General features: G+C 43.1%; 1 protein-coding gene and 1 pseudogene across 5 annotated transcripts; both read left to right on the top strand.

The window, feature by feature from the left end:
* The first annotated feature begins 47,430 nt into the window (after positions 1-47,430).
* Positions 47,431-275,823, top strand: LOC138282395 (cadherin-7). 5 transcript variants are annotated; one of them, XM_069219910.1, is made up of 12 exons: positions 47,431-47,822; positions 67,477-67,872; positions 122,654-122,948; positions 161,587-161,706; positions 170,977-171,144; positions 176,756-176,943; positions 208,552-208,805; positions 210,002-210,138; positions 213,802-213,923; positions 221,999-222,116; positions 249,980-250,231; positions 273,419-275,823. In XM_069219910.1, the coding sequence occupies exons 2-12, from the start codon at positions 67,663-67,665 to the stop codon at positions 273,910-273,912; spliced, it is 2,358 nt and encodes a 785-aa protein (XP_069076011.1). In that variant the 5' UTR covers positions 47,431-47,822; positions 67,477-67,662; the 3' UTR covers positions 273,913-275,823. The 5 variants fall into 5 exon arrangements, with proteins under 5 accessions (XP_069076011.1, XP_069076014.1, XP_069076015.1 ...); XM_069219913.1 differs by lacking the exon at positions 47,431-47,822 and adding an exon at positions 48,521-48,614; XM_069219914.1 differs by lacking the exon at positions 47,431-47,822 and adding an exon at positions 48,608-49,038.
* LOC138283079 (large ribosomal subunit protein eL43-like) lies at positions 97,969-98,222 on the top strand (annotated as a pseudogene).
* Positions 275,824-288,358: the final 12,535 nt, after the last annotated feature.

Genomic DNA, 288,358 nt, shown 5'->3' with positions numbered 1-288,358 from the left:
AGGGTTTGCAGCAGGTCACTACCCCTCATGTTGAGAAAGGTGCCACACACGTTGCCGAAGCTGCCACTCGTGTAGAAAATGTACTTGAGTGGCAGAAAAAAGTTAGGGCCCTATGGCACTCTCCGTGATGCCATTTGTGCTGGTTTTACAGCATGGGAAATACTCCTGTTGCTGAAAATCAGCACAAATCATGCAACTTACCCAAACCCTGCCACTCGTGGAACTCTGCGTCTTGCAGCAGAGTTCCTTAAGCACTTTGTGGAGCTCCACGGAGCAAAGCTACACAAACTCTGCCCAGGTCTAGTCTTTATTTTTCTGTGTAACCGTGAACTCCCCATTCCAAACCTGCATTCACTTCACCACATTCTACACTTTCATCATCACTCTACAGAGTCTTTCAGAATCCAAAAGGGTTTTGTCATACACAATCACATGACACTACATCTCCCCCTCTGTTAAATAAAAAGTTGCAATTTTTTTACAGCACATGAAATGTGAGGAGTCTCATGCAATGAATTTCCCAGTACGTTGGGCAATCATCATGTGCCCTTTGGTGGTTATAACATGGAGTGGCTTTGCATCAAATGGAGAATCAGATGTAAGTCTTGTTGGACAACATACAAGCCTCTCATGAAAACAATGTCCTTTGCATGTTGTCTCTTGTCTGCATAGGTCTTCATTTTCTTTTTACAGTCCAAGTCTTTTGTACAGGTCTCTTTATCAGTTTCTGATCTTGTGTTTGTCCAGCAAGGTAACCTGGTTGCCATTGCTTTCCTGAACATCAACGTTGTAGGCCTTTCAGCTGTGATCGAGTGAGGAGTTGAATGGTAAGCTCACAGGGTAGAATTCAAGACAGTCTTGAGGTCAAGCCTTTCATACGTAGCAGGCTGAACAGCTTTCATTGATGTACTCATGTAAATTTCAACAAGGCTATTGGCCTTTGACCAAAGAGGTGTGCTCTTCTGATGCTTTACATTAAGCAGATTGCAAAACTCTCTGAATTTTCACATATTGAAAGGTGGGCCATTGTAAGATGGTTAAATCATAGAAATGCCCCAAGTCTCAAAGATGCCATCTAATTTCTCAGTGACTCTGTCCTAAGCAATTGATGAGAGATCTTCACTTAATGGGAACTGAGAATAATCATTCACATTCACCATTATGTGATGTCCATTGTCAAGTGGACTGAAAAAATCAACAGCAATTCTTTCCCATGCGTATGCTTTGGTAACTCTTAGACATATTTATTCAAGGGGTGATTACTGTTTTTCAATGACAGGCAGTTGCAAAGATGACAGGCCTTCATCTCTTTTTCAACTTGTTCATCAAGATGTCAGGAATAAAGCCAGGTGTGGTCCAGGTCTTGCCCGAAATTCAGCTGTGCAACTCTGCGGTGCTTTATGAGCACCACTGGTCATCCCCACTTGTTCCAAGAATGGCCATCAGCGTCGTCTGCCCTGTGGTAAAGCTCACATAGCTGCAGGTTCAGGGCATTGATGGTTAAGATGCACTTATCAGTGTTATCCTATGAGGGACTACATTTCCAATGTTTTTAGAGGCAGCGGCCATCTTGGGGTGTGGGAGGCCTATAAAGCCCAGCCACACCCAAGCACGTTGCTCACTATTTTGAAGACTTCGATGCAGCCAGACCTCGTGGAGGTTTCTCTGGAAAAGTCCAGAGTTTCTGAATGGCAGAGTATCAACTAATCAGAGTCCATAAGTGCATCCAAAAACGAGTAGGTCGTACTCATGGTGGTAAGGCCTTGCTGAATCCAAGTTTGGAGGAAGTTATTACTTCCAAGAGGTAACGGGCTTTGTGCACATGTAATTCATGGTGTTTCCGTTCATAGATGTAAGGCGCTCTTTTGGCTAAGTGATTTTAAGCATTTCAGTTCACAGAGATAACGCCCTTGTGCACATGTAATTCATGATGTTTCCATTCATAGATGTAAAGCGCTCTTTTGGCTCAGTGATTCAAAGTGTTTCAGTTCACAGAGATAACGCGCTTGTGCACATGTAATTAATGGTGTTTCCGATCACAGATTTAAAGCGCTCCTTTGGCTCAGTGATTCAAAGCGTTTCAGTTCATAGAGATAACGTTATTTGTGCACATGTAATTCATGGTGTTTCGGTTCACAGATGGAAAGCGCTCTTTTGGCTCAGTGATTCAAATTGTTTTAGTTCACAGAGATAATGCGCTTTGTACACACGTAATTCAAGGTGTTTCCGTTCAGAGATGTAAAGCACTTTTTTAGCTCAGTAATTCCAAGAGCTTCAGTTCTTAGATGTAAAGCGCTCAGGGCATGATAATGCAGGCGCTTCAGTTCCCAGATATAAGGCGCTTCAATTCATAGAAGGAAAAGGTTCTTGGCACAACAATCTAAGTGATTTAGACAACTTGAGTAAAAGCGATTCCTGGTGTTATTAAGTAAAGCGCTTTAGGTTTTAATGAGTAAGACCTTTTTGACATTTATTGTTATGAATGTGAAAGTATTTTGGAGATGAATCAATCAAAGTGTTCTTTGTTTTTTGAATAACTTAAGATATGAAAAAACATATTTAAGTCTTTGAGATTTTCTAAGTCATGATCAAAGTTTTATGTTGTGAATATAAAAATATTACAGGATTGATATTCTGTGTAAAATCATAATTCAACGTTCTTGCCATCTCTTGAATTTGAGGTCGTGTTTTACAAGGGGCTTCTCCCGCATTTCAGAAGAGGTCTCCACCTGATATCTCGGAGACACATTTAGTCAAGAGTCTATAAGTGATTTACGTTTTCTATGAATGAGTAAATGCATATTGTTTTAACTTTCCTTTTCAGATATCTCTCCCTGCTGTTCCCTTCCCTAATTCCCTTTCCCCGGACTGGCTTCACCATAACTCTGTGCTATAATAGCTTTCTGAGTTGGTGACGCCGGGAGGTGGGCCTTTGTTCAGCAACGTGCAGATCCCGAGAAAAGGACCCTGTGACACAAGATGAGGAAACCAGATTCAATCTCAGAGAGGTAGTTCAGTGGCAACAATTCAATTATCTGCTGTCTCATACTCTCCAGAAAGACAATTCTGGAACCTCTCAGAATAATTCCTTCTTATGTTACGGACAGTCCATCTTTGACATTTTTATACTTCTGGTACTCACTGTAACTGGTAAGAAGTTGAGTATTCTGGTTAAATGACTGATGTGTGATAATGTCTTTCAGTTTTAACACGCCACTAGCCTGACTCATGCAAACAGAACAGAAGATGGATGGAATACTAAACAATGCAAACATTCACCCCTAGTCACACATCTGCGCTTAATGCATCTTGTTTTTGCTCACCATGCCACCCCAAGTTTGACCAAGCCATATGCAAGTCAGTCTTGAACCTGCTCACCAGGGGGACAGTCCAGCCTGAACTGCCAGGCTGGGTCCTCCCTGGACTGGAAACAAGCATTCTGGGGACAATTTCAGGTAATACCCCTCATCAGCCAAGCTAGTTTGAATCCAGTGGCCCAGTGAGCAGGAGAACCATGTCTGAGCATACCGTTCCCACTTAGGGTGACAAAAGCAAAAAGAACTGATTATGGACGGAGTGTTGAATAATGCAAATGTTCACCCCCAGTCACACATCCAGGTTTAATCCATTGACTTTTCGCTCACAACGCTACGCCAGTTTGGACCCAGCCATATGTAAATCAGTCTTGACCCTATTCTGGTTTGAGCTGCCAGGCCAGGACCTCCCTAGACTGTGAAACTCATCCTGGAACCGGTTTCAGGGTATCTGCCCTCATCAGCCAGGGAAGCTTGAATCCAGTGGCACAGTGAGCAAAGGACCCACATTTGGGCATACCATTGCCACTTAGTGCGCCAAAATAAAAAAAAGAATAGATGATGGACAGAATGCTGAACAATGCAAATATTAATTCCCAGTCCCAGATCTGGATTTAATCCATTGTTATTTGGTTACCATGCCGCCCTAGTTTGGACCCAGCCATATGCAAAACAGTCTTGACCCTATTTCCCATGGGTATAGCCAAGACCAAACTCCAGACCAGGTCCTCCCTGAACTGGAAACAATAATCCTGGGACTAGTTTCAGGGTATCACCCCCTCATCATCCAGGCTAGCGTGAATCCAGAGGGACAGTGAGCTTTGGAACCACGTCTGGGCATACCCTTCCCAGTTAAGTTGACAAAAGCAAAATGAACAGACGATGGACAGAAAGTTGAACAATGCAAACATTCATCCCAGTCACATATTTGTGTTTAATCCATTCTTTTTTGTTCACCATGCCACCCAAGTTTAGACCCACCATTGTGCAAATCAGACTTCCCCATGGGAACTGTCCAGCCCGATCTGCCAGGCCACGTACCTCCCTTGATAGGAAACAAGCATCATGATTCATAGGCTTAAGTTTTCCTAATCCCTAAAATAATGAAGGAAACTGACTTACTATTTTGTGATGAGCATTCATATTGTAGTTCACTGATATCAGCCCCATATCAACATCTGTGCTGACGCTAAGTAAACAGGCACTTGATGCTATATCTCAAAATAACATAAATGGACACTTGCACTTTTGCTTTCTTGTGTTTCATAGTCACTATGAATAAACCTTTACGTTTCAACAGTGTTGATGCAGCCTATGTGTACATTTCGGCTTTCAATGCCGTCAGTCATGGTAATGGAGATAGCTCCTTATATTTCTCCTCAGTTTAATCTTTGGACAATCTTTGAATGACGTTGGTGCTTTCTCATGTCAACTTTTCTTTGTCTGGTGTTTTTATTCACATGCAGCCAGGCCAATATGTGCACAGTTTTCTGAGGTAAACATCAACATTTCACAAACATCTTCTTCACTTTCACTTGATATTGATACTGATGAACATTTTGACAATGATTTAGATGATGGCCGACTTTGTTTGGTGTTGATTTGTTCCAACTGATGTTATCACTTGGCCATGTGGGGATGTGTCACTTCTAGAATATTCAGTCAGCTATTTTGTCTTCTGGCTGTGATGAACTTACCTTTTCCTTCACTTGCAATCCATCACAAAATCATTCTTTTTGCTACAGCCTTTGCATATCTGGCTAATGGCAGGACATTTACCTGTGTGTGGAAATGACAACCTACATCTGAAACAGTACTTCTTTTTCCATGGAGAAATCACTTTGGGGGTCATTACAACATTGGTGGAATAAGGCGCTTACCGCTGTGCAGAAGACCGCCAATACACTGCCGCGGCGGCGGTAGACCGCCACAGCTATTATGACACACACCACGGAATCCGCCGAAATACAGACACCCACACAATACCGCCACACCAAAGGTCAGCGATAAACATGCGGAAACAAATCCTCCACCTCCACGCCAACAGAAACACGCCCATGCCATTACGACCCACGAATCCACACTGTGGTCTTACAACCACGGTATTCCATTGGCAGTACACACCACCGCGCTCAAAATACACACACACATACAAAACACCGCCACATTGGACAATTCAAAATACACACACCTGATACACATACACACACCACACCCACACATCCAATACAATATAAAACACACACCCACATCACCCACAAGCCCCTACAACCAAAAATTCTGAGAGAAGGTCAGAGAGAGAGCACAGAATAGAGAACCCCATCACACAGAGGCACACAACACCATCACCCAACCCACATCCACGCACAAAACACCACATACCACTACACTCACCACACTCATCACCACAAACACCACCCCACACATCACACACACCACCCCATGTCACGCCAAAGACACCCCGCTTCTCCGAGGAGGAGCTCAGGGTCATGGTTGAGAAAATCCTCCGGGTAGAGCCACAGCTATTTGGCTCACAGGTACAGCACACACCCATAGCCAGGAAGATGGAGCTATGGAAAAGAATAGTGGACAGGGTCAACGCTGTGGGACAGCACCCAATAAATAGGGAGGACATCAGGAAGAGGTGGAACGACCTACGGGGGAAGGTGCGTTCCACGGTATCCAGGCACAACATCGCAGTACAGCGGACTGGCGGCGGACCCCCACCTCCTCCCCCTCAACTAACAACATGGGAGGAGCAAGTCTTGTCCATCTTGCATCCTGAGGGCCTCGGAGGAGTCGTTGGAGGAACGGACATTGGTAAGTCAAATCATCACTATCATATCCCCAACCCTACCTGCATGCTATTACACACCCCCACCCTCACACCCTCCCCTATCACCCTAACTCCTCACTAATGTACACATAACACCAACTACACATCCCAACCCCAAGACCTGCATGACCCAACTAAGCATTGACACCCATCACTAAAACATGCCCACTGCACATACCCAGAACACCCCCCAACCATCAGCACACAAGCCCCCACACAGGAATGCCTGCACTGGGGTTCACGCACACCCAACCATTGCACACCATGAAACACACACATGCAGTAATCATGTACTTACACCCCCGCAGGTACCCGAAGGAACGTCACCACACCAGAGGGTCCAGACAACACCACTCCACCCCACAGTGACGAGAACAGCTCTGCCCTACTGGATCTTGATGACCAGCCCAGACCATCGTGGGCCTCAGGACAGTTGGTTCCCCTTGCCCAGCCACAGTCCACCCCCGAACTTCCACCCTCTGGTAACACCAGCACAGCACCCAACCAGCAGGCCCAAACCTCCCTACCCAGGACAGGTCATTCAGCAGTGTGTCCACCACTACAGGGCACCCAGGCTAACCCACCACCCCAACAACAACAGGGACCTGGGGGCAGTGGTAGTGGGCATACGGTCCAGGGGACGGAGGCACAGGAACATAGGGGAACTGGGAGGGCTGCTGTGCGACAGAGGGAGGACAGGCCAAGGCAACCTACTCTCCACGAGGCCCTCTCCTCCATCATGGGAGCATACCACCACTCCCAGGAGACGATGGCGACGGTCCTGGACAAGTTGCAGGAGACCCTGCGTCTGCAGGAGGAGCAGTATTTGGGGTTCAGGGAGGAGCTCAGGACCATCGGCTCTGCCCTGGGCACCATCGTAGGGGTGCTGACGGACATTCAAAAGACCTTGAAGGACACCGTGGCACTCCAAGGGGCCCCTGACACTAGCCACGACGATGAACTGCCCACCACCTCCGCCGGCGCTAGTGGACAGGACGCCCCGCCACAGGACCACCACACCAGCACCCCATCCCCTGCAGACGGACAACCACCACGAAAGCGGGCCCTGAGATCCAGGAACAGGACAGAGCAAGATGGCAAGACCCCTGCCAGGAAATAAGACCACCCTGATTGTCCCCCCACTGTCCCACTTTGTTACCCTGTCCAAATCAGAACTGCCCCAGCTCCACTTCCAATGGCCAGATGTGCAATGTACCTGTGAGACTAATAGACTGGACTCTGTTATGGACATTCCTCCACCATCACCCATCCCCATTTCACAACCCCCCTTCATTTTTTAGCACTTAAATAAACACCCTTGAAACTCTAAAAAAACTGGAGTCAGTCCATGATTTGGAACTTTGTATTATCAATTACAGTGTCAAATTGGGTTACCCATTGGAAGGCTAACATAACAATGTCACACATCACAAGCCCTTCAAGGATGCAAGCAGTTGACACGTAGGTTACCACATTTGTGAAACTGAAATGGAAGGGGACAACTCAGTTAACAAATAGTGAGTGAAATTTCGGTACAGGATAGAGGTAGACGTGTGAAAGTTAATATAATGTGAAACCTGAAAATGTACTCACCTCTGTTTCACTGGAAATATTGCTGTATGACTGACTCCCTGTTGTCGTTTTCTTCTTCATCAGCTTCATCCTCATCACTGTCCACAGGCTCCACAGCTGCTACAACACCGTCATCTGGATCATCCTCCTGTAGAAAAGGCACCTGGCATCGCAATGCCAAATTATGGAGCAGGGAGCAGGCGATGATGATGTCGCACACCTTCTTCGGTGAGTAGAATAGGGACCCACCTGTCATATGGAGGCACCTGAACCTGGCCTTCAGGAGGCCGAAGGTGCGTTCTATAACCCTCCTAGTCCGCTCATGTGCCTCATTGTATTGTTCCTCTGCCCTGGTCCTGGGATTCCTCACTGGGGTCAGTAGCCAGGAAAGGTTGGGGTAACCAGAGTCCCCCAATAGCCATACACGGTGCCTCTGGAGTTGACCCATCATATCAGGGATGCTGCTATTGCGCAGGATGTAGGCGTCATGCACAGAGCCAGGGAACATTGCATTTACCTGCGAGATGTACTGGTCTGCCAAACAGACCATCTGGACATTCATCGAATGATAAATCTTCCTGTTCCTGTACACCTGTTCACTCCTGCGGGGGGACCAGAGCTACATGGGTCCCATCAATGGCACCTATGATGTTGGGGATATGTCCAAGGGCATAGAAGTCACCTTTCACTGTAGGCAAATCCTCCACCTCAGGGAAAATGATGTATCTCCTTACGTTTTTCAGCAGGGCAGACAACACTCTGGACAACACGTTGGAAACATAGGCTGGGACATCCCTGATGCTATGGCCACTGTTGTCTGAAATGACCCACTTGCAAGGAAATGGAGCACTGACAGCACCTGCACGTCAGGGGGGATTCCAGTCGGATGGCGGATTGGTGACATCAGGTCTGGCTCCAACTGGGTACATAGTTGCTGGATTGTGGCACAGTCAAACCGGTAGGTGACGATTAAATGTCTCTCTTCCATTGTCAAAAGGTCCACCAGCGGTCGGTACACCGGCGGATTCCGCCATCTTCTCATATGTCCCAGCTGATGGTGCCTAAGAAGGACAACAGCGAAGAAACAGTCACTATTCCTCCAGGTATGTACCCACAGTCACACACAAGACTACACCAGACAATAAACCCTTCCTGGATATGTGTTGAGTAAATGAAGCCATGTGGGCCCCTGAAATGGCGGCTGCCTGACCTCTAAACTGGGACAATGGGATTGTGGGGTAACAGCGCTGGCGTTGCACACCGTCGCGGTAGGCGGTCGTAGACCATGGCGCAATGCTGCATTGGTTAACTTTGGACCCTATGGGTCCCAGGAGCCAATGAACAGGTGCGCCGGCGGTGATGATGCGCACCGCCGCGGACGTCACCGCCATTTTATATCTGTTCAATCACTAGATACCTGACCTTCGACAGGAGAGGACCTACACTGCTAGTGCTGCTGTGACCTCGGTCTGGAAGCGACGATGGCTGCTGCGTCTGGGGAAAGGGCCCCTGCCTTCACTGCACAGGAGTTGGAGAAACTTGTGGATGGGGTCCTCTCCCAGTACATGCTACTCTACGGTCCTCCAGACCAACAGGTTAGTACACAGGGAGCACGTTGTATGGGCTAGGCATGGGTGGACAGGGCTGGGTGGAAGAGGGAAGGGGGCAGAGTTCATAGAACATTAATGCATGGGAATGAATGGGCCACATGGCCAGAGTAGGGAGGGGGCCACTCACATTGACGGTGCAGTTGGTAATGACTGTTCCTCTTTCCTTGTGCACGTCATGTAGGTCAGCGCCCACCAGAAGAGGGACATTTGGCGTGCCATCGCCAAGGAAGTCCGGACCCTGGGGGCCCTCCAGAGAAGGGGCACCCACTGCCGTAAGAGATGGGAGGACATTCGTCGCTGCAGCAAGAAGACGGCGGAGGCTCAGCTGGGGATGGCCTCCCAACGTGGGAGGGGTGCCCGTCGCACCATGACCCCCCTGATGTTCCGGATCCTGGCGGTGGCCTACCCGGAGTTGGATGGGTGCTTGAGGACATCACAGCAGACACAAGGGGGTGAGTACACTCTCATTCAGCGGACTTTGCGTGCAGTGGAGGGGTCTGGGTGGGGGAGGAGGGCTGTGTGTGTCCCTAGGCCAGGGCGAGTTAGGTAGGCAAGGCCCCTCCGTAATGTAGGCCATGTGGCACTCTACCCCAGCTCAGAAGAGTGGCCCCTTTGGCATCCATGTGCGCAGATTTCTACCATTGCCAAGTAGGCCATATCCCAGAAATTGCATGTGCAGAGGCCAGGAACACGGCGTTATGCATGGGGCTGCAGCGTCTGTCTTGTCCGCCAACGGTAGCGGTATGCCATGCACTAAAACTCTCTTACTTCTGTCTCCCCCCCTTTTCCTGCTCTCCCTGTCCTTTTGTACATCAGCATCATCAGGCGGAGGTACAGTGGCACCGGAGCACGAGGGAGCTGCATCCCACATGGCCATGGAGGGCCACACCACAGACTCTGAATGCACCAGTGGGACGGAGGGCGAGGGGAGCTTCACATCGGCCACCGGATCACCAACCAGTGACACGGACTCGTCCGCCGATGGGAGCTCCCCTGTGGTGGCGGCACCATCTGTGCGCCCCACTTCTACAGGTACAGCCGCCACCTCCCCTACCAGCACCACCCTCTCAGCAGCCCCTCAGTGTTCGCCCCGTGCCCGCTCACCCAGGAGGGTGGGCATCACCGTCGCCCCAGGCACCTCAGGCCCTGCCCCAGTCACCCCTGCTGCCCTCAGTGAGGAGCCCATTGACCTCCTCAGGTCCCTCACTGTTGGGCAGTCTACCATTGTGAATGCCATCCAGGGTGTAGAACGAGAGTTGCAACACGGTAATGCATTCCTGGAGGGCATTCATTCTGGTCAGGCTGCCCTTCAGCGAACCCTGCAATCTCTGGCCTCAGCATTGATGGCAGCCATTGTCCCTGTGTCCAGCCTCCCCCCTCCAACTTCCTCCACCCAGACCCAATCCCCTCTACCCCAGCCCATCCCAAGCACACCTACAGACCAGCATGCACACAAGTCAACACCCAAAAGTAGCTCAAGCAAACATAGGCACCACACACACCACAGGCACTCACACAAGCATCACACCCAGACAGACACAGCAACATCCACTGCATCCACTGTGTCCCCTCCTCCTCTTCTCCCTCCTCCCTCCCAGTCTCGTCTACACACACACCTGCATGCACCACATCTACAGGCACTAGGACTCGCACCAGGACACCCAGCACCACAAGCCGTTCACCTGCACTCACCACCTCCACTGCCATTTAGACGTCCCCTGTGTCCTCTCCCAGTGTGTCTGTGACGCCCCCTCCCAAAGTACACAAACGCCGGCAATCACTCACCCAACATCCATCCACCTCACGTCAGTCTCCAGTACCTGCACCTGCACCTGCACCCAAAACACCTAAAGTGACACCTCCTACAACCACCTCCTCTTCCTCCACTCCCAGACCCCCTCCAGCTACCCATCCCAGTGTCCGTCAGAAACTGTCCCTCTGTCAAATTAACCTTTTTGCCATCACCCCCCCTCCAATTCATCAGTCCCGTCGTAGCGCCTCAGCCAAAAAGCCTCCAGTACCAGTGGTGCATGTTCCAGGTTTTTGGAGTGCACCGTCCAACAGGGCAGGCAGTAAGACCCGGAACCAAGGCACTGGCAGCCCACCCCCTGTAAAGGCTTTGAAATTGGGGAGTGTACGACGGGACTGTGTCAAGACTCCTGGTGGGACAACAAGTGAAATGGGATCCAAGGCGATTGGTGAGTCAGCTGTAACTCCAAAGAAGGTGGGGAAGGTCCAGAGGAAGTCTCCCCAGCCTCTTGTGAGTGTCACGGCGGAGAAGTGCGCCATCATTTCCGGCGGTCCAAACACAACCGCCATCACTGTCGTCACTGGTCCAGAGACCACCGCCGGAGTCACAGGCCAGAAGGGCCCAAGTATCGTCACTGGTCCAGAGACCACCACCGGAGTCACAGCCCAGGAGGGCCCAAGTATCGTTACTGGTCAGGAGACCACCGCCGGAGTCACAGCCCAGGAGGGCCCAAGTATCGTCACTGGTCCGGAGACCACCACCGGAGTCACAGCCCAGGAGGGCCCAAGTATCGTCACTGGTCAGGAGACCACCGCCGGAGTCACAGCCCAGGAGGGCCCAAGTATCATCACTGGTCAGGAGACCACCGCCGGAGTCACAGCCCAAGAGGGTCCAAGTATCGTTACTGGTCAGGAGACCACCGCCGGAGTCAGTGCCCAGGAGGGCCCAAGTATCGTCACTGGTCCAGAGACCACTGCCAGAGTCACAACCCAGGGAGGGCCAGGATGCCACAGCCCCGCTGGCCAATGATGGAACGTCATGCCACACACCAATGTCCAGTATGGAGATCGTCATGCCACACACCAATGTCCAGTGTGGAGATCGTCATGCCACACACCAATGTCCAGTATGGATATCGTCATGCCACACACCAATGTCCAGTATGGAGATAGTCATGCCACACACCAATGTCCAGTATGGATATCGTCATGCCACACACCAATGTCCAGTGTGGAGATCGTCATGCCACACACCAATGTCAGTATCAGAACCGCCATGGCAAAGCACCGCTGAACAGTCCTGAACCACCATGGCAAAGCACCGCTGAACAGGGCAAAGACCGCCATGGCAAAGCACCGCTGAACATTCCTGAACCGCCATGGCAAAGCACCGCTGAACAGTCCTGAACCGCCATGGCAAAGCACCGCTGAACAGGGCAAAGACCGCCATGGCAAAGCACCGCTGAACAGGGCAAAGACTGCCATGGCAAAGCACTGCTGAACCGTCCAGAGCGGCCATGGCAGAGCACCGCTGAACAGTCCTGAACCGCCATGGCAGAGCACCGCTGAACAGGGCATGCACCGTGTAGGAATGAATGTACCGCCACATCAGGCATCCTTATCCCATGTGCAGCTGGGACAGTGACAGGACAGGAACTTTCACGGGGAGACTCATCCAGTCTGGGCACCAGTCTCCCTCCAGAACCAGTGGAGACCTGCATCTACTTGAGAGACTGTGGCTTTGCACTCCCCAGGATGGCACAGTGGGCAAACCACCCACTGTAGAGACTTGAGAGACTGTGGCTCTGCACTCCCCAGGATGGCACAGTGGGCAAACCACCCACTGTAGAGACTTGAGAGACTGTGGCTCTGCACTCCCCAGGATGGCACAGTGGGCAAACCACCCACTGTAGAGACTTGAGAGACTGTGGCTTTGCACTCCCCAGGATACATCAATGGGCATGGAGCCCCATCGTGGATCTGGCTTTGCATTCATCCGGTTGAGGTGCCCCCCCTTCCATTCCCCCTGAGGTGCCTGTAGTGTTTCTATCTGATGCCCCGGCAGTGTTCTCTCCGATTTTGGTCAGTGTCTATTGTGGGCCTCGCCCATGCATTTTTGGACTGTTGGTGCACGGACATTGTTGTGTACTTATCTGCACTACTTCTTGTATTGTATATATAATTATGAGTGATTTAGAGATATATATCAGTATATTTTTGTATGACATGTATATTGGCATATTACAATGTTTTCCCGAAATTCGCTTTGTCTTTGCATTCTTCCAGGGGGATTATGGGTTGTTAATGTGATATTTTTGACTGCATTGGTGTGTATGTTGTCTAATGCGAGGGTGGGGGTGGGGGTGTTTGGTGGGTGTCCCCCTGACTGTTGCCTCCCCCCTCCCCCGTGTCGTAGATGCAGTACTCACCGGTATCTTCTGCGCCTACGTCGCTGTTGGTCGTAAACGAGCAGAAAGACAAGGGCAGGTAGTATTTGGAGTTCCGGCTCCATGGAGTAGTCGTTCCTCGTGGGATGTGTTCAGGTGAGCATTTTCCCATAGCAAAAGCTGTTTCCGCCGTGTTTTTATCCACGGTGAATCCGCCCCGGAAAACGTGGCGGATTGGCGGGTTGTAATGGTGTGAGCGGTACATTGTCTTCCGCCTGTCTGTTGGCGGTCACCGCTGCGCTGTTTGTCTGTACCGCCGTGGCGGGCGGTGTGTTAAAGTGGCTGTCTTTGTTGGCGGTTTCCGCCAGGGTCATAATTCCCTTTTTTTGTCCGCCAGGCTGTTTGCGGTATTACCGCACCTTTTCCACCGTCCGCCAGGGTTGTAATGACCACCTGTGTGTTCTTCAGCTTTGAGTTTATGCTTGCTTTGAATGTTCATGATTGATTCACTTTCGGCACCTCTGGTCTCCATGTCGGCAGCCTGTCAATCAGCACACTCTTCAGCTCTGGAGCCATGAGAGCTCACTCCAGACTAAGGCCCTCATTACAACCCTGGCGGTAAATGCCGCTTACCGTCGTGCAGAAGACCGCCAACATACCGATGCGCCCGCGGAATTCCGCTACAACTATTACGACCCACAGCTCGGAATCCGCCACAATACAGACACCCACACAAGTCCGCCACACCAAAGGTCAGTGATAAACCTGCGATAACCAAACCTCCACGGTCACGCCAACAGGAATACGCCCACACTATTACGACCCACGAATCCACGCAGTGGTCTTTCAACCGCGGTATTCCATTGGCGGTACACACCGCCGCGCTCAAAATACAGACACATTTACAAAATACAACCACATTGGACAATTCAAAATACACACACATGATACACATACACACACCACACCCACACACCCAATACAATATAAAAAACACCCACATCACCCACAAACCGTTACTACCAGAATTCTGATACCACGCCCGAGAGACACCACCATCAACAACACCAGCATCCACAGACACACAACACCATCACTTACACAACATCCTTGCACCTCAAACAACATACACCAACACATCCCCTCACACATCACAACAGACACCACCTCACACATCACCCACACCACATCATGGCACCTCAACGACACCCCAGGTTCTCTGAGGAGGAGCTCAGGGTCATGGTGGAGGAAATCATCCGGGTAAAGCCACAGCTATTTGGATCACAGGTGCAGCACACCTCCACTGCAAGGAAGATGGAGCTAAGGTGCAGAATCGTCAACAGGGTCAACGCAGTGGGACAGCATCCAAGAGGATGAGGACCCCCACCTCCTCCCCCACAATTAACAACATGGGAGGAGCAGGTCTTGGCAATACTGCATCCTGAGGGCCTCGCAGGAGTAGCAGGAGGACTCAACTCTGGTAAGTCAAAGCTTCACTATTATATCCCCAACCCTACCTGCATGCCATCACATACTCCCACCCTCACCCTCATCCCTATCACTCCAACACCTCACATATGCCCCACTATCACAACCTACCCATCCTAACACCAAGCCCTGCATGCAACACCAAAGCATGGACACTCATCACCAAAGCATGTCCACTAAAGATACCCACACAGACCCCAACCCATTTATCACACAAGGACCAAGACAAGAATGCAAGCACTGGAGTACAGGGTCACTCACTCATTGCACACGATGGCACACACAGATGCAATAATCATGCCTTTACACCCTTCAAGGACCCCAACCCAACGTCACCGGACAGGAGGTACCAGACATGTCCAGTCCCCCCAGAGAAGAGACCCACAGTGATGACAGCATCTCTGCACAACCGGATCAAGATGACCAGCCTGGCCCATCAGGGACCTCGGGACAGTCGGTTCCCCTGAGACTGGAACAAACCACCACAGAGCCTCCCCCCTCAGGAAACACCACCACAGCACCCACACAGCGGGCCCATCCCTCTGTCCCCAGGACACGTCAATCAGCAGTGTGTTCACCACTACAGGGAACCCAGGCAAGCCCACTAACCCAAGACAATCAGGGACCTGGGGGCAGTGGCAGTGGGCACACAGTTCAGGGGACAGAGGCTCAGAAAAACAGGGAAACTGGGAGGACTGCTGTGCAACAGGGGGAGGACAGGCCCAGGGAACCCACTCTCCATGAGGCCCTCTTCAACATCATGGGAGCTTACCATCATTCCCAGAAGACAATGGCAACGGTACTGGCCAAGTTTCAGGAGACCCAGCGGCTGCAGGAGGGACACTACCTTGGGATCAGAGAGGATCTGAAGTCCATTAACAACACCCTGGTCACCATTGTAGGGGTGCTGCAAGACCTTGTCAACATCCGGAGGGACACTGTGGCAAAACAACGGGCCCCTGAGACTAGCCTGGATGATGAACAGCCCTCCACCTCCGCCAGCACTAGTGGACAGGAGGCACCGCCACAGGAACACAACACCAGCACCCCACCCCCTGCAGATGGAGAACCACTCCGCAAATGGTCCCTGAGATCCAGGAACAAGTCAGAGAACATTGCCAAGACACCGCCAGGAAATGAGACCCCCCTGAATGTCACCCTTCTATCCCACTTTGTCACCCTGTCCTTCCTTCAACTACCATTGCACCACTTCCTATGCCCCTTTGGACAGTGCACCTGTGAAACAAATAGACTAGACTCTGCCAGGGACATTCCTCCAGCATCCCCCCTGCCCATTTTACAACCCCCTCCACTTATTTGCACAGAAATAAACACACTTCAATCACAAAACAATCTGGAGTCAGTCTGTGCTTTCACAAATGTGTAATTGCAATAACCATGGAATATAGCAATGTCAATTTAATTGTTCACATACCCATGTAACACAGCTGTAGGGCTGGAGGAAATATAGCAGAGGGCACAAAATGGGACCCACGTCTGTGAAATGGAAAGCCAAAGTGACAAGTCAGGGTCCATACACTGAGTGAAAATGACAGACTAATGCTAGCTCCAACAATAGTATGAGATGTGGGAGGCAGTGACATCTTCTTACCTGTGACTCACTGGAAGTATTGCATGATTATGTTGTTTCTGTTGTCAGTATCCTCTTCTTCTGCCTCCTCTTCTTCACTGTCCACAGGCTCCACAGCTGCCACAAGACCACCAGCTGGACCATCCTCCTGCAGAAAAGGCACCTGCTGTCGCAAAGTCAGGTTGTGCAGCATACAGCAGGCCATGATGAACTGGCACACTTTCTTTGCTGGGTAGTAGAGAGAACCACCTGTCATATGGAAGCACCGGGACCTGGCCTTCAGGAGACCGAAGGTGCGTTCAATCACTTTCCTAGTTCACCCATGTGCCTCATTGTAGCGTTCCTCTGCCCTTGTCCTGGGATTTCTCACTGGGGTCAGTAGCCATGATAGGTTGGGGTAACCAGAGTCACCTGCAAATATCGAGGTACAACTGTTAGACACACACTAACCCATAGGGACAACCCCATAGACAGAAAACTATTCACACTGTATAGGGTCCTTGTCCTCACCTATTAGCCGCACACGGTGCCTCTGGAGTTGCCCCATCACATAAGGGATGCTGCTATTCCTCAGAATGTAAGCACCATGCACTGAGCCAGGATGTTTGGCATTCACATGGGAGATGTACTGGTTGGCCAAACACACCATCTGCACATTCTTCAAATGGTAGATCTTCCGGTTTCTGTACACCTGTTCACTCCTGTGGGGGGTACCAAGGCCACATGTGTCCCATCAATGGCACCTATGATGTTGGGGATATGTCCCTGGGCATAGAAGTCACCTTTCACTGTGGGCAAATCCTCCACTTGAGGGAACACTATGTAGCTGTGCATTTGTTTCAGCAGGGCAGACAACACTCTGGACAACACGTTAAAGAACATTGGCTGGGACATCCCTGATGCAATGCCCACTGCAGTTTGAAAGGAACCACTTGCCAGGAAATGGAGTACTGACAGGACCTGCACTAGAGGGGGGATTCCAGTGGGATGGCGGGTAGCTGACATCAGTTCTGACTCCAACTGGGCACACAGTTCATGGATTGTTGCACGATCAAGTCTGTAAGTGACTATTACGTGTCTCTCTTCCATGGTCGACAGGCCCACCAGTGGTCTGTACACCGGAGGATGCCGCCATCTCATCACCTACCCCAGCAGACGTGCCCTATGGAGGAGAACAGCGAGCAGAGAGTCAGCCAACACTGAGGTATCACAAATGTCATTTGCACACATCAATCCGCAATGTGCCAGCTACTGTGTGTATTCAAAGCCTACATTGGTGTGACGCAGTTAGATTAATGCCATGTGGCCCCCTGAAATGGCGGCTGCCTGACCTGTAAGGTGGGCCAAGGGGATATGAGGTAACTGCACTGGCGTTGTACACCGTCGCGGTAGGCGGTCGAATCCTACATTGGCTAACATTGGACCCTATGGGTCCGAGGAGCCAATGACAATGTACACCGGCGGTGACGGTATGCCCCGCCGCGGATGTGACCGCCATTTTCTATCTGTTCCTTCACTTGATACCAGACCTTCAACAGGAGAGGACCTACACTGCAAGTGCTGCTGTGACCTCAGTCTGGAAGGGATGATAGCTCATGTGTCTGGGGAAAGGGCCCCTACCTTCACTTCGGAGCAGTTGGAGAATCTAGTGGATAGAGACCTCCCCCAGTACACACAACTGTACGGTCCTCCAGACAAACAGGTGAGTATACTGTGAGCATGCTGCATGGGCAATGCCTGTTTGGAGTGGTGTGGATGGAAGCTAAATGAGGGGAGACTGAGGCCAGCATGTGCAGACGGTGAGTGTATGTGCGTCAGGACAAGGGTGGGAACGTGGGCCAATGAGTATGATGGTCCGGATGGGTAAAGATTTTCCTTTTCCCCTGTACCATTCTTCTAGGTCAGCACCCACCAGAAGAAGGCTATTTGGCATGCCATCGCCAAGGACGTCCAGACCCTGGGGGTCCACCACAGACGGAGCACCCACTGCCGTAAAAGATGGGAGGACCTTCACCGCTGGAGCAAGAAGACGGCAACGTGGGAGGGGTGCCCGTCTCACCATGACCCCCCTGATGTTCCGGATCGTGGCGGTGGCGTATCCGGAGTTCGATGGGCGCTTGAGGGCATCACAGCAGCCACGAGGGGGTGAGTACACTCTCATTCAGCTGACTCTGCACGCATTACAAGGTGTCTGGGTGGGGGAGGTGGGCAGTGGGTTTCCCTAGGCCAGGGCGAGCTTGGTAGGCAAGGTCTCTTGTGAGGCAGGCTCAGTGGCACCCCAACCCCACTAGTGGTTAGTGCCTTCCGCACCTAGTCAGGCTCCTGTGACTTCCATGTGTGCAGCAATCGGGCTTAGGCCTTATACCCCATGGACATTTGATTATTCTAGGAACTATAAGTGCATGGCCTAGTGCAGAGGGCTGCTGTGTCTGTAGTGTCCGCCAACGGTAGTGGTGTTGCATGCAGTGAACATGTCTTTCCTCTGTCTTCCCCCCCTTTTTGTGGTCTCCCTGTTCTTGTCTGCAATAGCATCATCAGGCGGAGGAGCATTGGCACTGGAGCAGGAGGGAGCTGCATCCCACTTGGCCCTGGAGGGCGAAACAACAGAGTCTGAAGCCACTAGTGGGACGGAGGGCGAGGGGAGCTCTACGGCGGGGACAGGAGCAGACAGCAGTGACAGCGACTCCTCCTCTGATGGGAGCTCCCTTGCAGTGGTGGGCCCCTCTGTGCCCCCTGCATCAACAGGTACAGCCCCCACCGCCCCCTACCAGCACCACCCTCCCAGCAGCCCCTCAGCATGTGTCCTGTAACCACTCACCCAGGAGGGTGGGCATCTCCTTTCCCCCAGGCACCTCAGGTCCTGCCCCAGTCAGCCCTGCTGCCCTCAGTGAGGAGGCTATTGACCTCCTGAGATCCCTCACTGTTGGACAGTCTACCATTCTGAATGCCATCCAGGGTGTTGATAGGCATTTGCAACAAACAAATGCATACCTGGAGGGCATTCATTCTGGCCAGGCAACCCAATAGAGAGCATTTCAGGCTCTGGCCTCAGCACGGATGGCAGCCATTTTCCCTGTGTCCAGCCTCCTCCCTCCAACTTCCTCCACCCAGAACCAATCCCCTGTACCTTAGCCTATGCCAAGCACACCATCAGACCAGCATGCACACACCTCAACACAAAAGAGTGGCTCAGGCAAACATAAGAACCACACATCCCACAGGCACTCACACAAGCATCATACCCATGCACACATACCAACATCCACTGCCTCCACTGTGTCCCCCTACTCCACGTCTCCCTCCTCCCTCCCTGTCTCGTCTCCACTCACACCTGCATGCACTACATCCTCAGCCACTACCTCCATCACCAGCACGCCCATCACCACACACCGCTCACGTGCACTCACCACCCCCACTACCATTCACACATCCCCAGTGTCCTCTCCCAGTGTATCTGTGAGCCCTCCTCCCAAAGTACACAAACGCAGGCACACACCCACACAACAGCCATCCACCTCACAACAGCCTCCAGCCCATGCACCCTCACCCAAATTCAGCAGATGTACACCTCCTACAACCACTACCTCTACCTCCACTCCCAAACCCCCTCCTACTACCCATCCCAGTGTGTCTAAAAAACTTTTCCTGGCTAATATTGACCTCTTCCCTACACCTCCCCCCCATCCTTCCCCTAGGGCCAGGCTTTCCAGGTCCCAACCCAGCACATGAGCCACCACATCCCCTGGCACAGTGGTGCCAGCAACTGCGGGGTCATGGAGTGCGCCAACCATCAGGGCTGCCAGTGTGTCATGGAGCGAGGGCAAGGACATTCCCCCACCTGCCAAGGTGAAAAAGGTGCCCACATCCCAGAGGGAGAAGCCAAAAACACCTGCCACCAAGGGGTCAGGGAAAACGAAAGGGATAGTGGCAAGACAGCTGCGCCACCATCAAAGGTGGGGAAGAGCCAAAAAATGAAGGGCAGATCAGGAGACGCCATGGTGGCACCGACTGTGGGACCAGTGTCCTTCTGTCCACATCGACGCCAAACTGTACGGTGGAGAACACAGCCACCTGCACCGCCACCTGCACCACCACAGACCCCACTGCCAGCACCGCTGCCACAGAGCCCGCAGCCAGAACCGCCGCCACAGACCCCGCCGCCAGCTCCACCACCACGCCGCCAGCACTGCCGCACACACCACGCCGCCCGCACCGCCGCCACAGAGCTCGCAGCCAGCACTGCCGCCACAGAGCCCGCAGCCAGCACTGCTGCCACAGACCCCGCCGCCAGCACCGCCGCCACAGAGCCCGCCACCAGCACCACCGCCACAGAGCCCGCAGCCGGCACCGCCGCCACAGAGCCTGCAGCCAGCACTGCGTCTCAGACCCCGCGGCCAGCACCGCTGCCACAGAGCCTGCAGCCAGCACCGCCACCACAGACCCCGCCGCCAGTTCCGCCGCCACAGAGCCCACAGCCAGCACCACCGCCACAGAGCCTGCAGCCAGCATGGCTGCCAGAGAGCCCGCAGCCAGCACCACCGCCACAGACCTCGCCGCCAGCACTGCCACCACAGAGCCCGCAGCCAGCACCGCCGCCACAGACCTCACAGCCAGAACCGCCGCCACAGACCCGCCGCCACAGAGCCCACAGCCAGCACTGCCGCCACAGAGAGGCCGCAGCCAGCACCCCTGCGAATGCCACCGCCGCGACTGCCACCGCTGCAAGCACCGCCAGCGGCCCCGCGACATCATCAGTCAGTGGCACAACCGCAAACATGGCTACCATCCCCAGTAGTCAGTCATGCGAGGCTGGTGGTGAGTTCCAGGACCCTTGGCAGCTTCCATGAAGCATCACTCTCATCACAGTTGTCACCTGCATATGGAATGCGAAGCCGCAGCAGTGTGGTGTATGTTGCTGCCTCCATGGCGTATCATGCTACCTGTACCTCAGCAATCTTGTGGCACACGCACCCAGGTGAGGGAATTGCACCGGCCACACTGCACGTGGAGCACTCTGGGCACCAGGCCCCCTCCAGAACCAGTGGAGAATGACATCCACTACCTCAGTCCTTGGCAGGATGAAGCACTCTGGGCACAAAGTCCCCTAAAGAACCAGTGGAGAATGACATCCACTACCACAGTCCTTGGCAGGATGAATCACTCTGGGCACAAAGCCCCCTCCAGAACCAGTGGAGAATGACATCCACTACCTCAGTCCTTGGCAGGATGAAGCACTCTGGGCACAATGCCCCCTCCAGAACCATTGGAAAAAGGCATCCACTACCTCCGTCCTTGGCAGGATGAAGCACTCTGGGCACTATGCCCCCTCCAGAACCAGTGGAGACTGTTATCCACTTTAGAGACTGTGGCTTTGCACTCCCCAGGATAAAGCAGTGGGCAAACCACCCACTGAAAAGACTTGAGAGACTGGCTTTGCACTCCCCAGGAAGAAGCAGTGGGCAAACCACCCACTGAAAAGACTTGAGAGACTGTGGCTTTGCACTCCCCAGGATGAAGCAGTTGGCAAACCACCCACTGAAAAGACTTGAGAGACTGTGGCTTTGCACTCCCCAGGATAAAGAAGTGGGCAAACCACCCACTTGAGAGACTTGAGAGACTGTGGCTTTGCACTCCCCAGGATACATTAATGGGTATGGAGCCCCTTCGTGGAGCAGTGGCGTTGTGCGTTCATTGGGCTGAGGTGCCTGTGTATTTTCTATGTGATGCCCCTCCAATATTCTCTCCATTTGGAGTCAGGAATCTAGTGTGGACCTCGCCCATGCATTTTGGGCCCAGTGGTCCACGGACAATGATTGGTGCACTATCCAGACTTGTGTAGTTGGTGTACATATTTGTATATACTGGATTTTGACTTTTGACTAATGGATTTTTATTGATTATAGTCGTTACAATCATTTCCTTTTGTCCGTGCGTTCTTCCGGGGGGTAGGGGGTGTATATGTAATGTTGCAGCATGTATTTGTGTGTATGGTGTTGTGGGTGAGGGTGGGGGTGGGGGTTTTGCTTGTTGCGTGTGTGTATCACTCTCTTTTCCCTCCCCCCTCCCCCCTCCCCTGTGTTGTAGGTGCAGTACTCACCGTGGTCTTCGCCGCCGTCATTGGAGCTCCTGATAGAGTAGAGGAAGACCATTGCTGGCAGGATCTGCAATTCGGGCTCCATGGCGTCCTGGTTCCTCATGGGGTGTGGAGAGGTGAGTGTTTTCCCTTCTGTGTACTGTTTCCGCCGTGCTTTTATTCGCATTGGTTCCGCCCCGGAAAAGGTGGCGGATAGCCGTGTTGTGATAGGGTGGGCGGTACATTGTCTTCGGCCTGTCTGTTGGCGGTGTCCACCGCTCTGTTTGTTTGTACCGCTGTGGCGGTCGGAGTGTTAAAGTGGCTGTCTATGTTGGCGGTTTCCGCCATGGTCGTAATCCTATTTTTTCCGCCGGCCTGTTGGCGGTATTACCGCCACTTTAACACCAACCACCAGGGTTGTAATGAGGGCTTAAGGGCTTCTTTCAGCATTCTTCCTCTGAATGAATCTTACAGTCATCTGTAAATAATTCTGAGTACTATTGCTTCTTCGTTATTATATTCATTGAATCTGCAGTGTTTAATAAGCGTATCCAGTCTCAACAAATGAATGTATGTTTTCTTCAACTGTTTGTTGTTCTTGATTGAAAATGTATCTTTTGTAATCTACTTTGGGCATTTGATTGATCTTGAGTTTCAATGCTTTTTTCATGCAACACTATGTAACTTCATCAGCTCACATCATTTTCTTTATGACTTCTTTTACACCATCAACCAGAAGGATTCTTGAGGTATTTGCTAATCTTTTTGCTATTCGGCTCTTCTAGTGCACCAATGAAATGAACAAATGTCCCTATCCAGGCAGTCCATCTATCACCAATATATAGCTTTTTGGCAGTATTGAAGGGTGGTAATGAATTCTGAAAAACTGCAGCATTATACCTGTTCACTGGATTGGCTGACACAGTGAATGGAGCTCTCTCCAAATCCATCAACCGTTCACCAGGATCTGTTCCATTCAAATCATCTACATGGCTCTATGATGGCCTCTGGGTCATCTTTTATACCTGTGGAAAATGTGTCCTCTTTCTTGGTCTCTATTGGAAGGGCAGCCTTCTAATGGGCATCTCGTCATTGCAGAAATGGATGGCTCCATAAGCAGAATCCCAGGCAATTCTGTTAGGGCCAATTTGCTCTGCAGTACGATTACTCTCTTTAATCAGTTCTGGTACTTAGATTACATTTTTTGTATATGACTTACTGCATTTTCAGGGGTTCTTTTGTACTTTTTCCACCTGGTTGATCTCTGCCTCACAGCACTTTTGATCACAGAGTTTTTTTGTAATTTGCTCTTTCTATTTGTTGCACTGTCAAAACCTGGTTGTATCTGCCTTCAGCAGTGGCTACACTGTATAGATTTACAATATGTAGTAGCACTGTACTTTTCTGTATGGCTTTGCTAGTAAGTTCTTGACAACTGATGGTTGACTTTTTAGTAAAGCTTTCTTTATCTATCTTCAAATGCTTCACACTGGCTGGAGTTGCACTTTGATTACACGTATGCCAAACATAGATCTTTGGCACTTCAACAAAGGCACACGTGGCACGCACAAGCAGTTTGCTTGGACCAAGACAAGCTCTCTGGAACAGCACTGCTGTTCTACGGGTTACTCATCTCCTATTTTATCACCAGTTGTAGCATCCTTCCCAGCCTGGGTACCCGCTAATGAATACGTCATGCACTGAGCCATGTATTGCACATCTGTATTTGACTGCGCGTAACCACAAACTCCCCATTCTAAACCTTTATTCACTTCATCACGTTCTAACACATGCATCATCACTCTACAGAGTCTTTCAGGAGCCAAAAGAGTTCTGTCATACACACTCATACAACACTACATCCTGTATATAATCTGCATGTCCAAGGTTTTCTCACTCATGCTGAATATTTGGGACACACTACAACCCACACATTGTGAAACTTACTTGAGGATACCAACTGGCCCTCATCCTGACATGGATGTTCCAAAATGCACACCTTCAGGAACTTACATTTAGGGAACCATTGGGGAGTTCCATAGGGGAAGATTTCCCCTTGAGCCAGTGAGAATGATGTATTGAATGTAGTTGAATGTAGGCTTCTGTGTTAAACCTAAACTCTAAAATTCTCTGTACGATATTAGCGAATTGACTGCAACCTTTTCTCTTGACCCAGCGCATGGTGACAAGTAAAAGTTTATCCCTCAACACAATAACTCTGCTGATATAAGGAAACTTACCCGAGTCATAGTTGAGACATTGACATATTAATATCCAAAAGAGGCAGTCTTACTCTACCCATAGACCTGTGGAAGGCATGTGAGAAACTGCATGGGCAGTAATGTCTTGAATGAACCTAGGGGTGGGATGGGATAGGTGGGTCATCCTGCTTTATGTGTAAGCTCAAGCTCGGGATCTGATGGTAATGTGCATTTCAGACTTATTCCCGTTGTGCTGAGGAACTAGGCAGGGTTACCCGCTCTCTCCAATGCTTTTTGCACTGGAGGCATAGCCCAAGCTTGTTAGGATCACTCTACTATCTGCTCTGGGAATAAGTCTGCGATAGTGTGTGACAAAGGATCTCTTTGTACACAATTGGACCAATTCAGAAAGGTAAACTTATACGTTTGGTGTAAACTTAGACCAAACTTCTAAGTTTACGAGTAGTATCTTTACGTCCACCCAGATCCACCAGATCTGCCTGATAGTGGACGGAAAGATACTACTTTTTACACCCTTTGTGAATTCCCAAAAATTGCAGACTTAGAAGTTTGGTCTAAGTTTACACCAAACTAATTTTACCTTTCTGAATTGGGCCCCCTGTGTCTTCTCACAAGGCGGGTAGGTTTGGCAATACCTGATTAGGAACCATATTATCTGTTAGCCAAACTGCAATGACTGCCACCCTGTTTGGCAAGGATGGACAGAAGATGGTGAGGTGAGAAAGTCAGACAGATGGGGCCACTGGTGATTTCATTAGTGGATGTGAGACTACCACACTTCCCATAAACCTAACTTATTGAAGTGGCGATATGCTGCTGGATAGCCATGGTTCACAAAATGTGCCAAAATGTTGTACTCTCTCTGGCATTTTCGCTGGTGGAACTTCCAGCCTCACATAGGGGATTTTTGATGCACGCCTCACTAGGCATGACAGGCAGACGGCTCATATAAAGACTGTTTGAGACTGCTATTCTGAGGGTGTACTCTGGGATTCACTCTTGTTAATGGAGAAAAAAGGTCTCCCTAGGGTCCAGTTCTGGACATACAGCTTAGTAGTGCGGTCGCTTCAGCGTTTCTTGGGCAGAGACAAGCTGGAACCAAGTACTTCTGAATCCTGCCAGGCTATACTGACATTTAACAATGGATCACGATTAGTTTCCTGGCTCCATAAGTCCTTTTTCTGTAGAGACCACAAGCACTCTGACATATTGTAATCTATCTGGGCTTTTAATCATGGCACGCCCATCACTATCACTCGTTCCTGGGCTTGCCTTTCAAAAAACCTTTGTTATCTTTGGTAAGAGCTTTACGTTTGTCACTCCTTGGGGCAGGTTAGTTACCGCCTTGGCCATCAACACACTTACAGGGATAAATGCACATTTACTGATACTTTTGACTGCGAGCGAACTTCTTTTTCCCTCTTGTGTCTTTCCTTCGTGCTTATGCTCATGGCAGCCATGCTGCTTTGAATCGGCTTGCTCATATCAACTGTTTTACTTTTCATTTTGAATTAAGGTGCCAAGAAGAGTCTAGTTAGGAATTTATAACACTAATAGCTCTAACTCGAGCAAACGGAAGACCCATTGCATTGCTACTGCTTGTTCAAGATGGAATCTGATAGGCTGCCGTCGCTGCATAACAGATAGGAGGAGGTGATCAGCAGACAATTCCACTGGAAAGAGTGGGCGCAGGCATTAGAACATGTTCATACAGTATCAAGGAACACTCGTTACAGATATACACAGTTTAATTAATTACGCAACTCATAACTTATGGCCCGCAGGATGAATGTGCTGATGCACCCTTGAGTTATATAATGTCTTTACTAAGTTCTTGCAAGTGCAAACTTAACCCAAATGGTGTGGAGTTGCCCGGTTTCTGCCTTCTACTGGACCCGAGTCATTGATGATTTGGAGCGCACTTTGGGTAGACGAGGTTTGTTTAGGATGGAGACGTGCCTTCTAGGTATAAGTACTAGCCCTCAAGAGAGAGGAAGGGGAGAAATCACTGCTTGGATTTAGCCCTGGTTCTTGCTTGCAGGGACAGTGCGGTGCCCTTCAGCTCACTTTTGCAGCTTTCTGATTTCTTCCATTGTGAGGTTTTTTTTGTCTTTCTTTGCTCTTTCCCATATGTGTCTTTTGCTTGCAGTAATTGCCTGATGCAGGAGAACAATTGAAGGCACTCAAAAATATATGCCAGTGCCCCCCTGGAAACCACCCCCCCAAAATAAAGTACTGGTCCAGGGTCTCTGGTTTCAAAAATGTTTTTAATAGTAGGTTTCCTTGGGTGTTAGGTAATCCAGGTGCCAAAAACTACAGTCATACCAAAGATCACATTTCAATTACAAACTGTGCACACAAAATGCTCTACACACAAATGCAGTTTTATTCTGTGACATGGTCATCTTAATCACTGAGTTAAATTAGCAGGTGGCTTGATAAAAAAAGTAGAATTAGCCATTTTTTCACTTATTGGTAGAATTAGGGTTGTGCCATGGGTGGAAAAAAACACTGTTGCTTTTAGGAGCACCATGAGGGGTTGGGTGATATATTTACTTTAATGATAATTGCAATAAAATAATTGCATTGCCGAGACTCCTGACACTGATTTTTAAAGCAAGGTCCCCAGCAGGGAAACCTGTTTGCAGCATATGCTTGCAAGGTTCTCTTGACACCATACCATGCGAGCACCGTGCACAGGTTTTGCAGTTTGGGTACTTGCTTTCAAGCACTGTCAGTGACTAGGTATTGTAGTTAAGTTAATGATGCAATTGCCTATGCACGGTACTTCATTGTCTGGCCCCTGCAAGTGCTGGACAGCACAAATATTCCTTGTCCTGTGCACTGCTCACTCCACAGACTGAGGACTTCTTCTGCTACAGAGATTTCTATCTGAATTCCACCTCTATTTTAATCCAGAACAGGCACATGTGAAATAAGCAAAAATAAGCTGAATTGCCCTCCTCTTGCATCTGCATACTGCAGCTTAAAGGAATCAAGCATTAGCAAAGCCAATAGGACTCGCCTGTACAAGAGCTGTTGGCTTTGCCAATGTGTTTTATCCATGTTGTTCTCCAGCGTGGTTGCTTTTCTGCATGGCTTAATGTAAGTGGCATACAAGGCAGTGAAGTGGAGTGTCCTAGACTGGAATGGCAAAGAGTAGATACAGTGTGGAGGAGTGGAGTGGCAGAAAGTGTTATGTATTGGAGTGGCACAGCATGGAGTCACATAGAGTGGCATTCACTGGAGTGCCATAGAGTAGAGTGGACTATTGTACAGCACATTGGTGATGAGCGTTGCAGATTATAGTGGTGTAGAGTGCAGTGCCATTAAGTGCAATGCCATTGAATTCAGAGGTGTACAATTTAGCATTGAGATTGCAGGGACATAGATTAGAGCTGTGGATAGTAGAGTGGTGCAGAGTAGAGTGATGCAGAGTATAGTGGCACAGAGGAGAGTGGCATAGAGTGGACAGTGGAGTGGCATATAGGCCCTCATTTCAACCTCAGTGGTCTTTTTTCAACACCCCCGAGGTACCGCTGTGCTGAAGACCACTAGTGCAGGCGGTTTTCTGCACAGCGAATCATGACTGCTGGCAGCCCTCCATGTTTTTTCGGACGGAGAGCCACCAGCAGCCATACTAGCGGTTAGCGGGGAAGTGGAGGCTGCTCCACCTCCACCGCCCCATCATCAGAACACTGCCCACCGAATCCCAACCCAGGATTCGGTGTGGCGGTGTTCTGGTGACGGGGAGCTGGCAGCAGAGCAGCCCCCATGGATCCCGTCCCCTCCCGGAGGATCACCGGACAAGGTAAGGTTATCGTCCGTTAGGGGAGGGGGGTGAGGGGATGTTGTATGTTGTGTGCATGCCTGGGGGTGTGCGTGTGAGTATGTAGAGGGGGTGTGTGATTGTGTGTATGCATGCGGGGGATATGTTGCATGTATGGGAAATGTGTGCGGGTCAGTCTGTGTGCATGTCTGTTTGTATGTGTGCGGGTATGTGTTGTTGTAGTGTATGTGTGCGTGTAGGGGGTGTGTATGTTGATGATGGGGGTGGGGGTGGGAAGGGGGTCCTTCCACCTTTGGGGGGGTAGTAGGGGGCTAGATGGTGTGGGGGGAGGACTCGGATGGGGGAGGGGGTTGGGGGACCCCTATCAGTGCCGAAGTCTCCAGCCCAGCGGTCGGAGTGGGGAAGTGGCGGATGACCATGTCAGTAACCGCCATGGTCATAATTCAAATTTTTTTCCGCCGGCCTGTTGCCGGTATTACCGCCACTCCTCCCCCGCCCGCCAGGGTCGTAATGAGGGCCATAGTTGTCTGATGCAGAGGTCAGTGGTGCAGAGTAGAGTCAAATAGCATGAAGTAGAGCAGAGTATGGTATAGTGCCAAAGAGTGCAGTGTCATAGAGTGCAGTGGTGTAGAGTGGACTAGTGCAGAGTAGTTGGAAGGAAAGCTCAATGGCAGAGTGTGCAATGTTGCAGAGTAGAGTATCAGAAGGCAGTTGTGAAGAGTGGAGTAGAGTAGCATAGAGAGCAGTGGTGCAGAGTACAGTGATTCAGATTATGGTGCAGCGGCATAGACTGCAGTTGTGTAGAGTGATTTGGGGTAGAGTGCAGTGGTTAAGATTAGAATTTCATAGAGTGCAGTGGCATAGAGTGGAGTGGAGCAGAGTAGAGTGGCATAGAGTAGATTGTTTCAGAGTAGAGTTAAGGGGCAGAGAGTGGAGTGGTGTAGGGTAGAGTGCAGTTGCATAGAGTGTAATTGGATACAGTGAAGGGGTGTAGAGTGCAGTGACATAGATGCAGAGGTGCAGAGTATATTAGAGTGGCAAATAGTGGATTGGTGTGAGTGCAGGGACATAGAGTTGAGTGTTACAGAGTAAAGTGCATTGGGGTAGAGTGTATTGACGTAGTGGCATAAAGCGCAGAATTGCAGAGTGGCATAGAGTACAGTGGCATGGAGTACAGTGGTGAAGACTGCAGTGGCATGGAGCGGTATAAAGTAGAGTGGTGGAGAGTAGAGTGCAGGTAGGAAATAATGCATCCATTACTTACGTTAATGGCACTACTCCTAGTCCTACTACCTCGCATTTCTTATAACCAACGAGGCTCCCTGCCTCCCCCTAGACACCTTCCTTCCCTTTAAACCCCCACCCACCCCCACCACCTCTGTACAAAAACAAGCGCAAGCAGCAACTCAGGTGGTCCATACCGGGAGGGCGGGAGGGAACGGAAAGGAAGGCGAGGGAGTAGGACTAGGAGTAATGCCATTAACGTAAGTAATGGACGCATTACCTCCCGTCCCTCCCTCGCCTTCCTTATAACCAACGAGACATAGCAAGAGAAAACAGGAGATGGAAACTGAGTTGCAACAAGTTTTATCACAACCAACAAAGGACACCGAATAACCACCCTCCTATTACATCATAGAGGACAAGACACGGTTGTAGGAAAGTACCATCTTGCCTAGCATATTACCCCCATATTTCACTGTATATATGTTGTTTTAGTGTATGTGTCACTGGGACCCTGCCAGCCAGGGCCCCAGTGCTCATAAGTGTGCCCTGTATGTGTTCCCTGTGTGATGACTAAGGGGCATATTTATACTCTGTATGTGCCGGAATTGCGTCGTTTTTTTTGACGCAATTCTGACGAAAAACTAACTTCATATTTATACTTTGGCGTTAGACGCGTCTAGCGCCAAAGTCCATGGAGTTTGCGTCATTTTTTTGCGTGGACACCTACTTTGCGTTAATGATATGCAAGGTAGGCGTTCCCGTCTAAAAAATTGACTCTGAGGCATGTGCTCCGTATTTACACTCCTGGGCAAAATTCACGCCCGGGAGTGGGCGGGTCAAAAAAAATGACGTCCGGCCGCTTTTGCGCCGTTTTTTAGCACCTGGTCAGGCGTTAAGGGACCTGTGGGCTCGGAAGGAGCCCAGAGGTGCCCTCCCCTGCCCCCAGGGACACCCCCTGCCACCCTTGCCCACCCCAGGAGGACACCCAAGGATGGAGGGACCCACCCCAGGGACATTAAGGTAAGTCCAGGTAAGTATTTTTTTTAATTTTGTTTTGTGGCATAGGGGGGCCTGATTTGTGCCCCCCTACATGCCACTATGCCCAATGACCATGCCCAGGGGACAGAAGTCCCCTGGGCATGGCCATTGGGCAAGGGGGCATGACTCCTGTCTTTGCTAAGACAGGAGTCATTTCAATTGGGGTTGGGAGTCGAAAAAAATGGCGCAAATCGGGTTGAGGCGAAAAATTTGCCTCAGCCTGACTTGCCCCATTTTTTGGCGCCCATGCTCCATATCCCCCTACGCCGGCGCTGCCTGGTGTACGTCGTTTTTTTTCACACACACCAGGCAGCGCCGGCGGCTAACGCCGGATAACGTCATTGAATAAATACGGCGCCCGCATGGCGCTTCAGAATGGCGTTAGCCGGCGCAAATTTTTTTGACGCAAAACTGCGTTAGCGCAGTTTTGCGTCAAAAAGTATAAATATGGCCCTAACTGTCTCACTGAGGCACTGCTAACCAGAACCTCAGTGGTTATGGTCTCTCTGCTTTCCAAATTGTCACTAACAGGCTAGTGACCAATTTCACCAATTCACATTGGCATACTGGAACACCCTTATAATTCCCTAGTATATGGTACTGAGGTACCCAGGGTATTGGGGTTCCAGGAGATCCCTATGGGCTGCAGCATTTCTTTTGCCACCCATAGGGAGCTCTGACAATTCTTACACAGGCCTGCCACTGCAGCCTGAGTGAAATAACGTCCACGTTATTTCACAGCCATTTACCACTGCACTTAAGTAACTTATAAGTCACCTATATGTCTAACCTTTACCTGGTAAAGGTTGGGTGCTAAGTTACTTAGTGTGTGGGCACCCTGGCACTAGCCAAGGTGCCCCCACATCGTTCAGGGCAAATTCCCCGGACTTTGTGAGTGTGGGGACACCATTACATGCGTGCACTATACAGGTCACTACCTATGTATAGCGTCACAATGGTAACTCCAAACATGGCCATGTAACATGTCTAAGATCATGGAATTGCCACCCCAATGCCGTCCTGGCATTGGGGAGACAATTCCATGATCCCCCGATTCTCTAGCACAGACCCGGGTACTGCCAAACTACCTTTCCCGGGGTTTCACTGCAGCTGTTGCTGCTGCCAACCCCTCAGACAGGTTTCTGCCCTCCTGGGGTCCAGCCAGGCTTGGCCCAGGAAGGCAGAACAAAGGACTTCCTCAGAGAGAGGGTGTTACACCCTCTCCCTTTGGAAAAAGGTGTCAGGGCTGGGGAGGAGTAGCATCCCCCAGCCTCTGGAAATGTTTTGATGGGCACAGATGGTGCCCATCTCTGCATAAGCCAGTCTACACCGGTTCAGGGATCCCCCAGCCCTGCTCTGGCGCGAAACTGGACAAAGGAAAGGGGAGTGACCACTCCCCTGACCTGCACCTCCCAGGGGAGGTGCCCAGAGCTCCTCCAGTGTGCTCCAGACCTCTGCCATCTTGGAAACAGAGGTGCTGCTGACACACTGGACTGCTTTGAGAGGCCAGTGCCAGCAGGTGATGTCAGAGACTCCTTCTGATAGGCTCTTACCTGTGTTGCTAGCCTATCCTCCTTCCTAGGTAGCCAAACCTCCTTTTCTGGCTATTTAGGGTCTCTGCTTTGGGGACTTCTTTAGATAATGAATGCAAGAGCTCATCAGAGTTCCTCTGCATCTCTCTCTTCGCCTTCTGCCAAAGGATCGACCGCTGACTGCTCAGGACGCCTGCAAAACCGCAACAAAGTAGCAAAGACGACTACTGCAACCTTGTATCGCTGATCCTGCCACTTTCTCGCCTGTTTCCTGGTGGTGCATGCTCTGGGGGTAGCCTGCCTCCTTCTTGCACCAGGAGCTCTGAAGAAATCTCCAGTGGGACGACGGAATCCTCCCCCTGCAACCGCAGGCAACAAAAGACTGCATCACCGGTCCTCTGGGTCCCCTCTCAGCACGACGAGCGTGGTCCCTGGAACTCAGCAACTCTGTCCAAGTGACTCCTACAGTCCAGTGACTCTTCAGTCCAAGTTTGGTGGAGGTAAGTCCTTGCCTCCCCACGCTAGACTGCATTGCTGGGTACCGCGTGATTTGCAGCTGCTCCGGCTCCTGTGCACTCTTCCAGGATTTCCTTTGTGCACAGCCAAGCCTGGGTCCCCGACACTCTAACCTGCAGTGCACAACCTTCTGAGTTGTCCTCCGGGGTCGTGGGGCTCCCTTTTGTGTCTTCGGGTGAGCTCCGCTTCACTCCTCTTCCAAGTGCCTGTTCCGGTACTTCTGCGGGTGCTGCCTGCTTCTGTGAGGGCTCCCTGACTTGCTGGGTGCCCCCTCTGTCTCCTCACCCAAGTGGTGACATCCTGGTCCCTCCTGGGCCACAGCAGCATCCAAAAACCCTAACTGCGACCCTTGCAACTAGCAAGGCTTGTTTGCGGTCTTTCTGCGTAGGATCACCTCTGCAAGCTTCTTCACGACGTGGGACATCCATCCTCCAAAGGGGAAGTTCCTAGTTCTCTTCGTTCCTGCAGAATCCACAGCTTCTACCATCCAGTGGCAGCTTCTTTGCACCCTCAGCTGGCATTTCCTAGGCATCTGCCCAATCTTGACTTTGTCGCGACTCTTGGACTTGGTCCCCTTGTTCCACAGGTACTCTCGTCCGGAAATCCACTTTGGTTGCATTGCTGGTGTTGGTCTTCCGTGCAGAATTCCCCTATCACGACTTCTGTGCTCTCTGGGGAATATAGGTGCACTTTACACCTACTTTTCAGGGTCTTGGGGTGGGCTATTTTTCTAACCCTCACTGTTTTCTTACGGTCCCAGCGACCCTTTACAAGCTCACGTAGGTTTGGGGTCCATTCGTGGTTCGCATTCCAATTTTGGAGTATATGGTTTGTGTTGCTCCTATACCTATGTGCTCCTATTGCAATCTACTGTAATTCTACATTGCTTGCATTACTTCCTTTTGCTATTACTGCATATTGTTGGTATTGTGTACATATATCTTTTGTATATTTGGCATCCTCATACAGAGGGTACTCACTGAGATACTTTTGGCATATTGTCATTGTAGGAGGCTGGACTGGCTTGTAGTGAGTACCAAGGGGTACTTACACCTTGCACCAGGCCCAGGTATCCCTTATTAGTGTAGAGGGGTGTCTAGCAGCTTAGGCTGATAGAAAAGGTAGCATAGCAGAGCAGCTTAGGCTGAACTAGGAGACGAGTGAAGCTCCTACAGTACCACTAGTGTCACTTGCACAATATCATAAGAAAACACAATACACAGATATACTAAAAATAAAGGTATTTTATTTTTATGACAATATGCCAAAAGTATCTCAGTGAGTACCCTCAGTATGTGGATAGCAAATATACAGAAGATATATGTACACGATACCAAAATATGCAGTAATAGCAATAGAAAACAGTGCAAACAATGTATAGTCACAATAGAATGCAATGGGGGCACATATGGATAGGGGCAACACAAACCATATACTCTAGAAGTGGAATGCGAACCACGAATGGACCCCAAACCTATGTGACCTTGTAGAGGGTCACTGGGACTGTAAGAAAACAGTGAGGGTTAGAAAAATAGCCCACCCCAAGACCCTGAAAAGTGGGTGCAAAGTGCACCTAAGTTCCCCAAAGAGCACAGAAGTCGTGATAGGGGAATTCTGCCAGAAACAACAACACCAGCAATGCAAGAACGATGGATTTCCTGACGAGAGTACCTGTGGAACAAGGGGCCAAGTCCAAGAGTCACGATCAAGTAGGGAGTGGGCAGATGCCCAGGAAATGCCAGCTGTGAGTGCAAAGAAGCTGCCACTGGATGATAGAAGCTGTGGATTCTGCAAGAACGACAAGGGCTAGAAACTTCCCCTTTGGAGGATGGATGTTCCACGTCGTGAAGAGTTGTGCAGAAGTGTTTCTGTGCAGAAAGACCGTCAACAAGCCTTGCTAGTTGCAAAGGTTGCGGTTAGGGTTTTTGGATGCTGCTGTGGCCCAGGAGGGACCAGGATGTCACCAATTGCGTGAGGGGACAGAAGGGGCATCCAGCAAGACAAAGAGCCCACTCAGAAGCAAGCACCACCCGCAGAAGTGCTGGAAAAGGCACTACAAAGTGGAGTGAACCAGAGCTCACCCGAAGTTACACAAGAGGGTCCCACGAAGCCGGAGGACAACTCAGGAGGTCGTGCAATGCAGGTTAGAGTGCCAGGGACCCAGGCTTGGCTGTGCACAAAGGAAATCCTCGGAGAGTGCACAGGAGCCGGAGTAGCTGCACAACACGCGGTTCCCAGCAATGCAGTCTAGCGTGGGGAGGCAAGGACTTACCTCCACCAAACTGGGACTGAAGAGTCACTGGACTGTGGGAGTCACTTGGACAGAGTTGCTGAGTTCAAGGGACCTCGCTCGTCGTGCTGAGAGGAGACCCAGAGGACCAGTGATGCAGTTCTTTGGTGCCTGCGGTTGCAGGGGGAAGATTCCGTCGACCCACGGGAGATTTCTTCGGAGCTTCTAGTGCAGAGAGGAGGCAGACTACCCCCACAGCATGCACCACCAGGAAAACAGTCGAGAAGGCGGCAGGATCAGCGTTACAAGGTCGCAGTAGTCATCTTTGCTACTTTGTTGCAGTTTTGCAGTTTTCCAGCGCGGTCAGCAGTCGATTCCTTGGCAGAAGGTGAAGAGAGAGATGCAGAGGAACTCTGATGAGCTCTTGCATTCGTTATCTAAGGAATTCCCCAAAGCAGAGACCCTAAATAGCCAGAAAAGGAGGTTTGGCTACTTAGGAGAGAGGATAGGCTAGCAACACCTGAAGGAGCCTATCAGAAGGAGTCTCTGACGTCACCTGCTGGCACTGGCCACTCACAGCAGTCCAGTGTGCCAGCAACACCTCTGTTTCCAAGATGGCAGAGGTTTGGAGCACACTGGAGGAGCTCTGGGCACCTCCCAGGGGAGGTGCAGGTCAGGGGAGTGGTCACTCCGCTTTCCTTTGTCCAGTTTCACGCCAGAGCAGGGCTGAGGGATCCCTGAACCGGTGCAGACTGGCTTATGCAGAGATGGGCACCATCTGTGCCCATCAAAGCATTTCCAGAGGCTGGGGGAGGCTACTCCTCCCCAGCCCTGACACCTTTTTCCAAAGGGAGAAGGTGTAACACCCTCTCTCTGAGGAAGTCCTTTGTTCTGCCTTCCTGGGCCAAGCCTGACTGGACCCCAGGAGGGCAGAAACCTGTCTGAGGGGTTGGCAGCAGGTGCAGTGAAACCCCGGGAAAGGTAGTTTGGCAATACCCGGGTCTGAGCTACAGACTCAGGGGATCATGGAATTGTCACCCCAATGCCAGAATGGCATTGGGGTGACAATTCCATGATCCTAGACATGTTACATGGCCATGTTCGAAGTTACCATTGTGACGCTATACATATGTCGTGACATATGTATAGTGCACGCGTGTAATGGTGTCCCTGCACTCACAAAGTCCGGGGAATTTGCCCTGAACAATGTGGGAGCACCTTGGCTAGTGCCAGGGTGCCCACACACTAAGTAACTTAGCACCTAACCTTTACCAGGTAAAGGTTAGACAAATAGGTGACTTATAAGTTACTTAAGTGCAGTGGTAAATGGCTGTGAAATAACGTGGACGTTATTTCACTCAGGCTGCACTGGCAGGCCTGTGTAAGAATTGTCAGATCTCCCTATGGGTGGCACAAGAAATGCTGCAGCCCATAGGGATCTCCTGGAACCCCAATACCCTGGGTACCTCAGTACCATATACTAGGGAATTATAAGGGTGTTCCAGTATGCCAATGGAAATTGGTGAAATTGGTCACTAGCCTGTTAGTGACAATTTGTAAAGAGAGAGCATAACCACTGAGGTTCTGGATAGCAGAGCCTCAGTGAGACAGTTAGGCATCACACAGGGAACACATACATATAGGTCACAAACTTATGAGCACTGGGGTCCTGACTAGCAGGGTCCCAGTGACACATAACAAACATACTGAGAACATAGGGCTTTCACTATGAGCACTGGGCCCTGGCTGGCAAGATCCCAGTGAGACAGTGAAAACACCCTGACATACACTCACAAACAGGCCAAAAGTGGGGGTAACAAGGCTAGAAAGAGGCTACTTTCTCACAGTCATAAAAATAAAGTACCTTTATTTTTAGTATATCTGTGTATTGTGTTTTCTTATGATATTGTGCATATGACACCAGTGGTATAGTAGGAGCTTTGCATGTCTCCTAGTTCAGCCTAAGCTGCTCTGCTATAGCTACCTTCTAACAGCCCAAGCTGCTAGAAACACCTCTTCTACACTAATAAGGGATAACTGGACCTGGTACAGAGTGTAAGTACCCCTTGGTACCCACTGCAAGCCAGGCCAGCCTCCTACAACGGTGACCCAATACCGACTCCAAACTGCCCAAGTCAGCCAGTCTGTAATGACGAACAAAGGTCGAAGGTGAGGCCCAAGTTGCGGCCCTGAAAATTTCCACCACTGAAGTGCCCTGAAGCTCTGCTACCGTAGCAGCCATACCCCTGGTAGAACGGCCCTGATTCCCTTGGAGCAGAACCACCCCTTTCAAAGAATACGCCATCAAAATCAGAGAGCGAACCGACCGACTCAAGAAAGCCATGGACGGCTTTTCCCCTTTTCTAGCTGGACCGAAATTCACAAACAGAGAATCACCTTTCCAGAAAGGAGCAACCACCCGTAGATACTCCAACAAAGCCCGCCGTACATCTAACGAATGTAAACGAACCTCCTCATCCGAGGAAGGTTCTGGACAAAAAGAAGGAAGGATAACCTCCTGGCGAGCCTGGAAAGACGAATTCACTTTGGGAACAAACGAAGGAACCGGGATAAGCACCACCCGATCCGGAAAAACCTTACAAAAAGGAAAAGAGCAGGCCAAGGCCCCCAATTCCCCCAAACCGCGGGCCAAAGTAATGGCCACCAGAAAAAAAGAAAGATGACGCAAGTCACAGGAACCTAGAGGTTCAAAGGGAGAAACAGTCAAAGCATCCAACACCAACGAAAGATCCCAGGAAGGAAAGGACCGTACCGGACGAGGAAACAAGTTAAGAAGACCCTGGAAAAACCGAGGCATCAAATGACCCTCATCAGACAGATTACGCCATGGACCCCTAGAAGCCTGAATCGCTGCCCACTGCACCCTCAGGGAAGCCACAGACAAACCCAACTGGGCTCCATCCTGTAAAAACTGCATCACCTCAAATAGAGAAGCAGACGTAGGATCTAACCCATGCCGGAAACACTAAGAAGAAAAAACCTTCCACTGCCTACCATAACACATCAAAGTGGAACGCCGCCGCGAAGCCAGTAAAGTAGAACTCAAGGCTACCGGAACCCCTAAACCCGTCAAACCCCTTTGTTCAACTTCCAGGCCGTAAAGTGCAACCGTCTCAATGACCCCATCGGGAGGCAAGGAAACTCCAGAGGCGACGGAAAGAGAGGAAGAGTCCACACATGATCCGAAGCCATCAACCGAAGCAACGGAAACCAATTTGCCCTCGGCCAGTGGGGCGCGATCAAGATAACCATGGCCTTCAGAAGACGTACCTTTACCATAAATGCATGGAGCAACTGGAAGGGCGGGAATGCGTACAAAAGACCCTGAGGCCAAGGACACGACATCCCGTCCACTGCCCAAACCTGAGGACAACTAAACCGGGAGCAAAAGCGACTGACTTTCGCATTCTCTGAAGAGGCAAACACATCCACCACTGGAAGACCCCATAGGTGAACCAGGTGATGAAACAGAGACAACCGGAGGGAGAAAAGCAGAGATGAAGGAATGACCCTGCTCAGAAGATCCACCCGAACATTGACCACCCCTTGAATGTAGGTGGCTCGCAGGGAAAGAACCCATTTTTGTGCCCAAACAAATATTTTCCTTGCAATGCGGAACAGCGCCCACGACCTGGTCCACCCCTGCCGGTTCACGTACGCTTTGGTCACCAAGTTGTCTGTCTGAATAAGAACTTCTAAGCCTTTCAGGGAGTCCTGAAAATGAACCAGAGCCAGAAGCACTGCCTTCAACTCCCGCCAATTTGAGGAACGTGTGGCTTCCAGAGGCGACCAAAACCCCTGTACCTGAGCCGACCCCATCCAAGTCCCCCAACCAGAGAGGCTGGCATCCGTCGTCACCACCACCTGGAGAGGAGGAGATAAAGACACCCCTACACGAAGATGAGCCGGCACCAGCCACCAACCCAACTTCCTGCATACAAACCCCGACACAGGAATCTGACCCGAAGAGAACTCGACCCCGGAGACCAATGAACCAGAAACCAGTTCACCAGGCAAAGAAGATGTAACTGTGCCCATGGCACTAGAAGAATCACTGATGCCAAATGACCCTGCAGACGCAACCACTGAAGGGCTGTGGAAGCTGGCTGCGACAAGATCGACCCCACCAGTGCTTGGAGGCCCACCAACCGCTTCTCCAACACAGTCACCAAGTATTGAAGAGTCAGAAAACGGGCCCTGAGAAAAACCAGATCCTGGGAAGGAACCAAATCTGACTTCCCCCAGTTGACCAAAAAAACGTGGTTTTGCAGGACCAACAGAACCCGGGCCACATGCCTCTGTAACATCACCTGAGAGGGCGCTTGGATTAGAATATCGTCCAGATAAGGATGTACAAACACCCCTTCGGAATGTAGAAGAGCCACCAGAGGGGCCAGCACCTTGGTGAAAATTCAGGGAGAGGACTTGAGGCCAAATGGAAGAACACAAAACTGAAAATGGTCCTGGCCCACCGCAAAGCGTAGGAACCTCTGAAAAGACAGAGACACTGGAACATGCAGGTAAGCATCCTGCAGATCCAGAGACGCCAGGAAATCCCCTGGACCGACCAGAGGAAAAATCGCCTGAATGGAAAGCATACAGAAATGCACAGTCCTGATTCAGGAATTCACCCACTTTAGATTGAGGACAGGACAAAAGCCCCCTGACACCTTTGGAACCAGGAACAAGACGGAATAAGTGCCCAGACCTCTCTCCCCCACAGGAACATGGGAGATGGCCCCCTTGAGAAGCAAGTCCCGGACCCCTTCCAACAACGCCTGCCTCTGGGCCCCGTCCGCAGGCAGTGGAGTGGGACGCACCCCGGAATCTGGAGGTACAACTTCGAAATCTACGGCGTAGCCATTGTTCACAATGTCCAGCACCCAGCGATCGCTGACACTCTCCTGCCAAACGGAAAGAAAGTGCCTCAGCCGTCCCCCAACCGGCCCTTTGCCATGCCCACAATGATTGTCAGGACCCCTTATTGAATCCTCCCCGCCCCGAAGGAGCAGACTTTTTAGGAGAAAAACGGGGCTGAAAACGACATTTCCTGAAAGAAAAAGATTTGGAATCCATTTAAAGAGAAGACCGCGAATGCTTCCGCCAACCCTTGCAGAAAGAAGAACTACCTTTGTAAAGCAAGGCGTGTTTCCTCTCCTTAAAGTCCTTCAAAAGTATGGAAGGCAACTGATCTCCAAATAAATTGCGCCCTTCAAAAGGCAGTCTCAGGAGAGCAGATTTCTCCCCAGGATCCGCCTTCCACATCCTTAACCAGAGGGACCTACAAGCCCCAATCAAAGCACCCGACGCCAGAGCCGAAGTACGGACAACATCAAAAGACATGTCCGCCAGCAACCTGGCCTGTTGCTCCTTAACAGCCAGAAGTTCAGAACACTCCGAACCTTCCTGAACAGCAACCGCCAGCTTGTCAAAATCCTGCACCAAAGATTGTGCCGAATAAGATCTGAGGACCAAATTATCCGCCGCAAATGCCCTTTTAAGACCAGAATCCACCTTACGGTCAGTGGCATCAGCAGGAACACAATCCTTCGGATTGACCGCCGTCTTGTCAATCAGAGTTGCCAAAATGGAATCCAGTTTAACTGAGGGTGGCAACACATCTTCCCCTTCCAGCAAGTACAGCTTCTGAAGGAACCTCGGAACCTGAGACTTGTCCACATCCTTCCACTCCCGGAGTACCATATCCTTAACAGGGCCCTGAAAAGGCATGGCAAACCTCGAAGGCGTTTGATACTGAGGGAACAAGTGAAAGTCCGTCCCCGTAGGTTGAAAAACAGGAAAACCTAAATTGTCCCGAACATGAGACATAACCTCCCACATCTCTTCCCTGGAGACATATTTCCCACCAGAAGAAGTAGAAGGTGCTTCATCATCATCATAAGAAGAGGACCCTTCCACATCCCCAGGAGGATGGGCAGCCGAAGAACGTCCAGGCCTGGCCGCACCAGCCTGTAGAGCTCGAGACACAGCCACCTCAATCATGTCCTGAATCTCTTCTCTGGACATGAGAGGCGCAGGAGCCTCCACTGTCCCCTGGCGACCCCCAGGAGTGGAGAGGGGAACCCCAATATCCTCCCCTGAAGAAGAGGAAGAGGAAACAATCCTCTGTTGTTTTGCAAGAACCTTCGACATAATCCCAACAATAAATGCAGGCCAGAGGTCCCAGCCCCCATTAAATAATGGAGAAAGCCCCCCACCCAAAAAAAAAATAGCAGCAAATGAAAAAGCGGCAACAATTAGCCCCAAACTACTAAAAAGGCGGGCAGAACGCCTGTCCCACTGTCAAAACCGCTTAAAAACCACAACCGGCACATCAGCCCATCCACACGAGCCAAAGACCCGGAAGTACAGCCCCAGCCGCAAAGAGCTGACCGACCCCGTCAGCCGACTCCAAGGACGCGTTTCTAAGGCAGCATCGCCTGCCTCCAGAAGACGCGACCGCCGGGAACTCTCCACGAGGAGCCCTGCGCTCGTTGAGAGTGAACCCGATGTCCCCCAGGTCCCGCCGTGGAGGAAGAAGAAAGGTAAGTCTAGCGGGGCTAGACAAAAAAGAACAGGAGGTGGTGGGGTGGGGGGGGTTTAAAGGGAAGGGATGGGTCTAGGGGGAGGCAGGGAGCCTCATTGGTTATAAGGAAGGCGAGGGAGGGACGGGAGGTAATGCAGAGTACAGTGGGGTGGCATAGAGTGGAATATTCATCATGTAGTAGCACACTGTCATTACAGAAAACACATACTCAATTGAACTGACCATTTAATTTGCACAGATATACAGTTTTACTAATAAAACTATACATTGCAAAGATGAAGATGTGTGGAAATTAATTCACCTAGTTCAATTATTCACTTTGATCATAATAAAGTATCTGTTTCCAACACACTTCAGAAAAACCAAATGTGCTTCATTTGTATTTTCATAATTCTGATATACTCTGAAATACAATGTTCATTTAAATGTTGGTTTGTGCTAGGAATGACTAGAGAAAGAAAAGTAAGCAGGCACCCTGGAAGACAACGCCTCACATTTGACCTTGTTCTTGAATGCACAACAAATGGGATGAGATAAGAACAAGATTTAAAGGCCTGTTAACAGAAAGCAAGTTTGTGGAAGGATGCAGAAAGCATGGTTTATGCAACAGTAGGGGCCACCTGAACCTGGATAGCCTAAATAAAATAAAGCCAGCAAATGGAAAGCCAGAAAGTGTGAGTTACAAACCACAATGCCAATGTTAATAAGTGGAATGCATTCCTAGGTCAACTTTTTGAAAGTCCCCAAATGTCTTTGGTAAAGCAGACAGCTGCCCTGGTAGACTAAAAAAATGCATTTGCCCTTCTGAGTTATCTACACTTTCAGCTCTGTTTTGACACAATGGAGAATAGACTAGTTGTGTGTGAGGTGTAAGGAAGCCAGACAAAAGGCCAGTTGAAGAGTTCCTGTGAATTCCCCAAGTAGAAAAACAAAGTAACGTCCCTCGGACTTAGCAGACCTCCAGTTCCCCTCTGGTGGCATTTGAGAAGTAAATCTGCTGAAGTATTCAACCATGTGAGCTGATGTGCTGATGGCGACAAGTGAACAGAGGAAGACGTGTTTTTAAAGCTGGCATCCTTGGCGTTGTTTCCCCTGTCTTTTTTTGACTCTGCTTTCCATGTTTTGACTCTGTGTTGGACTCTGTTTTTGCTAGTGTTGTTACTCTGGGCACTTAACCACTGCTTACCAGTGTGAAAGTGCAAGTGTTCCCTGTGGATATTATATGTGTAATTGGCTTTTCCATGATTGGCATATTTGATTTACTTGTGAGTCCCTAGTAAAGTGCACTAGAGATGCTCAGGGTCTGTAAATTACAATTAAAAAATACATATTGTGGTAAAGTTGTTTTTTACGTTCTTATTTTGAAAATGCCACTTTTAGAAAGTGGGCATTTTCTTGCTTAAATCATTTTGTGACTCTGTCTGCTTGTGTATTCCTTGTCTTGGACAGACTGACAGTTGGGCTGTTTGTGAATCTCCACTAGACAGTGACACAAAGAGAGCTGGGGTTTAGCCTGCATATCCTGAATGGCCATCTCGGTTAGAGTGGAAGGAGGAGTGGTCATTTACACCTGGAAGGGCTGTTCCTGCTCTCACACAATGCAGTTTCTAACCCCCTGGTGTGAGTCTGGAGCCGGCCCTGGGAAAGGCAGGATCTTGTGAACAACAGAGACTTTCCTTTGAAGTTTGCCTACTTCAAAGGCAGAAAGGGGGATAAGTAGTAGACCCAAAACCCCAGATCTTTGATTTACTTCTGGATCCAAAAGGAACCTCTGCCAAGGAGAAGAGCTGAAGAACTGGAGGAAGAGCACTGCCCCTTTGCCTGTGACTGTGTTTTGCCTTGTTGGCCTGCATTTGCTGCTTCAACCTGAAAGAGGACAAAGACAGGACTCTGTGGTATATTCCTGCTTGTGAAGTATCTCCAAGGGCTTGGACTGAGCTTACCTCCTGCTTTGAAATCTCAGGACCATCAAAGACATACTCTGCGAGCATCTGGACTCTCTGCTGAGACTCCTACTCTGCTAAGTGGTGCCTGGTCACTTCAAAGGTAAAGCTGGTAGAACCAAGGCGGAAATCCATGCACAGGAGCCATATGGGGAAAATTTTGATGCAACATCTGCAACGCGGCTGTAAAAATGATGCACCACCTGCATTGTGGGCAAAATCGATGCACCACCTGCATTGCAGCTTGGAAATCATTGGAACCCTGCATCGCTGCTGGAAAAATTATGAAACACCCGCTTGTGGCTGCTGAGATCAATGCAAAACTCCATGCAGTGCGGATTATTGTCCTTGTGAGGCTGGATTTTGCACGCAACATCGCTAGCCATCAAAATTGATGTGAGCCTGCCCAGATCCAAGGTGCCCCAGAGAAAAATGACTCATTGCCTACCTGACCGGAGACGAAACCACTCATGGCCTCTCTTATGAGTAAGGAATCAACACATTGCTGACTTTTTACGACGCATGCTCGCCAGTGCGGCTTTATTTTTGATGCGAACCAGGTACTTTGTGTAAGATCAGCACATCAATTGTTTTCTATGGGGAAAGATTATTTTTTCTTTAAAAATTCATAACTTTACTTGTGTATGTTTGATTTTCGTTGTTTTGGTCCTGTTTGAGTTAGATACATATTGGCTAGTTTTCTAAACTGGTGTTGTGTCCATTTTGTAGTGTTTTCACTGTATCACTGTGTGTTTGGATACAAATACTTTACACATTGCCTTTGAGATAAGCCTGGCTGCTTGTGCTAAGCTACTAAGGTGGTGAGCAGGAGTTATCTTAAGTGTGTATCTCTATTGCCCTGATTAGAGTGACAGTCCCTGCTTGCACAGAGTGCAAACTGATTGCGAAACAGAGACCCCATTTTTGACATGTGTCATGTCCCATAATGCCAACCTCTCAACTGTTTCTATTATTTTATTCAATGAAAAGTGATCTCTGTTGTCAAGGAGGCCTTTTAGGCCTACAAAACGGAGAAAATAGGGGACTAATATTCCCTATATTTCTCCCATGGACTCTGAACTGAAGATGTTACTAGGATGCTTGCACCCCACCCCAATTCATTTTAATGGCAAAAAAGCTCTCATATCCTAGGTGCATTTTGGAATGCCTAAAAGTGGGAATTTGAAGTTATCATCCCCAATATGCTACCTATTGGAAACAAGAATACAGTCAATGGATAGAGACTATAGAGTGGCACTCACTGAGTCAGGATGACCAGCTTTTGCACTATTTCTTTTTTTAAGTTTCTGACAAAACATGATTCCTGTTATTCAGGTGCCAGTTTAGGCCCTCTGAGTGGGCAGTTAGGCAGGGATATAGATCATAGAGTTGTACAGCTTGCATTAAGAACCCCGAATCCCACTCTCTTACTGTTTTATTGCCCATAAAAAGTGATCCTTGCTGTCCATGGCTAACACTAGGGCCCCTGAATGGCAGCTGAGAGAGAAACACCCATGGTGTTCTTCCTCTTTCCAAAGATTTACTCCCAAAAAGATTCCAGCTGTAGGAATTCAAAAGATCCTAAATTGCTAGGTGTGAATCATTTCAAGAAGTCATTGATGATCATTCCAACGATAACAAGCATTTACAATGCAATAGGTCTTATATTTACTTGAGTTGGAAACATTGGCATTGTAAATGCATAACTGGACTTTTTTTCCACATTAATTGGTTGACCCTGCCGTAACTTTTGGTCCTTTCTGCAGCAGCTGTGTCAATACCACAGGCGGCATACGGTGAATTTTTCATTGGTGAGAGCGTGTACGTCCTTAGCAATAAGAAAGGACAGCAGGTGTTCAATGGATACAGAAGGCAGGCTGAGTCAGTCTACAATGTTGGCAATGCAAATAAAGTGAGAAAGATACTGAAAGTGAACAGAGAGAGAATTTCACCCTTCGGGCCAAGGACAGTGTTTGTGTGTTAACAGAATGAAAGGTCTTGCAAGCATTTTTGCCTGGTATTTCAACAAAGCTCTAATGAGCAGAGCAGCCTCAGAAGATGTTAGGCCCCAATAAAGGATACAGGCAATGCCCTGTGTTCGATGTTATGAGTGCTGGCAGGGAGAGGCCCTGGAGATCTATGCGATGCGATGCAAGGGCATATTTTGGCTTTCATGAGTAGTGAGCTAAATGACCTGGTACTTGTTTAGTAAATGTAGCTTATTTTAGGAGCAGGAGGAAAAAGAGGACAGCATTGGATTAAAGCCAAATCAAATGTCAGCAACATGGGAGGAGGTGGGAGGAACGGAATGCTGCAATAAAACGCAGGCAGCTACCAGCCTAAAACACCCACAGTGAAAGACGAACACCAAAGAAATGTCAAAAATAGTCTGTCATGGCAACTGATAAATAAACCAAAGCGGAACAATACAGTAGTTGGTCGCTGCTCTGAAACAGAAAAAGGAGGGAGAAAAAGTCAGAACTGACCACTAGTGAGAAAGACATTTTAAAGAACCGCACACAACAAATGAAATCGTTTTAACTCCACATTATAAGTTTACTTATTTAATCATCAGGTTGACCTAAAACTGTGGCCCTGCCTCAGACTCCAAGAAGGGATCCTTTGGGTGGGGGGCATTTATGAAAATGAGACATACATCCCTTCTCAAGGTTGCCTCTGCTGTTGACCTCGCTGTCCAAAGTACCATCATTTTAGCACCATTCTTTTGAGAACAGCGACAGCACAAAAATCCCTGAATACCTATTATGCCCCCCCGAACCCCTTCTTGTGGGGAAGGGATAAATAGGGGGCATGATATTAATATTTCCCTCAAGGTGAAAGGAAATTGTTTCTCGTAAATTGAGTAAATCTGCATATAACAATGAGGCTGTTTGCTTAGTAGTGAACAGTCTCGATCGCTCTCTAGGTTAGCCATTGGCTCGAATTCCACCTCTTGTGTGCTGCATAGTCAGGTGACACTGTTTGGCAGCACTTAATGCCCATATAGCTCACACAGAATAAAATAAGCATACCGGGTTAGACAGAGGAGTACATGCCCGACATCTCTCACCGTACTAAAAACAAGACAGTGCAAATATGAAGCGATTATTTTTCAGAAGCCTCCGCTGCTCCCTGGTTATTTTCTCCGGAGACAACCTCCTCCATAGGCTTACCCTCTCCCCGCTTGTCTTTTATTAGCCCCTATCCTCGCGCCCTGAAGGATTAGTAATCTGCAGTGCGTGGTGTGGCCGGACAGGGGAAGCCACCTGCTCTCAGGCTGTGTTCGCCAATGACGAACTCAGCCCAGGCTTTTCAGCACATCCCCGTATCCAGGTCATTGCGGAACAGGTGCAATTACGCTGCCCATGGGAGGCCAATTTGCCCCAAAATAAAGCATTTTCTCTTTCTCGGAAACGCTTCAGGAAAATAAGCATGTCTCGGGCCGTGCGCGGTGGCGCGTCGCCTCTCCATAGAAGCCCAGTAGGCAGTGACCCGGCCTGTCCACGGAGCCCAGTGCGGAGGCGACCCCTGCTCCCGGCTCAGCGGGGAGATATCCAGTCAGCAAAGCGGATCTAGGGCAGGCGAAGGAGACATAAAGGGCAAAACTATAAAGCGAGCAAACTGTAAGTTCTGATTAGTTTTATGACTTTGCCTTCATGCCTCGGGAGCTCAATTGATCACGACTTCTACGACAAGAAGAAAAAAAAGAAAACCCTTAAACTCGTTCCTCAATCTCTAGCTGGCTTTCAAATGCAAATCCGGCACCTCGAGGTGGCTTGCATCCGGCCCCGCCCCCTTCAAAGCCCCATTCCTGAATCTTTCTCTCATCCAAAGGACTGATTCCATCTGCAGATCCCGTCAAAGGGGGACGGCGTCCTTTTTGGGGGTTTTGTCTTTTTTTCAGCAGTCGGTGGTGGTCTGCGGGAGGTACAAAAAGTGCCTGTGCTGCCTGCAAGCGCCTCAGTGGAAGCGGCTGGGAGGTGGAGAGCACGTTCTCTCTGCGGCCAGAGCTCCAGGGACCCCGCTGCCGCTCGCAGGCGCGCACAGCCTCTGGAGCTTGGGAGGTGCATGACACTGCCGCTCGCAGCCCTCACTGGATTATATGCACAGGGAAGGTCTCGGCACGAGGTGCAGAGGTAAGGGGTGCTCCCCTGCAACTGGTCGCCGGCAGAGGAAGTCTGTGGTTCAGTCATTCTGGGTACCCTCTCTTCTCTTCTCGCGCGCAGCGTGGTGCGGAGGCTGACAGCACACCCGGCGCACAGTGCAGCGACATTCACAACTTACTTTATTGCCAGATCCCGCTTCGAGGGCAGGACGTGCTAGATATTTATAGAAGTATAAAAGAATACAAATGACAGGGAGGTGAAACGTAGGAAGACGTGGGAAAGAGCTACTATGGCAAAATGTGAGGAGGTGACAAAAGACGACATGCTGGTGAAGGATCGAAGCTATTAACGTACATTGTGGTATAAAATAAGCAGGAATTGGAACGCTTTTACTTTACTGGGTTTTTTGGGAGGGTCTGTGGGTGGAGACCCTTGTAACAGAGTGCAAGAGTAGGTCCCCTTCCGTCTCTTGAACCTGAGCCTTCACAGCAGGGGCAGCAGGCATTGCAGTGTGTCCCACCTCCGGGGCAGGACTGTAGTGTGCACATACTGGCGGGTAAAGACATTCTCGGTACATGGTCTGACTGGCTTTGTGGTGGCCTGGGCGTGTGTGAGACCTGCCCACCCCCGACAACTCCTATGCGCTACAGCCTTCCCACGCACGGACATCGGTGCCCGGCGCCCGCCCATGGGGCCGGCCGATTCGTTTCAGAACCTGCGTCAGCAGCATCTTTTTTGGGAAACACGGCAGCAGAAAGAAGTTTAACTCTTCCCGCATCTGTGGGTTCTATCCGTCTGCAACGGAGGGCACACTCAGGTAAGGTGAGTACTCCTCGGGTTTGGGCTGCACTCACATGCAACGCTCCCAGCAGGTGGGAGGGGTGCTGCCGGCGCTCTCCCTGGCACCCGCAGCCCATCACGTGGCAGACTGACTTCAGGAGTGAACTCTCCCCGCTGGAAGGGCAGTCTGCACTTCACAGCTCGCCCTGCCATCATCCCAGCCAAACTGGATAATCACCGCAGGCTCAGCCAAGAGTAAACGCCGAGTCAACAAAACGTGCCGCGCTGTGGAGCTACGGTGGCCGTCGCAGCTGCACCAGGGAGAGCCTCGGCGGTGTGGCGAGGTCGGGGCTCCGTCACCTCAATCCGGTGTCACTCTTACAGGGGGTGTCTCGCTGCCAGTGGTGCGTGTGGACACACAGCTGCGAAGCGCATATCTTCAAGCACCGTTGTTCCTGAGACGGGGGTAGGGAGATGTGCATGCTGAAAGGATGATGGTGTAGTGCAGCGGAGGTGCACCTGTTTGAGGGATGGGAGGAGGTACGATCGGTTTAAGTCTTGCTGTGTTGCGGTTTGCAATTCCAAGCCTCTTTTGTAATGGCAAGAACGGGTCAGTATGAATTGTGTCTCATTAAAGCTAGCGCGCACTGCAAGGTGCCTGCACACTGCACTGAAAGACCTTCTGGAGGTCACAGGGCGTGTTAGCCTGGCACCACGTCCCACATGCTAATGGGCCGGAGGGATCTGCGCTGCACATGAAACGGGAGGAAAGAATTGCACGTTACAGGCGAGAGGTAGTGCGGCAGCACCCGTGCCAGGGCGACAGGACTCATCACCATCAGCTCGGACTCTGGCATCCTGGCCAGCAGCAGGTGAGGGACAGGAGGGGTCACGAGAGCCCCTCGGAGTGACCAGGTACGGGCTCCGAGGGCACAGGAATACCCTTAACTTGTCTTGTTGCAGCCCGGAGCCGTTCACCCCCGTGTCTTAAACCGACCTGGGCAGTAACGTGGCAAATCTAAGGCGCAGTGCCAGCTCAGTGTCAAAAGCGCTCACAGTGATATCAAGCGCGGTATCTTAGACGCGGTACCAAGACATGGATTCCGGGTTTTTTGCTGTTTATGTGGAGGAAGCACAGTAAGTCTGCCCTATTCATTTTACTGCAAACATTCATTTGGGTTTTCACTGTGAAATGAACGGGCGCTCTGCCCAGATAACATGAGATATCCAAATGAGGGATTTTGTAGGGTTTTGGCAATGTGCGGGCAGGTTGCAGAAACAGAGTTCCTGCGCGCTCCTCTGAGCGAGAACAAACATCAATATCCAGTCCTTCCCGGAGTCTGGGTATAAAAACAGGGAATGGGTCCAGTGGGGCAATGTTCAGGATGAGTGCAAGGAGAAAAGGAATGTGTAATTGTTGCCTCCGCCCGGCCCTAAGTGTACCATAGAGGTGCGGTGTACTGCTCTGTCGGCTGCCAATGTCAGGGAATAAAGAATCTCTCTGTTGTATCCTTTTACCAGTTTTGGAGCTGATTGTGTTCCAGCATGGTGAAAGAGGTGTCCCACTTGTTGGTTATGCCAGCAATGGGAAAAGGATGGTATAGTGAAGGTGGGGCGGTTGTAATATCTGTGCAGGGTTGGTGGATGGTGATGTTTGATGGTAGTGTTTCTGGTGGTATTGGTGTTGTAGATTTTCGTGGTGGTGGTATTGGTGGTATACTGGTGGTACTGGTAGCAGTGCTGTTGGTTATGGTAGTCTTGGAGGAGTTTTTGATGTTAATGTTGGTGTTTTTGATGTTAGTGTTGGTGGTTGGAGTGTAATTGCAGAACTTTTTGGTGAAGGCAGTCTTGGTGGTATTGTGTGCTTGGTGGTGTCATCGCTGGTGACGTTTTAATTGGTAGTAGCGCTGTTGTGAGTGGTTCTGTTGCTGGTGGGAGTGTTGGTAGTGTAATTGGTGGTAGTAGAGCTGTTGGTGAGAGTGTTGCTTTCAGTATCTATGTGGTTTTGTTTAAGTGCTGTTAATGTGTTCAGCACTAAAAAAGCTAGCTTCACTATTAGCACTGGTGAGCTCCCGCCCCGTAGTGTGAAATGTGGGTTAACTTCTGTTTACTGGTTATCTAGAAACGGACACTGCTTAGCCAACTCTTTCTAAATCCTCTTGCGTTGTTCAAGTTGACAACACAGGACTAACGTGAGTTTTGCGGAATATGTAAATTACAATCCAGAAGTTTCCATTTAGCTGGAGTGCTGATACAGGGAGGAAGGAATCTGTTGCATTTGGGATATGGTACAAGGGTGTAGAACAAAATACACGATCCATTTTACACTTGTGCACATGCCAAAGGGCACGATTAACATGAGTTGTACACGAGTGAGCCTTTTAGGGTACATACTTGTGCGCACCGCACTATTGATAGACATTCGTGACGTTTTCAAAGACAATTGTTTCAAGGCTTACAGATACGCGTGTATTCACGCGCAGTTATTAAAAGAAAATCTGTTGTTCATGGAGGGGCGTCATTGTGCACAGCTGTATGCAGGCGGGTGTTGTGCAGAACTGTGCGTAACGAGATGCGCATAGCTCCGGGGAGCTTGGAGAGGCCACTGGTCCTTAATTTGCATGGCTAAGTCAGTGCCGAGAGAGATGCATCCTCGAGTGCAGTGTGAGTTGCAGAACTTCAAAATGTGTACCGCCCCGAAGTGAGTCTGGTGTGTGGCCCCGAGAGGTGTACACCACCAGAATACTGCCTGAGGTGTGCAGATCTGGAGGACTGCAAGAGGCGCACATCTCCGAAGGGCCGCAAGAGTTTAACGGGACCGAGGGCATCCGCAGAGCTCCGGAATGCTGCAGGAGGTGCACAGTTCCAGATAGATTCGAGACGTGCACAGCTACCTGGTGCTGCGAACTCTGAACAGCTTTGAAGTGCTTGAATGTGATGGTGTAACGGCAAGTTCGGGGCGCTGCTAGAGATTTCAGAGCCGCGGAGCGCTGCAGGAGCTGTGAATTTTTGGAGTGCCTCAAGGGGATGTAAAGAGAGTGACTACACCCAGAGGGGCACAGCTCCGTAACGCTGTTACAGTCGCACAGTTCCAGAGGCGCTGGAAAACACCCCATGTACCGAGTGCACCGAGAGCGCCCCGTCTCCAGAGAGCTGCGAGGTGGGCTCATTCCCGTCCTCGTTTCACAACTGAGGAACCTACGTTCACAAGGACAGCCATTGACCTCTTTGGTGTGTGTACACATTTGCTGTTGGTCTCCCGGATTGCTAGTGCTGATCAGCCCCTTCTTGTGAGTATTACTTTGAGCAACAACTTGCTTTCGTCACGAGAATAGTAATGAAAAAGCCATGCTTCACGAAAAGCCGGTGAGAGAAGTTCTAATCGAATGAAACGCATTAATAACTGTCATGTAGGTGTCTTACTTCATATGAAAATGAGGACGAGAAATATACGTATCTATCTCATAAATAAATATAACTGTTTATTCAAGTTATGTAATTTAGCACGTTACTGAAACTATTTACGTATTTGTTTCATAAATGAGCCTCACATTAAAAAACTGAAAGAGACAGTGTTAATCTTTCGAAGGGAAACCCGAGGCGCGCGTTTTTTTTGTCTTTCGCAGGCTGACGGGGCTACACTGACATTTTGTTCGTGTATACGACGAGTACCCTCCGACTTAAGATCATACAGACGAGCGCCAGGATGGCGAAGAGCAGCGCTATGGCGACCACACCGATAGAGTCCTTTCCCAGCGCTGCGCCCGCGGGGCTCTGCCTAGCTGTGGCTGTGCCGTTCGGGATGCTGTGGTACTCAGACCCGAGAGTGGCAGAGTTACCAGGCTGCTCAGCTGCCCTGAATGCTTTGACTCCCCCGAGAAGTACTGATGAGGGAGGTGGAGTGGCACTGGGGAGGGCGGGGGTCCTGCTGTGCCTTCCGGAAGGTGCCTGGCGCTGCTTCTGAGAAAGTGGACTTTCTTCTCCCAGGAGAGGCGCTTCGTCCATCCCCAGGGTCGCTACTTCACACACTTCACTTTCACAAGTCGTGTTGCTGCCCCCAGTCTCTGCCTTTGATGCAAAGACCTCTCCAGAAGAAGTTACCTCTGCTGGTGACACCGTTCTAGGTGGAGACAGCCCCGGGAAAGGGTTACTTTTACTCGCTAGCTTGAACAGGTACGTCCTGAATTTCCTCACGAACATGACTGCGCAATTGGTTATACGCCTGCAGGGTTCGACCTCTGCTCCATGGGAGGCATTTGGAAGGATGTCTGTTTCCGGGTGCTGCTGGAGCGACCGCTTCAGGCAGAAGGATGAGATCAGCAGCGCACCCAGCAGGCAGGACCACCACAGGGACATATCTCCAGGCCACCACTTCAAGGTGGGCAAGGGCTCCTTCTATCCGTTGTCCACGAGAGGGCGCCTTCTTCAGCCGGCCTTAGGTGCCTGCGAAGACAACCGTAGGCCCCACTCGCTCCCAGCGCACTGTGGCTCCTCAGCAGCCACAAAGGAACGTTCTCCGAGGATGGTGCAGTGAGAAAGTCGACCTGTCCCATTGTGACGCGCGCAGGCGTCCATAAGAGACAATGAACGGCGACCGCGCCGTGGACCAGCTCCCTGTGGGTGCACACTGGTGCCAGACTCCCGGATTCCAACAGGGTGCGTCTCTTGGGTTAAGACTGTTATTGCCAACTTTCCCTCTCTTGGGGGCTGGCGTTTTACTAAGCCGAAAACTTCAGTTTCTTATTTTCTCCTTAGAGGTGTTTTAAAGTTGACTGGAGAATAGGCCAGGTAAACAAGTTCACCTTTACAGTGTCACCCCATATCCCCCTCTCTAAACCCTTGACCCCACAATGTTGCCCCTGTGTCAGATCCGCGTTTACAAAGCAGGTGTCAGCTGACGAGACTAGTCCTCTGTACACTTCAACTTGTGGGTGTCTCAGGGATACAACCCGAGAACAGCATCAGGAGTACAGTAAAAGGCTGGTTCCCCTGGTTTTAGCTCTGTGCACCGCAGAGATTAGCTGCTGCCGCGGTGGGCAGGGGCGGCGGCTCGGCGCGCGCTCTGTTGAGCTTCGCGTGCTCGTCCAAACGTCCGTTTGAAGTCCCCCCCCCCCCCCCCGCACTCCTTGCGGCTGCGCACGTAAGGGACATTGTATTTAAAAGGCTGACAGAAGGCTGGCACTAGTGATTGAAGGCGCCGAGGAGGCGTGTGGCAGTTTGTCCCATAAATCTTCCGGGACAATTATGATTTTTTCAGGTTGTTTGAAAGCAAGCCAAACCGCTGTCTTTTACTCTGTTAATGCTGTAATTTTAATGGCGCTGTTAATTTTTCTTCTTTTAAAAGTTACGCACTAATATAAATCAGTGTTTTAGGCGACAGATAATGCCGCTGAGTTTCAAGAACTTTACCATATACTCACGAAGAAAATGTACTGGCTGGCCATTGTGACTCATTTTTGGTGCGCTGCAGGCTGTGGGGGGTGGGGGCGGGTTTTCACAACTGCACTAACGGTCCCATTCTAGCCGCGTGGCGCTCGTTTGAACACATGTCAAAGCTCATTTCGTTTTGCACCTCAAAACGAATGAAGAACAATATTCAAGGCATAGCCAATTATATGGCCGTTGAAACATGTTTATTTCCACATATTATTAAATATCAATGCGCACATTTAATCATGTGTTCAAATTCTACTTCACTACGGCAAAGCACTTCAAGTTCCACAACATGAAGTTTGGAGGTCCCATACGGTGTGATAGCAAAGGTGCGTTGCTCTCTTTACGGTATCACAAAAGGTGACATACACAGAACGAAGGGCCAGATGTAGCAAAGGTCTTTACCCATTCTGTCTCTATGGGAAAAAGTGCTCGTACATATGGCCCTAAGTCTCTGTGTCAACAAAAATTTGAGCAGCATATGATTATTTAGAGACAGTTGTCTTCTTGAGAAATAATCCCTTACATTTCAAGTGCATTTTCTCTGTGGTTTTCTTTTAAGCATGGAGTATTCCCGGGGGGCAGCCCTTCCTTATTTGAGGGATCGATGTTCAAGGCTAGGCCTTGGCCCTCCAAGATATTTAGTTTTAAACGGGTCACAAGCAGACCAGATGTGGCGGCCATGACTGCATGCGGGACGAGTTCAGACCTCTCCAGCTTATTAGATAGTGGATACATTTAGAATGCACGTACTAGCGTAGAGCTGACCATAGCCTATGTTGTTAGAATTTAACATCTTGCAATGCATGTTTTCGTACTTGTCCTGTGGCAGCATCCACTTTCTCTTCAATGTACAAATGAGACATAAAGGTGGTGGTGACAAGTGTTAGTCCTTCAACAAAGTGGCCGCAGCTTCTTGCCTGGCCTGGGGTAGCTCAGCTGGTAGTGCTGGATGGGCTAAAACAACATGCAGGGGTGACCCGTTGTGCATTAGAGAGCTAATTTCACAAGTCCCTTGATATGTAATGGGGTGGGGGCCTCCACTTGACAAGTGGTGTGTCAATTAGGAAACCCTGAGGTAAAGAAATTTAGTCAGCCCCCAGCCCTCTAAGTGATGTATGATCTATACAGATGTATATAGAATACTGCTGGCATAGTAAAACGCAAGTTAAGAAGTATTTCGGGTAAAACTAAAGGTAGAAAAGAAAACATGATAATCACTGGGGTCATCCTAACCTCACCTCACTCTCTAAACATTACATACCACAGCACAGGCGGGAGTAATACTGCATGCTTCCCTCACAAACAGAGACCTGACGCAGCAAAAGCAGGGGTAATGCAATCTTACCTCTCACACAAAGGACCAAAGGAGCATAGGCCTCAGCAATGCATTTGTTCTCTCAAAGAACTGGTGCAACTGGGGTAACAGCCATCCAAACATTGCATCCCAGTTGTGCTGGACTAACATTGCTAGAAGTTTAATACGAAAACTGAAGAGGCATTGCATGGGCAACAAAAAGAAAAGGCTAGGGGCAGGTCCTATTCTGAGGAACCTCATGGCCCAAATGCTGCTTGCAGGCAAGAATACTGTGCTGTGTCATTGATAACATTTGCCACAGGGAATGCAGGAGCAGAAACCTGCTCCATTGTCCTCCAGCACCAACAATGTATGTTGGTGGGAGGGTGGGGCAGAAGACTGCTCAGTGTAGTAGGGAAGGGGCCTGTTGGTGGGGTTTCTGTCATCCCCCAGCATCCCTATACCATCCACTAGAGCCCCACTAATGTCTGTGTGGCCCATAATAATTGTTTTCTACTGACCCCTCAGAATCCTTCAGTCTGCACATAGGTGCCTTCAGCAAGTTGTTACAAGGTCCCTCAACTTGCCACAACAGATCACATGCTGCCTCCCTGGCACCCTTCCCAGGCTCCCACATTACACTGGACATCTTTCACAAGCCCTTCTATGTGCCTCAATGGTCCACAGCCAACCCATAAAGACTATCTGGCAATCCTAACAGATCCAAAGCTAGACCTCAACTAGTGAAATGGAAATCTTCAGTCAGACTCAGAGACCCTCTTCTTTACCTTTGACATATTCTGTCAGCCATTTACTGTCCATTTAAAGCCTTGAGACAGCCTCTGCCCTGACCCAGGGATTCCTAAGGAGCCAACAATTTACTATCGGAAACATTCTGCCTGGACGCAGCTTGTGCTGCCTCTCAGTAGCTGTAAAATGATGCTCAGGCTCACTGATGCCCTGAGTGTTTGACCTCCCTCTGCTTAACATCTGCATTTCCATAAACACCATTGATATTGTACCATCCCCTCATGTGCTATCTTTTGCATGTCTTCAAAGGACCAAGAAACTTTCAACCATCCTGAGAGACCCTTACCTAAATCCAGACATTATCTGTTAGCCCTAATGATGCCCTCACAGACTCTTGGTTGGGTTTGCTCACTCTCATATTTGCACAAGAGATACTTAGGTTTTATCAACAAAAGGTGAACCTCTAGGTTTGAGTAGGATCTCTCAGTGCTGAACATGGGGAAGATAAGTTGGCTACTGCATCAGCCCCTAGACGATGATGTGATTACAGAAAAGTGCCCCCATCATGACTAGTAAACCTTGAATAATCCTAAAGTAGGATACAACAAAAAAGTGAAAACAGGTATGAGAGCCTAATGCATCATAACTTTGCATGTGCCACAAGGCAGGGATTGTAGGAGCCCAGAAGAAGTCTGTTGACTTATACAGGGCTTTTTATTTGGGGGAACTATGTTGGTAAATGTTCTGGATGGATAAACCATTGAACTATATCAATCATTCAAACCATCTCTCTTTTAGTCATATCTAGGTTAATAACTGAATAAATGGAATTCCCAGTGGATATACTCTAAGATGCTTTCATCATGTATCTGGTTACCTGCTATCATCCTGTAACAACCTATTAAGGAATTCCCATTAGGCTCTTCTCAAATCCGAAGCTCTAACTGTGCATGACACACAATGCATATATATGCATGAAACACACTTTCACACTTGAGTTTTTAATGCCACTTGTTACCATAGTTTATCAGTTTTTTGGCGATGTTAATGAGCCTTCTGTACAGAGCTGTGGGGACCTGGCAGGAGCAGGTTCAAATAAAAGTCATATATGTCACTGTCCACACAAGCTTCAAAGACCCTGGCTCATCATCCAGAATAAAAGTCTACATTCGGTGAAATAGCTGGTGGGTTATCTGCTTACTGCAAACATCATCATGATTTATGCGGCATTACTTGAAAACTCTGCAGCACTTAATTGTTCATACATTGATAAAATGAGTTCCATTGCGCTGGGCATTTATTGTATCAAGTGGGGAAAATCCAGGTTGGTTGTGTGCTACATACATGATTGGTAACACACTTCTACATGATACATTGTATATTAATGTATGAATGAAGATATAATGCTACATTTCCTGCTTTTCTCTCTTGTACTTCTGGTAAAAACATTCACATTTCTGTAGATGCAGTTTCAAAAATGTAGAAAGCATTCTCACGTATAAGTTGTCATTTGCCCTTCTTAAGCGATGGGACCGCAACATTGTTTCTCCTTGATTGTCTACTGTGGCAGGCAGGCAGGTAAAAACAATCCTTTTACAGTTAGTAAAGGTGCCACAATTAACAAATGGGCTGCTGGAGTTAGTTTCCCCCTCAGAGTTTTAGCAAAAGTCTTTTGACAATGCTGCGGTTATGAAACCCAGCCGATGTTTAGGGCGCATCATGGCAGTGAAGGACACAACATCAATTAATGCATGCTGCTTGCCAGGATTATTCAAGCCTCGCCCCCACACACAGACAACACATTCCCACTGGTTCCATCTGATTCGTGCCAATGATCTCCATTTTCACTTAGCTAAGGAAAGTGCAAAGCGGAGACAGAGAAGAATTAGTAGAGACATTCCAGCTTTTCAAATTGGCCAGGATTCCACTAAAGATGCCCTTTTGTAATGAAAACAACATGTGAATTGTCTTGGTGCAAATATGCTATCACTGATATCTTTTGTATGTAGTTTGCTCAGATATAGTTTGACATATTTCTGACAGACAAAATATGTCTCACCCATAAGAAAGAATACATAGCAGAAGCACTACGCGCATACATATGGCTGTAGGAACCTCAAACACAATTTCTGCCTCCTTAGAAAGCCTTACACCACACTTGGAAGGGGACTAATTGAACCCTTGAGGAACAGTCAGGGCTCGGACTACCTAGCCCATCATAGTCTATGACCTAAGCCAGGAAAATAAAGTAGTTCCTTTATCAATTGTTCCCTTCTTGGGAAAAGCTTTGATGACTTTGTGGCAACCAACCTAAATTGCAGGTCACTAGTCAAAAGACCCACAGCATTCCACCATAATCTGCTACTTACGGAATAATCCTCTATTATTGCTGTGGTTCGAAACATTTTATCTGATAGTCTGTAATGCACATCGTGCACTGCTTAACTCACCCCACCCACCCATCCTCACGACAACCCTCCTCCTTTTACCACAAAATGATTTTTGCATCCTGTACCTTAGCACGAACTTGAAATATATTGGCTCTTACTTTATATCTTTATGTTTTTTTTCTTTCTTTTTTCGAATTTGTTGGGCACTAAAATAAATTGCCTCAAAATGTAAATGAAACTGAATCGTATGAATTATATGTTTGACACAAGTCAGAGGATTTGCACATACCCGGATTTTGCTTGTAGGAGCCTTCGGGAGTAGCTGAGAGGCACAGGAAAGAGGATAGGCCTTCCCACATTACGTTTAGCAGTGGTTTGGTGTTGGTGCCCTACATGTCAAAGACCACAGCCATCAAGATTTCTTAGGAAACGTAAGGCACATCCTTCTGAGGTGCCCTAACGTGATTCCAGCACCGTTTATCAGCATGGCAATCATCTTTCTCCAGCCCCTCCTAAGTCAACATAATGTGATTTTGGAGTGGTAGGAACAAAAGTTCATACTTTTAAACCTTTAAAAGCTAAAAAACAAGAACATGCCGTGATAGTTTCAGCATTTCATGCGTTCATCTCTGTGCAGTTTCAAAACTGACTAAAACGCTCGATGGAGTAATTGGCGCCATCACTGTCAGTTCAGGTCCAAACCCTGTCCACTTGGGAATTCACAGATCCTGGTAAATAGTGCCTAAAGTGTGCAGGACTCGGGACTTTGGTCAGACAGGCCAGCTGATCATAATGTCCGTAGCATAACACTTTTCACGTTCCTAAAGGCACGTGTTCATATCTCACTACTTATGTTCATCCAGGAATAGGGCTCGGATGACTCATTTCTCAACTTCAAAGAACTGTACTTGTTAAACCTCGTAAACCTTTTGATTTGAGTACTGCAGAATTAAAGTTTTGCTGGAGATATCAAATTTAGCAACCTTTTGAAGCTGCAATTATGGCCACCATCAGAAAAATGTTTATACATACACCATTTTCCACAAATATTATTTTACACTCGATTTCGCCAGAACAGGTCTTATTTTCCAAATCCTAATCCTCCAAATATTCTATAATATATAATGGATTTGTGAAAGTACGTCTGCCTTTAGTTAATTCACTTCAATAAATTGTTTTATTTAAAAACATCGAAAAATGCTTTTAAATATGTTAAGATGGAATATTACACTTTACTGCTTTTATTAAACCAAAATACATATTTTAATATCTTTATTAGGCATTCTTTCAATTCGTGTTACAGAAGATAAAAGAGCAATAGAAGCCAATAAAACAGCCTCTATACAAACCACCACAATGAGCAGACGGTTACTCATCCCGTTACAGACAGCATGCCATTACATGCACGTATTAAATACAAACAACCTACATAATGATGCACTTTTCACAACTCATATTACTCCCATTCAGCTTTTAGTTACACACCAGTATTCCTCAGATATTTAGAAGCTGAGCCTCCTCAAATAGAGATTCTCCAAATGACTCCTAGGGGCAGATCTACCAACATTTTGTATTGGGTTGTGTCAAGAAAGTGACACAAAACCAGTACAAAATGTTTTTTCTATTATTTACTTTCCAGCGCAAAACTTGTTTTGCACTGGAAAATGACCATAAGTAACACAAAGTAGCGTGAGGCGCTGCTTTGCATTACTTCGCGTCAAGGGGGCATTACAGGGGCATTCCAATGCAAGCACACACCCTTCTTGACGCAAAACCCTATCTGCCAAAAAATGTGAGACAGGGTTTCCCGTCAAAAGTAAGTGCCTCTTAAAACCAGGCGTTAAAAGGAGAAATTTTGTTATTTCTCCTTTCTTTTCCTACTTTGTAAGCGTGCTGATCTGTGCAACAAAGATACAAAGTAGGAATGTGTTCTAGTATTTTGTACTGGAAGGGCACCCTTCCAGTACAAACCCTGTACTAGACTCTCACACAATCCCTTGCACTAAGGCACAAAGCTGTGTGTGTGGGGCACGTCAGCTGGAATCAGCACCGGCGCTAGGGAACGGGGAGAGGAGAGCCATATTTCTGCAGATAAGGCGCTCTCCTGCTCTCTCCTTCTTGCACTATGCAGCACAGATTTTTTGGCTGCTGCACTGCTTGCTTGGAAGGATGGTAGATCTGGCCCCTAGCGCTTTACGTTTATGGTATAGTCGTGGACACCACACTCCATTCAGTAGATTTTGCGAGTGTGTGTATCGCTTTATCATTGTCATTAGACCCATTTTCATTGAAACCCTCTGTATTGGGCCCTACATGAGGTTTCTACGTATGGCGTCTGAGAACCTCCACGCTATCGCTATAAAAAACTTTGCTATAACCTTTTCAAGGTTTATGATTTTGAACACTTGTTTTTCCATTTTCTTCCTTACTCCCTAAACATATAAAAAATGCACACGTTTTCTCTCCATCCTATTCCTTCAATATACTGCATTGCTTTGTTCCAATAACTCAAAATATTTCTTAATAGTCAGTTAGTCCCTTGCAATATGTTTATATTGTGCCCCTTCGGAATGACACCTTGGGCATTGGTTAAGTATATACCTATTCATCATTTGCATCGTGACTGAATTAACATATGTGAGAAGTAAATGATGTAACTGTCACTTCTTCAATATACAGTTATTATTAGTGCAAAACATGTCTCTCTATCACTGCTTATCTGTCAGCTTTTACCCCACATAGTTGATCCATTTACATTTCAACTCGGTTGTTTTTCAAATTTCTTTCAGTGTGGTGTTTATAGGGACATTGATCTGTTAAATCTAGCATCCTTTACACAACTGACTCACTCTTGCCCCTCCTTCAGCTATAGTCATACACCCTCACCAATCCGGAATCTTGAATCCTGAAATACTGTTCACCTTAAGTCTGAATTTTTTTACATTAACCAAACATGATCAATGTGTCATCTTTGGAAGATTTTATATCCATTTTTTAGAACCAGCTTCTGCTGTGACGCTTGGCAAAACACTGTTAACCCCATTTCTGATCGCTGAGGTCATACAATATTTCCCTACAGTTTCCAACTGTGCTGCCCCTCTAGATTTTCTGGATTGAAAATATACCAACATAGAGAGCCCCCTCAGCCTTCACTGTCGCCTGCAGCAAATCCTATGATGCACCATGGCCTTCCAGGGATCCCTCCTTCTCCCATTCTGAAGTGTCTGCTCAATAAAGCCTTTGAATTGTAACCTGGAAATACAAACTGCTGTAGTCATTCAATTATGATGAAAATATAAAGCGAAAAGCGGTGGCAAAAGATTGAAGTATTTACACCATCAGTAGCACCAATATCACTGGGTATACATTATTTTAATCACAGCAGTCCATTCATACAAGTGTATCAAACAGTGCCTGTGCTTGTGTAGCCGTCAAAAAATCAAATCCTGTAAGATTCTGACCTCACAAAAGAATTAGAAACTAAGCATAGTTAATTTGTATTTTGTTCCATTACTTCCTTCTTGCTTCCTTCATTTTTACAACGGTGGTGTGGTTGTATAAACTCCTCCAGTGTCCAATCCACCTGAGGGTGGTCCTGTACGTAGGGGATATGGGGACTGTGGCCTACCAATCCTCCTATTGCTTATCTAATCTAAAAGCCTTCTTCTTCGTGGGACTAATTCAAACACAAGTCAATATGTTTCAGCCTCAGTAGTTTAAGTCCCTTTCAGCACCAAGAAAGTCAAGAGAATATTATACCTAGACTGTTCCATCAAAAATTTGGAATGGGACCTCTGGAGAACAATGTAGGTTCACCTCAGCTTGAGTGAAAGCAGGCCTTGGAGATGCAATTCAACAAACTGAAAAGCACCACCAGGATCCCCAGAGCCTTGCTTCCAGCTAAACAGACTCCCAACTATTCTGAATCTGGACAGGCATGGGTGGACCATACAAATCGGATCCAGTCATGGCACATATTCCAGCCACTTTTGAAATAACTGGCCAAAATGATTCAATCAACTGCATGCATCCTGGTCATAGGGCAAACCCTTTATGCTTTGCTGTGTGATAATTCAATTATTCAGAGAGCCTGAAATAAACCTTACTATATCTAAAAGTCAGTTCAGTTTTTCAAGTTACAATGTATATAAACTGTTTTTCCTACAGACATCAAGCCTTCATGGAGCCTAGCATATTTAGACCAAATTTCCTCCAATTTTCTTCCATTTAGATGAGAATGTCCGACTTCTAGATCACTGTCTCTTTTACAGTTTGGCCTACAATCAATCCTTAACCTATATGAGAGGAAATATGTTATCTGCATCATGTCCATAATGGGAGGAAGATAATAGTCATAGACTTCTTGTTCAGTAGCTAATTTATGGTGACTACTAATCCTATCCGTAATGCTAGTTATTGACAACCCACAAGATTTCTGGTTTGTTGTCACAGGTGAGGGTGCACAATTATCAGGCAGAAGGCCATTATTGCTATCGACACATGAATTGGCCACCACAGTAACATTTCCTTTAATTACTACTGTTGGAAATTGAGTTACTGGTTGAGTTGGGTGAAACTGTACTCACAAAGCAACCACTATCTGTCAGGGTGAAACACAAGCAAATCCCAAATTAACCTGTGCTTATTTATGCATCACTTCAAACAGTAATAAAGTGAAAACACAACACAAGAAAAATCACACATCATGAAGAAAAATAAAGTAAAGTAAAAATATGTATATCTGAGACCAAAACAACAAAAATCCAAGCAGTAGAACCAGAAATCTACAATTTCAAAGTCTTGTGCAAAAACAGTGACTAGAAGCACACATCACCAACTGTGATTATCAGGTTACTCTGGAGCAAGACAACGTCACAAGTTCAGGCCAATTACCATGGAGCATGGGCCTGCTGTAGGGACGAAGTTAGTCCAGCTGAACACAAGTACCTTACATCCTGGTTTGCAGAGCAATGTGAAATCCTGTGTTGAGGTTGCATCACACTGCAGTGGTCCTGAGGAGCTGCAAAGGTGCAATGTAGTGTCATAAGACATCATCAAGGATGCCATCAACAAGGGGCTAGCGATGAAAAGTCATGCATCAAAGTTGCACCCTCACCGGCAGTTCCAAGAAGCTGTGGGGCTACAATGGGAGCCCTGCATCAAGTCCTGCATCATCATCGAGCACACCATCAACAAGGGTTTTTTGATATGAATGCCTGCATTGAGGATACATCAAGGATGCATCAAGCAGCATCAGTTTAGGGGAGGCTGCGGGGTGTGATGCGAAGCCCTGCATTGGGGATGCGTTGCACAGGAGCAGTTCTGAAGTGGAGCTGGGAGGAGGTGTGTCACACTTTATCAGTTCTGCCCACAGGTCTACTCATCGCTGGAGGGAATGATGAGCAGTAGTTCAGAATACCCTCAGCTTCCCAGTCAATAGAGAGTCCTTCAAAGTGAGATTGTTTTCCTATGTTATTCGTCTCCTTAAACTTCTGCTTTTTAAGAGCAGGACCCTGAAATGTTTTAGATTTTGTAATAGGATCCTCACCCTCTGGTACCACCAGTGGCATGCTTCCTCATCTGATCCTCACCCACTGCACCTAGTATGAGTGGGTGGGCTCAACACAATTTGTAAGCAGAACTCTTACTATAGGTGGAACTCTGATTAAAGATGCCTGCAGGTTTCTCTGATTATTGTTGGGTAGATGGTTTATTATGGATACCTTTGGCAAGGTTGAAAACAATTATGTCTTCAGGATCGAGTTCCCTCTAGACTCATATAATTTAAGTGATGTTTTACCACAGTGAAAATATTTTATGAAGTTGTGGTATTCTCACACATTTTAAAAACATGCTTGCAGATACAAACCATACATCAGGAATTTCCCTCTGTTTGTATTGTCCAGTATATTTTATGGTTCCATAATGTCTTGCAAGAGGACAGTGTAGTCAAACATTCTTGAAGAGCTCTTTTCCTTTGGAATAGCTATCTGTGTTCTTCCACCTAAGTGTCTGATGGTGACAAGGAAGCTGCTCCCCGAATTTTGATATTTTCAACTGTTCTCATGTTATGGAATAAGAGATACATTTTTTTATTTTTTGTTAAGGTGCTATTTCAGTACAGACTTACACTATCTGAGTTAACTCTTTCCATGCGAAAGAGCAAAAATCACGTTTCTCCATCAAACTTCGGCTGTCATGACAAGCAAAGCTTTTAACTAACTCCATGGTTTATTCTTAAAGGTTCCGCCTTCCATTCTTGCAGCTCCGCTGCTGTAACATCTATCATATAAGTACATTAATGTGATGTTGCGTGGGCTCAGAAAGTGACATGAATACCCGGGTCCTGGAGTTTTTAGAAGGAATTCACAACAATGAAACAGTGTACTTTATAGTGAAGTCAACCAACCAAACAGAAAAAAACAGCTCACAGACTACACTGATTTCAGAATTAAATTCAACTGAAAAAACTCAACACACCCTGCTTACATGCATTCAAATGGAACACTGTGTACAGAAAGAGTGTTTTTTTTAAGTGGTTGCGCCTAACAGTTTAGTTAGTCTAAATCTCCTGCGGCTTGATTTCTATATAAATAAATATACGGGTCCTTTGGGGCGCTAGCTAGTTTCTCTCAAGCTGCTACTTAAACACCCTATTGCCTGAATGAGTGCTATGCTGCATAGAGGAATGAATAAGTGAGTGAAGGAGCAATCGAGTCAGTCAGTAAATTAGTGAGTGGTGGTACTTGCAAAGAGTTAAAACTGCCATCTTCATAATATTTATTCTTATCTCCAAATAACTACATGGCACCCCTCAAATCCCAACCTATGCAACACGTGAGATCCACTCTTTCCTCACAATCCCTTCTCACTGAGATTAGCAATAGAGGAAAACTAAGCAGCCACTCCTATCATCGCCTAAATTAATACATGAACACAGCAACCACAGCGCATAATTTGCTACTTAACTGCCAAACAACATGCCAATATAAACACATATCCTCAAAATAGCCTGTGATCGTGGCAGTTGCATAGACATATTCTACTGCCTGATCCTATGGTACTTAATCATATAGCTCAACAGTATCTTCTCTGGGATGTTCCATTCCACGCCTGGCCAAAAGACACTTCCTTGAGTCCTTACCTTGTGAAAATGGATATGGAATGGACATGCTTGACAGGACACCTACTGGCATGTGTGTGTGAGCTGCAGAATGAAATAAGATATGCTGCTGGTGCCATGACACCATGATCAGTCTACTTGCAAGTTTAGGAAATGCAATGTGTGTAGCATAATATCCTGAATGATATTCTTACCTCAAAATAATTCCTCCAGGATGTCAGTCAACATTTTTTCTGGGAGGTTACCTTTTACGGAAAGTAGACATGAAGTCCTCCAGTTGAGCATTCAGATTGGCTGGATCCCACTGAAAAGTCTAAATGTAATGGATTGGTAACAAAGTTATTTACTTTCACTCTGATGGCATTTTGCTCGTTGACATACCTCCTGCAAGGAGATATTGCCCATCAACTATTGGAAATGGAGCTAAATGGTAAAGTGATTGTTAGGGATAATCAGACATAACTGCTGCTTCTCCTAATTGACATCCAGGGAGGAAAATAATTTCCATGTGTTTTAAGAAACTGCTTTGGTAGTTCTGCAGCTGCTATCCGCGACATATTGTCACACAATTGTGGCACATTCTGTGTCCTGGATCAGGCCAATGCGCTTGAACCAATAGTTAAGTAACTTATTGTTAATTTTAGCCACCTGACTCCCCTGGAAGTGCTTGCTCTTTTCTAAATAAAGTTAAATCCTGCAAAACTGCCAGATTAGATCCCTACCGAAGGATTTTGTGAGAGTGTACACACACATATACACATTACTGCAACACAATTTTCTATTTCACTACTTTTACTTTGAGCCTTACTATGAGTGCTGCAGTAATCCTCCCCGCAGCTCCATCCTCTGGAGTGAACAATTCCGGAAATACTGGTACCAACGGGAAATGTGGTTGGATTACCCTGAGGATCTTAGAAATTACTATTTTCCAGGGAAATCAGTAATTCTGTCTCCAGTTTCTATAGTAATTCATTATTTTAGCAACTGAGATCTCCTGGTGAAACAAAGCAGATTCCGGGAGGAGGATGGGGGAGGGGAGGACTTGTTTCAGTGGATCTCATATTTCCAATGGAACCGGTAACTCATGGTACCTGTCTCACTGAAATGTGAAAAGGCCTTGTAATGAGGACCTTTGAATCAATAGAATTATTTTGTTTCCTAAATGGCTGCACCTTGGTAGATTACATGTGCAGGGCAAAGCGTGCCATGGCCTACAAGTATTTAGCTTCATTGTCTTCTAAACTAATTCACAATATATTAGCTCTGTTTTTCTACAAATTGTTTATTTTGGACTCCCTTTGGCTGCTTTTAACTATCCATAAGTGCATTTTCAGATATGATCCATTGCAGGCGAGATAAATCCAAGTGCAAAATTTACTAGATTCATAGAAACTGAAAGGGTAAACGAGGATGCTATTGCGAATGCTATTATTGCAACTGGATTAATATTCTTTTCAGCAGCAAACCAAAGTGCATTTTACCAGCTGGTGCTCTTTGATTCAATCAATTCGCCATCTGTAAGTTCCATAGGCAGCCCTAATTTGTAAGTGGTTTCTTTTTTTCTGAGTAGTAACCTTCATAAAATGTGCAGTAACATGTTTCTTTGTAGTTGCTGCACTTCTACGCTGCCCCAGAATAGGTTTGACCCTTCATGTAATTGTAAAACAGCTGCTTCCTGTAGCATATGCACACATTTGCATGTATGTTGATGGAAAGTACATCGCTGTATGCTAATTTTGTTTTAATCCTGCTGAGCGACTATTACAATCAAATTAAATCCATTAATATAGGGAATTAAAATTCAGAAAAGAGGGAAATTGACGTATGATGTAAACACGTGTTCCTATTCAGAGACAGTAGAATGTGTGAATTCTTCTTCCAACCAATATTCTCTCTTCTCTTCTTTCTTAGGTGCCATTTGACCTATATTCCCCGTGAAGTCTTTTCAGATGCGATGACCTTTATCAGCTGAACTCTCCACAGAATTGTATCTCTGGGAAACCAGCTGACAGGGCACCATAGGCTAGCGCTGCTAGGCCAACTGGAACAGAGCCTGCGTTTTTCAATTTCCGAAGAATCATAAAACCATAAGAAAAGATGAAGCTGGGAAAGGTGGAACTGTGCCATTTTTTGCAGATATTTGCACTTTTATTTTGTCTCTCTGGGATGAGCCAATCAGAGCTCTCGAAATCGAGATCCAAGCCTTACTTCCAAGGGGGGAAGTCAAGAACCAAGCGCAGTTGGGTGTGGAACCAGTTCTTTGTACTGGAGGAATACCAGGGTCCTGATCCTCTCTATGTGGGGAAGGTAAGCATTCAAATCTGTGACCCTCTTTGCTCAAATTGAACAAGAACAGACAAAAAATGACTTTTGCCCAATATGTGCGTGTTTCTTTTAATTTTTTCTCATGCCCTGTCATCCACATTACATACCGTCCATCTGTCTTTAGTGTATCTTTGTAGTGCAGTGTGCTGTCTGGGAGGTATATATGTTTATTTATGTTCACGGGCCAAATTACCATGTACTGCAATATGAACTGATGTGTTGATTACAGGACAATTCATTGTTACAGTGAATGCTTTAAACATCCCTTAACATAATTTACCCGTATTTGCATTCATTCATGTATTGATCGGAAAATCTTTTAAAATTGAAGATGATATTGTTTACTTAAATCAAACATTTTTTAGCATTTCAAAAAATCTAGAATTTTCCTAAAATCTTGATTTGAAGAATTACTGTAGCTCAGATCCAAATTATAAAGCAACTGAAATTCCGTAGTATAAATGCCACAAAGACTGCCTTTGGCCAATCCAAGAAAGTTCTGAGCTCAGGGATTGTGCTTCGTCTGCCTTCTGTATCTGGTTGCCCTAACTGAAGATTATAGAGGGAATGGCATGTGTTTTAGTGCTCTGGGAGATGGGTGTATTCTTCAAGTAAAGAATGCACCTTTCCCCTTGTTCACAGAGCCCAAGGGGTACAACCGTTGCACAGGAAGCCCAGTGTACAGGATCTAGGGACTGGTTTAGGCTTTGTGGACATTACCTCCACCACCCTTACAGACTACCCTCTGCTAAATGTAGAGATGGCCATTGTCTCAGCATTCATTTTTATACACTAAAAGAAACTACAGTCAAGGCAAACCCCTCAAGGTACAAAAGGTTTGGTGATCGTCCATCATCAGATTTGACGGTCATCCATCAAACTTTAATGAATTTTCTTTTTCAAAAACAAACTCCCAAAGGGGGTTATGTTTTGAAAAATAAAAAGCTAATGACCTCCACACTTTGGAAGTTGTCTTCCAGGCTGTTAGAGAAGTGGGTAATTATTTGTTTGTTGTGCACTATAATTCCCTTGCTATGATGGCTCGTAATCCATTGGGCAATCAGAGGAAGCATTCCTTCAACAGAGCGACTGAGGGATCCATCAACATAGAGCTTAGGCTTTGCCTGCTCTAAATGAGGCATGTGGACTAAGAGCTTGAGGGGGGTACTCTCTGACATTTGTGATAGACTACTGTGTCCAACAAATTCTAATTCAGACCCATAGTCTTAGTTATATTCTGCACCTTTTCACCATTTGCTCAAATCTCACTGGGTGCATCCTTGGCCCATGACCAGTAAGCTGGGCTGAAGGCACAGCCTTCAGGCAAGCCATATGCCCAAGCATTCTGTCCTAGATCTTGCAGGGTGCAGCCTTTTTAAAAACGTGCGACATGTTATGGCTGACGGCACAGTCTTTGGATATTTTGTTCATCTGGCCTGCGTACCCCTAGAGCTCACCAGCCATGGGCACTTCCTGTGAGTTCTGGATAATCTGGGGCATGTTTAGGAACCCTTAGCGCCATTCCATTGTCACATTAGCATAATTTTTGTAACCCTAATGGGGGGTTAGAAGGCCAAAATCACAGCGCTATATTTACAAAGTGGTGCAATGCATTCATTGCACCACTTGTAACCCTTTGTGCTACATTAGGTCTGTACCAGGCATAATGTATGCAAAGGGGGTGTTCCCTCGATAGTGGGGCCAAAAAAATGGCACAAGGAAATCTAAGAGATTTCCTTGCACCATTTTTTTAGCACTTTTAATGCCTGTTCAGAGCAGGTGTTAAAATGAGGCTTCCATTGGTTGCAATGGGCATCTTGGTGTTTTGCAGGATTAGCATCAGAATTATACGGACTATCATAAAAAATTCTGGTGCTAGTCCCTAACTACTGCCATGGTGTGCCATATTTTAAATACGGCGCACACATGGTGGCGTTAGGGGGCCCTAGGGGGTGCATGAAAAGTGGCGCTGCACTATGTGCAGCACCCCTTTTTTTAAATATGCCCCTCAGTGTGACATTATACAATGCATTTTGCACTAGTCCCTTGTGATCAGATCCCATGCACATGGCAAAACCTTCTACCATTGTCCAGCTATCAGCCTCTCCACCCCGAGTATCGCAGGGCATGACGTTTATCCAGAGAATTATAGGTATAGAGGCCCATATTTAATGGAAAATTATGGAGTGCGATGCTGCGCCAAAATTAGAAGCGCCGCACTCCATCATTTTTACAACACAGGGATGCACCATATTTAATTGAATATGTGGTCCCTTGCACTGGCGCTAAATTGAGCTGCCTAGAGCCAACACAGGCATCCTTGACCATCGTGCAAGGATGTCTGCGTTGAGGGGTTCGATTGTTTGTGTGAGGGAAGGTGTCTCTTCCTGCACATAAACAGCCACTCACAGTGATTTGGCACTTATGTGTGTGCTACGGAATGCAGCACACACAGAAGTGCCAAAGTGTCATTTTGAAATGATTGTTTATGTTCAGGAAGGAACACCTTCCTGCACATAAACAATAATTTCTGGCATTTTGCACTTTCTATGTGTGCTGCAGAATGCAGCACACAGAGAAAAAGTAGAAATCAAGGAGGAATAAAAGTATTTCTCCTTGTTGCACCCTGTTAACACTACCCCTGGAGTGGCGTTAGATTTTGGCGCTACCTCAGGTTTACAAAAACCTGTAAATCTGAGGCAGCATCAAAATGTAATGGATGATTGTGAAGGGGCCGTATCTATGTGGTGTCTTAAGCCACAAAAAGTGGCTTAACACCACCTTTTAAATACGGCACAGGGCATTGCGCCACCAAAGCGTCACGAAGAGTGATGCTCCAGTGGGGCTAGGGCCTCCTAAATATGCCCCAGAGTGTTTTAGTAGTTTTTACTCTATCCCTACTCCTCTGCATCAAAACAACACAGGGCATTTCTTTTTAGATGACGCCATTCATCCATGCCCTGCACCTTCCTAACAGAGACTGTGGCCACACCTAATTGCTAATTGTCTCTGGGCAAAGGGGCACAGCTTATACAAGATAGATAGATAGATAGATAGATAGATAGATAGATAGATAGATAGATAGATAGATAGATAGATAGATAGATAGATAGATAGATAGATAGATAGATAGATATACAGATAGATAGACAGATTAACTAAGAACATAGGCACTTGGGCATGCACAGAGTCAGACCGAAAGACAAATGCTGTATATGTTGGTGTCAAATTAACAAACAGAATCACACAAACATACCCAGAAGAGAAAGGCAGCCAGGCAGGCAAGTAGAATGTTGGTTATTTTAGTTGGTTGATTAAAGTAGATGGCTGTGTGTGAATGAGCATCAATGTAAGCAGGTAGGGAATCATAGAGACAACCAGACAAACAGATTCAGATAGACCAAGAGATCACTACTCCAAATGGACAAACATAAAGACTACAGTATGTGCACTGAAGTGTGATTTCTGGATATAATCCTCGTACTGTAGCGAACCCCTCACCACATCAGCTACAGCAGGGGTGGGAGGGACTGATACTGGGTTCCCAGAGCTGCTTTATGTTCAGCTAACATTTAGGGTGACCTGCCCAGAATATCAACATCAGCCATAATTGTGGCATGTGCTCAAGCCTCCCAGCATTCCCCTTGGCTGTGTTAGCAAACCGAGGTGTCTCCCATCTGACAGAAAATAAATGAGATAAACATTCAGCCTGTTAAAATTCTTTTCATCTCGAAAGCATATTCATGAGTCATGCAATTTTGTTGACCCTGCTGCTGAATAATTGAGTAGTTGCTTATTTTAATAATTCTTCATTCCTTTCAACCTAAACCCTCATGTCATTGGTCTGCAGGGGCGGACGGTTTGCTACATGACTTTCCTGTGCCTACACAGTACACAGTACATATTTTGAAAAGGCAAGGCATGCAAAATGTATAGGGACAGTCTTTGTTCCAGTTCAAACCATCCTCTCATGCAGCACCCCTTGCTTATACATTTGTGGGCTACAAGGACAACTCTCCCAATTTGTCTTGCCTGTGACTTCCATTTCAGCACTTATGCCTACACAACCCTACTAGCAAGCCTCCGTCTTCCTGTCATTAGTACAGTAATGAAACCTCAACTTGCTCTACAACGACAAATAGCCCTACAAAGGCACCTCATGAATGAACTGTATCATTCCCACCATCCTAATTCCGTGACTCCCATAAGACATTTTCAGTGCACCTCAGTCTTGATCTTGTGGAACATCTTCTACTGAAACCCTAGATTCCCACAGCTCTGCCAGTGCACCTCAGTCTTCTAGGCAGCATCCTAATTGACTTCAGTTCACAACACCTTCAGTGTCTGCTGCTGTTTTTGAAGTGAACTCTTGCTTGTGGGTGCTTTCCCATACTGACATGAGGGAATGTATGATTGAACAATGCGTGCAGGAACCACGCATGCATTAACAATGTGGTCAGAACAACGACTGTGTCGTTTCCACACATGCTTTTACCACGATTTTTCATTGTAAAAGCATGCCTAGTAAAAAGGCATGTGTGGTAACGGCATGAGTGCTTCTATCATGCCACCCGCCGTAAGGCCCAAAAGTACCCACCCCTAATACTTAAAGTACCCTGACCCCCCCACCTGCCCTAAAAACAAAACTACCCGACACCCCCTCCCTGGCCCCTGAAAACAAAACTACCACAACCCCCCACCTGCCCTAAGGCCCAAAAGTACTACACACCTAATACTTAAACTACCCTGTCCCCCCCTCCAACCTAAAAAGAAAACTACCTCCACTCACCCCTAAAAACAAAACTACCCGACCCCCTAACCCACTCTAAAAATAAAACTACCCTGACCCCCTAAAATCTGAACTACCCTGATACCCCCACCCACCTTGACCCGTAAACCATTCCCCAACCCCCATCCCGCCCTATAAACAAAACTACCTCAACACCCCTGCCCCGAAAAAACAAAATGACCCCCCACCCTAACCCTAAAAACAAAACTACCCCGACCCCCACACACCCACACCTAAAAACAAAACTACCCTGACACCCCGCCCCCGCCCAATGCCATAAAACCTTCCTGACCCCCCCAACCACCCTAAAAACAACCAACACCCAACCACCCTAAAACAAAACTACCCTGAACCCCCCACCCTGCCCCTAAAAACAAAACTACCCCCACTCCACCCCAAAAAACAAAACTACCCGACCCTCCAACCCACCATAGAAATAAAACTACCCTGACCCCCACCTCCCTAAAAACTGAACAACCATGACACCCCCACCTACCTTGACCCCCTACATTGCCCCTAAAAAAATAGCCCAACACTCCAAACCCAAGCCCTTAATCCACCCCACCCCCTAAAAATTACCCCCAAACCTGCGCCAGCCCCACTTCCCTGACCGCACTCTCTCCCGATCAACCCTAAAATAACCTCAAACATCCCCACCCCTCCCCCTCAAATAAAATAGCCCAATGCCCCCACCCCAAGCCCTTTATTCACCCCACCCCTAAAAACTACCTCCAACCTTACCAACCTCCCACCCTAAGCCCTACCCTTAAAAAAAATCCTAAACACCTACCACTCCCACCTCGAAAACAAATGGCCCAGCCCCCACAGCTGCACCCCAAGCCCTTCATCCACACCCTACCCCTAAAAACTACTTCCACCCCTGCCCTAACCCCACTTACCTGACCACGCCATGTCCCGATCCACTCTGCCTTTTTCTGTGCCTTAACCACGCATATGTGTAGTTCAGCACATGCATGGGTAAGGCAGAGAAAAAGCGATGTGCTGTGGTTACGCTTGCATGGGAAACGTCCACGATGTTCCCAATGTGTTGTTCAGGACATTTTCCGACATGAGGACCTGTGTCCAGGTCAGGTCCTGCCAGATTTCTCTAAATAGCCACCAAAACAAGGGTACTACTTCTAAGTTGTAGCAATGATCAGGGTAATTGCATCTTACTTACAAACCAAAAAATTGCATAGTAATGCCAGTAAAATGTAAAGCACGTTGGTCAAATCTTTAAAAATTGTGCACTTAAATGCACTATATTTCTCATTTTTCTTGAAAGGAGAACCCTTGAATCTTCCTGGGGTTGTGGTGGAGTGGGCTTACCATCCCACTTTCTAAAAGTAATTCCGTGTGTTGTTCAAGATAGGAGGTGGTACTTATTTTCTCCAGGCTAACCTGATGTGTTTTTCACTAGCCAGTTTCACATCCACAAATTGTGCATAACTACAGGGTTTAGTTGTGTGTGAGTCCTGGGAAGCCTTTAATTTAATTACTGAAACATTGTAGTGTTTTATTTGTGTTTTTTTTATAGAAAACTATAAATTTGGAAAGTATTTCAACTTTTTTGGGAGTGCCTTATGATACCTAAAGCACTGAACTCTTTTTCACAACATTAGTGCAGGCTCAAATTCAACCGAACTAGGGGGCTCATTTGCAAGCCCCTTGCACCCCCATAGTGTCATTTCTTTTATGATACAGCAGCGCAAAACAGTCTCTAACCCCATTCCATATTTATTTACTGGCACAATGTCATCATTGTGCCAGTTTATAAACCCTTGCGCCCCATCATATCCCTCAACAGGTATAATTATGAAAGGGAAGCGTTCCCCCACATGGGGGTCCAAAAAAATGGCGAAGTGAAATCTACAAGATTTCACTGCACCATCCTAGCATAATTTTTAATGCCTGTCCAGGGCAGACGTTAAACTGCCGCTAGCCTCTTTTCAATGGGCCTCCATGAGCTTTTCTGGACTAGGGTCCAATTTTGTGATGTTATTCCAGAAAAGCGCCACAACTGCATCAAACATTTTGACGCAGTAGTGGTACCGAGCGCCATAGTGTGCTGAATTATAAATACAGAGCTACCATGGTGTCATTAGGGGGGGTGCATGGCGACGCAAGGAAACTGGGGCATCAGAACCGATGTGCCAGTTCCTTGTAAATGAGGCCCTCAATTTCTCAGAGTAGAGTGTAGAGATATTTTTTACATTGTGAAAAAATAGGTGTATAAATGACTATTTCCTGATGAATACAAAAACACATTTTAAAAGCCTCAAACATTTGCATTATTCTAAACACCATTGAATTTGAAATGTTGGTGGTTATGATTATGTAAATAGATAGAAAAGTCTCTCACTGCCTAACCCACAGCTATGAAATCACTATAACAAGGAGATTGTATGATGTTTACATTAACTACGCCGATGGTAGGCATACCACTGTTATTTCCCGGTACGAGTCTAACATGCCTTTTTATGCTATATCGGTTGCCTATTTAATTCATTTGTAGTCAGTTTACAAAGCCTAAGCAAAAGGGATGCCTCAAAGCAAACAATGGAAGTCAAAACGACTATAAGGAAATACAAAAAATACAAGATGGAGCGAGAAACAAAAAAAAGGTGGAAATGAAGAGACTGTAGGAGAAAGTGAGGGAGGAGACAAGGGGGGGTGAACAAGAGAAGTGAGGAAGGAAGTTTGATAGCAAGTAGAAGAATTATGAGATTTTGTTTTATTTTATTTTTTTAGAAAAGCTGAAAAAAATCAGCAAAAGGGACAAATTAAGTGTGAAGGAGTCTTTTTAATATTGTATTGTATTGTATTGTAATCGTATTTATATCAAATTATGTGTAACATAATACGTTTAGGTTGTATACTGACGATCTCTTTGCACTTTTCCTTAGTAAATGTTACACAGCAGTGACCATTTCTTGGGATGGCAAACATTGACACTTTTCAGAAACATTTCTATGGCAGCTTCATTTGTTTTATAAAATAATTTCAAGCCCCATTGAGATATCTGCCTAGGGTGATTTTATGACATATGAGGAAAGTTTCCTATGTTATTGTCAGAAACTATTTCAGCTTTCCGAAAACACCAGCTGAAGCCAAGCAGAACCATGCCTCTTGGCTGTTTATTTTTTAATCCTCTGTATAGTTTTAGAAGAGAAAGGAATTATGATGTGGAGTAGATGGACCCAGAGCCTATGTTTGTTATGTTGACATGTTGGATGTCAGCATATGGTTTTGTCTTTCATAGGAAGGTGTCTGCAATTTAGAAGTGCACGTGTGTTTCATCAACAAGACATTATTTACGGCTGCTCATTACTTTGTCTAATTATTTTCTTTCAACCTCATAGCTTTCGTTGTCGACGCAGCATCCACTCTCACATCACACCAAGTTACTGCACATGTATAATAGATTTACCTGCGGATTGCATGCACAGGGAACTACCTCTCAGAGTGTTGTATCTAATCATCTATTTGTGTAAGAGAAGAAAGAGGCGTGCTCCGAAGATCCCTTTCTCACAGCTGCCATCAGTGTGCTATGCGCACAAACGCATGTCAGTGCGACCGTGCAGTATAAGCAGAGGATGCGTCCTTCCAGGCCGCGGGGGTCTGCCAGCCCCCGCTTAATCTCGACGCACAGCTTGCACCTTGTCCCCAGCTTTACTGTAGCCCCGCAGCATTGATGTTTGATATGTGCCAGTCCGGCCTTTTTTTAATCATTTATTATATTTGACTTGGACACCGAAGGAAACTGTTCTATGTTCTCACGCTGACCCTTGGTCCAGGTTCTAGGGCCCATATTTATACTTTTTGACGCTAAACTGCGCTAACGCAGTTTAGCGTCAAAAAATTTAGCGCCGTCTAACGCCATTCCGAAGCGCCATGCGGGCGCCGTATTTATGGAATGGCGTTAGCCGGCGCAAGCAGACCGGCGCTGCCTGGTGTGCGTGGAAAAAAACCACGTAGACCAGGCAGCGCCGGCGTAGGGGGAAAATGGCGCTAGGGCGTCTTAAAATGGCGCAAGTCGGGTTGACGCTAAAAAATCGTCTTAACCCGATTTGCGCCATTTTTTCGACGCCCAGACGCCATTTAAATGACTCCTGTCTTAGTAAAGACAGGAGTCATGCCCCCTTGCCCAATGGCAATGCCCAGGGGACTTATGTCCCCTGGGCATGGTCATTGGGCATAGTGGCATGTAGGGGGGCACAAATAAGGCCCCCCTATGCCACCCAAAAAAAAATGAAAAATATGATAAATGATACTTACGTGAACTTACCTGAATGTCCCTGGGGTGGGTCCCTCCATCCTTGGGTGTCCTCCTGGGGTGGGCAGGGGTGGCAGGGGGGCTCCCTGGGGGCAGGGGAGGGCACCTGTGGGCTCATTTTGAGCCCACAGGCCCCTTAACGCCTACCCTGACCCAGGCGTTAAATAGTGGCGCAAATGCGGGGTTTTTTGACCCGCCAACTCCCGGGCGTGATTTTTGCCCGGGAGTATAAATACGACGCATTTGCGTCGCCGTCATTTTTTTAGATGGGAACGCCTTCCTTGCATCTCATTAACGCAAGGAAGGCGTTCACGCAAAAAAATTACGCTCTTTGCCCATACTTTGGCGCTAGACGCGTCTAACGCCAAAGTATAAATATGGCGTTAGTTTTGCGCCGAATTTGCGTCGAAAAAAACGACGCTAATTCGGCGCAAACGGAGTATAAATACGGGCCTAGGTCTTTCTTCATGGTTCCATATTATCATGTGGGTTTTACCTATAAAAAATCATTTTCAGTCCACGTTCTGATATATTTTGCTCTCAGCGAAAAATGACTGGAGGAAAATACCAGCGTCCTGATCTCATGTATCCCATCCAGCAATTTTAACGCATCGCTATATGCTCCTAGCATTTATTTCATCCTGTGTAAATGTACCTCGATGAAAAAAAGAACGTGGGTCATAAAGGCTCCTGACTCCTCCAACTTGCGTTGCCCTCCAATTGAGATACAAATAACAACATTTAAAGTAGGCTACCTACCTAGCAACTGAGGCTCAGCCAATGAGCAGGCCACTGTACCCAGCCACCTAGTTAACATTCCGGTCGCTCGACGAGTACTTAAATTAAGGAACTCGACTGCTCCTCTAACATCTCCAGTTCATTAAGGCCTTAACCCTGAGACATTCTTTTTCTGGAGCGGCACTTTCTTTTTATAATTCTGTGCTTGTGCGAATTCGGAACCAGACTATTTTAGTAGTTTAAAAGACACCTAAACGTTTACCTATTTCAAACCCATCTTACATAGGCGGTTTTCCTGTTCTTCTCTTTCTACCCTTTATTTCCACATCCTTTTTTATAGCTCAATCTCTTTGTACCAGTTGTTATAATGTAAAGCGCCCCGAATCCTCCATTGTAGCCCGAGGATTGTATGAATCAGTTAAATAAATAAATAAATAAATACATACATACCTTGCACGTACCCCTCATCATGGGAAAGTTGAAAGCTCTTTCCTGAAATGTGTGAATCTGGTCCATGGATCAAGAAATGTGGATTCCAGAACTGGTCAAACGAATACTGACATGTCTTTGCTTGTGCTGTGTTATGCGGTTTACACCTCCACTTATCTAGTAGCTGCAACTGTACAAATACTAATGATCTCTGCTCTTGCGTTTGCCATGCCCCTGTCACACAGCTTCTCTTTTTTGAGGTAAACCAATGACATTAACTCTCAGAACTCCCTACTCCTTTTAAGATGTTTAGGACATCACCTTCATCCTGGACTGCTCCTCCATTATTTTGTAAAAAATAAGTGCATGATTTTGCAATAGTTTTTACTAAAGCTAAGACCCAACCTACATAGTCAACTTTGCATAATTCCTGCATTATGCTTGCAATAACAAGACCTTTCCACCCTGCTGTGTGTACGTTAATTGTGATGAAACCGTAGTCCACGCGTGGCAATATTATCACTTACTCACCACTTTTACAATAAGAGACAAAGCTAACATGGTTTACTTCCCATTCAAGCAGACGTTTTTATGTGTAACCAAATCATAATGCTAGTAATGTCCCCATTTGATTTCGGATTCGCAATATAATAATGCATTTTACGTGTACAAAACCACAGAAAAAACACAAATCCATGCACAGACGCACATATGCATATATGCACACGCACACTTGTTTTTGCAACTACATCATAAAAAGCAATACAAATTAAATAATGGTTTCCTTGACTGAAGAACCTTTGATGGTATGACATATAAACAAATTACTTGAAACAACACTCATCAGGCTTGGGAAGCAAATGTTATCATATATGATGAAATCCGACACAGATGTGTTTGGATTTTATCTTGTTCGATAATTAGCGACTATTAAAAGTTAGCCCTTGAAATGTGAACTACCAAGTGGATTTTGGTGCACCAAAATCTGCAAGGCTTGTTTATAGCAGGCGAATTCTCCCACCCCCTTTCTAAATTCAGGCCGGTTTGACATGGGCAAGTTTAATGGACCTGGTACTTGCGTGGTGTAGTAAAAAAACTCAACACTTAGAATTGATATCCCTGTGCAAATAGGTCACTGTTCATAATCAGGGCCTTAGGGATCCGTGACAAGATCGTTCTAAAAGAGATGCAGTAGCTAACATTGTATCTATGAACACACTAGAAAAAAATATTATAGCTGGCGGCTTCAACCTGCGTATGGACAAGCATATACAATTCATTTCAAAAACATGAATGAGATGGTCCAATGAAGGCCAATAGATAGAGATTGTGCTAAGGATCAAGGCCCCATATCACACTATAGCTATCACTAGGCCAAGTCATCCCAAGGAAAACGACAAATAAGGTTCAAAGAGGCCATATAATTGATATAAGAAGTAGCTTGCCAAGATTTATTGAAGGGCAATAATTTTGCAATCAAAAGGTCAAGCCCACCCCCAAAAGCAGAAAAAAAAGTATGTTAAAAAAAAAGCTCAGAAAAAGAATACAATCAGGTGAAGACGATGAAAGATCGGTTTGACATCATCTTCATTAATGAGGCAAACCGGTAACCAAGATAAATTCTTAGCATTTTCCAAAGGCTAAGAAACCTAGAAAACATTGAAAACCAAAGCAGGTTCCACACTGCAAGACTGCACATGCCTTATTTTAGTACATAAACCAAAGAAAAATAAAACAGAAGAAAGCATTGCAAAGAACCCCAAAGAACACATTCGAGCCCAATGTTGCAACACTCGCTTGGCTCTTTGCTTTTCACCATTGGGTTCTGGAAAATGAGAAGGAAGGTAATTCAGCAGTAAATATCTAAGACAGAATTGTACATCTTGCCTGCTTCATATATAAATGATAGTTTTCCAATACAAGTCAGGGTGTATTGCCAGACACTTAAAGAAAGTGACTGCCACTCTACTCCTTGAGAAACCAATGGCCAACCCTAGTTTCACCTTTGGAACAATCAAAGTATCCCATATCCTGCTACAAGTCTTGAAATGGAGGTTAAAGACCCAGCTACATTAGGAGCTATATGAACTGCAACTTTGGAGGTGCAAGGATTGAAGACACCTTTATAAACCTTTCACCTTGTATTTTACACTAAGACAATTCAGTTGATACAGTCTACGTTTATTTTGATGTTCAGAACAAATATATCATGCACTTTTATCTATGTTTTTAAAACAGTTCACAGCGAACAACTGTTCTGAGGCTTCTCCACTACTATCTCAAAGTTGTAAATACAGTACTTAACTTATACTCAGAACTGTACAGCCAAACGTTCTATGCTGTCTATATATTATATTAAAATTATGCTGATATTTAATAACTGAGTATACATGTTCTGTGTACAAATGTTCTATATTTTATTCCCAAACTGAAATACAACTTTGTGGTTCCAAAATTATATCAATTATATCATGATAATATGAGCTATAATGTCATCCATATGTAGTCTATTGCTTTGTAAAACATTTAGGGCCTGATTATGACTTTGGCAGGCGATGCACTGTCTATCAAAGTGTAAGAAGACAGTATGTCCGCATCTGTGACCTGACTCCACCGGCCATATTTATAGATGATCCCTGGCCTAGTGGTGATCTGTGTGTCTTCATAGGAACCAACGTCACTATAATTCTTCTGAAGGCACTGCAATTTGTGTGAGCAGCTGCGTTCTTTCAGATGGCACTGTATCAAACTTTTTGTTTTTCAAAACCAATCTTCCTTGTTATTAAAAAACAAAACAATTATGTTTGCTAAACCATGGGAGAATTCTACCCAGGTGTGTTGGTCCTTTTAACCTTTTTTCGTTCCATAATCCTTAAGCTTTTTCCCTGAGGTGTGGGACAGAAAAAACATCAGTCCACCCGCTATAAGTACCGTGGGTGGTCTGATGTCCTTACTCCAGCAACCCCTACTTTGTCAGGTCACAAGAGTATACTTTCTGTCGGTGGAGCCAGTGGGGCCACTGTGTCGGAAAGATGAGAGTCCTCACACTTCTAAATGGGACAGGTGAACAATCAGTTCAGACAGAACAATCAGTTAGACATGGTACACTTCCTAATTTGTGACGCAGTACTCTGCCAAACTTTAGATCCGTTTCTCAGTTTTTTAAACCAAAATCTTACCCATGCATATATTTAAATTCTTTATATCCCATTTACACTTTCCCTTCCTCACTTGTTTCGCAGCTGGAGTGTTCGAGCATCGAGTGAGGGTGTAAACAAAAACGGTTAGGTTTCATTAAAGACATGTACATTGTTGGTAACTTTGTGTGCCAATATAAACTATATGCTTTTTTCTGCACATGGAGAGCTACGTATTGGAGCCCATCCTGTAAAAATATGTCATTGCAGTTTGAAAATACAGTGGGAAAATGGAGATGCTTCCATTTTTTTTAAATTTACTCGGTATTTTGTTTTTCAATTCCCAATTAGATAACTATAGATCCCAGAACACTAAGCAAGAAACTGCTGCACGGAATGCCCAGAGACTGTAAATACCAAATATGTGTGGGTTTTCCTAGGGAACAAAATCTGTGCAATAATTCTGTAATGTTAGTACTGATGAATACATTGTATCAGAATTTCTGTTTATTGTGCAGGTTTTGTTTGATGACACATATAAAATTCAGGACTAAATTGAAAGTATACTAACTATACATTTTCTTATTCATATGACCTAAAAATTCATCGGGTGCCAGGAAGACCTCCCTTGTTCTGAATGGTTGAGGTTTTGCCTAGGACACTGAAATTAAACTTAGGATAGTATCACATTAGTGTCTATCATTCAACATTCTTTTATGAACAACATATACAGAAGATCCCAGTTGAATATGTCAGAAATCTCTATGTATTGCTCATTGGAAGAATTAGCACTGATTGCTAAAATGAATGGTTGAACTATTATGTTTTCTTTGGCAGTCAATAAATTAATTTTCAAACAAAATATCTTAATCTAAAAGGACTGATGTTTCACACAATTGAAAGAAATTTGAAGCTCATCTTCTGTAGTTCTTAAGTTTGTGACTCTGGGAATGATGACCTGATGTACTCTTTGAGACGTAGGTTAAATAGAAGTCGGTTTGGCTGCAGAATAGGTCTTTCAGAAGTGTGGTGAGGTAGTATGGCTTGCCACCGCATCCAATCCAGTGGTGACGGGCACATAAGTCTGCCCTTGACTTATCTCCAGTAGGCAGGCTGTGCACTTACTGTACTGCTTTCAGTATAGCCGCTCTAGGGCACACATTAACTGGCCATCCGAGGAAGAACCGTGAATCATGTTCTTGGCATTTCTCTGCCCTCAAAACCAGGATGAGTCTCCCAAATGTCAGAGTCAAAGAGTAAGAGGGCTGTTTAACAAGAGTCCTGCTTACAAGAACAAAACAACACATTGAAATGAGTCACAGAGTAACCGAGATCCTAACAAAGCTACATCAGCCCTCTGCAGGGTCCTCACTGTAGCCCCTCTCACATCCTCAGTAAAATCATCATCGCTATATTTCTGATTATTTGTAATTCACATTTCATGTTCACAAGGAGATTCATAAACTGCAATATGTGAAGATGGATCAGGGGAAAAGTATGTTCTTTGGAGCAGTTTTATTCTTCCACTCAAAATGACATAGTTGCATATCACTATATCTACAGCTATATTATACTATTTACACATGCTTGTATTTCTCGTTTGCAGCTACACATACATCGGAACCACCACATTTCATTTTCAGTTAACTATGGCCTTCTACATAGATGGTTAATATTCCCTTACCAGGATCATCACCTTATGGCTGTGCAGGAAATTCTGTACAGTATCTCTGCCACTTAAGAAGTTTTTCCACATATGTTGCACCTTAAAGCCATTGTTCCACAAAGGTTGCTTTTTATGAACCCACTGCCCTAAGTCATGTTTCTAAGCTAAGGCATAATCTGTTCGTTATGAACATCCGCCCAGGACCTCTTTGAAGCCAGTATGTAATCTCATTCAGACATGTTAAAAGGCATGTTAAAATGAAGCAACACGGGTACCAATTTGAGAAGTATTGGATCTGCTGTCCTATCATGATGGACTGCCCTGGCTAAAATCAGAGCCCAGCGCCTGTGTTTATTTGCACGCAGTGTGTAAAGTGAATTCATTTAACCCATTTCTCCCCAAGTTAGCACTTTATTATGAGACAGCCCAGCTCGGAAGGAGTAAGCAAGTTTTGCCTCTTTCTTCTTTCCGAGCTGTATTGTCTGAAAATAAATCACTACTCAGAGAAAAATAAGGTTAAATAAATTCAGTGCAGGTACATACAAATTGCGCTGGACTCTGGTCTGCAACTGCAGATCCCAGAGTGATAGGGCCCACGTCTTAGAATTACTATTCATTTGGTTTTAGTAAAACTATTTTTATTGAAACTAAGAACAATCTTAAAGCAAAAGGGAAGGGTTCGAATATGTGTCTATAATGCAAACAAGAAATGTTTTAGTTATCAGCATGTCCTCTTAAGTTAATTGCAAAATCAAATATTAAGGTACTCATATTAACAACACCTAGCTAGTAACACATATGTATTGATCAATTTCATTGTGTCTTTTCCTTTGCCGCGATCAAAGAGAAGCACATTCTCCTTGCCACTTCTGAAATCCATGTTATAGTTTGACATGCTAGACAGTTATGAGCAACTTTCCTCCAAGTATATCCCCCTGAAATGTTCAATACATCTTTCTATTAATATAGCTGTTCAGCCTGTCTGCCTGGTACTTCAGTTTTCTTCATTTCTTACAGTCAAGACATTTGTTCACGCCAACTGCAGTACCAAAGGTCATTTCATTCTGATCTGTGTTGAAATTGCATACTTTCTTCAGTCAGTTTCTTTAGCTTGATTTCACATCTTAGAGAGAGCCGGCCTTCTTCACATCCTTTTTCGCTCCTCCTCCTCTCTCTGCCATGTGAGAGTTGATAGGGAATAGGTCAGGAAGTCAAAGAAAATTTAATAACATGTATAGTGGTTTGACCCAAAAAGAGCTGTGCAGACATCGTGGTCCTCATATCATCCCTGCTCAGCATGAAATGATGGCTTATCTCCCCTGGGAAGTTTCTTTCGATGGTATTTCCTTCAGAATTTAAACTGACTGAACATGAAATGTGATTCTACTTTTTATTGCAAAGTTTACGGTGAAAAATAGTTTCTGTTTCATAGCAGGGTATAGTTTCCAAATGTTTCATGCATGTAGACATTGAAGTCCAAGTTGACAGATATTTTCCTAAAGGCAAGTGTGATCTGTTCTTGAAGTAATCCTGGCCTACTACTGGAAATCGGTAGTAGGCTAAAATTACTACAATATTAAGTCAGGGCAAATATTTTGTGAATTAGACCCAGTGTAATTAAATAAGCATGCAAGTGATTTGGTATTGATTAACGTTTATTTGAAATATCATAGCTCAAACATCACTAGCCTGTCCTAATTTAACATCTAAGTAATGATTCATTTGATGCTTAGGTGTGAGTTGGGGGCCATATGTGAAAAATATTTTTGCAGTCAGAAACAGCCTCATTGGGCCTTTTCTGACTACAATAAAGGCTTTTTCATATGTACAAATGCCAAATTACAATGTAGTAACATGTTACTGAATCATAATTTGGTTTAGCGATTCAGTATATGGAAGGGGTGTGTTTAGGTGGTCCCTTTCAAATTTCGAATTGCAGCGCTATGTATGAATGTTTTGCAACTGAATTATGGTCACAAATGAATAATGTTTTACTGACTACTGAAAGGTAGTGGTAACCATTCGCAAATGGGAATGGATACCAATAGGATCCCATTCAGAATGTAAAAACACATATTTTTTTAGAGAAGGCAGTGGTCCCAGGGACCTCTGCCTACTCCGAAAAAATGAAACTTCAGTTTTCATTTTTTCTCTTTAAATGCATTGTGTTGTCCTCTAAGAAAAATGGTCTGCATTAAAAAAAAAAGGTTTGCTTTATTAATAAGCAATCACAGACATGGTGGTCTGTTGAGTCAAGCAGGCCACATTCACTGTGACGGCTATCATTCCTAATGGGTAGCAAACTGCAAACTACCCATTTAATATTCATGAGGCTGTTCGATTTGTAACCCATTAGAAATTGTTATTGAAAACTTTTAAGTTTCTTACATTATGACCAGTAATTACATACTTGTGATTCAGTACGAATCACAATTAGAAAATCGTAATTCCAGCATTTTGTACATGTGGCCCTAACTCCTAGAAACCCAGAACAGTGTCATACCTAATGGCTTGATTCAAAGAAGTATGTTTGTCTGTAAATGTAAACATACATTTATGGCCAAAAATGGCTGCCTGATATTCACAAAGGGATAGCTGGCCAGTGTACGCTGGTTTACACATTCAATACTTTAAGCCACTGCGCCATAAAATTATGCTGGTTAAATCCCAAGCAGTGGGTGGGAAGTAGGTGGAACAAGGCATACTTTGCATTGCGAGATTATGAACACCAACAAACATGAAAGAACTGGAGTCCTTTAAGGGAGGGAAGGACAGCAGAACACACCCAAATGTAAGGGAGGAAGCAAGGCAAATAATTTTTTTCCTGTGGAGAAAAACGAAAAAAAGAACAGAGCAATTACACTAGAGCAGTATATCTCAAATGCAGAATTGCATGTAAACTTACTTATTCAGGAAAATGTCCACACCTTTGAAAGTCATAGGACTTTCCTTGGAGTATGCTGGGAATCCTTAGATTGGCACAGCTTTGCAGCTGTACTCCTAGAAATGTTTTGAAATTGAAAATAATATTGCAAAAGTATATTCAGTGTAATTTCGACACGTCTCCAAACTCACATGATTACACTTTGTGAAACAGCCCCCTCTACTTATAGCTTGTTGTTGCATTGAAATTAACTTAGACAATGATGTTAAAGGTTCACACATTCTCTGAACCTCTTCAAGCATTGTTTTTTGCCTCCATAGAGGAAATCCATCCACTAGGCTTAAATTATCACCCAATGTTGTTTATATAAAGTTCTCCAAATATTTTATTAATACCACCATATCCACAGATTGAATGTCAATCCTTAATTCACAATAGATGGTGAATATGTGTCTTTTCAATGGATCACAGGTCATTATAAGGCCTCATGGTAAACAATTTAAAATGAAAGCTCTAATCTTCAGCAAACAGCAATAATATAACTATTTTTTTAATTTAAAAGGAAATATTTTTGATTCTACTTAGAAAAAAAGCATTTTAAGGATAACTATAGCAGCAGGTTTAACGTCCCACTCTGACTCTGTATGAAGAGCTGTTAAACAAACATTCTACATTCTCTCCACTTAATGTGTAATTTCTCTTTGGCATTACTGGAGGTCTTCAATATGGATGGTGACAGAGTTATGTTTTCATGCTGGTGCACAGATTACCAAGAGGTCCTGTCCTGCTTTAGATATTGCACTTCCTAAATCAGTCAAATATATTAATATTCTAAATGTTGTAACCCTTTTAATATCATCCTTAGCTACTGATAAAGGTCAACCTTATCACTTCACTCTTTTAATATTCAACTTGGCTTCCACCAATGCCACTTTTAACATTTGTCATATCCTACATATAGATTAGGCCTGAAAAAAAGACTAGGACAGATTCAGGAGTAACCTATTTGGAGACCATGAATAGAATAGACACAGCTTATTCACTTTAAATCTGTCATGTCTGTATTAGTATGATGCCAACCAGAATCCTTGAATTCATCTTGCAAGCCAATTAATAATCATGTATGGTCTGGTGTTTAAGGTGAAGGGGGAACCTTATGCCACCCTGATAATAACCATAACAATAATAATGATAATAACGTGTTATTATAGTTCCTGCTCCTGACCACTCTTTTGATGTTTCTTAGCGTGATAAATGTTTGTGATAATTTTACCCATTTTAATGATAGCTAATTCATCTTCCTCAACAGGAGGAATAACGCAGCAAGCATATCAGGTTTTGTACTATTGGTTGAAGGTCACATATATCTCTTAGCAAAGATAGTTTCATCCACTGGTCCTCAACATAGCTCTCTGCAAAGGCAGCTAGATTCACTGACCCTCATCTGTTTCTAGGTAGCTGCCATGGGGATTATGACCCCTGTGTCTGCCAGCTTTGCGTGGCAGTTCCACTGCCATGCAAAGGCTGGTGAAGAAGGAGTGCTGGGGGCCCCATGTGGGCCCCTGCATTGTCTATCCACTTGGCATGGGCAGTGCAGGGGCCCTCATGGACAGCCCAGTCACACTTTTCTTTGCCTGAAAAGCGCAAGAGGTGCTGTTGCACCTTATGCTCTGCAACATTTCCGCCGGCTCGATTACGGGCCAGTGTCAATGTTGTGGTGAGTTTCCTGCTGGGCCAGTGGGCAGAAATGCTATTTCCGCCTGCTGGCCCAGCAGGAAACTCATAATAAGGTCAGCGAGTGGAAAACCTGAGTGCGGTCTTCCGGGCCAAAGAGTTTGACCGCCCGTCAAACTCATAATGAAGCCCTAAGTGACCAGATGGTGAGATCTCTAGTTTGGGTCATGATCATTGACAGTGTTAAACAGAAAGCATATTGGTTCAAAGCAGATTTAAAATTTATTTTGCTAAGCACAGCTCTAGCAATAGTTTGAACAAGTCAGTACTTTAGTGATTTCAAGCTCTCTGTGAAATTCAGTTGGACAAGAAGTAGAGGCTGTTCACAAAACTTTGAATGGATAACCTAGAATTTATGTTACGCTGTGAGTGTGCCCACTTCATCCTATAGAACTGGTCCAGCCTTATTGTCCAAGGTGTCATTTTTCCTCGATTGCTGCAACTCGTTGTGTTATGGGGCAAACTATTAGAAACTAACTTTTCTCTGTGTTGGGAATGCATGTCAATGCCTTTGCAAATCTGGATTGTACCTGATTTACTGAATGAAGTGATGGTTCCTCCTGTATATGTGGATTTCTCCATTTTCCTGGGTCATTGATCCAATGTCTTCTCCAGTTCCCACAGACTTGTGAGTTCTCTTGTCTTTGCATTAATTATTACTAAAATTACATCTGGGTCTAAAATACCATAGTGGATTTCTTTGTCCTTAAGGATCAGATGGACAGCAAGAAGTTTATTTTGGAAAGCAGTTGAGCCAGATTTAAGAAAAGCAGCGATACAATACATACTGTGCCACTTTTCTTGCAGCCCCTTGTGCCCCCTACCGCCCACCTACCGCCACAATGTGTGTGCTGTATTTAAAACATGGTGCACCATGGCGCAGGGTAGAGGGCAATAGAATCAGAATTTCTGACTCTATTGATGTACTGTTCAGGGTTAGCAGCAAAAGTTTGGCGCTAACCTTGAACAGTACATAGGGGCCTAGTGAGAACAAAGGCATGCTCCCTTTTAATGCCTTCTCTGAACAGACATTAAAAATTCCCCCAAAAAATGATGCAAAGAAATATTTTGGAATGCCCCCTTTGTATACATTATGCCTTGCGCATGCATAATGTGGCACAAGGTGTCACAAAGTGCATGTGTTGCGCCACTTTGTAAATCTGGTGCTGCGATTTTGGACTTGTTGGGCCACATTAGCGTTAAAAAATTGGTGTTAACATGTCGGAAGGAGCTGCTAGGGGCTCTTAAATATGCCTCTCTGTTTCTTGGAAAAAGGACTGACGCAAAGGATATTCTGAGCTGTTTATAGACATATGGTCCATGCTTTTTAGAGGCTTACAGTATTAGGCGGGCATGTTCATACTGCATTCGGCGTGCTATTAAAGATGGCTGAGGATCACTTGCATTATTTGTCTTTCTTCAAACCCTTTGTGCTCTACAAAATTTGATAGACTGGCCAAGGTCAAGTCCCGTATTTGTGGAATTGAACTTAATAGGAATGCCAACATGTCAGTTTTTTCTTCCGTATCAGAAACCCTCAAAATTGAGATGTTGTCTCTGCAACTTGTATCTTCAAAATCCTTCATCTGTTTTTGGAGGTTCCACAACTTACAAGGACTGCCACTTTGCTGGACCGCTTCTCCAGAAGAACTGCTGACTGGCTGTGCCAACCTGTTACCCTCCTTATCTAGGTGAGAAGGACCAGAATTTTATCTCTGCAGCCCAGAGTGACTCAAAAGGTTAGCCAATGGGTCTCCTGACCTGAAGTTTCAAGTTCATAAAAGACTTCCAACCAACCCAATACTGCAACTGGATCCGCCAGCTGTGAGTATGACCTGTCAAGTTGTACCACCCCAGTCCTGTGCCCTTGGAAGTAGAACTTAAGGTGCTGCTCCAGCAGAGCCACCATATCTCCACCATTGCAGGGACAGAACCAGCACAACTCTGCCATTGCATGAATACAACTGCCACTTCATTTTCAGAACCAGCACTCAGGTGTTTTCTTCGGTGCAAGGTCTGTGCATCCCCTTTGACAAAAGCTTTGACGTGCAACTCCACATCAAAGCCATTACACTCATTGGAATCAGTGCATTGCCTAAAAATCAACATGGGCAGCACTTACACCCGAACCCCATTGCATCTTGAATCCTACACATCGCTGCATGGGGAACTTTGAAGCATCTCCTCGACTGCATGGGGAAAATCAATGCATCTCCTCAATGGAATGGTTCAGAACCAACACAATGCCCCATCATTAGGATTTAGAGGTACTTTTGTTCAGTGGGTACAACGGAGTCCCTGTAGCTGTTCCATCGCGGTCACCCTGAACTTTTGATTTTGTCTCGGTCCAGCGCTACCACAGCTCAGTGATTGGCGCCTTATACTTATAAGTGCTGTCTAACAGTTTATACTTTAAAAATCATACCTCAAGTTCTACTTATTAGATTTAAGTCAATTTTGGTCTTGTTTTGTATATTAAATTTAGTTATTTGTTTCTAACCAGCTGTGGTGTCTTTCTGTGTGGTGTTTTCACTGTTTTACTGTTTGAAATGTTGCACAAATACTTTACACATTGCCTCTTAAGTTAAGCCTGAATGCAGTGTTCCAAGCTACAAGAGGATGAGCAAAGATAGGGTGTGTTTGTGCCTTACCATGATTAGAGTTGTGGTTCCTGCTTGATCAGGGTGCCTACTTCTGTCAACCCAATTTATAACAGCCTCAAGTCATGATCTCCCCCTACAAGGGTCTCTAATCAAATGCAGTTTTCTCCTCAATGAGCAGCCATTTCGATCATGGCAAGGCTTTGCCCCAAATCAGTGCCATGTGAATTCTTTAAAAACGTGAACTGGGTTAACATTAATGGGTTACAGGCCACGGAAGTTCAGGTAGAATATAGATGAATGTCTCCTGCAGCATTGCTTGGGAAGCATTATTAAAATCTAGACAAACCACTTCTCGTATTGGACTATAAAAATAGCGCATCTAATTTTATATCAATTATTTGTCAATTTTCCATTAAACTGCCGTCCCCCACTCTTAAAAGGAAGTATCAAATAAGTGTACATGGACATAACCATAAAACAGTGTGTTAAAATCCAACTGCAGGCCTCACGCACTGGCATCATTTTGCGTCAGACATTTTTTATTCACAATATTCATTGGCGAAACTTGCAGGCTATGACAGAAGGAACTAATGTTTGTTTCGCAAAGTCACATCTCTGGAAAATTACATTCCCACGCGGTTTAAAAAGCAATTTACTGTCTCTTCACCAATGCCAGAATTGCATACTTAATTGCAATGGGCACGGAGAATAATCACAGCAAAAGCTTGTGCTAAAAATAGCAGTGGTTGCAAAATGCATTGGCATGTGACAGACTATACGTGCGCACGGACTTTCAAACTATGTTGAATATTTTTCTGCATTCGGATCCCTATTACTGACATGACAGAAAATGTGGAAAACCTGTGGCCAGGGCCTTGTTTTTCATCCTTTCCTCTTGATGGTTGGCTCTTCTGCCCTTGGGGCATTCCGTCCAGCACCCCTGATGCACACGAGTAGGACGGTGCCCCTTTAATCCTGAGCTGGCTGCCTCAGGGTGAGGATTTCTCTCATCAATCCTTTCAACCACTGTGGAGGGAAAGAACATCGTATAACCTCTTGTCACGCACTCCTTTAGGGAATATTGTAGATTCCGACCTGTGCTCTTAAGGACCTTCAACTGTGCTAATCAGCCACCTTCCAGTCTAAGACCTCCTTTGTAGAAAGTTTAACATAACTGATTTATTTGCTCTCGCCCTCCACCCTGCACACACAGCGTCCTAGGTGTTGCGTTTACTTTTAGGTTTTTCAAGTCCAAGGGACGGCAGTGTCCCAGGACGTCTTTAATAAGATATGACGGGATGAGAAATTAATTCAGCTGACTCGATAAACTGCTTGACACGCCAGAGTTTATACATATTATATCTGCAGTACACAATGCTTTATTGTTTCAATCTATTACATTGATTTTTTTTTACACAATATTTCTCTGAACCATCTTCAAAACAATGAAAACGCATCCTAAACTGTGAACTCTGTGAGTTATGACAGATTAAAAGAAATAACTATAAACAATAGTGCTGGAAGGAGGGCAATCCATCTATCTATCTATCTATCTATCTATCTATCTATCCATCCATCCATCTCCATTCATAACTATATCTGTAGCTATATATATATCATCTCTGTAGGGGATTACTGAATATCATGTCAATAAAATTGAGGACGAAAACATCTAGATGGTAAGTGCAAATAAGTAAGTGTAGATTTGCTATTCTTAACACCACATCTATGTACCTTGAAGATATACATATCATCAATGTACACATATGTGGATTTATATATAATAAAACTTTGCTTTCTTATAGAAACTTACCGGCACAATATTTTTGTTCTCAATATCTTGACACAATATTTTGCTCCACATTATTTGTGTTTTCAATATTCTGTATAAACACCTCTTTAGTTATAGTTCGGTCAGGTGTTCCACTTAAGAGGTATTTATTTGCTAAGAACTTTAACAAATCTGAAAAAAAAACCTTTCATAAAAGGAAAACATAAAAATACATCCATACTGCTTTCTTCATGGCAAATGTCATGCCAGTCCATCAAGCTAAGTCTAAAAATAGGAAGAGGCCCAAAAGTAACATTTTCCATTTTAACTCCATTCAAATGATTTGCTCCTCGCTGGAGAAAAACACAGCTAAAAGTAATTATAGCACACTTTGCATGTAATTAGAACCTTACTAAAGGTATTGCCTTTGCTTCGATTGGTGTAAACCCATTAAGTAGATTTCGAGAAGTTATCCTCTACAAAATGTACCACTTTGTGCATGAAGACGTGTAACCGTACAGATATTTTAGATGTTAGTTCACAGACCATCTGTGCATTTGTGAATCCACAGAGGGTTTGTGAATCCAAATAGAAAATAATGCTACAGCAATAGATTATAGGGCTTTTTCCCCCATCATCAATTGTGAATTTACTAGTCTGCGGTGCTCTGATTGGCTGGCCCTCAGAAAAATTTCTGCTGCATGTACCGTTACTCACTACAGTGCACTGACCACCATGTAGGGAAAAACTAAAAGAAAAAGGGTACTGGGGGCAAAGTGTACTTACACATACCGCCAGACCCATGTGATGGGCCCCAAAGCGGAAACATGACAATAAAATAAATATAACCCAATATTTTTATTGAGGGACTTTTGAATCCTATGCTACATTTGCAAGTTATGGACATTTGCTGGGTGCTGTGGATCTTCCTATGACTTCAGAATTTAAAAATCCTGAAAAGAAAATATTCAGTGGACTAAGGCTGTGCTCGACCAATGCCAATGGCAGCAGGGCCTGGCTGTAGCTCAGTACCTGCCACCAATTTCCCCGCCTGCATCCAAAGGCCTTGTGCATCTGAGGTTTAACTGACCACTGTGGAATGGGGACCTGCAATCAACCCCTGATGCTCTACACTGACAGCCTTGAGGAGTACGTGCACTCATGGAAGGTTAAACTCAAGGCCAAAGGACGTGCAGAGTGAGTCTGGCTGCCCATGGTTTGTTGGGCGCAGAAACTGTTGCATGTGATATATGATCAAAATCAAACAAAACTTCACTGAAAAAAATCAAAGGTGAAAGTGAAGTTATGGTTAGTTTTTGTTTCTAATAAAATATATATATATATTTTTAAAAACGTCAACAATTCAATGAAAATTTGCAGCTCTAGAGGTGTGTGTGAAATACAAGTAATTTGCTTTTGGCTAATTATGGCAGTTTTGGCATAATTATGTGAAATTGCGAGTCATTACGAAAATTGACAATCTGTCAATTCGAGTTACAGCTTAGTACAAAATCTGTCCTTGAGTCATTTTTTGGTGCAAGTGTGTATTTAAACAAAGTACTGTGAACAAAAGCTTCTTGCGTTCTGTAGTTAGCATGCTTTGGATGGTGTGATCATTTTATCATAAATGGCATGCAATAACGTGAAGTGGAAGAACATTGCAATTTTCGGAGTTTCACATAAAAAGTGTAACGCGAAAATCCCCAAATTATACAAATTCCACCCCCATAATTTTGCATTTCTACTAGGTTTAGGCCTAACAATAACTTGGACATTTTCAGTAGTTTATCAGTTTTAATTCACAATCATAAATCCTCGAGCCATAGTGGCAGCCCACAAACTGGCCTACATAGCTATCCCATTGTCAGGCATAGAAGGATTATGTGGCATGGAAGACCAAAGTATGCAGCAAGATTAATTTAAGTATGCTGCAAAACAATGCAAATTATGCAACACGTTATCTTGCAGTATTATGCTGATCCATTTGAAATAGAAACTAGGGCCCATATTTATACTTATTTAGCGCTGCGTTTGTGCCGCTTTTTAATGCAAAAGCAGAGCAAACTTACAAAATACAACTGTATTTTGTAAGTTTGCACCGCTTTTGCGTCACAAAATGACGCAAATGCAGCGCTAAAAATGTATAAATATGGGCCTAGCTGTTACAAAGGTTAAGTTTTGGCTGAAATAATATAAATATATTACATTTTTCAAAACGTTTCCATTTTCCTTCGCAGCATTGAATTCCAGTCTGTCCTATTTCTTCTTTGTTGTGGAATTTGCAATGACTTCCACAAACCCCAGGACAAACAAACTTCTATAAATTGTCTGTGCTGATCAAGTGTAAAGTAATCTTGATTTATTGTACGAGAAATGTGTAAGAAAATAATGACAGCCAAATGTAAAGTTTTTTTTCTATCAATGATTATCACTGGTATGGTTTTCGATGTTACTCATGGTAAAACAGCATATTACCCTGTGCTATTTGACGTGCCTGTGTTACTGCTGAAAGTACACTGCACATTCTTTGCTAGCGAACACCTAGGCCTATACTTATACTTTTTTCGCGCCACATTTGCGTAATTTTTAGACGCAGAAACGGCGCATGTAAGTTTGCACCGCTTTTGCCTAAAAAAATTACGCAAATGCGGTGCTAAAAGAGTATAAATATGGGCCCTATTCTCTTTGCAAATCAAACCCAACGTTCTCGTTTTTTTTGGTTTTCTTTGTATTAATCTTGCATATCTTTTCCTAATCCAACTAGAGTTTACATATTGTAGTTTGGAGGAAGCCACAATCTGATTCTGAATATTAGTTGCAACTATCTTTTACGTATTGGGGTTTTGCGAGATTATGACGTCAGTTAGCAGAAAATATAAAAATACAGATCAGAGATGATCTCTGACAATGATGATGTGAGAAAACAGTACAGATGTACAGGACCGCGCTATGTGGGGCAGGGTGGCGTGCGGTGAGAACTTGTGTGCCCCGCTATAGTATAATTCTGTTCATCTAGGACAAGAAACTACAAAAATGGCATAGGAGGCCCTCTTATCGTCAACATGCAGATGAGCTCCGTAATTATGGAATCGCCTTTAGGAAATGTGTGGAAAGCATGATGACTCCAGTGTGTAAACGAAAATTTGCTTTAAAGTTTAATATTCACGGGGTCTTTTCTAGCAGTATTTCCTAGCAGCTATGAAAGGGTTTGGCCTGTTTACTACTTCTTTTTATGGAGATGGATACCTAATGGGCGATCTTGCACAACTCTATTGAAAAAATAATATTGGCCCAGCTAATGGATAGCTTTCCATCATCAGCATAACTCATCTATGTCTTCAGGGAAATCTCTGACTTTTCCATGTTCCACAAATCATCTTTGTTGTCAAGAGCGCCCACTTGAAGCGCTGTATAATTCAGAGAACTGTGACTTGCAGCTATTCTCGCTTAAAGACCTCATTACATGAAGAGGTACTATAAATATTTATGCTCTGGGCTCAGTACATTTTATTAAGCATTTTCGAACCGCATTTCTCATTCTGCTGAGGTAGATGGTGATTTGTGAAGAATTTCTGTTTGTGCACTATTTGCCATTAGGTCCTCTGTACAATCAGAGCAAGAGTGTGAAGTGTAGTCCTCTTCCTTGAAACAATATTCACTGGAGAGTGCGGGCCACATTGACAGGGATCAGCACCCCCAGTTGCTTCTCCAAGGGTGTAAAATGAGAAATCTGTTGACTGAGTTAGTCAACTGTCTCCAGGTATTCTGGAAATTATGTCCCTTAATCAGAGTAACATGTTTATAGTGTTTCAATCGTGACCTGAAAGTACCATCTCCAAGAAAGGCTAATGATCACGTAATTTAGGATGTGATATAGATCTTTTCTCATTTGCATAAAGATTTTGTTCTCTTGTAAATAGGACAATGCTGACTCACAAATGCTCCGGTGTGCTAGCATGAAAGAAGAATGTTGGGTATTGGACAGAAAGGATAAAGTGGGAACACATTCGTGTAAACTTGCCATCGTGTTGATTGTGCAATTAGGTGATTGGTCCTCAACAGTCAGCCGCAGCTCCCATTGTTAGACTACTGCATTGTTTTCGTTGATAGCCTCAGAACGAATAAAGAATCCTTGAACGAACTCCAACTATCATGCTAATACTGTTGTTATAAAGTGCTCTTCTGATTATAGAGTGACTTTGAAGCACTGTTACGTTCTCCTCACAAGGCATTCATGAATGGAAAGGGCGTTCGTTGGCATGTCCTATGTGTCAACCATGTCTATGACATGAGACTGATTACGTCAGTGGAATTCTAAACGAGTTTTGAACATCGAAGCACCGTTTTGAAGTGCGACAACACACTGGGTTAGAAAAAACTGTGTTTTGTGGAGAGTTACTGCTTGAAAATCAAAAAGTACTGGTGTGTCCGTGGCAAGTGGCACTTAGTGAAGGAAGGCAATAATACGCAGATGAAAAGGAGCTTGTGGTCCTTGGTCCTTCTCTGCCAAGCCAGATGATTGTATTGCTCTTCCTGGCTTTAGTTTATGAAATAAGGCAGTGATTTCAGCATGAGAGATTTATGTTCCACCTGTCCTCCCCGGCCACTGCTCTGTTCTTCTTATAAACGTGGTGTGGAGTACAGGACACAGTAATCTGTTCTGTACTGCAGGGAAATTACCTTTTCGTGCTGTGTGCCAATTTTGTCCGCTGCTGCAGAGTTTGACTAGCCAAAGGTGTTAATCCACCACAGAATTTGAGTTCTATTGTGTGCCCTATATATTTTATTTTACAAAAAATGGGCCAAATGTTCGAAACAGTGGTAGCAAAATACGGGTCTCAAATTGGGACTAGTTCTCTGTTCAACCAATGTGTGTGTTTTTTTTAAATATACCGACCTATGTACTACTAGGTCGAATCACAAAATTCGTGTTTGTACTGGACTGTAATCTGATCAACCTCAAACATCCACACCAAAATGTAAAAAACTAGCATATTGGCTTTAGCTAGGTGTCAGCACAGCCATTAGTCAAAAAGTCACCATAGTATTTAACCAATACCCATATTTAAAAGTAATCCTTTTAAATATACATAGAGCTGAATCTTCACGATCTGCAGACAGCATGGATGTAGGCAGTGCTCTGTAGTGCCTGGCCGGACACAGACAAAACAGCCGATTGTATGTGAGGTTGCCAAACATCTACCCCGGGGCTGAAGTTTAGAGCCAATTCACTGGGTTAATCTCTCAGTTTATGTGGGTCTCCCTTCTTAATTTCTTCTTTAGAAGTGTTATATCTTATTAGCAGTCCTCGCCCGACGAAACTCTTTTTCAGTGGCGATTGTTAAAAAAACCTATTCTGCACGAAAATTGTCCCTTGCCAAATCTGTTATCCAGGTCCTGTGCTATCTATGCTTTGACATGCACATTCCAGTATCAAAAGCACGAGTGGTCTGTTATTCACCAGTAGTTTTTATACAATGTCCTGAAACTCTGGGGATTCATTTTTGGAAAAATAACCTGTCTCCAGATTAGGAGGATTCACATATGCCTTGCACTATGTTTTTGTAATCATTATGAATAATCCTGAGATTTGTTCTTAAAAGGATGTGCTGTCTTTTGTATATATATATATATATATATATATATATATATATAATCATTTACCGTGCTGGACGATTTTATGAGATTTTATATTCATTTTATTTTACCTAACTGTGATATGGAAATATATGAATTGCCGCTTGTTATCGTTATAATTTGACTGTGTAGCTCACTGTATCTTATCTTTGTCTGTGTGTGTTTTTATATGTACTTTTTGTTTTGTTTTTTTATACCAAATAAAGTATTTGACATATAGTGATGCATAATAATTTTACTCACACCAATATGTAATATAAAACATTTGTAAGCCCTAGAATCCATAAATGTGTGTTTGATTCTTTCCTGAAAACTCTTCAGGCCACAAAATGTAGCCATAGAGCCAACCACAAGGAGTCTCCACATTCTAGTTTAAGAGCATACAGCTTATTTCCACTTCATTCCTGCTCCAAAATGGCCAAGCGCACCAAGAAGGTCAGGATTGTGGGTAAATATGATACCCGTTATGGTGCCTCACTCAGAAAAATGGTGAAGAAAATTGAAATCATTCAACATGCTATATACACATGTTCCTTCTATGGCAAGACCGAGATGTGCCATTGTGGTTCCTGTATGAAGATTGTATTGAAGTCGCTAGGTGTACCTGGACCTACAACACCGCATCTGCAGTAACAGTGGAATCTGCCATCAGAGACTTAAAGAATTGAAACACCAGTAGAAAGCTGCACCACCATCTGCTTGTGTTAATTTCTTACAGTGCTCAATGAATGTTGGAATTACAACTCCAACTCAGAGTTGTTAAAAAATAATGGCTCTTCTGGAGTCATTCATTTAATGACCCAGGAGACCTACAATTTTTTTTTTTTTTACTTTCCTGGGGAGCTGCTGTTCTCCTTGCAGTGCCCACAGCACTTCTGAAAATTGTTGGTGGGACCCATGCCACTCCTTGGCAGCACAGCAATTAAAGTAAATAAAAATATGGCTCATGTAGGGTATTATGGGGCTCTCCCGGGGGAAGCAATGAATATGCAATGATTGGCCTTGATGCTTCAATAGCGAAGCAACAATGCCCGACTATTTTTTATATACTTGGGTGGCCTGGTCCTGACCAGGGCGCACGAAGCCTATTTCTTTTAAACAATGGCAGTGGGGAAGCCCACATGTGTGCTGCCCATGTAATAAAAAAAAAAAAATGTTTCTTTAAATTTTTAGTATGTGCCTCAGTCGCTGGGGATGGGGTCCCCAGGACACTAGCTGACTTCGATCTCTGAGGTATGGGGCCCCCAGAGCAAGCGATTCTGTGGCTTGGGGAGAGGGGTCACAGCCCTCCCTATATAAGACCTGAGACCCATGAGGATGCGTCCTTGGGGTATTAAATGGTTCTTGCGGTTGCACTTCCTCCTCCTGTTTAGAAATGTAAAAAACAGCAGAGGCTCCTGGGGATGGGGTCCCCTGGTTAACATATGGTTCAGGGAGGTGGACCACAGGCTCCATCCCTAAAAAAAAAGACATCCCTGGCCTTCTCTGGGGGTTTGGGGATGGGTTCATCGAAAAAGACATATGTGCCTTAAAAACAAACAAACAAACAAAAAAACTTTTACCACAGCACAGTGATACTAATGTAGTTCCATGGTACTGAAAAAAATCTGGATTTTGGTCCCTGGAGGACCTTCCCCCCAACAAGACATGTATATATATATATATATATATATACATATATATATATATATATATGTTAACACACAAACAAGTAGGAACAAATATTATTTTTATTTCCTTCTATCAGTCTCATTATATCTAAAGAGTCATGAGTCCTATCCAAGAAAGTGAAATGCCACTGACTGCCAGTGCAAGAAGAGGACATGCTCTCCCAACTGCCATTCAGTAATGAACCACAGCATTAGAACTCAGTGGCCTCCCTGGCCTCTGTGGCCTGCTGCCACTTCACCTTCTGCACAGTCGGTAGCAACACCCCTGACCGAAACCTATTTTGTATACCTTTATATTTTACTTGACTGTTGAAAGACATTTGTTCAAATATGCCAACAAGTATTTACAGGTGAACTCGTCTTTTCAAAACGTATCATATGAACGTGCCGAGCAAACCAACAGGAACAAGTAATGTTAAGCTGATTGTTAATTGTTTACTTATTTTTTAACTAGAAAAACGTTTTTCTGGCACTTCAGTATTCCATAGGCAGTGCACAGCCAACCGTGTAAACTTTCTCCATGCACCCAATACATGTAATCCACAATTCAGGACAGGATTCTTTTTTTTCAATCAGATGGTAATCCTCTTCTGTGGTGAAAGTGGGACATGACGGTGGAAATGGGCGTTGACCTTAGAAAAGCTGTATACTGGTATATTCACCTTCCTCCTCACAAACTTACCAATACTCCAGTAGTCTCTGTACCAGAAGTCTTGTTTTTGGGACAGGACCAACTCCTTCTTTGTGGCAGTGCATTGAGTCTTCTGCGAATACATTTCTAAGATGAGGGTCTTAGAGATCAGTAGTCTGAGGCACTTGATTTTATCTAGACTTTTTGCTTTAATGTAAGCAGGCAAGTGAAAATGCGCCTGCTTCTGAGGTTTTCACTGCTTATCGGATACAGCTCACCAGAGCTGATATCCATGGACTTGCAGGTTGAACAAGTTTTGCAGCGTACCGTTTGCTCTCCACAGTGCCTGTACACATATGCGCGCATGCTCAAGAGCCTTGACTCAGCACAGGTAGATCCACCAGTAGATGTGAGGGCTGCGCAGGATGTTGGTTCATTTCACGGCTTTAATTGGCAGCTTTCGAGCTCCGGATTCACCCTCCAGAGTCCTCTGTGCGCCATGAAGTGACCTGCTGTCCACTACAGGTTCACTTTTACTTTTACCTTACTCAAATGCTAATTTGAAGTCCATGTGGAACAACACAGCTCTGATCATGTTGTGCTTGTTAATGCGTCAGTGCTGACTGAGGAACTTCAACACTTAAAAAGTCTCTGTAGCCTGAAATATTGAGTAGGGAACATTGTTATGAGACATTATTATTGTAGCTGAAATATCGAAAAATAACTGCAGAAAGGGCAGTATAGATTAAGGGGCAGATTTAGGAGATCTTAGCGCCTCCTTGCGCCACATTAGCATCATTTCTTTTACGCAAATGTGGCCCATCGAGGCCAAAATCGCTGTGCAAAATTTGCAAAGTGGTGCAGTGCACGCATTGCCCCACTTTGTAATCCTTTGTGTTACATTATGCCTGCTTCAGACATAATGTATGCGAAGTGGGTGTTCCTTCGTTAGGGGGGCCAAGAAAATGGTGCAAAAAAATAGAAGAGATTTCTTTGTGTCATTTTTTTCAGCACCTTTAACGCCTACTCAGCAGGTGTTTGAAGGGGGCATGCCATTGTTTACGATGGGCTCAAGCGGCTTTGCATGATTAGCTTAAAATGTTTTCATGCAAATCCTGCAAAGCTCCGAACTAGCATAAAAAATGTTGACGCTAATTCCCTAACTGCTGCCATGGTGCACTGTATCATATATATGAGGCACACAAGGTGGCGTTACGGGGGTGGTAAGTTGCACAGGGAAAGTTAAAGTGGTGCTGCACTCAATGTGAGTGAATAAGTTATTTAGTGAGACTTACCGTCATTTAAAGTTGGCAGTGTACTTACCACATTTATAATATTTTTGGTAAATTATAAAGTACCCCGCAAGCATGCCTCTGTTGATATTTCTATGACGATGGGCATCAGAGAACTTCCTTGCCTGGCTCAGTTTACCTTTTGAAATATCTGAAGAGTCCTGTGCACGGAGTACTTTTTTGATTACACGGTTTCCTTGCTTTTTTCATTCTACTTGCCTTTGTGTGGGTTTGGAAGCAATAAGGGTTGTTTATGGAAGATTTTCCTAGCAAACTGCAATAAAGGCTAGCAGTGCTTTTTGCAGTATTATATTTCGTTCTTTACCATAAATACCTCAAGCTTTGGTTTATTCTACTGTTGTTGTATAAATGAGGTGTTTTATTCGTTGTTGCCGATAATGTCAGTGAAATTGTTTTTGATATACAGCTAGAGCACTACAACTATCCTCCTCTTTAATTAGAAAGTAAGGATCTCAATGACTATCTCAAACGGGCAATTGTTTGTTTTTATGGTTAATGTATAGAGCTCTCATCTGTGCCCAGCAGGAGCGCTCAGAACGGTTGCAGACCTTACCGTTGTGCACACATGGGAACCTTTAATTCAAATTATGTACATATAAATCTCAAAGGAGACTCTCACACACTACGGGCCAAATTTAAGAAGGCCCTAGAGCCACCTTGCACCACATTTGTGTCATTTTGTTTTACGCAAATGTGGCATTAAGGTGGTATTTCCCCAGCACCATATTTATAAAGTGGAGCAATGCATGCATTCACCACTTTGTAACCCCTTGTGCCACATTATGCCTGCGTCAGGCATAATGTATGCAAGACAAGCGTTCCGGCGATGGGAGGCCCAATAAAAAGGCACAGTGAAAATAAAAAGATTTCTCTTTCTGTCATGTTTAACTCCTGCTTAGAGCAGGTGTTAAAATGACACGCCCATTTAAATCAATGGGTCGCCTTGCACTTTGCTACACTAGTGTAAAAGATTTTAACGCTAGAGTTCTAACTACTGCCATGGTGTACCATATGTTAAATACGAAGCAATCATGGTGTTGTTAGGTGCTGGTAGGGGGGCACAGAAAAAGTGGTGCGTCAGAGCTGATGCCTCATTTTTCTATAAATCTGGGTGTACGTATCTAGTAAGATCAGTAGATATTGTGTGAAATAATGCCATTAATCTATAGATACCTGGCTTGGATGAAAGCTCCCATTCCACTCCAAAAATCAGTAGTTTCACCTTAAATTGAGAGTAAGTCAGAAGTCCTAAATGACTAAGGGACAAATGTACAAATGTACAAAGCTTTTTTCACAGAATCGGGTCGCTTGCGACAAGAAAAAAGCATTTCCCACTGTACAAACCCAATTTTGTGATTCAGTCATCTATTTACCGAATCACAAAAAGGGTTTGTGAGTCACAATTAGCAAGGGGTGTTCCAAGGATGTCTATACCTAATTGCGAGTCTCAGTGGGTGAGTGTTAGACTTGGTATCCTTGGAATGGTCTCCCCTAACTTTCTGCCTCTGTTTCTCAGGTTGTTGATGTATGCTGGACTCTGTTTTGCTGTTTTTTGTTACTCTGGGCACGTTACCACTGCTATCCAGTGCTAAAGTGCAAGTGCTCCTTTGTAAAATGTATGTGTAATTGACTTTCCATGACTGGCATATTTGATTTACTAGTAAGTCCCTAGTGCACTAGTGGTGCCCAGGGCCTGTAAATCAAATTCTACTAGTGGGCCTGCAGCAGTAGTTGTGTCACCCACATTTGTAGCCCTGTAAACATGGCTAAGATCTGCCACTGCAGTGTCTGTCAGTACAGTTTTAAACTGCCAATTCAACTTGGCAAGTGTACCCACCTGCCAGGCCTAAACCTTCCCCTTTTATACAAGGTAGGCCCTCGGTAGCCCCATGGCAGGGTGCAGTATGTGTTAAAGGTGGGACATGTACTTATGTGTTTTACATGTCCTAACAGTGAAATGCTGCCAAGTTAGGTTTTCTCTGTTGCAAGGCCCATCTCTCTCAAAGGTTAACATGGGTGCTGATTTTAAATATTATTAAAGTGCAGATTCCCTTAAGGAGCATATAGAAATCTGGGGTTTAGGGTCTCCGAGCTCACAATTAAAAATCCATCTTTTTGTGAAGTTGGTATTTAGATTGTGTGTTTGAAAATGCTACTTTTAGAAAGTAGGCATTTTCTTGCTTAAACCATTCTGTGATTCTGCCTGTTCGTGGATTCCCTGTCTGGGTCAGTTTGACAGTTGGGCTGAGACTCCTGCCCTGACAAGTGGTGGTCTATCCAGTCCCTCGGCCCTTAAAAGGAGAAGCTGGTGAAAATCCAGGAAAACTGTCTTTGGACGACTCCAGACCAACACCACTGCTGAATCCCGTGACGCTGCCTTCAACCGACTCTGTGGTCCTCGCTGGAGTGAGACGACCCTCGCATGCCCAGCACCGCTACAGCCCACCAAAGTCTGCAACTCTGTGGAAGTCGCCGCACCACATCGTGACCAATGCTGCCTGAAGTGCGCGGATTCAACCTTTTGCACCGACGCCGTCTCACCTCCACTGCTCTACAGCAAGGACCTGATGCCTCTTCATGACACTTCCGCTCCTTCACCCCGCAGTTCCGGAACTGACGTCGCCTCAGATCCAGCGACGCTGTGATCCCCTACTTTGCGCACCGACTTGTTCTCACAGTTTACTAAGGTACTGTACCTGAGGGTCTGCGCGACTCCGCACCCGGCACCATTGGCATCGGATTGTTGGGAGCACCTCATCGAAGTGTTTTTAAGTGCTATTTTTTTGTTTAATCTTTAAAAATTCATAATTTCACTTGTGTATGTCGGATGTTTGTCGTTTTGGTCTTGTTTTGTTTAGATAAATAGTGGCTATTTTTCTAAACCTTTTTGAGTCATTTTGTGGTGTTTTTACTGTATTACTGTGTGTGTTGGTACAAATACTTTACACCTGGTCTCTGAAGTTAAGCCTACCTGCTCGTGCCAAGCTATCAAGGGGGTGAGTAGAGGTTAACTGAGTGTGATTCTCCTTTACCCTGACTAGAGCGAGGGTCCTTGCTTGGACAGGAGGTAACCTGACTGCTAACCAAAGACCCCATTTCTAACAGTGAGTATGATTGTTTTGTGACTGTAAAAGCAGACACACAACAATCACGGTTAAAACCAGTTTCAAATTGGTGTTAACCAATTCTCAAACAGGCAGGGGCCCTCAAGAGACCTCTTCCGCTTTGTGAATGCAAACAAATATATTTTTCCAGAGTAGGTAGTGGTCCCATGGGCCACTGCCTACTCTGAAAAAAAGAGAAGAGAACCTTTCACTTTTTGTTTAAAATGCATCCAATTTTCCTTTACAGTCAGCATTTAAAAAATAAATGCTTTATTTAAAAAGCAGTCACAGACGTGGTCTGCTGTCCCTAACAGGCCACCATCCCTGTGAGTGTGGCCAGTCCCAATGAGAGGGCAAATTGTTACCTACCTCATGAATATTGATGGGGTAGGTCATTTGGGACCCCATTGGGAATTGCAAACAGCGTTCTTAGCACTGTTGTACATTTTGTTTTTGCGGTTCCCAATTTGCAATTCCCAAATGCATAGCAAATTGGGAGTCAGAAAACAAGAGGTCGTACATCTGGCCCTAAGTCACACTCACACAAATTATTGTTATCCAGGCCCTTAAAAGTAAGACCAGTTGCATCACTGAAATATTTTTGATACTTTGACACCATGTGGAATTATGCTTGTGTGTCATGGGCTTTCTCAGTTGCATTCTTTCTGTTCTTCTGAAAAGCATAGGGTGTGAGTTATCCCTCCATTAATCGAACTACCCACCTTGGCAACAAGGGATGATCAGAGATACCTTGCCACACAATCCTGCTGCATGTTATCAATTCTTATATGTGAGCGCTTTTTTGGTTCTGCTTCTACAAGTATCTCTCTTAGAGTTAAAGAAGGGAACAAAAGACTTTTTGGCAATTTGACCACACCAAAAAAGTATATACTACAGCAGTGCACAAGGCTGACCCTTGCCGAAAGGTACAACACAGCACTTTAAAGTAAACCCTGCATTCATTTCAGGCACACTCAACCTTTCTATAAAGAGCTTAACTTATTTTCACACTGCAGAATTTAATTAGATGATTTAACTAAATATTTCTGAGTGGCACCACATTTTAAGAGATTATTTTGAGAATGAAAAGGGTTGATAGTCTGTGTTTTTTTCAGTTACTTTCCTTCAAAGGTAGCAGAATATGAATGAAATTATTATCTTCATGGGAACCAGCAGGGATCCCTTTGAAGGAAAGAATAATAGACTAATTTGTGAAAGATCCTGTTCTGTGCCGGAGACGTAATGGTTTCGTCCGCCGGCACAGTGCTCCTGTGCCGAGGATGTAACCATTATGTCCTGGCACCTGAGCTCGGAGGGAGCGCTATCACTCCCTCCGTGGGCTTCCCTCCCACCTCCCCAGGGCAGGGATAGAAGGGGAAGCCCTTACCCTTCCAGCCCTGACCCCCCACCTCCCCCAGTGACGTCTGATGCCATCAGCGTGCTCATCGCACGCTGACCTCATCAGAGGCCACCTCCCATTGCATCAGAAGAGGGGGCCTGAAAGGCTTCAAAGGGAAGGAAATGAATTTCCTTTCCTTTGAAGTCTCTCAGAGCATTCCAGCAGCCAGATAGTGAAGCGATCTGGCTGCTGGAATGCCCACTAGATCCCAAGGATTATTTCCAAAAAGGAAATTGGCATAAGGGGAGCGACCCCTTGGGCAAGGCTCACTCCCCAGGGGGGCAATTATTTTCAAGGCCTTTTCTGTTCCCCCTGGGGGCAGATCATCCTATTGTTATTAGGACGTTCTGCCCCCAGGGGGGCAGAAACCTCTAGGCACCAGGGATCATTATTTTCCCTGTTTTTTAGAGGTGGGGAGCAACCCATTGGGCAAGGGTCACTCCCTTAGGGGGCAAATTATATTTCAGCCATTTCTGCCCCCCTTGGGGGCAGAGCGACCTATTTTTATTAGGCCTATCGGTCCCCAAGAGGGGCAGAAACCACTAGACACCAGGGATTTTTTTTTAAAGGTGAATTTCACGCAAGGAGAGCGACCCCTTAGGCAAGGGTCGGTCCCCAGGGGAGAAAATTTAATTTAGGCTATTTCTGCCTCCCTTGGGGGCATATAGGCCTATTTTTATTAGGCCAATCTGCCCCCAAGGTGGGCAGAAACCATTAGGCACCAGGGATTTTTTTTTTTATACTGGGGGCAAATTGTATTTAGGCCATTTCTGCCCCTTTAGTGGCAGATTGGCCTATTTTTGGAAGGCCCATCTGCTCTTAAGGGCGACAGAAAGCCCACCAGAGACCAGGGAAGATTTTTTTTCAAAAAAAGAGGATGGGGGTATGGCCATAACCCCACTCCAAATAAATTAGGCCAAAGTTGTTCTGCCGACCAGTGGGCAGATGGGGCAATTACCCCCGATCCACACCCCGGGGGGGGCAGAAAGTCTACTAGATGCCAGGGAATAAAAATAAAAAAGTGGGGTGGTGGCTACCAACCAGTATGGGCCTGGTTATGCCCCCACCCCAACTGAAGGAGGTAACAGTCTTTCAGCTCTCCCCCCACACACGGAAACATCTTATCCCACGGCAAGCAAGAGGACATTTGAATATTTGGGGTTTTGGTTTTACATTTGGGCCATGAGAGCTGGGCTAACTCTTAAATTCGTCCCATTTGGAATGGTGAGGGCTGCACTTTCTGGACTTTGGGATGCTGCCATGTAGAAAAATCCACAAGACCTAGACACATCTGAAAACTAAACATCTGGGTGATCCCAGGGTGGTGTGCTTCACATGCACCCTGCACTGTTTTCTTACCCACAATGCCCTGCAAACCTCTAACTTTGCAGGAAATCACACATTTTTCTAAAATGTTTGTGATGGAGCCTGCTGGAATCTGCAAGAATCCACAAAATTCTTACCACCCAGCATTGTCTCATCTATACCGATAAAAATTCTGCTGCACTTGTCATCATAAAAATGTTTTTTTCAAACTGCCCTTTTGGACCTGCTTTGGTTCCCCCTCAATTTCGACATGTTTTTGGCTCTTCCCTGTCACAAGCACTTGGCCCACCTACACAAGTGAGGTATCGTTTTTACCACAAGACTGAGGGGAATGTTGGGTGGTAGGAATTTTGTGCAGGTGCCATGATCCCACACAGAAATGTATGAAAAATGTGATTTTCTTTACTTAAATTTGAGGTTTGCTGAGGATTCTGGGTAAGAAAACATTAAGGGATCCACCCAAGTCACACCTCCCTGGACTCCCTCAGGTGTCTAGTTTTCAGAAATGTCTGGGTTTGGTAGATTTCCCTAGATGGCTGATGAGCCCAGGACCAAAAACGCAGGTGCCCCACCTCCTCCCAGCAAAAACAGGTCGTTTTGTATTTGATAATTTTGATGTGTCCATATAGTGTTTTGGGGCATTTCCTTTCGCGGGCGCTAGGCCTCCCCACACAAGTGAGGTACCAATTTTATCTGGAGACTTGGGGGAATGCTGGGTGGAAGGACATTTGTGGCTCCTCTCAGATTCCAGAACTTCCTGTCACTGAAAAGTGAGGAAAAAGTGTTTTTTTTGCCCACATTTTGAGGTTCGAAAAGGATTCTGGGTAACAGAACCTGGTGAGAGCCCCACAAGTCACCCCATCTCGGATTCCCCTAGGTGTATAGTTTAAAAAAATGCACAGGTTTGGTAGGTTTCCATAGGTGCCGGCTGAGATAGAGGCCAAAATCAACAGCTAGGCACTTTGCAAAAAACATTTCATTGTAAAAATGTGATGTGCCCATATTGCATTTCCTGTCGTGAGCATTAGGCCTACCCATGCAAGTGAGGTACCATTTTTATCGGGAGACTTGGGGGAACACAGAATAGGAAAAGAGGTGTTATTGCCTCTTGTCTTTCTCTACATTTTCGCCTTCCAAATGTAAGATAGTGTGTAAAAAGATGTCTACTTGAGAAATGCCCTGTAATTCAAATGCTAGTATGGGCACCCTAGAATTCAGAGATGTGCAAATAAATACTGCTACTCAACATCTTGTGCCCATTTTGGAAATACAAATGTTTTCTTGATACCTATTTCTCCCTCTTTATATTTCACAAAATTAATTGCTGTATGCCCGTTATACAATGAAAACCTGTTGCAAGGTGCAGCTCCTTGATTGGCTCTGGGTACTAGAGTTCTTGATGAACCTACAAGCCCTATATATCCGTGCAACCAGAAGAGTCTAGCAGACGTAACGGTATATTGCTTTTGAAAATCTGATATTGCAGGAAAAGGTTACAGAGTAAAATGTGGAGAAAAATTGCTTTTTTTACCTCAATTTCAATATCTTTTTATTTCAACTGTTATTTTCTGTAGAAAACACTTGTAGGATCTACACAAATTATCCCGTGCCTATTTTTAAAAAATGTTTAGGTTTCTGGGATCCAGCATTGGTTTCACATCCATTTCTGTCACTAACTGGAAGTAGGCTCAAAGCACAAAAAATAGTAAAAATGGGGTATGTCCCAGTAAAATGCCAAAATTGTGTTGAAAAATGTGGTTTTATGATTCAAGTCTGCCTGTTCCTGAAAGCTGTGACGATGGTGATTTTAGCTCCACAAACCTTTTGTGACGCCATTTTCAGGGACAAAAAACACAAGCCATCTTCTGCAGCCCTTTCCCCCCATTTTTTATTTTTAAAACTACATTTTTGCCGTATTTTGGCTAATTTCTTAGTCTCCTTCAGGGGAACCCACAAACTCTAGGTACCCCTAGAATCCCTAGGATGTTGGAAAAAAAGGAGAGCAAATTTGGTGTGGATAGCTTATGTGGACAAAACGTTATGAGGTCCTAAGTGCGAACTGCCCCAAATAGCCAAAAAAAAGGCCTAGCACAAAAGGGGAAAAGGCCTGCAGCGAAGGGGTTAAAGGGAATCATCTAGTTTCCAAAAAACAGTAACTGTGGAAAAAAGTTAAATAAGCTTTGATCCAAGGCATGCAAGAGCAAATACATCTCTCTCAGAGATATATGTGACAGCCTGTGAGTTTTTGTGTAGTCAATAGACACTTTTAATGAATTCCCCACACCTTTCTCTTGATTGTTCATATAAGGATATTGTCCAAACTCCAGGTCATTATGGACACAATTTCCAGTCCTGAACATTTGTTTGATCAACTGATGCTTTCTGGGTGTTGTAGTCTTGCTTTCTTCTATTGAACTAATAAGGCTAACAAACCTGAAAACAATGATTTGGAGAGGATTGGCAACAGTGTTTGTAATGGCCTGGAGTGACAAAGTCACCCAAATTATGTTTCAAACAACTAGAAATCATGTATTGTGGATTAAACTGGTAATGTCTACATTATTGTATAACGTTGTTTGCAGTTAGAGAAATTGTTTGATAAAGAAAATTAGGTTATGATTGTTTGTCTAGTATTGTCCTACAAACACCACTAAAGACTATAGGTAGTTCGGACGTCAGTGCTTAAGCTCCTTTGTAAATTTTGGGACCATATAGATGGTGCCAAATCCTTATTTGCCCACTTTCACCATTTTCTTACTGTAAATTAATGTGGTCAACTCACATTGATCAGCTAGATGGGTTGCACTGGCCTGTTTCTACAACAGTAAACTGGGGCATCACCCACAGCCGATCTTGCATTCTTCAATACCAAGATAGAACATTTTATTAATGCTCTTAATAGTGAATCAAAACTTAATATAATGGGATCACCATAGATTGTGTTGCACATTAAGGACCATATTTATACTTTTTGCATCAAAAAGTTTACCTCCGACTTGCGCCATTCCCGAGGGAAGCAGAACGCCATATTTATAGAATGGAACAAGCTGGCGGTAAGGATCAGCTAACGTCAACAGAAAAGGCGCTTGCTGGGGGGTAGCGGTAGGGTGAAATAGCGATAGGGCACCAGTAATTTCGTTGGGCTGGATTATGCCAATATATGGCGTTAACCAGCCTAGTGTCATTTCTTGAAACAATAGCACCCAAAATGACTTCTGTTTTAGTAAAGACAGGAGTCATGCCCACCACCCCAATGGCCATGCCCACATAAGGGGCCCCCAGTGGCACAGCCAAAATAAAATAGTATACTTACCTGTACTTCCACTTAGACTTGGCATGCTTGGTGTGGTCTCCCCTAACTTTTTACCACTGTTTCCCATGTTGTTGATGTGTGCTTGACTCTGTTATTGCTGTTTTTGTTACCCTGCACACTTTACCACTGCTATCCAGTGGTAAAGTGCAAGTGCTCCTGTTAGAAATGGGGTCTCTAGTTGGCAGTCAGTTTGAACCCTGTCCAAGTAGGGACCCTTACTCTAGTCAGGATAAGGGAGATACCCGCTCAGATAACCCCTACTCACCCCCTTGGTAGCTTGGCACGAGCAGCCAGGCTTATCTCAGAAGCAATGTGTAAAGCATTTGCACATAACACACAGTAATAAGTGAACAAATTGCAAAAGGACACCACATCAGCTTTAGAAAAATAGCCAATATTTATCTATATAAAACAAGACCAAATATGATAAATATCCAACATACAGTAATAAAAAATATGAATTCTGCAAGATTTACTCAAAAATACAGTTCCTTGAAGTCGATAGCTCCACCTGGGGCTATCACAGCATCATGATCAACAAAACCAACAGCTCAGGCCAGCCGCGGTGCCTCTGGCCAGCTACAGTCTTGGGAAGACCCGCAAACAATACCTTTGGTATTCAAGGGTGTTGTGATTCTCGCAGTGAGCTCTGGAGAGCGGCGTCTCTTGCGTTGGTCCCGGAGTCGGTGTGGGAGTCAACAGGCCCTTGAAGTAACACACGTGTTGCTGACGTAGCTCTTGGCTTATGAAGTCAGGAGCGATGTCCGGGATGGCATCGGGGCTGCGGTCGAAGTGGAATGATGCGACATGTGGTACCCCCAGGTGATGGTGCAGGCAGCGGCTTGGTGATGGCACCCAGCGGTGTTGCTGAGACCAGGGCTGTGGAGTGAAGTGGGCCGTTGTGGTGTGCAGTGTCACCAGGTCACAGTGCAGGCAGTGTCATCATTGTTGCTGAAGCGCTGTTGTTGGTAGGCCCAAGCCAGAGGTGCGGGAAGGGATGGAGCTTCGTGACCCTCACAAGCGGTATACACAGGCCACGTTGCAGGCAGGGATGCCTGGTGACGACACTGGAGTCAATGATACTGGCGTCAGTGGACCGGTGCTGCGGTGCAGGACGGTGCTTCGTGTACCTCACGAGCAGTGTCTACAGGCCACGGCACCGGCAGCAGAGCTGGTGTTAGCAGGAGCGTCATCGTCGGGAATGCCCAGGCTGTGGTGTCAGCAGGCGATGCCAGAGTGTGGGGCCCACAGGTCACAGTGCAAGCAGCAGCTCGGTGAAGTTGTCTGATGACAGCGTTGGTGAGACCAGGTTGCGGTTCCAAGCGGGACAGCGTGACTCCGTACGGTGTCTGCAGATCACGGTTCAGGCCAGCAGCATTGTTGGTGCATTACAGTGGGTTTTTCTCTTAAACAGCACAAAACACACAGTTCCCAGTGCTGCAGGTCAAGGAAACTGAAGCCTTTGGTGTCCCTGAGACTTCCAACAGGAGGCAAGCTCTACTCCAGGCTCTTGGAGAACTTTCTCAAACAGAATACACAGCAAAGTTCACCATTTGCACTCTTTTAAGGTAGAAGCAGCAACTGCAGGCCAATCCAGCAAACCAACACAGCAAAGGGACAGTACTCCTCCTTCAGCTTTTCAGCTCTTGTCCTTGGCAGAGGCTCCTCTTGATTCCAGAAAGAGTTTTGGGTCTACTACTTATACCCCTTTCTGCCTTTGAAGTTGGTAAACTTCAAAGAAAAGTCTTAAGAGTTTGCAAGATCCTTCCTTGTCCAGGACAGGCCCCAGACACACACCAGGGGGTTGGAGACTACATTGTGTGATGGTAGGCACTGTCCTTTCAGGTGTAAGCGAGCACTCCTCCCTCCATTCTAGTTCAGATGGCTCCTCAGGATATGCAGGCTACACCCCAGCTCCCTTTTTGTCACTGTCTAGAGGAGAGGTGTAAACAGCCCATCTGCCAAACTGACCCAGACGGGGAATCCACAAACAGGCAGAGTCACAGAATTGTTTAAGCAAGAAAATGCCTTCTTTCTAAAAGTGGCATTTTCAAGCTCACATTCCAAAAACTAACTTCACTAAAAGATGTATTTTTAAATTGTGAGATCAGTGACCCTAACCTCCATATTTCTATCTGCTCTCAAAGGGAATCTGCGCTTTAAATTGATTTAAAGGCAGCCCTCATGTTAACCTATGAGAGAGATAGGCCTTGCAACAGTGAAACACAAGTTTGGCAGTATTTCACTGTTAGGACATGTAAAACACACCAGTACATGTCCTACCTTATAAATATACTGCACCCTGCTCAAGGGCCTACCTTAGGGGTGCCTTACATGTACAAAAAGGGAAGGCTTGGGCCTGGCAATTGGGTACACTTGCCAGTTCTAATTGGAAGTTTAAAACTGCACAAACAGACACTGCAGTGGCAGGTCTGAGCCATGTTTACAGGGCTACTAATGGTGGGGTGGCACAAACAGTGCTGCAGGCCCACGAGTAGCATTTGATTTACAGGTGCTGGGCACCTCTAGTGTACTGTACCAGGGACTTACTAGTAAATCATATATGCCAATCATGGATAAACCAATCACGATACCATTTATCTAGGGAGCACTTGCACTTTAGCACTGATTAGCAGTGGCAAAGTACGCAGAGACAATAAACCAGCAAAAACAGACCTGAAAAAATAGGAGGAAGAAGGCAAAAAGTTTAAAGATAACCCTGCAAAAAGGGTCCTTTCCAACAGCTCCAATGTAAAATGTATGTGTAATTGGTTTTCCAATTGGCTGTAGCTGCAGCCAAGAGTTTCTTTCCATGTAGAGCCCAAGCTTCAGTGAGCTAAAGTGTTTTTTAAATGGCCACATTTTTAGTGTTCTAATCGCATTTATTTTCCATTTGCGTCCCAAGCTTAGGAAGCTGCAAAATCGAATTTATAAACATATATTTGCCTTTCATTTGAATGTAGTTTTCTTCTTTTAGAATTCAATTTTGTCAATTGTCCTCCATTGAGAAATAAATTAAACTGAATACTCAAGAGTGTGACATGATGAACTGTGATTTTATTTACATGTTAGGCTTTTGTCATAAATATCTGGGAAGTGAAAAAAAGGCTTAAATCCGATATACGAGTCACAGTGTTTTTACAAAATGAGGCTTGTGTGGATGTGATATGATTGTGCTGTGTTAATGATAACACATGCAAGCCTTGTAAATGGCAGAAAAGCAGCAGCAATACTGCCTGCGTGAGATGAGTAGCCGTTCTCACGCAGGCCAGGCTGAGCTGTGCTGCACTTTCAGACTGCAAAAACAACAGCATCTCTGAGGTTTGAAATCTCACAAGCCTTAACAGTTGTAGATAATCCATGAACTCAGAAGGGTCCACATCAAGGTGACTTATCCTACTGCAATGTCCGCAACAAGCTACTTCGTCTACCTTCCCCCCAGCCACGTTAGCATTGTCCACTCTAAAACAAAAAGGGGATTCATGATCAATAGGTCAGTGACAGTCACAACTGACATTTAAAATAGTCAGTGATCAATACACCCCTGACCAGAAGCCTGGTGCCTTAACCATTGAAGCAGCCACTATTCACCCAGCTTCTGAAGGTACCAATTAGGGATAAGCATGTCTGAGCCCATTATGCCCAACTTTGTGGAAGACAATTCGCAAACGTACTGTTAGAAAATAATAATAATACTAGAACAACAAAACAAATGCACAGTGAGGTGCATCACCCATGCTTGTAATCTTCTTATTAGTTGTCATAATCCACTCTGTTGCAGAAGGAGCTACGAGCAACAGTGCATCTAATGGTTCTTTAACATCAATGAAATGTTTTCTCACCTGATATTGCTGTCTCTCCCATTTGTTCGAATTCAAATGGTAACTGTTGAGTAAGTTGTGTTTGTCTACATAATAATAATAAAAATAATGATAATAATAAATGTTATTATTATTATTATAATGCGTATCTATGTGCCTACTGGGTATTTAACTGAACAGCACCAAATTTCAGATCTATGCAAAAAAACGCACCCAGCCTCCTTCCATGAACCAATTCTGAAAACGTAGTTAATCTCTTTGAATGTTAAAGGCACACCTACCACAGGATGGTGAAATGTTGTTAAGCCTATCTGTCTTCTAAATTGGAAATCCTACTTCACGTGGCCAGTGCTCATGGGCTGTTTGGACTCTGGCAATGTGGTCTACAAAGGCCTACAAATGAAGGTCAATTATGGATTGCATGTGTTAGCTACTGCTATCCTTTGCATGCCATTTGCTTTCCATGATTCTGCCTTTAAATCACAAGATCTCAGTGTCATGAAGGGAGAAGCAGGAGAATAAATGCAGTTGTCTTTGATTTGTTAGTAAAAATGGCGCAATATTTAGAGGCTGAAGGGGGGACAAGATGTAAACTCTGTAATGCAGCGGTTCCCAAACATTTTAGAACCATAACCCACTTTTTAGAATGACAGACTTTTGCGACCCACCGATTTTCAATGGACATGAGAAGGAGCCATTTTTCAATAACTAAATCATCAAGTGGTAGCACGTCATCTGCAGACAAAATATTTTCCATGGAAATGTCCACTGACTTTGCACAAACATGTAGTTTTAGTGATAAAAGTATGTAGCACTCAAATGATAATGTGCGGGAATTGCCTTTATTTGAATATTTATCACTTATACATCACAAAGTAACGTTTTTTTAAATAGTTTTGGTCCTATTAAAATCTGCGCTTCAAGTATATGTGTAAATTACAAAACAAGCTTCATTTTGCCTTCCTCACTGCTGAATGCATACAGTTCACTTACAGGTATTTACACTGTGTTGTGTGTTGGAAAATAATGGCATCCTACTTTCTCTCCTTTCACACTCACTGTACTCCGGCAGGATTGACACATAATTTACTTTAAAAACCCCTCTCACTATGCAGCCTAAGAAAGAAAAGTGAACACCAATCTCATATTTAAATAATAAGCAGCAGTTTGTCAGGAGACATAAGGGCCTTCTTACGAGTGTTTTGGACTAATAGTGATTGATAAAGTTTAAGTTTCTCTACCTAGTAAACACCACCCACTTTGTTCTTTTACATTGAGCCATCTGCCTGTGAATCTGCAGCTGATCTATGAGTGTAGGATTACTTAAGAGCATTATCCTATAGTGTTCACTTAACCATTCAATCTACACCCACTGCGCACCTCATTACGAGTGGCCAGAGTCAGATGCAGTAATTATCTCATCTGATAAAAAATGTGAAACTGAGGGGCATATTTATACTCTGTTTGCACCGAATTAGCGTCATTTTTTAAAACTCTAATTTGGTGCAAAACGAACTCCATATTTATACTTTGGCGCTAGACCTGTTTAGAGCCAAATCTATGGAGTTAAAGTCATTTTTTGGAAGTGGAAACCTACCTTGCCTTAATGAGATGCAAGGTGAGCGCTCCCGTGCAAAAAATGACTCCAGTGCAAAAATAGTGCACAGGAGGGAGGAGGGGTCCAAAAATGGTGCAAAGCTTGCTTTGCCCCATTTTTTAACGCCTGGGTCAGGGCAGGCGTTAAAGGACCTGTGGGCCTATTTCCATGGTAGAACAGCATGGAATAAGCCTGCAGGTGCCCTCCCCAGGCCCCAGGGGCACCCCCACCCACACCAAAGGGAAAGCAGAGGATGGGGACCCCATCCCAGGTAAGTATTTTATTTTATTTTATTTTTTAAAGTGCCATTGGGGGCCCTGAAATGGGCCCCCATACATAGCACAGGGTGCAGTGACCATGCCCAGGGGACCCTGGTCCTCCTTGCTGGCCATTGGGGTGGTGGGCATGACTCCTATCTTTTCTAAGACAGGAGTCATGTGGTATGGATGGTTTTGTGTCAGAAAATGACTCTAGGCAAGTTAGAGTCATTTTTTTTTACTCAAAACTACCTAACATTTTTTGGTTCAAAAAACCCTTCTTCCATACCACCAGCCTCTCCCGACTAAAGTAATTTATTTTGCCACTAGCCTACCCTTTGCACTGGCTTGCACCATTCCATAAATATGGTGCACTGTTGGAGCACAGAAATGGTGCAAGCCGGTGCTAAACGTTTTGGTGCAAAACTGAGTTGGTGCAATTTTGCACCAAAAAGTATAAATCAGGGCCTGAGTTGATTCAAGTTTAGCAGATGCAATAATTATTGCATATTCTGATTTTTTGGGGAATAATATGCAGATGTCAGTGCTTTACGCACCAAAATCTTTATGGTACGTATGTTGAATACAGTGCACTTTTCCAATTTTAAATTCCAACAGGTTAGGCCTGCCAGAATTTAATGAGCAATTAGGTCTATATCACACCCGGTTATTACTGAGTGCGGTAAACGCCATATAACACTGAATTCTGACCCCTTTGCAAACAGAGGTTTGCTCATGGGTCAGAAAATAACGGCACACTTATTATCAGGGCCTTATGGCTATAGGTTTGAGCTAAGCAAAGCGATTTGAAGCAAATAAAAGGAAACACGTTTGCGCAAACAATATTGATAACATAATTAACTGCAGAATCGAGGAATGTCCTCAGTGTCACCCTGACAGCCAAGGTTTTACTTACGGAAAATTTAGCGCAAAAATGGCGTCAGTTTTCATAAAGGTAATCACGCTTTTAATTATTTTATGAGTTTCATAAATTTAATTTCAAAGACTTTGGCTGCAACTGTTTTGCTGAGAGGTAAAGGTTAGAGAAGGTCAGCCTGCTGCATATTATCTATATAATAAATCACTCCTCGTTAAGGTGATCAGATCTTGCAATTTTTTGCAGTCCAGCACTTTACCATCTTCTGGCGCGATAATTAGTCACAGTAATTACTTCAGCTGTTTAACATCCCCGCATTTTATAGCTTTCTCCCAGCATATTATGGCTTCAGCACTTTCATCCTCTGTGATGTGCTCCAAAGAAAGATATTTGGAATCATTAGAACTTTGCAGGCTGAAAGAAATTCCAGTAAATGAATGTGACATTAACTCGGTACCATCCAGAAATATCATTCTCTGTCTTAATGTCCCTTGCAAGCAGGTTTGAACGACAAAAACAATTATCGCTGAAGCAGTGGTGTATGCTAATCTGAGCACAAAAATGAATATGCGGTCTATAATTCAAGTCTGTAAAGAGACAAAGAGAGACTTCTAGTCTCAAGGAAAGGAAAGGCCATCTGTGTCCAGAGGCCAAGGGAAGTTAGATTTGATCAGGAAATGGCACTATAATAGCACGACTCTGACCTTAATCAGCGGGAATCCATCAGCATTCTGTTCTGTATTCGAGGCCAGTGATATGGAGACAAAAAAAAAGCATTGGGGAAAAAAAACTCGAAAGTCAGCAAATCTGTTCCTACAACAGAACAATGGATGTGTAGAGCAGAGAGAAGGCAAGCAGGGGCTTAGGTAGCCTCTCTTGTTTATCACGAATTGTGCTAGCAGGCATTTTTTAAACACGCCTAGGCATAGATAGTAGCATTATATATGTATGGTCTTAAAATCATTAAACATATTCTAGTTGCATATTTTTTCATGTGTTCACAAAAAATCAGTGGACTTTTTAAGTACAAACAATGAAACGTTTTTGTTCATTTCAAACTGAACTGCACACACCTATGTGTCCATGTGTATTATTTTTTTATTCGATTTTTTTCCTGCTGGACAATGTTATACAGACAGTGTTTTTGTCCTCGCTGAAGGGGACTTTTAGACTAATGACGCGAGCCGGCCATAATGCCCTGTAAGCGTCCTTGTAAAGGACACAAATAGGGTGGGGGAGACGTAGGAGAAACCAGAGCTTGTGCGCCGAATTATGGTGCTACACTGTTTAGAGGCAAAAAATGCCTCTAAGCAGTTTAGCGCCATTTCTGGTGCACAACCCCCATGGACATGGTTCCTGTCTTAGTGAGGACAGGAGCCATGCCCATCACCCCAATAGCCATGCCGAGGGGACTAATGTTCCCTGGGCATGGCCATTGGGGCCAGCGCCATGCAGGGGGGCCCAAGTCGGGGTAGGTTTTCATATACAGAAAAAAACATTAACTCCATTACTTTGGCGCTAGACATGTCTAGCGGCAAAGTATAGATATGGAGTTAGGTTTGCATTGAATTAGCATTAAATAAATGACGCTAATTCAGTGCAAACCGAGTATAAATATGGGCCTAAATCCCAGCGGCCACAGATGTTTCAAAAGTAGTTGTTGCTTCACAGCCCTGTGCTGATGCTGAGCAGCCCTACTTTTGATGCTGCCATATAATTTTGAGGAAAACATGAAGATGAATGGTTGAATACTTGAATTAATCTCATTTATTGGCAATTATTTAGAATATCATTCCAGGCCATCATTTTGGGCACACCATGTCAGTCTAAATGGAGACCAGCAACATTGAAATCAGTTTTGGTCCTGCTCCAATTGGAACAACCCACCCCAATTTGCCATGCCAATGCCTCCAGATGGGTATAGATGCAACCCCAGAGGATGATGAGTATATTTAGGCCTCATCAGCGAGGTGTAGGTTGATTGCTTTTGCACAGTACAGTGAGTATAGGACTCACATCGGGGCATACCCATCATATTTAAGACATCACATTGTGGAAAACAAATATATGATGGGTGGAACACAAATTAATTTAATTTCAGCCACTGTTAATTATTTGAGGTTTCTATCTAGTCCATCTTTTATGTTGCCTACCAAACCACTCTAGATAGATACCAGCCATTGGTTCGGCCCCAAGAGGAGGAGTCTAGCTCAAACAGCCTGCTTATTTCCAGAGGGAAACAGAAGCAACCACAAAAGGTTTTGTTTCATTTAGATCTCCTTAGTGAGGTGTAGATTATTTTTTATGGCAAATTGGGCATGGTGTCTGTGTCTGGACATTACAGTCACACTTGAGAGTGACTGGCAAAATCACATGTGCTGTGTCAGTTGATGAATGACCACCATGTGCAGACTACCTCACATTATCAATCTGATTCAAAGTTACAACTTTGAAACATACATTTGCATTGCATAATTTGGTCTCATTAAATGCCTTGTAGGTAGTTCCTAAAAGGCAGTGTGCAAGTCTTTCTGGTAACCATGAGAACTATGGTTCTCACATTCCCTTCATCACATGGTCTCGAGTGCACAGCTAAGACACCTTGGTTCCCAGCTTCTATGTGGTTTAAGGCAAAAGGGACAATGTTTACTTTAGGAGACATTTGTCCTTTCATCTACATATGTCATTGGGAGTGCACCATAGAATATGGACTTTAAATAACATATTCTTTGAAGTGTTTGTTTTACAACTCTACTAAAGGGATGGAAGAAGGAATTCCATGCACACCAATAACCTTTCCTATGCTTCAGGTAAATGCTTCAGCACAGCTCAAGTCCTTGAACATGGTGACAATTTTGGGTAGGGCTTGCTTAGTTTATACGTTTGTTTTATATTCATATCTGTGAAGAAGATACAACTTGCAAAATATTTTTGACTGCCCCTCCTTTGTACCGATTCCTGTAGGAGTTTCAAATAATATGTCATGAATAGATTAGTAAGAGACAAAGAATTGCATGCATTAGGGAGAGACGTGTGAGCAAGAGCATTTGCCTTCATAATCAATATGTGAACAGTATAATTAGTAGGTATATATTGAAAATAAACTAGCCACTTGTTAGATGTAGAATACCTAATTCTGAATTCTGAGTACCATCCACTTCTTCCCATCTGAGCACAATGGGATAAATGGCCAGAATTGTCATAATTGAGTGTGTTAGAGAAATGTTCATTGACTTAATGGTTGTAGCTAAGTTATTGGTATCTCTTGGACCACATACAGGCATGTCTTGAGGCTGGCTACTCTACTTTGATAGATAGTGCTTCATCACCACTGTTTCTGTCATCCTCATCACAGTGCCAGCTACATGTTAGAATGTCCTTCGTAAAGTCAGGGCTTTTCAGCTTCTTGACACACAAATAATAATATATGCCCCAGATAGTAGGTTTATCAGCTGTTCAAAAATATTTTCAAACTAGGCACCTCATTCTAGACTGGACATAAAGGCACTGAGCTCCCCAGGACTTTCTAATATTTCCATGAGTTTTGTGACTACATTTTTGGCAATGGGATAGTATTTAGCTAAAATGCCTTCATATTTTCATCTGGAGTTTTGTGCTATTCTATTCTTCTATCCTAATCCTACTCTTCCAGCGAAAGTATATCTCTATTTTACTGGATGGCTATAGGAAACTGGACAGCAACTACTTGGATGTGCTCACAGAAAATTATGCAATCTATTGGCCAGATATTCAAAGTCATTTAGCAGTCATAAACAGGGCAGACTGGAACAAAAATAGACCTGGGCGCCAAAATAACAGTGGCCCACATTAACAAATCAGATAACTAATAACGTTGGCCACATTTGCAACTCAGACCAGTTTTGATCCTGTAAAGACATGTGGTATGGGTATTTTGTATGATATGGGGGAATGCATTCATTAATGTTTGCTGCAGGCATTGTTTGTGGTACTATCTGTGGAAACAGTAGATAAAACTTGCCCACTTGGCAATACTACTAGCCCACAAACTGCTAAAAAAAAAGCCCACAGTGGCCTGTCAGATCAGCCCATTAGGCACTGTATTATTGCCCACTGTGCCACTCTGACACTGGTTACAAACCTTGTGATTTGCTACATCAAATGGCTTGTCACCACTAAATGGCTTTTTTGCATGCACTATACAAATTTATTAATTTGGTGATAGATTATCAAATTGCTAAAGAGTTTAGAGGTGCATTACAAATTGCTTTTTGGAAAGGGTGAGTTTAGGGCTTCCCTTTCAAATACCAATTTTTATTGCAATGTAGCATTATCCTAGCTGGAGCAATAATCCATTCATAAAGGGGAAGGGTTCTTGTGGGACCCCTTGCCCTTTTAAAATTTGAGAGAAAGGTTACTTCGGTAGTTTGGGAGAGTGCAATAGTCGAAGGGACCACTACCAACTCTCACACCTTTCTTTTTTTTTAAATGTACATTTTTTTCCTTAAATTGCAGACCATTTCTTTAAAGGTAAAGGGCTGTTGTTTTTTTTTTATTTTTATTACTCTACTGTAATGAAATACCAATGAGGTAGGCTGGTTTGAAAATTGAAACACACCTCAATTTGGATTTTTGAGAACCAATCTAATAGTCTTTTGATCAGTTCTTAAAAATCTTTACTAGTTGTAAAAATACTGGTTGCAATCTGTAACTTATATTTGGTGATCAGACATTCGTTCATCAGGCACCTAGTTTGTGGTAGCAAAAGCAGGTATCAATGGTAGAGCCTGTGGATAAAGCAACATGCTTGCAGCTGAAAAAAGGAATGATTAACAGAACTCTTGATATTGGATTGCAGTTACCTGGCCACATTGTGCACCTGTAGAATCCAATGATGCATTTATTTAAAAGAAAATCTAATGTAATCCTATACAAATGGTTGCAACCATTCCCTGCATTTGTAGTTGCCTTGTCCATAGGTGTACATGGGGAGACTTGGTCTAACTGGAGGTTCAGTACGATTTCGAAGTTTCCTTCAGTAATAATTTACATATTAGATACCATACACTTTACGTATTATTAACAGTTTGCTGCTTGCCCACACCTCTAAACGCCTCGAGGGTGCGGTAGTGCACAGCATTTGAATGGCTAGATGGATTGTCTGAAGGTGCTCAGTAGTTATTCATTTTAATCTAAAATGCAAGCATGTCGAACCAAACAAAGCCACGTACATTCCCGTAAATCACGGCCATTTTAATATGAACTTCAGCTGTAGGTAAGATCTCAAAGACCAATCAGATTATCTGCCTTAGAACAATTGCACCATTATGAGATTCCAACCAGGAGGGAAATTGCACTCTTATCTGCAGCATTTGTTCATCAAGCTATACAATATTTTTGGGTACTATATCAGCACTAACAAAACAAATCTATGTTTGAAATCGGAGTGTAACAAACAAAATGATTGTCACACTCAATAAATGGGAAAATTAATATTTCATTCTCTGCTTTGATGGAATCACTTACCAGGTACTGTTTTATCCTATCCCTAATAAAAATGTATGTGTCAGTTTATTTGTGAACAATGCCAGTGCAGAAGACCATTGATCTTATAAGACTTAATATATCAATGTAAAGAGATGTTTTCTATCAATATTGCTTAGCTTACCTATCAACAAAACCATTAAGGGTATGTCTGAAAAAAATAATAAATCTTAGTTTTTGATCAAGGCTTAAGATACATGCTTTCACATATCTTCACGTGCAGAATTCTCTAAAGCATTCATTTACTCTCACATTAATGTTTCACCAGCTTCACTCTGACGTAGATGGTGGCGAAGGCAGGATCAAGTACGTGCTGTCAGGAGAAGGAGCAAGTTCAATCTTTATTATTGATGAAAACACGGGGGATATCCATGCTACAAAGAGGCTGGATCGTGAAGAGCAGGCCTACTACACATTGCGAGCCCAAGCTTTAGACCGGGACACTGGGAAGCCGGTTGAACCTGAGTCGGAGTTTCAAGTTAAGGTTCAGGATATCAACGACAATGAACCAAAGTTTCAGGATGGACCTTATACGGCCGGCGTCCCTGAAATGTCTCCTGTGGGTAAGTAGGCACAAAAAATCTAATTGTCTTTTCTTTCAAAGAACATACACGTTGCTGTTGTCCCATATTGAATTATATCCTCTTGTTCAAAGGTAGGTTGTTTCAATTGAGGAATAGTTAGTAAACGTTGTATTGATTATTTTTACACTTTATTCATTAAGTTGAATTTCAAAATCTGTTCCAGAGGTGCTTTACACAAGTAAGAGCAGAGTGTGCCATTCACACATGGAGCAAGTTCATTGAGTTAGTCCATAGAAGCTGCTCTCAGCGAATTCTCTCCCAGGACACAATAGTGAGCAAACTTTGGAGCTAAATTCTGGTGCACGACCATCAGTGGGGGGAAGCAGTATGAATCTGACCATGGTTAGACAAAAGAAGGTGCAGCAAATGTGTCCACTAAGAGTAATAGCACGTACAACGTGTGTGGCCTGAAAGATCAGTGTATTTACATACTACATGCTCCTGCGTTGTCCAAGGTGGAAGAGCCACGCTAGAGGATGGGCTGCATTCCGTAGACAATCTAACTTTACGTTTGACATGAATGTTTTCATTGAATAGGACTGCAATAATACAAGCAGGTGGCTATTTTTTCTATTTTGGAGTGCACTACTGCAGTCCTCCCAGGGGCCCACAAAAGACACACAAACAAACCTACTTTATCAGATAAATTCCCACAAAAGAACATTGTAAGAAAAATTATTCATCAAACCTGCACCCACATTTCACAAATACATGAAATGGCAAAATCATGAACCTCGCACTACTTCTTTCTTGAAACTTTAATTTTGCTCATCCCCAGCGTTTCATCTCTTGCTCAATCAGTGCAGTTAAAACAGTTGTGGCATTGTATGAATCAAAACCCTTATAAATGCTCAATGAAGAGATTCTATAGAGAAACCTTTGGGGATCTAAGATACTTCCAGCTTTTCTAATCTCCTTTCAGGATAAGTCATTTTCATGTGTTTATTTCATGATATTGCAACCAGATAGTAGCACACACAGACAGGGCATGCATGCACACTTACAATATCTATGTTGTGAAGGGAAGGGGGGCATCAAAAATGAAACTCATTGTCTTTTTTATAATCCTCAGAAACAGAAAGGACGACATAATTCTGCATTTTAATGTTGGTACTGTGGAGAACTAGAGAATGTGTTCAGTTCGTCACCATATTTTTCAGCATAATGTCCAGGACTTCTTGTTTAGGAAGAAAGCATTGAATAGACATATTTGAAAATGTGTGTGTGTTTTCATAGTACTTAAAAATACTTTCAGCGGGATGCAATCTATAGGGAATTAGAATATATTCCTCCTTTTTACCATAATAACCCTCTTTTCTTTTTTAATGTGCTGGATGGTCTCATTTTATATTTTTGCCAATTTGAAAGAGGTGGGAGTGTAAGCCCAGTACTTCTAAAGTCTGTCTCACAGTTTATGAAAGCTGAAAATAAAAGACTGAAAACAAAGCTATTTTGTGTAAGAAATATTAATGAAATCCCACGTTTTATAAATAGCTAAATCGTATAGCTCCCAAATTATTTAATAACAGCCACATGATTACGTATTGAAATGTAATCATTCTATTTAACCGGCATGTGCAAAAAATGGTTTGAATTTTATAGGAGGCAAAACTGTGATTCATCATGTTTCAACAGGTTTTTGTTGCAATATTCACCACTGAGTTGTTTTAATGAGACTAAAACCCTTGGGTGGAAGCTGTGTATAGATCTGTGATGCAGAGCTATGACTCCCTCCTAACTTTCCATCATGTATGGGAACCTGTAATCAGCGGTTCAAATCAAGGGACATAATGCAACTTTGGCTAATAGTATTGGGACATTGAAATCAGCAGCTTTACTCAGTATCAAATGCATGAATCACCTTAGCTTTCTGACTGGAATTAGAATCTGTAACTTATTCGTTAAAGGCAGCCTCCTTTTATGGAGATGCATTAAATGTACCATGCAAATTTCACACTCCCTGTGATTGTGGTGAATCAACATTGATGCGCTGTCTCATTTGTTTCCGAATTCCAGTGTGAGAATCAGCTAAGTATTTTATGTTTTAATGGTAAACTGCCTTGCAATCAATGTATTTCTGTTGAAATAATCATCAATGTACAAACAAAAAGGTAATCTTGAAGGCCACTGTCAGCTTTGTAAGAAGTTCCTAAAATGTTGAATGTCATGGGGTAAAGGAAGACAAAAGTCAATGAATTGCTCTTTGTGTGATTTTCTAAAGTTTGCTCCCTTTCTTGTTTTGGGGCATGTCAAATCAGAATAGCTGTTGAAAAGCATAAACAGTCTTCAGATCTCTATTTCTGTGTTTCTTTTAAAAGATCTGTCAGTCAATGTTTACTGTCAGCAAAATTATTTTACCCTGGAAAATACTGTAGAATGTGTTGCACAATGCAAAAAAAAAAAAATAATACAATAAAAAGTCATACTACTCATTGTATCCATGTATACATATATACAAGACTAAGGACTTCATTTAGATTTCTGCGGATGGGTTACTCTGGCATAACGGTGATGGTTATCCCATCTAGTGAAATATAAATTCCATTATTTCCCAATGGATTTATATTCTGGGGCATGGGATTTCCATCAAAATGTACAGAATGAAGGACCATTCATTATGAGAGCTTCTGTCAGGAAGTCAGTGTGCTTTTTTATTACCTATGTTATGGTATTTTGGACAAAAAGCTCTTATCCTTTGATGGACCATGAGCCCAGTGACTAAACCGCTATTTAGACATTTCAGAAAAACACTTGGTTCTTACTAAAAGTGGTCATTTTGCAATTATCCTAATTAGTTTAAATCGTTTTTGTTTTATTTCTTGGCAGGGAGTTTTACAAAATGCCTGCATTTTACCCTCACTAAATAGTCCTGACAATTAGCCAGACATCCTCCCTCTGTAATTTCTTAAGTTTGTACTTGTGTTTGTAAAGGGAGGAAGTGAATTTAGTGTCCATTAGCATAGGCAAAGGATGAGGAGACTCGTAGTCTTGCCAGCTACCTTCTGATTCTCTCACACATAACGGAAAGGTCAGAAAAAGTTGTAACAATGTTTCAGTAGAGCTGATGCATTGTTTTAGGATTAGAGGAGAGACAGCATTTTCAAACCATAGGAAACCTGGCAGATTAAATTCTGACGGACCCAGTAACAAACCACAAGAAAGCTTTCTTCATTCCTATGCCTTAGCAGACCGTTTATTTACTTTCTAGTGGGAAGAAATACATTTGACTCTTCCGGGCCATTATACTAGCCTTCCATTTTCCACAAGTTAAGATGAAAGAGAACACCCCTAGGCAGTGATGCAGAAATATGACAGAGACAAAATAAAACCCTTTTTGGACAATGGTTAATATCAGTCACTAAAATCAATCAAGGATTTAGCAATGTACTCAAAGTATGTTCGCTTACTGTGAGAAATTGGTTTGTTGGTTGACTGTGGTGAGTCCTGGTCAAGCAACAACAACAATCCTTGCCAGGGTAAGGCACAGGCAAACCCCAAATTAACCTCTGCTTAACATCTGGTAGCTTGGCACAGAGTGGTCAGTCTTAACTCTAAAAGAATGAGTAAAGTATTAGTGCAACACTTCAAACAGTACAACAGTGAAACCACTACACAAAAAGAATCCTACACCAGTTTAGGAAGATAGAACTTAATTTTATAAATAAAACAAGACAAAAAAGACAAGGATCCAATTAGCAGAATTTGAGTTATTCATTTTTAAAGAATAAACTGTAGAATAGTGCTTTAAAGCAAAAAGTGGAAACTGGGGATGTCTGTTTGCACCGGATCAGGACAAAGTCAAAAGTTCAGGCCAACTGCTGTGGAGCACAGGCCGACTAAAGGGACCCAGTTAGGATTGTGTGGATCCAAGGTGAAGATACGTTGCACAGTCAATGCAAGGTGTCAGTCCCAGGATGCTGCAAGGCTGTGTTGTGAGGTCCTGTTACATCGATGTCGGGCCTGGCAATGTAAAGTCTGGTGTCGGGGGTACGTTGTTCAGCTCAGGTGATGCAACAGATGTGATGAATGGTGAAGCTGCAAAACAGAGCTTTAGCATCCTCGTCAAGGCTGCATTCGACAAAGGATGGAAAGACCTGTTCCGGGGGATCATCGAGCAGTGGTGGTTCTGGAGGTGATGCGTTGAACCCAAGATGTGGGGTGCAGCAGCGATGCTTGTCTGTTGTGCTGGGTCCAATCCATGGAGTGGCGACGATGCATCAGTTCTGTTTAAGCATGCACCAATCAGCCAAGGAGGTGCATTGGTTCTGCTTGGGATGTGCCACTCGGCAGAGAAGATGTGTCAGTTCCACTGGGAGGTCCCTGAGCCTTCAGATCAGGAGGTCAGCCAACTAGCCCTTTGAGTCACTCTAGGTTCTGTGTTGGAGCGTTTCAGGCCCAGTCCTTCTCAATATCAGGCAAGAGGGTAGCAGACAACAGTTCAGCAAAGCAGGAGTCCTGAAAACTGCAACCCAGCAGAGTAGCAGTCCTTCAGAAGCACACCAGTCCATCTTCCTGGCAGATTATTTATAATTCCAGAAGTGTACTGAGTTAGTGGTGGCTGAGGTCCAGGTCTGATACTCAGTCGTGGCTTTGATGTGGGGGAGACTTCAAAGACATGCCTTTGAAGTGCACAGATTTCCTGCCCTGGCTCCAGTCACACTACAGGGGGTATGCTCCCCTTTGTATGAGGACAAGACACTGCTTATTCAGATGTAAGTGAGTCTTTCCCCAGCTTTTCCCTCCCAACCTGCCCAGGATAGTGAATTAAGATGCCCCATCAAGTCACACCTAAGCTTCCTTTCTGTTTGCCCCCTAACCAGACATGTAATCAGAGGCAGGCAGCAGACACCAAGGGGGTTATTCTAACTTTGGAGGAGTGTTAGTCCGTCCCAAAAGTGACGGTAAAGTGACGGATATACCACCAGCCATATTACGAGTTCCATAGGATATAATGGACTCGTAATACGGCTGGTGGTAAATCCGTCACTTTTCCGTCACTTTTGGGACGGATTAACACCTCCTCCAAAGTTAGAATAACCCCCCAAATGTCTAAAGTAAGTAAATTTTACATTTCTAAAAGTGCTTTTTTCAGAATTGCAATTCAAAATCCAATTTCAACATAAGTTAGAATTTTAAATTGTGGTTCCAGAGACACCAAACTTGGAAGGGTTATCTGTTCCAAATCGGACATTTCTCGTATAGTGTAGTAAGGCATTTCCAGTGTGAATGGGTGGGAGAGATAGGCCTTGCAAATGTGGAAAACGAATTTAAGAGTTTTTCACCACCAGGACTTGTAAAACCTATAAGTGAGTGTCCTTTTGAATACATTACACTCTGGGGGTCATTCTGACTTTGGCGGGCGGCGGAGACCGCCCGCCAAAGTCCTGCCGGCAGAATACCGCTGCGCGGTCAAAAGACCGCCGCGGTAATTCTGAGTTTCCCGCTGGGCTGGCGGGCGACCACCAGAAGGCCGCCCGCCAGCCAAGCGGGAAACCCCCTTCCATGAGGATGCCGGCTCGGAATGGAGCCGGCGGAGTGGAAGGGGTGCGACGGGTGCAGTTGCACCCGTCGCGATTTTCAGTGTCTGCGTGGCAGACACTGAAAATCTTGGTGAGGCCCTGTTAGGGGGCCCCTGCAGTGCCCATGCCATTGGCATGGGCACTGCAGGGGCCCCCAGGGGCCCCACGACACCCGTTACCGCCAACCAGGTTCTGGCGGTCAAAACCACTAGAACAAGGCTGGCGGTAAGGGGGTCGGAATCCCCATGGCGGCGCTGCTTGCAGCGCCGCCATGGAGGATTCCCTTGGGCAGCGGGAAACCGGCGGTACACCGCCGGTTTCCCGTATCTGACCGCGGCTGTACCGCCGCAGTCAGAATGCCATGGGAGCACCGCCAGCCTGTTGGCGGTGCTCCCGCGGTCGTTGGCTGACCCCCTCTGTCTTCTGAGCTTTCCGGGGCTTACCCTAGAGGTGCCTTATATGTATAAAATGGAAGGTTTGGGCCTGAGAAAAGGTTTACTTTGTCAGATCAAAATGGCAGCTTACAACTTCCCATTCAGGCTCTGCAATGGCTTGCCTGACATTTGTTTAAAGGGCTATTTGAGTGAGTGGCACAATCAGTGCTGCAGGCCCACTAGTACCATGTAATTTACAGGGCCTGAGCACATGTAGCGCATTTTACTAGGGATATATAAGTAAATTAAATATGCCAATTGGGTATATGTTAATGTTACCACATTTTAAGAATAGAGCACAAGCATTTTAGCACTGGTTGGCAGTTGTAAAGTGCACATTATCCCAAGGCCAACAAAAACTAATTCAGCAAAAATATGAGGAGTGAAGGCTACAAATTTGGTGGGTACTCTGCAGAAAGGACCATTTCCAAGATGGTTGAATATTTTTATATCTAAAAAGAATTGCAAGTTCAGGCATTGTGTTCATGCACATTCCCATTTTGCGAGTCTGTACCGACTTGCAAAATGGGAATGTGACTCGCAAAAGGTTTTCCCCTTCCTATTTGCGAGTCGCACTGCGATGCAGAATTGCTTTGTGACTGCGAACGCGGTCGCAAAGCAATTCGCAGTTAGCACCCATGTGAAGTGGGTGCTAACTCATTCGCAAAAGGGAAGGGGTCCCAATGGGAACGAGCTGCAATACACAAAAAAAAAACTGCTTCATTAAAAAAGCAGTCACAGACATGGTGGTCTGCTGTCTCCAGCAGGCCACCATCCCTGTGAGTGCAGGATATCGCAGTATTAATGAAGTGGGTCTTTGCGACCCCCTTGCGATTCGCAGATGGTGTTAGGGACACCATTCTGCATATGGGTTTGCGAGTCGCAAATTGCGACTCGCTCCGACTCGCAATTTGCGAGTCGCAAACCCTTTTCTACCTACATCTGTCCCTATATGCTTCTAACAAAGTGTATTGAACTACTTATGATAAATATATATATAACCAGAGAAAAAGCTAATGTGTGCCACCTTGAAGCACTGCTCATCTCCTGTGGGTGGTGTAGTGCAAGCTCAAAAGTTAGTTTATCTCTGGGCTCTAGGGCATGTGGCAATGGAAAGTTGCAAAATAAGAGTAGGAGCAACTTGAGACTCAAATCTAAGTTGATCGAAAAATAAAACATATAGACATTAACTAGGTACTTCTAAATGATCATTCATGAACATGGGAGAAATTGCCCAAAAATCTGAAATATCATAAATGGCCAAACCTTGATAATTAACAAATCCTTAATGTTGAAATTGTGAGAACGTGGAGCATAACGAATCTGTAAGTGCCCAGTACACAAGGAAATGCATAAATCAACATTCACATGTGTATTACCTCGCATGGGTGAAGGTTTTAACATTTCAGGAATTTACACATTTTCAATAGAGAATTGCTGGAAATATGAAATAGTAATAGTAACAGGTTTCCATAAGTAGTACTGGAAGGTTATAGGGAATTCCAATCTACACCCATATGGAAGCAGTTCCACAAGTTCCATTTGAATAATTGTGCATAGTGTTCAGTAGTACAGGTGAAAACTGTGAAGCAACTGCATTTTTTTCAATTCTTTTCTCAATGTCGACAATATAGTAAACCAATCTCCACACATTTCTGCTGCCTTTTTATGACCCACAGATAGCATTACTGTATTACAGTAATTGTAGTGGTGCCAGTCCCTTAATGACTGCAAATTCAAATTTTGTGAATACGTCACCTGTATTTACACTTCTAACATAAACCTCCACCTGAAGGCCTTAGCAAGCCTATATCGATATAGTGTGAAGTCAGATAGCTATAAAGAGAGACTGCCAGAGACAAATATTTTGGGTGTTGTTTCAATTTGTATGATGAAGTTCTCTCTCTCTCTCAGGTTTTGTAGTGAGGGAACATACACATACATTTCTCGTACCGTATACCTTTAGGCAAAGTGTGGTTCATTGGTGAACAAAGCCTACCTGGCCTTCAAAAGATGTGTTTATTTCCTAGCTTGTTGAAGTTAGGTGTTGACCTGACCTGGAAGCAGTCCTGGGCAAACGATACTAACAGACATCCACACATATAGTGAGATCCAAAGCAGTAAAAAACAGAGATGTAGCTGGAAAAACTCCTCACTACCTTGTTGCAAAAAAAAAAAAAAATGGCCCTAAACCTACTACACTCTGCTTCTTCAGGAAACTGACCTCACTGCAAGAAATTCCAAATTTACATAAGCAAAGTAAGCATCTCCTCCTGTGTTGTGAACCCGGTTGGATGGCAGATTTAACCTTGTCTTGAAAACAATCTGTAACCCAGCAAGGGCGCAGTGAGGAGAACAGCATTTACACATGTTTAGGCATGTGCCTTAAACCTCACCAGATGTGGCTCAGATATGACATCCTGTAGGTAGAGCCATCGAGTAGATGACCCCACAGACAGGGCACCACCCAAACAAAGACTTTCAACTTGTTGTATTCAATTTGATTGTGTTTCTGTTCATGGAGAAAGCATGAGATGTCATACAAACGTACAACCTATTCATTGTGAAGAACAGGAATCCACCAAGATGCAAGGTAATCTGGGGATCATTGGCTTCACCTGTCATGAGTCATGGCCCTCTCTGAACTAACCAATGGTGACATATAGCATGTTCAACACCCTTGTAGCTGATAATAGGGATATATGTTGACTCGGTTTCTACTTTTAACAAAGAACTGAGAAGTAGATGGTCGCTAAATTGACTTCGACCATGACCTCGCTGCATGAAAAGACGAGGGGCTCTTTAAATGAGTGGGTAGTGGCTGTTGGGATCCAGGAACTAAACACGAATCTGCCAATGCCACTCAGCCCCTACAAAATAAAGACACTTTATGGTCTGTGCATGTATACTGCACGTATAACACGTATTATGAACAGGTCATATGAAAGTAACAACGTTAGTTATCTCAGCGCTTTCCTACATTTATATATGTTTTAAGATAACGAATTTTCATAATATTTGAACAAATTATCTAGAGCATACGGCACAAATGGCAATTATATTAGAGATAATACTCTTGTGGTAATCATGAACCTGAGAAGAATAATCACAAAAGTCACTATCACATTAGGATTGCCTGAGTTCGAGAAAATGTAAACATTTCATTAAAAACTGTTCTGCTTCAGTAATTCAGTATTCTGTGTATGTAATACCCGCAGGGCTCAAATTAGTAGCTCATAACTGTGGCATTCTAATAACTTGATTGTTTTCTGTGAAGGTTTGGCACTACAATTATTAAAAAGAGCAAGTGAGATGATATTCAGCAAATTATAGACAGTAAAGAGTTAAGGTTAAGCTTCTTATTGTCACACAAATTCTCTTATTTAACATTGAATTCAGACAAATATCGAAAATCCTTACACACCGCAAAGGAGCAAGATAATGCCTATACTAAAAGTTACGCGTGTTGTTATTTTCAAGTGAGAAAAACCATCAGCCCATTCATTGGAATGGTGGGAGTCGGATAGCCAATGAGAATCCTGGGAATGTAGCCCGTCGCCACAGGAAGGCCCTCAGAAAAAGCCGCTGGCATTAGTTTTGTTACCAGACAACAGACCATTTAGCAGGAGCGAGTCAGACTGTCGTCGTTCCCTATTCCCTTCATCCTGCTTCTCATGTTCATAGGTCCGATGAGTACAATAACGGGCTTTATTGATGACTCTCTGGCTAAATTGTATGTTAGTTCATAGTAAGTCAAGCAATTCCTCTTGTTCTACCCTTTCCCGACATAATTCAGCACAGAACTGCCTGCTCTGAAATGACGTCACCACCATACTGTCTTTAAGTAAATTCCGCCTAGTGGCACTGATAACCCATTCAAAACCTGAGAAGGGACCAGGTCAGCAATGCTAGAGGTACAATTCTTAAAAGACACTATGGGACTGAAACCCAGGGAGCTCAGCCTCTGTCTCTTGGCTAGTATGTACCTTGAAACTATATATTTTATTTTCCTTTGTAAGTGTGCTGCACCTCGTGACTTTTTCTTAAATCTGTCCCTAATTCTGAAAATGATGTAGTTAGTTTTATCTACAACAAGATGTTAAAACCTATGGTCTGACCATGGCCAGAAGTGGGACCCATATACTTTTCAGCCCAGAGAAGTAGCTGTGATGGTAGAGCTTGCTCATTTTTTGAACATTGTTCATGCCATAAGATGTCTCTCTCAAATAAGACCGAAGAAATCAAAGACTGATATGTTTGTCTCCACATGAAATAAAACTGCATGGCTTGCTAAGGAATTTGGCAATTTGAAATTACCATTCTGCTGAGACTACCAAAATAAACTCTATGGGCCAGATTCACAAAGATAAAGTTAGACCAAAAGTCTAATTTAGGCCAAAAGTCTAACTTTAATACCTTTCAGTATTTACAAAGGTAAAGTTAGACCAAAGGTTTAACTTCATTAGTAGTAAAGGTAGACATTTGGTCTAAGTTAGACATAAATCTATGTAATCATACTATCTACCTTGTCAACATGGGAGGTACAACTATAGAAACACAATGGTATTTTTCTCACTGTATGGATTTATGTCTCTGTTCTCATAATTTTAATATAATTGATCGAATGTTGTTGTTATAAAGTCTGACAGACTATGAATTCATAAGGAAAGTCTGTTGACTGTTTTGTAAACAATGCTTTGTAACAAATGTTCATGCAGCTGTTGTGGTAATGTATTGTTTCACTGCAGTTTTATTACTGCTAACAATTTAAAACAAATAACCAAATAACGCTCTTCGATAAATTAATGTGCAAAGTGTGTGAGTAAATGACAGAAATGCTAAAAAGTAGTTCTCTGCAAGAGGATACCTGAGTTACATCGAAAGTCCCTAATTACTGATCTGAAATGTCTCAGGGGAAACTGCTTTTTATGGACTAGTGCAAAGTGCTCCGTCAATAAAGTAATCTCTCTTTGGGCTTCAAACCACGCCCAGGTCATGTCAGTCTCTTTCACGGGTTCCTAGGCTTGCTCTTTAAAATCTGCTTGTTTCATTTGTGAAAGGCATGCATACGTCATGCCTTTTCCGGTGTTTAGCTCGCCTGTACAGCACCGGTAAACTACCAAAAACATACGAGGCTCGATGTTTTGAGCCTGGGGTCCGGACTACTTTATCTGTTAATTTTCCCCGCAGCGCGATCGCGCTGGGGTTTACGTATCACGATTGCACTCAGTTTTTCCATTTTCAATTGTGAGCGATCGCGCTGTGTTTTTTTTCTTTTAATTTGTGTGGCAAGAAAAGTTAGGTTAGGAGTTTACAACGCAAATAGCTCCAACTCGAACAAATGCGAGCCTCGTTGCATTGAAAATGCTTGTTTCATTTGACTGCTATTGACACATGATTTACATACAATATGCACACAAAGAACATGTTCACCTGAATAGATTACATGCATAGAAACATTTGTTGTTGGTATGTTTCACTCAGACATATATCTCAACATGTTTCACAGTCTACATTTATAACAACAATAAAACCTATAGGGGGTCATTACAACCCTGGCGGACAGTGGAAAAGGTGCGGTAATACCGCAAACAGGCCGGCGGACACAAAAATGGAATTATGACCCTGGCGGAAACCGCCAACAAAGACAGCCACTTTAACACACCGCCCGCCACGGCGGTAGAGACAAGCAGCGCGGCGGTTACCGCCAACAGACAGGCGGGAGACAATGTACCGCCCACACTATTACAACAGGCCAATCCGCCACCTTTTCCGGGGCGGATTCACCGTGGATAAAAACACGGCCAAAACAGCTTTTGCTATGGGAAAACGCTCACCTCAACACATCCCACGAGGAACAACGACTCCATGGACCCGGAACTCCAAATACTACCTGCCCTTGTCTTTCTGCTTGTTTACGACCAACAGCGACGTAGGCGCAGAAGATACCGGTGAGTACTGCATCTACGACATGGGGGAGGGGTGAGGCAAAAGTCAGGGGGACACCCACCAAACACCCCCACCCCCACCCTCGCATATTACAACATACACACCAATGCAGTCAAAACTATCACATTAACAACCCACAATCCCCCCGGAAGAATGCAAAGACAATGAGAATTTCGGTCAAACATTGTAATGTGCCAATATACATGTCATACAAAAATTTACAGATATATATCTCTAAATCACTCATAATTATATATACAATACAAGAAGTAGTGCAGATATGTACACAACAATGTCCGTGCACCAACAGTCCAAAAATGCATGGGCGAGGCCCACAATAGACACCTGACCAAAATCCGAGAGAACACTGCCGGGGCATCAGATAGAAATACTACAGGCACCTCAGGGGGAAGGGGAGGGGGGCACCTCAGCCGGCTGACTGCAAAGCCACATCAACGACGGGGCTCCATGCCCATTGATGTATCCTGGGAGTGCAAAGCCACAGTCTCTCAAGTCTCTACAGTGGGTGGGTTGCCCACTGTGCCATCCTGGGGAGTGCAAAGCCACAGTCTCTCAAGTCTCTACAGTGGGTGGGTTGCCCACTGTGCCATCCTGGGGAGTGCAAAGCCACAGTCTCACAAGTCTCTACAGTGGGTGGTTTGCCCACTGTGCCATCCTGGGGAGTGCAAAGACACAGTCTCTCAAGTAGATGCAGGTCTCCACTGGTTCTGGAGGGGGACTGGTGCCCAGACTGGATGAGTCTCCCCGTGAAAGTTCCTGTCCTGTCACTGTCCCAGCTGCACATGGGATAAGGGTGCCTGATGTGGCGGTACATTCATTCCTACACGGTGCATGCCCTGTTCAGCGGTGCTTTGCCATGGCGGTTCAGGACTGTTCAGTGGTGCTTTGACATGGCGGTCTTTGCCATGTTCAGCGGTGCTTTGCCATGGCGATCTTTGCCCTGTTCAGCGGTGCTTTGCCATGGCGGTTCAGGACTGTTCAGTGGTGCTTTGACATGGCGGTCTCTGCCCTGTTCAGCGGTGCTTTGCCATGGCGGTCTTTGCCCTGTTCAGCGGTGCTTTGCCATGGCGGTTCAGGACTGTTCAGTGGTGCTTTGACATGGCGGTCTCTGCCCTGTTCAGCGGTGCTTTGACATGGCGGTCTTTGCCCTGTTCAGCGGTGCTTTGACATGGCGGTCTTTGCCCTGTTCAGCGGTGCTTTGCCATGGCGGTCTTTGCCCTGTTCAGCGGTGCTTTGCCATGGCGGTTCAGGACTGTTCAGTGGTGCTTTGACATGGCGGTCTCTGCCCTGTTCAGCGGTGCTTTAACATGGCGGTCTTTGCCCTGTTCGGAGGTGCTTGGACATGACGGTCTTTGCCCTGTTCAGCGGTGCTTTGACTTGGCGGTTCTGATACTGGACATTGGTGTGTGGCATGACGATCTCCACACTGGACATTGGTGTGTGGCATGACGATATCCATACTGAACATTGGTGTGTGGCATGACGATCTCCATACTGGACATTGGTGTGTGGCATGACGATCTCCACACTGGACATTGGTGTGTGGCATGACGATCTCCATACTGGACATTGGTGTGTGGCATGACGATCTCCACACTGGACATTGGTGTGTGGCATGACGATCTCCATACTGGACATTGGTGTGTGGCATGACGATCTCCACACTGGACATTGGTGTGTGGCATGACGATCTCCATACTGGACATTGGTGTGTGGCATGACGTTCCATCATTGGCCAGTGGGGCTGTGGCATCCTGTTCCCTCCTGAGCTGTGACTCCGGCCGTGGTCTCTGGACCAGTAACGATACTGGGGCCCTCCTGGGCTGTGACTCTGGCGGTGGTCTCCTGACCAGTGACGATACTTGGGCCCTCCTGGGCTGTGACTCTGGCGGTGGTCTCCTGACCAGTGACGATACCTGGGCCCTCCTGGGCTGTGACTCTGGCGGTGGTCTCTGGACCAGTGACGATACTTGGGCCCTCCTGGGCTGTGACTCTGGCGGTGGTCTCCTGACCAGTGACGATACTTGGGCCCTCCTGGGCTGTGACTCTGGCGGTGGTCTCCTGACCAGTGACGATACTCGGGCCCTCCTGGGCTGTGACTCTGGCGGTGGTCTCCTGACCAGTGACGATACTTGGACCCTCCTGGGCTGTGACTCTGGCGGTGGCGGTGGTCTCCTGACCAGAGATGATACTTTGGCCCTCCTGGGCTGTGACTCTGGCGGTGGTCTCCTGACCAGTGACGATACTCGGGCCCTCCTGGGCTGTGACTCTGGCGGTGGTCTCCTAACCAGTGACGATACTTGGGCCCTCCTGGGCTGTGACTCCGGCGGTGGTCTCCTGACCAGTGACAATACTCAGGCCCTCCTGGGCTGTGACTCTGGCGGTGGTCTCCTGACCAGTGACGATACTTGGGCCCTCCTGGGCACTGACTCCGCCAGTGGTCTCTGGACCAGTGATGATGGTGCTGGCAGTTGTGTCTGGACCGCCGGAAATGATGGCGCACTTCTCCGCCGTGACACTCACAACAGGGTGGGGAGACTTCCTCTGGACCATCCCCACCTTCTTTGGAGTTACAGCTGACTCACCAATCTCCTTGGATCCCATTTCACTTGTTGTCCCACCAGGAGTCTTGACACGGTCCTGTCGTCCACTCCCCAATTTCAGAGCCTTTACAGGGGGTGGGCTGCCAGTGCCTTGGCTCCGGGGCTACTGCCTGCCCTGGTGGACGGTGCACTCCAAAAACCTGGAACACGCACCACTGGTACTGGAGGCTTTTTGGCTGAGGCGCTACGACGGGACTGATGAATTGGAGGGGGGGTGGGGGCAAAAAGGTCAATTTGACATAGGGACAGTTTCTGACGGTCACTGGGATGGGTAGCAGGAGGGGCTCTGGGAGTGGAGGAAGAGGAGGTGGTTGTAGGAGGTGTCACTTTAGGTGTTTTGGGTGCAGGTGCAGGTACTGGAGGCTGTTGTGAGGTGGATGGATGTTGGGTGAGTGATTGCCGGCGTTTGTGTACTTTGGGAGGGGTCGTCATAGACACACTGGGAGAGGACACAGGGGACGTGTAAATGGCAGTGGAGGTGGTGAGTGCAGGTGAGCGGCTTGTGGTGCTGGGTTCCTGGTGCGAGTCCTAGTGCCTGTAGATGTGGTGCATGCAGGTGTGTGTGTAGACGAGACTGGGAGGGAGGAGGGAGAAGAGGAGGAGGGGGACACAGTGGAGACAGTGGATGTTGCTGTGTCTGTATGTGGGTGAGGCTTGCATGAGTGCCTGTGGTGTGTGTGGTACCTATGTTTGCTTGAGCTACTTGTGTGTGTTGACTTGTGTGCATGCTGGTCTGTAGGTGTGCTTGGGATGGGCTGGGTACAGGGGATTGGGTCTGGGTGGAGGAAGTTGGAGGGGGGAGGCTCGACACAGGGACAATGGCTGCCATCAGAGCTGAGGCCAGAGATTGCAGGGTTCCCTGAAGGGCAGCCTGACCAGAATGAATGCCCTCCAGGAATGCATTACCGTGTTGCAACTCTCGATCTACACCCTGGATGGCATTCACAATGGTAGACTGCCCAACAGTGAGTGACCTGAGGAGGTCAATGGCCTCCTCACTGAGGGCAGCAGGGGTGACAGAGGCAGGGCCTGAGGTGCCTGGGGCGAAGGTGATGCCCACCCTCCTGGGTGAGCGGGCACAGGGGCGAGCGCTGAGGGGCTGCTGGGAGGGCGGTGCCGCCACCACAAGGGAGCTCCCATCGGCGGACGAGTCCGTGTCGCTGGTTGGTGATCTGGTGGCCGACGTGAAGCTCCCCTCGCCCTCCGTCCCACTGGTACATTCTGAGTCCGTGGTGTGGCCCTCCATGGCCATGTGGGATGCCGCTCCCTCGTGCTCCGGTGCTACTGTACCTCCGCCTGATGATGCTGATGTACAAAAGGACAGGGAGAGCAGGAAAAGGGGGGGGAGACAGAACAAAGAGAGTTTTAGTGCATGGCATACCGCTACCGTTGGCGGACAAGACAGACGCAGCAGCCCCATGCATTACGCCGTGCTCCTGGCCTCTGCACATGCAATTTCAGGGATATGGCCTACATGGCACTGGTGGAAATCTGCACACATGGATGCCACAGGGGCAACTATACCTCAACTTGGCACTCTTCTGAGGTGGGGTAGAGTGCCACATGGCACACATTACGGAGGGGCCTTGCCTACCTAACTCGCCCTGGCCTAAGGACACACACAGCCCACCTCCCCCACACAGACCCCTCCACTGCACGCAAAGTCCGCAGAATGAGGTTGTACTCACCCCCTTGTGTCTGCTGTGATGTCCTTAAGAGCCCATCCAACTCCGGGTAGGCCACCGCCAGGATCCGGAACATCAGGGGGGTCATGGTGCGACGGGCACCCCTCCTACGTTGGGAGGCCATCCCCAACTGAGCCTCCGCCGTCTTCTTGCTGCAGCGGCGAATGTCCTCCCATCTCTTACGGCAGTGGGTGCCCCGTCTCTGGTGGGCCCCCAGGGTCCGGACCTCCTTGGCGATGGCACACCAAATGTCCCTCTTCTGGTGGGCGCTGACCTACATGACATGCACAAGGAAAGAGGAACAGTCATTACCAACTGCACCGTCGTTGTGAGTGGCCCCCTCCCTACTCTGGCCATGTGGGCCTTTTATTCCCATGCTTTACTGTAGTATCAACTCTGCCCCCTTCCCTCTTCCACCCAGCCCTGTCCACCCCGGCCTAGCCCATACAACGTGCTCCCTGTGTACTAACCTGTTGGTCTGGAGGAACGTAGAGTAGCATGTACTGGGGGAGGACCCCATCCACAAGTTTCTCCAACTCCTGTGCAGTGAAGGCAGGGGCCCTTTCCCCAGACGCAGCAGCCATCGTTGCTTCCAGACTGAGGTCACAGCAGCACTAGCAGTGTAGGTCCTCTCCTGTCGAAGGTCAGGTATCTAGTGATTGAACAGATAGAAAATGGCGGTGACGTCCGCGGCGGTGACGTGCATGGCGGTGCGCATCATCACCGCCGGCGCACCTGTTTATTGGCTCCTGGGACCCATAGGGTCCAATGTTAACCAATGCAGCATTGCGCCACGGTCTACGACCGCCTACCGCGATGGTGTGCAACGCCAGCGCTGTTATCCCACAATCCCATTGTCCCAGTTTAGAGGTCAGGCAGCCGCCATTTCAGGGGCCCACATGGCTTCATTTACTACTGCGTCACACATACCGAGGCCTACACTCAACACACATCCAGGAAGGGTTTATTGTCTGGTGTAGTCTTGTGTGTGACTGTGGGTACATACCTGGAGGAATATTGACTGTTTATTCGCTGTTGTCCTTCTTAGGCACCGTCAGCTGGGACATATGAGAAGATGGCGGAATCCTCCGGTGTACCGACCGCTGGTGGACCTGTTGACAATGGAAGAGAGACATTTAATCGTCACCTACAGGTTTGACCGTGCCACTATCCATGAACTATGTACCCAGTTGAAGCCAGACCTGATGTCACCAATCCGCCATCCGACTGGAATCCCCCCTAACGTGCAGGTGCTGTCAGTGCTCCATTTCCTTGCAAGTGGGTCTTTTCAGACAACTGTGGCCATGGCATCAGGGATGTCCCAGCCTATGTTTTCCAACGTCTTGTCCAGAGTGTTGGCTGCCCTGCTGAAACACGTAAGGAGATGCATCATTTTCCCTGAGGTGGAGGATTTGCCTACAGTGAAAGGTGATTTCTATGCCCTTGGACATATCCCCAACGTCATAGGTGCCATTGATGGGACCCATGTAGCTCTGGTCCCCCCCTCAGGAGTGAACAGGTGTACAGGAACAGGAAGAGTTATCATTCGATGAATGTCCAGATGGTCTGTTTGGCAGACCAGTACATCTCGCAGGTAAATGCTATTTTCCCTGGCTCTGTGCATGACGCCTACATCCTGCGCAATAGCAGCATCCCTGATATGATGGGTCAACTCCAGAGGCACCGTGTATGGCTATTGGGGGACTCTGGTTACCACAACCTGTCCTGGCTATTGACCCCAGTGAGGAATCCCAGGACCAGGGCAGAGGAACGCTACAATGAGGCCCATGGACGGATTAGGAGGGTGATCGAACGCACCTTCGGCCTCCTGAAGGCCAGGTTCAGGTGCCTCCATATGACAGGTGGGTCCCTATTCTACTCACCGAAGAAGGTGTGCGACATCATCATCGCCTGCTCCATGCTCCATAATTTGGCATTGCGACGCTAGGTGCCTTTTCTACAGGAGGATCATCCAGATGACGGTGTTTTAGCAGCTGTGGAGCCTGTGGACAGTGATGAGGATGAAGCTGAGGAAGAAGAAAATGACAACAGGGAGTCAGTCATACAGCAATATTTCCAGTGAAGCACAGGTGAGTACATTTTCAGGTTTAACATTATATTAACTTTCACACGTCTACCTCTGTCCTGTACCGACATTTCACTCACTATTTGTTAACTGAGTTGTCCCCTTCCATTTCAGTTTCACAAAAGTGGTAACCTATGTGTCAACTGCTTGCATCCTTGAAGGGCTTGTGATGTGTGACATTGGTATGTTAGCCTTCCAATGGGTTACCCATTATGACACTGTTGTTGATAATACAAAATTACAAAGCATAGACTGACTCCATTTTATTTAGTGTTTCAAGGGTGTTTATTTAAGTGCTAAAAAATGAAGGGGGGTTGTGAAATGGGGATGGGTGATGGTGGAGGAATGTCCATGGCAGAGTCCAGTCTATTAGTCTCACAGGTACATTGTACATCTGGCCATTGGAAGTGGAGCTGGGGCAGTTCCGATTTGGACAGGGTAACAAAGTGGGACAGTGGGGGGACAATCAGGGTGGTCTTATTTCCTGGCGGGGGTCTTGCCATCTTGCTCTGTCCTGTTCCTGGATCTCAGGGACCGCTTGCATGGTGGTTGTCCGTCTGCAGGGGGTGGGGTGCTGGTGTGTTGGTCCTGTGGCGGGGCGTCCTGTCCACTAGCGCCGGCGGTGGTGGTGGGCAGTTCGTCGTCCTGACTAGTGTCAGGGGCCCCTTGGAGTGCCATGGGGTCCCTCAAGGTCTTTTGAATGTCCGTCAGCACCCCTACGATGGTGCCCAGGGTGGAGCCGATGGTCCTGAGCTCCTCCCTGAACCCCAAATACTGCTCCTCCTGCAGACGCAGGGTCTCCTGCAACTTGTCCAGGACCGTCGCCATCGTCTCCTGGGAGTGGTGGTATGCTCCCATGATGGAGGATAGGGCCTCGTGGAGAGTTGGTTCCCTTGGCTTGTCCTCCCTCTGTCGCACAGCAGCCCTCCCAGTTCCCCTGTGTTCCTGTGCCTCCGTCCCCTGGACCGTGTGCCCACTACCACTGCCCCCAGGTCCCTGTTGTTGTTGGGGTGTTGGGTTACCCTGGGTGCCCTGTAGTGGTGGACACACCGCTGATTGACCTGTCCTGGGTAGGGAGGTTTGGGCCCACTGGGTGGTTTGCTGTGCTGGTGTTACCAGAGGGTGGAAACTCAGTGTTGGGCTGTGGCTGGTCAAGGGGAGCCGACTGTCCTGAGGCAAACGATGGTCCGGGCTGGTCATCAAGATCCAGTAGGGCAGAGCTGCTGTTGTCACTGTTGGCCTCTTCTGGGAGTGGAGTGGGGTTGTCTGGACCCTCTGGTATGGTGACGTTCCTTCGGGTTCCTGCGGGGGTATAAGTACATGATTATTGCATGTGTGTGTGTAATGGTGTGCAATGGTTGGGTGTGCGTGAACCCCAGTGCAGGCATTCCTGTGTGTGGGGTTGTGTGCTGATGGTTGGGGCGTGTTCTGGGTATGTGCAGTGGGCATGCTTTAGTGATGGGTGTCCATGCTTAGTTGTGTCATGCAGGTCTTGGGGTTGGGATGTGTAGTTGATGTTATGGATACATTAGTGAGGAGTTTGGGTGATAGGGGAGGGTGTGAGGGTGGGGGTGTGTGATAGCATACAGGTAGGGTGGGGGATATGATAGTGAAGATTTGACTTACCAGTGTCCGTTCCTCCAACGACTCCTCCAAGGCCCTCAGGATGCAAGATGGACAAGACTTGCTCCTCACATGTTGTTAGTTGAAGGGGAGGAGGTGGGGGTCCGCCGCCAGTCCGCTGTACCGCGATGTGGTGCCTGGAGACCGTGGAATGCACCTTCCCCCGTAGGTCGTTCCACCTCTTCCTGATGTCCTCCCTATTTCTTGGGTGCTGTCCCACTGCGTTGACCCTGTCCACTATTCTTTGCCATAGCTCCATCTTCCTGGCTATGGATGTGTGCTGTACCTGTGAGCCAAATAGCTGTGGCTCTACCCGTAGGATTTCCTCCACCATGACCCTGAGCTCCTCCTCGGAGAAGCGGGGGTGTCTTTGGCGTAACATGGGGTGTTGTGTGTGATGTGTGGGGTGGTGTATGCGTTGATGACTGTGGTGAGTGTAGTTGTAGGTGGTGTTTTGTGCGTGGATGTTGTGTGGGTGATGGTGTTGTGTGCCTCTGTGTGATGAGGTTGTCTATTCTGTGCTCTCTCTCTCGCCTTCTCTCTGAATTTTTTGTTGTAGGGGTTTGTGGGTGATGTGGGTGTGTGTTTTATATTGTATTGGATGTGTGGGAGTGGTGTGTGTATGTGTATCAGGTGTGTGTATTTGTAATTGTCCAATGTGGTGGTGTTTTGGAGCTGTGTGTGTATTTGAGCGCGGCGGTGTGTACCGCCAATGGAATGCCGCGGTTGAAAGACCGCCGCGTGGATTCGTGGGTCGCAATGGCATGGGCGTGTTTCTGTTAGCGTGGAGGTGGAGGATTTGTTTCTGCATGTTTATCGCTGACCTTTGGTGTGGTAGGATTGTGTGGGTGTCTGAATTTCGGTGGATTCGAGATGTGTGTCATAATAGCTGTGGCGGTCTACCGCCTCCGCCGCGGTGTATTGGCGGTCTTCTGCACGGCGGTAAGTGCCTTATACCGCCAATATTGTAATGACCCCCATAATCTCTAGATATGGACATTTTCACGAACTTTGATCAAGGCAATTTGAGTCATTAATGAAACAGTATTTGAAAGCGTTAAGTGACAAAAAGGAATCTGCTAATTCTGTTACAAATGTAACAAGGAAATACCTAACATCCATTCTTTACTAATGAATGTCTGTATTTTGTTTTTTTCATTTGTTTTTTAGACTCATATCAGATTCATGTGCAGTTCAGGATTTTACATCAAGTGTTATGCCTTTGAAGACATCTTATTATGATAAAAGGAGTGACTGGGATTAACAAGTTGTTAGAAATTGGGTTACTAGTTGACTGGGGTGTGAGTCCTAGTCAATCAGCAACTACAATCCTAGTCAGGGTAAAGCACATGCAACCCCCAAATTAACCTATGCTCAACCTCCTGGTAGTTTGGGTCAGAGGAGTCAGCCTTAACTGAAAGGCAATTATGTACATTATTTGTGCAATACTTCAAACAGTAAAACAATGAAGATACCGCACAAAAAGATCCCACACCCTGTTAGAAAATAGGACTTAATTTAATCAAACAAGATCAAAACAACTAAAATGCAATCAGTAGAACTGGAGTCATTAATTTTTGAAGAATAAACTGCAATATAGCACCTAAAACCAGAAAGTGTCAACCACAGCTATCGGGACACACTGAACTGAGTCAAAGTCAAAAGTTCTGACGGATCACAATGGAGGGTGGGTTAGATACAGTCCCATATTAGCCCCGCTGAAGGTTTACCTTGTGAAGTTTTGTACCAAGAGTTCAGTTTGTGTTGAAGTGGATTACAGGGAGCAAGGAGAGCATTGCTGGTGGTGGTTTGCATGGCAGGTTGGAGCTTCACATTGGCAGTCCTCTGTGGATATTTGATGCTTGCTGTGCAAAAAGAAAGAGTGGTAGCAGCTCATGCTGATTTTTTTTTTTAGAGTGATGTTCTGGTGCTAACAGGCCTGTTTGCGGTCACGGAGAGTCCAAAATCTTTGTCAAAGGAGCCTGTGAGCCACACCAAGGGTCAAGGACCTGAGAGGCACCACTTGGGGGTCAGAAACCTTCTGCAGCTGGGTCCAGGAGTTGGTTGGAGAGCCGTTTGTGTCCTTGAGGCTATGGTCAGGAGACCAGCAGACTAGCCTTTTGAGTCACTCTGGGGTTCTGAGCTTAAGATGAAGTTGCAGGTCCAGTTCTTCTACCCCAGGCAAGAGGGCAGCAGGGCAGCACAACAGGGTACCAGTTCCTTTAGAGCAGCAGTCCAGCAAAGTGGCAGTTCTTGTAGCAGCACAGCTATCCTTCTCCTGGTAGAGTATCCACTGGTTCAGAAGTGTATTGAAGAGTTGATATCTGTGTTCCTTTGTTATGCCCAGGATATGGAAGGAAAGGTGGGAGAAGCTTCTAGATAATGGCTTTGAACTGCATGGGATTTTCTGCTTCCCCTGCCCTGGATCAAATCTGGCTGAAGTGACCATGCAGGGTCCTTAGGCCCTTTGTGTGAAAGCAGAGATCAGGCAAAACAGCTGTAAGTGAGATTGCCCTCTGCTTAGTTCCCCATTTCGCCACTAGATGGGCCAATTAGACAGAACTAATCCTTCTATTTTCTGATAGTTTGGGAGGAATTCACAAAGTCTAACTGTCAGTTACACTTATTCATGTGAGCTAGACCAGGCTACAGGCATAAAAGTGCTAAGGGCAGAAAAATGCCTGCTTTCTAAAAGTGGAATTTTTAAAATTATAATAAAAAACCCAACGTCAACACTAAATAAAGCTCGTCATTCCAAGTCCATAGACACCAAATGTGAACTGGTCATCTCTCCCAATTTGGAAACTACACCTATAAAAAATAATAAGGCAACTTCAATGTTATTCTAGGGGAGAGGTAGGCCTTGCAATAGAGAAAAAGAAATGTAAAAGTCTTTCACTACCGGAACATGCAAAACATAAAAGTACATGCCCAAATATGTAAATACATTGCACCCTGTTCTCTGGGTTCTCCAAGGCATACCCTTTAAAAAATGTAAAGGAAGGTTTGGGTTGGTCAAAATGTTGATATTGCTGGGTTGAAATAGAAGTTTAAAACAACACACACAGGCTTTGCAATGGCTGGCGTGGGACATGTTTGAAGCCCTACTTAAGTGGGCAGCCCCCTCAGTGCCGCAGGCCCACTAGTTGTATTTAATTTACAGGCCCTAAGTTCATTACATACCACTGTGCTAGGGATTTATAAGTAAATTAAATATGGCAATTGGGTAGAAGACAAACTGCTATGTTTCAGGGAGATGCCACAATCACTTTAGCACTGAGTAGCAGTGGTAAAGTGCCCAGAGACCTAAGGCCAACAAAAATAGTTCCAGCAAAATAAAGGAGGGGAGGCAACATTTTGGGGTAAGACTACCCTAAGGTTGACAAGTCGAATACAAGTAATGTATGGTTTATATTGGACCAAAAAAGATATACAAAATTGTTGGTAATGGCCCTTTCTGCAGAGTTATCCCCATACTTTTTACTTTCCTCCTCCTATTTTCCTACCTTCTTTTCAGTGCTAACGTGCATGCGCTCTCTCCCCTAAAACATGGTATGATTGGCTTACATCTGATTGGCATACTTAGTTTACATGTACGTCCCTTATAAAGTGAGATACCATATATCAAGGCCCTGTAAATTAAAGGCTACTAGTAGGCCTGCAGCACTGATTGCACCACCCACAGAAGTAGCCTTCAAACCTGTCTCAGGCCTGCCACTGTAGTCCTTGAGTGCACAGTTTGGTGCCACCTTGACTTGGTATTTGAAACAACCTGCCAAGGACTAAACTCCCATTTTACTACACCTAGATTTAGCCTAAGGTAAGCCCTAGGTAGCCATATGGGCAGGGTGCTGTCTATGTAAAAGGTAGGACATGTACTCTTATGTTTTACATGTCCTAGTAGTGACAAACCTGTTTTGTTTTTCACTACTGTGCAGGCTGCTCCTCTCATATGTTAGCATTGGGAATTCCTGTATATACTTTTAAGTGGTAATTTCTGATTTAAAAGAAGTAGAGTTGCCATGTTTGGTATGTTTTGAATGGTAGTGAGAAATCCTGCTTGATGGTGTAGTTGGATTTTACATTACTATTTTAGAAATGACACTTTCAGAAAGTGGGCATTTCTCTGTGCTTATAACTCTTTGTGCTTTGCCGCCTGACTACAGTCCAAGCCTGGTCTGTGAATGTTGACAGCTCCCCTTGTGCATTCCATCCAGGCAGCATACACAAAGGACACTCAGCTGCATCTGCATACTGATGAGTCTTCCTGTGCAGGAAGAGTAGAGTCGCTCAGACTTACACTTTAAAGGGTGGTGGCATGATACCACACAAGGTTTGTTAACCCCCAAAGCTTGTCTGACCCAGGGCTGGGTTGAGAGGGGGCGTTGTATAATTGAAAGGGTTCCTTTGAAGTCACCCCTATATCAAAAGCCTTTTTGAGTATAAGTACTGGGGTTCTGAACCCATGTTTTCAGAGCACTTTTGGAACTGGGACTGAATCTCTATCGGAAGGACTGCTGCACTGCTCAAAACAATAATTTTGACTATTCTTCTTGTGTTGCTCTGCTGCCCGCTACTTGCTAAATGGCCAAATGACTCACTGGATTGCTTTTCTATTCTTTTGTCAAGAGGAACCCCCATTTGTACCTCTCGCTTTGCTGTGTGCTGGCCTGCCCACCTATTAGACTGCTGGAGAGACTGCCACCCTGCAAGAATGACTCTTGTACAGGACTGCCTGCTTGCCTTGTGTCCCACCAGGTGCTCTCCTGGGACTGGGCTGCCCCAGAATTGGCTGTGGGACTCTGAGTCTGGCCTCTCACAGCCCTCACAACTAGTACATGGTGTACACTTTGTACTTTAAAGTGCTGGTTATTGATCCTGACCTCTTCCACAAGTAGGGTGCCATGAGCAATGCATGTTGCTCCTGGGACCATGCCCAACTTGCACTGTCCTGATTGAGTACAACCTCTGACACAACAGGTTCCCTACCACTGCACCACTGTTCAGTCTTGAAGGGGAAGAGCTGCACTGGCATGAGTGTGTCTCTGAATTGACTTGCACCACATAGCCAGTGTGGGCATGAGCCAAGGAGCCTCCTTTGACTGTGGGGGTGCACCGTTGGAACAACAACAGCGACACCTCTTTGCCGAAATAGCACTGTGCCCAGGACCTGCTGCTGGCATCTTGCAGCCTTCCTTACCTGCTCTGAGAGCCCTGGGTAGAGACGGGATCTTTGGCCACCGCAGCTGCACCACGCATTTCCAAGCACCTGCCTTTTGGGTGATTCTACCCTGGGGGCCAGGAGGGTCCCCCCACCATACTCTACAGAGGGGTTGCCCCCAGCTCTCCTTACCTTGGGCTGGACCCTATGGCCTTACTTGCTGGCGGTTAACACCCCAATAGTTTACACCAAGAGAGAGATGGAATTGCCTCCGTGAAAGTTACAGTCTACCGTAATGCAACTAGTAGGGATACAGACAGTCATGTGCCCTACCTGGAATCCTTGATTACTGTATACTACCAAATATGACTGCAGGTGTACTCCACTCCCTATTCTGGTGGAGTATTTTGTGATCCAGGTGTTTATTGTGACAGGTGATGATGGATTTGTTTTACTGCTGCATTTCATGCTCTGATGTTAGAATGTATATTTTGTGGATATTTGCATTGTCAGGAAAATGAGTACTATGCAGTAGTAGCACAAAATGCACAGTAGTTAGGATGTATTTCATGTGTGGTCTATGATATGTATACAACAGAGACACCTATTTTTATATAATATTGTTTGGAGTCTCTTTTGTAGTGGGTTCACTGTTTCACTGGTGTGAGTGTGTTGCACAACCACTTTACACATTGCCTGTCGGGATGAGCCTGACTGCTTTGTACCAAGCTGCCTTTGGTGTGTAACCTACTTGCCCTGACTAGAGTGGTGGTTTCTGCCTGGCTTAGGTGCATACCCTAGCTAACCGAAAACCCAATTTCTAACAAAAATGCAGAGACTGATGGAGGGAAGTATCAAGTTCTGTTACTTTTACCAAACTATGGGATTCAGTCACTTATGTCACCTTTAAAAGGACAACACTGCAAAATGCCGCCAGCAAGTTTGAAAGTCTGAGTCATTGATTCATGAAATCAGAAACTTGGAGCAGAGATTGTGACAGTGGGCTACTTAAATCCTCCTCAGAAAACTAAATAAAGCATTGTGCAATTGGCATGAACATGGTTTTAAAATACATAAATTGTAATTTGAGTAGGAAATGGTCAAGACATCCTCTGCAATAGGAGAATAAATGTCCAATTTATCTGTAATGTCCGCTGGAACACAGACCCTTCATAATGTCATGGGAAACTCATAAAAGGGTATTTGACTGTGGTTATAAATCCAAGTCTGTTAATTCATAAACAGCTGCAACTGTGGGAGGCAAGAGGCCTCTCTTTCCTGCCCACAATTATGAAGGTTAGCGGGCTGATCCTTCATAAATCTTTGGTGTCTTCAAGTGAACCATTTCTGTTGTGCGCACTGGATATAGCTGGATGATGCAGTTGAGAGGCTCAATAACACAACTATTTTCCAAACATTTTCAGGCTATTGTGAGAGTACCATAAAAACAAATGCACTAAATGAGTTAAAATGTGTATGAAAGTATGTTTATTCCACATGGTTCTGCCTCTAATGTTACTTAAGCTTATTAGCAAGTTCTTCCCATATACGTAATTTGCTCGTCCTTAAAATTGTGTCAGTTTTGCATTGGAGAGTCAAGTGAAAAGAGTATTGTGTGTCAATTAAGACATTATTAAAGTTGTAGTAGTCATTACGTGAAAATGGAATAACCAGAAGCATCTATAATACATATTTTTACTTCAGCTTTTAATTTGTAAACTTGACTTCGGTGAAATATATTTTTGATTGGACTCATGGGTCATACACATGTACCACCTTTACTTGGTAGTAAAGAGAGCAAGCAATGAGGTTAGGTGAGATCAATCATATGGTGTTAAAATAATTGAAAGGAAAGCTCACAAGACATGAGTCCTACACACATTACTTAGATACTACCAACAAGTGGAAGGAATTTCTTAAGAGTTTGATGGTACAAACCAGCATTGTTCTGAAGTGACCACCACATGGACATTTTGGAAATGATAGCTTAATGATTCTTTGAAATACCGCACATCTTCACACATTGGCATAGCAGTACATGTTGAGATGTTTTTGTTTGCCAGCACCAACTGTATTCAGCTTCTATTACAATGAAACCTTCTCCCAATTGCTTTCCTTTTGCTACAGATAAACAACGTCATCTACTATGTGTGCAATTCTTTGTTCCATCACATTGTTTCTGACATGGGCCTTTTGCAAGTCTTTTCTCATTACTTTGATTCCTTCTCTGGTGACTGCTGATCTTTCAAGCTTGAGTTGATGCCTCTTTGAAGTCACTCAACACACTGCATTCATCTGTAGAGTGCCTCTCCAGAGAGACTGCTTGATGAACCAAATAAATATTCACAAAGCTCTGTCTGTAGTTTGTTTAAGTTGTATGGACAATATTCTCTAGAATAATTATCATGCCAATGATTCCAGAGAATTTGTGCCACAAAGACACGTATGTAGGTAGAAATTGGTCTTTACAAAGAGTGAAAGGGAAGGGAATGTTGTGTTTAATTGTCAGGGGAAAAATACAAAGCTGAAGAGAGTGAACCAGTCAATTAAGATTGTTTTGATTGTAAAAGAGGTCTGTCCACTAGCAATTTGAGTCTTTAAGCTGTGATGCATTTTTCTTTAGTAAGAAAAGCCTCAATTCAAGTCTATCCAGCTCCTCGGTTGTTTAGGTTTATGGTTCAAAAGGACCAGTAATAAAATGAAGAAAACTGTTTCCAGGAAGTGTGCAACATTTATGTCATAGAACTATTAAAGTCACACAATTTCGATAATTCATATTATGAAATCACAGAGCAGATTCATTAATATTTTCCACCATGGCTGCGCTCCACGTCTGATGCAGCCACAACAGAAAATATTAGTAAACATTTTCAAAGCCACAAAAGGGCAGAATTGCTGTGCCTTGCGTGGCTTTGTAAAAGAAAAGGTACAGAAAAGGCAGAGCACAGCACTGCCTTGCATTAGTTTGTGTAGGTGAGGCGTTCTATGGCCTTTCCCATGCATCTACAAGTGGACTTTGATGTAATTCCAGATCTACTAAAGTCATTAAACGTGGGATTGTGGCAAAATGGTGTCTCCCCCAGAGTAAGGCCTAACAACAAGAAACATATTTATTTCTCTGCATTACTTCCTTTTTCTATGTGTGATGTATTCCGCATCACACAGAGAAAAAGCAAAAGGCCTTTTAGAATTTTTTTGCGAAGGAAGGGACTCCTTGTTGCACATAAAACAATCCTGCATGTAATGCAGGCACTCCTGCAGCAAAGCACAATGGTGCCTGCATTGGCACTGGGCAGCCTCACGTGCTCCAGCGCAAACAGGAAGCAGAACTGATCCATATTTTGGTAGATATGGAGCCTTACTGTTCTCTCCATTCACACAGCGCGGCAACATTGCTTCCTGCCCTGTGTTATGGAAAACATAGGTAAATCAGCCTCTTCATTTTTATATGATGCGTGACGTTCGAATTAACGACGAGTCAAATTCTTTGCTGATTATTATTTTACAATAAGTGAAATTATGTTTGTGAACAAGAAGCTGTATTTTAAAATCTGCCTTTTTCATTTTTAATTATATTTTCCACTAATAGAATTACAGATACCTTTTCACTTTAGCCTCTTTTGGTTTTAAATTCCACTAATTGAGGCAAAATACTCCAACTTTCAGTTAAAATGGACTAATATAACTCAAGTGGCATGACTTCTACACACAGCATCTTCTAACCTAGGGGGTTAGTTACAAAGCAAGAAATTTACGAATGCATGGGATTATTTTGTGGATAAATTCACCTTGACTGGGGAGATATAAAGTTTGTTGAGCCACAGGCTATCGCTGAAAAATCTGTGAGTGACAAGTTTAAATCCTGCCAGTCCATCCAACTATTAGGTTATCCCACGCTGATAATCTAAACATGAGGAATTGGTATGCTGTTTCTAGTGATTTGAAGCATCACTTTACCACTGTATAATTATCAAAACTGTCACTGCCAAGCGTCTAAGGTATAAAAGTGCAAACGTTTCTTACACCTCTGCCTCATTATGAAAAAACAAATCATCACGGCAGACCACATTGATGGGTGGTCCTACTTACATCCACTCTGAGTGTTACCTAATACTGTAGGGATAGATTAAGCTGAGGTGACAAGCTGACCAATGTAAATCAAAGGTCAGTCCTAAATCAGGCGAAATGCTACGTATTTCTCAATTTGAACGAAATATCAGAGTGGAAGGGACTAACCAAAGGATGAGGTCGCATGATATCGTGGTCTAAATAATGTCTAAAAAAATTTCCCCTAAATATTGTTTACAAAGGTATTGTCCCATTGGAGTTAACAATAAAAAATATACACTCCGTGAAGCAATATTTGTGTAAACCATACTTGGATGATTATATTTATGTCAAAATATATTTCATTATCAATATTGTGACATCTAACCCCCCCCCCCCCCCAAATTGAGCTTTCGTACATGACAAAGTATGGCCAACATAACCCAACATTATGTCAGGCGAGGTGTCATGATAGTCTGAGCGAATGTAAAAGATTGATCTTTTAATGCAGCATGTCTCGGGGTATGAGAATGACCAGGTAAGAATGTCAGCATTATTGAGAAATGTGGACTGCTGTAGAAAGAAGACAGTAAGGTATGCTCAATTGATCATCTCTGCCCCGCCTCTTTATTGATTCTGTCACGCAATTGATAATTTAGTAAGGAGGTGTTAGGAAGTCGAAATTGTGGTTTGAATCGGGAGTAAACCAAGTCAGTATAAGCCACGCAGTCCATATTATAACCCATAATGAAGCCATAGATATTACTTGCATGTGGCTCTGCAGATCGATCATTCATTAATCAACATTGAGTGTATGAACACGAGCTTTGTAAAATAGCTGTCTACAACTGGCAGTGGCCAGGGCACTATCTATAAAGCATCTATAAAGTATGACAGACCTCGCAATCGAGCATGATGTCCATTGATGTAGCCACATAGCACATGAACAAATAAGTATAACTCATGAGCTTACCATGCACCGCGTATGACCTCACACACTGTAACACTCATGACTGACATAATTGATAACACTGTGCTTGGGAGGGGCTAGGGCACAAGTAATAGCTACTTGAGATGACTATAAATGGTGAATGTCAGTGTTTGTTTTAGTTTAAAACATGAGGTTGTCACTGACATTTTCACCTGACTTTAACCTTTGTTTTTTTCAGTGACTTTCTAAGGTGCACCATAAATCTTAATACAAATTGCAAAATTGCCACTTAAAAAATTGCTCCCATTCATTATTAAGTTCTGATGGCACAATACTGGTCAGTGAAGTTGTGGCTCTCAGATAAAGTTGGTGCCAAAAGGCAAATGTACTCAAAGCTAAATCTGAACAGTTCAGATGAGAAAATAGGAAACAAGAGAGTGAGAAGCATTTGCAATGCAATAGGTCTCGCATTTGCTCGAGTTAGAGCTATTAGGGTTGTAAACTCCTAACCAGACTTTTCTTACCACATAAACTGATAAAAGTAAAACAGTTTCATATGTGCCAGCCAACGGTCACCATGAGCGTGAAGGAGACACAGAAAAGGAAACAGGAGTTTGCTTGCACTGAAAGGTATCAGCAAAAGAGCAATTATCCATGTAACCGGCAAAAGTAGAATTATCCATGTAACCAGCAAAAGTAGAATTATCCAGGTAACAGGGTTGATGTCATGCGAAGCTCTCGACTACTGCCCAGCGACATCATGCTGCGTAGAAAATAAAAAGAAATAGTGCAGACGCCATTCAGAAAACACTGAACCTCGCGTGTTTTCAGTGGTTTACCAGTGGTCTAGAGGAGGGCTAAACACCAGAAAAGGCATGACGTATTCATGCCTTTCACTGATTAAATCAAGCAAATTTTATAAGGCAAGTTCATGAACCAACCAAACTGGTGGGCATGGTTAATAGCCCACAGAAGGGTTTCAAGAGGGGCCAGAGTGCTTGCGGGCACTCAACCCTAAAAAATTAGTCCGTGGTTTTATTGTAGTTTTTATTAGAACACCTGTTTAGGTAAACCAGAAGTAATTTCGCAATCTCATATTATTGCTTTTAACCTGGATGTCTCAATCGATCTTGTGCACAATAAGGAAATTGTAAGGAAATATATATATAGCCAGCTGTATTTTAAATTACTACCATATTATTAAATACTTCTATAAATCACATTATAAATACAATTGAACTCCTTTGAGTCCAAAATGAAAAGCTACATACTTTATTATAAGTTATACCACAGATCATCAAAATAAAGCTGAAAACTGTGTGTAACAAATGTGTGTGAAATCCAGTGGGACCATTACACCTCTCATCCTTCTGAGTTCAATAATATGAGTAGCATTGAGCTGAGTAATAATGGCCTCTATTATTGGTGCCTAGAGATGATTCCTCTCCTAGAACAGACTGCATAGACGAACCAAGTATTATTTATTAGAATCCCTGTGCTGCCGCCATAAACTGGATTTGATGTGCTTTGCTTTTGATATAGTGAAACTCTCATATATATTCTATTAAGGGTGCGTTTCCAAAAAGTGCCAGTTCCAACTTTCCTATTTATCTGTTTCAGTCACATTGACTCATTGTTAATTCATATCTCGCAATCTCTAATTAAATGCATGCAATACTCATAAAATATTAAATAGAAACAAAGTGCATCTTTACTGTTCTCTGCCAAGTTGTCTGTGGCTAAGATTTAGAAAAAAAATCTATATGGTAAACTGTTAAAATCACTCACGGTAAAATAAATACACGTCTCCACTGAACGTTGTGTGTCTGCTCCAACATCTGTTAGTTATATACACTCCTTATGTAGTATATTTCACTGAAGATAGCTTTCTTCCCCAGCGGGAGTCACAGCACATCTTTCTACTAATTCAGCAATCTTCAGCCTTTAGCAAAATGAAATATTACCATTGCCTCAGCAGGTTATTTACCAAAAGAACACCCCCCACCCCGTCCGCCCCCCCCTCGGCTCAATCTGGGAGGATGTTTGAATGAATGGTTTGATGGAGGCAAAATAAGGGCCTTTTAAGGCGACCTGATAGCACTCCTGCAAAGCTTGGGTTTTCAATGTTCGCTAAAAGGGGTGCCCTGCTTAACTATGTCTAGGAACAGAAGGTAGGAAGAGGCAGGCATGAGCAGATACCTATCACTTTTTATGGACCATGACAGCCCTGCTCATTAGGTTTACAGTGCCACTGTGCCAGCGGAGGACAAAAAATTGTTCTGAGCTGCAGTTTTATATTATACCGCATGCAGGATTATTTTAATATAGGTTACTGAAGAACTGGGTCATTTTGTGCCATTTTGGTGCCTCATTTATACTTGAGCATCACTTCCTTTAGGTACGCCGGTGCTGATAGGAGGCACAGTGCTAAAAATGGTCTTTGGGGAGGACATTGCTGTATTGTGTCCCCACTGCAAAGTTGCAAACGAAGATGCAGCTTTTGCCTTGGCCTGTGTTGTTCAGCGATGTAGGCCAAATTCCCCAAAAGCATTGCATCGTTTCAAATCTAGCAGAGACTTTTAAAATATTTTTAGCAAAAATAGGGATATACTGTATTTACTTGCAAACATCAGTGGTACCTGCAGCTGTAGCTGAAAAAATATAGAGTTATGCCAAAATTGGTTTATACCCCGCAGTTTACACAGTTGAAGACCCCTTTCTGTAAGTTACACACCTAATCATCAGTGCAGTGCTTAATTTGAGCTGGTGGTTGCTGGTGGGGGGCACAGTCACTTATTTTTGGGCACCCGCATTTATATGCCTGCATCAAATGGTTCCCAAGTGCTAGTGAGCTAAAAACACGCATCAGAACACGGAAAGAAAGTAAAATCGTCACAAAGGGCGAAAGCAGGGACCTGCAAGAACGGGAGAAAGGGGCAGGGAGTGTCTGGTACTAGAGTGAAGACTACCAGCTTTCGCATGTGGCAGCTGACGTTTAATTACACAGGCCGCCAGCTTCTGAGCAGAGCTTCGAGCATCGTGATCATAATAAAAAGTTATCAATTAGTGCACATTTTATGAAGCTGTTACTGACTGAAAATACGAAAAAAGCTTGACTTGCTTTTTTCTTTATGTCCTGAGCTAGGAACAAATTCATAAAACTTGCACTAACTGAGGAAACACCCAATCTGCACATATCTGACCTCGAATGAAGAATGGAGAACATTACCTTGTCGAGTTGCACTGGCTGAGACTGACTTTGTAAATGAGGGTTTTTGATGTTCTTCTAAGCAAACATTCTGAAAAATAAATAATAAAATACTACGGATGTTGCTCCTTAAGGGTAGCGATGCATTATCAAGACATAGGTAGGCACTATTAATTCAGTAATTTCCACAACGTGCCAGAAATGGGCATTGTTATGTGAGCAGTAGTTCAAATTATTCCAGAGAAGACTTTAAATGCCAGTAAGGTACCAAATGCATCTCTCTGTCTCTCTCTTTCTCTCACACCAAAAAATGCACAAATGAGAAATGCACGTGTATACATCTACACCTGGATATAAGAACACACAAGTGCACATCTCACACCTGAACTCTTCGGCTGCAATCATTTTGTTTTCATTAGCTTGTCTCAACCAGTCCTGCAGCTCTCTGCCCATAGTTCCCTCATTCTGCCTATTCAAACTCTGGCTGCTTGTTTTGGAGGGCACTGCACTGGCACTCCCTTACCCCCACAAACACACATGCGGGGGACATCCAGAACAACGACTACTGAACCACGACATCAATGTTAACGCAAGCAGAACCACTCTTTCGTTAACAAACACTCCCTTTTTCTTTGCCTTAACAACGTAGGTGCTGAACAACGCATATGCATGATTAAGGCAGATAAAAAGGGAGTCACCATCGGGAGAGGATGCAGTCAGTTAAGTGGGGCTGGGGCAGGTTTGGGGGGTAGTTTTTAGGGGTGGGAGTGGATGAAGGGCCTGAGGTTGGCGGGAGGTTGGGGTGTTTTATTTTATTAGGGGCGGGGATGAGGGAATCAGAGGAGTTAGGGTTTTAGGGGCAGAGGATCAGGGCAGTTCTGTTTTTAGGGGCAGGGGTCGACGCAGTTTTGTTTTGTGTGGGTGTTGGGGTACTTTTGATTTTGGGGGTGGGGGATCAGGGTAGTTTGTTTTTGGAGGTGGGGGATTGGGGTAGTTTGGTTTTTAGGGGTAGGGGTAGGGGGTCGGGGTAGTTTGTTTTTGGGGCTGGGGGTGGTGGTAGTTTGGTTTTTGGGGGTGGGGGATTTTGTTTTTTAGTGGTGAGGGGTAGTTTGTTTTTTGGGGTGGGGACAGGGTAGTTTGGTGTTGTTGGGGTGGGGGATCGGGGTAGTTTGGTTTTGGGGGTGGGGGATCGGGTAGTTTCTTTTTTGGGGGTGAGGGGTCAGGGTAGTTAGTGTTTTTCAGGGTGGGGTAAGTGGGTTGGGGTAGTTTGTTTTTTGGGGGGTGGGATCGAGGTAGTTTGGTTTTTGGGGTGGGGTGGAGGTCGTTGGTTTTGGGGTTGGAGGGTAGGGGTAATTTTATTTTTATTTTTGGGGGTGTGGTCGGTTGTTTTGAGGGTGGGTGGGGGTATCGGGGTAGTTGTTAGGGGCGAGTGAGGGGTTGGGGTAGTGTTATTTTTAGGGGCAGGTGGGGAGTCGGGTAGTTTTATTTTGTGGGTGGGGTCAGAGTTGTTTTATTTTTTAGGGCGGGGTGGGGGGTTGGAGAAATTTAGTTTCTAGGGGCTGGGTAGTTTTATTTTTGGGGTGGAGGTCAGTTTTTAGGGTGAGTGGGGGGTCAGGGTACGTTTGAGGGCTCAAGGTGGGTGGGGGTATTGGGGCAGTTTTTAGGGGCAGGTGGAGGGGTCGGGGTAGTTTTATTTTTAGGGTGGGGGTCGGGGTAATTTTGTTTTTAGGGGAGCGGTAGTTTTATTTTTGGGGTGGAGGTCAGTTTTTCAGGTGGGTGGGGGTCATGGTATGTTTTAGGGCTCAAGGTGGGTGGGTGTATCGGGTAGTTTTTAGGGGCAGGTGTGGAGGTCGGGATAGTTTTATTTTTAGGGCAGGTTGGGGGGTTGGGGTACTTGTATTTTTCGGGTGGGTGGCATCCGAAAACCACTCATGCTGTTCCACATATGCCTTTACTGGGCATGCCTTTACAATGAAATATCATTGTAAAGGCTTGCATGTTAAAGGTATTCATGGACACAACGTAGTTTTTGTACTAACCACGTTGTGCAGGCATGTGTGGTTGGCGCATGCATTGTCCCATTATACATTCCACACATACACATTTTGAAGATTCCTGTCCCACAGATTAAATGGCCAGATTTGGAAATATCTTGTGCTTGGTCAGTCAACACATACAATGAATGAATGGAAACAATTATATGTTTGAAGGTGACTAAACTTGATAAAAGTGAGAAAGAATATGCCTAATGTACATTTAACCCCAACTCATAAGTTATTAGGGTTTCAAGAACTGGTGATATATTGAATTAATCCTAGGGCAGAATCTGGCAAGAAATGGACCCTTTTGGATGATGGCATCTTTAAATATTCAGTGACAGCTATACGGGCAGATCTGGTGATGGTTTCCTTGTCATGTATACAACCACCCACATTAGTTATTGGCTATGTGTTGGCATGAACCAAGTTCATCCTTTACAATATACTTATTTATCAGACTTCATTTAAAATTATTCAGATCTGTAGATAGATGGAGATAGTTCACAAGCTTCTTAACCCTATCAAATGAATTAACACATTACATTGCACATCATTTCATTGCACGTCAAAGTGAGATCAAGTAAGATCTCCTAGAAAACATTTTAAGCACTAGAAATATATCCTTGACTTTTGTCTTTGTTACAGAATACTACAACCAGAAAATCAAAAAAATCTCTGGGGGCCTAAAGTATAGGCACAGCTGTCACCCAGTCACAGAGGTCTATAGATTTGGACTGGAACTAAAAATATCACTACAAAACCTAACAAGTGCACTGCAAAATAGAGTCAAATAGAGATTGTTATAGAAACAAAAACATTGAAATTCCCCTGAAAACCTATGTCAAAGTGCCAGGCTCTTACCTAATATTGATAGTGCATTCAAGGAAAATAGTTGTAGGCACCTCTCTGCCCCCAGACCCACTGCACAGTTAAACTTTGATAAAGGGAAGTTATGGATCTTTACCCAAAAGAAATGTACCTGTTGTTAAAAGAAATGGGATATTACCCTAAAAGAAAACAGTTGAAAGGATAAAATGGTTATGAATAAATATTGAAACAACACTGACATTTACCTGTTATGTTGAGCAACACAGTCATAGCTCCTCCAATTAATTTCATTTGTCCTCAAACACCACATCACAGTTAGCATCAGGGAAACCAAAGTGAGGTAGAAATATGTATTGCATTTTCTGACTTCAGCTGGTCTGGGCACCCCTAACATGAACCTAATACACAGGGCCATTGTCTCCAACCCATTATATACAGGTGCGGTCCATGATGGCACAGCAAAATCTGGTGCTTATTATTCCCTCTTTTGTAAACACCCTCTTGTTCTGATACTCAGAGCGTTACTTTGTCCCTATGTTCTGTGAATTATTATGGACAAAGATTAGGTAGGTCGCTTTGTAAAGTCAATAAACTGGCAAAGAAATCCACTTCACAGCCAGATACCGACAATTATATTATCAGATCTCAGCAGTACACAAAGGTTCACCCTTGCTACAAATTGAACCCAGAATCAAAATTCAAATTCAATTTCTAAATTTGTATTCTGATTTAGAAACATATTCACCTAAACATTCAACCATGCCTGAAAATAGGAATATGCAAATGAAGACTCGGAAGCAAACGTTCACTTAATCTGGAAGTAACATCCGTTCAGAAGATTTCTAGAAACTCGTTTTATTGTACCTGACTAGATTAGGGTATCTACCCCCAGAGTGAACCTAAATCTGGAGCGTCCATGGTTTCACTCACCTTAAATTGTGACAGATCCATATTGTTCTATTTGCATTATTTGATGTCCTGATATGTATTTGTGTATCCTGAATGTTATTCTTTCTGAAGTGCTTGGTACAGTACCACTATATGTAATTTTTAGTTAAATAGGTCAAATAAAGCACCTATTCCTTCACAGTGTTCAAGTGGGAGATGACTCTCATCTCACTGCCAACTTTCTCCTTGGTTTCTTGTACCTTTGTGGATGGTGTCAGATAACTTAAAGCTTATCCTGCGATTCATGGCAAAACTACACGAAGTGCCATCCATGCCTTGAGCTTTAGCCAATTCATGTATCTGTCTTGTCAGGAGAAGAACATTACTTTGAGTTCAGCAGCCCCAGATGTTTCTTAATTTAATATACATTAAAATTATTAATACTTGCTGATCCAGCCATTCTTACAGCTTTTGGGAGCAAGGAACAGTGTGAATTGTCACACTTGTATACGTGAGATGGTCAGTAGTTGTGTTGGCATGGCATTAGCAGCAAACGCAATGGGTGGTGCTTGCTGCAGTAAACCTCTGACGAGGACCATGACCCTTATGCTTTTTTACAAAATAAGAACTGGGAACGTTAGTTTTTATGAACTGTAACTTTTAATTTGGATAAAGAACACTACCTTTGACTTTTTTCCGCGGTTTAAGTATGAATTTAATACAAATATTACTTAAGTCTAATCATGAGTAGAACAGTTAGGAGAAGCAAAATGTAAAATACTACAATTTACTGTATGCATTATACAATTAATTTAACTTGATAGACTCTACAAAGATACTATGAAGATGCGTTTGTCATGTAAAATAAGAATATTGAGAATGGTGAAATCTTTAATATTGAAAAGTAAAAAAAAAAAAAAAGATGAACCCCCAAAAAGAAGTTACAATAACTTCACCGTTAATAAAACAAAATGAGCTCACACCAGTCAAAGGAATAGAAAATAAGGAAAACTATGTATGTGTGAAGAACTATAATGTTCTTAAAACTCTTTGGTTGCATATCATTAAACATAAATATGGTAAACACCTGTTACAGAGACAATTAGATACCATGAGGCAACATTGTGATATAAGTAATATTAATATAATCTAGCAATGTACAAGAGACCACTTAAATAAATAAAAAAAAACATTATGCCATCAGAGAGTGAAGATCACGAAACAATTGACTTGGGAAATAACTGCCAACACATGCTTGTACAAAACCATCTATCGATAGTTCTATTTCCAGAAAGCAGAGAGATAAAAAAAAGCCTCGAAAAGCATCTTTATTGGGATTTAATAAAGTGGAAAACAGGACTTTCGGGATAAACTATTAACCTACCAAATATGAAAAGGTCACCATTGTTTAGGTATCATTATGCTGAGAAACACTTTTTAGTTTGGTGTTGTACCATGATAGTGGGGATCAGTGGTATCCAGATCATTTTTTTTTCAGTCTGCATTACAGAGTATTCTAAAGGGATGCAATTTCCAGTGTACAGCATCAGGGAGTATAAGAGTGTTTGTCTAACTTATCACGGCATTTCTTTTAGGAACGTCGGTTTTGCAAGTGACAGCTACCGACGCAGACGATCCCACCTACGGTAACAGTGCTCGAGTGGTTTACAGCATTCTCCAAGGACAGCCCTATTTTTCAGTGGAGCCAAAGACAGGTATAGAAGATGAATCTCATAAAACAAAAGCTTTTGCAAAATTCATTGTCATTGATATTGACTTTGCTTTCCTGCTTATCTCTCTGCTCCCTCTGTGATTTTTTTTTACCTGCCACAGAAAACGGCAACGTGAAATTGAGTAGTGGAGAAAACAACGTTCTTCATTAATATCCAGCAAACTGGATTGTTTTATTTTTTTAGGTGTGCCAAGTGGTACAATTATGGAGTGTGTCTACAAATAAGAACTTCGAAAGAAGATGAGCCCTATTTCATATGACACACAATCGATTACTCTGTTTTATGTTTTAAAGTCATGAGATTTTTAGTATGATTGTCGGAACAAGTCGCTTTTGCATTGCTGAATCTTACCAGATAAAGAAACATCCACCAAGAAAACAGTACTGACTAAAACACATATTCTAACTGGCGCTACTGAATATATCCTTTTTATTTCGGCAAACAGACAACCTGCTTGCCTTGAGGCAGTAACAAATGAATTTCACTTTTTGCACCCTATTCCCCTGCACCACCAAAGAAGTTTTAAGATGCTGCTAATTCTAAAATCAGGAAACTAAAAAAGTGTAGTATTAATTTATGATTTGTTTTAAATATTAGAAATCATCTCCAATCTTCCAAATTGAGAAATTCTGATTTATGATCGAAAAGAGTTATTTAGATGACAGGTATGTCATCAGTCAGTGTCTGATAATGTAGATACGACACCCCAGTTTCAGAAAGCTAGGGTGCAGTATGAAGAGTTGCTGGCACGTCTCTGGGTGGTTGACTATAGCCTGTACACACAGAAGGGACACGCAGAGGAGGACAGATCGGACACACTCCTGGTGCGCTTAATACATCCAGACCTCTCCCGCACACTGATCCCAGCAGTTGACACCCGTCCCTGGACACAGTGGTAACTCAACTTGGCATTAATACAGCATTCCGGGTTTATTACAGGTAGTTATACACTGTGCAACCCCCTTCTGACCCAGTGGAGGTAATGATGTTTCCCCCAGGGGCACAACTTCCTGGGGTTCGGGAAGCTGGCAGGGAGGTCCTCTATGCTCCTATGGTGGCTAATTAAATCAGAGGGGCCCTTAAGAAACTGGTACATAATAAAAAGCCAGGTGTCTGACAGACTTCCGGTGGAATTTTATTCCACCTACTCCACTCAATTGATCCCGCAACTAGGAAAATTATATAACACATCCTTCAACACAGGTCTTCTTTCCTCTTCCACCAGAGAAGTACTAGTAACATCCTTACTGAAACCGGACAAGCCCCCACAGGAGTTGCTCTTGTACCGCCTACTATCAATACTGAACATCGAATATAAAATACTTAGCAAGATTCTGGCACACATGCTGCTTCCGCTGCTCCCACAGCTGATACATGTAGACCAGTGTGGGTTTGTACTTAGCCGAACATCCAGCGGTTGTTTAATATAAAGTTTGCTAGCTGCGACCTTTACCCCTATGCCGGTTGTCTCTCACTGGACATTCAACAGGTTTTTGATTCCTTAAATTGGGACTTCATGCTAGCAACCCTGACTCACTTTGGGATACCTCAGGCTTACATTAGATGATTTACACTGCTCTATAGTGCCCCCACTGCTCGGGCTTGACCAAGTCTACACGTATCCTAATCTGACCCAGCATGGCAAGTTACGAGGCAGGGTTGCCCCCTCTTCTTTTCTTATTAGCGGTCAAACCAACAGCAAAAAGAATTCAACAGGAGGCTGGTCATAGGGGGATTCCCGTGGGGAATGCAGTCCATAATATATCACTCTATTCAGATAACATGATTCTGTATTTTAAAGATATTAGGGAGGCACTAGCAGAGATGGCCCAATTGGTATCCACCTTCAGGAATCTTTTGGGCCTCCGTATAAATGTGGAAAAAACCTGTGCATACTTTGCCAGCACGTATGCAGAGCCCACCTTGTATTATGGTAATTACATGATCTCGGTGGCCCCTTGCACCTTCCGGTACCATGAGGTTCAAATATGTAGAGCTGGCCCTGACCTACTGGAAGACAATCTCTCATACACAATTATGGCACTCAAATCACAGGTAGCCTTTTGGGTTAACTTGCCTCTGTCCGTGGTCGGAGGACTAGCCAAATTTGCAAATTCGTGATGTTCCCGCACCTCTTATACCACTTTCTTCATTTCAGAATGTATACAATTGTCCATATAGCCATTAGGATGCACCATGAGAATTGTAGTACTATATGCATTTCAACGTGCAAATCATTACTCAGCATCTACCATTCTTGACAATTATGTCTTAAGACCAAACTTTTAATGGGCCTTGCCCTTGTTTAAACTCAGAAGAAAATAAAAAAAATGTCTCCATAATCACACTTATTCAAACCCAGTTTCAGCTCAGTGCTATTATTATGAAAAGTTCACTACTAGGTTGTCATAGTTAGGATCACCTTTTCCTTAAACAGAGCATTTTTTGTTTTGCTGATAACTTTGACCCTTTTTATGAATTTTCACAAAATTTTCAAAGCTTATACTTTGGTCAGTTCAGCTGCTGTCTTTAAAGTTTTGTGATGATCTGTCAAGCAAGGGACAAGAAAAAGTGTGGGGGAGGGGGAAACACTTTTTCCCCAAGCTATGACAGAGGGATTATTCAATGTTTTGAACACAACTACAGCCCGAACCACTGAAGGGAATTACAGCAAATTTGACACAAAGCACGCTCTTGGTTCAGAAAGCATGATTTTTCTGATTTGGTGTATATCCCTTCAGTTTTGGAGATATTAGAGTTTAAACAATAGAGATACCTGGGCAAGCAGATACGCCACATATCCAACTGGCCCCATGCTGATATCTGATTAGCTGCCAACACTTCAACAAGGAAGTGTTGGCTGACATCTTGGGATTCGGCTTCAGCCAAGTCCCACAAAAAAAGAAAACAAATGGAAAAGGGCAAGGGTAGGGTTAGTCTGAATCCTTAGCTCTGGTGTTGGGGTCCCAGAGGGACTCCGCCAGGGTTAAAAAGTATATGTTTTTTAAAGTCCGTAAAATCAATAGATCTGGATCCTAGGGGCATTGGGGGATTTCAAAAGTAGGGGGTGCATGGGGCCACCCTCCTTGGGCTTCTAATAGCCCCAGGGTCTGCCACCTCCCCTGAGCAATTACAAAGGAACATGCAGAGCATAGAGACAAATTAATGCCGGTCCCCTGCCGTCCTAGTGACTGCCACCTCCCCTGGGCAGAATAGACTCTATATGCAGGGGAACACATGGCCCCACACAGCCCCAGGGACCGCCACCTCCCCAGAGCTAAATACACTATGGGGCAGATTTACAAATTTATAACATTTCACTGCACCATCCTTTCTTTCATTTGTAACTCATGCTTAGGACAGGTGTTAAAGTAACACTCTCATAATGCTCTATGGGACTCCCTGCATTTTGCTGCACTAGCGTCAAAATTCTTTATGCAAGTGCAGCAAAACGCCACAACAGCGTCAAACATTTTAATGCTGTTGTGGTAATGACCACCATGGTGCTCCATAGTGTAAACATGGTGCAACCACGGTGTCGTTGGGAGGTCAAGGGGACGCAAGAAATTTGGCGCATCGGTCCTGATGCACCACTTTCTTGTAAATCTCCCCCTATTTATGCGGGGGGTCACCCGGCCACCTCGCAGCCTCAGGGACTGCCACCTTCTTAGGGCAGAATACACTATGTATGTGGGGGTGTGCAGCCCCACCCCAACAGACCTGGGGACTGCCACCTCCCTGGGGCTTAATACACTATAACTCGCTCTCCGCCATGCATAGTTTTTTCTTCATTAACCACTGCTTCTCAACACCTTATCTTGCGCACATTTTGGAAATACAAAGGTTACTTGATACCTATTTGTGACTCTTTATATTTCACCAAGGGAATTGCTGTATATCCGGTATACAAAGAAAACCCATTGCAAGGTGCAGCTCATTTATTAGCTCTGGGCACCTAGGGTTTTGATGAACCTACAAGCCCTAAATATCCCCGCAACCAGAAGAGGTCAGCAGATATAACAATATATTGCTTTGAAAAATCTGCCATAGCTGGAAAAAGTTATAGGAGAAGATGTGGACAGAAATGGCTGTTTGTTTACATCAATTTCAATATTTGTTTATTTCAGCTGTTATGTTTTGCAGGTAAACCTTGTCAGATCTACACAAATGAGCCCTTGCTGAATTCAGAATGTTGTCTACTTTTCAGAAATGTTTAGCTGTCCAGGATCCAGCATTGGTTACAGACCCATTTCTGTCACTAACTGGAAGGAGGTTAAAAGCACAAAAATAGTAAAAATGGGGTATGTCCCAGTAAAATGCCAAAATTGTGTTGAGAAATGTGGTGTTCTGATTCAAGTCTGCCTGTTCCTGAAAGATGGGATGTTGGTGATTTTAGCACTGCAAAGCCTTTGTTGATGCACTTTTCAGGGAAAAAACATATGCTTTCTTCTGCAGCCTTTTTTCCAATTTTTCTGAAAAAAACAACATTTGAGCTGTATTTTGGCTAATTTCTCGGTCTCCTCTAGGGGAACCCACAAACTCTTGGTACTAGAATCCCTAGCATGTTGGAAAAAAACGGACGCAAATTTGGTGTGGATAGCTTATGTGGACAAAATGCTATGAAGGCCTAAGCACGAACTACCACAAATAGCAAAAAAAGGGCTCAACACTGTAGGGGGGAAAGACCCAGCAGCTAAGGGGTTAATTTGACTGTTAATGCTTTATTTATATTTTTAATTATGTTATAAAAGTTGTCATGATTGCTGTAATATCTGGAATAAATAGCAGTGCACAGTGAGGGCGCGAGTTATAGTTACATTAGCTTTTTTAGATTAATTTCTATGTTTTTTTAGTTCAATTTCCTTACTATATTATCCCTGTAACCTTTGGTTGTTTCAGTGAAAAAACGAAGAAAAAAATATATACACAAACACACACACACACTTCTGGCAGCCATGCGTGACACAGGGTTGGGTTATTATAGGGCCATGCTTGGCGGCGGTTAAATTAATGTATAGAAATTACAAATATTAAAATTACATTTCAAAAACATTGAAATTCACTGAAAAAAAACAAAGGTTACAGGGGCATTATAGTTAGGAAATAGAATTTAAAACATGCATTGAAATTCACTTAAAAAAACAAAGGTTAAAGGGAAGTCATAGGTAGGCTCACATTTCAAACATACAAAACAATGAAAATTCACCTGTTATGGAGTTATCTCAAGTAACTAAACCTCGTGCCCTAAGGTAACTATAATTCGCCCTCTCGCCATGCATTTCTAATTACCCCACAAATTACAGCACTCATGACATCTTTGATAACATCATTGATAAGATCAATGTAACATTTGCGGTTACATTTTTCATGAAAATATTGTGCATTACAGGGGTGCACGTTATAGTTACCTTAGGGCACAGGTATAAGTGACTTGAGATAACTATAACAGGTAAATTTCCATGGCTTTGGACGTTTAAACTGTGAGCCTAACTATAACGTCCCTGTAACCTTTGGTTTACTATGGTAACTTATATGCAATCTTTTTGAAAAGGTAATTGTATTCTAAGTAGAGAGAGCAGGGAGAGGTTCCACACCCATTCAATGATTGGACTCTCGTTGGAGAGGGTATCTCTTCTTCTTGACCAGAGACTAATGTCACCTTGTCAAGCTAACAACTACCCTCTTGAAAATGCTCACCTTTAAGTAAAAATGTGGTCTACTTTACAAGCCCATTTATTTAATGTCCACTTTAGTGAAGTCATACATACAGAGTAATGTGTTTTGTAATGAGCATGTCTCTTTTACTAACTTATGTTACATCTAGTTTTCCCGGATTACTCAATTTACGATTCACAGCACCGATCCAGTCCTATGCATTCATTTTACAAACTGTTAGCAAGTGTATTTGTCAAAATAGGTCAAATGGAGTGCATGACACTCACACACCTCTGCCCCTAAATGCATTACAAAGCTGACAATTAATTTGCTACTCTATTTCCTTTTTTGTTATATCTCCAAAGGGCCCGGCTTAAGTTAAATAAAAACTGCATGCAACATTCACTAATCAAAACCTTTAACTGAAGGACTGATGCTGAATGTCATTGCAGTAGAAGTTTGGAAAAGCTGGTTGAACTGGTTTCATGTCAGATTATTGTATAGTGTGTCTCAAATATTGTTTACAAAAACATTATCCCAATGTGTTTTGGCCCATATTTATGAAAAGTTATTAATACCTTACCGTCATTTTTTACGTTAAAGCAGCGCTAACTTAACTCCATATTTATATTTTGATGCTAGACCCATCTAGCGTCAAAATAAATGAGTTAGTGCCATTTTTAGGAAGCACCAACCTACCTTGCATCTTATTGCAACAATGAGATGCAATGTAGGCGTTCCATTCCTAAAAATGACGCTAGTCCTCTAGAGCCATATTTACCTTCTGACGCTAAAACGACGCGCTCCTAGGAGGCAGACCTAAACAATAATGCTAAGGCTGATTAGCATTAAAATTTAACACCTGGTCAGACCAGGCGTTTAAGTGCTAGTAGGCCCATTCCCATGGGGAAACACCATGGAATAGACACCTAGAAGCCCACCCCAGCATCACCACCACCCACACCACAGGGACACTACTGGAGAAGGGAACCCATCCCAGGTAAGTGTACTTGCTTGCGTGTTGTGTGCTACTGGGGGTGCCCTTACATGGGGCCCACTGGCTGGCACTGGGTCTGTTGGGGTTGTCCTCGGGACACTGGTCCCCTGCGGTGGGCATTGGGATTGTGGTAATGACTCCTGTCTATACTTAGACAGGAGTCTTTTTTTGGCTGCTTGTGCATCAAACATTTACGCTATGCTGACTAGTGGCAAATATTTTGCCGCTAAACAACCTACTGTCATTTCTGGCCCACTAGTGCCATTTCCCCTAATGCCATCCATCATTGACTAGCATCTTTTTATAGATGCTAACCATTCTTTAGTGTCATTGTGCATCTTTTTTAAATATGGCGTTAGGGAATGGCATTAGCTTGCATAAGAAAAACTGACGCACATCTGCGTTAGCACAGTTGTGCATAATTTTTTATGAATATGGGCCTTAGTTTTTCTATTATTATCTCCATAGGCCAGTGACACACGCAAAACAATGAGGCTCTGAGTATTCTCATAACTCATAGCTATTCATGGGTCTTTGGCTAAATGGTACCTCCCTGGAGGATTTGGGTTGCAGTGGGGTGAAATATTAGGCTAATATTAATGGCAGACCATATACTCTCTAGCATATTCTGGCACCTAACCAGGATATTTTTGTAATGTGTATTTTGTTTTCCTTTGTTGGAGGAAGTATGGCCATTTCCAAAACTTACAACATATTATATATTGTTTTTTTAAAGTATAAAGACAGCCCAGATTAGGAGGTAACCTGAAAGTTGCTGATGGAAAATTAAAATATTAAGTGGCCATTCATTATGAAACATAAAGTTGAAAGTACAGTAGATTGCCTTGAACCGCATGGGGTATGTTGGTACATGAATAATCCTGCTGTCAATGCACCATGGTTCTTTAATTTCTTGACAGCTTTTAAGCAAGTGCTCCCAATTTCATGCATCATGCAAGGCCGTTCTTATTTAAACAACCCCCGTTTACTTTGTTACGAACACTTTTGGATCACAGTTGATGGCCGCACAGCAAGACGTGAAAAAATCAAATAAAAACAGGAACTGTGTTGTGCAAGTTAAACATTACAGAGCAAGAAGAAATTAGTATGTTTCTGCTCAGAAGGGAACCACGTTGTGACAGGGCAGTGGGGCTGCCTTCTGTCCGTCTGACAAGGAAAGAAACGACGTAGACTACGCTTTAACTCCCCGTGTCATTATGGTCGTTTTTTCCTCGGCTCTCACAGAGGAATGGGGAAGTAAAAGCCTACCTCTGGAAATCAGTTAGCAGCCGTACAGCATGCCAGGCATAAAATATTCATAACCTCATCAAGGTTTCACCATGTATATGTATTTATTTGTAGATCATCAGGAAGTAGAATGGGCTGCTGCAGGATTTTCTGTACCTCGCCTTTATTCCACATACCACCTAACTGCAGGGTCGTGGCTGCCTAAAGAGTTGAACTTTGCTCTGCATTAATAGTTATTTGTGGATGACTACTGAGCAGAATGCAAAGATCCAAATGCGCTAAGGGTATGTTAAGCATTTAGTAAAAAGAAGCATGTTAATATTAATATTGGTCTCCTCAGTGCAGTACATAATCTAATGGAAGATACTGCTATTGGGATAAAAATATGAAAAACAAGGTTATAGCACCCTCTCAATTTGACTCGGCAATATGTCTTGGAATCTGATAAGGCCATCTCTTAATAAGAGTAACCCTTCAGATAATGAAATGTTATGATTGTCCCTTCCTGAAATAAAATGCCCTTCTCACTTTCTATCTACAGTTCATTCTGGGCCACCCATGCCTAAAAAGACTCCAAATTGTCACATAATCTGAAGGCAGACTACTTCCAAAGCGATTTCAAGTTAGCATTCTGTCTATGAAGAAACCTTGAATTAGGTGTTTTGGACAGTAATTCTCCATACCATACAGTTCTCCTATCCTATGTCACAAATTATATAGGACCATGGACATCATCTTCTGCTCTCCTACTAGTAAAATGGCACGCGACAGATAAAACAGTCCACTAACTTTTCCGGCAGTGGTTGCCAGCATTACTTGGGATTTTATCTTTTAAATACCATTTTCTTTCAAAGTAGTACATTGAATCCTCGCTTTACTAGTTCTAATAAACTACGTAGAAACCAGAAATTGATGTATGTTAGTTTTCAGTACAGATGTTAGCTGATTGATTTTATTTCTGTGAGGTTCACAGTTGGTCTTTGCAAGCCTCCCGAGTATCGCTCCAATTGTTTTCCTGTCTAATGGGACGTTAACAAGCAACATGTGAAGCGGGAAACATTTTTTCTCACATTACAGTAGCAGTAGTATGCTAATAATGTAGAATTTATAGAATTTTCTTTGCACCGCTGTTATATATGGGTAAATATATGTTTACTTGTCTATTTCCATTAACGTTTTATTGGGCCACAGTTTTATCTGCATGCTTTGTAGTAAGTTAAACTAGAAATATAACTGAAACAAGTTGTAGACAAGCTTAGTTTTACCTGAAGGTTAGTATGTTGTAATTCTGTGAGATCTATAATCAACAACTGACTAATAATCCCGGCACGACTTTTCTTTTTCTGTTTAAGGCATCATTAGGACTGCTTTGGCCAACATGGACCGTGAGGCCAGAGACCAGTATGTCATTGTAATTCATGCCAAGGACATGGTGGGACACATGGGAGGTCTGTCAGGGACAACGTCCGTCACTGTCACCCTGACTGATGTCAACGATAACCCCCCTCGCTTTCCTCGAAGTAAGATAGTAGTTTCTCCGATTCATAAGAGCACTAATGATGCATCTCATAGCAGATTTAGGTCAACAGTTTTATTTTTACTGAATTTTTTTTTAGACGGGATGACTAGTTGCATGTGCTATGAAAGATTAATCTTGTTTACATATTTATGTTATGTTTTATGTTGTGTTATTTTGATTTGTGTTTATGTTACATTACTTTACGTTCCCTTATGTTATGTGGTGTAATTTTATGCTATATTACATTATGTTATGGTATATTATGTCATGTTATCTTTATGTTGTGTTGAACTTTTTTTTTATAACACACATCTGCCAATTTCGTGTTCATTCGACACTTCTCTTTGCAGCTATTTGAGTCTGCGGGTGTGGGTTTGCCCAAGGAGGTTTATCTCTGAGCTGTGTATGAACAGATCACGGTATGTAATACTTTAGGGTCAATAACACGTTTGAAACAACTCTGGAGGCTTAATATGCACAAACAGACATATTTCTCTAGGACAGCTTTTCGTTATTAAAGCTGTGTCGCAGGAACCGTCTTGCACAAACATTCCCTCTTGCAAAAGAAATCAATCTAGGATGAGTCAAAAAACAATCTGCCCTCAATTTCCTTGACTTGACCAGAGAGGCTCTTGACTTAACAAGGGAAAGGAAAGCAGAAAATATATTTCCAGACTTGAAGAGGATTGCTCCTAAATTGGCCCATTATACTGCCCTCTTTCAGCGATATTGCATGCTAGGTTATTAGGTTGGAAAGCATATTGACTGACTTTGCTAAATTAGAAAAATGTTCTAGATGTATGCATACCCACATTGTCTTTTCTGTAGCAAATATAAAAAAAGAAAACCCGATCCAAGGCAGAAAGAAAATTACATTTCCTGGCAATAGTTGTCCGGGGTAATAGAGCCAGAGTAAACAAAACTGCGAAGGTTAGAGTGTATTATTTGCTCACTGCAATGAATAATCTCCTCATGCTGTGCCACTGTCCTTTCAAGGAATTATTTGTTAGCTAGCGAAGATTGCATTCTCACCTCACTCATTAAGCTTTGGTAAAAAGTTTGTTTTTCGGTTGACTTTTTTATGGCAGCCCTAAAATAAAATATTCAGTGAGAGACTAGTGTAGACGTGACAACAAAAGATATCCATTTCAGCTTGTCCACCGTTCACACACAAAGAACACACTCTTTCCGTAGTCTTTTTAAAAGAAGTTCATTAAGTCTATACCATATATGTATTCTGACAGTATGTGTCCTGTGATAAAGCCAAAGGTTTACTCACCTTGTTTTTCACGGGCCATATTACACAAGCCCCATGGGAATGCAGGAGGAGTTAGTATCTGGATTTTGTTTGCGGAGGGCATGCAATACACTACAATACAGAAGGGACCCGGATGCATATGCAGAATCATACTTTGTGCCTGAGGCATCTCAGTGTTATTTCCTTATATGCATGGTATCAGGGTGATATAAAAATGAGGAGACAACTTTGCATCTTCAACAAAATTGTATTTTCAATGGTAGTGCACCGTCAAACAGGCTGTTGAGAAGCATATTGACTCACAGAAGAAGAGGCAAACAATTAGCGCCTCTCGTTAAGGATACCTTTTGAGAGGGGGCACTGGGATGCTGTAAGATCCCCAAAGAAATGTTCCACTTATAGGCAAGTGCATGTCCCACACTATTTCTTCCGGCAAGGCATATCTAAACCCATTTTCAAAGCAACATCACTTCTATTCTTTCCTCAGTTAAAGGTGATAATATTTTTTTTTAATCCAGTGTGCTGTTTGTTAATGAGGCCCCAGGACAGCATTGGCCTTTGCACATTGCTCTACAATTTATATATGTCGTGGCTACAAGATACTAACTGGGATTTGTTTCTGTTTCGGTAGGCAGTGAGATTTAAAACGTAAAGTCCAAGCAAGGCTGTACCAAAATAACATTAATATTATATTGGGGGTCAATTGAGATCATTATAGATACACTCATGCAGCATCTGAAATACACAAAGTTCAACCATCCAATCAGACCTATTGTGTAATATTTTGTGTTAAAATGTGATCTCTTGGAAAGATCATAGCCTATTATTCAAAATAAAAAAACTAAAAATGGTCTAATGAATTTAGTAGGAATAGGTGCTTGGATAGCGCTGTGGTCAGAGGGGATGTAGCTGCTGTGTGTAGGGTGGTTGAAAGCACAAACCTCAATGGAATAGGTCAAACAAAGTAGGCCCAACGTAGCTTAAATAATTCCCAAAGTGTGACTTATCTAATCTTGTGACTCATTTTACTAATGTGATGGTAAATCTTTTAGACACATGGCTTAGGTGAATGTTAATTTTAATATTCCTAAATCACTCACCAGCCTTAGTAACAGCATGGGTAACACCCTTGGGTAAATATCAATTTACTGACTGTGAACTTCTTTGAATGGTCAGAATATATGAAATATTTCTAAGCTTGAATAAATGCAGAATCTGCTCTCCTGATTCACGAGAGACATGTGATGTCCTATCCTTATTTAATATCTTCGAGACAGAAAATTCACAATTTTACTCTCTGCATAAATGTACAAGGCTACATCAATACCAAAAGGACATCGTTCCATTTTAATGAAAATGTAATGTTTATCATTTAATTAAAATTATCATGTTATCTCCCCAGCACTACTTAAACTAATTCTGTACATATGCAGCATAGATTTAAGCCTCAAGACAAAATCAGAACTTAATATTGTTATTCGTTAGTGTGATACAACATGCTCTCCAGTCAACCACACATTAAAACAAAAGTATTTAGAACTCAATTACAGATCAGGACCACAAATAACTTTGTTTAAGCTATTCAGAAACATTAAACATCCACGTTTGAGTCTGCAATGTTCTATGTTTGTTGGACTTGTCACTTTCTGCAGGGTCATCATCAAAATGTTTGCCTGCACCTTTCTGTTTTCTAAACCTGTTTTGTTGGCTTTTAGGACTCTGCATTCGTTACCACTCATAACCAGTGCTAAAGTGCTTGTGCTCTCTCCTTTAAACATGGTGAAAGATAAAGGGAGTTGGGGAATAGCCTGCATATACTGATGGGCCATCTGAGCTAAAGTGGAGGAAGGAGTGGGCACTTACACCTGAATGGGCTGTGCCTGCCCTCACACAATGCAGTCTCCAACCCCCTGGTGTGAGCCTCTAGCCTGGCCTGGGCAAGGCACGATCTTGTGAACAAAAGAGACTTTCCTTTGAAGTTTGCCAACTTCAAAGGCAGAAAGGGGAATAAGAATTGGACCCAAAACCCCTGAAAATCAGATTTCTTTAAGGATTCAAGAGGAACCTCTGCCAAGGGAAGAGCTGAAGAGCTGAGGAGAAGTGCTGCCCCTACCTGTGACTGTGCTTTGTTCGGCCATCCTGCAGTTGCTGCTTCTGCCTTTGAAAGGGGACAAAGACTGGACTTTGTTGTGCATTCCTGCTTGAGAAGAATCTCCAAGGGCTTGAGATGAGCTTGCCTCCCATTGTTGAAGTCTCAGGGCCATCAAAAACTTCCTCTGCCAGCACCTGGACTCTCTGGTGAGACTCCTGCCCTGCCAAGTGGTGCCCCATCCAGTCCCTGGGCCCTTGAAAGGTGGAAAAGGACTGAAATCTGAATTTAGTAAAAGCACAAAAAAATGTCAAATGTATACTTTTTTTTGCACCGCATTTGCATCATTTTGATGCAAAAGTGGCGCAAACTTACCAAAGTCAATTATATGTTATAAGTTTGCGTCGCTTTTACAAAAAATAAACATTCACCCCAGTCATAGACCTGAGTTTAATCCATCAATTATTTTGCTCACTACGCCACCCCAATTTGCACCCAGCCATATGCAAATCAAATCAGTCTTGACCCAGGTCCCCATGGGAACAATCCAGCCCGAACTGCCAGGCCAGGTCCTCCCTGGACTTGAAAGAAGCAGTTCAGGCTGGGCTGTTGCCATGGGAAAACGGATCAATATTGATTTGCTAATGGCTAGGTCTGAACTGGAATGGCATGGCAAGCAACAAAAACTGATCGATTAAACCTAGATCTGTGACTGGGTGAATGTTTGATTTGTTCTGCATTCCGTTCATCATCTGTTGTTTTTGGATTTGAAAAGTTGGCATTCTTGTGCTCTATTTAGTGCCTGGGTCACAACATGTGGTGCAGTTGGCAATTGGACATTGTTTATTCCTCCCAGTCTGCCACACAATAGAGGGATTAGGTTTGTCTGGATAGGCCATGAACAGCCAGGATGGGGGTGCGAAGCTGGGCACAGCCCCATTTGAAATGAATAGGCTGTGCCTTGCCTTCACACAAAGGACTTTTCACCACTGTATTGTTCATTCAACCAGCTTGGAGCCAGAGCGGGGAGGAAAGGAACCTCTAGGACTTCAAAGGGAATCCTCTAGAAACATCTCCCACTTCAAAGAAAGCACTAGGGCCCTTATTTATACTTTTTGACGCAAACCTGCACTAACGCACAGGATCTTTGCACTACAATGACAACCATCAGCTATGCTCAGCCTGCTCTTCACGCCACATCGACAGCCATCTGCAATGATCTCCCTGCTCCTTGTACTCCCTTCCACCCCAAACAAAATTATTCGCGTTGTCCTTTGAAGGTAACTCTTTTAACAGGACTAATCTGATCCCTGTATCCAGACTTGGCTCTATTGCAGTTGGCCTGAACATGTGACTTTCACTCAGTCTTGCGCGACCAGATGACCATGAGTGGAGCTTTGTGCTTTGTGGCACTATATTTACCTTAAATAATTAAAATTGCATATATCCTGTTCTACCAATTGGAATTTTGTTCTTTTGGTGTCAAATAATGCATTAAACTTAGTAACCTATTAAAATGGACACTATTTTTCTAAATTAGTCTGGCATTTTTATTGGTTTGTGTTTTCACTTTAGTACTGTTTCAAGTGTGTTATAATTAATTTACACGTTGCCTCTAAGTTAAGCCTGACTGATCTGCTCTGTGCTAAGCTCCAGGAGGGTTGAGCACAGGTTATTTTGGAGTTTGCTTGCACCTCATCCTGACAAGGAATGTGATTCCTGCTTGAGCGGGGTTTCACCCCCAACCAGTAATCCAATTTCTTAAACTGTGTTTTTGTACTCCCTTTTGATTGTCATGTTGTTGTGTTTACTGATTTGTCATGCCCTGGCATGTTTTAGTTGTGTTGTTTTGTCGCATGTTATGTTCTGCTGTATACTGTCGAGTTGGCAGTAAATCTTGCTTCAATTGCAGCCCAAAGCAACACATTCCAAAACAATTTCGGTGACAATGAACACTCTTTAGGATGGCACTCTTTAAGATGGTAAAATGCTGTTGCTTCAGTGGTTCAACCATTTAAAAAACAACAGTCACCATAAACTGTGGCAGAGACCTGGCTTAAGTTAGGACTACCAGTGCTCACTTTATGTCATAGGCCCCTGATGTGCGATTTACTTGGCTTGAATTCATAATAAAGTTCAACTAATGTCTTATTGTTTTGTTTGAAAATTGATGTACTTCTGAAAAACAGAGTCTGTAATATGTACATGAAAGGGCTGATTTGACATTATGAAAATAAATGGTAATATAAATGTTTCACTTCATAGGGTCTGATCAATATTATGTTCCTGAGTCCTTGCCTGTGGATTCAATGGTGGCTAAAATCAAAGCAATTGATGCAGACATTGGACCAAATGCAGAAATGGAATATAACATTTTGGATGGTGACGGCCTTGGAGTTTTTAAAATTTCGGTTGACCAAGAAACACAAGAGGGGGTCATAACTATTCAAAAGGTATGTTAATGATTTTGAGACTTTCCTGTAAATTTTGGTATGTACCATGGCACAAATGCTAAGCGAATTCTTCTTAAAACACAGCTTTCCATTGTTATTAACCACACACCTCCATCATTTCTGCTGAAGCCAGAAGGATAAACTAATGCTTAGGATAGCCAGGGCGAGAATGATCATTCTGCCACTAAGGCTTTTTCATGGAGGGCTGCTGGCTAGGAGCCTTCTTTTAGTTCTGGATGGACAGTCAGCCTGCCACAGTTCCAATCTAGTTACAGACTCCTGCAGTGTGGGGCTGGTTCGAACATTTTTGCCAGGGATGATTTTGGTTTTCAGTCCAGCCCTGAAGAGAGCTCTGTGTTGATAATAATGTTTGCCCAAAAGTAGGCCACAATTGCATTGGTGTGATCATTGTCCGAACCACAATATTTAAGGCACTCCTACAGCTGACAACATGTTATCAAAAGAAAACAGGCTTCTGTTAATGCATGGAAGGTATTTGCTTGTATGTGTTGCATATCTTAAATTTAAAAAAACGCAATGTTTTATATTTCAAAGTGAAGTTGGTTAAGAACATTCAGCAGTGTCAGATGGAATATTCAAGCCATTCAATAGTATCTATCTTGTAAATTATGATACGATTTGTTTTTTATAGCACATGTACTCCTTTAGACTTCAATGCACTTGCTTTCAACTGTTTTCGTTATAGCTGCACTAACATATTGAATAGTGCATACATTATTTACAAATCCGGATAAATTATGATCTATAGTTCAGGGTAATAGATGTAAGAGTCCATTTTGATTCATCAGCCTCAGACCCAGTTGGTAAGGACTAGTCAAGATCTTATTTACATGGAATCACTCTTGTAGGAGCAGGCGGTGACAAAGGGGGTTTACACTGGTGGCAGTGGGAGTGACTTGTATCCTCATTCCTTTATACCATCTTTTTCAATGGCTATATATTCACTATGGGTGTGGATGTTGTGAGGACTACATCTAGACCTGCCTAGCTACAGGGAGGAGCCTGAAGTACATGCATAAAAACAACACAATTGGTTTTCTTATGATTTAGATCTGCTTTTGGATTCTTAACCAGTGAGTGGACTCCCTCTTGCCTCGGCTGCATTCTTGGCCAAATTTGTATTGTCACAGTAAGAGTGCATGATTTGAGTCAGGAACATAAGTGTTCTGTTAGGGATGATCACACTGCAATCTGTTTCCACTTTCACAGACTTTTGATAAAAAGCTATTTTTGAAGGGGAAGCCCAGACTCAAAATAGGACTAGGTACTGTGCACCTAGAGAATTAAAGTGCCCCCATGTGTTTGGTGTTCCATAGTTACATGGAGTATCAGCAATGATGTGTGATGTTATCTACATGCCATAGCACATGCATTCTGTTGTTCTGGGTAGTTTGCTAGTGGCATTCACAAAGATGACTAGTAAAAAACATTTGCACAATTTTGTACCAGTAGGTCAGCACAGTGCTATATTTGTAGTTTGTAAAAAATATAAGTAGCAGTGCCCTCGTCAGTAGGCCACTGCAGCTTGTGCCGCTCTTTGCCCCTGTCAGTGCAGCTAATGACAGTACCAACATAACCACTCACGACCATCCTGGTATAGGTGTGACAGTTCTGGCTTCCCCGGACCGCGAAAGCTTTAAAAAAGGCTTCCGAGACAGGTATTATTCATTTGTGATGTATATTTAAATGATGAACAACTGCTGAGTTGAACTCTAAATTAGACAGACAGTGTACCATGTGGCAGATTGTCAAGTGCCAGTGTTGACAATTAAATGCCATGCCAAACACCAGAAACCAATGGCTCAAATTAAGCATTGTGTCAATGAAAATATCTCAGCAATAATAATAGTGGAAAGTTGCCGCTCATTGACTGCGAAATTACCCATCATTGCTACTGTTTACATGGTCAAAGACCACTAGTGAACTGCCTGTTCTGTGTCACAGACTTAATTTGGTAAAATCAGTTTAAAATATTGTATTATTTTTTCGATTCAGTAATTGCAAATAAAAACATTGTGGACATTGGTTTAGAAAAGTGCACAAGTGTCATGTCAGCTTTTGTTTAGCCTTTTTGAAATGTTTCATTGTACACTTTTGGCATCTCATATGTTTTGAAGTCGGATTACAGAGCGTTTGTAATCTTTTTTTCGGAGCAACAGTCTCGAGTGTTCTTTAAGAGTCTCTCAAAACAGCATTGCTGATGTCTTGTCGTGACATCCTCTCTAATTAACAAAACTTACCCTTATGTATTTGTTTTTACTGCAATTTGCAATGAAATTTCATTTTAAAAAAGAACTGTGATGCAGCTCCGTATCTGAGTTCTAATAACAATAGTTTTGCTCAAAGGTGATAACAACACCTTATTTAAATGACTGACTGCTTTCAATGCTTCTTTTTCTAGATGCAGGATAAGTGGCCACATGCGGTAGTAATTTACTTATTTACTAATGCGTCCTTCTGTAAGGACATCGACCAAAAGTTCACAATGCATAATTTTTCACTCATTAACCACGATGCAAATTCACACAGGTCATCATTGTCTCATTTGTTGAAATTTCCCAAACGTCATACTTACGATTTATTCCGCAACGGTAACAACAGAGAACCATAAGTCATGTCAACAGACAAGGAGTTGGGATCTTTTTTCCTCACTCTGCTTTTCAGAAAGGGTTAAATAGTAATCATTTGTCGAAGTGGAGTAACACAAAAGAGAATGTGTCTCAACGATATAGGTCATGGTGGACATAATTTAAATGAATTGACAAACAAAGGCGAGAGTGTGACTAGCACTGCCATTTCAGAGGAAGACCTCCATACTGTGGCCCCCAAAGGAGATTGGAATGTGTAAATACTTGGATATGAGGAGCACTTCTCAGAAACAGATTGCATTAAGGAAAATGATCATCATCAAGGATAAGACTGTTTAAACTATAGTGGGATGATTAGCCCAGTTTCCTACCCTCAATGGGACGCATAATGGTTGCAAATGCATTTACATGAGAGAATAATCATTGATTATTTCTAATTACTCAGCCACGGAATGTCTTGGAAAAGGCTTGATTTTGGTAAATTGTCTTTGCTTTAGTTAAAATTTTAAGTTTTAATCTTCCCTAAGGAGGATTTTGTAGCTTTTGCTGGTTATTCAGTATGATTTAGTTGTCTTTTGTTTGTTTTTAAAGATCAGGAATGTGTTGTGCCTGTTATAAGCCCAAGACAAAAAATTAAGGGTAATCAATAAACTTAGAAGTTAGACAGCCACAATTGTTCTTTGTGACTGTGGTTGAAGGCACAACAATTCATAGCTGACTAAAAAGTTCATGCTTATAATGTGGCCTTCACAAAAAATACAGAAATAGTCCCCTGAAAAAACTAAAAATATGGTTAATTGATAGATGTTTTCAGGATAATGGGATACCTAATCCTACATTTATAAGGTGCAGTCATAAAACTGTAGTCACCGGTAGCCTACTGGTACCCTAATCACAAATATCCAAGGCTGTCATGACGTGCACTTTGTGCCGTGGCACCCAAGATGCGCCCAGCAGTTTGCCGTATGGTGTACTATTCCATGCTGCCAAGTTTTGGGACTGCATGGTAAAACAGTAAGGTAGTGAACTGAAGACCAAAAAATAACGCCAGTGGTTAACAAAAAAAAAAAAAAAAACAAGTAGTGAGTTGCCCTCATTCTCATGCTCCACTGTCTTCTTTGCATACCCAAAGACATCCATGGTGCCAGATGATGAATCTGCCAGTGCAACATACGGGCATTTTTATAGGAGCTTTGTGTCATGCTTATACCACACAATGGAGTACATTCAAGACGCAAACCTCTAGGTGAGAATTTGTTAGGCCGCGCAAAGCAACTTTGCGTGGCTTTGAATGGCTTCAAAAAGCTGGAGTAATGCAACACAGCACAAATCGCTGTGGTACATTACTCTATGAAAGAGAGGAGTTCCAAGGGTGTTGCATAGTATTACAACGCAATACCCTTGGTTGTTGACTCATTCCCAGATTTACCAAACCTGGTAAACCTGGCAATGCGCCAAAAAGATACACCACCCCAGGAGAGGCTAACCAGGAGAAATATTGTTATTTCTCCCAGTTACTCTCTCAATCTATGTCTGCTGCATTCTGCTGCACACATAGATAGAGGAATATTCCTCTTAACTTTTTTTGTGCAAGAAGTTGTCTCTTCCTGCACAAAAGTAAACCTGTATGCAATGCAGGCACCCTTGCTCCATGGTACAAAGGTGCCTGTGTTGGCGCTAGGTAGCCCATTGTGCGTCAGCACAGGGGGAAAGGACAGAAATGTGCCATATGCCTTAAATACGGCACATTCCTGCCATTTCCTAGTAGTGCAGTGCAGTGCAGCAATGTGACTTGCTGTGCTGCAACGCACCACTTTTCCATAAGTATGGCCCTTAGTGTTTACAGCTGTATACCTGCATTTTGTGCCACTTCACCAATCTGGACCGAGAATTTTTAAAGTTCTGTGCTTTACACAGATAAATCCTCTTGTCAAAATATATACCTCATATTTATCCTTCTTATCTTCTATCCAATTGTAGGTCAAAGGAAGAACTAGCTAAGTTGTTACCAGAGTGTTCTGCAGCTCGAGAACTGAAGTTTCTTCCCTCCTAGAAACTGCATGAACCTTTGTAAATAAACAAAACAAGGTACATTTGAAGCATATCCCTAAACGATTTCCTGAACTACCCTTTACTGACAGCTGTCAAAAACAAAGCCCACTTAATTTCCCTGGTTGCTTTCCCTACTAGACCCCAATAAGAAAATCCCACCTAATCTCGATGGACACTTCCTCCCAGCCCTCCAAAACAGATCACTGCCTGGATGCCCTGCTTGCATTCTTCACACACTCACAAAAACGTTGGACCTGAATTAAGAAACGCGGCGCTGCACCAAGTGCAGCACCACTTTTCTTACTGCCCTTAACACCCCCATAACGCCACCGTGTGTGCATCATATCTAAGATACAAAGTATCATGGTAGTAGTTAGAGGAACTAGTGTAAAACTTTTTGACGCTAGTTCAGAGCTTTGCAGGATTAGCATAAACAATTTTTATGCTAATCCTGCAAAGCCCATTGAGGCCCATTGTAAATAATGATGTGCATCCTTTTAACGCCTTCTCTGAGTAGGCGTTAAAAGTGGCAAATAAAATGACACAAAAAAATCTCTAGATTTCTTTGCACCATTTTTTTGCCCCCGCCCCTAACGGGGAATCCCCTCTTTGTATACATTATGCCTGGCACAGGCATAACGTAGTGCAAAGGGTTACAACGTGGCACAATTAATGCATTGCACCACTTTGTAAATTTGGCGTGGCAATGTAGGCCTTGTTGGGCCACATTAGCATTAAAAAAATTATGCTAATGTGGCTCAAGAAGGCGCTAGGGGCTCTTAAATCTGCCCCTTTGTTTCCCTATCCCATCATCTCCCAAAAACACAGCCCCTACCTATTTTATGTCTCATCCCCCGAAAATACAGACCTCCTTCTTGTTCATCTAGAATTTACAAAATTGGAACTTCAAATCTGAATCGTGACTGCAGCTAAACGTACTATAAGGCGGAAAACTGAATTATGTATTGTGACACTTCTTACGTAAAGCAGAGTGACAACAACAGGATCTAATGAGCACTATATTAAAATCCAATAAATAAAAAGCTAAACCTCCATCCAAAAAAAGCACAGATTCCGTACCAGGATTTCCTACACCTCCACCCATACAAAATAAAGGCTCCATTTCTGCATGTTCTACTCCCTCATCCAGAAGACAGTAAACATTTTGTGCTGATGAAGGTAAGGGAGACAGTGACATGTTGCCAGCTTGCAGATGGATGCCATCAGAAGAAGAACCACAGCAGTAAACAAGGTAAGATTTTAAGATTTGAGCAGAAGGACATGCTGCCAGAAGAATCACGGATGCCAGAGGGCAGCAGGCCCACAGGAGGCAAAACAGAGGTGGAAATATGGGTATAAGAGGCCAGTGGAGACCAAAGAGGTTGAACATGGTAGGGGCTGGTGGCCACAAGGTACCGTGGAAGAAGCTGACAAGGGAGGGGAGGACTGTTAAATCCATGCTAAGTTGGTCACCCTTTCAATAGTCTCTTCTCCAGGTTCTATTTGTTGACGGTGGAGGTGCAGGATAGTGGCAGATGGCATATTCCAATAATCTTCCAGAAAGCAGGCAGCAGGAGGGACCCTTGAGGGTCATCATGATGTAGTCAACACAGGAAAGTTGGCTACACACTTCTACTGCCACTTGCTCTTCATTTGGTCCAGTGGCAGTGCAGGGGGAGCAAAAGGAAGGTTTTTTTATGAACACCATTTTGCATGGGGTTTGTAACAAAAGAGGCCTTTTTACAAAAGCGTACATTTTGTGATTTTTTGGGGGGCTAAATGCAAAATTGCTATACCATGTAAGCCCTATTTCGCTATTTCTGAAATTGTGTTTGAAATGTGACTGTATTGCACATTTTTAGGCATGACAGGCCTTCCTTTCAAGTGGTTCTTCAATTCTGCAAAGAAGGGATTTTGTACACAACAGCTTTTTGCGAAACTTCACACTTGTAATCTTTCCTGCACTGAGTTTGCTGGTATTACTTGGCAACATTTGTGAAGCAAACAGATGGAGGTCAATGAAATTTATTGTTGAGAAAAGTCTTAGCTGTTATAGCAAATATCTATTGTACTGAGTGGCCAATAATTTGTAGGATTGTCTATGACGATGAATACAGGGCATTGGAAAAAGGCAATAGCTCTAGGTATGTAATCCGACTCCGATTCATAAAGGTTTAGCAGCTGAGATGTCACTTGTGTGGAAGATTCACCTATTGTCAGTGGCAATTTATGGGAGAGCAATGGGTAATCCAACAGGGAGTGTCAGCAGAGTTGGCCATGCACATAAACTGTAAATCCAAAGAGTCTGAACTTTATGGCTATTCTGAAACGCCTACAATGGCTTTTCCAAGTTTATCTAGACCTCTAGTTCTACAATACAACTGCATGGCCAAAGTGATGCGAACAGTGCAGGAATTGACACAGAACACAGCAGTTTAACAAGAGCGTGTGAAGGACCATACGTCTACACATGAAAAATTGATTTGCACCTGAAGTAAAAAAGATATTTGGACCATGAAAGCTGTCAACATGGCTCAGTGAGTTAAGCTCCTTGCTGATACCTAATGCAATCTGCCATTCGTTATTTTGAATCCCGGCGAGGGTTCCACCTTGCCAAAGTCAGCAAATTAAATACCATTAATTTGGATAATAAAAACAAATAACTTACTGTGTAGACATGGCAGTGGGAGATAATGAAGTGCTATATAGGGTAACAATTATCAGTATCTTAACCTTGCATGTGTAGATTTCCCACAGCGTTCACCACAGAATATTACAATTTATGTTTTACCATAAACCCATACCATAATTGAAATCAAGAAAAGTGTTACATCGCTGATGTTGGCAGAAGATTTTTTTCAATAACGGTAAAGCTTTTCACAATTTTTGTCATATGTGTACTAAATACCTAACATGTCTTCCCACCCATTCGGATTTGATTACAACTCGAATAGGCATTTTATGCATTATTGTGTAATTATTATAGGCATGGTATGGTAGATAGAAAGTTGCTCATGAATTAAAACTGTGATATCAATACTCGCCATCGACGCAAAAATGAATCAAAATCATAATTTTGCCTCCTTCACCTCGTAAACTTGTCCTCACCGCCAACATATTTCGAGCTTATCGATCTCTGTTGCATTTCTGAGTACTTGGGATTTAACCACATAGTCAGTAAGAATAAGGGCACGCGCTAGAAAGTTGTGTACCTAAGGTTTGATTTACAGTGTCAGTGGAAGAAATATTTCTATAGGTTTTTGACAGTGAAAACTTGTGTGTGATTGACAGTTAAGCTAACTGCAGTTACAAGATGGGATCAACCTTATGTTGTCAGGGAGAGAAAGGTAATAACTATGTGCAGGGTAATAACAAAATAACAGAGTGCATACCAATCGATACTTATGTTTCCTAGGTGAAGAAAGGTTTCGCTTGCACAAGAAATTATATGGCATGATTAAACTGCTTGAAACCTTGTAACTTTGAGCAGTAAGTAATAATTTAAATCAAACAACATTGTTCCACAGTTGAAATATTACAGTGCTATAGAATTTAAAAATCTGCCCGCCCTTCCTAAATGCTGAGTTAACTTTAGGCCTCTTCTCTTAGAATCTAACTTTTTTCTTAACAATGGAGGTGCATGCTTTAAAGCTAACATTCAACCCTAGAAAACAGCCCTGTTGTGGTAGGTGAGCAATTTCTGCAAAATGCTGCTCTTTTCCTGTAAGTACGTCGTTTGTTTGTGTTGGAATGTAATGGCCATCTGGTATGAAAGTGTATGTAACTCTGTTTTAATTTGTGCAGACCTTTGGAATGGTGTGAAGTCGTCTTGTACAGGGATTTAAAGTTTTCATGAAATTATTTTGAGTTTGTTTGAAACTAGCATTTATACAATGATTGGTGGTAGTTTGTTGTCAGCTGCAGATGGCTATTGGAATATTGCCAGTGGATATTTAAGTCTCTAAACCGTGGCTACAGTTATTTAAAGATGAAACGGAATAGTCAAGGTCCTAGATGGTTAGATGATGTCAAAGGGTGTTGTCATGCTGCTTTAGTTTATTATATTTTAAAAGCTTTTAGGCCACTCACAACCTTAATGGTACACATGTATAAAAATGTAAGGCAAAATGATCAACTGCTGAAATAGAATTTATGAAGGTATGAAAATAAACTTGCAAAAAAAGTTGGATTTGGTACCAGGTCCTATCTGACCGTAGTATGCCATATCCCAGTAATCAATCCTCATTTTTATGTAGAAAAATGTTTAGAAAGCGATTAGGGGTCCTACTCTAGTAAGAAAGGGGGAGAAAAGGAGTGAAACCATTGTGAGGTGATAGGAACCAGTCAGCCAGTGAAGGGGAGCGATAAGAAATCAACAGCCAAGACTTATGTCCTCTCGATCCTATTCTGTGTCACTAACACCATGAGCCAATACATATCTAAAGTGCACAAAGGGGAAACAAAGTGTTGAAAAAGTATCAGTATAACATAACAATAATTGGAATAACAGTGGGGGTGCGTTTCTGTTCAGGACAGAGACACCTTCAGCGCCTTCTACTCTGCAAGGCTAAGATATCACATATCTGATGAATTATAATAAGCCAGTTTGACCTCCTAAAGCACTGTGCCACTCGGAACTGCATGTCTGAAGAGAAATTGAACAGTACATCAAATAAACCATTGTTATTCATCATGAAAGAATGGTAAGGTCACTTGCTCATAAAAGGAGGAGCAGTAACAGTGATGAGGCACTGACTTCAAGCACTTGGTGAAGAAAAAGCTCAGCCACTGTAATAGAAAAAATTAGATTTTCCGCCCAGAAGTCTTGTAAAGCAAGGCCATAACCGGAAGACCAAAAAGTAACCTGGCATTATTACTCTGCAACCAGGCCAAGGTGCCTAATGAGCATAGAGGGGCATAGTTGCAAGCCCCTCACACAACACTGTCATTTTTTTTTTACGCTAATGTGGTGTTAAGGATGCCATTTCCCCACGCCATTTTACAAAGTGGCTCAGTGCATGCATTCTGCCACTTTGTAACCCCTTGTGCCACATTATACCTCTACCAGGCATACTGTATGCAAGGGGGGTGTTCCCTAATTAGAAGGCCCAGAACAATGATGCAGTGAAACTTACAATAATTCACTACACTATTTTCCCATCATTTTGCTGATGCTTCCATTGTTTCCACAGGGCCTCCTCAGGCATTGTTGGACTAGCACCATTATTTTTGGCACTAGTAGAACCAATACACCACAATAGCATCAAAAATATTGTCGCTAATGTGCGCCATGTTACACCTTATTGTAAATATGGTGCTACCATGATGTCGTTAGTGGGGCTTTGGGGGGGAGGGCGCAAGAAAAGTGGCACATCATAGCTGAAGCGCAACTTTTTTGTAAATTTGACCCTTTGTCCCTGAACCAGAGAAGAAAATATATGCAACAAAAGTGATCCATTTTATCTTAAATTCATTCATTCACTTTTTCAACAAGCTGTGGAAAAAAAGAAAATTGCTAATATGTTAAACTCAAAGGCACCGAGCATGAACACCTCAGGGATGCACCTAAGTTGTTCAGTAAGCCACAGCAGGAGCACAAACCACCTGTCCTTTAGTGTGAAAACAATTGCAGAAATGCCCATTACTGTCAGTAAAATAGTGAATCTGGAATGCACTGTTTAATGTTAATTATAACAGTGCTTTAGAAGTTCTTCTGCTACTCATTAAATTAAAGGTAATAAAATCGTATCAGGACTGTTCTACTCAAATTATAGAAATAAACATTTCATAATAATCCTGTCCCGCAATACCAGGACCTTGACCTCATGCATAGAGATGTCTTACTGAACCACTTAGGTGCATCCCTGAGATGTTCACCTTTTACATACACTGCACCTTGCCCATGGTGCTACTAAGGGCCTACCTTAGGGGTGTAAGAAAAGGGAAAGTTTAGGCCTGGCAAGTGGGTACACTTGCCAAGTTGAATTGACAGTTTAAAACTGCACTCGCTGACACTGCAGAGGCAGCTGTGAGCCATGTTTACAGGGCTACTCATGTGGGTGGCACAATCAGTGCTGCAGGCCCACTAGTTGCATTTAATTTACAGTCCCTGGGCACTTCTATTGCACTTTACTAGGGACGTACCAGTAAATCAAATATGACAATCGTGGATAAACCAATCAACAATACAATTTACACAGAGAACATATGCACTTTAGCACTGGTTAGCAGTGGTAAAGTGCCCAGAGTCCTAACGCCAACAACAACAGGTCAGAAAAAATAGGAGTAAGTAGGCAAAAAGATTGGAGATGACCCTGCAAAAAGGATAAAGTCCATCAGACATGATATACTTTAGGAAGGAACTAGTTCCTCGCAATTGAGATCAGAAATCTGCGCCATCTGTCATTGTGACTAACTTCATTGTTCCATCTTCACTAACAGGAGTGATGTTCTAGATCTAAAATATTTGGCATCTGAGCACCATGTGGTGGCTTGGCAGTGACATGCTGGTGCTTTAGAAAATCTCAGAATAAAAATAAATACAAAATTTAAAGATCGAAAATTACATTTTTGCAGGTAGGTGAAACAGAAACAGAAACTACCAAGTGACAGCAAGGCCACATCAAGTCTGCCCATAACAATAAAGGATTTTCCCCTTCAAAAAAGGATACATCCTTGTTTCTCGCACAAACAATACTGTCACATGAGATGATTCATGATCACTACTTCCTCGAAAGTCTTGCGAGGGACTTACCTTAGCCAAGGCCCAAGAGCCACAGACACATTTAATAAGCCTTAAGCAGGAGATAGGAAGAAACTTACAGTGATAGGAGGTTACAACTCAAATAGAGATTGCCTTTCAGTGGTCACTACTGCAAGCTACAGGAAGTGGAGCTTGGGGAGGAACTGGATTACCCAATTCTTTTCTTCTGGGCTGGGAGAACAATCTACATCTACAAGGTTAGCATGTTATCATGCAAATATTGGAGTGTGACATATCACACTGTTCCTTAAAACAGGATGCTCAGACATGCAGAGCAGGAAATATCCCCTTTACCATTATGTGTTTTACCTGAGGCAGATGAATTTAAAGACATGGACACACTTAAAATGCAACATCTTACAGAGCACTTAGAACTAGATCTTTGTTGTTTATAAAAGAGCTGTAAATGACATTGCTGTTAACGTCTCCCCCACTTCTGAGGAATTTATGTAATCTATCTCGTTGGTCTGAAAGTCTGAATCGATCCAGCCAGTACCAAACCAAGGCCCATATTTATACTTTTGTAGCACTGCATTTGCACTGCATTTGCACCGCTTTTTGACGCACAACGGCACAAACTTACAAAATACAATTGCATTTTGAAAGTTTAAGCCGCTTCTGCGTAAAAAAATGAGCAAATGGGACGCACAAAAAGTATCAATATGGGCCCAAGTCCATGATCTGCAAATACCCTGCAGAACTTGGCAGCAGTTCTTGAACAGAGACGTATTAACGCATTGGCAAAGTGGCCTCTGGCCTGGGGCCCCAGCCTTTCAGGAGGACCCCTGCAAGAGCCAGCTCTTTTCTGACATGATGACTGTGAATAATTCTTGAACAGATTGCTTTAAATAGAGTTTTCCTTTGTTTTCTTTTCAATGTGGGCGATGTGTGAGAGTCTATTACAGACATTTTTCTGAGAAATGTTGTGTTCATGTTTTATGCAACATCCATAAACAAGTTTTGTTTACATCAAAAAAGGACCTCACCCATGAGAAATCATAGGGTGTCTGTTGGACCTGGCTTTTTGACAGGGTCATCCCCAAACTTTTTGCCTCCTTCCTCCTATTTTTTCGGACCTGTTGTTGTTGGCTTTTGAACTCTGGGCACTTTACCACTGCTAACCAGTGCTAAAGTGCATATGCTCTCTGTGTAAATTGTACTGTTGATTGGTTTATCCATGATTGGCTATTTAATTTACTTGTAAGACCCTAGTAGAGTGCACGATATGTGCCTAGGGCCTGTAGATTAAATGCTACTAGTGGACCTTCAGCACTGGTTGTGCCTCCCACTTCAGTAGCCCCTTAACCTTGTCTCAGGCCTGCCATTGCAAGGCCTGTGTGTGCAGTTTCACTGCCACTTCGACTTGGCATTGAAAAGTACTTGCCAAGCCTAAAACTCCCCTTTTTCTACATATAATTCACCCCTAAGGTGTGCCCTAGGTATCCCCTAGAGCAGGGTGCTGTGTGGGTAAAAGGCAGGACATGTACCTGTGTAGTTTACATGTCCTGGTAGTGTAAAACTCCTAAATTCGTTTTTATCCTACAGTGAGGCCTGCTCCTTTTATAGGCTAACATTGGGGCTGCCCTCATTCATTGTTGAAGTGGCAGCTGCTAATCTGAAAGGAGCAGGAAGGTCATATTTAGCATGGCCAGAATGGTAATACAAAATCCTGCTGACTGGTGAAGTCAGATTTAATATTACTATTCTAGAAAGGCAACTTTTAGAAAGTGAGCATTTCTTTGCACTTAAATCTTTCTGTGCCTTACAATCCACGTCTGGCTAGGTTTAGTTGACAGCTCCTTGTGCATTCACTCAGACACACCCCAAACACAGGGTACTCAGCCTCACTTGCATACATCTGCATTTTGAATGGGTCTTCCTGGGCTAGGAGGGTGGAGGGCCTGCCCTCACACAAAGGACTGCCACACCCCCTACTGGGACCCTGGCAGACAGGATTGAACTGAAAGGGGACCTGGTGCATTTCTTAGCCACTCTTTGAAGTCACCCCCACTTCAAAGGCACAATTTAGTATAAAACAGGGCCTTTGCCCTCCTGCATTAGACACTCGCTGGAGAAGAAACCTGAACCAGAACCTACATCCTGCCAAGAAGAACTGCCTGGCGGCTCAAAGGACTCACCTGTCGGGTTTCTATAAAAGACTGCTGCCTTGCTGTTGGCCTGATGCCGTGCTGAACTCTTGTCTGGATGTAAAAGTGCTCTCCAATGGCTTGGATAGAGCTTGCCTCCTGTTCCCTGAAGTCTCAGGACCAAAAAGACTTCTCTTTTTCAACTGGACTCCTTGTGCGCCAAACATTTCGACGCACAGCTTGCTCCATAGTGAAAAATTCACTGCACGCCGATCCAGAAAGACGCTGCTCGACGCAACACCTGCGGTGCGACTGGAACTTCGACGCACGGCCTCGCCTGGACAACGGCGCTCAACTTCAGAGAGGAAATCGACGCGACACCTGCCGTGAGGGAGAAGATTCCACGCACAGCCCACCGGAACGACGCGCAGCCGGATAACAAACCGAGGAATCCACGAACAGAACTTGGGACATCTGGTAATCCCGCGATCCATAGAAGGAGACAGTCCACGTGCCAGAAAACGACGCACGCCTTCCCCGAGTGAAAAATAATGACGCAAGTCCGTGTGTGAAGGGGCGAAACCGACTCACACACCATTTTTCTTCCCGTAGAACAACGCAGTCTCCCGGGTGGAATATAACGATGCAAGTCAGTGTGTGAAGGGGCGTAACCGACGCACACACCATTTTTCCACGCATCTCCTCTTCTGCGGCCCTTTGTGGAGATTTTCCACTTTATACCAGGTACTTTGTACTTGAAAGAGACTTTGTTTGCTTTTTATAGACTTAAGACACTTATATCACTTTTTAGTAATATCTTTACAAATTCATATTGCATCTTTTATCGTTTTGACCTGCAAATACCCAGATAAATATTATAAATTTTTCTAAACACTGTGTTTTGTATTTTTGTGGTGCTATATTGTGTTATTGTATGATTTATTGCACAAATACTTTACACATTGCCTTCTAAGTTAAGCCTGACTGCTCAGTGCCAAGCTACCAGAGGGTGGGCACAGGATAATTTGGATTGTGTGTGACTTACCCTGACTAGAGTGAGGGTTCTTGCTTGGACAGGGGGTAACCTGACTGCCAACCAAAAACCCAATTTCTAACAGTGTCACACAGATTATTTGCAGTAGTATTAGTGAGCTGCTGTTGTGCTGCACTATTGAAAGTACACATCACAATCCCTGAATAGTAGATCTAAATGCATTCAGAATTTAGATGAGTGAACCTGTGCACACTGGGACCTGCCCAAAAAGGGCTGAAACTAGATCATAAATGTAAAACTGTTCTCAACAGGGCCCCCGAAAATAAGCTTGTCCCAGGGCCCCCAAAATCCTTAAATGTCCCTGTTCTTGAGTCAACTGTAAAGACCCATCAATTTCTGAAAAGCAGAGAATCGAAGAGCTAACAAAAAACACCAGGGCGGGAAAATTACCAATCCCAGATGAGCCATGCCACACCTGCACCACACCAACCCGGGAGCCAAGGGGCATTTACCACAATCAGGTCAAACGTTTACCAACATGTATACTGATTTATAATTTACTGTGGCACTATCCACAACAATTTTGTGATTTCACAGCACTGCACACGTCATTTTTATCCAAATAATGGTGCTCATTTTATCAACACTGGAATAGTGAAAAAGGCAAAATCAGACCTGGCAGAATGTGAACATTGGCACTTCCGTTTGTGTGTACATGTTGGAAACCCACGTTTAGTTGACTAAAAATGACTCCTTGCAAGAGGAGACTTTCATTGCCCTAATAGAACTGCAGGTGAATCCCCTTTCACAGAGAGGTTGTTTACATTTCTCTTTGGTGTACCTATTGGCACTCATTATTCTGCAGTGTAATTCATTGGGTACCAATATTGGGGGTTACATGATGCTCTCAAAAGTGTATTGCAGCGTTAGAGGCATTGTCTCGTAGTCTACCTAACACAGGCCAACGTGCATGCAAGACTTATTGAAATAAAACTTTGCCAGCCAATCCCTTGTGGGCACTGGGTGCCTGCCACACTGGTTTCCAATGAGATATGAAATACGAAAGCATTTAGTTGTGCGGGATTATTTGTGCTCTTGTATACTTCTAGAATTGTTCAAAAAGCACCGCAATTGAACACCATTTTAGGGAAATACATTATTTGCTTAATTTGAGACAGTGTCACTCAAAGGGTCACTCATAGCATAGGTAAATTAACAACACCAGCAAACATGAAAATGTCACAATAAGGCAAATTGAAGAATTGACAGCCTTCTCCTTGCAGAAGCATACTCACACATTTGTTTAAGTCGAGTTCCACGAGTCCACAGCAAGTCCCTGTGGTTGCTTGTTATCCCTCTGTCCATAACTGATAAAAATACAAGAGGTGTAAATGTGCGCTATAATTGTTGAGCAGTTTGACTGAACCGTGCTTCGGTGCGCTAGCTCCACTTCAGCATTGCACCTTCTTGGGTGGGTTTTACATACTTTACTTCTGAAATGCAGCCTGATCGTGCACAGTGTGTTTACAAGGACTGACGCATCGAGACCTGTGTTGGTCTTTTGGTTGGCACTGTAAGGAGACAGTCATGCTCTGATTCTCTGGGCGTATGCTTCATTCTTTTCCTGGCCTCAGCACCGCTGATGAGTTTCCCATTAGGAACAAATAACTTACTCCGTGGTATGCATATTAGAACAGATTTGCAAAAACAACTATGACAAGTTAATAGTATATCAGCTGTTTAGAAATTAGCATGCAGCCGGTGCTGAATTAATGAGCACTGATGATAATTAAAAGATGTCGTTTTACCTCGTGTTAGACATTGTTATGTGCTGTTTTTAACTCACGCGTTAGACGCTACACCGTGGGAATGGGCTCACGTTAATTTATTAGGAACAGTTTACATAGGGAACAGAGGCTGTCTTTATGCAAAATTAAGCATGCCTGAAAGGTTAATTTCTTGAAGAATGCCAGCTTTAAAATATCAAGATACTAGCATATATATATCCCTGTGCCCGTATTATTTGATATTGTTTATTGCCATCGTAAAATATATGTATTTTTTCTTCTGTCATATTGTAATTTTTTTCGATAAGTTCACGTCGTATTATAAATAATATTAAGCCAATTAACTAGTTATTCTCAGTCTGAACAAGACATATTCAGCCAGATTTATAACACAAAAAAACATGCGTGCTCTGGCAAGAAACAATCGATGTTCTAGTACACATGAGAAACCTGTGTGCAAATTGAGCTGGGGTAGTCTCTAGAAGTATTGAGTCTCACACAGGCCAATAAACCTAAATCGTTTTTTTCTCCTGTGATTTGCATAGTTCTAATGGTTTCTGCTCATTCTTAAAGTGCATGCAGGAGAACACCCCACACTTGGAACTCATCATAAGCATCTTTAATCATCAGCATACAACATGTAACTAACTCTCAATATCCGTTAAGACAACACCCTGAAACTTCTCAGATCAATTACATTATTTCCTTCATAAGTCCGCCGTGGTCACAGGGTCCTAACATGTACAGTTCTAAGGCACTACAATTCTTGATGTCTGGCTTGCAAGTAGTTCAAGATCATGTGTCGCAAAATCACATCTCTCTGTTGAGCATTAAGAAAGTAAGAAACATCTAGAAAAATGATTTACACCTTTTGCACATGGATATGTTCTGACACAAATCTCATATTTCCATGTATTTCTTTATATTCACATTTCTATACATGTAATAACCACATAAACACACACAATCAGGGCCTACTTTTGGCATGGGTTAGCTGAGCCCAGGCCTAGGGCACCAGTCTTCAAAGGGGTGTCTGCCATAAAGTCATGCAGACAGCAGAGTCCCTGTCACCTGGCCCCAGTGAAGCAAGCACTGAATTTAACACCCCATTAGCCTGCTTTGTTGCCATCCTAACTCCCTTAGCCCCCCCTTGCCACACATTAACCCTCCCACTTCCAACAAAGAACTTGGCACCAGTGTGAGGAGCTCATCTGTGAGTGATGCAGGTGAGTTGGGGAGGTACAGAGGCCAGATATAACTGATGTAATCAGCCACGGACTAATCTCTGACAACAAAAGTGGCTCCCGGCTGCCTCTTTCTATTCACCAGAAGGGAGCAGGTCAAATGTCTTTCCCCCAGGGCACTCTCCTAGCAAAGGCTGCATACAAAGGGCCTTATTTATACTTTTTTAGCACCGCATTTACACCGCTTTTTGTCACAAAAACGGCACAAACTTACAAAACACAATTGTATTTTACAAGTTTGCACCACTTTTGCGTAAAAAAATGACGCAAATGCGGCGCTAAAAAAGTTTAAATATGTGCCAATATGACTAAAACTCTGGTGATTGGGCAGTTCAATTGTAATATACCAGTGGTCTCTGTTTTCTCGGCCTTTAGAAGACTCATTCCATTCTGTAGGCCATTCCTAATATCAAAGAACCTTGTTTGGTTTAGCACCTCATCAACAAATGCAATGATAGCTTCTTAGTTTCGCTCTATTGGGTGACCTAATGGAGGAGCGGGCGGAGGATCTAATCAGATAACAGCAATGCACATATTAATGAAGCTGTCAAGCTCCATTCCTGTATGGAGGGAAGACCTAGCCAATACATTGTCCTTTTCACCTTCACTACTGATTTAGTGTTTTGAAAGCTCTTGGTTCAGCAATGTAGTTATTGGAATTTGCCCCTGTGGTGTGCCTTGCATTAACACATCTTGAGGTTCAGTGACGTGGAGTAGCAGAGACAAAAGAATAAATTAACACCTACTCAGATGAATACTGTTTTGAAATTGGAAACAAATCTTCAGTCCTATCACTGTTATTTTTGTTTGTGCATTCATTCCTCGACCCCGCAGTGTATAGCTAATGTCTTAAATCAATTTAATTGGTGAGGGTCATTGCCTAAGTGGGATTTCCAGCAGAATGGCATGTCTTATCCTTTCCAATCTCCAAAATTACAGAACGGCTGTTTACTCCCAACTCCTTTTCCCGGAGAAACGCAAGAGGTTTTCAGCAATGAATCACATTTTCTATTTTGTAAATGTTCCTGGGCTACATGCACGACATTCAAATCACAAAGGAACTTAATCCTTAGGCATGTGTTGCGGGCAGTGTTTAATTCACTTTGTTATATTTCACCCTTCAAACTCACAAACCTTGGATTTCATTTGTCTTGCATTTGACACACAGTTTTTACAAATTACTTTATTTACTTTGTTTAACTGTGTCTGTGTTACAAAACGTGAATAACAGCAGTGGCGTTGCCAGTGTGTCATGGGTCCTAGTGCAAGGAAGCCAATTGCCCCCCTTGTTCCCGTTTTAACTGCAGGATGGATCAATAATCATGGTTTAGTGAGTCCCTCTGACCTCTGTGCCTTTGTGCTACTGCACCTGCTGCACCAATGGAAGTTACGTCCCTGCATAACAGGAGTTCGAGCTTACAGATTGGACCCCTGCAGGCTGCATGTTCCCTTCCGTAGTATCAAATGCACATGCCTTCTCAAGACTTTAGGGTGCATGTTCCCTCATTTGCAGTGGGGTGTTTTCTTTGTACTCATGCATCCTATGATCAGAAAAGCATGTGCGAATGGGCCCTTGGGTGAAACTTTTGTTTGACGGAGGTGTAGTACACAGGGGAGGAGCTTGGGAAGGGGATGAACGGCCCAAAGACACACCATGGCTCCCCTAAATTAGAGGTGGCGGCAGTGTTAGATTACACCCCAAGGAAGGCGCCAGATCCCTTACCTTTCAGACAGGCATATTTAACTAGTAAATCCTAAAGAGTGTCCTGTATCTCTTAAAGGAATTTCCTATGCAGGCGTCGTACTTCAGACCTCACTATTGATGGTGGAACTTGACAGCCCACAAGAATTAGTGTCATCAGAAACTGGCAACCCACGCTGTAGTCCCGTTCTGCCCCCACCCCCTGAGTCTGCACGTGATGAGCGCAGTCAAACCCCTGAATAGAACATGGTGCCGCACTGCTCCCTCATTTGGAGGCCATCGTCTCTCGCCAAAATCATGCGATATGATCACCAAGGTACACACTCAGGCAGTCGCGCTGAGGTTATACTGCGAGTATGCCCACAGGCAAACCTTTACTCAGCGTCATTCACCCTGTTTATTTGCAGATTGCCACAGGAGGTTCATTATGTAATTCGCCTGCATATTGAAGAGTCTTGAAGTGCATATAAAACCATAATTTGAATGACTGTGAAACCATCATTGAAGAACATTCCTAAATAAACTGAATGTATCGGTCTTAATATTGCTCAAGAGTTACAGTTATTTACTTTTATATTGTATATTTTTCATTTTTTTTTATACCTCAAATTGTATACTCTCATCTCTCCTGACCTTCACAAATAGTCTTAGTTTAAGATTTGCTTATGAATTATTTTAATGAGCATTATGAAGATAAAGAACAGCTTACATAACTCGTGCCATCTGCTCTTAAAAACATATTTACTTGGATTTTGTTCTATTAAAATAAAAACTCACAACAGAGCTCATTAGAGGACTGCCTGCAGTAGAAATATGCACACACTCTATTCTCTCATGGGAAGACATCCAGAGTCCCAAAGTGGGACCACACAAAGTTATAGTTCAACCCACATGATGTATGTGTTAGACCTGGCATTCTTGGTGTGGTTTTCCCTTTTTTGCCTCTGCCTCATGTATTTTTGACTGTGTGCTGTAATTCATTTTTGTTGGTTTTGGTAGACTGGGCACTTTACCACTGTTGATCAGTGTTAAAATATAAGTGCTCTTTGTGTAAATTGTGAAAATCATTGGTTATCCATGATTGGTATCATTCATTTACTCATAAGCCCCTAGTATAGTGCACTATGTGTGCCCAGAGCCTGTAAATCAAATGCTACTAGTAGGCTACCAGCACGGATTGTGCGACCCACATGATTAGCCCTGTAAACATGTCTCAGACCTGCCTCGTGAGTGGTGTCAAACTGTTGGGAACAACTCCGTAACAACGCCGTGATAGCACCAGTTGGAGCTATTGTGTTTCTAAGCACTTTGTTGGGGTTTTAATCTTTAAAAATTCATATCTTTGCTTGTGTATGTTGAATTTTTGCCATTTTGGCCTTATTTTACTTAGATAAATATTGGCTGTTTTCCTAAACTGGTGTGGTGTCCATTTGTGTGGGTACAAATACCTAACACATTGCCTCTGAGATAAGCCTGACTTCTCATGCCAAGCAACCAAGGGGGTGAGCAGGTGCTATCATTGAAGTGTGACTCACACTGACTAGAGTGAGGGTCCCTACTTGGAGAGGGTGCAAACTGACTGCTAACTAGAGACCCCATTTCTAACAGTAAGGCCAGTAATAAGCTGGTTTTATATTTGCTGATGCTCCACAAGGGGCAAGATTACTGTCAGACTTGGCATCTTTGGTGTGGTCTCCTCTAACTTTGCCAGGTTGGTGATGTTTGCTGGACTCTGTTTTTGCTGTTTTTGTAATTCTGGGCACTTCACCACTGCTATCAAGTGCTAACGTGACAGTGCTCCTATGTGAAATGGATGTGTCATTGACTTTCCTTGATTGGCATATTCGATTTACTAATAAGTCCCAGTGCACTAGAGGTGCCCATGGCATGTAAATCAAATGCTACTAGTGGGCCTGCAGCACTGGTTGTGCCACTCACATTAGTAGCCTGGTAAAGATGACTCAGACCTGCCACTGCAGTATCTATGTGTGCAGTTTTAAACAGCCAATTTCACTTGGTAACTGTACCCACTTGCCAGGCCTAAACCTTCCCTTTTTATACACGTAAGACACCCGTAAGGTAGTCCCTGGGTTGCCCCAGGGGCAGGGTGCAGTGTATGTTAAAGGTGGGCATGTACTTATGTGTTTTACATGTCCTGACAGTGAAATACTGCCAAATTCGGTTTTCACTGTTGCAAGGCCTATCTCTCTCATAGGTTAACATGGGGACTGCCTTTAAATAATATTAAAGTGCAGATTCCCCTTGGGAGCAGATAGACATATGGAGTTTGGGGTCTCTGAACTCACAATTTAAAAACACATCTTTTAGTGAAGTTGGTTTTTAGATTGTGTGTTTGAAAATTCCACTTTTAGAAAGTAGGCATTTTCTTGCGTAAACCATTCTGTGGCTCTGCCTTTTTGTAGATTCCCTGTCTGGGTCAATTTGACAGTTGGGGTGTTTGCACCTCTCTCTAGACAGTGACACAAAGGGAGCTGGGGTGGAGCCTGCATATCCTGATAAGCCATCTGTGCTAGGATGGAGGGGGGAGTGGTCTCTCACACCTGAAAGGGCTGTGCCTGCCCTCACACAATGCAGTCTCTAACCCCCTGGTGTGTGTATGGGGCCTGGCCTTGACAAGCAAGGATATCACAAACAAGAGAGACTTTTCTTTGAAGTAGGCCTACTTCAAAAGCAGAAAGGGGTATAAGAAGAGCACCCATAACCCCAGACTTTAGATCACTTCTAGAATCAAGAGGAACCTCTGCCAAGGGGAAGCGCTGAATAGCTGAGGAGAAGTGCTGTCCCTGTCTGTGACTGCGCTTTGTTGGGCTATCCTGCGGTTGCTGCTTCTGCCTGTGAAAAGGGACAAAGACTGGACTTTGTGGTGTATTCCTGCTTGAGAAGAATCTCCAAGGCCTTGAACTGAGCTTGCCCCCTGTTCTGAAGTCTCAGGACCATCAAAGACTTCCCTCGTAGGCCCGATATCGCTGCAGCCCAGCCGAAGTCCGTGACTCAGTGGAAGTCGCCGCACCACGTCATGATCGACTCCGCCCGAAGTGCATGAATTCAATGCTTCGCACCGACGCCGCCTCACCTCCACCGCCATGCTGCAAGGTCCCGATGCCTCTTTGTGATGCACTCTCTCCCTGATACTCTCTTCCGCTACTTCTTCCATGTTCTTTAGTGTCTTGTCATCTTTATTTTGCTCTTCTTATTAAATATCTTTGACTTTTTTTTCTAATTTTTTAATACTTATCCAAACTCAGAGATGAATTTAGTTTCATGATTGGAGGTGTTAATTTGCTATCAAACATTTTAAAAGTAAATTAAATTCATCAAGAGAACCCATTCACAAAGTCCACATGGATGTGTTCTTTGCTTTATTTTAGTTTGCAACTTGAGTGTTTCAGCTACATTAATGTACTGAAAATTGAAATGCAAAAGTTGGAATGAAAGTTAACACTGCACAATCACCACAAAAAGCCAATTATGAGCCATTGTAAACCACAATGTGCTACATAGGTGCTGTTGCTTGTCATAGTAGAAACAGACTTCACATAATGCTGTGCTTATGGTGCCTTAATCACTGTGTTTTCTTCATGGTTCACTGGCACAGTTTTGTTCCAAAGTGTAGTACTGCAAAACCCTTTGGGAGAAAGCAATATTGAAAATAATTACTGAGTAGATAGATTGTCGGTGGAAATCTTTAGGACTCGATTTGTCACCTCTCTGAACAAGGTATGATCCACTGAGCAAACTGAGGTATGTAGTGAGTGAAGTCTGCTGTTTGTAAAGAGGATTACATTTTGATATGAGGCTTCAATAACTTAACTTTTATTGTGACAACCCAGAAGACATTTAGGAGCATTAATGATGTCGGCCCTCCATCAATGTTGAGTGACGATATGCCAGACAAGACAGCCCAGGAGAGAGGCAGAACGGTGACATGTGCCACTACAGAGAACCCCCTCAAGTTGAAAATCGCAACTTCTTCTACTGCAGTATCTGGCTCTGGCATATCAGACCTGGATATATGTCAGAATATGGTGAAAAATAATATTGTGCTACTAGAATATCGCCAACTAAACATTGTGAAGGCTAGTATATATATGAGGAAGGATACATGTATTATTCTTGTCTCCTTCTGTACGTAACTTGAAGGTAAAAATGCTATTATCAAGATAGTTATGTGTGGAGAAAGGTATAGTAAATGTGTCCTTATATGTGCTTACCTTTATGATGTTTTGGCAGTCGATATTATAGTTATGTTTTGGTAGCACAATATTTCAAACTTAATATTCTGGTTGCTTTACTAGGCTCCACCAATAAACAGAGCAAAAAGCGGAAAAGTACCACATCTTTGTGAGCTGGCGTGACCTCATGTCCCAATCAAACCTGCAATGGACTTCGCAGGGTTGTTTGTGGGCAAGTGAGCATGGCCAGGAGTAAAATCATATCATAACCAGTCTGACTGTGCTACTAGTCCTGCATGTTGAAATGCTGGTTTTGTAATCTGCCAGTTGATTGCAGAAAGGGTTTGAGGTGTAGGTCTGGTTCTCTTGCATGGCTCACAATCCATATGGATGAACCCTAGTGTGCGCATGCCATTCTGACATGGTGCATGATCACTAGTTGTTGGTGCTGATGTAACCTGTGTCTTTGTAGATATCAATCCTTTGCAGTGAGTAACATTCTGTATGCATAGTAGTGCCCCTCTGCTGGATGACAGGATGGCTCAGTGTCTGTAGTAAGCTATGCATCAGGTGATGCACTGGGCTGATTATTCACATCATAAGTGCATTATAGTGTGGTTAGGCTACCTTATGATAATTAACTTAGTTTTGCACAAGATGATGTGTTAACATAATTTTAAGACATTTCCGATACTGACCATGAGATTCAGAGTAATGAGGGGACCCCAAACAGAAAATGGATGGAACTTGCTGGAACCATTACATGAAGATTGTTCTTCTTGAAAAAAATAAAGACAAAATTGCCTATGAAGAAAAGGCTTCTGAAGTATTGATCTTTTTGTGGTTGTTTTGTTGTATGCAGGCAGCATCAGTAATTATCTGTCCCCTCGCGTTTGAAGGTGGCTTTGCCCATGCATGTGTTTTTTCATTAGTTAATGGCTGCTTAAAGAATGACACCTTGTACTGTTATACCGTGGCATCTGTAACAAGGATAGAGGCTGAGGCAGCACTGCATCTCATTTTAATGTGATGGATTGCTTGATATTTCCCAGCCCAAGCAAGCAATTTGTTGCTTGCAAAATGTGCTGCATCTAATTTCCAGTGATAAAGGTACTAATATATCAAAATCAATTCAATATACCCGTCTCACAACTGATGCACCTGTGAGCACTGCAGATATTATTTCATGTGTTTAATGTATAAATAGGGATCTATATTTTCTATCAAGTGGTCTTCCGATAAGGGATACTTCTACTTTTTAATGAAAACACCTGTTTAAAAATGAACTGTTTATGAACAAGGAAGTGGTAGCAGGTCAGGTGAGATAAAATGTGTGCAGAACTCAATTATATGTTCCTATAGCATATCCTTATTTCCCCTACACAGGAGAAAGATGCAATGTATCTTGGTGCTTAAACAAATGGTGTTTAGGTTATGGCCCTCAATGGCACTCATTTTATAAGGCAAGGAAGAAAAAAGGTTGGGTAAATCCTATCAGAGTGCACACAGAACTGTCTCGAAGACACTTAGGGGTCATTATGAGTTTGAGAACGGAAAAGGAGGTCCCCCAAACTCTACCGGTCAGGTTACCACCTGGGCAGTCCCTTTCCCGTGGACCCCATTTCAAGTTTCCCACTGGCCCAGTGGGAAACAGCCCACAACATTGACGTAAGCTCATAATTGAGCCAGCGGCAATGCTGCAGTGCGTAGGGTGCACCAGCACCACCACTTTTGCAGCACTGCCCTAGTTTATTAGGACCGCCAGCACTGCCGGACCACGGTCATAATGTGGCTGCTGGACAGCCACATTGGCGGTGACCCGACCACAACAGAGACCCTGTCGTAATGACGCCCTTAATATGTCATTGCAGTATAGTTTGTCTATGTTCTATAGATCACCTTGCAATCACATCTTCAATTGCCTTTCCTAATTCTCTAATTCCCTTTGCCTCATTCTTGTTCTTTTGGTGTTTCTGCCTCTCTTTTTATTTCTCTCTTTTGCTTCCTTTCTCTCTCTCTCTTTCTGCTTCTGTTTCTCTCACTCTGTCTCACTCTCTCTCATGCTTTGCTTTCTTTGCCCTCCACCAAAATATGCATCACTAAACACTAATATGTATGCAGCTTCTTGAACTGTGAGCCCATACACATATACAAAAGGTTTACTCTGCCTCCCTAAAAACCAAGTGAGTGTTTACTGAGATTGAGTCACTTTGCTGAAATTTAAAATATCAAAATGTAAGCAATATTGGAAAGATACGTAAAGGTGAAACATATTGTGGCCAAGACCTATGAGATAGAAGTACAAGCTAAATTAAGTGAGGACATTTTTTATTCTCTTCAGATAAACAGAAACCTTTATGTATACTTCATCATGTTGTTTTGCATGCAAAAATACAACCCAGCAAGCATTTTCACAACATTTTGCAAATTGGCTTGCAGAATACAGGCAATCGTTTTATTATGGTCCATTAATGGATCATTCCCAAGACTCCAAAGAATGCAGATGATACCAAAGGAGCACAACCCACTTAAATCCCATAAAACCCAATGTCCTTTCCGACCTTAGAGGTGTTGTCCTCAGGATGTTGTTCACCATAACATGTGCTGCCAACATCTACAATCCCATCGTTTACCACATCTGCACTGACTCTGCAAATTCAGTCTTTTACAAAATCATTGACATGGATACAATATAATCTTCAAGAATGAAGTCTGGGTTGGGGTTGCTAACTTGACTAATGCAGTTCTTCATCCTTGGATATGTCATGCTTTAGATAGAAAGTCTGGTAGAAGATTTCTTGACTCAACAAAATTCAATGCTTTACAACGTAGTTTCACACGGATACATCATCTTTTGGAAAAGAAGTCTAGAGGAGGTTTTTATCAATCAATACCACATCACCTAAGACAGGGTCCTGCAGAGTCTGTCCTGGAGAGCTGGGTCCATGCCAGATTTTTAGCATATCCACATTTAGAAACAAGATGTTTCAGAAATCTACATTTTTCTAAATTTGGATATGCTAAAAATCTGGCATGGACCCGGCTCTCCAGGACCAACTTTGCAGAACCCTGACCTAAGACATACTGAAGGTCAAACACTAATAATCATTCTAACACTGTCGCAAATAAGGCGTAACTGGCCCTATCTAATCATTAACCTGTGCAATTTTCTAAGGCTCCACAATATGATGTAATCATTTTATCCAGGTCTGTTTGAGCAGACTCCTTTTTTTCATAAGTGTCCTTAAAATCTGTGCATTGACACACATTTTGTGTATGTGTAGGTTATCATTGCAGACATTGACAACGTCAGCTTTTCTAAAATGGTTAATGGCCTTACTTTTGATGCAGGTCATTGCCTTTAATTGCTAGCCATCATTAGAAACCTGTCCCTGTTTTGGACCAATGATGTTCGCAATTTTTGTGCCTTGCCAAGCTAAACTTGATAATTGGAATGCTATTTCAAACTACCATCTAATGCAACAATTATAGCAAAGATGGTAAGATCTCAGCAGGCTGTCTACTCTGAAGCAGAAAATCTTTATAGTGATTCACCGTTAGTCCTAAAAAAGCATAAAAACTATGATGAACATTAGCGAGGAGCACCTCTCAGCAGCAACCAGTGCCTGGAATGTGCTTTTATCCCCTATTGGCTACTCACAGTTGATGACACATTGGAACTAGAACTGTCTAGATTCCACCCCTATGACTGAGGGGGCAGCATCTCACTGGCTTAAGGTACTTTTAAATCAAATTACACACAGCAGCAGGAACCTGAATACTATTTGTATGACACTGAGTTCACTTGTAACTTGCCTCATGGATGTTTCATATTTGAGGTCCTATTTATTGCCTTGTTCCTCTTCTATTGTATATCACCGACAGACACAGCTTAGTTTACCATGTGTGTGACACTGACACTGGGCCTACTTCAAGACTCCTGCGGATCTGAGACCATGTTTTGGACTCTGAGGATCCTGAGATTCTTCCTTTTGATTGTTTCTCACAGTGGGTCCTCTCTTAATAGTCCTAGCAAAGTCTTAAACCTAATAATTAGCCTCAACATTCAGCTGTCGCTTGGGCCACAAGTGTAAAACGTGTCTCTGAATGCATCTCATAGCTGTTGAGACATTGGAGAGCTTGTCCCGGTGCTGTTCACGCACTAGAATCGCAATCATCCTTTCACAGAGGTACTCCTACAAAGGACTCAAAATTGGGCTTTCTTTGAAAGCAAACCTCTAAAATCATAAAAAGTACACACCCAGCTCATCTTCTGCTAATGAAAGACTACATATATTTCTCCCGTGCTTGGTTGGTCCTCACTGGCTGTTTGTTATGCAGAGGATAAACGCCAAAATTGTTTGCTTTGTCTAAAAAGTCGTGCACAGTTCTGTACCTCCTCATCTATCCAGATTCCCTAGGACCTTACTAGAAGCAGAAAGTCAGTCTCCCACTACCAGTTCTTCCTGCCTTCATATAAATAAAAGTAGTTTACAGTCTTTAAGCTCCAACCCTTGAAATACCTACTTCTGTCTCATCTCCTTAAGACGGGCTAAAAAAATAGTATTTGTGTCTGAATAGCTTTGACAAAAATATTGTTTCTCATAAACATGCCATTAAATGTATATTTTCAATCAACTTCAATCGGCGACATTGTTTTGAACAGATTTAGTACAAAATATATATTTTTTCCCAGATACTTCTACAACAACCTTCTGGAGCCATCCATACCTAAAAGAATATAAATGACTGATTGATTTTTCGGACTCAGTTTAAACCTACTACTGATCATTGCTACTCCATCCTTCTCCCAAACAATTTGTCAAAAAGCATTCTACAGCAACACTCTTGTTGCTTTAGCACTATAAAACACATTGAAATATTTAAAAAGCGCATGTAGTGTTAGAGCGATTATGTAAGGAGAACTAATAGATTAAAATTCTGATGAAAATGTAAAAATATGTTACCGCCGCAGATATTATGAGACAATCAGAGGACACGTGGAGTATTATACGTGAAAGTAACCTGTGCTTCATAGACCAACTTCTTTTTACTGTGAATTAAATTAAGCAGCAAAAAAAGGCAAATTATACTGCATAATGCGGCCATTTTGTGACAGCATTACTTCATTATTTTCTCATTTGTACGTGCAAGAACTTTATGGTAAAATGGGTTATTCCTTTAGTTCATATTTAACACGCAAATACAACAATAAGCAAAAGTTATGAGACCAGTCAAACTTAGGCCCATAATTATACTTTTTTTGCGCCGCATTTTCACAGCTTTTTGATGCAAAAGCGGCGCAAACTTACAAAATACAATTGTGGCCCATATTTATACTTATTTAGCGCTGCATTTGCGTCATTTTTTGACGCAAAATCGGCGCAAACTTACAAAAACCAATTGTATTTTGTAAGTTTGCGCTGCTTTTGCGTCAAAAAGCGGCGCAAATGCAGCACTAAAAAAGTATAAATATGGGCCTGTATTTTGTAAGTTTGCACCTCTTTTGCGTCAAAAAGCAGCGCAAATGCGGCGCTAAAAAAATGTATATATGGGCCTTAGAGTAGAGCCTTCCAGTGTGCGGCAACGCGTGTCACTGTATTTTCAGTAACTTTTGTACCATTTAAGCTAGGAACAACATTTTTTGTTAAAATTTGCAGATTGTGCAGCAGATGATAAGTTATGTGGTATTTGTAGAAAAAGCATAATTGTGCTGAAAACGCTTCAGCCTCAAAAACGCATAATTTCAGTGGCCCTCATCCTAACCAAGGTTCGATTCTACCACTGACACAGCCGAACAGGCAAAAACCTTGAGCACATGGATTCAAAATCTTCGCAGAACTGCGAACTCTGGGAGAATATACAGAAGTGTTCCAGAAAGGAACGAGGCAAGGGTCACCGCTAATCGATCTATTTTAAAAAGGAATGTTGTCAGGGACCCGTTCTCACCATCCGTGAAAGGGGTGAGTCATGCAGATTTCAAAGCATAATAATGCGAGCGAGCATGGTGAATCCATCTCTGTCATGCACATTGGCTTCTCTTTGTTCTTTGTTGTTCTCTCTCCGTCGCACTGTTTATTTTCATCACAGAAAGCACTCCCACGTGAAATAAATGCAGCACTTATTTAGTAAGGTTTGGCATTTAACTATATTTCTTCCTAACGTGAACAAATGAAAATGCAAAATTAAGGCTACCTACATTTTCTGCACATAATATTTTCATCCATTCACTGGTTCATATTTGTATTCAAAATCAAGTGCACGATGTCTTTTTTTCATTAATGAAGCATACAGGGTGAATAGAAAAAAAACATGCAACAAGATGTAAAAAGAAGGGCAATGTATTCTACTGAAGGATTTTACAAGTGCTTAGCAGCAAGTACGTAAGACAGACCCATGCAGTCCCTGCAGTGCAGAGGGTCCTCTCCTTTTAGGGCGTCAAATCAGCCTTAGGCCTATGAACATGTATGAGATACGGGAGTCTCACAGGTCCCTCACAGCATATGAACAGGGAGGTGGGGGCATAATTTTACGCCACTGTGTTACAGTGTAGTGAATGGGTTATGGGTTGTTGCATTGTCTACTTCCTTCATGTAACTGTTCCCATGCGCAGGCCTACTGCTTGTAAAATGGCGTGTTTATATACAAAGGTCGGAGGTATACTTTCCCCTCTTCTATAAATATGAGAAGAGGTTACTTTTGACCTGCTCAATGGTGCTAACTTCTTCCTTACAGAAGGAAGGCCTTAATATTAAAAATAAAATATGAATAGATGTTAGCACAGGGTCTGTGTACTACCAATCCCACCAGAAATTTGTGATATGGAGCAACACTGCTGATCTGTTTTGTTCCATCACGCTTTCAGCAGTTGAAAACAGCTGAAAACTCTTGAGTGCAGCTCCTGGATAATATGAGGACTTAACAGTGGATCAGGGATTACTGATTTTCCAAAGTAATTGCTATTTTAAAAAAAAAGAAACTCAGGCAGGAAGGAGTTTCCGTTTAGTTACCAGGATCTGGAACAACACCCCGGCATCAATTTAAGAAAACGGTGAAGATACACCTCTTTAAAGAACATCAAATCAACATGCAGTAACTGTATAAATCTGCTCCCAGACCCCAGCTACCTTTCCTATTCCTCTTTTACTTGCCTTTGACGCTATACAATACTCCCCAAATGTTTGGCTTGGTTCACACCACACCAATCCCACTTACATATACATACATACATAAATAATTACACACCCCTATGCATACATACATGCATATATGTTCATCGCTTCCAGGCGTTGCAGTGAGATATTGGACTATAATAAAATTGCAATAGTGGAAATATAAATATTATTATTTCAACAGACAGCACCTCAGTATAAAATGATAAAAGAGTATCGTTTTCCCTCTCTTTCTGGTATTATTGCACTATAGCACAGGAGCATTTATTTGGGTGACTTCATATTGCAAACTGAGCTAACCCCCCATTCAATAACATTACAATAATAACTCTATTCATCTTTGTATTCCTTTTAAGAAAGATGTTGCAGTTCAAAAGATGTCATCCTAGTAGATATGATCAGTTTTATTTGTTCTCCTTCACACGTCGGCATTATGAGGTAACAGGAGTTATTTGCCATGAGAGGAATTATGAAATCTAAGAAAAATTGCAGCTCCAAAGTTTTTCACTTGCTCAAAGAAGGATAATTATCTGGTAGCTAAATGGCTCACAGATGAGGAAGAGAAGAGCGTGCTGGAATCAGTGCAATCCTGTCTATTAGTCCTAATTTCTCAAAGGCTTCCTTGTAATGCCCTGATATTCTTGACAGGTGCATTTATCAAAACCTGTGGTATGAGTACTTTTGGGCTGTATAACTTGATTTAGTACTAGAATATGGAATCTAGAACTAGATTTAGGGTATGCTTCTAAAGGCAAATCTTGACTTATGAAGGCTGTTCTAAATTGGTAAGCGATAGCACTGATGGCATCTCATCAATCATACTTTGGTGGATTAAATTTCACAGACTCTCTGGATTTACCACTTTTAACAACAATTGTAATATTTCACAATACTCCATACCTGGAAATCAGTCCCTTTGTGTTCAATATGTGATGTTGTGATAGCCGTTTTATCCAGATTAGTATTCTCAGAAAAGAGAAATGAAATTCTCCACATTTTTTTCAGGAACTTGATTATGAATCAAAGACAAGCTACAGCTTGAGGATAGAGGCAGCAAATAAGCATATTGACCGGCACTTTGAAAGTTTGGGTCCTTTTATGGACACAACAACAGTGAAGATTATTGTTGAAGATATTGATGAGCCACCACTCTTTACTCAACCTGTCTATTCAATGCCAGCATCTGAAGCAGCAAAGGTTGGGACCAGCATTGGAGTGGTGGCTGCTCATGATCCTGATTCATCTAACAGTCCTGTGAGGTATACAGATATTATTTACGTTCATTTTTATATGCATGCAATTTCTGTCACAACACTAAAGTTAAAATTACTTTATGTGATTGATCGCCAAAGGCTCTCTAATTAGAAAGCAAACAAACCACTTTGTTCCCTTTCTATCACTACCAAACTCTAGCTTCTTTTTATAAAGCTCTACGTTTGTGACATTCTCTTCTCTTCTCTTCTCTTCTCTTCTCTTCTCTTCTCTTCTCTTCTCTTCTCTTCTCTTCTCTTCTCTTCTCTTCTCTTCTCATCTCTTCCTTTTAATTTCTTATTATCTCATTATTCAAAATACCCACACCAAGCAATAGTGATGGCCATAATGATAAAATACACAGTAATGATAATAAGTTAAGGCAGTATATTTGGAAGCATATTAAATAAAAAAATAACTTGTACTTACAAATTTTATTTTTTTTGTTTTTTTTGTTTTTTTATGGACGTGTTATGTCCCATATTTGAAACTACTTGTTTGCATCAGCATATGTGTGTTACAACACTGACTTTGTAAAAACATTAACACATTTCATACTGCATCATGTATCTCCTTATAATATGTATTCTAAAAATATACACTAGAGAGATTTGCAAAATGAATGAATATCCGCAATATTTCAAATATGTTTTGCTACAAAAAAATTTAAATGGAAGGGTTCAGGATTGATTTCACCAGAAGGTAAAGTAAATCTGTACCCACTGTGGAAGTGGGGTGAGATTGGTGAAAGTACAGGGGATGGGATTTCTTAATGGGGAAAATACTTTCCCAGTAGAGAAAATGTTTAAAGTTTGGTTTCATTGTGTCAAAGTACATATGCATACATTTAGACTTGATACATGTATGCTTTGAGAAATACCTTTGCAGGAACCTCAGATTTATGATAAATGTTCCAAGAATAACCACAAAAAAACAGCAGCTCCGGCATATTTTCTCAGTATGTCTCAAATCCTCTGAGAATTCAACAAAGTAAAAATCTTACTAAAACATAAGAGTAAATCTATTAGAGTATTTTTGTTTTTGTTTTTACTTTTTGGAGAATCTGGAGAGCTAACCCCTTCACAAATAGCATTATTTCCTGTGGTTTGTTGAATGCATTATTACTGTATGCTAGTTTTCCTTGCAATTTCAATGATATAGACCCAGGCTGATGATTTTTTTTTTATTTTTATTTTTCATCTAGGTACTCAATAGATCGAAATACAGACCTTGAAAGGTATTTCAATATCGATGCTAACAGTGGAGTCATTACAATTGCTAAGCCTCTGGACAGGGAAACTAATGCCGTTCACAATATTACTGTCTTGGCAATGGAGAGCCGTAAGTAAAATTATTATTTTGCATGTTAAAACCTTGATGCAATGAATTTATTTATATCTGTGTTTTAAACCTGCACTTGGACACAGTTTAAAATGGAAGTCCTCAAGTCCCTATTAAAACAAAGCAGCTGGAATTTTTATCAGAGGAGTCCAAACTGAATACACATTTCTATATTAATGTATTATTTAATTGACAAATACATGTTTAATTTGCCTTTTAGTACCCATTTAATCAAAATTCATGAATCTCAAAGGTAAATTATATGATATCATAAAATGCTCAAAAATATGAAATCCCACCTGTATCAATACATTAAGGACTACATAAAAACAAGTTTGTTTTGTTGTATATAATGTCACTATTATTTACAGAAATATGTGTTGTTATCAGTGTTGCTTGTATTCTTATTATAAATATTTTAGAAGTTGAAATGTGGGTATTTCTGAAGTGATCACAGAGTGATCTATATCTATTGTTTTGTCACTATACATCAGTTTAATGTGTGATTTATTATTAATAAAAATAGATATAACAATATCATCTATTGCAAGAACATTACTAATGCTAATAGTAATATTATTAGTAGCAACAATATACTATTAATTGCAAAAACAATAGTTACAGAAGAACAGCAAAACTGCAATACTAGCAGTGTTACTAATAATGCTATCACTACTACTACTAATGATACTTATCATAATATTATGAATAATAATAATAATAATAATAATAATAATAACAAAAATAATAATAATGCAATGTTTTGTAGAAACTGTGATTTTGGCAGAATATTTAATTGACAAAACTAACAAGAAAATGAGCTTTTACATTCCTATGTACACTCATTGCCATGCACAAGGTATATAACTCTTCTGACCTCTACCAAAAATAATATATTCAACTACACACAATGAGAATATAATATAATGCCCCTTTGAAATAATGAGCTTGCTGGGAGAAAAGACTGCTTTTAACGCAATATTATGCTACTATCTTCGTGATTAGTTGACTAACAAAACAACAAGCCTCTCAATCTTCTAGTTACTCAAGGTTGGCTTTTATACACAGATCATAGACACATAAAGTGCTAAATTAATTTTTATATTTATAAACAGTATCCATCAATTAAACCTCATGATAAAAAATGCATGAACCAGGATGGCCACACCAAGGATATGTATCTGATGATTCTGTAATTGTATACTAAATAAACACCTAAATATTTAAATAAATCCAAATAGCAATATTATTCCAAATGAGTTCTCCAAGAAAATTTAACAAGACTGAAATTGACTTCTTTTTTTATTAAATTCAATATTTCCATGCTCTTCCTCTGGCTGAGGTGGAGTGCTGTAGCGTACTTATTCATTCTGAATTGGACATAATATGGAAATCTATGCATCCTAGTTTTCTCCCTTGATTTACAAAGATTGCTTCCTTTTAATAGATTCTGAAAAATCCCCAGCAATATGTTTGGAAACTGATGTAAACTCCTTCCTTCCAAAACTTTATACAGAGACTGAAGATCTGCAGGACTAAGTATTGCAGAAATATTCATTTACACATGTACATTTTCTAACATTTTTCTTGACCTGCAAAAACTCTATGTAAATAAATATATTGCCCCACACTGCTCAAAATTCGATGCTGCTGCAAAAACTTTACCTATGCAAATGAGGACGGAAAAGAAATTGGAAATTGGAAATGTTTGAAATTAGCCAGAAAGCTACAACTTTGATTATTTACATCCTAGATATAAGATTGCAGAAAATTAACACATATCAAGATTAAAGGTCCAGCCTCCTTTAAATATTGTTTAAAGAAATCTTCTTAATTTTGATCTCTTCCAGCACAGGCAATCACATCGTATAAAACCATATACTGCATAACATTATTATATTAAGTTCATGGACATAAGGCTTGATTTTATATATGACTAACTGTTTTGCATTTGTCTATTTTCTGGGCATTTTTACATCCCTAATAGCAATTGAGCATTATCCCTTTACCACTCTTATCCATTGACCATGGGCCTGATTTAGACAAATGTGATGGATATCCCGTCTGACATATTATGATCCCATTATATCCTATGGAAGCCATAATTAAGGTGGACTTGACTTCCATCAAGTTTGTGATGGAGTATTCCATCTGCCAAGATCTAAATCAGGCCCTGCATCTTTGCTCTTGAGCAGATTTTCATGGTTCCTAAGTTAAAATTACTACAGTCTGCAGTCCTTACCATACTGACCACAACAATTGTTTTTCAATCTGAATGCACTGTTGTTCATTAGGGCAGTAAGTCTTAATGCTCAAAGGTTTTTGATCCAATGACTTTTGACAGCATTTATTTCCAACAGTTACTAAATAATAAATAAATAAGACCATGTCACTCAGATTGTTTAAAGGTTTTGGGGTACAAAAATGTTTCTCTTTATAAACAAATTTGTAATGGTCTCTATGGGCCTTATTTATGGATTGCCAGATGGGATACTCCATACAAATGTGACATACATCTCATTTATATTTTTACAGATGAAATTGACTGTAATGCACTTGTAATACAACAGACGACACACATCTCACATTTGTGTTGCAGTTTCCCATCCTCCAAAGTCCAAATAAGGCCCTATGTTTTGTTTTCTTTTCCACTTTCTCAATCACTTGAAATGTGTCACTGGTGGATTCTTTGCTGCTTTGATTAAAGACAAATTATGTGTGTGTTAAAAGCCTGGGCATCACACCAAGTAGCTTTCACTAAAATGTTGAAAAGTAGTTCATTATTACCAATCAGGAGAGCTTTAGGGAGTTTTTGTATAGTCTGAGATGTGTGATTGGACATTTAGAAACAATACTTGATCTTAAAGCTCAAAATACCTAGGGGCATATTCAAGAGCCCCTAGCGCCGCCTTGCACCACATTTGCATCATTTTTTCGAATGCAAATGTGGCCCAAAGAGGCCAAAACAGCTGTACCATATTTACAAAGAAACCTCTTGCACCACATTATGCCTGCACCAGGCCTAATGTATGCAAGGAAGGTGTTCCGGCGCTAGAAGGGCAGTGAAAATGGCAAAAGGAATATATGAGATTGCTTTGCACCATTTGTATCAGCATTTTCTAGCTCCTGCTAAGTGCAAGCATTAAACAGAGTCTCCCATTGAACACAATGGGCCTCCGGGTGCTTTGCAGAATTAGCGTCATCATTTTTATGCTAATCCTGCAAAGCTCCAGCCTAGCGTAAAAAATTATGACTCTAGTCACCCTAACTACTGCCATGGTGATGTTAGGGGGGCATTAAGGGATGCAAGAAAAGTGGTGCTGCACTATGTGCAAGGCCACTTTTCATAAATCTGCCCCTTAGTTTTATAAAATGATTTAACCACCTTACTTAAAAGTTATTTTATATGAGAAAATAATGTTCTCTAAAGTGCAATAAAAGCAAAATAATTTGTTTTGTTTTATAGCCTTGTTTGTCGGTACTGTTGGCTAATATAAATTGGTTATTATCTTTAATGTAGACTAATCTTTCACGTTGCATAACACCAAATGATTGGTTTGCTTTATTGTATTTCCCACTACTCTTTTGGTTAAAGTGAAGCCATGACCTCTATATTCTACTCAGTGAGTCAGTGATGCTGTCTGTCTCCTTTTCTTTGCACAGAGAACCCCACTCAGATTGGAAGAGGGATTGTAGCCATCACCATTCTTGATATCAATGACAATGCCCCTGAATTTGCGATGGATTATGAGACAACTGTATGTGAAAATGCTCTTCCTGGCCAGGTACAGCAAATAAATAGTGACAGCAATCAATGTTTCTGTGATTTGTTGGGCCTATTATACTATTGTTGAATAAAACATGCTAATATTAAACATATGCAAATATGGATAGTAAAATCTAAGATGTAAAGCAGATGATCAATGAGGTGAAAATTGGAGACTGGAGAGGGAGAAATTAGGGATATCAGAGAAGACACCATTTAAGATAAGAAGATACTTGGAACAGAATTCAGAGTCAAGAAAGAAAAAAAACACTTGTAGATATTCAAAAAGATAGCATTAGTATGGAGACATTATATTGTGAAAAAAAAACAACATACTTGAAAGCATTAGAGAAAATGCAGATGAAACTGCATAGGGAAAATCATGTATTGCAGTGTGAAATGATCTGAGGGGGAAGTTTGATGCTGGTGGAAGTAAAGATGCAATTAATTTAAGACTATGATTAGCACTTACAGGTGAGCATAACAAGACCCTTATAAAACAGGTGAAACATTTTGAAATCTCTCATTGGGATCCTGGAAAAATTGTAATTTATCATGTCTGTCAGTTGCACTAATACAGATTCCTAGGGTAATTCCCCATTGCTAATGGATCACGCAGGTATGGATGTCATTTAGGGGTTGCCAGGAGTTGCAGATGTGGCCTCTTGGTTGCCCCTTGGAACTACTGGCACTGCCTTTGTGACCTCTGGCTTCAAAGGTAGAAATATTAGTGCTTGGAACACTGGGGCTATTCACCCTAGTGGATGTTGGATGGGGTTCCACTTTCCTGGTTTTATATCAAGTATTTTTACTACACAAACAGTGAATAATATTATTCACTATTTGTGTAACAAAAATGGAGTACATTTTGCTGGAATGTGTCCCTATCTGAAATCTGAGGTAAGTACAAGTTGTTTTATTGTATGTTGTATGCGTGCTTGTGGGTGAGTGTGTGTTTATGTGAGAGATAGTGTGAATGTGTATGTGTGACTGAAAGTAAAGGCCAAATGACATATGATGTAAATTACGCTACTTTTGGCTTTTTGGCGAATTCACGTCCATGCATGCAGGGTGCAAATCGGAATACCATGCAGTGTTTCGACATCAGAATATTACTGATATCTTCAGTAATTGGAGAAGGATACACTTGATTTCAATAATTCTACATGTGGGAATATAGTATCAGTTTTCCATTGTTGGTTGGTATGGAGGTTTTGAAGCCACTTTTCCTAGTTCTTAATTATTGCTTGCCCTACGCTCCACATAATTCAAATTCCTAATATGATTCACTTGTGATTTGAGACATATTTATTAAGAAATGCATGCCATAAAATTACTAGAAATCTCTATCTCACATATATGTGCACATCCATGCAAACATACACACACACACACATGCGCACTCACATGCATATTTCATTTTTTAGATACTCAAAGCTTTATGCATGTGTTGAATCTCTGTCACTATATGTGGTTATAATTCAGACCTTCTTCAAAAATAATGATCACAATCAATGAGGGAAGGTCAATGTGATGACAGATGTTTTATTCATAAAAACTGTTGTAATATTTCTTCATTAATTGTTAACCTTTTTGATTGCCCAAGGTCTGACAGCTAATCATTTTTGCTGCATTATTCTTCAGAAACCCAAACAATTGATTACAAAATCTCTATCAGACAAAATCAAGATTCAGAACAATTGTTAAAAAGTTTTTCCTGGGGGCAGAACTTGCATGGCATCTTTCTGAGGAACTCCAGGGTGGCTTCCTTGGAGAGATCAGAGACTGAGGCCCTGGAATGTGGAGGGTCCTGTAGAGCATGCCAAAGCTGGTGCACTGATCCTGCATCAACCTTGCTTATAAAAGCAGATTGGAAAGTTTGAGCAACCCATACTTTATGGTGAGGTAGCACTTTATCCTGCAATGCTGGGTACTAGAAGATAGTGCCTCCAGTCAGTGTTCACAATGTTGCTGTGGCAGTAATGCATCTACGAGCAGGTAAGGCAAAGAATGCCTCAGGTCAAGATACTGAAGAGTGGAGGATGAATGGATGGATGCCACTTTACAGGTTAGAGGTGTTCCTGGGAAACTAGTCCAGTGACATGAAAACCTTTGAATCTTTTACTAGTGGCAGCATGGACGTGGACTGTATGACCCACTGCAGATGTCCCTCATACATGATATCTGTTCACACAAAGCACCACTTTCTAGAATTATTGAGTGTAAGAAGTTGAATTAAACCCAATAAAGAAGACTTGAGCCTTAACAGAAATCCAGTAGTCTGGTTTAATATTCCACTGAAGGAGTGAAAGAGCAAAATGTTAGAGAGGTAAAGCGTTATTTTGTCATTAGCAACATCAGGTAGGGGTGACCCACTAGACCCAAGCACTGCCTGTCTAACCCAGGACAAGGTACTGAGCATGACCTACTTAAGACCATACAGGAGACGTCTGTAAATATTGATTGTATTTTTCTCAATTGAGGAAGGTTAAGAGGCAACATGAGTTGAAGATTAGAGGCATGCAGAAGCAGATCTTGAAAGCAGAGAGTCAAATGCACAAGCATGCATGATAGAAAACCTTGAGAAGTTTAGGGGCTATACTGTCTCTGCCATGGTTCCTCTGGAATGCAAATTGGATGTAATGGACAATACGATAAGAACAACATGTTTGAGGCTTCTGGATCTTCTTTTGCATTGAAGGTGGAAATCAAAAGGTTATTCCACCTGCTGATGTGAACCCTGTCACGAAGAAACCAGAGACTGGAGTGATTGATCATTGTTGAGTTGGGATGCCGCAACAGTGAGATACTGTCACTCATAAAGCCACTAAACCCAGAGGGTTGGAAGCAAGTTACTGGTTTCCCTCCATTTGAGCAGGTCAATGTAGAACAGAACTGCAGCCAGTCAAGGATGCCCTGCTGGAAAAGGGCTTTGAAGCACCATTATTGTTCTAACAAAGCAGCATGTATGCAGAGGAACTTTTTGCAGAGTCAGAAGGCATGCAGCTCCTGGTGTGGAAACTGAGAGGAATCCAGAGAAAAGCCAAAGCTGATTGTGGAGGGTTAGCTAGACAGTTCAACCAGTTGCTTTTGTTTGGAACCTTTAGGAGTTCCCTTATGTGGAGTGCCATGTGTTGTTCAATTTTCCCTTCCACCTCATTGCACCAACCCCCACTGTATTACAGCTGAGATTACATTTTGAGTATGAACTTAATTGGGGACATTGCTCTGATACTGTGTTGAAATATTGGGATGTGCTGGAGCTCACATTTGGCTTTATATTGTAGAATTAGGGAATACAGATGTTTTTTTCATGTTTCTGTCCAGTGAAGTGTTTAAATATAAATATTTCTAAAAATGATTACGCTACAGCCCTCTAGAAATACTGGTTTTCTATGTACAACGCTGATCTCCTAAAGTGGGTAACAGTGACTGATATATGTAGGTTTTGCATCCCATTTATATTCAAGATTTTATGCAGTGCATCTAAGATTTAAATCACTTTATCAGTGTTAGACCTGGCATCCCTTTGGTGGTTCCACTGACTTTTGCTTTTGTGGTTTGCTGTCCTTGAGTTTGCTGGCTTTAGGACTATGGACACTTTACCACCGCTAACCAGTGCTAAGGTGTATGTGCTCTTTGCTTAAAACATGGTAAAATTGGATTATGCCCAATTAGCATATTTAATTTACTTAGTCCCTAGTAAAGTAATTTACTTACTCTATATTAAAGTGCACTACCTGTGTCCAGTGCCTGTAAATTAAATGTTTCCTGAGTTCTTGCAGCACTGATTCTGCCACATACTTGAGTTACCTTTCAAACATGTTTCAAGTCTGCAATTCCTGACCTTGTGTGTGCAGTTGTAATCTGCCATGTCGATCTGGCAAGTTAACCATCTTGCCAGGCCCAAAACTTCCTTTTTAATATATGTAAATCACCCCTATGGTAGATACTAGGCAGCCTAATGGCAGGGTGCAGTGTATTTAAAAAGTAGGGCATGTACATGTCCTAGTAGTGAAAAACTCCTACATTTGTTTTTCACTGCTGCAAGGCCTATCTCTCCCATAGGATGGCATTGGTATTACTTTATTGCCTTTTATAATTGTAATTTCCAATTTGGTAAGAGATGGGACTCCCAGAGTTTGATGTCTCTGGATTCACAATTTAAAATCAAAACTTATGGTGAAGTTGTATCTCAAATTGTAATTCTGAAAATTCCACTTTTACAAATTTGACATTTCCTATTTTCGCTATTTGCCTGCCTGTCTGTCTTCTGTCTGTCTCCAAATCTGGGGTAGGTGACAGCTAGGTTTTGTGCATTTTCTCCAGTCAGCCACATACAAAGGGAGCTTAGGTGTGACTGATGGGCAGTCCAAAGCCTGATGCAGCCTGATGGGTTATTCTGGTAAGGATAAGAAGGAGGAACTAGCTCACCTGAATGGATGGTGTCCTGTCACCATACAAAGCGCTATATACCCTCCTGTGGTGAGTCTGGAGCCAAGGCAGGAAGGGCAGTGACTGTGTGCAATTCAAAGGCCTCTCTTTGGAAGTCTCCCTTACTTCTAGGGTGCATCTGGGTATAACTACTGGACCTCAGACACCACTAACTCAGTACACTACTGTCAGGAAGAAGGGCTACTGTGCTGCTAAAAGGTCTGTCACTCTGCTGGATTCCTGCTCTGCTGTGCTGACCTGCTCGCTGATGCCCTCCTTGCGTGATAGTGAGAAGTACTGGACCTTCAACTCTACAACCCAGAACCAAAGTGACTCCAAGGACATTCTGGCTTGCCTCCTGTTTTCTAGAGTCTCAGGGACACAAAAGGCTTACAACTCATCTAATTACAACACATGAACTCTGCCACCTGAGGGACTTGCCCCGCCAAATGGTTCCAAACCAGCCCTGAGCCCCTGGAAGTGGGTATAAAGTACTGCAACTGCCAAAATCCAACCATTGGTGCAATTGCGCCACTCAGAACTGGCGTATCTCCATCAATGCTGACGCAGTGCTGTGAGAATCAAGGACACCACAGTGCTGTTGAAAATGATGAATCACTGCTGCTGCGAGGATCAAAGACATCACATTGCCGACAGCACTGCACTTCACCTCCATTCCCAACTCAACCCCAACTTTGCATGGCTCAGAGCTGATGCATGACCTGCATCCTCGGGATTGACCCCGAAGCGTCACCTCCTTTGCTCCTTGCATCTTGCCCCCGATGTTGATGCAAAAGCAAACCAAAGTACTGTTTCAGTGGGCCAGAGCTGCTCCCTGTATCTGACCTTTGCTTCATCATGGTTGGCCTGACTTTTCAGATTTGACCTGTGACCAGATAGGCCTAGTTAGAGCTTTATGCTTACAAGCACTATAATTAAGTTAATTCTTTAAAAAATAATATCTCAAATTCTACTGATGGAAAGTGGATTATTGGGAAGGGAAGGTAGGTACCTACACTTAGCAATACACCACAAACCCCACTAGGTCTAGTCAAGGTCTCAATAAATTAATCCTTGCTCAACCATTGGTAGCTAGGTCCACAAGCAGTTAGGCTTAACTTAGGAGACAGGCGTGTAAAGCTTTTAATATCCACAAAACAGTGAATAAGTAAAACACAACACAAATTACAAACCCAGCACCAATTTATACAAATAGAAAATATGTTTAACTTTAAAATGACCCCAAATCTACAAAAAGCCAATTTAGGGATCCAGAAATGTGAATTTTTAAAGATTAACTGAAAAAAATGGTTTCTAGCATCTAAAAACCAAAAGCGCCAACCGAGGACATCTGGTCGCACTTGACCGGAGAAAGTCAAAGTTTGAGGCCAACCGCACTGGAGCCCTGCTTGGCTATGCTGATCAGGAGGCCTCAATCAAAATTTTACTTTTGAACTTAGTCACTTTTTTGGAGCTTTTCTTCCGAAATGCCATGCGGTCCTTCTCAGCAAGTCAATTTTGATGCAATGTCGTTGGATTGCCTTTCTGCGAGCCCCCTGTCAAATCCTGGAAGTCTGAATTCTAGAGCTTTTTGGTGGGACGAACCTGAAATTTAGGCCGGGTCACGGTTGAAGATAGCTGGCTTGACTCTTGATGTCGGGTCAATCCACTTATGGAGCATTTTTCCAAAGTTACTCCAAACTGCTCCAAATTTCTGGATCTTCTTCCAGAAGTCCTTTTTGGGTCCTCCAAGTGCCCATAAACTTGCTCCAAGGTTTCAAAAGCTCTGAGTTGCTCCTTGGAAGTTGAGACTACAGTTCCCAGAATGTACCTGGTCAGAATCCTCAAATGGCCGCTGGATGCTGGTAGGCTGGGCTATTCTTGCACAACTTCATGCAAGGGTTTCTGGTCAGCTCCTTTGTAGCTGCAGTTTACAGGGAGTCAGCTCAAGGAGTTGCAGTAGCAAGGCAATGTTCTTTGCTTGATGAAGCCCAAAGTGTCATCTTGTTCAGTCCTTCTGAGTGCTGGATCTAGGTGCAGGCCAGGGGTCCAGCAGGGCAGTTCTTCTTCTCCAGTATCTTCTTCCAGCAGGGATATGAACTGTAGGGCAGCTCTGCCATATTTATCCTTGCTCTTGGGGGTGGAAAGCAGGGGGTGCTACTGTCCAATGTAGTGCAGGCCAACACCCTCTGGGGTGACCACTTCCTGTGAAGTGTGGCAAAAATCTATCCGAGAAATCAGCATTCTTTAAAAATCCAACATGGAGGAAACCTCTACTTAAAGATGACATCTGGCTGGGCCCACACACTGGTGTGTCAAGTTTCCCTGCCACACCTCCTACTTCCCCTCTCTTATTCTAATCAGTGGGGCTCCTAGCTGTCTGGGGGTGCAGGAAATGGGGGAGGTCCAGCTTATGTCCCAAGTGGCTTTCCTCCTTTGAAGACCAGTTTGACTACTATTTCCCCATCCTGCTCTGCCATCTACTGTAGCAGTTCTCCACCCCCCAGATGCTTCCTTTGTGTCAGCCCAGGCCACTTCACACCTCATTGAGACAGCCTGGCTCAGGCTGCCATAAGTTGACCAATCAGGAAAAGGCACTACAGGGCTAAATGTGGTAACATTCAAAAAGAGTTCTAATACTCTTTCCTTGTGTCTAGTTATATTAAATTCAACATTGGTGAGTTCTTCGATTTATTATAACAGTCAATTGGGTACCAAACTTGCCATATTTAGCTCACTTCTATTGAAAATAAGGCTTTATTATTTTAAAATAAAGTCTTCAATGTTATCCTATGGGGCCCATTGACTACAATGGGGAGAAAAATAATTTTCTCAGTTTTTCTCTCACCAGGGCTTATAAAACATCTTTCGTAAAATCACTCCTTATATTTATACTGCACCCAAGCCTGGAGCAACTTAGGGCAGACATTTGGGGTGACTTATATGTAAAAATACAGTAGTTTACGACTTTGGAAGTACTTTTAATTCCGATGTCGAATTTGGGGTTAGCTTTAACTTAAAAGCACTTCGCAAAGTAGGCCTTCCTTTAAAATGACACTGGACACAACATTGTCTTTTTTGTTTTCCTCTTAATTTTTATGGACAAATGTAGATGTTCCCTGGTGTATCATTTCACAGCTTCTTTGTGCCTAATTTTAGGTTCAACATTTCCCACTCCCCTGATAAATTATACATAAAAAGTGTGTCAGGTATAATTAAGCCTTTCCAAACTGCATTTTTATTTGGGTGATAATTCTTTATTTTTGATACTCAGCACAACTTCGTATTTGGTGCTAATATCATGAGCTATCTAGATTCACACCATTGAAGATATTGACACATGATCTCGACCAGCTCCAATATAGCTCATATCTGCAAAGAACTTTGCAAAATAATATTTTAATTTCATTATTTGTTGAAACTTAAAAAAAGGAAATCATTTTAACAACAAAGAAGGGATGAAACCAGTACCAATAATTTACAATTGATAACAATAATTTGTGATTGTATAGCAGATTCCATAGGTTGTTTTCACCAGGTGTGAGACAGTGATTTTAGCAAACTGAACTCATTTTTCATGATAATGTTATAAAGGAAATGTGAGTAAGTTTGGTGGTATAAACATCACAATGACATGCATCATTATACCACACTTTGCAGGTTATACAGAAAATCAGCGCCGTTGACAAAGATGAACCATCCAATGGCCACCGATTCTACTTCAGCCTGGCATCTGAGTCAGCAAATAATCATAACTTTACACTGCAAGACAACAAAGGTAGGAATAAATGGAGACTGCTTATAAGTGACAACGATGCCACACAATGTCTATTTAGGAAGCCGGAATCCAACATTTGTACTATGGGATAGCATTTTCTTTAAATGATGATAAGTTAAATCTGTGACAAGCTGGACAGGTGCAATGGGCGACCTGTGTCGCAAGAATGTTTATCTCTCAGGCAAGCCTTTCAAAAACAATAAACATGATGGGGCATATTTTCTAAAAGTTTGCAAAATGGAGAGGAGCAAGCCAAGTTGCTGTGCTGCTTTGCGTGAATGGTCGAGAGCTGAACAGCACCATATCTACTAAGATATGATGTTCTTCAGCTCTCTACCTGTACTGGTGCACTTCAGTTTAGCTAGTGCCAACACAGGCACCCCTGCACCATTGTATAAGGATGCATGAGTTAGGGACAGGTTTGTTTTTGTACAGGAAAATACATCTTTCTGCACAAAAACAGTCGTAAAAGGTAACTTCGTCTTCTATGAGTGCTACAGAATGCAACACACATGGAAACAGGAAGTAGCGAAGAGAACTAAAATATTTCTCATCGTTGTGCCTGAATCAGGTAGCGGCATCATTTTTTTGCAAACTTGAATTCCTTTGTATATACTGAACCTCGCAAAGCCACACAATTCGACTTTGTGTGGCTTAGTAAATGCCAAAATACATTTTTTGTCGGGGCTGTATCACAAAAATGATGGAACCCCGATACAAAATCTTTAGCAAATTTGGGCCAGAACCTGCAAACATAAGTTTCAGAAGCAATAGAATTGCTGCTCTCTGAGTTAAAATGGAAAATTACTTTCTGAAATTCGAAAGTAAGGCAATTTTTTCTGCTACCTGGAAACCTTAGTGGTATACAGGATGCAAGATGAGACCGTCTCCACATAAGGGCCTGGTCATGTCACATAACCATGTAAACATGAATCTTTTTCCCTGCCTTGGAGGCGAAATACTTAATTCCAGTGTTAACCGTTTTTTAACACGTGATAGTTCATCTGCCAAAATGTACTTCAGGTGGGGATATGATTGATTAGACTCCGAAAAAGAAACGGGTAATTTCAACTTTCTAAGCACGAAACACATTGTCCTCCCTTTGACTTATCACCATTTCTGCACAATTTATTTCTTACATACATAAATAATTATTGAGAAAGGAATATTTAAACAAACAAGTTATTGCCCATATCTGACAGTAGCTACTCTTCATCGTCCACATAGATTGTGGCACTAACCTCTCAATTCCCTGTGGGAGACTGCTTGATTTAATTTTTGACACTTTATTTTTTATACAGCAGTAATTGAATGCTGATAATACCCTTCCAAAGTATGAATGTTGATTGCTGCTAAAGTTGACATTGAGCTCAAACACATTCTTTGAATGTGCAAGTTACGGATGTGCTTATCCGATGCCCTAGCTACAGAGAGTTAAATCAGAGTAATTAAACGCATGTAAATCTTCATGTGTTGGGCTCAGCTTTTATGCTCGTTACATTCCCTGCTCCTTCTAATTTCCCACGTATCTTCCTAATTACCACATTTCTCTTTTTAATTGACACATTTTTCATTTTTACTGCCTAGATATCTCGTTTCTCGCAATAATTGCTGTGTTGTTGTTGCGGCCAAGTGTCCCTCGTGTGTCACAAATTACATTTTTGATCTCCTTCATTGAACCAGCCTCATTGTCCTGTTCATTTTGTCAAGACCTTCAGTGTTTTATTTCAGCGTTTAGCCCCTTATGTTCATTAGTTGATATTTATTCTGAAGTGATACTGCATACTTAATGTTCTACTGTTGAGATATTTTGTTTGGTATTAAGGACTCTCATCCACCTTTTACATTGCTGAATGTCACGCGTCTTTTACTTTGACTTACTCTACCCTGAGAGTCCCAAAATGCTTATTTCTTCAATGCGTTTTATCGAAAAAATACACCTCTTGCAAGTGAATTCAGGGCAAATGTGGCGTGCAGAAAGAGGATCATGACAGTAAATTCAAAAGCAAAGCCATTGTATTATATATATAAATGTAAAATAAAATTATTGAGGTAACTAGATCGAGTATGAGGAAAATTACCCAGTGTTGAATTTTTGCTTCAATTTACAAGTGAAAGAACTATTAAAATGAAGTGACAGATTGAAATGCAGAAGTCATGGTAAGTGAAATAGGGAGGGCGGTGGACACTATGGCCCATATTTTTACATTTTTAGCACCGCATTTGTGCCGCTTTTTGACTCAAAAGCAGTGGAAACTTACAAAATACAATTGTATTTTGTAAGTTTGCGCAACTTTGGCGTCAAAAAATGACGCACATGCAGCGCTAAAAAAGTAGAAATATGGGCCAATATTGCTTGATTTATCACATGATAAAATTATTGCATCCACTATATTACTACGAATAATTTGTTAAAGTAAGTATATGTTGAATTAAAAAGAGTAATTGTATTCTTACATTTGTGATGTGGCAGTAGGGAAAGTAGCAGATGTGAAATATTTACAGGTGAATATTCTTCACCTCGACGTAGTGACCTACAGCCACATGGTGAACTGCATATCATTAGTGATAAGAAACGCGACGTGAAAAAAAAAACTATTAAAAACAGCTTTCAAAATATTTAAAAGAGGGCCGCAGTCTTTTATTCAACAGAAGACACATAAGTAGTGTACAGGGGAAGTGTAGAGGGCTGGTGCACAGGGAGCAGAAGAGTAAAACACAATAAGTACAACTCTTAAGGCCAGTATGACAAAGAAGTAACCACTGTGAGATAAGGTAAGAAAACGATAAAAAGAAAAACATAAATTGGTAAGTATCCAAGCAATGCCATGCAGTGTGATTTACGAGCAGGGACTGATGCAAAAAATAGCAGTAAATGACAGGACAGGGAAGTGTGAAGAAGTGAAGAAAATGTACCATTTCAAAGAGGAGGACGACATTTACAGAGCAGTGCTTAGACCAAGAGGGGTATAATGATGAACGTATTAAACAGGAAACGTAGAGGTATGTTGGCCAGTTATCATAACCAGTAAAGAAATAAGAAAACAAAATATTTTACAAAGTATTTGATACGCAGGAGTGCATATTAATATGGACAACTATGTAACTGAGAACTTGATAAATGCACTTTTTGTATGAAAAGCTGAAAAACTAACATATTGAGGTTCCATAATTTACATAACAGGGGAGTACTTATGAACACAATAAGGGAAGTTAACACTGAGTACTTAGTGATGAAAAAACGCAAAGGATCTGCCTAGCTTTAGAGTGAAGTAGTCCACATGTACTGGGCTAGCTCCCCTAGTAATAAGTGCAGAATGCTAAACAAAAGGACAAATCCAATTACAATGTGATTTAAAGAGCGAACCAGTGGGAATGAATACTTTCGAAGGAGTCCGTTGATTGACAAATGGGGGAGTAAAGTTGAGAAACAGCAGATAGGAATGAGAACATGGAACGTTAATGTTGCAATTTACTTAAAAAGCTGAACATATGACGAAGATCAGTGCTAGATATAAGTGACTTACACGTAATAAAATTGAAATAATTAATATCGAGATATACTAAAGTTCAACAAGATGTTTCATATTCCAGAAGGACTAGTACAGCTGAGGAGAAAAATATGTCAGTTTCGTAAACATGTCAGTGAACAACACAGGATGTCAAAGACTGCCACGAGTGTCCACTGAGGTCACTTCTAACCTGACATAACGTATGCCATTGAGTTTAGGGAAGAACAGTGCAAAATATCACTGTTGTTGATAACTATTGGCATGAGGCCATCTTCTCTTTCATCTATCATTTTCTCGCTGGTATCTCATCAACCACTAACCATTTTCAGATATTCCACCTGTTGCACAAAATGCTCAGACATTATATGTACCCCATTTCTTTAGAGATGTTTACTAAATAAATTAATATATTTACAAAGTATGTTATTAAAATAGAAATGTTTCATCTACGGAGCATAGATCAAAAACAGAGTAATGTAAGAAATGTGCATTTAGGAAGATGTTCAAATTAAGTGATTCAGCAAATAGGAACATTCAAAGGTTGCAAGGATCAAAAAAAAGAGAGAGGTAATGACCATGAAGAATTGAGGACATTGAAATAATTAAACTGCATTCAGTCCTATTATTTACAGAGAGCAGCCCTTATGTAACCTTTCCAATGTTGGCAGGAGTGGCAACTGAGGCACAAGAAGATGAAAGCTACTTAACAATAGGAGTAGACTCATGAAAATGACTTGTTCAGAATTTAAGATCAGAGTAAAAACTGAGAAAAAACATAAAGTGGTGAACTTTCCAGGCTATGCAACAACTTTGGAAATGTAGCCACAACATATGGCTGTATGCTATAGTATCAGCATTGCGTGGGTTGAACACTTTCTTGGTTGTATATTCTTTAATGTGGCACTTTTGCTTAAAATACATATAAATTATTTCTGCATGTTATCCACCCAAGACTTTTACATTGCAGTCTATGTGTGCTTATGATTGTTACTTCTGGAAGTGAGCTGTACAGTGACAACATATAGAAACAAACCATTGTAGGAAAGTCCTCCTTTTTGCCCTGGTCACCTCCACACTTTTTGGACAGGTACTGGTGGTTACTGACTCTTGGCTGTGCCCTGGGTACTGCTTACCAGTCCCAGGGCTAGTGCTCTGTGTAAAATGGATATTCCAATTAGGCTAATTATAATTGGGTAAGTTAACCTACCTATAAGTCCCTAGTATATGGTAGGGCATGTAGGTTTATGGACCACGGCATAGGTAGTGCACCCATAGGTGCACTGCTGAGGTGCCCAGTGTCATTTTAAAGGCAGGCCTGCCTTGCTGGCTGCTTTTAAAATAAAGTTATATGCAAATTCGACTTTGGAATTAAAAGTAGTTCCAAAGTCTTAAACTACCTTATTTCTACATAGAAGTCACCCCTAAGGTGTGCCCTATGTGCCCCTAGGGCTGGGTGCCATGTAACTATAAGCAGGGACCTTATAAAAAATAGTTTTGTAAGCCCTGGTGAGGTAAAAACAGCCAAATTCGTTTTTCCCTCATTGTAGTAAATGGCCTTCATAGGCTAGAATGGGGAGACTTTATTTTAATTTAAAAGTCCCCTTAAATGATGGATACCATGAGTTTGGTATCAAATTAATTGTTACAATAAATCACACAACTTCCAGTTGTTAGATTTAATATAACTTGTTCTGGTAAAGAGTTTTAAACTTTACCTGAAAAGTTGCCAATTTCAGCCCTGCATTGTTTTTGCTGCTGTGCTCTGATTGGCCAGCCTCTAGCAGGCTCGCCTTGATGAGGTGTGAAGTGGCCTGGCTTCACACAAAGGAATGTGCCTGTGGGAGGGAATCTCCCCTCAGCGGATGGTGAGGCAGGAAGGGGGAGGGCTGCCAAACTGGGCTTCAAAGGCAGAGAAGGACATGTGGAGCAACCAGCAACACCCCCACATCCTGCAACCCCAGACAACTAGGTGCCCCCTCCCTTGATTAGATTAGGATAGGGCAGGAGAGGGGTGTGTTCATGATTTTTAGCCACACCAGTGGGTGGGATCAGCCAGATATAACCTCCAAAAATCAGATTCAGCCATGATGGATTTTTGGAGAATGTAGCCTCCAGGGATTGACTTTTGACACATTTCCCAGGAAGTGGTCATCACAGGGGGAAGGACCCTGCACCTGATTGGAGAACCAGGACCCCCCTGCTTTTCACCCAGTAGCAAAGATACAACTGGCAGACCTGCACCCACACCTCAGATCCCCATCAGATTCCAACAAGGAAGAACCAAAGGGGAAGAAGGACTGCCCTGCTGGACCCCTGGCTAGCACCTGGAACCTGCAATCAGAAGGACTGCATCAGTTGCACACTTGGGCTTCACCACAAGAAGGACTTTGCCTGGCTTTAACTGGTTCAAGGAGGAACTCCCTGTTTGCTACAGGTGAACAATTGCTAACCAGAGTCCCCTGCACCAACTCCTGAAGAAATCAACCAGCTGGCCACTGCCCAGTGGCCAAAAAGGAGTTTTCGCCAGGTGCCTTCGGGGAATTGCAGTCCGCACCCCTAAGGACCATCTCAGAACTTCTGGACCCTGGGGTGAGCTGCGGACCTCAAAGAACCTTAATAGGACATCTGGGAGAAGCCCCAGAAGTTTGGAGAACTTTGGAGAACTTTTGAAAAAAAGCTCCATAGAGGGATCGACCCGCCACAACGACTCTAGCCGGCTTGCCTCAACCACGGCCCGGCCTGATTGGCTGGTTCGTCCCGGTAAAGAAAATCTCAGAAAAAGAGTCTAAGTCCAAAGGTAAAAAGATGACTGGACCTACCAGACAGCGTATCTGAGGAGGGCTCCAGGGACGTCGGATCAAGATCTAGGTTTACCCCGGTTGAAGGATTTTCACCTCGAAAAAACGACTACGTCCGAAGGTAAAAATCTCCACCGAGGATTCCCGCAAAGCGTATCCGGAGAAGGGCTCCAGGAGGTCGGATTGGACTGGCAGGTTCATCCCGCTGAAGAAAATCTTTGAAAAAGAGACTAAGTGTGAAGGTAAACTTTTAACCGAAGCCTCCCGTGGCCTGTAGCCGAGCAGGGCTCCATCGCGGTCGGCCTGAAACTTTGACTTTGCCCCGGTTGAGGTGCAACTAGATGAGCCGATTGGCGCTTTTTGTTTCTAGGCGCTAGAAAGCAATAATTCTTTAAAAATTAATATCTTCGGTTTCCCTTATCCGATTTTATTAGTTTTTGTGTCATTTTAAAGATAAAAATACAATCTATTTTTATAAATTGGTTTTGGATTTTTAAACTGTTTCCTGTGTTTTATTTTATTACTGTTTTGTGATATTTGAATGCTTTACACTCTGTCTCCTGAGTTAAGCCTTGACGCTCGCTGCCAAGGGTTTTGAGCTGGGTTTAATTTACTGTGACCTAACTGGACCTTAGTGGAGGTTAGTGGCCTATTGCTAAGTGTTGGTACCTGCCTGCCCTTACCAATAAACCATTTTCCAACAACCATACTTAAAACAACAACAAAAAAGCAGTAGTGATAGGAGCTCTGGTCAAGCCCCACCTAGATTTGATGGAAGGAACTTATATACTGGTATCCTGGCATATCCAAATCAAGAAAATGTACAATATTCATAATTCAACAGACCGCCCAAGGAATTGTCCTTTGCTTAAACCTCAAAAGCCTGGTGGGCAATGTCTTCAAATACTACTAGGACAAAAAAAAAAATACAAGATAGTCCAAATGCTCAAGCCCACTAATGGAACATATTAATATAAAAACATCTCTATACACGAGTGAATGGCACAGGACATTCACAGCGGTGATGTTCCACCTCGGGAACAACCATCCCACAGTCATCAGCAGTGCTGTGTCCTTCAAATTAATACCACAGCTATTGCAATGGTGGCACTCCCTGCCATCTCTACAACAGCCAATCTCTCAAGGGACGACGACACCCAACAACCGTCTTTGGTCCTAAAGGGACTTGCAATACATTAAACTGTTGATCTTATACTGCTGTTCCGATGCACCCTGGAAAATTCCTTGGGACAGCTTTGCTGATGCACCTGTAGCTGTTCTTTTACTAAATACCACTGGCTTGGGTCTGTCATTAGACTCGTCACCCCTGGCCTGTGAAGGTAGCTTTCTCAAACAATGTAAGTGATGTAGTGTGTCCTATACAACCAAACACACACATGAAGTATCCTTTATGTCACAGTATATTGTTTCACTTGCTTTCAGAAGAATTTAGTGTATGTTTGCATTGGTTTTAGTTCTCACCATAGTCATTTTGGCCAAAATGTCTAATTTACAAACAAGTCTTATTGAAAATTCTAAAGAGTAAAAAAAACAACTTGAACCAAGACTTGCATTCTCAGTCCCTGAATTTCTCTGAAGAAATGATCAAGTTGAAAACAGTGAGCATTGATTGTTTCTCTGTTTTCCGAACTGTGCTCTCTGCAGTTCATTCCTTAACTTGGAGACATTCCTAGTTATATGGATGCGCTACAGATCTGCAAGTACTTCCAAGATGTCTAGTGAAGTGTGGAAAGCAACATCTGTTAATTAAATTATAAACAACCCAAGAAACATCTACCCATGAGAAGAATGTGTTAGGGAATGATTGAAATATTATGAAAGGTACCTGGGGCTGGAGCACATAAATGAGGAAAAGGCATCTCGTAAAAGAGAGCAAGGCATATCACTGACAAATACATAAACTCCCAGTAAGGCACTTGATAAAACATAAATAAGTACACATAGCATGTGAAAAGCATTTCCTCTCTATCCGAATTTGAACTATTGTTTGGGTTTGAGGCGACCTATCCACCTTGCATGCAAATATTCATTCAATGCTTTGTGCTCACAAGTTCCTATTTAAAGAAACTTCATATGTCAGACATCATCCCTTGCAAAGGCAGCAGCGTACATGCACATTGTCTTTTCACCTTCCAACCTTTGATGATGTTTGCCTCCACATGAACTCTATTATCTTCCATACCTTGGTATGTGCATTCCTACTTTTCACATAGCTTAAACTCCATGGTACTCAGCCTGCAGCCCACTCCCTGCTATCTGAAAAGGGCATATATGAAGACCTGTAGTATTATGCACACCGTCTTTACTTCCACCAGTAGGCTCCAGAGTCGTGAGTCTCCTCCCATGCCTGTTAATAGTTGCATCAACCTCCAGCTAAACACAAGATTGCAATTCAAGCTGCACGTGTTGATCCTCAGTACCAAATCCAAGCACAGCAGAAATAAAATATCACTCTGAACAGTCACAACAGTTACACGCATTATTGTTTTCTCTGCACAAGCAATGCACAACAAAGTGTGACCCATACGTCTCTCTGTTAGTACAGTAGCATTGTACTTCTGAATCTCTTCACCAACAATATAATGGTTGACAAATATTGAGGGACAAAGTATTGAAAGGTAAACACAGTAGGAGAACTATAGATTTACTATTCCAAACTCCACATCTAAGTACCTTCATGATATATATACTGAGTCGATACATATATTTTTGGAATTATGTACTCTAGACTTACTTATCTGTTGATATATTCTTTTCAATATTCTATACTCAGGATTCTGTGCCTTTGATATTGGTATTCAGGGTGCACACCGTGCTTGTGCCTCCAACGAAATGTGGATGCACAGCACTCTTCGGCACAGATTGTAAATATTCATGTTTCTCTTTCTGTAAGCCGTAACTGTCCTTTCCTACCTAGTGCGGCATGATATCCAGGTGTCCTCACCGTAAGCCCCATGATGGTCTGAGACTGCCTTCCTCATTGCAGCCTGCTTACTTCAGCCAGGCAGCCGCATGGCACCAGTCTATCTTCTCTCTCGCTCTTTTCAGTGCAGATCAAATGCTCTGTCCTTTCCTGGAGTGTTGTCATCCTTCGTATCACAAATATTATGCTATTTCCAGAGCTACATGGTGGTACAACAGCACTGTTGGGTGTGTTTCTTCTTGTCTTTGTGCTTCTTCATACTTTTACCTTTCTTCTTTTTTTGACTAACATGTGCCTTAAGTCCCTTTACTCAGTATCTTTGTAACTGCTTGTGATGCTCAATGTCCACATGCTGTCAGGTATCTTTAAAAAAGTTAATAAAAATACACAGACACAGGTACAACCTTCAGTAAGTGCCTAATGCACACAGATTCCATGGGGAGATACAATGCCATCTTCAGCTCAGCCCATCCTCAACTGAGCTCTACAGCTAGTGAAATTCTCACTTGTTCTTGCATCTGACATTCTGTCTCTCAGCTAGGATATTCATAGATACTCCACATGCACATTAATAAAGACCCATAGATCAGACATCTTATTTTGCCTAGAAAGGAAACATGCACTACACCTAGGTACACATACCCACAGTAGTTGGTCGTAGTCCTTTACTATGCCTATTTTTGTAATACAGACAGGACTGGTCAGCATCAACTGCTGTATTAATAAGCATCCACTGTGGATCACTGACAGAATATTGTAGCCAATAATATTGTGTGGACAAAATATTGTGTTAAAAATATTGAGGACCAAAATATCGAACAATTAAGTGTAAATAGGTAAGTAAAGGTTTACTATTCTTTACTCCACACCTATGTACCTTAAAAATATATCTATCACCAAGGTACGTATATGTGGAGTTATATATAGTAAAACATTGCTTAGTTAAAGAAATTTACCTTCACAATATTTTTGTCCTTGATATTTTAGACACGATATTTAGTCCCACAATATTTTTAGTTCTGATATTCCATATAAACACCTCCTCTGCAGGAGAAGAAGCACAGGGGCAGCATTCTTCATGATCCAACACATTATTTTCATAATACTCACAGAGGGAAAATTGCAATAAATGTAGCAATATAATATGTCAAAGTGGGTCCTGCCTTGTAAGTGTCTCTGTACCATTCATCCATAAGGGTTCTGTAGTGAAATGTAAATAAGCTCAAAAAAGTAAAATATATTGCCCTTTTATGTGCTGGCTTTCCCTCACAGTGAGCAGCAGCTTGTTTACTTCAGTCACTAGCTCATGAGCTTCATTGACGTTGCAAGAAAATTGTGGTAAACAACCAGAGGAAATGGCTGCAGAAACATTGAAACAAGGTATGTGTAAATATAAATATATAGTATGGAGTAGTTGTAGTTAGGGCCATGTTTCCACAGAAAAAGCATTTTTTGACTTGTCTATATCTTTTGCACAATTTCACGAATGTTCACAATACTTTCCAAAGAAGTGTGCAAGTGAATCTGGTTCCACAGGAAAGTTCTGAGGTGATCTAACAAGTGGGGGATTGAGAAAAAGGGGGATTCAGAAAACATGCACGTACCATGTTAATTCCCATAGGAGTTTTGAACACAACTACAGCCCAAACTGCTGGACAGAATTACACTATCCACACAGCCCCAGGGACAGCCACCTCCCTGGGGCTTTGATCAAATAAAATCTGGGAGGAGGGGGAATCTCAGCCCATCCACAGCCCTGAGCAGCACCATCTCCCTGGGGATTTGATGGAATACAATGCGGAAAGGCAGTGAGGCTTCCCTCAGCCCAGGGACCACAACCTCCTCAGGGCTTCAATCAAATACAATGCAGGGAGATGTGCCCCCCACAGCCCCAGCCAGGGACCACCACCTCCCAAGAGCTATTTTACATTGGAGAGGGTCAGAGCCAATGATGGCCCTGGGGACCTCCATCTCCAATGGCCGACTCCTGCTATGTCCCAGGGGGCCCACCCCCGGGACACAGTTGTTTGTTCTGACTTGGCAGGACACCAAGACTGAGCAAACACTTCCCGCTCTGCAAGTGAGAGCTGTCAAACAGGGTTTATTTGCCCCTCCAGCTGTTCATACTTCTGTGATATAGTCCCAGATATAAACCTTAGCAATGTTCCAAGTGCCACAGAGGCATGGGAAAAAAAGGTTTTAGAAATGTTATCAGTAGATTGGTGAAGCCTCCACACATTAGCCTTAATGATACAGGATGTAGGTGTTCCGCAGACGTAGATGCAGGGTACAGGATGAGCACCACTGCCTTTATCTGCTCCACTTTTCTATGCTGTCTCTCCCAGACTAGTTTCTCATCAAATGCTGAAAACAAATAAATAGATGATGACTGAAGGAATGATTCCTGCTCAGTTTGCGAGTGACATTTCTGTTAAACATGTTCATGGAGCTTGCTGTGCTGACGTACACCATCTCAGGGACATTTCAGCCCACCAGCATCTTGCTTCTCAGACACATCCTGCTGATTATGAGGTAATCATAATTATGAGCCAGACAAGCATTTTGCCAATGAGGACATTAATTAAAGAGCAATCAGCCCCAAAGTAATTTTTTGTATGGATTATCTGCCATGACACAGACACTGTTGTGTAAATCATCTTAACCCAAGAGCAAAATGTAGCAACTGCAAATCTTTCTTTGTCAAAATGAAGCTTTTCACTATTTATATTTATAGCGCTTCATCCAAATTACATGCCATGTTGAGGGACCTAGTGAAATTTTGCTCGAGATTTATAGCGAGCTACAGCAGACTGGGATGTGACACATGGAATCCGCATTCAAAGGAAATGAGAAATGGCAGTCCTTTGAAAAAGACATCACAGTATTAACCACCTGTATTCCTGCAGGGAAAAGTAGAATTATGGAGTGCAGTTCATAAGGTTTTCTATGTTTCAAAAATCATGCACTCTATTTCTTCTAATTTTACATGGAAAGCAGAAAACATGGCCATCTTCATGGAATGTTAATTAAAATAATAGGCTCCTTCACTAAGATCTTCATTACTATTTGGCCCTTGATGTGTGATGTATTCACAGCACTCGGTAAATCCCATTACCCCAGAGTGCAGTATTTATTAGGTCTTTTGCATGCCTCCTAGGCCAAGTTTGTGAGAGGAAAAATATGTATGTGGAATCCACACTTGCCTCACCGAATTCCTAATATATTATTTTTTTGTTGCGCTTTTTCACCTAACATATTTCAGAAAATATAAATTGCCAAACCTTTAGAGCAGTGATTCCCAACCTTTTGACTTCTGTGGACCCCCACTTTATCAATGCCTGAACCCGGGGACCCCTACTGAATCATTATTGGAATATGGGGCCATCCCACTGAGGCATTACTGAAAGCTGGAGACCTAATCTGTTGTTATTATTTAATTTTCTGAGCAGCCGTGGACCCCCCAAGGATGCTTTGCGTACCCCCAGGAGTCCACGGACCACAGGTTGGGAACCACTGCTATAGAGGATACTTGTGGAGATGTGGTGTTTACAACAGAACGAGGAATTCCACTTCAAGTTCAAACTCCTGTTTCCACAGAGATTAGGATTTTCCTTCACACTTCTAATCAGAGCCTAGAAGAACAATGATCAACAAAAACAGCAAGTTAACAGATGACAAGGACAAAATATATCACCACTCTTGCCTTTACCTAAAGATACCCATGGTTGACTAGTTTACTACCCGATCCTTAATTAAAGAACGTCCTCTCCTGAATCCAAAACTCTGACCCAATGGGGAATTAAACTATAGATGCACGCCGAGTTCAGACCTTCCCCTACACCTGCATGAATATAGGACGAGGATCATCTTCAGCCGTCCTTTAATGACGAATTCTTATCTTGTGCTACAACAGACTAACCCACTAACCCATTGCCCAACAGGAATGAAGCAGATTTACTGACAAAGGACACTGTGAGCTCTTCCAATTAATATGTAATTTTGGAGAAGCCCAAATGGGCTGGAATGTGGTTGTAAAGCAATACGGGGCATATTTATACTCCGTTTGTGCCGAAATTGCGTCTTTTTTTTTGACGCAATTTCGACGCAAAACTAACTCCATATTTATACTTTGGCGTTAGACGCGTCTAGCGCCAAAGTCCATGGAGTTAGCGTCATTTTTTAGCGTGGACACCTACTTTGCGTTAATTATATGCAAGGTAGGCGTTCCCGTCTAAAAAATCGACTCCGAGGCATGTGCGTCGGATTTATACTCCCGGGCAAAAATCACGCCTGGGAGTGGCCGGGTCAAAAAAAATGACGTATGGCCGCTTTTGCCCCGTTTTTTAGCGCCTGCAAAAGGCAGGCGTTAAGGGACCTGTGGGCTCTGAAGGAGCCCAGAGGTGCACTCCCATGCCCCCAGGGACACCCCCTGTCACCAATGCCACCCCAGGAGGACACCCAAGGCTGGAGGGACCCATCCCAGGGACATTTAGGTAAGTTCAGGTAAGTTTTTATTTTTTATTTTTTTGTGGCATAGGGGGGCCTGATTTGTGCCCCCCTACATGCCACTATGCCCAATGACCATGCCCAGGGGACAGAAGTCCCCTGGGCATGGCCATTGGGCAAGGGGGCATGACTCCTGTCTTTGCTAAGACAGGAGTCATTTCTATGGGGGTTGGGAGTGAAAAAAAATGGCGCAAATCGGGTTGAGGCGCAAAAATTGATGCCCAAGCTCCATATCCCCCTACGCCGGCGCTGCCTGGTGTACGTCGTTTTTTTTAACGCACACCAGATGGCGCCGGTGGCTAACGCCGGCTAATGTCATTCAATAAATACGGCGCCCGCATGGTGCTTCAGAATGGCGTTAGCCGGCGCTAATTTTTTTGATGCAAAACTGCGTTGGCGCAGTTTTGCATCAAAAAGTATAAATATGGGCCTACATGTGTGTATCATAATAAAACTTACATAGAAATAAGTAGACACAATGATTTCAGTGACACCAAATTCATTTTGGTGCAAAATATGTATTGCAGGGATTTCACTTTAATAATATTAAATAACATGTACTAGCAAGACTCTTGAATAATTTGAACATTAAATGAGTGTTTTTTCAAAAATATGGGAGGCACAACATTTTTCATCGAGCCTTTGGGGGAAAAAAAACATTCTGGGTAACTCAAGTAAAGTTTAGGTATCCAAATACCTGAATGAGTGAAGTTCTTCAAGAAGCATATAGCACATAAAGGCCCTGATTTATGCTTTTTGGTGCAAAACTGAACTAGCACCGGCTTGCACCATTTCTGTGCACAAGTCGGGCACCATATTTATGGTATGGTGCAAGCCGGTGCAAAGGTTAGGCTAGTGTAAAAAAAAATGACTGTAGTTGGGTGGGGCTGGCAGAATGGAAGAATGGGGTTTTGCACCAAAAAATAACGTTAGGCAGGTTAGAGTAAAAAAAAAAAAAAAATGACTCTAACCTGCCTAGAGTCATTTACTGACATAAAACCATCCATACCAAATGACTCCTGTCTTAGAAAAGACAGGAGTCATGCCCACCACCCCAATGGCCAGCACCGGGGACCAGGGTCCCCTGGGCATGGCCATTGCACCCAGTGCCATGTAGGGGGGCCCATCTCAGGGCCCCCAATGGCACTTTACAAAATAAAATACTTACCTGTACTTACCTATACTTACCTAGGATGGGGTCCCCCATCCTCCGCTGTCCCTCTGGTGTGAGTGGGATTGTCCCTGGGGCCTGAGGAGGACACCTGTGGGCTTATTCCTTGGTGTTCCACCATGGAAATAGTCCCATAGGTCTCCTAACGCCTGCGCGGATCCAGGCATTAAAAAATGGTGCAAAGCAAGCTTTGCATCATTTTTTGACCCCTCCTTCCTCCTGAGCGTGATTTTACAACAGGGGGATAAATATGGCGCTAAGTCCATAGAGTCATTTTTGGCATTGGAATGCCTACTTTGCATCTCATTGACACAAAGTAGTGCCCATATTTATAAAAAAGTATAAATATGGGCCTAGGTTTCCACATCCCAAAATTTACTTTAACTCCATAAATTTGGCGCTATAAGGGTCTAGGACCAAAGTATAAATATGGAGTTAGTTTTACACCAAATTTGCGTCAAAGAAAATGACACAAATTTGGCGCAAAACAATTATAAATATGCCCCAAAGTGCATTATGAGTTAGTGAGTGAATGAGTGGATGAGTGAGGCATTAAAGACGTTAGGCAATGACTGAATTCATGATTGCTTGAGTCAATATATTTACTTAGAAACCCTAAACGTGAATATGTATATCAGCAACATTCTTTAACTTCATGATTAGTGAGTAAAGGCATGTGTTAGTCAGTAATTGAATGAGTTAATAAGTGTATTAATGAACAGGTTAGTGAATCTCATTAAAATGCTTCATGAGCTAGTGAGCGCATAAGTGGGTAAGTGAGTGAGTCAATGAGCAAGTAAATGACTGAGTTCATAGGTGCATGTAGCACACAGCGCTATGTCATTGAATGTGTGACTAAATAAGTAAGTAAATTAACTAGTGAGTTAATGACTGCAAGAGTCAATATGTCACTTTAAATATCATACAAAAACTAAACTGTCTCTTAGAAGCTAGAAAGAGATCTGAATGAGTGAGAAAGTGAGTTGAAAGACTAAGCAAATCATTGAGCAGGGGAATGACATTCTTTTGAAACATTCTAAGGATACCACATCTATGAAATCTCTAGAGCAGGCTTCTCTAATTGAGTAGCTTGTGAGCTACTTATAGCTCTCTCTCCAGCTACCTAAATGTTGCTATCTTGTGTGCAAACCAACCTACTAAATGAGAAGCTTTTGCTTGAACAAATTAATATATGTAAAAGAAATTGAAAAACGTGAAGAGAAGCATGTATTTTCAGGACTTATAAGTTGATGTTTTAAGAAAAATGGTTGAAATGCCAAAACATTTTTTAAACTGATATTTTAGTGATAGATCATGTGACAGCAGGAAGATCTGTTACTGGTAGTATTACCTTGGTGCCAGGGGCATTACAGCTGTGGCTATGTATGCATGTAGAGGCATTCCACATTGACAAAGCCCTTTTTACATTACTGCTGGCAACTATGCCTGATAAACTGAGGTGATTACTGCTGGCACTCTCGCATGTGGTGTCCACTCATTTAATTTGTCTAATGTGTTCCCTTTTGCAACACTAATGACATTAGTAGCTCGGGATGATTTCCTCATTACAGAAAAGTTTGGAAACCCGCTGCTCTAGACTGAGATCTGGAACACTAAAAGGATAAAGACTTCTCTACATAAAAAATGGATTTCAAGGGCATATAACTGGTTGCTTGTTTTCGGAATTTACATCCATTGGTGTCCCGACGTTTTTTTAACTACATCGAATTTGAATATTGAAACGCAAGGAAGCTGAATAAATTCAAACCATGGTCACATTAGTTAGTGCACTGTTTTGGCCTCATATCTATGCATGACTAAAGTCTACATAGAAACATTCCTGAATATGACATCATTTAAAAAAAAATATATGATTTTGCTAAGATCTGGAAAAAAAGTATTTTTTTTCAACTTAATAATTTTAAAAGAAAAGAACACCATGCTGCGTATATAATAGTACGAAGAGGAGTTTTCCTTCTAAGTGCGTAAATTATGAGTGGAAATGAAGATACATTATACTCTGTGTAAACCCAGAGGCTAAGAATTAAATGCAGTAGTCTGTGTTTTCCAGCTATCTACACTAAAGAGTGCAATATATCAATCTAATTGGTAATAAAATATCCTCTCGATCTGTGGAGCGCTGGCACCGCGAATTAAGAACCAGCCACAGCAGTAACGTATATATCTGAAATGCGTGCATTTACTTTAAGTATGGTGATTGCTGCTCAGTTGGTAATTTACCCCACCTATTACTGTATTCAGTACTGAGAGACTGAAGATCCTTTGTGAGCGAGAGAGAACGCACGGGAGTGGTTTGAAGATGATAATTCGGCTGTTAACCAAAGAGAATTACTTAGCATTTAAGACTTACAAATTAAATTGAACTAAGCTAATTATCTCCCGTTTTCAAGCACTTAAATGGTTTGCAGCAACACACCGAATGGAAAACCTGCTCGAGCTTACAAACATCATTTACTTTTTTGGGGAAGATGACCGCATTGACGAATATTGCTTTAAATACAACTTACACTTCTGCTAAGGGACATTATTTGGCGCAAAGGGCATCAGCTAACCAGTTGAAGTGGTTTCTCTATCAGAAGATCATTGAAGTCTCCTTGCCTATCTATTTGCGGTACAGGATATTACTTTGCTGTATATCTTTTTGTTTTAAAGCATTTCTTGACGTTGGATTCTGGGGCCTTAGACAAGGGTTCTTTGTGGTGTCTAAACAGTAGGCCTTCTAATATTGAATCTATGTTTCCAAAAATCATACAATACTATAGAAGTGCAGATCTTTACATGGATATCTTGATTTTAATTATAAAGTGCTAAACATATTTGTTGGAGGCTGGTTATTTGTAGAGGTAAGTATGCACCTACCACTATCAATAATGCCCCCAGACAGTGTGAGGCTCAGTCAAGGTCTCAAAACATTATCCCCTGGCTCATCCCCTGGTAGCTTGGCAACGAGTAGGCATGCTTAACTTAGGAGAAAAGGTAAGTAAAGCATTTAAATACACCAATACAGTAAATAGGTATGTGATAGACCTGGCAATCTTGGCATAGTCTCCCCTGTTTTTTGCCTCTGCTTCCTATGTTTTGACCATGTGCTGGATGTTGTTTTTGGTGTTTTTTGGTACTCTGGGCACTTTGCCACTGCTGACCAGTGCTAAAGTGCAAGTGTTCTCTGTGTAAACTGTATGTGTAATTGGCTTTTCCATGAATGGCGTATATGATTTACTAGTAAGTCTCTTGTAGAGTGCACTAAATGTGCCCAGCACCTGTAAATCAAATGCTAATAGTGGGCCTGCATCACTGATTGTGCCACCCACATGAGTAGCCCTGTAAACATGGCTCAGACCTACCACTGCAGTGTCTTGTGCATGCAGTTTTAACTGCCAGTTCGACCTGGCAAGTGTACCCACTTGCCAGTCCAAACCTTCTCTTTTTGTACATGTAAGGCATCCCTAAGGTAGGCCCTAGGTAGCCCCAGGGGCAGGGTGCAGTGTATGTTGAAGGTGGACATGTACTGATGTGTTTGACATGTCCTGACAGTGAAATACGGCAAATTTGTTTTTAATTGTTGCAAGGCCTATCCCTCTCATGGGTGAACATGGGTGCTGCCTTTAAATATCTTTAAGTGCAGTTTCCCATTGGGAGCAGATAGACGTGTGAAGTTTGGGGTCTCTGAACTCACAAATTAAAAATACATCTTAAGGTAAAGTTGTTTTTTGGATTGTCAGTTTGGAAATGCTACTTTTAGAAAGTGGGCATTTTCTTGCCTAAACCATTCTGTGCCTCTGAATGATTGTGTACTCCACTTCTAGGTCAGACTGTCAGTTGGGCTGTTGTGAATTCCCTCTAGACAGTGACACACAGGGAGTGTAGTCTGCATATCCTGATGAGTCTCCTGGGATAGAGTGGGGAGGGAGGAGCTGCCACTTACACCTGAAAGGGCTGTGTCTGTCCTCACACAATGCATTCTCCAAACCCCTGGTGTGTCTCTGGGGCCAGGCCTAGGCAAGGCAGGATCTTGTGAACAACAGACTTTCCTTTGACGTTTGCCTACTTCAAAGGCAGGAATGAGTATAAGTAGTGGACCTAAAACCCCAAATGTTTAGAACACTTTTGAATCAAGTGGAATCTCGACCAAGGAGAGTGAGCTGGAGGAGGATTACTGCCCCTCTGCTGTGTTATGCTTTGCTCAGTTGGCATGCAGTTGCTGCCTCTGCCTTAGACAGGGCAAAGGCTGGACTTTGCTGTGTATCCTGCCTTTGAGGTTTCTCCAAGGGCTTGGACTGAGCTTGCCCCCCGTTCTGTAATCTTATGGCCATCAAAGACTTCCCCTGACAGTCCCTGGACTCTCTTATTGAGACTCCTACCCTGCAAAGTGGTGCCTAATCCAGTCCCTTGGCCCTTGAAAGGAGAAACTGGGGAAAAAACAAAGAAAAACCAAGTGCACAGACTTCACACGATGCCCGGACTGATGCCGCTACCTGACCCAATGACACTGCCTGCAAATGAAGACGTGGTCCCCGCTTGAGTGCGACGGCCCCAATTAACATGGCAGACCTGACACCACAGCAGCCTCGCTCAAGTCCATGCTCCGTGAGTTCTGATGTGCCTGTGTCAGCTACATCCGTGACACCTGACTCCGCCATGGCACCTGCAGCCTTGTGGTGTGTCCGCAACCCCGAGAGGTCGCCCCACCGTGACTTGACCACCGGACATCACCCCTGCCGGAAGTGTAAGGAACCGATGCTTTGCACCGACACTGCCACATCTCCACTGCTCTGCAGCAAGGACCCAATGCCTCGCACTGATGCCTCTCCTCCTCTGCTCCACAGCACCGGAACTAATGCAGCACCGTATCTAGCAACACCTTGACCCCTGACTCCGTGCACCGGCTTGTTTCCTCACTTTCACAAGGTACTGTACCTGGGGATCCGTGTGACTCTGTGACTGGCTCCATTGGCATCACATTATCTGGAACGACTCTGTCACTAACGCATGATAACACCAAGCTGAAGCATTTGTGTTTCTAAGCGCTATATTGACGTTTAATATTTGGATGTTCATAACTTTGCTTGTGTATGTTGGATTTTTGGTGTTTTGGTCTTGTTTGATTTTGATAAATATTGGCTATTTTTCTAAACTGATGTTGTGTCCATTTTGTAGTGTTTTCCTTGTGTTACTGTGTGTGTTGGTACAAATACTTTACACATTGCCTCTGAGATAAGCCTGACTGCTTTTGCCAAGCTATCAAGGGAGTGAGCAGGTGTTATCCTAAATGTGTATCTCCCTTACCCTGACTAGAGTGCGGGTCCTTGCTTGGACAGAGAGCATACAGACTGCCAACCAGAGACCTCATTTCTAACACTGGTGATCAGCAGTGAGGATAGAACTTGTATTTCTACTTGACAAACACTGATTAAGAGTACATTGCTATTTTCAGTGCAGACACAACACAAAATAAAACATTATAAAAATATGAGATCTTTTATCTTTAAAATGACACCAAAATGACACACATTTTATATAGGGAAACAGAGATATGTTTTTTTTTAAAGATTAAAGTAAAACTAGTGTGTAAAAGCAAATAGTGCTCAAGGGAAGGTTGCACTGGACCGGGTCCAGCATTCAAGCTGTCTGCAATGCACCACTTTCACACTAACTCCCAGAAGTGTTTCTTGGTGCAGGAAAGTGGTACACAAGCCAAATCCAAGGTTCCAGAATCTCTGAGTTGATCCTTGGATGTTGGGACTAGAGTTCCTACAATGCACCTGATCAAACCTTTGCAAGTCCACTGGACGCACCCCAGGCTGGGGATATTTGTGGAAACTGGTGCAGGGAGGCTCTTTTAACCTATTGCTTCAGAAAGTCCATTCCATAGTCGTCTTAAAAGCAGGGCAAAGTCCTTGGGGCTTTTGTTTCAGTTCACAACCAGTGCAGTACTTTAGTATGCAGTCCTCTGGGTTGCAGACATGGGTTCAGGCAGGGCAGTCCTTCTTCTTCTTGTGATTTCAGGCATCAGATCTGAATTCTTATGCAGATCAGCTACTTTTATTCAATCATCTTGGGAGACAGTCAGTGGGTATCCTTGTCCAGTGAGCTGCAGGATGCCACCCAGAAGCATGACAACTTCCTCCAAAGTGTGGGATCTTCTTGCCCTATAAAGTACTGCACTGTAACATTCCAAGATGGATGAGTTTCCTCCAGAGAGCAAGAGCTGGCTAAACCAACCACTGGTGTAGCTCATTTCCATTAACTCCCCATCTGGACATCAGCAAATTATTTTCCTAAGCCCACTATCTATCTGTGGGGTACAGGATGAGAGGGCAGTCCTGGCTGCATTCCTTTCTGACTGGCCTACTTTTGAATCCTCAGCTTGATTTACCAAGCCCCCTTCCTGGCCTTGCCTCAGCATCTGCCAATCTTCCCCATCAGATGGCTTATTCACAAGGCAGGCCACCTATCTCCTCATCAAAGCAGCCTGGTTAATCTACTTAGGGCTGAACAATCAGGTGAGTCCACTAGCAGGCTGGAATTTGGCTTATAGACAAGAAGGTCTTACAGCTTCTTTTCTGTACGATAAAGTCAACAAGGGCAAGTTGTTGGCTTTATCATTACCACTCATTTGAGTCCTTTCATGATAGATTTAGCCCTTCCTAGCCATACTAGGGCCTATGGAAAATATTCCCACTTTTTCTAATGGAGCTGAGTATCTACAATATGGGGAATGAAAGGTGCAGTTTTTCCCTCACCAGGGCATATACAACATCTTTTAAAATGTCCTTGCTTATAGTTGCTTGCACCCCACCCCTGGGACATCTAGGTGAGACCCTGCAGGTAGTTTATCACTTAGGAAGTACTTTAAATCCCAAAGTTACATTTGTACACATTTTACTTTTTAAAGACAGTCTGCAGGGCAGAGCTGCCTTTAAAAATACAAAGGCACTACAGCAGTGCACACTCCAGTGCAGGAAACCTAATGGGTCTCTAAACTTCCTTGCCCTATTATATACTAGGGATGTATAGGTAGTTTAAACGCCTGTTGCCCTATTATCTACTAGGGGACTTACAGGGTCTGTCACTGTCAATTGGAACTATAACATTGTACCATTTGATCATATACCTTTTATTCAGAACCCAGCCCTTGAGCCTGTTGAGCATAGCTCAGGGCACAGTCAGGGTCATTTACCACCAGCATCAGTCAGAAACATTGGGGTGACCATGCTAAAAGGATGACTTTCTCGCAATATTGAAATGCAGTTTTCCTAATTTTTTGCAATGTGAAATCAGCTTGATGTAAACCATCTATGGAATCATATGTACTGGAGGAAATCATCACAGTTTAAGACTTTTCCTATAGATATTTGATAGATTTGAATATACATGGCATAACTGGACATAGGCATTTGAGAGCCAATGACGTGGTGAGTGCAGGCTATGCATATGGGCAGATAATGCGCCTTACTGATCCGCTCTGTGACCCATATCAGGAAGGACCACGACCTAAGGAGGTTATCTTATACCATACATTCATAGTTTCCTCTGATCAAATGTACATTATATAGCTATCTATCTATATATATATATATATATATATATATATATATATATATATATATATATATATATATACAACCTAATATATGATGAGGTAGTCAATGTATTTTATGGTAGATATTGAATGAAAACCAAAACGTAATAACATGAAGGTTTGAAAGTACACACAAGACACAGACCAATGGCACTGCAAAAGACTTGGGGTCCAATTAAGACTTTGCTGGTCCAACCTCTGGACCACCAATACGGCAGTGGGGAGGACGCCGCTAAGCCGGCAGCCTCCCCCCTGCCGTATTACGATGTTCTCTGCTGGGCCAGATGGCAGAGACAGTGCAACAGCATTGGCCTTGGCTCTAAGGGAGAGCCGAGGCCAATGCCGCTGCACTGATTGCGCCACCAGCAAAGTCAGAATGTGCACTATCGCCTTTGCAGACAGTGCACATTCCACCTGTGCTGGCAGGGGGGCCTCTGCACTGCCCATGACATAGGCATGGGTGATGCAAGGTCCCCCTGTGGCCACTGTTCTACCTTTCTGCCAGCCTTTTAATGGCAGTGTCCATCATGCTTGACCATGACTTTCCCCACTGCTAACACATCAGGATACCAGATCCTGGTTGTGGCAGTGGTCTTGTGGCAGTCCAACCACCAACATCATAATCTGGTTGTCAGATCACCAAAGATGCAGCAGTTGGACCGCACCACGGGTATGGCAGTTTTAGGCCCACCGTACTCAGAATCAGGCCCTTAACCACCATTATGCATGTTCATTGTATTAAGACATTAGCTGTTATAGATTTCCCAACTTTCATCTCTACATTTCTAGATGAAAACCTCTCAGCATAAGGCTAAAACTGTCATCCCTGCGCTAGATTTGTGACTGCAAATCAATCTAACATATTTTACCTTCAATATCTAGGAGCAATTCTACTTCACTAGCTATTGACCAGTAAAAGATGCTTTCACTTAGATGTGTTGCTAATGATGTAGTAATATACAAATGGAATTATCCTGGTCCTTGGGATTTTTTTCACAATCCCTCTGACTTAGTTTTGGGTACCATTTCCGGAGCACGTAAATACCACATCTGTTTAAGGCCCATTTCAGATGGATTCAATTCAAATAATATATACTTCATTTCTTACTCATCAGGCATTATTTTATAGTATACTGGCATAAAAACTCTGTCACCTGGCCCTATCAATTTCCACATACACCTGAATTTTGGAGGTAATAAAGGAAGATCGAAATTCAAATAAGAGTTCCACATGGAAATTCGCTTTTATTCCTGAAAATAGAAAGCCTAATTACGTGCCATGATTTCAGTGAGTTAATGTAAATTATTGCCAGGTTAGCGGCTGTAGAAAGATAAATGCATTTCATTTGAAGCTGATATAAAATGTAGAAGAATGTGATCTGTACCTATTTTGAGAATTGTCAATAGCATTGTTGGGGATTTAGTCCATATGACGTTTGAGCCATCTATGACACATGTTTTGCATGTAAGGTGCTTGATTTGCTTGTTCCTAAACATAATGTGCTTTTGTACCCTTGTCACGAATGACATATTTGCAGGTTTCGGTGCTATTTTGCACAGAATGCTTATGGTATTGCGTACCTGGTAGGTTGGCTGATTTACGTTAGGTCAGAGTATTTCTTGACACAGGTTGTCAGTGGTTCTAGTGAGGTTCGTTTGGATTAGATTTAACTCCCTTACAGGTATTTTATATATTTAATAACATGTTCAGTCTTGGTTAAATTTCATCATATAAACAATATAAAAACACACACAAACAACAGAAATCATTATCAGACACTATTTGCATATTCCAAAAAAAATCAAAATCTTAAATTGAAGCTAATAGGATTCTACAGCTAGAGGTTAGCAGTCATTCAAAATAATCCTGTAAATCTTTGTCTCGTTCAATAATAATAAACATCCCTGATGAATCTTCTGTAATTCTAAATTTATAACAAGAGTAAACACTATGGAACAATATGGAATAAATATTCAAAATCATTTCCATGCAAAAGGCACATATAATCTTGGAAAAGAGTGGCCAAACCCAGTGTGCATCAGCTTTTTTCCTACAATAGGACACTTACGTACACTATGCATGACAAGTCATACGATTTTATGAAAAGCCTTGAAGTGTAATTGATAAGTTGTTTCCAATTAGTACCATATGTGACCACCAAAGAAGCATGCCACTTAATATTTGGGATATGAGTGTGACAGCTGGGCCGTATGAGCTGAAGTCATGGTTTTCAATTCTATCAATAAACTGGTATAGGCCAGCCAAAGAATTCCGTAGATTTTGGAAAGTATGTCTCACTGATATAGCAGGTCAAAGAACAATTGATTGATGATAGTGGAAATATGAAACTGATATTTTTTTTCTGCTTGTGAACTCCTAATGGTTTGCATCACCTTATTTTGCTCAGGGCTTGGTTTCAGTAGTTGATGTCATTGTTGTAAGTTACTACATAAGTGATCTAGGCAGAGAGAGTCCTGAAAGCTGAAATGTTAAGTGCTCTATTGTGCAGGATACTGCACTTAGGGTACGCCGATGTTGTCTGATCTGCATTCATCAGCATTGCACCACTGAGTTAAATATGTCTTTATTACATTAATGCAAACTACATTTATAATATATTATATTAGATTCCCTAGAAGATATAAGACCATAATCTCCTGTCTCAAAGACTGCACATTGCAAACTTTGTACTCATTAGGCAGCCTTTATTATAATCTTAAACATAGTGCATCCAAATTCTCATGCACAGCTGAAGATATATATCTCTGTTCCTACGTTCCTTGGGCACCTGCATGTTTCTGCATTACTGGCAACTTTCTCTTATCGTTCAAACTGTGATTTACTTAATGTCCAACTTTCTCTTATCGTTCAAACTGTGATTTACTTATTGTCAGTGCTTTGGATGGGCTGGTACCCACCAGTACTGAGTACAAGTTCTGCTCAGTGTTATCCTTCTGTTAGGAGAGTACAGGTACTCCTAGTGGCAGCTGGGCTCAAACTCTGCGGTATGGGTACATGCAGCGCAAGTGCTGCTGAAAATGAGGCTTACCGAGTGAATCAGGTCTATGACCTTCTCTGATTGTCAATAGTCAGTGTATTTGTGTGTGGGATTGCTGCTGCAGCCTTACATTCCACCTAATAGTGCAACAGGAATGTGGAAATGTGGTCTAATGGCAAGAACTCCTGACATTGAAATGGTTACGCTGTCAGAGTGTAAGGATGCAGCTGCAACCCAATGTGAGAATACACTACTATTAATTATGCAGTTTTATATACCATGATCTTAACCTGGTGATACTAAAGCACTTTACATAAGAAGCACATGCTCTATGTGGAAGCATAACGTTTTGTTTTATGGCATGGGGAGGTCAAAATCAAAGCGTTGAGTCAACATCTTGTGAGTCTTATAAAATCTCTTAGGCCCATATTTATGGAAGGTTAGCACTGCCTTAACACCCTTTATTTTGGCACTAAAGCAACGCTAACCTAACTGCATATTTATATTTTGACGCTAGACCCCTTTAGGGTCAAAATATTGGAGTTAGTGACATGTTTAGGATGTGCAAACCCACCTTGCAAGGTAGGTGTTCCCGTCCTAAACATGATGCTAGTCCCTCAGCACCATACTTAACTTCTGGCACAGAAACAGCACGCGGGTGGGAGACAGACCTAAATAATGGCTCTAAGCCCGCTCAGTGCCATTATTTAACATCTGGGTCAGACCAGGCGTTAGAGTGCAAGTAGGCCCATTTCCATGGTGAAACACCATGGAATGAGCACAAAGATGCCCATCCTATGCCCCAGCAATACCATCACCCACACCACAGAGACACTACGGGAGGAGGCAGCCCATCACAGGTAAGGTGCAGGTATGTGTTTGTGTAAGTGTGTGGTGTGCCATTGGGGGCTCCTTACATAGGGCCCCCTGCCTGGCACTGGGTATTTTGGGTTTGCCCAGGGGACACTGGTCCCCTGTGGTGGGCATTGGGGTGGTGGGTATGACTTCTGTCTAAGTTTAGATAGGAGTCATTTTTTGGTTGCTTGTGCATCGGTAAATGAGGCTAAGCTGACTAGCATCAAAACTTTTCCCGCTAACCAGCTTGACGTCATTTCTGACCACTAGCGCCATTCCCCCTAACGCCATATGGCTAGCATCTTTTTTTTTATGCTAGCCATTCCTTAGCATCTTTTTGTGCGTCATTACGTAAATATGGTGCACGATTGACTTTAAGGAATGGCATTAGCCGGCCTTAAGAAATATGGGCCTTAATCTCCCCACGCATAAAAACAAAAAAGTGTAATTTTGTGTAAAATCACTGCTTCTTGTGTAAAGCTTCTTAATACTCTTGGGCCACGTTCGCACTATATCATCTACAAAAAACATATCACGTAGCCCTCAACATATGAGCCGAACCTGGCTGAAGGGCACTAGGGCTCTTTACACTGAAGAAGAAAATACTGATATTGCAAATACCTGCCTCGCAGTAAAGTCCCCAGCGACACTGCTATTGTTATAATTACACTGCATGATGATGCCTCACAGGGTGTTGCGATTTTTACCCCGAAATAAATTACATAAATGCTTTAACGTGTTTAAGAATATATCACCTTTTATTACAGTATCATTCTTGTTAAGGGCTCGATTTCTTAATAAATTAGCTCTTTGCTACCACACAAATTACTCTTCAGAACTCACAAAAACAAACACACAAAAAAAGAAACATCACACCCTCAATGATAGTTCTAAAGAAGTTCAACAGTACTTTTGCTTTAAACCGTTAAGAACTGCACGCTCAACATAAAGCATATCTATGAAAAGCAAAAGCAGACAAGAATACAAAGAATCTTTTTCAATTTATTGAATGAATTCGATAATGAAGCATCTAGTATTTAAGTAAGGAGCGATCATTTTATAAACCTTTAAAATTGACTTACGGAAACTCATTTTTCATTTACGACTACATTTTAATGCCTAAAAGCATTCTTTTTTTCTTAACCACGAATATATTTTTTAAATGTCATAAGACATGGAAAGGAAAGGAAAGCGATAAAAGTGTGGAGGGTGTAGCGTGCGTCTATTTCTGGAATTCTTTGAGTTTATTTAACAATATGCACTGTGTTGGCATACTGAAGTCAGAGTCTATTAAGGTATCCACCTGAGTGAAAGAATGTCAAGTTCATGAGAGCTGCAAGTCTTTTTTCTGCTCGAAAGCAAACGATCACTCTTACAACATTGCGAAGTCCCAGAGATGCGCCATGTTAGATATATTGATGTGTACTTTGGTACCCGGCATCGCTCACAGTCTGACATGTTCCCTTTATCCGCAGACAATACCGCCTCTGTACTAACGAGGAAAACTGGATATCAGAGACTGGAGCAGTCAGTGTTTTACTTGCCAGTCGTCATTGTGGACAGCGGTTCCCCGTCACTGAGCAGCACCAACACTCTGACCATCCGAGTCTGTGACTGTGACGCAGATGGCATAGCACAAACCTGCAATGCCGAGGCCTACATATTGCCTGCAGGACTGAGCACTGGAGCTCTTATCGCGATATTAGCTTGCATTTTAACGCTGCTTGGTAAGCGGATCCAATTACACCTTGTTTCATGCACTGTATGTTGTGCGTAAAAGACTGCAAAGTTTTTCATTTTCCATTTTACTTATCTGTAATTTTTCCCTGGGTGGAATAATCAACAATTTATTAAGAGAGCCGGCTTCAATTACAAAGTGGGATTGGGTAATTTATCAGAAAAGGGAACGATTGGATATCTTAAATTAGCTTGGCTGCCTACAGTGTGGGTCTGAAACCACGGCCTCCAGAAATTAGATCTTCTAGATGGAAGAAAACGTTTCAGGGCAATATAGTTAGGAAACGTAGCTTGTTTTTAAGATAACATACTGTTAAGATTCTGGCCGTACAAATAAGATAATGTGGACTGTAAACTTAACAAGACACCCCCTTTGTCAACCTCGTGCAATTAAAGGAATGGATTTTAACTACAGGCAGGCATTTGTGTTAGAAAGTAACACTTTCTTTGTTCCTCTCCAAAGTAATAGATTGAAAGGATTTCTTTTTAATTGTTGTTGATATGCATATGATAGAGCAAAACATACACTCTGCTTTTACATCACTCATGATTAAGTAACTGCCAAGGGAAGGAACTCCACAGAAAGGGACAAGCAGCTCAAATGTAGACTAGAAGGGATTGAGACCAATGTGGCCTCCCTTAACACTACAAAAATGAAAATTAAATGGCCAGGAACCACTAGTGACTGGTACCTTTTATGTCTAGAGAAGTGCAAAAAAGGAAGTGCATGTATGATCAATATATCGAGACACCATAACAGCGGTTGATTTTGTTGGACATAATTCCTGCGTGGGTAGTGGGCTCATGTCCTTACAGCATGCCAGGTCATAGCTCTAATGCTAACAAATAGGGAAAATGAAATAGCATGATAGACAAGTAACAAACAGATTTGCAAACAAACTCTACGAAACGCACACTAAGGGGCAGTTTAGTAGGTAGGCATTATTTTTTAAAGGAAGAGAATCTGCCCTTGTCCTTTGCATTTCTGAATTATATGTTTACTGCTCTTCAGGAGTAACATTAAAGCCAAATGCAAATAATCATTTCTTCCTATCCAGGCATGCCCTTATCTCCCCTTTCAGTTTCCAGCATACTTGGATGGCCAGTACTGTGAAGTGGCTAAGAAGGCAACATGTGGTAGTCAACATGCGAAAAAATAAATAAATATGTATTTAAAGTTGTACCATCATTTAGGTCGGCGTGTCTTAATCAGAAAAGGAGAATGTTTTATTTTCTGCCTGTAAAATCTGAAGTATTTAGGCAGTGTTAATGCAAAAATATGAGGCTACGATAAGGAGATCAACTCAGTATTACCTTTCAAATGGCTAGCAGAGCATAAACAGTGAAAGCATGGGTCTTGCATCCATTACGTACGTTAATGGCATTACTCCTAGTCCTACTCCCTCGCCTTCCTTTCCGCCAATGAGAGGCTCCCTGCCTCCCCCTAGACCTCTCCCTTCCTATTAAAAAAGGCCCACCCACCCCCACCACCTCCTGTACAGAAACAAGCCCAAACAGCAACTCAGGCAGTCCGTACCGGGAGGGTGGGAGGGAACGGAAAGGAAGGCGAGGGAGTAGGACTAGGAGTAATGCCATTAACGTAAGTAATGGACGCATTACCTCCCGTCCCTCCCTCGCCTTCCTTTCCACCAATGAGGCATAGCAAGAGAAAAACAGGAGACGGACACTGAGTTGCAACAAGTTTAATCACAACCAAAAAAGGACACCGAACAACCACCCCCCTATTGCATCATAGAGGACAAGACACGGTGACCCAATACCGACTCCAAACCGCCCAAGTCCACCAGTCTGTAATGACGAACAAAGGTAGAAGGCGAGGGCCAAGTAGTGGCCCTGAAAATTTCCACCAGAGAAGCGCCCTGCAGCTCCGCCACCGTAGCAGCCATACCCCTGGTAGAACAGCTCTGTATCCCTTGGGGTGGAACAACCCCTTTCAAAGAATAAGCCATCAAAATCAGAGAGCGACTCAAGGAAGCAGTGGACGGCTTCTCCCCCTTCTGAGCTGGACAGAAATTAATAAACAGGGAATCACCCTTACGGAAAGGAGCCAGCACCCGTAGATATTCAAACAAGGATCTACGAACATCCAAAGAATGCAACCGAACCTCCTCATCCGAGGAAGGATCAGGACAAAAAGCAGGACAGATAACCTCCTGACGAGCATGGAAAGCCGAATTCACTTTGGGAACAAACGAAGGAACCGGAACAAGCACAACCCGATCAGGAAAAAACTTACAAAAAGGAAAAGAGCAGGCCAACGCCCCCAACTCCCCCAAATGACGGGCTGAAGTAACGGCCACCAGAAAAAAAGTCTTCAAAGACAGACAACGTAAGTCACAGGAATCCAGAGGTTCAAAGGAAGGAGCATCCAACACCAAAGAAAGATCCCAGGGAGGAAAGGCCCGTACTGAACGAGGAAACAAGTTAAGAAGACCCTGGAAAAAGCGAGGCATCAAATGACTCTCATCAGACAGATTACGCCACGGACCCCTAAAAGCCTGAATCACAACCCACTGCACATGCAGTGAAGCCACAGACAAAGCCAACCGGGCCCCATCCTGCAGAAACTTCATTACCTCAAACAGAGAAGCAGCCGTAAGATCCAACCTATGCCGCAACCACCAGGAAGAAAAAACCTTCCACTGCCGACCACAAAAGAGCAACGTGGAACGATGCCCGAAGCCAGCAAAGTAGAACTCAAAGCAACCAGAACCCCTAAGCTCGTCAATCCCCTCCGTTCACCTTCCAAGCCGTCAAGTGCAACCGCCGCAATGACCCCATCGGGAGGCAAGGAAACTCCAGAGGCGAGGGATAGAGAGGAAGAGTCCACATGTGACCGGAGGCCATCAACTGAAGCAACGGAAACCAATTCGCCCGTGGCCAATGGGGCGCGATCAAGAGAACCCTGGCCTTCAGAAGATGTACCCTCACCAGAATCGCACGGAGCAACTGGAAGGGCGGAAAGGCGTACAAAAGATCCCGAGGCCAAGGACACAACATCCCATCCACCGCCCAAGCCTGGTGACAACGAAACCGGGAGCAAAAGTGCCTCACTTTCGCATTCTCTGGGGAGGCAAACACATCCAACACCGGAAGACCCCACAGGTGCACCATGCGATGGAACAGAGACAACCGGAGGAAGAAAAGCTGAGACGAAGGTATGACCAGGCTCAGAAGATCCGCCCGAACATTGACCACCCCTTGAATGTAGGTGGCTCGCAAAGATAGAACCCACCCCTGCGGCCAAACAAAAATGTCCCTTGCAATGCGGAACAGCGACGGCGACCTGGTCATGCCTTGCCTGTTCACGTAAGCCTTGGTCACCAAGTTGTCTGTCCGGATAACAACATCCAATCCCTTCAGGGACTCCTGAAAATGAACCAGAGCAAGAAGCACCGCCTTCAGCTCCCGCCAATTCGAGGATCGTGTGGCCTCCAGAGGCGACCAAAACCCCTGGACCGGAGCCGACCCCAGCCAAGCCCCCCAACTGGAGAGGCTGGCATCTGTCGTCACTACCACTGGGCAAGGAGGAGATAAAGACACTCCCAAATGAAGCTGAGCCGGCACCAGCCACCAACTCCCTGCAAACAAACCCCGACACCGGAACCCTTGTCCGAAGAGAACTCGACCCCAGAGACCTACAAACGAGAAACCAATTCATCAGGCAAAGAAGATGAAACCGTGCCCACGGCACCAGAAAAATTACTGACGCCAAATGACCCTGCAGACGCAACCACTGAAGGGCTCTGGGAGCAGGCTGCCACAAGATAGACAACACCTGCCACTGGAGGCACAACAACCGCTTCTCCGACACAGTCACCAAGCCTTGAAGAGTCAGAAACTGGGCCCGAGAAAAAACAGATCCTGGGAAGGGACCAAATCTGACTTCCCCCAGTTGACCAAAAAAATTTGATTTTGCAGGACCAACAGAACCCGGGCCACATGACTCCTTAACAGAACCTGAGTGGGAGCTTGAATCAGAATATCGTCCAAATAAGGATAGACAAACACCCCCTCGAAATGTAGAAGAGCTACCAGAGGGGCCAGCACCTTGGTGACAATCCGTGGAGAGGACTTGAGGCCAAATGGCAGAACACAAAACTGAAAATGGTCCTGGCCCACCACAAAGCGTAGGAACCTCTTAGAAGACAGAGCCACTGGAACATGCAGGTAAGCATCCTGCAGATCCAGAGACCCCAGGAAATCCCCTGGATCACCCAGAGGAACAATTGACTGAAGGGAAAGCATACGGAAATGCACAGTCTTGATCCAGGAATTCACACCCTTGAGATTGAGGACAGGACGAAAGCAACCTGATACCTTTGGAACCAGGAACAAGATGGAATAAGCGCCCAGACCCCTCTCCCCCACGGGAACATGGGATATGGCCCTCATGATGAGCAAGTCTCGGACCCCCTCCAACAATGCCCTCCTCTGGGCACCGTTCGCAGGCAGTGGAGTAGGACGAACCCCGGTATCTGGAGGCACTACGTCAAAGTCTATGGCAAAGCCATTGTTCACAATGTCCAGCACCCAGCGATCGTTGACATCCTCCTGCCAAACGTGAAGAAAGTGCCTCAGCCGCCCCCCAACCGGCCCGCTGCCAGGCCCACAGTGATTGTCAGGAACCCTTCTTGAGGCCTCCCCACCCTGAAGGAGCAGACTTTTTAGGAGAAAAACAGGGCTGAAAGCAAAGCTTCCTGGAAGAAAAAGACTTAGAATCAAATTTGGGAGAAGAACGAGAATGCTTCCGCCAACCCTTGCCAGAAGAAGAACCACCTTTGTAAGGCAAAGCGTGCTTCCCCTCCTTAAAAGCTTTAGAAGCATGGAAGGCAACTGATCCCCAAATAAATTGTACCAATCAAAAGGCAGCCTCAGGAGAGCAGACTTCTCCCCAGGATCCGCCTTCCACATCCTTAACTAGAGGGACCTACGAGCCCCAATCAAAGCTCCCGAAGCCAGAGCCGAAGTGCGGACAACATCAGATGACAGCAGTTCCGAACACTCCAAACCATCCTGAACAGCTACCACCAGTATGTCAAAATCCTGCACCAAGGATTGGGCAGAATAAGCAGAAAAAATACCAGCTCTAAAGGCCAAATTCTCTGCCGCAAATGCCCTCTTCAGACCTGAATCCACCTTTCTGTCAGTGGCATCAGCAGAAACACAGTCTTCCGGATTGACCACCGTCTTGCCAAGTTGCCAAAATGGAATCAAACTTAACAGAAGGTGGCAACACATCCTCCCCTTCCAGTAAGTACAGTTTCTGAAGGAAGCACGGAACCTGAGACTTGTCCACATCTTTCCACTCCCTGAACACCATATCCTTAACAGGGCCCTGAAAAGGCATGGCAAACCTTGAAGGTGTCTGATATTGAGAGAACAAGCGTAAATCAGTTCCTGAAGGTTGAAAAACAGGAAAACCTAAATTGTCCCGAACATGCGTCAGAAGCCCCCACATTTCCTACCCTGGAGACATACTTCCCACCAGAAGAAGTAGAAGGAGCGTCATCATCCGATGAAGAGGACCACTCTGCAGCACCCGAAGGACGGGATGCCGAAGAACGCCCAGGTCTAGGTGTTCCAGCTCGAAGAGCACGAGACACAGCCACCTCAATCATGTCCTGAACCTCTTCCCTGGACATGAGAGGCGCAGGAACTCCTAGTGCAACCTGGCGTCCACCAGGAGTGGGAAGGGGAACTGCAACATCATCCCCCAAAGAAGACAAAGAAGAGACAATCCTGCGCCGCTTGGAAGGAACCTGCCTCGACATTATCCCAACAAGAAATGCACCCAAGAGGCCAACAGCACCCAGTAAAATACTGGAGAAATTCCCCCCCCAAATCAACATCAGCAAATGAAAAAAGTGCATCAATTAACCCAAAACCATAAAAAACGCGGGCAGTAACTCCCGTCCTACCGCCAAAATGCAAATATTCCCAACCTGCACATCAGCACCGCAAACGCGAGCCGAAGAACCGGAAGCACAGCCCCAGCCACCATAGAGCCAACTGACTCCGTCAGCCGACTCCAAGGACGCGTCTCCAAGGCAGCGCCGCCTGCCAAAAGAAGACGCGACCACTGGGAAAATCTCAGCGAGGTGCTCCGCGAATGTTGAGAGTGAAGACGACGCCCCCCAGGCCCCGCCGTGGAGGAGAAGGAAAAGTTAAGGTAAGTCTAGCGGGGCTAGACAAAAAGAACAGGAGGTGGTGGGGGTGGGATGGCCTTTTTTAAGGGGAAGGGAGGGATCTAGGGGGAGGCAGGGAGCCTCTCATTGGTGGAAAGGAAGGCGAGGGAGGGACGGGAGGTAATTGGTTTTACACAAGCTATCATTCATTCAGAAGGACACTTCAGTTGTGAAGAATTGAAACCTTCATCTGATGATATTGAGAACAGTAATTCCGCTGCTTCAATTGAAGCATGAGAAAAAACTCACTAGAACGTCATTCTGTAACATCTAGACTATTGTAATCAGAATCAAATGGGGAAACTCTGCCTACATTTAGGAACAAATAACCTTTCCATCCCAGCCCAAGTGCATTGGCTCCCAGCCAAGCAAAGAATCCTTATTCAAACTACTGTGCATCATATTCAAATTCTTCTAAGATGTTTACCATTTGGCAGACTCCTCAAGAATTGTGGTGGAGTACCCTATCCACCAAATCTATGGTTCAGTCACTCTATTTTGAGTCAGTGGCTGTCCTGTTTCCACGGGTGGTGCCCTGACTGCCTTTTCTAACAGACTCACAGATTTCAGACCATCAGCTTAATTACCTCAAACCATCTGTCCTATTTAGGAAGGAAGCCCTGATGTACTATTATTTCCTGTTTTTGTTTTCCAGGAACAGAATCAAATAAAAATGACCCCCAGACCTTGGAAAAAAGTCCCTGGGTGTCAGGGCCACTAGATTTTGTATTTTTGTTTTAACCATCTGGCAATTTAGGAGTTTGTTTCTAAAAAACAAAAACATTTGCTGAGTGTCCACATGAAACATGGCGGTCGCTCAACAAACTTACAGTGCCTTTGGAAAAATGACCATGGCAGCAGCTCTTCCGAAATCACAGAAGTCTCTTCCAGGAAGCTGGAGATCCTTACATATAGAGCTACTCCAGCAGGGCAGTAGAGTTTATGCCTCTGCTTCCTGGGTGTAACAGAGTACACTCTTCCATACCTTAAATAAACCTCTAAGTCCTTCATATCACTGAAATCCTTCTCGTCATTCTCTGAATGCAATCAAATATTTTGTAGCACCTGTCTAATCAATACTCTCAAATGCAGGAAAAATCAACAAGAGTTTATCTTACAAAATAATGGATAAACTTTCTATAACATAATCAACTTCCCAGTTTTCTCTATATATTACCAATGAGAAACTTTTTATTGTACAGTTTTTAGTTATGACATCTGGTGGGTGGTAAATGAAACACTGGGCCAAATTCACAAAATCCTTTACATAGCAAACCGATATCTGCTGGCAAAAGCAGTTTTACTATTGTGTAATTCTCCATCAAAAGTACATAATATTACTCAGTAGTAAAGCCCATTCTAGAGGTGCGGATTAAAAAGGTTCAAGGCATAGTTAGCTTTTGTGAACACCTACAAACTTGTGAGTTTCCACTGTGGAAGTAGTTGAATATTTACTCCAACAAACAATTGGAATACGTTCTCTTCCATGCTGGATGGGGAATGGATCACCCCCAAACTTGATGGAGCTTAATGGGAGGGGCTCAAAGGAAGGGGTTTATCCAAAGGAAAAATAGTTTTTCTCTAAATATATTTATGCATTTGGAAGTGGCACTCTTCTAAAAATCAGATGACTCACTCAATTTATTAACTGGGAAACAAGTACATTTTCCGAGCTTTTTAGAATGTTTTGTAATGCCCAAAACTAGCAAGCCTGCACATGTGTGGAATAGGACTAATGCATGTGCAAAATCCCTTTGTGTATTGTGTCTCCTCATTTTAGTATCCCAAGAAGACCAGAGGTACCCTAGCCTTGCCCACCCTATTACTTATTATTTAATATGACATCAGATCATAATTAACAATTACTTTCTTAAAGTAATGACAGATGATATCAGACAAAATAAAATATTTATTTCTTATAATGCGTATCTTACATGCTGCACCCTAAATAACCACCTAGTATGGCCATACAGAATTCTAGATATTAAAACAGGGACATTCCCTAGTCACCCACATCCCACTTCCCACTTCCCACTTCCCACTTCCCACTTCCCACCGTGTTAAATGTTAATGGTATCTGTAATAACCGCAATCCTCTCTATGTAGCTAATGCAATAGAAGATTATTTCTTTTTTCTTTTGTTTAATGAATCTGGGAGAGTTTTGTAAGAAAATGTATGCACATTACAGAACAGAACTGCATAAAGAAATAGCAACACTTTTGTTTTTCTAGGTTCCTGTCATGGCAACTGTATTCAAAGCTTCAGTCTATGTAATCATATTTCCTAGATACCTGTCCAGGCCATTTTCTCAGAATAAAAGTGTGCCTGTAATTAGAAAGGCAGAACATTAAGGAAAAATCAAGCATTTGTGAAATCAATTGCAGAGCTTTCAAAGAAAAGCACTTGCCCGCTAATGATGTTACTGCTTATAAAGAGCAGCTAATATGGTTTCTATATCGATACATGTACAGTGTAATACACTTGTTCAATCTGGTAGACATAAATAACTTCTGAAGGGCTTTCTTCGACAAGATGCACAGACATAGTCAAAGCATACAATTACATAAAGAGAAAAACTGTACAAAACAGAAATGGATAAGGGAATATCTCTGTCAAATCTAGCATGCAAATTGCACATATGCATCACTGACCAGCTAATTCTAGAACTTATAAATGTAAATGTTTACTTTCTAACATTTTTATATCTGTACCCGAGAATGAATAAATAATACAATATTCAAAAGATATAAATACATTTGATGACATGAGTAAAATAATACAATAACAGTTCAAATTCATGAAAAGTACTTATTGAGAAACACAATAGATATATTAATGCTTTAAAACGTGAGTAGATATGCGTGTGTTAAATGTATGGATATAGGAAGTTGTAAAAAATACAAGTACGTACAATAAAATGTAAAGGAAAGCAATTCATGGTGGTTAACAACGTCTTCATTTCTAGGAAAATGTTTACTTGAAGAATAAGCCAAAGAGTTTAGGTAATTTGTAACATATTTCTTTTAATAGTAAGAGATAAGGGGGAAACATAAGCTCTATCCAGCCTATGATTATAACATATACCATACCACCAAGCTTGAAAGCTTGAAAGGGTCATTTAGAAGATTCCTTCTAAGTTTTCATAATTTGTTGAAAAGCAACAGCCAATAATAAATCTAACATTAAGATATTACTTTTTGGATAACAGGACAATTCCTCTGCAAGGCTGCCCAAAAATATATTTGTAAAGCTTAAGTTAACTTGAGTGCTAAAACTAATGTTAATTTGATTCCATACTTTAACCCAAAATTGAAAAATATATGGACAATCAAAAAGCATATGTTTAAGATCTGAGACTGGCCTATTACAAGACCAACAAGAGGACGGAAGGTTAGAATTCATTATATGTAAAGATGATGGTGTAATTAATAATCTATTATATATGAAAAATAAAGTTTGAATTAGCTGCTCTTGAGGATTTTTGTATTTTAATCCACACCTTATTCCATAAAGAAGGTGAAAATGAAGCATTCAAATCTTCCTCCCACTGTATTTCTATTACGGATTTAGGTCTATCATCAGGAAGAGCTGTAATTACTTGATAAATATGAGAAGCCGATGAAGACTGTAATAGCAGATTCTTAATTGGAGAAGGTCGGACAAAAGGTGCTTGCTAAACTGGAAAGGATTGATATGAACTATTCAAGACATGTATTAAAGCATCATACTTTCTATCAAAAGAGGAGGGAAACGAAAAAATAAGTTTTGCCTGTACAAAAGAAAGAGGGGATTCATTTTCAACTAGTTGGTGCACCCATCTTAACCCCTTGAAATGCCACGTTTTCCAGTAGATAGTTCTTTTATTCAACTTGATGTACTTATCATACCAAATTGACAAATTTAGAAACTGTACTCTGTCTCCATTGTATGGAGCAAAAATAGGCTGCAGAATTCTGCATGAATTTTTCAAAATAGGAAGGGAAATAGATGTTGGTTTATTTGAGTTAATACCTCCGGAAATGTAAAAGGAACAACAAATGACTTTTCAACTTCAACCCTTAATGGTAAAATAGTAGAATCATCTTCATTCAATAAATAAGAAGATTGTTTAAGGAAAAGGCCATATGATAAGAGCGAAGATTCGGAAAGTTAACCCCTCCCCAGATTTTAGGCCACATTAGTTTTTGGAGGGACATTCTGGATCTCTTATTCCATATGAATTTGGCTAAAATAGAGTTGAGCTTCTTAAAAATAAAGACATGGGATATTAATTGGAATATTTGATAAGTAAAAGAGGATTACAGGAAGCAACATCATTTTAAGAGAGTCTAATCTACCCCACCAGGAAAAAATAAGGGGTTCCATTTAGATGTAAGAGAATCAAGAATAGAAAATAATTGCAAAACAATTACAGGAAACTGTATCTTTAGAAGAAGGTTTAAACTAAAGACCTAAGTATTTAATTTTACTATTGTTCCAGTGAAGATTTGAAGATTTAAAATCTTCGGAAAGGCAGAATTTATTTGAAGGACGTATTTCACAGTTATCCTTATTTAACTTATACCCTGAAATAGAAGCAAAATGGTCTAGCTCGAATAGGAAAGAAGGAAGTGAAGATTTTGGATTTGACATAAAAAGCAAGATATCATCAGCATAAGTCAAAAATTTTATCTGCCTTTCCCCATGTAGGAAACCATGAAATTTGGATTAGCTCTAAGTTTCAATAAAAAGGGTTCCAAAGCAAGAACAAATAAAAGTGGTGACAATGGACATCCCTGACAAACTCCTCTATAAAGCAAGAATGAGGGAGAGATGAGACCATTTAGAAAAATAGCAGCTTTAGAAGAAGAATATAATAATAAGATTAGATTTATGAATTTAGTTCCAAAGCCAAACCATGAAACCATTGAAAAAATAAAGAGCCAATTAACAAGATCAAAAGCTTTTTCAGCATATAGAGCAATTCTAGATAGAGAGTCTTTGTACATCACAGACTTACTTAAAATATTAAAAAATAATCTTGTGTTGTCAGATAATAGACATCCTCTAATAAAACCAGACTGCTCTTTAACAATTAATTTAGAAGAATAATTTCCAAATGCATAGCAATAATTTTTGCAAACATTTTATAATCCAATTTAATTAGAGAAATAGGTCTATAATTCTTACACAACTTTGGATCTTTGTTATCAATTGTTATAAGAACTATTAAAGCCTCTTGAAAGAAGCCTCCAGAGGATTGTGATTTGGCAAAATAGGTAAAAAGTTGAAATAATCTTGGAACCAATAGTTTAGAGAAATGTAAATACAATTCAATAGTGTAAGCCATCTGGGCCTGGAGCTTTACCTTTCTTGATAAGATTTAGTGCATTAAGGATGCCTTTAATGGAACTATCATTACCAAGAGCAAAAAAAAGTATAAGGGGGAAGTACAGGTGGATTAATAGTAGATAAATATTGATCAATAAGATCCTGTGTGGGGTAAGATTGAGGAGTATATTATTGTGTGAAGAAATTAACAAATTCATCCAAAAGTTCTTCATTCCTATGTAATAAAAAATTAGAAGAATTATAAATAGATCCTATCTTTGTTCTATCCTTTTTAATTTTAAGATAATTTACTAGAAGTTTTCCTGATTTGTTTTGACCCCCATAGTACTTAGCACTAGATTTAAGAAGATAAGAATTAGCAATATCAGTCGAGTTTTTATTAAAAGTAAATTGAAGTAATTCATTAAGACAACTTGTTGACTTGAAAGAATAATATAGTTTTTCTAATTGTTTGACACGATCCATCAAATGAAGTAATTTTTTAGTAGTCATTTTCCTTTAATTGGCAACATGGGGAATAATCAAATCCCTATATGCTGCTTTGAAAGCACCCCAAATGATTTCAACAAAAAACTGAGAGGTATCATTTTCTACAAAGAATTGTGTTGCAAACTTCTCAAAAAGTTGAGTAAAATTAGTATCAAGAAGCAAGGAATTATTAAATCTCCATCTACAGTATTACTTGGCTGATTATGTGGATAAGATGAAGATCCATATTCACTGGAGCATGATCCGAGATTAAATAGAGCCAATTTCCGAACCCAAAACATGTTGTACGAGATGCTGTGAGACAAATAAACAATCAATCCTCAATTGGGAAGAATATAGAGGGGAGAAAGAGGAATATTCCTGTAATGTGGGGTTACACAATCTCCAAACATCCATTAATGTTCTTTGTTTAATCGTAGAGGTAAACTGTGAAAATATGGTGGATGGTATAACTCTAAAATTGGACTTATGATCAATAACAGGGTTCATTACCATATTACAATCTACTCCAAAAATAAAATGTTTATCTGAAAGAGTCATTAACTTAACTAATATTTAATTCCAGAAAGATTTATCAGGTTGAGTAGGAGTATAAACATTAAATTTAGTTATAGGTACTTTATATATATACTTTGAAACTATAACCCATCTACCCATCACATAAAATTCTTGAGAAATATCAGAGATATTCAAAGCTTTATGACACAGTATAATGACTACATTCCTCCTTCCCGTGCCCGGAGACAAAAAACATGTCTTACCCATTGCCTTTTAAGTTTGGCTACCTCATCATCCAATATATAAGTCTCTTGTAACAGGACAATTTCAGCTCTTAATTTTAAAATATGTTTTAAAACTCTTTGATGCTTTATTGGGGATCCTAAACCATTAACATTCTATGAAATAAATCTGTCATTTAAAATGAAGAGTAACTAATATAACCATGAGTTAATGCAAATAAACCAACTATTGCTATGGAAAAATTGAACCAAAATAAATATTTTGACGTACAGAAAAAGAAAAATATAACTATGAACAGGAGAAAATAGAAAGAGAAAAAGGAAAAGAGGAAAAAAATAGTAAAAGAAGAGGAAAAGGTGAAGGAGAAAATGAACATATTACAATATAGAAAGAAACATCAAAAATACAGAAAAAACAGACCAAGTAATAAAAACATACTTATAAGACAAAAACAATGTGAAGGTGGTGAAACCACAAAGGGAAGATGACTCAACCTTTTCTCCACGACTGCAGACACGGAAGGGAAGAGAGACAAGGCTACACAGGTTGCTACTATTAAAGACGGGTACTTTAATGAAGTAAGATCTAAAAAGAGAAGAAAATAGGGAAATTCAAATCCCTTAGATAATACATAACTCTTAATATTACATCAACCAGTAATGGGCATAACCATTAAATAGACAAAAAAACTAAAAAACTATATAATAGTCAAATCTCAGATACTTTAGAAGTATAAATTTTTTCACATCTACAAGAGTCAATAAATTGCTGAAGTAATATAGGGTCTTCATATTTTGTGGTTATTATTGTAAGTCACCTTGAACAAATATGGATGGAAGAGACCATATCAAGCATTAAGCGACTTTAATGCCAGATGGATATTCAGAAATTTATTTTGTTTGTCCGCCATCGACTTAGCATAATCCTGAGCAAAGCAGATATTGGAACCTGACCACGTGATCCGACCTTTTCCTCTTGCTGCTCTGAGAACCTTTAGCAGGTCTACATACTCCAAAAAATAAAGTATTATCCCTCTTGGTTTCTTTGATGTTGAAGCCATATGTGAAGGATGGCAAGTCTATGTGATCTTTGTATATTTAAAGCAGGAGAAGTAAGCAGATCCAGAATTTTTTGCAGAAACGATTGGAAGAAAGGTAATGAGTCTGAACCGCCAATTCCTTCAGATAGACCACAAATATGTAGATTATTTCTTGGGTTTCGATTTTCTACATCCTCTGCATGTTTCTTCAACATAATGACTTCAGATTGTAGAGACTTAATAGACGCAACATAGCCCTCTAGCACTTCCACTCTTTGTTCTACATGAGAGACTCTGTTCACCACAAGAAACCATTTGTCATCCAAGATTTCTCATTGTTTTTTTTGTATCTTACATACAGGGTTTAAGAGCTCTTATTTCCTCAAGAAGTAACTCAATAGATATGGCATTTACAACTTTAATGGGAGATGGTGGATCATTTTTAGCTCTCTTATTTGTGGACGTCAATACCGTTACTGGAAGTTTGGATGATACTTTATTAATAACAGTAGAGGGAGAAACAGGCGTTGAAGGTGTAATGTCAAGATTATTAGCCCCTGTACTCTCCATATTTGACAAAAGGGCGAATGCGTTTGATAAATGGTTATTAGCAGAACTTTTATTACTTTGTACTTTACTATGAGTCAATTGAAGGTTCCTAGATCTGCCCATAAGTAAGATATGTAATTTTGCCCAATATGTAGTAAATCATATATTGTATGAAATAAGGCCCCACCCCAGAAAAAAGTAGATGAAAATATGTATTAAACTGGACATATTCCCACAAAAAGCATGATACGATAAGCAGAGAACGTAGCAAACACTTTTAGGCCAAAAAGTACAAAAAGAATAACTCAGGCAATGATTTTTAAAGTAGAAAAAGAAATTGTGAGGTGAAAACAAAAACAAAATGGCACCCACAATCTATTCCTCAGACAACGCCATATAATTCAGTCAATTAGGGCATAAAAATAGCTTTCAAGGCATTCTAGGGGGAATAATGCATTCCAGGCATATTCCCCTAACGTTTCCTCTCTGCGACATTGCGAAAAAATACCAATATATATGAGCCGTCTCTCTCGTCTCCCGCCGCCGTCACGGAGATCAGAAAAAGGCGGCCATCTTCGCTCGGCGCCAAGCCACGCCCCCCTTCTAGTACTATCCTGCATTGTTATTTTTTAATGAAAAGATTCTATTGTTTCAAGCATATGTCTTGTCTGTGGTGACGGGGTTCAAGTGTTAGAGAAAAGTCTACAGGCACATTGGTACAGTCTATTCCCTTCATCTTTGTCTTTGTCCTTTGGTCCTGAGCTGCACTGTCTTAGGAGGCCATTGCACTTTTCAGTTTTCTCAGTCTGTTAGTGAATGACTCGCAATGCTTTATCTGGCTGTGACTGGGTTCATGGCTTACCTACAACTCCTCCACAGAAATGTATTGTGCTAACACAAGACATGATGCAGCAGCAGTCACCATGTTTTGTGTAACACTGGTGACACTTTAGTCCCACTCTTCTAACTTCACCACATGAGATATCACAGGTGAAAGCTGTGAATTTGATTTTGAAAAAAAATAATAATAATAAAGCGATGGTTCTGAAATCAGACTACCCATCTAATTGAAAAGGCCTACTGCAATGGTGAGGTGACACAAGAAGTATTTAATGGCAGTCAGCCCAACTGTCAAAGCATTAAGAAGGGAAGAAGGAAATTACCAATGGAAGTGTTTGCTTATCTTTTCTCACTTTCCTAAAATTCACAAATATTTTCAGGACTATGCCTGTGAAAATGCCCCTGCCACAGCTTTCTGAGAGTCCTTACATATGTATCTGTTTTTTCACATTGAAATTTACTGAAAATGTACAGTTTTATATGTTTGTGTAAAAGCATGTGGTATACATTGCATTGCTAGATTTTTTTTTTTTTTTTAATTTATTTATTCATGGGAGAATGTATTTTACTATGCCAAAAGCCCTTCCTCTAGCAGACCATCAATGCTGGTGTGTTCTTTTTCCCTACCCTGAATCATGATTCAGTAAATAAGGCATTTGTTTAAACTACAAAAAAGCAAAACATTGCCCGTTCAGCAGATTGATTCTTACTGAGAGTTCTACCATGCCCACATATTTTAGATTTATGCAATTCCATTTCTGAGTTAGAATACTTTGCTCTGATACATCAAGAGTATTTTAATTTTTAAAGAAACGTGTATGTACATTTCAGTGCCATATAGTTGTTCACATACCTGTGTGAACCAGGTCCTATTTCTGGAACATGCATTAACAGTGCAATATAAGTGGAACCCATTGTATTATGGTGAAGCAATTGAAACCCATGCCTTGCACATCACATTTGAAGGATCGAGAGACAACAATTTAAAATAGCCTTTAACTGTGATGTGCAACACTTTTGGTTCGAAGTACTAGCCCTGATCACAAATCAAGACTGTGAAAAATGTATACAGACTGGTTTGAAAATGGGGATGTAGTTTGCAGTGCACCCTATATATACTAGAAGATCACGCGGTCACATGGCAAATTGTGACCAGCGGATCCCAAAACAACATACCTCATAATTGTTAACTAGGCAAGTTCTTTTTAGAGACCCAATGTGATTGAGAATTAAAGGAAGGTGGCCGGAATGGTCAAAACTCAACCCCTCGGTTAGCATTGCTTAGCTGCAAACTTTTTTTTTTTTTAAACAGTTTATGCCCATTAAAGGTACAAGCTGTCCTAAGGACATAATATTCCATTTGTAAATCTAATTCTAACACATTTGAGGTTTTAGTGTCTGATCAATACAAAAATTGTGGTCACAAAACATTGATTTTACATATGATTCCCAAAACACCTTATACAAGAGGTAGGGAGGTTATTCCATTCACAATGGAGGATTTGTGCATTTTAATTCAATCTTATGCAGATGATTCATAGACTGTGCAACCACAAAACTGATTTGTGTATTGCCGCAGGATGTAATAAGAATACATTAATCTGCATAAATTAGGTGTTTGTAACACAGTGCTGTGTGACTTAACCAGCAGGTGGTAATTTATTAGAAAATCGGAATGCTGTTTGATATTCTTCCTATATTTTTCTTTCCCCATTTATTCTGTTCATCTATTAATTATTCTATAGTAGTTCTGAAATTCACCTATTTATAACGAGCAGAAATATTTTCCCGAGACATGTTTAAACAGCAGTTGAGGACCATATCATAGAGATTGCAAATATATAACTGAATATTGGAAACCACAATTTTGTCAGAGTATACAAGTTGTCATAATAGGCCCCTCAGGAGTTCAGTTTTGCATATTGCAGTCAACATATGTGGAACATTAAATGCAAGTTAATGTGCAGTTCAAAAGCTATTACCACCTAAGGCAATACGTATTTTCTCTACAGCTTAAGAAAAATGTTGTCTGCAATAATGTTTTCATTTCTTTAATATGATGTTAATGTTGACAGGTGTATTTTCAATTATCGCTATCAATCACTCAGTACTGCTGACACATGATTTCTTCTGGCAAGCTAGCAGCACATTGAAAAATAATTGAGGGGGGAAAATCTCTGTGTCTTATTTTAGCTTTATTCCACCTACATCACTGTTTCATCTGCTGTTTTTCCATTTATAATTATTCACGAATAACAGCTTGAAGCCACAGGTGCACAAAATTATCAATAAACGAGAATTCTACGCACACTGCTATTAAATGGTTATTAGAAACAAAAAACATGAACGAAAGGGGTTAATCACTTATAGTAACATGAGAGGGCAGTGCCCAAATGTACCTCCATGTTAAAGTTAGCCCTGGATTGGTCCACTCTCACCCTCAGGATGAGATAAATGACTTGATTTGATGTTCGACTGCCAGCTCAGCAACAATCCTCATGAGAACACATTAAACTCATCAATACCTTCTCTGGGACTTCTTTAAAAGGAGGTGTTCCCTTTAGCAGAAGGAACAGGGTGGGGTTTTATATCCGTGATATCTAGATTTTTATACTTTACGTCATAGATCTGAGCATCTGAAAACATTAACAAAAATTATCGGAAACATAGATGACTGGGCAATTCAAATGCTTCCAGTAGGTAACAGTTTATTCTGCATACTCTCTCTGGGCCATGCGAAGTAACAGACAGAAACAATGGAATGGAGGGAAGCTGATGGATGTTAGAAGCTTTAAAATGTTGCCTGAGTGTGCTTCCATCACCACGCTCCTCTTGTAGTCGTTAGAAAGTGGATGAAGCAGGAGGAGCATGTCTGTTTGCACTGCTCCTCCTAGATTTTATTCTTATCTGCTTAATCCCATTGACAATTGCATTGGTTCTTAAATATGGTTGGTGCATGACCATGAGTGATCTGTGAATGAATATTAAATGGCTTCTGTCTTTGTGATACTGTGGAGCAGTGGTGCTAACTAATATCTCAAAGTGTAAATTTGCAGAGTCTTTGTGGATTGTAAAAAGTAAATCACATAGGGCCTCATTACAACCTTGGCATGCGGCAACCACAGCCCGCCAAGGCTTAACCGGCGTGCGGCTGCCAATGCGGCCGCACTGCCGCCATGCCCATTTTGACATTCCTCCTGGGCCGGCCGGCGGAAACAGAGTTTCTGCCCGCCGGCCCAGTGGGGATGTTGGCCGCAACATGGGAGCCGGCTCCAAATGGAGCTGGCGGTGTTGCGGCTGTGCGACGGGTGCAACTGCACCTGTCGTGCTTTTCACTGTCTGCTGTGCAGACAGTGAAAAGTAGTGTGGGGCTGTGCCTGGAGGCCCCTGCACTGCCCTTGCCAAGTACACCCGGTGGTGCGACCGCGGCGCTTCTGCCATGGTCGTAATAGGCAAGATTGAACCACCATCCTGTTGGCGGTGCAATCGCCAAAACAATATTGATGTCAGCCAAAGTACAGATGGAGTTTTTCTGAGTCACAAACAGTTTATTTGCAAAGTTAAGGAATTACTATTGGAAAGTTATAAATTAATTCAAAATGGCAAATTATTCGATCAGATCACCTCTTGCCACCCTTCCTGGTAGTCACAAATGGATTTAATACTTATCTGTGCTCATTTTCAAAAGTCAACAAGGCTCCAACACCAGGCTTAGGACTGAGATCAGAGGGCAATGTTGTGTAGATTCAGCCAGCAGGAGGCATATCACATAATCCGAGAACAAAGCAGCAATAAAAATGACTGTGTGATGCTGTACATGTTGATAAAGTATATGTGGAATTCCTTGGTGCTGAAAACTGTCACTGTCCAAGCCTTATCAAACTTTTCTACCAAGGCTGCCATTCCTTATTGTTGTTAGACCTATAGGGCTGTGGTAAACTTTCACCTGTTTACATGTTTTTTCAAATGATTTTCGATTGTGGGTAGTTTGGTGTATTTCACTTTGAATTGGCTCTTTTTGTGGCAGTTGATGCTATATCAGGAAGAAAAACACAACTAAGCAAAAATTTGTATGCAGCACCCTAAAGATTGTGCAAAAGGCCACATTTCTTTGAGTACATAGTACTAAAAGGAAGGTTTTACACCAGTACGAAGATCAGAACTTTTTCAATCCTATTTAACTACATTACAGGACAAGGTGTATAAGTAGGGGTCTCCCCTGTCTTAATGGCAGGAAGGATAGTGATTGTTAAAATGGTGTTTCTTCCCTAGTTGCTTTATCCGTTCCATAGCATACCTCTCACTTTGATGCAAAGGTTTATAACATTGTTAAATCGGCATTGGCAAAAATCATATGGGCAGGCAAACAATAACTTATTAAATGGGACATATTGATACGCTGGTATTCGTGGAGGGGTGGGGTTCAGACTTTGGGGATTTACTACTGGGCAGCTCAGACCAGAAATGCTGGTGGATGCTAATATATAGAGAGACAATTTCCAACATATTGAGTTGAAGAGTACATGGCATCAATGGTTCTCTTAAGGACTATAATTTTACAACTTTCTACACAACCCTCAATACAATGTAACACAGTAGATACCACTGGCTTGATTGACAGGGTTACATAGATTATATCAATCTTAAGCCCCTCTATTTGTCAATCCTATTTTAACGTCTGCATTAGAAGTGAAGGATAAACAGCAGCTACTCCATATAGGATTGATGACAATGGGTGACCTTATACACTGTCAGAAAATGTCTAACTCTAGATCAATTTAAAGGTCAAGGAGATAACTGAGCTTAGTTCTCTGTTTTAGAATGGCACACAATACAAGCTTCCTATGCAGTTCCTGGGGGCCACCCCCGCTGCCTTCGTTGTGGTACATTATAACTATTGTAGCTCCATGTGGCCTTCTGACTAGTCTCTATAATCTTATCTTGGGGGTGCAAGAGACACTGGAAATGAGGCCTAAGACAAAATGGGAAGCAGATATTGGAACATGGTAATGCTGCTTCTTGCAGACAGGTGAGATTTCACTTATTAGCAGTCACCAGTTACCACAGTAGAATGTCATGCACCAAATATATTAACTATCCAGTAGCTCTGCATGCAATGGGATAAATGTATTGAGCCTTGCTGCTATAGGTGCATATACCCCACTGTGAATGTTATGCTCCTAACCTAAACTGGCCTCCAAATACTTTAATTTTGGTTTTAAGTATTTGATTTTCTCCAAAAAATGATGCCTCAACAAATTCACTTTTCCCCTCCTTGGCACTTATGGGTTATTTCAAGAGGATATTGAAGGCCGTGAAAAGATTTGTTGCCATGACCTGTCTGTCTTCAAAACGAAGATTGGCTATTAAATGGGCACAGACTTCCCTCCTACTACTTCTTATTGGTTGCGGAATATAATACTGTGCAATAGCACTTTAGAAACATATACCAAAACACTTCTATGCTCCTCACATGTGGAACTCACTACAATAGTATCTATCTGCTGTATCTATGAGGGACCATGATGATCAGGAAGCTGAGAAGTAGTGGTCTGCATATTGGACTCTCCTAGGTTGACCTGTATACTGTAGTTATGGGTTGAGCATGACACCTGTCACATCTCTTAAATGTTCTATCTGGGTGAGGGGGACACATGTGTTTGAATCTGTTAAAGGTGATATTGTCTTTTACAAGCCATTACATCCCACCATGTTTGAAATTTCAGAATGTGACAATAATCATCATATTTCATTCTTGATTCACTGGTTAATACTACTGAAGGGAACAAGGAGAACGCCGCTAGTATTCATGTTCTTGTTTCCATATGTTGAATAAAGTTTAAAATGTAAGGCAGAGTCTGGAAGCAAGATAAATGACTGACTCCAATAAAAGTGAGTTTATAGATGCTATCATTATTGTACTACAATACTATTAAATAAATTAATGCAGATTAGAAATGGCACCTGCCTATGACTTGTAGAATTAAATATTTGTTAAGGACAGCTATGGGCTGTTGCTTTTCAGTCACAGGTATGTGAATAGCATTTTATTGTTATTCTATGACTTGCATAATTTATCTTTTCATATAATCATTGTATTTTAGAATATGTTTTACATTTATATCACAAACCGTTTTTGTAATTCAGAAGAAGTGTTTAAAGGATTCTGCTTTAGAATGTACCATCTATGGCTTAATGAGAAAAAATAGCGCACAATTCTATCATAATTACTTTTCAGGGATATGCAGAGTACCAAAATGTTTTCAGCATTACACTGCAAATATTATTTTAAATTAACAACTTAACACAAAGTAAATTACTTAAATAGACACAAGTGCAGAAAGTTATTGCAGTCCCAAAACACTAAATTATCTTTAATATTTCTAATGCGTGGCAATTATAATATTATTGCACAATAGTCGGTGAACATAGCTCTTTCAACAAAGCTTATTGTAGCTGTGCCTTTCGTTATTGTACAACCATAAATGGTTGTGCCCTTGGATTGTTATCAGAGTGAATGAAATGCAGAGGTGGTACTGTCTATTTTCAGGTATTTTGTGATAACACCGTGCATGTTTTATCAACATATCTTTTATTGACTCCGTATATACATTAAACAACACTGGCGAGAAGAATGTTCTGTAAATGATGCCGCTGGGGGTGTTGATAAGTGAGTTGGGGGGTTTCTTTTGCAAAGTGCAGTTTTTGTGTTCTATCTTGCATAAAGAATGCAATAAAATTTAGATCCAGGCATCTTCATGATTCATTAGGCTAGGTAAAACACTTGACATTTTAAGTGTGGCTTTTCTTTACTATTTGATAACAGACTATCATACACAGAGCATTCGCATAGCTGTTCTGGATAGTGTTTTATTTGAAGAGTGAGACAAGGGGTTGTTTTCCCAATGTCCACCACTCAAGAGTTGGCTTGAGATTGGATAATTGTTAAGAATGGTTTGTAAGGGAGACAGGTGAAGTAATAAAGTAGTTCTGCAGAGAGAGACACATATCTGTGTGACTGGAGTGCAGAGCAACAAACCTCATTGTCCCTTCCCTGTCAACAGTAGAAGCTGCCCTGTGATTATGAAATGGCAGCTTAGGTAGGTTCTAACCACCAACCCAGTCAAAGCAGAAAGAGCATTTTGGCGTTTGTACAAAATACGGAGGAAAACTATCAGGTGGGCAAAGTATTGTAGCAGGAATACTGAAGACAAAACTGTTGTGACGATAAGCGTTTATGGGAAAGCAAAGTTTTACTATGCTTAACTACACATCTACGTACCTTGAAGATCTATCTATCTATCTATCTATCTATCTATCTATCTATCTATCTATCTATCTATCTATCTATCTATCTATCTATCTATCTATCTATCTATCTATCTATCTATCTACTTATCGATCTATCTATCTATCTATCTACTTTTTTTTAAGGTACTTAGATGTGGAGTTAAGATTACTAAATCATCTATTCTTATGTGCACTTATCTTCTAGATATTTTGGTCCTTGACATTTTTTACACAATATTCTGTCCACATGATATTTTTGTAGCCAATATCCTATCAGCCATCTGAGCATTTCTCCTCACATTCACACCAAACCATCTCCCACCATGCAATAAACTCTTCAATATGGTCAAAAACTACTGTCTAGCTATCTCAGTGACCTGTATTGCCTTACCGGATGTTTCTCTAAATTGCATTGCCTTTCAGGGTTTGTTTTCACTAAGGTTTTGTGAATGGCAAAAAGCATTACCTCGATTTAGTTACCTGTAGAAAAGCCATGCAAAAGCACCCTGCCTCATGCATGTGGCTGGACAACATTTGGTAAATAACTCCTGAAGTTTGAATGTCATGTTAATTTCTGAGAAAATATTGTATCTAAAACAAAAAAGTAAATGTCAAAAAGAAAACACAATTTCTACTTCTCACCAGAAAAAGAAGTTAAATTACATATCTTATTATTCTCATATTTTAGTGCTCGTCCTGCTGATTGTCACAATGAGAAGAAGGAAGAAGGAGCCCCTCATTTTCGACGAAGAGAGGGACATCAGAGAGAACATTGTTCGATACGATGACGAGGGTGGGGGAGAAGAGGACACCGAGGCCTTTGACATGGCTGCTTTGCGAAACCTCAACATAATTCGAGACAACAAATCCAGGAGAGATGTCACTCCAGAAATACAGTTTGTGAGCCGACCATCTTTTAAAAGCACCCCAGATAATGTCATTTTCAGGGAATTCATTTGGGAACGGTTAAAAGAAGCAGACATTGATGCTGGTGCGCCACCATATGACTCCCTGCAGACATACGCCTTTGAGGGCAATGGCTCTGTTGCAGACTCCCTCAGTTCCTTGGGGTCCGTTAGTTCAAACTCTGATCAGAACTATGATTACCTTAGTGACTGGGGACCTCGGTTTAAAAGGCTTGCAGACATGTATGGAAACAGCGAAGACAGCTTGTACTCATAGCCTCCGGAACTCTTCAATAAATGCACTGAAGAAACTCAATAAGGACTATAGAAGGATGTAAAATATTTATCAATTTTTACCTTTTTCAGTTGTTTGCCTTGGTGGAGTAAAGCTTGAGTTGACTCGTCCTAGTCTAGGGACTGCACTGACAAAAAGTACTGAGCACTTGATGGCATTTTGATAACATGAAGTGTTTAGTCATCCAGGAGTAGATAGCAACCCTCTTTCATCTGCAGAGGCAAGGAGCCTCTGGGCGTAAGTGGTGCACTGTGACCTCAATGAGCCAATGATACCTTGTAGATGCCTTCACAGTAGTGACGTGTTCTCGCCAGAGAGTCCCTGATTCGTAATTCTCTATGAAGGGTCAACAAAGAAGAAAAATCAATGTACTGTCTAAAAAAGGAATTCTGCGATACGATTGTACATCTGCTGCAACAAAAGTATTTTGACACGTTACATTTGCCAAGTTGGATGCAACAAACTAGTTTATGGAACACATTTCAGCTTATGACTTTGTTCTTTTTGGACTGAAAAACCGTGCACCTATATTAAGTAGGTACTGCATATTCTAAACAATGCACTTAATGGTATAACAATTACTGAGACTCCATGGCAAAACGTTGCTTTACCAATGCAATTTGCAAAAGTGACATGGATAATGGTGTGTTCTGTGAATTGGGACAAAAGTTGCTGTCTATTTAGATTTTTTTATAATCTCTTCTGATTTATACAGAAGAATGTATCTTGTTTTTTTTTTCCTTTGGAACGCAGTGTAATATTTATTTTGGAACTCCAGTCTCCGCTCAATTCAGGTGTATTATGCTGCCTCACGGTGTTAAACTCAGCAGAAGAATCTGCCGATTTCTCTGGTCTAAGACAGATGAGGGAAACGAACCATGGAAAATGAAGAATTACTTTAAGGAAATTGAGCACCATGCACTCCTCGGAACAAAGCACTGCTTACAAGGACGCAGCAATTCCAAGCCCCTGCAGTGATGGAAACATTTGAATAGAACATGTGTACTTTGCATTTTCCGTAGAGGTCTGCAGGAACGAGGACATATATTTATAATAACAGTCAGTTTTCAAGGTCTCAAGTTCCGTGCTGTATGTTCCTCTTTTATGAAACCAGTAAAAATAAAAACAAATGTTCTCTTTAGGTTACCACTTTACTTAGCAAGTACAGAAATCAACTTTTGGCTCTGATTCAGATGATCATTTCACACAGGAGACCATTCCAGAAGCAACCTTTATACTCTGGTTTAGGGGTGCCAAAATCAAAAGACATTTTCAGTTAATAAAAGTTATTAAAAGTATAATGTACAATTTTAATAATTTAATGTTGTGTTTCCTAAAATGAAAAAAAAATACTTTTTTATGATTAAAGCATATTTATACTTCCTCTTTCATGATTTAACATATGTTGTTTACTCACGAAATATATACAACTAAGAATACTTTTTCCTACACCATAGGTCTTCACTTCCTTTCCAGTTGTTTTGTGTTAAATTCCTACATGCTTTGTTTTCTTGATAACTTAATGAAACGTGGGCATGTGTATACATTTGTGCTCACACAGGAACTGTTTCTCTCGGAAGGTGACAGTCGTTAAACAGGAAAACAGGATTACCATACTGTTCCCGTGAACATCGTCTTTAAGAATATTTACTATGTAGTCAAGCATTTTCAAATAACTATGTAAAAGTGGCCTTCAGCTTTATTAAAATTATTTTAATTCCCTGCAGCATAATATCTATTTTGTGTTGTTTTGTAAACACACATTGTCCTGTGTGTATTTGCTTCTATCTGCATAAATGCAAACGTATATCATATTTTGTAAAGGAACTGAGGAATATTGCTCAAAACTTTTAGCCACATGTGTAAGAATTTCAATAAAAAATATGATTCAGATATTGTGTGCACTGTTTAATAATGCGTGGTGTGTTGGAAGGCTTAAATTTGTCTTATATCAGCATGGCACGGAGAGGTTTTATAGTAATCGTTTTCCAAGCAGAGTGTACAAAAAAATGTTCATTTAGATTACAATGTCAAAATAATATTGCATGCATCAGTCAAAGCAGATGGGAATGCAATTTAGGGAAATAAGATGATTATCATGTGTGTATCTCTTCCCTATTGCAAGTGTAACACGATTCTACAGCAAAATATGAGGTATGGCGGCATGAAGAGGACTGTGTGTATCCACTTCATTTAATTGTAATGTTTTCTTGCCTGAATCCATGTTAACCCTCTCACTGCTAAGGCAGAGCAGCCCTCAGTGGCCAATTGGCTTCTCCGTTTTTGTATTCTTTGTGGCAATGCACAAAAAAACATTGGATTTCTGAACAAAACGTTTGACGTTATCTTAGCTTTCTACTTTACAACAAATACGCCTTTATGTTATATTTTAATTTCTTGTACTTTGTAAAGTTATTTGTTCTTCCATAATGCTTCAAATGGATAATAGAAATAATAGAGAGGTGGCCTTATGATGAGTACACACTACAGCAAGATGAGAGCGGATGGCTTAAAGGGCTTCGGGATGCTTGAACATTGAGCAAGGTTTTCTTTTTTATTGAATTGAACAGTCAAAACATTTGCTAGTCTAATTTGACCAGGTGGTAAGGAAGTACGTGCCAGCTGATCGAAGTAGCAAAGCAAGGAGTTAGACCATCCCTGGAGTCAAATGCTGGGGTACATATTTCATACGTCTGTCGACTGAATGCTTGCTTAGTCTACATAGAAAGACTTACAATTATAAACGTTTTTTCTTACGAGTGAACCTGATTAACATTTTACGTTCTGGTTTTAAGAGCAAGAAAATTCCCAGAGAAATATGTGTTTTTTGTTATTAAATATATCAAGGAAATGGAAAACTATGGCCCATATTTATACTTCTTTAGCGCCGCATTTGCGTAGCTTTTTGACACAAAAGCGGCGCAAACTTAGAAAATACAATTGTATTTTGTAAGTTTGCACCGTGTTTGCGTCAACAAATTACACAAATACGGCACTAAAAAAGTATAAATATGGGCCTAAGTTTGCACCCCTTTTGCGTCAAAAAGCGGCGCAAATGCAACGCTAAAAAAAGTATAAATATGTGCCTATATATGCTGTCCAGTTAATATGCACTCAGTGCAAGAAGCATGTCCCTTAATGTTGTGTTTCTGTGTAGAAAGCCATCTAAGCTAAACAGGGCACAGTTGGTCGCTTCAGAATAATTTATTTCAGTATGTATGATTATCCTTTGCGCAAAATATGTAATTACTATTAGTTAACTTTTTCTGAGAAACATACACAATACTACATTGAGAGTTCTCCTAGCTCTGGGAAGATTTAAGATAATTTAATGTCGTTTTCCTTATTAGTTTGATTTTGAAAAATTACACATACCATTTGAATATGACATATGTAACACAAATGTTATTAATTTAAAGCCAGATTAGACTCTTATTTTAGACAGTTGCAGAAAGAGGTAGTCAACTTACCTTGTAGCTCATTCAGACCAAAAGAGACACTAATGGCTGTGGTGAAGTCATCTAGCACCTTGGCCACATAACATAACTGATTCTGTGCCCGACAGGCCAGTCTGTACTACTGAAAATACCTCACAATGATGTGGTCGTTAATACAGAACACATCCCAATGTTTTCATAGCAGTGATATGTCTACCTTGATGCCATGACATTCCCAATGTAATAGGGACTTCAGTGGAAATGAAGGGAAAACGATTTTGAACACATTATATAGTGATTATGACATGTGTAGGAGGCCCAATACCAGAGCATAGAGGTCTAAACATAAAACTGACAAACAAAGGAACGAACGGAGTCCTAGATTAGTCCTAATCAACGTAATTTATAGATAAAACTGCTATATTTTCAGCTACTTCCTAAAGTTAAAAAAACTTTGCACTTGTATAGTGCACTACTCACCCGTTAGGGTCTCAAGGTGCTGTACTCACACCACTATGGAACCCCTAATGGCTTTTACCTGTGAGGTGCCCACTCCTGGGCACCCCCAGGGTGAAGCCAGGCATCCAAGCACTGTTGGGGCCATTGTGGAGATTAAGCAAGCTATTGCCCAGAGTTGCATAGTGGGACCCATTAATTAGATTAGGCACTGAGGCGAGAATTATCTGGTCCAAGGGAATTGAGCCCAAGACCTGCCAAAGCGGGACTTGAACTCTGTTCTTGAGCCAGATCTCTGCTTCAGGGTCTGCCGCTCTATCCATTGTGCCACACTTCTCCACTGAAGTTCATCTGTTTCGACTCATGACCAAGATCAAAAAGGAGAGTTTTCCATGTTTTCAACTTTTAGATATTTAGATCAGGGAAAGCTGAGAGGAGTGCAAATCCCTGGTGGGTTGATGCCGTCTCAAATTTGCAATCAGAAGGTCAGAAGTTTTAGATTAAGTAGGTCTATGCAAGACCATCGTGGCCTGAAATAGCATCACTGCAAATAAGGAGCCAGTGCATGTTCTACAGCGTAGGTGTGACGTGGGCGTTGTGGGAGAGACTAGTAACATTCCGCACGTTCACTTTTTGGCTAACCGAAGCACATACAAAGATTTTCTTTCATGTGTCTAAATAAATTGCATTACCACAGTCTAGACTGGATTGAGTAACAGCATTGACTACGGACTTTTGAAAAAGAAGGTCCATGATTAGCAGGAAAATGTAAGGGTCTTAATATGGAGAAAATATATCTCTTTCAAAACTCCTCCCAACTAAAACCTATTTCATTGACTTCAAGATCAAAGTTTCAAATTAGAATGGCTAAATACTCTTCATTCAAAATAGTATAGGTTTGTAGTCCATGTAGCAGTAGTGTAACAAACTTTAAGTAGATGGAGGGCCCGCCCCCAGACTCACTCAGGAACTCTCTGGCCAGGGTACTGTGCTGAGGAGGCCAGGAGCTCAGGGGCCCACCTGCACCACCAAGGCTGCTAGGGTCTTTATTGCACCACTGAGAAAGTGACCAGGGGTGGGCACCTATAATAAAATAAACTTCTAAATCCACCAGTCAGCTATAAATTCAAAATAAAGTAAATGGAGAATTACCAGACATATTTGTATTTGTTTTTATTTGTGTCAGGTGTGTGTGTGTGTGTGTGTGTGTGTGTATATATATATATATATATATATATATATATATATATATATATATATATATATATATGTGTGTGTGTGTGTGTGTGTGTGTGTGTGTGTTGCCTCTGTACACAATAAATGAACTAATTAAACTGCTTATGCCAGATATATTGAAACTTTCCACTATATCTTTGAGTGTTAGACTCACATTCAAATAATAAAAATACAGTACCAATTACTATAAAGGATCCAACAAATACCAAAATTAAAACACTATGGGCCAGATGTACTAAGAATGGAGTCAGTGAAAGTGCATTAACATTTACAGAATCTATTCTGTTTAGCTAACTGACCTAGGTACTAATATGTTGGTTCACAAAAACCCAATTGGTAGTATGTTGAAGTTCGACCTGCCTCATAAATATATATAAGATAGATCGCAAATTGCAAACCAGTATGATTTGTTGCCGTGTAAGGGATAGTGCCCTGTTGAGGACAGCAGAACACTGTGGCCCTCATTACGAGCCTGGCGGTCTGTGACCGCCAGGCTCGCGGTTGGCGGGAGCACCGCCGACAGCCTGGCGGTGCCCCTTAGGGCATTCTGACCGCGGCGCTTTGGCCGCGGTCAGTGCAGGAAAACCGGCGGTCTCCCGCCGGTTTTCCGCTGCCCGTCAGAATCCTCCAAGGCGGCGCAGCATGCTGCGCCGCCTTGGGGATTCTGACACCCCCTACCGCCATCCTGTTCCTGGCGGTTCGCCCGCCAGGAACAGGATGGCGGTAGGGGGTGTCGCGGGGCCCCTGGGGGCCCCTGCAGTGCCCATGCCAATGGCATGGGCACTGCAGGGGCCCCCGTAAGAGGGCCCCGCTTGTATTTCACTGTCTGCATAGCAGACAGTGAAATACGCGACGGGTGCAGTAGCACCCGTCGCACCTTCCCACTCCGCCGGCTCGATTCCGAGCCGGCGTCCTCGTGGGAAGGTTGTTTCCCGCTGGGCTGGCGGGCGGCCTTAAGGCGGCCGCCCGCCTGCCCAGCGGGAAACTCAGAATGCCGGCCGCGGTCTTCAGACCGCGGTGCGGTATTCCTGCGGCGCAACTTTGGCGGGCGGCCTCCGCCGCCCGTCAAAGTTGTAATGAGGGCCTGTGTCTCTGATTGCTTCTAAATAAATTAATAATTTATTTCTAAATTCAGCCCATTGCCCTAAAGGAAAATGTGATGCTTTTAAAAAATGAAATGTTGTGCTCATATTTTCTAGGACTAGGCAGTGGATCGCTGATTAATCTTAAAAAATGTTTTTAGAAATAGTTGGAAATGGGGGGGGGCTTGGAGACCCTTCCCCGTTTGTGAATGTTATACCACTTTTTCCATGATCTGTAAAATATGAATACATCAAACTGTAACTTGGTATTATGAAGGGATGCCATAGACATGTTCCTTCCAAATATCAAATCAGAATGCAGTCGCAAACCCAATCTGAGATTCAGTAATGTGTTACCAAATCTCAACATGGGGTTTTGGCATACCAAAATGGCATATTGTGGTTGCAAAAGCCTGATTCTGCAAATCAGAACATTTCCAAAGGCAAAAAGGATGGAACATTAGGCCCTATTTTGTTACAAGTGCAAGGGAGCACCTGAGGGTGAAAGAAAGTGTCAGTCAACACATGATGCCATTTCTCTTTGCAAATATTTCTGAGAGACTTTGTTCTTCCTATGTCATTTGAACAGACTCCTCAGAAATATCCAATGCTTCATCTTTTTTGCTTTATTTACTTTATTTTATCATTCTTCAACTGAAGTGCACTTGGGACATGAAGTATAATATTTGGCACAACATCACATATATTAAAAAGCGATACGGTCTTGCATGTGATGGAGTCCCCGAATTAACCAATTCAAGAATTCAAAATGAGGGATACGAATTGCACAATTGTTTGCAATATACAACACTATTAGATAGAGATTAGCAGTTGCAACCCCTGGCTTGACCTTTGCTACTCCTGGCACTGGCTTTGCGACCCCCTTGCCACAGAGATGGCAAAATCTGTGTCAGAAACACAGTGGCAGCTCGGTTGGGGCTCTATTCTGTTTCCTTTCAACATTTTTAGACAGACAGTGAGTAATGCTTCATTATTCACTGTTAGTGTAATAAAAAAAGAATACAATTAGCTGGAACATAGTGTTTCCCAGTCATCTTAGGTAAGTTAAAACAAGTGTTTTTAAATATATGTTGTGTGCATGCTTGCAGGTGAGTGTGTGAGAGAGCATGTTCATAAGTGTAAATGTGTGTATGTGTAAGAATGCATGCAAGTGTGACATTGAAGGTCAAAGGGTGTGTGATGTCACTTCCACTGCCTGTAGCATTTTGAAGAATTTACATTCATGCCCCTGCCTCAAATAAACCTCAAGGAAACAACACTAGAAACACTCAGACGAAAGGTGAGTATATTGTCAAAGAGCCTGTTCAAAAGAGTTTTCTCTTTTGTTTTAAGTAGGAGAAATGGACCGTTGTTTTGACAGGACTTGTGTATATTCCTGAACCCTCAGCTGGGATAGATTCCTTGGCCTTGAGAAAAAATATGGGGCTCATATATTAGGTTTTAGGGCAGGATTCCTTCTGTGCTGCCCTGCAAAAGAAGAACAGGGGAGGAATTTGCCATTTCTATGAGAGATGGCGCATTCCTGTCCTTTCCCGTGTGCTGGTGTACAATGGGCTGCCATGCGCCAATGCATGGTTCATTGCATGATCGTTCAAGGGTGTCTGCATTGTAGGAATGATTGTTTATGAGCCAGAAGGGGCACCTTCCTGGATAAAGGAAAACAATTAGGGGTTTTCCTTCTTCCATGTGTGCAGCAGAATGCAACACAGATAGATGGAGGAAGAAACTAGAAGAAATAAAGTTATATTGCCTCATTGCACCTCCCTTACTCTTGCCCTGGAGAGGCGTAGGATTTTGACACATTCTCAGATTTATGGAAACAGTGTTACAAGGGAACACCCACCATAATGCTCATGGGTCACTTCCCTATTGCAGTATGAGGCAACGCAGTGACTTGTGCTGCATTGGCTCATTCCATATCTACATGACCATGAAAAGCAATGCAGGATGGCTTTACGTGGCCTTGTAGATATGGCTCAACAGTGCACAACAGGAACATCAAAAAAATGAAGCTCCCTTGGCGGAAGAGGGATTGTAAATAAGCTCCTATTGTTCTTCCTGTTTTCATTTGGGGGTATTGAGGTCCTTTACAGTAATATTTATTTAAATATGTGTCCTTTTTTCTTATTCTTTCGAATATGTTTCCAACATTATTGCCCTCATTATGATATTGGCGGTAAATCCTGCTTACCGCCGCGGTGACGGCCGCCAACATACTGCCGTGGTGGTGGATATCCGTTCACCATATGACACACACACACCAATCCGACAGAACACTGACACATACACAAATCGGCCAGTCCAAAGGTCAGTGGTAAAGTGTTGGTACCAATCCCCATACCCTTACGCCAACAAAACAACGCCCACCACATTATGACCAACGAATCACCACTGCGGACATTCAACAACGGTAAACCATTGGTGGTACACACCAGCGCGATCAGAATTGGCACCCAAATACAAAGTAACACAGCATTGGCCAGTACCATAAACACACACCTGACACTGATACACACACCACACACACCCACACACAGCACTATAAAACACACACCCACATTACCCACAACCCTTTACGAACACCAATTATTGCCACCAGACTGAAACCAAGACCACTGAGACAACTACACACACACACACCACAAACACCCACACATCCGTCACGCACCCCACCTCCCACACCCCACAACATTACTCAGCACTGTCTCACCAACACGCACCACACAACACCCATGTCCCCACTAAGGCACCCCCGTTTCACTGATGAGGAGTTGCAGTTCATGGTGGAGGAAATTGTCAGGTTAGAGCCACAGCTGTTTGGAGCACAGCTACAGCAAATATCCATTGCCAGGAAGATGGCGCTACGACGGAGAATCGTGGACAGGGTGAACACCGGGGGTTAGCATCCGAGAACAAAGGATGACATCAGGAAGAGGCGCAACTACCTATGGAGGAAGGTTTGTTCCGTGGCAGCAAGGCACCAGCTCGCCATACAGAGGCCTGGCGGTGGACCCCCACCTCCTTTCCCACAGCTCACAGCATGGGAGGAGCAAGTCTTGGCAATCATGCATCCTGAGGGACTCACTGGAGCTGCCAGAGGACTGGACACTGATGAGTAAATATTTACTACTTATCACCCCGTGCCTGCATGCTATAGCACCCCCTCAACCTCACTCACATCACTCCACTCCATCCCACACACTGCACCTACACATATGACTCACTCCAATGCCTGGCCCTGCATGTTATACCAATGCATGGACAGCCCTCCCAGCCCTCCATGGACACCCATCACAAAAGCATGCACAGCATGGAGAACTAACAAGCCCACAATACATCAACATACACAAACCAAGGTGGCAGGGCAACAACAACAATAGAGGGGAAGCCAGGTATATCCAATTTGTCACAGACATGAAGCATAATACATCACTTACACCCCACAGGTGTACCAGCCAATCTCAGCAGAGAGGAGGTGCCACGTCTAACCAGTCCCCCAACAGAAGATGCCTCCAGTGATGACAGTAACTCTGGACTTTAGGATCTGGATAAACCCCAGCCTACTCACAGTCCACCACAGAGCCTCACCCATCATTATCTAACCACCACAACACTCACCCAACGTCCCCACACCTCTGTCCTCAGGACACGCCAATCAACAGTTTGCCCACCTGTACAGGGACCCCAGTCCACACCTCACACCCAAGACAATCAGGGTCCTGTGGTCAGTGCCTGTGGGTACACCATTCAGGGGACAGAGACACAGAGGTACAGGGACACTGAGAGGACTGCTGTGTGCCAGGGGGTGGACAGGCCCAGGGAACTGACTCTCCAGAAGGCACTCAATAATGTCCTGGGGGCTTACCAACAATCCCAGGACACGATGGGCCAGATCCTTAGTAACATGCAGGAAAACAAGTGGCTGCAGGACGAACACCATCAGGAGATCAGGGAGGATTTGCAGGCCCTCAACACCACCATGTTCTCCATATAAGAGGTGCTGGCAGACATGGGCAACAGCATGAGGGAATGGACAGCACACCAGCGGACCTCTACCACTAGCCAGCCTACCGACCAGCCCTCCACTTTCACTGCAGCTAGTGGGTAGGAAGCCCTGCCACAGGACCCACTGGCCACCAGCACCCCTTACCCTGCAGAAGGTGAACCACCCTGCAAACGTTCCCTGTGACCAAGACAGAAGCCAGAGACACTTGCCAAGACCAAGACCACAGCCAGAAAATAAGACCCTCCTGAATGTCCCCCTTGTGTCCCCCTGTCACCTTGTTCACTTTGAAATGCCTTTGGTCCCCTTCCAATGGCCCCTTAGACACCGGACCTGTGCTACAAACAGAATGGAACCATACCCAGGACTTTCCTCTACTATCACCCCATTCCACTGCACTTTACCGTCAATTATTTGCACTACAATAAACACCCTTGAACACAACTTGACTGATAGTGTTTTATGTGATGAAAATGTGAATTTATGGAAGCAGTCACATCATGTGCAAATAATTTGAACACTGTGATAACATGCAATTAGTGACCTGCAGATGTCTGTAGTCATCACATTAGTACACTGTTGTAATATCACCAACATCTACAAAATCAGAAGCCGTAGGGGACAGTACGTTGAGATGCAAAGGAAGTGAATACCATCCTGCTACAGCCACACAGATAAAACAATAGTCAGAGGAATGATCAGTTACACAGTCTCACCTGTGTGTCATTGGAAGTATTGACGTATAGCTGATGTTCTGTTGCCCACATCCTCATCCTCTGCCTCCTCATCCTCACTGTCCCCAGGGTCCGCTGCTGCCACTGAGGCATTTCCAGTCTCCTCCTCCTACAGATAAGGCACATGTTGTCTGAGGGCCAGGTTGTGCAACATGCACCATGCCACTACTATCTGGCAGACCTTCTCGGGTGAGAATGCATACACTGACATACAGTGGGTGGGCACTCAGGTTCACCTATTAGCCACACTCTGCCTCTGTAGTTGTGCCATTACATTTGGGATGCTGCTATTCCTCTGAACAAAGAAATCATGCACCGACCCCGGATACCTGGCAGTGACTTGGGAGATGTACTGGTTCGCCAGGCACACCATTTGGACACTAAGGGGCATCTTTATTCTCAGCTTGCGCTGGATTTGCATAAGTTTTTTACGCAAATTCAGCGCAAATCTAAACACCATATTTATACTTTGACGCTAGACCCGCCTAACGTCAAAATATCCCATTGTGCGTCAGTTTCTGGATGTGTGAACTGACTTTGCGTTAATGAGATACCAGGTAGGCGTTCCCCTCCAAAAAATGACTTAAACACCCATGCGCCATATTTATCCAACCGCGCAAAAATGCCGCATGGCTGGGAGGAAGAGCCGGAAAATTTGCGCCACAATTTAATGCCTGGGTTACGTCAGGCAGCAAAATGGGGCAAACGCACCAGTTCTTAAGGAAAACCCACAGAAGCAACATCAGAGCTCCAACAGGAAGACATGGAAGTACTATTAATTCAGCATGCATGAAGAAGCAGAGCACAGAAGCAACAGCAGCAGCTTCCACCACACCAACAGTGACCCCAAAGACAATGCCAAAGACAGGAGAGGATATTCCAAACCAGGACAACCCTTCAGGGCTTCAGGGAACATGACATCATCCAGAGGTACAGACTAAACTGGCAGGCCATACAGCACCTGCTGCGCCACATTGAGCCACAGTTGGCACCCAGCTTGCAGATACCCTACATCATTCCACCAGAGACCAAGATGCTAGCTGTCCTGCACATGTTGGCAAGTGGCTCTTTTCAAACCACTGGTGCCCTGGTTGCCGGGATTTCACAGCCCTCATTCTCTGCCTTCCTTCCCAAGGTACTGGATGCCATCATCTCCCTCACACCCCACCACATCAGCTTCCCTAACACACAGCAGAAGCAGCAAGAGACCAAACAGGGCTTCTATCAAATCACTGGCTTCTCACACGTGTTTGGTGCCATTGACTGCACATGTACGCATTGTGCCACCTGCTGCAACAGAGCATCTATACCGCAACAGGAAGCACACACTCTCCATCAATGTGCAGGCCATTGTGAATCACCGGGGATTAATCACCAACATCGTGGCAAAGTATCCTGGGAGTGTACATGATTCATTCATCTTCTGCCACAGCACCATCAATCAACACTTCCAGGATGGTCGACATGGCAATGGCCTACATGTTGGTAAGTACAGAAACCTAGTTATATACACAGCACAGCAACCCTGTAGGACACACAACACATACACCACTACATTGACACGTGGCCGGGAAGACACTGAGGGTTTGACACTGGTAGTCATGTTTGATATCCTGACCTAATGGGATACACACCTATGGACTAATGACAGATGCAAATAACAACAGATGCCACTCCAGAGCCACAAGGGACCAATTTAAAACCACACAGTGACAATGACATGGCCTTAACTGGCAGTACAACTTGGAAGATTAATCTTCCAATATCACATCAATAACACTCAATCACACACCCTTCCAGGCAATACGTATTGTGTAAGGGGTGTGTAATGTGTTTCACTGCAGGTCAAACACCATGAGACACATAGCATGATGATGCTGACTCTAATGAAGGTGACATGGAATCATTGAGGCAGTACCAACCTCTCACATCACTCCTGGGGTGACATTGCCCGCTAGCAATAAGGAAGTGGACAGTGCTATGAACACATATTGATGTGACACTAATGCAAAGTGCACACTGCTGCACATACGGATTGAGACAATTAGACACATGCATAACAGATGTACAGGCACATGGACCTTCTGACACTTACACCTTCACCTCCACAACCAAGTTAGCCAGCTTACCTGGAGTAGGTTCAGGAGTGTAGGTACTCGTTTGCACATGAGCCAACTCGGTGAGGGCACAAAAATAGGTATGCATAGAACTTGTCACACATGGGATATTTGTGCATTGTCAATTGTGAACACTTCAGTGCTGCCAACTTATGGAGATGTGTTGTACATTGTCACCTAGCCAAATCATAGGCCTCACTGTTGTATTTCACACGCAATTACATATGTTGAATTGGATGGGATGTTCAGGCCATATAGTGCAACCGTGTTACCACCACAGTGGAATCAATTGTCTGTGTGGAAGTATCATGTCACCTCCAGTGAAGGCACATGGACACTTCTTTCACATGGCATAATGCATGGGAGATACACAATGACCTGCAAGTTTACAAATCTACCGCTGATATCAGGTCAATCAGCCAAACACCAGTTTTGATAGTTAAGCAACCCAATGCAGAAAGAACATCCTAGAAGCCTAGGATCCCACACAATAACACAAACACAGATGAGTCTCAGATGACACAAGAGAAGAACTGCCATGCAAAGTGATAATCAAGGTGTAACCAACAACAAAATATTTACCCTCATTTTCTCTTTCAGCTGATTAGAGTTACGGGATCCAGCCATGGATCATGACCCCATTTGCCAACCCAAGTACAGCAGCAGAGTGTGCCTATAAGGAGGCACATCGTAGGACATGCACCATAGTTGAGAGGACTTTTGGCATCCTGAAGTCCAGATTCAGGTGCCTCGACATCACCGGAGGCAGCCTCCTATATTCACCTGAAATGGTCTGCAAGATCATTTTGACCTGTGCCATCCTGCACAACATTTGTGTAAGGAGGAATATTCCCCTTTATGAACCAGAACCACAAATGCCTGAAGAGGAGGAAGAGGAGGATGCTGTCCATGAAAATGAGGGGGACCATCCAAACACTGCAGCAGGATTGCGTCAGAGACAACACATTGTACAAAACTTCTTTTAACTATAGTCATCATCACCACTTTGTTATCATATGCCATTAAACACCTACCTTCATCACTTAATCATGCTCTGGGTAATTGTTATGCATCACATGATCCCTGGGAATCATAATCATAGTTTAGCCTCATGGAGCATTGCAGAAATACAGATTAGGATACTGAAAAAGCCACATCACATTTGATGGGTATGAATGTACATCCAACATCACACACAGTGTAAGTGACATATATCCTGTCTATTTCACATGTGAAGGGCAATATCAGAGGCCCACAGCTATGAGGCACATCCATGTTGCCAACATGGTCCATTGCAGCACATGACATACAACTAAGACACCTTCAATCATAAGGAAAAAAA

This window comes from Pleurodeles waltl, chromosome 2_2 (genome assembly GCF_031143425.1).
Source record: "Pleurodeles waltl isolate 20211129_DDA chromosome 2_2, aPleWal1.hap1.20221129, whole genome shotgun sequence".
Lineage (NCBI taxonomy): Eukaryota > Metazoa > Chordata > Amphibia > Caudata > Salamandridae > Pleurodeles > Pleurodeles waltl.
This window is presented reverse-complemented; position numbering and strand designations above follow the sequence as displayed.

Coding starts and splice junctions, on each gene's coding strand:
- LOC138282395 (XM_069219910.1), top strand. CDS start 67,663: ATGAAGCTGGGAAAGGTGGAACTGTGCCATTTTTTGCAGATATTTGCA. Junction 122,949..161,586: donor CCCTGAAATGTCTCCTGTGG/GTAAGTAGGCAC, acceptor CATTTCTTTTAG/GAACGTCGGTTTTGCAAGTG. Junction 213,924..221,998: donor AAAATGCTCTTCCTGGCCAG/GTACAGCAAATA, acceptor CACACTTTGCAG/GTTATACAGAAAATCAGCGC.